The sequence below is a fragment of the Vanessa cardui genome, chromosome 23, assembly GCF_905220365.1.
Source record: "Vanessa cardui chromosome 23, ilVanCard2.1, whole genome shotgun sequence".
In the NCBI taxonomy this organism is placed as follows: Eukaryota; Metazoa; Arthropoda; class Insecta; order Lepidoptera; family Nymphalidae; genus Vanessa; species Vanessa cardui.
The window spans coordinates 3,506,580-3,794,937 of record NC_061145.1 but is presented as its reverse complement, the minus strand read 5'-3'; the positions used below and the strand labels follow the sequence as shown (position 1 = coordinate 3,794,937).

The window sequence follows — 288,358 nt, the reverse complement described above, 5'->3', positions numbered from 1 at the left end:
CTCACGTGAAAGTGAAATGGCATCTTTAGGCATTTTTCGATAACGAGGTATATCTATATTGTTTTGTTTTAGTGAGTGTGTTTGAATTGTTTTACCTTACCGATTTCGAACACGGTGTTCAATAGGGAGAACAAGCAATATTTAGATGCATTTTTTTGGGTCATATCTCATATCACGGCAAATCTTAAATGATTAAGTTTTTTTGTTTTTATATATAAAATTGATAAGATTTCAAATTAACGTGGTTATCGTTATTATTACAGTTATTTAATACGGGATAAATATCTTGAAGTATTTACTTGTTGTAATGTTTGTTCACGAGTGAACAAGACATTCGTAGATAATGTCGAAATATCGAGCTCCACCAACTGAAGATGAAAAACATGGTATATCCCGTATTAAATAACTGTTAAAAAGAGATGTTTTTTTTTGTTTTTTATGGTGGCAAACGAGCAGGAGGCTCACCTGATGGAAAGTGACTACCACCGACCATGGATATGTGCTGCGCCAGGGGGCTAGCAGCTGCGTTGCCGGCCTTTAAAGAAGGAGTACGCTCATTTTTGAAGATTCCCATGTCGTATCGGTTCGGAACAACCGACGAAAGCTGGTTCCACAAAGCGGTTATTCGAGGCAGAAAATGTCTTAGAAGATTAATGGATAAATGAGCTCTGAAGGTCAGTGGTCACCAACGCTCATAGACATTGGTGACGTAAGAAATACTAACCAATACTCACAACACCAATACGCCAACAGATCGGCTCTCACAACCTCACAATGAATGGCTTTACATACTTTCCGAGGTATGAAAAAGTACACCCTTATCACTCGACTTCTGACTGCTCCTGGTGAAAATTTCACATAAAAAGACCAAACATTTTTAATAATATGCGCGATCTGAGTTTTGAACGGACGACCTTGAGGTTTGCAGCATTATAAGCTCTATAACCTATCACCACAAAATACTTCAGGTTAGTTAGCTTAAAAATAGTACCTTAATGGACAAATTGCGATAATATTATAAAATAAAGAATTTAGTAGAATTTAAAAAAGGAATGTGCCCAAAATGTCGAGGAGCGAAATATTCACTTATCATCAAATCTATCACATTTTTATGAGTAAATCATTCTTACTAACTAAAAACATTATTGACCAATCATGTCAAGTCTGCCCAACAATTCGAAACGATCATTGGTCGCAATTTCGAACGACCATTCAAGTGATTCGTCACACATAATAAAGTTGTAATCGGTCTGTCTATTCTCGTGGAATGTTCAAAGAATCGTGCGGTCGACACCATTTACACAGTTAGAAAACATTTTAATGGACTAATTTTGATCAAGGAACATATTGCCTGAGCCCATAGCTCAGGCAATATGTTCCTTGATCAAAATTAAGATTGAATATATTATAAAATGATACTTATTTTAAAGAATTAGTAACATTAAATGACGACCTCTGTGGTCGAGGGGTGTGTACACCGGTATTCATGGATACGCCACTCCGAAGTCCCGGGTTCGATTCCTGGCCAAGTCGATGTTGAAAAGTTCATGAGTTTTCTGTGTTGTCTTGTGTCTGGGTGTTTGTGATACCGTCGTTACTTTTGATTTTCCATAACACAAGTGCTTTAGCAACTTACATTGGGATCAGAGTAATGTATGTGATGTTGTCCAATATATTAAATGCTTAAATATATACAAATATGAACTAAAACTAATTACTGTACAGATCTTGACCGCGTGGAATGGTGACAAGTATGGTAGCAGCATTTCCCTGTTGAATAGCAAATCCGAACCTCTGAGTACAAAACGAACCTGCTCCTCTGTCACCAGAAGAGGCACGATATAATATAATTTAATTTAATAATGATATAATTTAATGTTATTCATTCTTACGTTAATAAAGTAAATATTTAAAAAAAAAAAAACAAAAAAAAATTAAAGAATTAATTTGTCATAAGTGGAATATCCGGAATAATAGCTTTCTGAAGACGTGAAATCATTTTTAAGATACGATTAAGTAAACTTAGAAATATAAGCAGCTTACCATTATATTTGGATTCCAAATTAAGACATTTTGTGTTTATCTTACCCCAGAGCTTCATTCTATTTATAGGAAATTGTTCGTTTCTGATTCTACCGCAAACTGCTGACATTTATTGGATACACAAGCATGTCTTGATTCCGACACGTGGGGATTTTGTGAAAAGGTTTCGCATATTTGAACTCATTAAGCAGAACATTGTTGGATATGCATTCATAATTGTTGCACAGACAGTTCTCATGAGTTTCGAGAGTCCAAAAAATGTATAAGCTAGTGCCAGCCCAAAAAAAATATTAAAATAAGTACTGCTTCCAAACAAATATTTTTGGTTATCTCGCTAGAGTTTAAGTATAAGAATCTTGTTAAATTTCGAGAATAGCCGAGATGACTAAATGGTTAGAACGAGTGCATCTCAACCGATGATTGCAGGTTTGAATACAAACTAGCATCACTGAATTTTCATGCTTTTGATCATTATAATAAATCTCGTTCTCTCGCGTAGAATAAGTTCTGAAACCTCAGAGGAATGCCAACAATGGGACACTTATAGGCTATTACTTCACTTTTCTTTACTTTTCTTAAATAAAAAAAAATAAAAAAATTCGAATAAAATTTTTGTAATAAACAAAAGTGTTATCAATAATTTTAAACTTATTTTAATGGAGTCAAGTGAGTTGATCTCATCCGTGAATTAAAAACAAAAATAATTGACCACGTGACATAACATAAGTGCTTTTCAACTTGATAGTAGGGCTTTATTCAGGGCCATTTGGATAGAAACATCCACTCAAATGCAATGCTTAATATCGTTTTGTTACGACTCAGAGGTTGTATCAGCCAGTATAACTTTAGGAAGATTATTGGGAACGTTAGTTCCCGGGGTTGGTGGCGTGTGCCAATACGCTACTGACCAATCGCCAAATGTTGGGTCATCATTTTTAGTTTTAATGTTTACGCAATTTTTTCAATCCAACTATTCAAAATAAAATTAAAAAATGGAACCGCACCCAAATGTGCCCGAATTTTTCTTTTTTTTTTACATTATTGGTATGCTAGCAAAAGTCCACCTGATAGTAAGTAACAATAGACATATTGGTTCTGTATAAATATGCAATTAAAATATCTCTAACACGTATTAAAGTGATTAATATCTCATTACGAATAATAATCGAAAGTCTTGCCACCGGATCACGTGAAAATCATGATCATCAAGGGAATAATGTACCCGCTAACTTGTTATAAATTATGACTTTCATATAACTTTGTATTAAATCATCTATTGAGTAATCATAATTTTCAGATACTTAGAAAAAGTTTGTAAGAGTTTTTATTTAATAATAAACCAAGTCAATAATACACCCAGGTGTAGTCTGCGTGTCTTTCTTTCACATTGTTAAGGGCTGATTGTCAGGGCTATACAAAAAAGTATCTTGGAGCTCAAGCTTGAAAATACGTATCAATTTGGTGATAAAAAAGCAACAGACAGATATTACTATAAAAACTATCATGATTGATTTACATCATCGTTGTTTTGACACATATTTCAACACACACATGAATCATACAACATATCACAGTTATATGTTCCTAAACCATGGTTAACCCAACATATGACTTAGCGGAATGAACTCGATTAAAAGCGTCATCAATTTGCCTTTGGCATTTCATAAACCGGCGAGAGTTGGCAAATAGACGTCGTCGTTTGTATAGTAATGAATCATATCATTTGCTGACCACATAATCTTATATATATACGATACTAGATCCCGCAGCTCTAAGGTATCAGCAGAAGCTTCTCGAAAGGGATCTCCTACGTACGTATTTGATATCAATTTAATTTTATCCGTTAAGTCTTGGTTTTAGTTTCATTTTATCTAATACTACCTACCTAGTTTAATTTAAGCTCAAATAAATGTGTTTATTTAAACATCGCTTTAAAACTTCTAAAATAATCAGTGTTTCTCTATATTGTGCATATATTATACTAGCGGCCGCCCGCGGCTTCGCTCTCCTATTAATATATAAAAGATAAAATATAAAAGATAGAGATATGGTATCGCGGACTGTTTTGTAGAAATAATTAAGATGTAGTAGGTAGCATACATTGTTTTTAATTTTAAGCAACTGTTTAGGCAGCGCACGCAAATAATTGTTTTATGAGGTATTTTTTTCCGACTCGCTAGACAAAAGTTGTGATAGCTCAGTTAATATACATGTTATAGAAACAATTTATAGCCTATAGCACTCAGGAACAATGTAGCTTTCTGCCAGTTAAAAAAATTTTAGTATTTCATTATGAGTTCCAGAGATTACCCCAACATACAAATTTACAAACTTACAAATTTTTTCTTTATAATATTAGTATAGATATATATCCTTCTTCTTGAATCAATGTATTTATTAAAAAAACGCATCAAAATTTGTTGCGTAATTTTAAAGATCTAAGCATACATGGAGGCAGACAACGGTAAGCGACTTTGTTTTATACTATGTGATGACGGATGGATATTTTACCTTCTGATATTTCCAAATAAATATTAACCCAGTGTCAATAGCTCAACGTTTTACAAGCTAAGTCTCAGGTTTGATATCTGAGCTAAGTTTTTTCGCCGCTTCTTCTCATATCTAGGTGCTTCCTTTTCTGAACCGGTGATAGTGTTTCATTTGACTATGAATAAAATTAGTGTAATGCTTCTATATTCACATCTAGCTCAATCTTAAAGTCTAATTGAAATGACTAAATATTTCTATTTACCCTTCCAATAGAACGGGAAATGGAAGTGGTAACTTAAACTAATCACTGTAGTATGCGTATAAGAAAGGGAAACCAGACAGACTGGCGCCGTTACGTAACGCGTTAAGTAACGAAGGCTTAGCCTCCCATAACAAGTTACCACTTGAAAAATCCAGCATGATTAAATATCCATATTTCTTTTGTAAATAAAAGGATATGATAACTTATTTAAATAATGTCTCTTCAAATCACAAAAGCGCAAAAGGGTCGCGAATTATTCGACTTATTACGTCCTTCCACTCAAATAAACCGTCTGAATAAAAAGGAACTTGTCAAATTGATAAAGGGCCAGCGGGAAGTTCATTTTTGTGTGTCAGGATAATAATCTTTTCCGTGATTACCATAGCCTTTTTTGTCTCTGACGGACGCATAAGGTCATCAAAAACTTTTCGTGGATCTTGAATCTAAGATAATCTTTCTGTGAAATTTTGGATTTGTTTCTATTATTAATGGTTTCTTTTGGTGGGAGGGCTTTGTGCAAGCCCGCCTGGGTAGGTTTCACCCACTCGACAGTTATTCTACCGCCAAATAATAGTATTCAGTATTGTTGTGTTTCGGTTTGAAGGGTGAGTGAGCCAGCGTAAGTACAGGCACAAGGGACATAACATCTTAGTTCCCAAGGTTTGTGGCACATTAACGAAGAAGGGATTGTTAATATTTCTTACAGTTTCATTGTCTATGGGTGATGGTGACCATAAGTGGTCACCATCACCCATAGATGATAAGATAAAATGGTAAGCCATCAGGTGGCCCATAGGCTCGTCCGCTAACCTATAGCAAAAAAAAATGGCTTAAAATTCAGTTGATTAGAGTTTTCTGCCAAGAATTTCACAGTCATAGCTTGGAGTTTTTATGTGATAGTATTTATAATTCCGTGCAAAGAAGCGCACAAAAGCCGTTGATCTTGTAACTAAAACAGCTCCTATTCTATAGAATCTAACTGACCTTAAGTACGTAACATTTTATAAAATAAGTATAGAATTCTTGTTTAAATTTGTATTAGAAATTTTAGCAAGAATGAAATTGTTATCGTAATTTTTTACTTTAGTATCACGGAAGATTTGAAATGAAGCAAGCAATTAGTTTAAACTATATTTTGTGAGCGATTTTTTAATGTATTCAATTGATAAATGATTAAGAAAACTTGTAATAATTTACAGTAGACAAGCCCAGACAGTGAAGAGTTATGGAGTTAGTGTATTTATAAATATAAGGGTCGTCTTAGGGTCCTGATTAGTTAAGAGGTTTATGTTTCTTACAAAGATCGACACTTAATTATACGCCAAACCCTGTACATGCTTTTTTCTTTTTTGGAATGCTATTGGTTGGCGGACGAACATATGGGCCACCTGATGGTAAGTCACCACCGCCCATAGACACTGGCGCTGTAAGAAACATTGACCTTTCCTTTAATCGTCAATGCGCCACCAATCTTGGAAACTAAGATGTTATTTTCCTTGTGTCCGTAGTTACACGGGCTCACTCACCCTTCAAATCGGAACACAACAAATTAAAAGCCCTACCACCAAGTATTATTATTTTTTGACATTTGTCATCTCAAGATAATGTCAAGATTTTTTATTTTTTGCTTTTATTTCTTTTTAATTTGGAGTATTTTTCAATTTGAGTATTATTGTTTTGTTCCTTCATATTCTTTTATATTTTTGTTGTTATTTTAAAGATTTATTAATGAAGGAGTGTAATGTGTTGCTGTTTTTATGTTATTTGTATTGTAAAATGTAAACGCCTGTAGCGGTGTATCACACCGTACAAGAATTTATTTTTTACTTTTTCTTATATCTTCTATAAATCTCACGCACACATATATCTTATAAGCGTAACTAGTACAAACGTACGATAACAATAATGGTTTTGTTTTGAGGTGGCACGACTTCCTAATAAAATATATGTCAGAAAATAGTGAACTACAATTATTAACAATGGCTTTTAGTTTGGCAAGAAAAAGTTTCGATTCAATGCAACTATAGGAGTTTGCATTGAATCAAAACATAATTTTTCTGTATTTATATTAATGTTTGATAATAAACAAACACAAATATAAAGTAAGAATACAAGTAAATAGTCTGGCCATTCTCCAATAGGCTCGCTAATGCACAATTTTCTTCGCGCGTGGCAAACTACGGTCAAGTGCATTCACCTTGAACTCGACTCACCGAGAAATCGTTACCATTGAAACTCGACGACTAGTCGCTTTTGTGGTTTGAAAAGTTCATTGAACTCAAAATATATTACGTAAATAGCATTATATAAAACAAAAGAATAAACAATGGAGCCTTATTTTGTTTTCGAAAATGTTTGTTATCACAAGAAATAATAGTAACTTATGAAAACATATATAGTATTTATATCAAAGTATCTCTAAATATAAGCAGTTTAACGCATCCGTATATTCAAGACCGAATGAGCGATAAATTTATAAGCAAGAGATGTATAAATAAATGGCTAATAAGGTCAAAATAAGCATAATGGCGTGTTTAACTTAGTCGCTAGTTTAAGGTGGATGACCACTGTTAAATGTGCATACATTCTAGGCTAATTCGATTCTCATGAAGTATCTGATCTTATATATTTGGAGTGTCTGTTTGTGATAATAAAATAGTCCTTTTTTACTAAATGCATATGCATGTATACACGGTACATATACCAAAATAACATTTTTAACATTTTTTTGTCAGTCTGTCTGTCTGTTTGTTCCGGCTAATCCCTGGAACGGCTGGACCGATTTTGAAGGAACTTTCACTAGCAGATAACTGATATATTAGGTAACCTAGGCTTCAATTTTTGTTAATTCAAACTCGTACACGGTTAGTAATAAAAATACCAAGATCGAATCATCCCTTCCATTTGCTTTATAGAAAATAAAAAATCGTTAAGTGTCAAGTTTAAGTGGTCACAAGTCTGAGATCCGGTTCAAATTGGAAGTAAGTCGATATAATAACAGGTAGAAGAAACGTGCACTTTAGATCCCTAGGTTGGCGGCACATTGGCGGAGTAAAAAGTATATTTTTGCTCTAGTCTATAGTCAGAGGCATCAAAACTTTTTGCTCGTGGATTTCCATTTAAATTTATCAAACAATTTAGCAGTATAGACCTAAAAAATTCTCCTGTTTCAACAAACAATAACAACAACAGTCTGTAAATTTCCCACTGCTGGGCTAAGGTCTCCTCTCCCTTTTGAGGTGAAGGTTTAGAAAATATTTCACCACGCTGTTCTCATGTGGGTTGCTGGAACAAGCATGTGAAGGAATTTCTTTGAAATTAGACACATGCAGGTTTTCTCACGATGCTTTTCTTCGCCACCGACCACGAAATGAATTATAAACACAAATTAAGCGCATGAATATTCAATGGTGCTTGCATGGGTTTGAACCCGCAATCATTCTAACCACTGGGCCATCTCGGGTCTTCGAAAGACCTAAAAATTTCACCTGTCTACCAAAATTCAAATAGCATAATTTGTCGCCATAAATATCTATTAGAAAGTGAATTAAGCAGGTCAAATGAGTCTTCGTTCGATGTATTCGTCGCTCGATATTGCGTCAAACGTTTTGCAACCGAATAAAAAACTTTCACTCTTATTAAATTATTCAATTTCACGACAATAGTTGCGCACGCGCATGATAAAGTCATTAGATGAATTTTATTAAAATCATTATATTTGTTTCATTGATAATGTTTCATGATAGTGTAGAGTATGTGTTGTCGTCATAAAACTTCGCAGTGATGTGACCTAGGCGCGCGACTTTTACACGGTACACCTGGGTGGGAGAAACGAGGAACACCAACGGCTTTGTAACAGTGGCCAAGTAACGTCAGCGGCGTGTGATCCTCTTAACGTTCGCGGACGAAATTTTTGTCACATTTGACGTTTTAAAATTTGTTGTTTCTTGTTTTGATTTCATTGGTTGAGTGATTGTCGTTTTTATATGAAAGTAAGTGTATTAAGAAACGTGTTTGGGTGCGTTGACCTGTGTTCAAATCTAGGTTTGCAGTTTTCCCTTCGTCGGTTGGATTTTTGGTGAGAGTGACCGATATGGATTCAATGGGTGTTATGTTTGTGTAAGTATTGACTCTTGTAACAGATCTTGTAAGCTTATATATTTTAAAAATATTTTTTTTAATTATGTTATTGACATCGCTATTTTTCAAAAATGGAACAAAAATGTTTACAACGCGTATTACATTAATTCTAATTATAATGTACCTTCGTATTTATTGGTAATATAAGAAATGTTAGCTTTTGTTTTTTGGGGTCACTTGCGACTTTCACCTGGACTTTTTGAAAAATCACCGGATCGCATACATCGAATCGTAGAACCGGTAATGATTTGCAAACGTTAAATGTCAACAAAATTTCTCCTTAACATACTTTTAGTGATTTTCTCTTCCGCATAATATAAATATATTATTACTATTTTGTTAAGAACAACATCATATGTTTATTTCTAAGTTGTTCAATTGTAAAACTTTGTTTCGCTCCGATGGCCTATTCAAGTTTGCGTTAGGAAGTCTATATAAGATAACACGATTTAATTGATCTCGTTTGCATAACAACTGTATAATCAATTCAATATATTATTGTCAAAAACAAATTTTAATTCGATTCTCGAAATACAAAATAAAATTGACGCCGTTTCCCGGAGTTGGTGTAAGACCCTTTAGTAGTAGGTTATTATTGGTTAATCGAATTCATACCGACATTTATACCAATTTGTTATATCACAGCAAATACTTGGCGTTGTAAAAAATACTAACCATTTCTTACATAGCCAATGCATTACCAACCTTGGTGCCAACCACAATAACCAACACAATTTTAAGTATTGCTGTTTTTCCGGTAAAATATATAATGAGCATTTCATTCCGTTGAATGAAAATATTTTAGGAGATTATAGCTCGATAAATTCTTTTGGAACAAGGTATTCTTTTCTATAATAAAATTCCATGGATATTGTTCTCTTTGTCGATGGACAATTTCAAATCGACTGTTAAAAATAAATTTTAATTTGATTTGCAAACAGATAACGTAATTGACTTTATATATCGTATAACCATTTTAATGAAGACATATTTATAGTATATTTAACAGATTAAAAAAATTAACAGCTTATACAGAAGTTGACGATGTAAGGTTCTTCGTCTGATAAGAAAACTTGGATCTGATTCTGTCATTCTTCTCCAGCGCATATTGCTTGATACAAATATATGTATAGTACAGATACATAATTGTTCACAAAATATTTTAATTAAGAACACAAAACAACATATAAAATTAATTGCCCCTTACTTGAACCTTCTACTCATATTTGAACCCAGCATCTCTGATAAGATGAACGTGGTCTAACCACTCGACCAATTGTATATTTACATGTAGTTTTAATTTTACTTTTTTCGTTAACAATTCTTACTCGACCGACATATCCACATTAGCGTACTGAAGTTAAAATGAGCATGACTGTGAAGATTTACCGTAAATGTTAGAATAAAGACATCTACCACCTACCACTCATCACATATTGTACCACCAAACAGCAATAGTATTATTGTGTTCCGGTTGGAAGGGTGTTTGACACAGCGTATCTCCAAGCACAATGGACATCTTTAGTTTAGTGGAGTATTACCGATGTAAGGAATAGTAATATTTATTACAGTGCAAATTTCTACGTACGGTATCTGTCATCTATTTAAGTTCCATTTTATTTAAAGCACCTAACTGTGTTTCACATATTGTTAAACTCAATAATTTAATTAGGATTAAATTTGTAGTTTTTGTATCTATATTATTTATAAGTGAACGAAATCGTGTAAACTGTATAGATTGCAAAAACATATTTACTACATATAGCGATCTCTTCCAGGCAACATATATAAGATTAAGATAATATAAGGACGCAAACAAATCGGACATAGTGGCCACGTACCGTAAAAATATGATTCCGTGACAAGCAACTCACAATAATATAATACTAGATAAACATAATTTTATTCGCTTGAAATAAATAAAACAAAAAAATAATACAGATTACATATAAATTTTTCATAAACGTTGATCTATATTTCATTGTGGGTGAGATTCCATCGTGTCTGCCGTATACCTGCACGAAATGATTATGTGACACAATTTCTGAACGCATCCATAAAGGTCGAACATGGCCGCCCGTTGAGCTGTCAATGTCATTGAATTTTATGAATTTAATATATAGGATATTCCTCGTAATCCGAATTTTTTAGATATATGTCGTGGACTTAAAAACATTATATTTTAACTATTTATAATTGTCAATAGATTTCGATCGGGTTTATCATAGACTTGCATGAATTTCTTAATCACATCACATCACATCATCAGCCCATTTTTGTCCAATGCTGGGCATAGGCCTCTCCAAGTGCACGCCACTGTGGTCTTTCTCCGGCTACTCGCATCCAGCTCCTGCTTGTCGCCTTGCGTAAATCATCAATTTATTAATAGATATATATTATTACAATTACACAGAGTATTTGTTATATTATTACTGTTATACCGGATATTTATCACCGTATTTAATAACTGTAAGATTAAAAATAACCATGCTAATTTAAAATCTTATATATGTTATATTTTTGTATATCCACACCTCAATACCTATAAAGACGTGGTTCTATTGGTCGAGAGCTTTAATAATCTATAACATACGTTATGGATTAGCAAATTGGAACAGACTATAAAAACGTTTTCGTACAATTCTAATTTATACATTTTTATAATCAAAATATAAAGTGGCTTATTCTAAGAATGTTACATTCTTAATTTATTTTAAATTCATGATGCCTTTTCAACATTGTTATGATAATAAAACTTTTATTACAAGCAAAAGTCGTTAAAAAAAGTAGCTGGTGAAAATTTATGTAGAGAGTTTGACTGCGAGACTCTTGAACTACAGAATAGTTTAAACTTTCGTGATGACGTTTATACTTAACTTTTAATACCTTGCACCAGTTGGTACGATTTTGTACGGTTATAATAATGTTATCTATATATATGTTATATATATGATAAAAAAGCGTGGAGTTAATACCTGTTGACTTCCAAACAGGATATATTAATTTAAATAATTGTATTTAACTAACATGACTTTGTATTTTTTAAATGTTAAAGAGAGTAACTACTGAGTTTCTTGCTGGTTCTTCTCGGTAGAATCTACTTTTCGAACTGGTGGTAGCTTCATTTAATTGTAAAATGACGATCCAAAAGTGCTTGTAAAAGCCGACATATTACTTATATTTAGAACTTATAAACAGATCTAACTCGTCGCACACCACGCCTCGCGCAATTCATGCCTCGTTTATTAAAATATCTCGTAGTGTTATTCAAAATGTATGTATGGTATGGTGAGGTTAAAAATCAAGAATTCTAAAACAATATTCAACTCGATATATACTAAAAGAATACTAAAATACTAATGAAAACAAAACTTGCTGCTGTATAATGTTATTAAGATTTGATTAATTTTAGTTCCCAAGGTTGGTGAGGCATTGGTGATACGAGGATTGATTTTATTATTACATAACCAATATCTGGACATACCAACCAATAGTTGGCATATTTGCCAATCATTATACCAACATGAATTTAAAAAATAGTCCGTTAATACATATCTTTGATAAAATGGGCATATATTTAATAATATATTATTTTGTAGTAGCACATACAAAATGGAAATATAAATTTAATAAATATTGGTCTCGACTGTACAATATATTGAAGATGAAACGCGTGAAGGAGGCACTCGTTGAATTTTAAAAATGATATTTGAATTTAATTGTAATATTATGTGCTCTGTAAGTATTATGAAAAAGTAGCTTAATTAAAAAAAAGGAAATGAGTATTAATTTGATTTATCTCTTAATTACTACTCTTAATTATTACTACTTGGACAAAGCCCTACCAGGCTTTGTGCAAGCCCCTCTGGGTATCACCCATTCTACCGCCAAACAACAGTACTCAGTATTGTTTTGTTCCGGTTTGAAGGGTAAGTGAGCCAGGGTAACTACAGGCACAAGGGACATAACATCTTAGTTCCCAAGGTTGTTACATTACGTTGTTACTTACAGCGCCTGTAGGTGATTAGGTGATGGTGACCACTTACCATCAGGTGGCCCATATGCTCGTCCGCCAACCTATTATAAAATAAAAATTCAGTTCGACAGTTTTCGAATTGACGTATATTGTACCCTAGTAGGGATAGTTGTTGATTAATATATCTTTATATGACAACACTCTTCAACTGAACTACATATTTTTTTATTATTATTTTTTATTTATGGAATGCGATCACTATCGCCCATGGATATCTGCAACACCGGGGGGCTGGCAGGTGCCCGGCAACGCACCTTTAAGGAAAGAGTACGCTCTTTATCTTGAAATCGCCGGCGAAAGCTGGTTATTGTTGTTTGACATTAAATTCACTAAAAAGTTTTCCAAAAATTTTGGTCCATATTCAGAAATAATTTTGTCGTAAATTCAAAATTAATAACATACATTATTCGAGCTCTCGACCAATATCATATCAATTCGATGTCGAATGCTTTATTTGGCCTATGACCTCTTGTGGTTAGAATGCTCTAACGCCTTTCCGATTTTCGACACGACTTATTCAAATACCTTGTAATATTGCTTTATTCTCTGTAAATGGTAGATAAATTATACTATTGAATGGTCTATAAGCGTACGACTCCTTTGTACGTGACTTTTATGCATCTCTCACAATTCAGACAGGGCAAGCCATTATAGTGTATTGGGGGGGTTTATTCCTATTACAAAATTAAATATTAATATGAATACAAATCTTCCTTGAAAAAATGAGGCTATTGGTGATAGTTAGGGTACAGTTGTGGTAAGTAGGGAACTAGCGACACGCGCCGCCTTCCAACTGGAGCAACGCTGATACTAAATATACTACAGATTTTTTCTTGTTTCTTTACTATATTGTCCATGTATTGTATACAAAAATCTTCCTCTCGAATCACGCTATCTATTAAAAAAAACCACATTAAAATCCGTTGCGTACTTTTAAAGATCTAAGCATACATAGGGACAGACAGCAGTAAGTGACTTTATTTTTATACTATGCAATGATAATGATATCATAATATGTAATGATAATGATATTTAAAATTGTTCACACAGAAATAAAACGCTTGCTCGAATACCGATGTAATATCGTCAATCAGCTGCGGCTATTCATTTTTAGGGTTCCATAGTCTACTAGGAACCCTTATAGTTTCGTCATGTCTGTCCGTCTGTCTGTCCTGGCTCGTTCTCCGACGTTTCTGTGGAGAGATGTATACTGATAATCCAAAAATTGGTTTTTAAAATTTTCGAAAAATAATTATTTTGTAGTAATTATAGAAAGATGGGCCATCTTATGGCTACACTCTTTCATATGCGTGTCCGACACGCTCTTGCAACAACAACAACAACAACAACAGCCTGTAAATTCCCACTGCTGGGCTAAAGGCCTTCTCTCCCTTTGAGGAGAAGGTTTGGAACACATTCCACCACGCTGTTCCAATGCGGGTTGGTGGAATGCACATGTGGCAGGATTTCTATGAAATTTGTCACATGCAGGTTTCCTCACGATGTTTTCCTTCACCGCTGAGCACGAAATGAATTATAAAGACAAATTAAGCACATGAAACACCGGTGCTTGCCTGGTTTTGAACCCGCAATCATCGGTTAAGATGCACGCGTTCTAACAACTGGGCCATCTCGACTCTCTCGACACGCTCTTGGCTAGTTTTTAATTAATTTATTATTTTTTACTTGGACGTCGGATTGATTTTATCATGGTACATATATCGAATATTATAAGTATAGTTAAGTAACCCGAATCTAAGTTGTGTAAGTGCATTTGGCAGAATACCAAAACGGGTATTATGTGCACGTCGGCGATAAATGGGTGTCGCCGCCTCCGAATACAACCATTATCCATGTCTTAGGGGATATTTTACAGGAGATAGCTTCCTGGTAACGTTTCTTTTGTGTAATTTGAATAAATTTATTTTACGGTGAAAACAACATTTTTATATAAAATCAAATGAAGATTCTTTATTTAAGTAGGCTCGTAAATGTTTCGAAAAATTCTTATCTACTTCCTGTTCGTAATGTAGATTTTTGCAAGAAGATCCGACAATAACTCAGATGTTACTCTTTTCCACCGATTATCATTCTATGATAATTATTAATCCTGCTGAAAATCTATATTAATTTATAAAAATATTTTCAAAAGAATAACTGATAATTGGGTCCAACTATAATAGATCACCAATGCCAATTACATTGGTACTACAATCCTCATATCACCAATGCACCACCAATATTGGAACAAATGGGAACTACGATGTTATGTCACTCTGTGTGTCTATCTATAACGCTTCCAGGGTTGCACTGCTGTACCGGATTTGGTGAATTAATTTAAGATGGAAATCCCTCACGAAATTTTGGCGTCGAATTTATTCGTATATCTGGAAAGGTATTCCGTAAGAGGAAACTCGCCACAGAACATGATCTTAAATGTCAGAATGTGCTACACATAATTATAAAATTGAAAGGGAACACGTATATAAAAATGCGTATAACCCAAATCAAAATTCGATGAATGAGATACAAAGTGAATTCTTACAGTAGTTTTCTAAATCAGAATAATACCGGATACTACTAATTCCGAAGCTGAGATAGCCGCGGGTCACGTCCACAGTTATTGACGGTTCTAACAGGCAAGCTTAAATGCAGCACTGAATTTGAATATGCCTAATTTGAGTTTATAATTATTCATCTCGTGTTCAGCGGTAATGGAAAACTTTGAAAGGCAACCTGCCTGTGTATAATTTCGATTTTCTGCCACATGTGAATAAGCACCGATAGAACAGCGTGGTGGAATATGCTCCAAAAGTTCTCCTCAATTGAGAGGAGGTCTTAACCCAGCGGTAGAAAATTTACAGGCTGTTACTTTTTTATACCGGATGATATTAATTAGTGAATGTCCTTTTTTTAATTAATTTATAAGCATTTATAAGATATATTCTTTTAGTCAATATATACATAAAGTGACATTTTATTAATATTAAAATTACTACCTATTTCAATTAATTTGAGGATACTGAATGTATTCTAACTTTTAATATTCTCTATTCATTAATATTTTATTGTACACCACATAAAAATGGTACAAAATGCTTGGAACCAATTATTTTGTAAGTAGTTTAAAGGTCGGTATTACGGCTAATTAAGTATTAACTCCAGGCAACCCAATCAAAAAGGGAAACTTAAAAATAGAATCCGGGTAGGTTAGCACACAAATATGTACTATCTATTACTTATACACATATATACACGTATGTATGTATCACACATATACACGTTTGAAGGCCTTAGGTATCAGAAAAGTAGCCTATGACATACCTTGGATTTCGAGCTTGCTTTCATTTTAACTGTAGCATAATAAACTTACAGACAGACACAATATTTTTATGGCATATGTTGGCGGACGAGAATATGGGTCACTTGATGGTAAGAGGTCACCACTGCCAACATGGCAACTAAGACGTTATGTTTCTTGCACCTGTATTTACATTGGCTCACTCATTATTCAAACTAGAATACAAAAATACTGAGTGCTGGGTGGTATCAAACCAGGCTGACATAAAGCCCTACTACCAAGAAAAGTATAAGTGTATAAAAATCTTTTAAAATTAAGTCTCTTCTTAAATTTTGTTTTTATCTTCTTTCGTTAACTACGCTACTTTAATGTGAAGATAAGCTAATCTTTCACAGCTTAACGCTTAAGCCAGTGTGAAATTTTATACGAAACAAGCGGAACGAGGTTTTATTTTAATTACAAATTAGTATGAAGTCGAAAATATAAAATAAAATCATGAAATTATACATTTTGAATGTTTCAGCTGGAAACTTTAGGCTATAACTGTATGTTTAAGTACTATTTATACATGTATATCTATCTATGTAGTTAACTGGTTCACCTGACAGTAGGCAGTCATCACCATCACCACCATCATCACCATCATAAATATTAACCATGGCATTTGGAGGTAGAATATGTTATGAGTCATTGGTACTAGCCCGGTTGCCCTCCAAAGCATTACCACTAAAAAAACTAACTTAAAAAACAGAACCATAAAAATAAATAAAAACAAACTTCACCTCTGATCGATTTAGAATCTACATTCTGAAACGGTAAAATTAAATTTAATGTAATCTTGTATAATCACAGATTCACACATGTAGTTGATTCGATAATTTTACAAGATAAGAATCTGCTTAAATAAAAATAATTTAATAAGGTACACTTAGCTGTTCATTCATCATCATTTTCTACAAAAAAATTTTTTGTGGTATAAGTTGGCGGACGAGCATATGAGGCACCTGATGATAAGTGGTCACCATCAAAGTGGACAATGACGCTGTAAGAAATATTAACGATTTCTTACATCGTCAATGTGCCACCAACCTTGGTAACTAAGATGTTATGTCCTTTGAGCCTGTAGTTGCACTGGCTCACTCACCCTTCAAACCGGAACACAACAATACTTAGTACTGTTATTTGGCGGTAGAATAAGTAATGTGCTAAATATAAAAGTTTTATAAATGTTATAAATAATATATGTTCTAATTTCAATACTAATTTAATTATTACTATTAACGTAATTCAATCTAAATGCTATGCTTTGATTTATTAATGAAGGTAATTAATAAATGAATAGTTTGTCAAATAATAATGATACAATATGGCTGGAAATATTTTAACAAAAGAATTTTTAATTATTAAATTTATACTAATATTATAAATGTGAAAGTAACTAGAGTCGAGATGGCCCAGTGGTTAGAACGCGTGCATCTTAACTGATGATTGCGGGTTCAAACCCAGACAAGCACCACTGATTCATGTGCTTCATTTGTCTTTATAATTCATCTCGTACTCAGCGGTGAAGGAAAATCATCGTGAGGAAACCTGCATGTGACAAATTTCAAAGAAATTCTGCCACATGTGTATTCCACCAACCCGCATTGGAACAGCGTGGTGGAATATGTTCCAAAGACATGTGAAGCCTCTGGCAAGTAACTATTTAATGATATAAATATAAAATTATGATCCACACTAAGGTAAAGAACTAATAATGTATGAATCAAATCTTAGTCATTTAAAGCAAAGTTATTATTATATCTCTTCAATTTTGATTGTCAAGAATATTAAAACAAAAGAAAATCTTTAAATGTATCAAAAGGTTGACATTTTTTACTAACTTTCTCTTCTGATATTTGACTTTTGTGTCATTTGTAAAATGTAACTGTTATATCAAGATGTAGTCAATTGAAAGCATGTTACTATAGCTTTAACAGATTTAAGGTTTCAGGTTTTGAATTAAATGTTAAAAAATATATCATTTGAATAAAGCCCATCTGTGTGGGTACTACCCACTAATATATTCTACGGACATGCAGTAATAGTAAAATAATACTATGTATTGTTGTATTCCGATTTGTAAGGTGAGTGAGCCAGTGTAACTACAGGCACAAGACATATAAAGTTAAGGGTGCAGTGGAGATGTAAGAAATGATTAATTTTTTTACAGCAATATTGTCCAGGGATAATGGTGACCACTTATCATCAAGTGGCCTATTTAGGGTCCAAACCATTTCATAAACATAGTACAGCTACGGACACATTGTAAGCATGTTTAAGTATGAATATGTTATATGAAGTCACATTGTAGATCGTGACAGTTCAGTTATAAAAAGGATTATGTCTCAGTATATCGCATAATCTCAACATTAATCAAAAACAAAATAAATGAAGGAAGTTGAGCTGTTTCACCCCAATACGGGAAGATTAATGACTTCATGTTTTTCGTAAAAAAATAAAACACATTTGTCTAGAAAAGTTTTTGATAATCTTGAAACGACAAACTTAATAAACAAGTCTTTTGTACTTTTAAAACATACTTTAAAATAGTCATTATAATATATCGTTTAAAACAACAACAACAACAGCCTGTAAACAGGCTAAGGTCTCCTCTCCCTTTTGAAATGAAGGTGTGGAACATATTCCACCACGCTGTTCCAATGCGGTTTAGTGGAAAACACACGTGGCAGAATTCCTATGAAATTTGAACCATGCAGGTTCCTCGAAATGTTTTCCTTCACTGCCGAGATGAATTATAAACACAAATTAAGCACATGAATATTCAGTGGTGCTTGAAACCGTAATCATCGGTTAAGGTGCTCACGTTCTAACCACTGGGCCATCTCGCCCCTCATATAGGTACTATTTATCAGTAAAAATTGTTTCTATATGCCAAATTTCATTTAATACAATTCTGTATCTGAGGTAGTAATCGTTAAACGAACACAAACGTTCTTTACATATACAAATATTATGAAGTAGTTAAATTTATTTTTGTATAAAGGGATAATCACCGGAAGTAATGTTTCAATGTAAAAAGAAAAGTCACCGTTGACAGGTACCTTTTCCTGAGTGCTAAAAGGTATAAGTATTTCATGAGAACGACACATTAAGGATTTTACTTTAGTCAGTATATGAAATTTTAGGAAAGAAAAGAGTCTCTTACCGGCTTTCTCGGAATCTACATTCAGAAATGACGGTAGTTTTACATTAAGTATATGCAGTATGACGATTTCACTTTTTGTAAGAACTTGAATCAATTTCTTTTATTATGATATCAAATTGAAATGTAATACGTAACTCTCGTTAAAAATCTTCCCATAGTGACCTCAGGTGTAATTTTCTCACAAGACTCACATGACCTAATCGAACTAGGTAATTACTTCATACAAAGTGTACACAAATAGTACAGTTGCTTTATCGATATTAAAATTTGGGTAAATTTATTCTATCGATAATGTTTCTTAAACTACAATACTTTTATGGATATAGATAGATGAGACACTAAAATATATTCATAGAAAGTCAGTAATTTATTACAATTAGTAATCTTATGTTGTGAGAGATGATTAAAAACCTTCATGAACAAATGTAACAGGAAAACAAAATATTAATTAATATTTAGAAAGTATCTTAGTTTCTCAACGAGTTTAGCGCAAACAAAACCTTTCTAATTCTCTTATGTAAAGATATCATTGTTTTCTTAGGGTCCCATATTTTCTTCAAACATCTAAATTTAAAATAGTAATTCTGATAGATAACCATGCTGGCCGAATATAAAAACAGACTTACCGCAAAAAAAAAAAAATACCAAAACAAAATTCGAAAAGTATACCAAAGGAGGCCACACATACAGCGAATTAAGAGGAACATTCTATTTAAGAAAAAAACAGTGTTCGAATGATAAAAAAAAAAGTTATCTATTATAATGCCAAGTGCATAGTGGTAACGTTAAAATATTAATTAGATATGACATTTTACATCTGATATTTTTTTCAAATGGTATTAACAAAAAAAAACATTTCATCTCACTTAATTTGTGATCAGGCAACCCACTTTTGTCCCACTTGACACCGGTTTCCATGGAATTAACATTTTTTTCTCATTTGGAACGAATATAAGTGTGAGTTCCTCCGAACTTTCTACGAATATCGTGGTATATGAGAATTTTATCATAATTAATTCGACAGATGTTCACAGCTTTGGCCCACTTTAGGTAAGATTTATTTTCGTACCATAAAACTGTACTATGTGTTCATATATGAATCAGGATGAATTCCTAAAATTACTGAATTGAGTTGCATATTTTTTAACCTAATCAATTATTACATTTTTGTATAAGAATTAGAGTATACTCTATATCAAATGTTCTATGAATATATACCTACCTAAAATTAAATTCGCTTCGAGAATTCTAACAAAATTGGCGGTGAAAGCGCTTCTGAAGTTTTTATGACCTTTAATTATTTAAAGAAATTCTCGCATCTCGCATCTCACGTTGGATACGATTTAGCATTCATCAATCGTGTTAATTGAGAATAAAAGCTATAATTTATATCACGAGGGCTTATATTGGTACATGATAATGATGCTCGAAATTATATTATGATTCCACTTGTTGGATAGGGGAGAAAATTTTGTACTGTTAGGAAAAGTAATGATTCGTTACATTACAAATTCCATACCATACTTTAGATTGACTAAAAAAAATAATTCTACTTAATAAGTTCCAGTTTCAAGTGGTGATTGAAAAATAAAATTAAAAAAGGGAAATTCTAACGAAGACACTAAGTGCGGTTAGAACAATTAGGTATAATATCATTTTGCAATTATATACAAAAAGTCCGTGACATTTTCTCTTCTAGAAGGCCTATTTTTTCAACTGTCTCTAATATCCCTAAAAATATCTGCTTATTGAACATGAATTTCTTAGAAGTGCAATTTTGCTATTGTCTAAAATTTACGCTAGTATAATTAGTTCTCTTATATAAATATAGATACATTTATTGTATACCAACTAAAATATTTGAATTTAACTCTTATGTTGTGATAACAAAGGTTAATTTAGCTTGCAGCAATTTCAGCTTCGCCTAATGCATCTGAGCTTAGCATGTCATTATTTCTCTTCAAACTTTTTGTTTATCTTTTGGTTCAGTCACAGTTTTGACTCCGCAACTCCATTTGTTGCTAGGTCAGTAAGTAACCTATTCTGTTCCAATGTCAATGCTCTGGCAATCCAAAGACCAGGAATTTTTCATGGCGTATTAATGTATTATAAAACTAGATCATAAGGGTACAATGTGTTGGTCTTTTTTCTACCAGTGACAAACATTATCGATCTTGATAAAATATGACGTCCGTAAATTTCAAGATATGCCCTAAATACGATTAAAATCAAATGAAATTAAAATATACTTCATCTTCAACTTTTACTGTAAAGATGTCACCGGTTCGAAATATAGATTCTACCAAGAAGAACCAACAATAAATGCAGTTTTCAACTTTTCCAACATTTTAAAATACTAAGATATGTCGATTTGGGTTGTATATGTTGTAAATTTATGTATTGCCAAAACTTAAATATTTTAAAAAAACAGATGGCATTTCTAACTTTAATAGATATCTATCGCACCGTTTTATGGAAAATATAACAAATCTTAAATTTGATACTTTTGACGACAAATTAACGATGCTTGAACTCTCTTACATATTACACTTTTTTACCTCCTTGAAGCGAAGAATTTTATTATATAAACTTACTAAGACGTGTTTTATATATCTCGGTAAAATTGTAAATACCGTTAGATTATAATCTATCTTGCGAGATCGTTAGCTGTCAAAAGATTGTGAAAGGAGAATCGTTTTTAATCTTTCGGTTAGGTTAGGTTAGTGTTGCTATAATTAATCAGTTTATAATTTCGCGAGATTTTAATGAAACGGCTTTTATAAACTTACTATTTTATTTTGAATTGGCTTAAATGTAGATGTTGCATCGTATTTTTAAGACGCATCACAATCCAAGATATTACTTATTATTATTAGGAATAACAACAGCCTGTGAATTTCCCACTGATGGGCGAAGGCCTCCTCTCCCTTTGAAGAGAAGGTTTGGAATGTTCCAATGTATTCCACGCTGTTTCAATGCTGGTTGGTAGAAGACACATGTGACAGAATTTCGTTGAAATTAGACACATGCAGATTTCCTCGCGATGTTTTCCTTCACCGCCGAGCACGAGATGAATTATAAACACAAATTAAGCATATGAATATTCAGTGGTGCTTGAGTATCTCGGCTGTCCATATTATGAATACTTATGCTTAAATGTAGAACTGGTAATTTGTCCCAAATATTTTGAGTTTCAAAAAATCAGATCGTTAGTACAAATAGCATATTATAAATATTATAGGTATTAGATCAAAAGACCTACAAGTCCATCGTATCTATTGAGACTACTTGTACTTGTTTCAGGAATGTAGACTCTAATAAGAAATGCATCTGTTGCAATGAATGCAACAAAGCATGTTATATCAAACCAGTTTTCGCCCACGAGTTTGAAAACGTTTATCACTTGATTTGTAGAAAAAGGTAGTCTTTAGTCCTACCTGGAATTTTAAGCTTACTTCGTCCTTTATCAAATACGGTTTATTGGTTTTAAATTAGACAGGCAGGTTTACTTTCTTATTTACAATCAGTATACATTTATTTGACGCTTCATAATAAAGGCCCTTCAAAAAAAATCATTTTCTACGTATGCGAATGAAATCCGAAATCGTTTGATAAACTGAATGAGTGTTCATAAGATTTTGTTGGCAACTCAAGGAGCTCTAGAAAATGATATAGTACATATATAAAGTTAAACAAAATTATTCAATTTAATATTTATTAGCCATGAACAAAAACAATAATGATTTTAATTTTGTCTGATGTAATCTTCAAAATTTATTATTATTTCCAACGTAATTCAATTTTATAATTATAGTATTGTACGTACATCGTACGCCTTTATAACGTCACAATCGGTCTCCACTCAAATTTTGTTATTAGATACATTAGATACATAACTATATATATTATACATGTTACTTATAATAACTACTTACTACTTAATACGAGGAAATTTACACAATGACTGTTGTTTCTTGTATAAGGTCTTGGGAATTGACATAACTGTATTAATTGTAATAAAACGATATGATTTGTAATTTTCTCATGGCGAATTTTACATAATTAACTTAATAGGCAACGGGGGATTAATTGAGTTGATCTCAAGTAAATATTAATGAGCAATTCACTGATGGCTTTTTGAGAGTGAAAATTATACACCAAATTCGTATTCGAAATTATAATCAAGAGTAAATTCGAGATGTTTAAACCTTACAGTTAAAGATGGTCTAGTGTATAAAATTAGTGATCCAATCATGCTTAAGTATTCATCAGTAGTTCGACTTTTAAAACTCAAAGTTCATAATATTCTGCAGAAAATCCGACACATAACAAAATATCCACCAACTAGTATTAAACTTGTATCAATATGTTGTACCTCTTCGACTAATAAAGATTATATCGTCATGTAAAAGATATAACGTTATGTATATAAGAGGTGACTTTAATATATCAATAACAACATCCTATTAATTTCCCAATGCTGGGCTAAGGCCTCCTCTCCTTTTGAGGAGAATGTTTGGAACACATTTCACCACGCTGTTCCTTCAGTTGTTGGTGGAATACACATGTGGCAGGATTTCTATGAAATTAGAGACATGCAGGTTTGGAGCATGAAATGAATTATTATAAGCACAAATTAAGCACATGAACATTCAGTGCTGCTTGCCTGGATTTGAACCCCCAATCATCGGTTGAGATGCACGCGTTCCATTCCAACCACTGGGCCATCTCTCATTAATTTATCATCGTAGCATTTAAAGCTCCACAATTGAAAAGACATTCTTCATCAGTTGTAGTAAGATATTCAATGCCCTTCTTGAAATGATCGTATTATAAAAAAAATACTAATAAAATTTTGCTTACTTTGCGACACCCGCTATTTGAGACCGGTAATGGAACCTCTTTACTAAAACAAGCTTAATTAAAATTTAAATTCATTATTACATCTCACGTATTCCTGTTATCACTCGTCTGTATTAAATGCTTGTTTTACTTAAGCTACAGCAACACCTGTCGAGTTTATATTTCTACTTTATATTCTAAACTTACTTGGTTGTAGGGATTTGTGCTAGCCCGCCTGAATAAGTATTATCCACTAAGCATATTCAATTAGTACTCAGTTTTGTTGGTTTGAGTTTGAAGAATGAACCAATTTAATTGCAAACATAAGAATCATTACTTCTTTCCCAAGGTTCATGACGTAAAACTATTTTTTAGTCTCAGGAAAAGATTTTATGAAAGAAAAAACATGAGAAACAGTTGCCCAGAACATAAGAAAAATTAAGAAAATTTAACGACTATATAAACTTTTCTCATATGAGAATAATAAATAATATATTTTTGAAATAATATTTTGCTTTTATAGGTCTCGAGTCCAATAAAATATATTCTGTCATGTGTAATTTTGGCACAATCGATTAAATGGAAATTCTTACCAATTTGCAACGAATTTCATTGCTATTTTAAATATAGAACATGTTCTTTAAATAACTATTCGGAAAATAAAAATGCTTCTTAGTAATGTTTTCTAATGAATGACTCGGTATAATTAGTCCCTCTTGGGAAACATAAATATTAGTCCCAGGTGGAAGGGAATTAGCAACGCGAGGGATGTTTAATGAAATTGTCATTGGTAATTTTTGTGGGGGAGCGAGACAGAGATAGTCTCAGTACCTGATCGTAAGGAATCGTAGTTTAAGCTTTAATATTTTACAAAGCCCAGCTGGGATAGCCAGTACTTGATCTGTATTTTTTTTGGATGACTATGTTATAATACATTACTACGTTACTTGGTGGTAGGCCTTTGTGCAAGCCCGCCTTGGTAGGTACCACCCACTTATCAGATATTCTACCGCTAAACAACAGTATGCAGTATTGTTGTGATCCGGTTTGAAGGGTGGGTTAGCCAGTGTAACTACAGGCACAAGGGACATAGCATCTTAGTTCCCAAGGTTGGTGGCACATTGACGATGTAAGAAATAGTTAAAATTTCTTACAGCGTCATTGTCTATGGGTGATGGTGAACACTTACCATCAGGTGGCCTATATGCTCGTCCGCCAACCTATATATATTTTTATACCATAAAAAAATAAAACAGGTTCAGATAGTAAGTAACTGAGAAATTATATTTTCATGCTAAAAATATATTAACATTGATGATAATGTAAATTCAGTCCAAAAAAGTATGATCTCTTGACTGTTTCAAAATATGAATAATGATTGTTAACATAAATGTTTGATATGAAAATCCAGACAAGTCGAACCCAAAACTTGAACTCGAGAAAAAGTTTTTCGTTTTGTGTCTTCTTTCCGAATCGGTAATAGATATTTGATGCTCAATAAGCAAGTATGATTCCTTTATATTGAATAAAAGCTTTCGATTTGAATATACGATATGAAATGTCTCAGAAGAAATAGTATTACCTTAAACAAAGCAAAGTAGTTCACGAGAATCATTTGATTTTATAATTCATCTTAAAATCAACACTTTACGAATATATCACGAAGGTATAAATAAATATATACATATATAATATTGCAGTGCAGTAGTAAATTGTAAGAAGGTTCTATAGCTCTTAACCTCTTTTAATTTTCAATTAAATAAAGAGAGTTTTACGGTGCTCAAATAAATCCGGGTACGTGATCCTCCCGTATAATTGTTACTATTCCGATTTAGAAAAAAATATTTCTAGCTACATTTTAACCACGTCTATACTGTTAAAGCAAACTTCCCACTGTTGGGCTAATGCCTCTTTATTTAAGAAGAAAATTGTAATAAAAAAATCAAAATGAAATTAATCTTTATTCAAGGCTAATGAAAGCACTTTAGTATCACCATGTTATAGTATTGATTTAAATATAAAACTACCACCAATTTGAAAAGTATATTTGACTGAGAAAAACCGGCAATAAATCAAGTACCTATTCTTTCCAACAATCTTCATTACAGATCATGTCAATAAATTACGTTTTCCTTTATGTGTATCTACAAATACTTAGTCATCGTTTATGACTCTCAATTCTGATCACTAGACTATGTCGGATACACTTAATATGAGTTAAATGTGGCTTGTGTATTTAGTAGATGCAATTTAAACGTCAGGAAAAACACTGTAACAGTAAGAGATAAATTTCTTTTTTTTATGGAATAGGTTGGCGGACGAGCACATGGGCCACCTGATGGTAAGTGGTCACCATCACCGATAGACAATGACGCTGTAAGAAATATTAACTATTCCTTACATTGTCAATGCGCCACCAACCCTGGGAACTAAGATGCTATGTCCCGTGTGCCTGTAGTTACACTGGCTCACCCTTCAAACCGAAACACAACAATACTGCGTACTTTTGTTTAGCGGTAGAATATCTGATGAGTGGGTGGTACCTACCCAGGCCATATCACTAAGAGTAAAACTTTTCTTGTCGAACGAGTCTTTAAACAGAAATTGATTTCAAGTCTATTTCGTTGTATGCAGCGTCAGTTTTATTTAATAAAATTAAATCTGTGCGACTAGGAATGACATTATGTAGGCCAGTTAATGGAGCGGAAAAAGGCCTATGGGCATTCCTTAACAACATTGGTTATACAAATAATGGTAGATATCAAACATAATGAAGGTTGTGGTAACATTACTGTTTATAGTTACCGCCATTTTTGGGTGGTAAGCCACATTATATGAACGCTTCTAGATGATTATAGTTTTTATTTGATTTTTTTCAATTTATATTGTTATGTTATACATTACGATAGGACAATCTTGATCAGATATTACCTTAGAAAATGAACTGCTATTTAATTTGATCACACTATCTTCATTTCTATTCACGCTCATAAAGTTCCTTTAGATAATTAAGGAAACCTTACAAGGTATAGGCAAGGTATATATATTCGTCTTCGATATATTCGAGGCGAATGAAATTTACAGAAACAAAATAATTCCTTCTAAGAATTCCGATCTGAGATATGGAATCCTCATACATTTTACCAAGTTGTGAATTTCCAACAATAGCACCCACAATTTCATTGATGTGGTTTACTCGATCCTATCTGTTATTTGAGTAATATATAACTATATCTAATCGTTATTACCTTTCCGAGAGTGTCATGATTTTTTAAATATACTTATATGATTTGAATTGAAATAATAATATTTAGTACGGCTTTAATTTTTAAATACGTTTTTATTTGTTATAACATTTATTAGAATAATTATTGATTCGGTTATCGACACCGTATTGTGGGACTCCCGTCACTTCTTCTCGTGGCGTGGTGCGGCGAGCTGGTACTGCCGGCACGAGAAAAACAAAAGGCGGTGGATTTTGAACGGGCAGGGCAGAAGAAACCTAGATTCTTGGATGGGCGGTAAAAGGATAGAATTATATACAATAATATATACAATAATATATGTATCGATTGGTAAATTAATAAAGTGACATGAATTAATGTTGTGTTAGTAGTTTTATTACAAGATAATCTACCAAAAATCTTGGCAGAAGAAAAAACTCCAAGATTATTTGGTCTCATTTGGATTTGGGAATATCACCGCTGGATCTGCAGTCATTTTAAATTATTTAATAGACTAATGAATGTGATTTAATTCAGGATATTAAATTCTGAAAAATATACCAAACAGATTTTTTTTGAGTCTTCGACATCTGTTCTCATTCAGTCAATATAAAATACAGTAAAATTGAACTGCGAACTAGTTTTATGTGCGCTGCCAATCAGACGATGGCTGTAAAGCTCCAATTTTATTGCCTGCTCTCGTTGACGTGTCCCAGTCTTTATATCGAAGCATCAATTCCGCATGTTTCGAATTTATTAACTATTTCAAACAGGATTCAATTTTAATTGCTTATATCATTATTTCTTCACGTTACTTTTATCACCGCACTGATATTTGGAACGATATTTATGTTCTTACTTAACTTTATTGTTAACGATAACAAAGTAAAATATATACAAATACTTGTGTTCAGTAGAGCTGAGATGACTCAGTGGTTAGAACGTGTGCATCTTAAACGGTATTTGCGGGTGCAAATCCAGGCAAGAACCGCTATATATATGAGCTTAATTTGTGTTTATAATTCATCTCGTGCTTGGCGGTGAACATCGTGAGGAAACCTGTATGTGTCTAATTTCATCGAAATTCTGCCACATGTGCATTCACCATCCCGCATTGGAACAACGTGATGGAATACGTTCCAAACCCTCTCCTTAATGGAAAAGGAAACCTTATCACAGCAGTGGGAAATTTACAGGCCGTTACTTTACTTTACTTGTGTTCAAATTGAAACACCTTTATATGTTACGCTATGTCTTCATAGTTCCTTTGTAAATAAAATAAATATAAATAAATAAATATGAATATATGAGACAACATCACATACATTACTCTGATCCCAATGTAAGTAACCGAAGCACTTGTGTTATGGAAATCAGAAGTAACGACGGTACCGCATACACCCAGACCCAAGACAACATAGAAACCTAATGGTAATCTACATGAAAACCGGTGTACACACCACTCGACCACGGAGGTCATCAAAATAAATCCAAGATGGTAGAAAAGTGCTTTGAATGGAATGGTTATTGTGAATGAGTGAGTTCAATATGCAGCTGTCTAGTCGTCATTAATAGATGTTTATTGTTAATAGCTTTTAGATTATCGCAGTCGTAGTTGCTGTTTTTTTTTTAATTTAAATTTATATTTATTATTCCATTAAAAGAGCACTTACTTATATTGTCATCATTACTTGAACAATTTTCTCTTTACAATTGATTGCTTTATTTGTCGTATATTATCAAAAAGTTATCAATAAATTGTAGTTCCGAATAATTAAATTATTTATGTATAGTGCGACACAACTTAGATGTAGCATCGGAAAATTCAATAGAACCGATTACTGCCGACTTATACAACCAATTGAAATAGCTCCCTATCGCACCATTCGAAATATTCGCCGCTGTAGATTCTCGCGTCAGTTCAACCAGTGTCAAATTGACGAATATATAAGTTCATATGATATTACAAGTTATAACGTTCGTGTAAAGATTATATTCACGATTTGATGATTGTGATCGGTTTCACGAATTTTGTTGATGCTACATCTAAGTTGTGTCGTACGATACTTCATTATCAATTTTTATCATAACATCACATGACATTTTCATTAACTATTCAAAAGTGCTTTTCAACTCTAAATTGAACGAAACATATTTTTATATTTTGTGGCCATAATAAATTTTGTCGCTACGCAATTGAAAACAAATTTATTTATTAATAAAACAAGAACGTTAAATTCTAAAATTCACGCTTGTGGGATGAAACTACGTGAATATATTTATATTGTTTACTAACTGTGCCCACGACCTTGTACGCGTTTGAATTGAAAAAAAAAAAAAAAAAAAAAAAAAATATATATATATATATATATATATATATATATATATATATATATATTTATCCCGCAAACAATTGGCCGTCCACTGAAGGCGAAAATGCATTTAAACTGGCGTCCACCTGCTTTTGGCGTCCGTATACCGGACGCCACTTTTTTAGCCGGTGGCATTGAGGTCCTATTCATCCTAGCTAGCCGTAGTACAAAAATCGACGGAAGCTAAAAGTCGCTAAAATAGTTGAAATAAAATATTGAAAAGTTCCCGAAGAAATCACCGCGCAGGTGAGGCGCTGCCGCAGCGCGTATATCGCGCACTGTATATCTAGGGGAATTCCTGACTACGGATTCGCTTATTTGGCGTCCAAAATTGCGACGTTGCCGTTTCGCTCATTTCACTTACGACTTGCATAATACCTATTAGGTGCTTGATTATTGTTTGTTTTACATCAGTGTGTAGAAATAAACTGTTATTGGAACTTATTTAATGTTTATTAAATATATTAATAATGAATATATGAATTCCCGAGGACTTCGTGGAAGAAAAATTTTAAATATTTTACAATAATTAATATTTATATTCATTATTCATTATAATAACATAAAGTATGTCTGTCTGTCTGTTATCTTTTCGCGCTTAAACTGCTGAACCGATTTAGATAAAATTTAGTATGGAGACATTGTAGAGAAGAACATAGAATAATTTTGTCTCCAAAATCATACCCTAACGAGATAAAAAAGGAAAGTAGAAAGAAAGGATAGATTCCATCCACGAAATCATCCTCTAAGGGACTAAAAGGGGGTGAAAGTTTGTACAATATCCATATCAATCGTAATTGGTAATTGGTCTTCTGTTATCTGTGATTGATAGTTTTTATTATTCGGTGTAAACAAACCAAATTGCCATAAACGGACGCCCAATAGCTGTATACAGACGTCTAATAGCTGTATACGGACGCAAAATAGCTGTATACGGACGCAAAATAGCTGTATACGGACGCCCAATAGCTGTATGCGGACGCCAAATAGCTGTATATGGACACCCAATAGCTGTATACGGACGCCCAATAGCTGTATACGGACACCCAATAGCTGTATACGGACGCCCAATAGCTGTATACGGACGTCTAATAGCTGCATACGGACGCCCAATTAAAAAAACACAATCAAAATAAACTTTATTTAAGTACGCTTTAACAAACACTTTTGAATCGTCATTTTACAATTAAGTGAAGCTTCCACCGGTTCGGAAACCGAGAAGAACCGGCAAGAAATTCAGTAGTTACTCTTTTTCAACATTTAAAAAATACAAAGTCGTGTTAGTTAATACAATTATATAAATTAATATATCCTGCTAGGAAGTCAACAGGTATTACCTCCACGCTTTTTTATCATCTATAAAATCTTGTTTCGAATAATATGCTTTTTTACCAATGTATTTTTTACAAACGATTTGAATTTACGAAACGGCAAAGTTAAAAATGTCTGCGGAATTTTATTATAGAATCGGATACCATGCCCCAAGAATGATTTATTGACTTTGAGGAGTCGGAAACTTGGCATGTACAATGATGATCACTGATTTTATCAAAGTGGTCAATGTTGCTGTGAATATACATAATATTGTTGTAAATATACTGTGACGGAACAGTGAGTATTCCTACTTTGTTAAAAACATCCCGAAGAGAGTCCCTAGCTCCATGATTATAAATAAACCGAATTGCTCTCTTTTGTAAAATAAAGACAGATCCAATATCTGCAGCGTTACCCCAAAGTAATATGCCATATGACATAATACTGTGAAAATAACCAAAATATACTAGACGAGCGGTATCAACATCAGTTACTTGTCTAACTTTTCTAACCGCGTATGTTGCGGAGCTGAGTCTTCCTGTTAGGGATGATGAATGAGGACTTCACTGAAGTTTGGAATCCAATTCTATTCCTGAGAACACCGTAGTATCAGCTACATCAAGACGGTCACCGTTTTAAGATATCTTATAATTATGCTTACTAACATTGGGTAGGGTAAAAACTACACATTTTGTTTTTTTAGGTATTCAAAACTAAGTTATTTACTGTAAACCACTTGTGTATCTGTGATAACGCACCGTTCATGTCGTCATAGTCAGTTTTTTTTGTCAACCTTTAAAATCTGTGTAGTATCGTCAGCAAACAACACTATATCACAAATACCTTTAACATAGAAAGGAAGATCATTTATATATAACAGAAATAGAGAGGGACCCAAAATTGAACCTTGTACGATAGCCGAGCGATAGTGATCTTGAGGCCATACAGTATTATTTGAGGTGGTACTATATGTACCATAAAATGAAGCACTGTTCTGTTGAATTTTATTATTGTAAATATAAAATTTGGTAGGTAGACTTTTATGACATACAGGAAAAATAAAACAAATACAACAACAAAATAATATGATAGAGAGGACATAATTATTCCGATGAAGTTTTATGGGCAAAGCCACTTGTGCTAAGAGCGAAAATGAGAGACACGATCATATTTACGCAAACCAAATATGAATCTTATTTAGAAATTTTGAAATCGCCCAAGTTTTTCGCTGATCCTCTGTGAGATGTGTATAACAGTCGTCGGCGTAATCCAGGATAGGAAGCAAAAGATTCGTATTTACATATTATAACATATTGGGCATCCGTATATATATAAGCCTTACGAATATTGGAACAAAATAAACGTTGAACTGTTTGTACAGAACAGCGATAGGAAAAGAAAGAGACAACAAACCTAAAGCTGGCAACGTCGCACTTCCAAATACAGTCCATCCTGTGAGGACGCTAAATAATCGATGCCATAGGTAAATTATGATCAATATATCTAGGATGCCTTAAATGTATCATCATGGTTAGGGGTTCAAAAATGTTTGGGCATGACTGAAAGACGAATATCGCGGATTTTCTTTGTATCGGAAAACAACGTATCCCAAGGACCTGGAAATCAAAAAACTAAGCAGTATTCATTAAGACATGTTAAGTAAAGTAAGGGGAAGTTGGGGACGTCGTAATAATGCACCACGTACATGACGCCAAAAAGGTTGTAGGATGTATATATATATATATATATAATTACTACTACAATAATATATATATATATATATATATATATATATATATATATATATATATATATATATATATATATTATTGTAGTCTAAGTTAGTCTTTATTATATCAGTTATCTGCCAGTGAAAATTGGTCCAGCCGTTTCAGAGATAATGGCCAGAACAAAAAATTTTGGTATACATACATATGCATTGAGTAAAAAGGCCTATTTTAATATTACAAACAGGCATTGCAATTTCATTATTTAATATAATGTATAGTTTATATTGACAAACATTAACTTAAAATTTTCTTACATTAAATTAATTTAAAAATCAAAGTGACTTTAAAAATGCAATCTGTTAGAAAAAGCTGGCAACTTAAATAGGTCGGAACACTTTAACCAAACAAATTTCTATCTCTATACCAATACAGGTCATTTTTATTGTGTCCAATATACACTGATACTTTGAAAACTTACGGGAGCTATTTCTCTAGTGAACGCAGAGGTTATAATAAAAACTATAAAATTAATATTTCATTATAGATTGTATATGTTTTATTTAAAAAGAAAAAAAAAGTCAGTTAGGCCACGTCTCCTAAGAAAACGACAAGAATGAAATCCAGCGAAGATCCGCTGATGTTTAGTAAAAATATATAATACTAGCTGTGCACGCGGTCTGGTTTGTATATATCAGTTATCTGCCAGTTAAAGTCCCGTCAAAATCGGTCCAGCCGTTCCAGAGATTAGCCGGAACAAACCGACAGTCAGACTGACAAAATTTGTAAAAAAATTGTATTTTGGTATAAGTAACGTGTAAATACATATGCATTGCATGAGTAAAAAGGGCTATTTTCAGCCGACTTAAAAAAGGAAGAGTTTATCAATTCGTCGGTATTTTGTTTTTAATATTACAAACAGACACTTCAATTATATTAGGTATATGTAATAATAATAATAATAATAAAAATATGAGACAACATCGCATACATTACTCTGATCCCACTGTAAGTAGCTGAAGCACTTGTGTTATGGAATTCAGAAGTAACGACGGTACCACAAACACCCAGACCCAAGACAACATAGAAGACTAATGGTAATCTACATCGACTCGGCCGGGAATCGAACCCGGGACCTCAGAGTGGCGTACCCATGAAAACCGGTGTACACACCACTCGACCACGGAGGTCGTCAAAATCTGTTTAAAATGTTTAATGTAAAATGTAAAAAAAAGCCGTGAGCACGTGAGTATTATATTATATATTGTATTAAAAAAAAAGAGGCCGAGGTTATTGAAAGGGTTCATTAGTTATATTCTAGTAAAACGGTTCATCGTGACTAGCACGAATACTTTTGCCAGAATCCGTCAATAGCCTTCAAGATTTTTTCCAAGTCAATATTTTATACGGTTCAGCGGTTTCTGGAGTTTTTACAGAGGAAACTGTTTTGATTATAGAAACTATTGCTGAACATTGAATCCAATTTTTCTATTAAAGTAAAGTAACAGCCTGTAAATTTCCCACTGCTGGGCTAATGGCCTCCCCTCCCATTAAGGAAAGGGCTTGGAACATATTCCACCACGCTGTTCCAATGTTGGTGGAATGCACATGTGGCAGAATGTCACTGAAATTAGACACATGCAGGTTTCCTTACGATGTTTTCCTTCACCGCCAAGCACGAAATGAATTATGAACACAAATTAAGCACGTATATATATAGTGGTGCTTGCCTGGGTTTGAACCCGAAATCATCGGTTAAGATGCACATGTTCTAACCACTGAGCCATCTCGGCTCCAATTTTTCTATACTTTTCCTAAAATGCTAAATATGGGATTAATGAGAATTCCTTGTCACATGAACATTTCCGACCTGTATCCATATTTTCATCTATATCTTTATCCATAAAATGATTTTTAGATTTACACACATCGTAAAAAAATAATTGCATTTGGGGCTAAACCAAAAGCGAGTCATTGGAAAACATAGTTTTCGTAATTAAAAAAGTTACAAGCGAATTTCAAGACGTGTTTTCTTACAGAAAAATCTCTATTGTGAAAATGTCATTTTCTCGACATACTTTTAGCTCATAATATATCGGTATTGACAGTTCTTATAAACGGTTCCGGACAATATTTATAAAAATACAATTTTAAATTGGTATGCCATCTGCAATAATACTTTATATTCAGAAGTGTTTCGAATAATTTATTATTACTACATTTATAGGCAAGCAGATGTACTTACCTACTTCGTGGCTATAGTAAATATATGTCTTTGTGCAAAGGCCGTCTGGGTAGGTACCACCCACTCATCAGATATTCTACCGACAAACAGACCAATGTGTACTCAGTATGGTTGTGTTCCAATTTAAACGGTGAGATAGTCAGTGTAACTACAGGCACAAGGGACATAAAATCATCAGTTTCCAAGACGAAATGGTAAATTTTTCTCAAAGCGCTAATGTCTATGAGCTGTGATGTAAATTTACCACCGAGCAAAATTACCGGTCCACCGACTTAAAAATAATCTAAATTTTAAATAACACACCTATCCCATAAAATTGGTTCTCCAGTATAACTGGTGAAAACTGGTATATCCTCTTAACATTTAGTCACCTTGCCAACCAATCCAATATATAACCGAATCAACTTAACTTGACTGCACTGCCTAATTCGAGTGGTTGTTTTTTACACTCCCTTTATACTTCCTTGCCCTGGAAAGCACGTAGAACCATTGGTCTTGAGCCTGAACTTTTACTTATCGCACTACGATAAATGGAATTTTTCTTCGAAGTTTTTCTTAATACAAAAACGTTAAAGACTTTCTACGTTGAAAAATGAAATAATTTCAAGAGAGTAAAGTTCCTTTGAAGTAATTTCTGCTTTTTTCCAATAAAGTGCTGAAGTATTGCACGACATAATATTTACCCACTAATCGCTGCACACTAAAACGTGTAGCTTGGGCTATTGGTAATCTTTGAGCTAGATATTTTATAGGGATTTTTTAATCGACCGCAGAAGAACGATCACAATGGTGTGTAACTGAAGAGGCCTATGTCCAACAGTGGACAAACATGGGCAACTGATGATTTAAATCGATCTTGACAAATTTCTTTTCAAAAATTCTGTTGCGGGGTGGAAGTTTTGATGAAAAAGGTCACCTAAATTCTTCAATATAAGCAAAAAATAAAAAGAGATAGAAGTCAGCGCACCCGGCTTTGTGTAGCGAAGTAAGACGTAGCTGCGATAAAAAAATATGTCATGGGGGCGCCCTGAGTAGCACTCACAAGCTATAAATAACTATATATATAAAACTAATATATAACAAGGATGCTAGAAATAATTATGATCCAGTTTGGAACGAGAGTATCAGTCTCGTATAGAGTATAATTAGAAATAATTCAAAAATCTGATAATAGACTCTATTCGTAAAGCAATAGGACTTAAATTGAATTCAATTTGTGCAAACAGGCTGTTAGGAAAGAAAATATTATAAGCCGTGATCACGACGTTCTCGGAAATCAGATATTGAGTTGTACGAGTAAGGATGTCTGATTGTGGGTGCATGTGTGGGTGAATGTATGTAGGTGTTTGTATGAAAGCATGTGTACGATTAAAAGTTAATTGATAAGGCATCAGAATTGAAAAAAAAACAACATTTTTTTTTATATTTGTATTAATTGTTTTAATTTGATTACAATTATTTTTATAATATAATATATTTGGTATTTTGAAATAAAATATTGCTCTTATGAACTTGAGGATAAGGATACGCTTATAACGCTAAGTTTCCAACTTCGCAAAGTGAATAAATCATTGTTAGGCAACGTATCCGTTTCTATAATAAAATTCCACAGACATTTTTAACGTTACCGCTTCGTAAATTTATATCACTTGTAAAAAATACATTGGTAAAGAAGGCATATTATTAAATACAAGATTATACAGACGAAAAACAAGCTTAGAATTAATTCTCGTTGACTTCCTGGCAGGATATATTACATAGATATATAATTGTATTTAATTAACATTAGTGTATATTTAAATGTTGGAAAAGAGTAACTACTGGGTTTCTTGCCAGTTCTTTTCGGTAGAATCAACATTCCGAACCATTGGTAGCTTCACTATAGTTGTTAAATGACGTTTCAATTACTTGTAAAAGCCTACTTGAATAAAGTTTGATTTTGATTTAAAATTGCATGATGTACCATTTCAGATTGATGTGCTTAACATGCTTACCAATATTGTAAACTAAACTGAAATAAATTGAGCGAATTAATTAATAGAATCATTCATTAATTAATGTATTTATTGCTATCGCTTTAGTGGTGTTTATACAGCCATTCATTCACATTCAAAATAGCTACTCGTCCGTATGTCTGTTTTAACAATGAACTCCAATGAAAGCACGAAATTGAATTTCGAATCGAATAAAAAATAATCTCGTTGCTATTCGGTCAGAACTATCAACTTCCTTTTTTAAAATATTTTGACAGATTATACAATTATAGTCGCTCTACTGCACAGAATAATACAGAATAATATACATATACAGACTCTTTCTGATATTCTTTTTTTATTAGGATGACACAGTCAATTAAACACAATTGTGTTTCTCTGTAAGAAGAGAAACGACATTTAATGTTATTATTAACAATGTCTGTTCCTAAATTACATGATTCTTTACTTTTTACAGTAACGAGATTGCTTCTGGATTAATATTTTTCACGGCTAAGAAAATTTAGGTGTCATGTCAATGCGCGTTCGATGACGGTTGATGCGCGGAATTCAAATTAAAGAAAAAATGCCTTTTTTTCTTTACATACATAAATTAAAATGTACGTGTATATAAGTCGATCTTTGGTGTTTTGAATTCAATATGAATCTTAACCGAAGACTGCGAGCTCCAACCGCGGTTTAAGCTCTGAATTATTGATATAGTTACATGTGTAAGAATAATATCTATAAGAAAATTATTTTTTCTTTGTAGAGTTATATAAATTATTTATTGTTTACGATTTTATGAAAAATCGTTTCAATTACAAAAACATCTGTAAAGAGTAAATATTTAACGTAACAAAGTAACTTCTTTCGAGTAAATAAAATTTAATAATTACTTTTTTACATTTCTTGGTAAGCGGTTATTATTCTCGTAACTGAAAATGTTTTATTTATTATTTTTATACCGTTTCTTAAGAACTTGATCAATATTTTATAAGAAAAACGTCCACCGAGCAAAGTATATAAGATCGAGTTTGTTAATAAAAATGCTAGTATAAATCACTACGGAGGCATCTCTAATAAAGGTTTAATAAGGTTTTTGCCTTAATCTGTGCTTAAGCGATTTTTTTAATAAAACACAACACAGGATATATGTTTTGGAAATCATCTTCATTTATATCTTAAGATTATCTGTAATCATTAACTTATATTAGTACAGTAATGTAAGACCATCTACGAGCGGTCAGACTCCCAAGGGTGGTCTGAACCAGATCACGCGTGACGTGAAAATCTCCGAAAGCTAACTGTGATCCCTCCCGAATATTTCTCCGTTCGCGATTACGTTGATCTTTCCTCAGAGAGCATCTGATCTTGCTCTTTCTACTTATTGCCTACGTATGACAGAGAAAAGATACCCTACTATGATATTTTATTCTATGAATGTAAGTCATTCATATATGTATATAGAACATTAGAATGTAAAAAAGAGGTTTTATTGTGTTCAGCGTATCCATTAATACTAATTTATACTAATATTATAAATGTGAAAGCCTGCCTGTTTGCCTGTCGTTCTTTCTTCCTCTCCTCGCTTCTTCTTTCTGTCCAAACCAATGTCCCCAATTTGATGCAAAGAAAAGAAAAGATTTTTTATGAAGAAAATTAGAACTCTAAGACCACTACTTTTTGCCTAAGAAGTGACCTTCCAACCCTTGAAACTCGAGCGAAACCACAGACAACGACTAGTATTTATATCATTAAAAACATTCAGCAAAAATAATCCCTTGTAAAATCATCAAACGCTTAGAAAATTTTCCCACAGTTAAGCCCACGCTGACATAAAAAACAATAAACCTCTTTCGTTTTATCTCCTTAAAGTATTAAGATGTAATCGTAACACTTTAATTTAACAAAGTCTTTCATGTAAAACGATTTAACTTGATGAAGAATCGCGATAATCTTTTGTTTATCTGCCATGCCCCCGTTACGAACATCAGGCGCTGAATATCTAAATTCAAAAGTATTACAGATTACAAATTATACGTATTATAGTAATTAATTAACATAACTTTGTATTTTAAACGTTAGAAAAGAGTAACTACTGAGTTTTTGCCGGTTAAATCAAATCAATCAAGATATAGTTTGTTTAAGTAGGCTTTTACAAGCACTTTTGAATCGTCAGTTAACAACCTTTCTTTATATTAACTGAAGTTACCACCGCTTAGAGAAGTAAATTCTACTGAGAAGAACCAGCAAGAAACTCAGTAGTTTAACATTAAAAAAACCATTCATGTTATTTAATTACATTACATACCTATGCACGTAATATTATATCCTACCTGGAAATCAACGAGTTTTACACACTTTTTTATCGTATGTATAATCTCGTATTGAATAATATGCCTTCTTTACCAATGTATTTTTCACAAATGATTTAAATTTATCAAACGCAAATTTAAAAAGTTCGTCTCGGTAGAATCAAAATGCGGAAACAGTGATAACTTTGCTTTATATAGTTCTATAAAATGACAATTCAAAAGTGCTTGTCAAAATCTAGTTGAATAAAGTATATTTTGATTTGATTATGCAACTAAAGTTAAATAAAATTATTGTTGCAAAATAATGTTGTTTTGTATTAAATTATTATAAAAAATAGTGAAATATAAGTTCTGAAATCGCTTAGTAGAAAACAAAAAGGGGAATCCAACAGCTTATCACTACAACTGTTATTACAATGTCATTATGATCAATCTCGTACAAAAGTATTTATTTGGTGAATGTCTGTCAGAAGTGCTGTTCGTGCATTGAGTGTATCTTTTCTTCTTGTGATTTGTTTTTATTTTTATGTGTCTCCATGTTTTCATACCAGCCAGCATCATGATTTAAATTTAATGATTACTGGCTACTCAAATCTCTTAACATTCTATTGACTGAGATGTCTTGTTTTTTTTTACTTTTACGATTTAGTGTGCAGTCGGGTTGTTTTATGCCAATTGTCTTTTAAAAGTATTCCTTTTTTAAATTATTTATTACTTTTTATTATCATTTATTTAAAATTTTATTAACAGTTACTACAGAAATATATATTATAGGGGATTGGATATATTGTAGAACTTCTACAAATAAACATGTAGTTCCCATCTTATAACATTTCCTATTCGTTTATATCCTAAAACAATATTTAATATTCTGAAAATGGTATCCTAAAATTGAAGGATACATTTAAAATTATTATTACATGATGTACTTGTAAGTATGTATCCTTTGTTGGATATGCTTATTCAATAAATAAATATTAGTCAAATCAATATTGAATAAAGTTAATTAAATGTTATTATATTGAATTATTATAAAGATTGACGTATCTTTATAATTGTCTCCATGTCCATATTTATTCTTTTTTACGCTATTTTTTTTTGAGTCACAAACGTGCCGTACAATTTGTTTTCTTCAGAGATAATTACACCTGCGTGTAATTTCTGTACGGTGGAATAAATCAACAGTGAATTATTCAGCAGCAATGATAATAATTGTTTCACGGTTTTACTTTTATTTATTTTCACATGTAATATAGTAATTTAATGTGATTATCTTGTTAAAAGATAATTAAAAATAAATACATAAACGTTATCAATTATTTAATTCCAATTGCATAATATAACAGCTCCAATTAATTTCTCTTTTCTCATCATTAATCTAAATATATATAACTCATATATAAGATTTTAAATTAACATGATTATTTTTATTATTAAAGTTATTGATTTCGGGATATTTAACATGTTTTTATTTTTGTGGAGCTCGATATTTCGACATTATCTACGAATGTCTCGTTCACGAGACTCGAGCACATTTGCGCCCCGACACTTTTTTTTTTTAATATTGGACAACATCACATACATTACTCTGATCCCAATGTAAGTAGCTAAAGCACTTGTGTTATGGAAAATTAGAAGTAACGACGGTACCACAAACACCCAGACCCAACATAGAAAACTAATGAATTTTCTACATCGACTCGGCCGGGAATCGAACGTATCGGAGTGGAGTGTCCATGAAAAGGCGTATCCATGAAAACCGGTGTACACACTACTCGACCACGGAGGTCGTCAATGAGGAACGTCAATGCTTCCTCTAAACACTCACACTTCCGAAATCAATAACTTTTATAACTCATATGACTGACATAGTGATCTATCAACGCATAGCCCAAACCATAGACGGATCGGGCTGAAATTTGGTATGCAGTTAGATGTTATGACATAGGCATCCGCTAAGAAAGGATTTTGATAAAATTCACTCCTAAGGGGATGAATTAGTGGCTGAAATTTTGTATAAATCTTCTTCTCTTTACGACTAATTAAACTGAAATTAAAGATTGGAGCTACTATGATTCCTTCCATTATCCCCCAAAATATATATCTATATATTAAGATACTCCAAAAAAGGACATAGGCTACTTTTTTGCCTCAATCAATTAACACTCTATAACGCGTGCGAAAGCACAGACACCTACTATTAAATAATAAAAAATGAACAGATGAAGTGTTTTGTCCTTGCCTTTAATTTAGTCTAATAAAGCGTAATGGCCCATAAAGTAAATCACCATCGAACATAAAATTTATCAACACAACCCCATTTAAAACTCGAGATACTTAAAATAACTTTGTAAGCAGGTAATTCCTCAAGCGCCGATTTAATAATCCCCTTAACATCGTAATTTATGATCGATACTTATTATGATTCGTGTAATTTTATCAAAATTTCGTGTTTGAAATCGTGTAATATCGTCCATGAATTTTCGTAGAACATTTGAGAAACTTTTCGACTAATTCGTTCGTGTTTAACTTTGTCTTTGCAAAACTTTTTTTTACTACTGAAATTAAATATTTTTTATTAAAACTCTGACAAGACAAGACTTACAAAAAGTCATAAGCACCGGTTTTATTTTTTAAAAATGGACTTTAATTAAGTGTGAAATTTGCCTCATTTTAAATTGTACAATTATAAACCTCAACACAAAATGAGGTGTCTTAATTAAGAATTTTCCAGTCAATAAACATCACTTCTGAAATTTTTATGCTTTTATTGAAATCGTTATTTCAATAAGCGCCGATAATAAGGTGTTATTGAAATTAAATATTTTACTTATGACATTAATCTTGATTGCTATGCAACAACAACAACAGCCTGTAAATTTCCTACTGCTGGGCTAAGGAAGAAAATTATATATAACATATTCGATGTGTAGCCTTTTCTTTTTCTCGCTGGAAAAACGCATTACGCACTTCCCCCACGTGATGGAAAGTGGTACATACATACCCCATGTGGGACTCCCCAGAGCCCTGGACGCAGAGTGCGCCGAAGCACACCGAGTTTACCCACTAAAAAACCAGCGGTACCCCTCCGTCTTTCGGTGGACGCCACGTGATCGCTTACGCATGCCACCGTGACGTTGACGAAAAACTGAGAAGGTGCGCGTAGTGCCTTTTCCTTCTCCCCGGTCGTCTTCTGCGGAGCGAGTCAGCGGCGGCATTCTTTTCCCGCTCCCGCTCTGCGGCTTTTCGATGTGTAGCCTGCTATAACTAGGACCTCACACCGTCCAAAATTACTCAATCAGTGCTACAAATTGACGTTTGACGTTGAAATGCACTAAGCCCAAATATATACTCTAATCACCTAATAATAATGCTAAAAAAATATCTATCTATGATACTGTCCGTGGGATTTAGGTAACTAATACCAGGAACCAGCTTTGGCCAGCGGTTTTTCCGAACCGAGACGATATGGGAACCTTCAAAAAAAGAGCGTACTCCTTCCTTTAAGGCCGCTAACGCACCTGCAATCCCCCTGGTGTTGCAGATGTCCATGGGCGGTGGTAGTCACTTTCCATCAGGTGAGCCTCCAGCTCGTTTGCCACCTAAGCCATAAAAATCCGTGCGAAGTCGAGGCGGGTCGTTAGTTATTTATAAAATCGGAACGGTTTCAGTTATGACGTACACAGTGAAAGGTGATTTCGTCGAATGAACACACAATATTGGAATGTAGATGAAAGTGGAGAGAGAGAAACATCTCATTGACTATAGACGAAATATCGTGACGGAATGGACACTTATCATAGTAAATAACAAGAGCGTGTTAATTTTGATTTAATGTAACAAGATATATGTTATTCGGAAGTGAGATAGGTATTATATGCGAGTTCTCATTTTTGTTTGTGATGGTTATTTATTTTTATATAAATATTAGTAAACTTATTTAACTTACTTATTTTGATTTTTTTTTATTTGATAACTTGTGAAACAAATAATTACATCACAATAACATCTAACAGTTAAAAGGAAAATAACGAAATAAAAATTATATATTTTTTTAATTTATTTATTTGCAAAACATACAATTTTAATAATAAATAATAATAATAAAAAAACATAAATCAATCAAGTTTCTTCTTAAAATTAATAACAAAAGAGCGACTGACATTTAAAAAAAGGAACAGAAAGCAAAAAATTTAAACGTTAAATATATTACCTAAACTAATTTTAAATGTTTTCTGTTTTACGTTTGTTGGTGTTGATAGTTCAGATATGAGTAGACAGCACTGCGGTTTTCAGGAAATTTTAAACGAAATAATGGTAATTGTCGTGGGAAAAATGAATAAAAAGTTTTAATCATAATATATAAAACCGCTGTACTGCAAGCCACGTAAAATAACTCCATACGAAAAAAACCATACAAAGCCAGGATGAGGAACTAGTTACGATTAATAAATTTGATATTTTCTAGAAATTATTTATCGGTCTTAATGAAGATATATTGTTTCCAGTCATTCAATGATTTCTAAGTGATTTGCACGCACACATTCAAAATATGATACAGTTTTGTTTGTATGAACTATAAAGACCGTTGTGCTTGCATTTGTGTGAGTGTGTATGTGCGTTCATATGTGTGACAAAGGCAAATCCATACTAACTATTTTTACAAAAAATTAATATGAATATTTAGGCGAAAGTCAAATGTTTCACCCGAGATAGAACAATGGTTTGAATGCGTGGAAAAAACAGGCAAGCATCACTGAATTTTCATGTGCTTCAATGGGAAATTTGCAGGCTACTTTCCTGCACAAATGTCTCACAAATATGAAATACACATACAAAACTGCATTGCATAAAATATAACACAAATACCTTCTAACTCAAATAGCCTTTTAGGCTACTTCCACAACAGCCATAGAAAAGGTGTAACATTGAACCTTTTTAACAATTTCGACTTTATGCTAAAGTAATAAGAGTCATATTATATCGTTACTTATACGTGAACTTGGCACACGTAATGCTTGTAAACAAGTTTAAGAGCATTGCACTATAATGTACCGTGAAGTACTTTGTATATTATAACGTCGTAAGTGACAAAGAGTATATTCGAAAGTTAAATGTATTTGGAATAAAAATACACTTTTAAAATAATCTAAGAACACAGACACTCAAGTACAATAAGGTTTTATTCGATTATTTTTGAAGTGAAACTTTCGAGTCAAATTTCAAGGTCAAATGTAAGTATATGTCAGGAAAAAAGTCGATAAGCATTTAAAATATTGAAAATCGATTAAATCGATTACGAATCGGTAAAAATCGATTTTTATGGAACAACGATTATACCGTACTTTGTAATACAGTGAAAGTAAGATTTATTTCGTAACTTATGTTTATTATAAGAGAAAAAACCTCTGGAGTTTACTACGCTGATTCACAGCGAAGACATTTCCACACGATATTTTCCTTTAAATTACGTCCATATTTTGACGACCTCCATGGTCGAGTTGTGTGTACACTAGTTTACATGGGTATGCCACTCCGAGGTCCCGGGTTCGATTCCCGGTCAAGTCGCTGTAAATTATCATTAGTTTTCTATGTTGTCTTGGGTCTGGTTATTTATGGTACCGACGCTACTTCTGATTTTCCATAACACAAGTGCTATAGCTACTTACATTGGGATCAGAATGATGTATGTGATGTTGTCTCATATATACTGAGAGCGGCCCGATTTCGATCTAGACATAGGCATAGACATATATAGTATATAGTATGTAGTTATAGACATATATATGTTTATTAATTTATTGAAATAATTATCGCGTTAAGACACGTAACCAGTCAGCCCGTAATTAAAACATACTGCTCCACTTACGTTACGTTTTCATTTTAATTATAATATATGTATATATAATATGTATATAATATAATATACTTATATTATATACATATTAGGTGTTTTATATTTTGCAAACTACTTAGCAGCACTTAAAAATCTCCGAACCAGTGATATAATTTCCGAACTCATTAAAAATATATATATACATAAGGGGGTAACCAGGTTATATAGGATTCTTTCTCGCTTATACCTCTATGACGGATGTGAAAAAGATAGAGTATTATGACGTACAAATGCCATTCTAAATGAATCACTTTGCATGTAAAAACAAACTACACTTTCTTAATATTTGTATGTTTATTTATGAGGCTGGTCCAAACCAGTCTAAACCAGTGTAAACCAGTTTTGGCTGATAACGTAAAAGAAAAGTGAGATTTAAATAAAGAAGAGCGTAATTCTACTAACATATATCGGTGATGACATAATCTCGATTCAAATTTGACTGAATAGGAACTGAAACAATTTCGTTTCGATTCGATTGCATTACGAACTATATTGCCATGATTTAAATTTTCTATAACTATGTTTATGTTGCAGATACATTGCTTTATGTACATTACCAGTGTTTATCATATTCGAATATTCGATTTTCGAATTTCTACTGGGAATATCTTGACTCAATTACTTTTTAAAAGGCCGGCTTGTATTTGCACTTAAGACTCCAAGCCCTGCAAATTATCAACATAAAAAACAAGGCAATCGAAAGTAATATATAGCGTATAGTACAGTACATCTTTTAAGAAGATAGTCGGTAAAAAGTGATAAATATGTGAGCTTCGTATTGGAAAGTTGAAGTCAGGTTGTCAAGTCCTTCATGACATCTTATTGAATGTCATTGAACTCAATATCGAATTAATTTCAAGATGGCGCGTGTTCAGATGCATTCTAATATAGTTTATTTAAGGGAGCAACCTTATACTACAATCCATATGACCTTGAACGTTCTGAGCATTAAGAAATATATATTAAAATTCGAATGTGTTGCTTCTAAATAAAAATTAAGTATTACTGTTGTTTGATATTTATATTGATGTATGTTAATAAAACAACCGTGTCAATAGCCTTATACAAATCATATGTAATATTATTTAATATTTTATTACGAAAACACTTAACATATATGATTATTATTCTTGATATAATAGTAAAATATAAATGTTATACGTTTTACCGATTCAACTTATTTCTTACTTTGCATATTCACAAAAAAATAATAGTTAATTATTCAATTACTAAAACATTGCATTATTCATTGTTTTATTTACTTAAGAAAAATCTATACATATTCAAAAATATAAACGAGATGAACTTTTATGGTACTTCCTGGGACAAAAAGTATGTATAAACATAATTCATTACATAGTATAAAATGTTGTATATTTCTATGTATGCTTAGATCTGTAAAACAATGCAATTTTGGTGCGTTTTTTTAATAAACAGAGAGTTTAAAAAGGAAGTTTTATATGCATAATACATGCATAATATAGTAGAGAAACTCAGATCATTAAAGGCTTACATTTTGTTACAGAATTAATGTGCAGGAACACAATGTTTTGTATAGTCTAATCGAGTCTAGATGGCCCAGTGGTTAGAATGCGTGCATCTTAACCGATGATTGCGGGTTCAAACCCAGGCAAGCACCGCTGATTCATGTGCTTAATTTGTCTTTATAATTCATCTCGTACTCGGCGGTGAAGGAAAACATCGTGAGGAAATCTGCATGTGACAAATTCCATAGAAATTCTGCCACATGTGTATTCCACCAACCCGCATTGGAATATTTTCCAAACCTTCTCCTCTAAGGGAGAGGAGGCCTTTAGCCCAGCAATGGGAATTTACAGGCTCTTGTTGTTGTTGTTGTTGTGTAATGACGAAAAAGCTGCGAACGTTGTAAGTGAAGACATTCTGTAGTACATTTAGTATCAGCATTTCAAATGTACAGAGTCAGAGTGGATTGCTTGTTAAATTATAAAATTAGCTAGTGGCCTGTACCGGCTTCACTCGCGTGGACATATACCTCTCATTATATTTTGTTTCTTTATTCGACATGTTTAACAATTGTCGTTCTCTTTCAACTTATTTAAACAAAAACCTTAATAAGCTATACACCTAAACCTTCCCTATGAATCCTTCTTTCTATTAGTGAAAACCGCATGAAAATCCGTTCAGTTGTTTTGCAGTTTGTCGCGAACATACAGACAGAGAGACGCGGCCGGGGACTTTGTTTTGGTTTTTTTTTGTTTTTTTTTTTTGGTTTTTCTTGAAAACAAAAAAAAACAATCAATAAGCACGTCTGATTAACGTTCCAGATTATATGACAAGTCTCAAAAAGGTCTATACCTACGTACTTCAGCATTAATAAAAAATATATTGACTGACCCGGAGTTGAACCTGGGATCATGAAATCTGCACCCTTTTAAGCCACAAAACAGTAAGACAATCATCAGTATTCCTACCATACATACAACTTACTTATTCCTTAGATTCTTGTAACTAAAGTTAGCTCGTGCTAGAAAAGAATAGATTTCTAAATGCCAGCTGTCCTCGTTCCATCTCGCTCACACTTTAAACGTTTATAAATATAAATAAAAACTCTAGCATGATAAATATTTATTCGAAATAAACGTTACACTAAATTATAATTTATCTATTTTATTTACACGCGTAGTCTAATTACACAAACGCCTAATAGGCACTAATTAATCTCATTACATATTTAATACGGATGTATAAATTAAGTTTAATTATTCAACTGAATTTTAATACTGAGCCTAAAATTATCAGCGTTTCTTTACTATATTGATCTTGTATTATATACAAAAACCTTCCTCTCGAATCACTCTACCTTTTAATAAGTAATTTTAAAGATCAAAGCATACATAGGGAAAGACAGCGGTAAGCGACTTTGTTTTCAACCGACTTCCAAAAGGAGGAGGTTATCAATTCGTCTGTATTTTTTTTTTTTTTTTTTTTTTTTATGTTTGTTACCTCATAACTTTTTACTGGGTGGACCGATTTTGATAATTTTTTTTTTGTTTGAAAGGTAGTGCTTCCCGTGGGGTCCCATTTTTTTTATTTTTTTTTCCGATGATGGTATCCATGTGAAAACGACATAAGTCTTAAATTTGCATTATGTATATGCGCGACAAATAGGTGAATAACTGAAAATCACGTTAACCAATTTTGATAATTCTTTTTTTATTATAAAATATATACTTCAAGGGTAATTTGGTGAAAGTTTGGTAAGGTTCTGAGCACAGGATCCATGACAAAGTAACGGAACGGAAGGGAACGGAACAATTCTGAGGAGCACGTTAGCGATACTCGGTCGAATCTTTTATTTATAGGTTATTTGGATATTTGAGTCACCTTCCGTAATGTGGTTATGTTTATGTAATTATCATAGTCGAATATTATAATCAACTAGCTACCCACCCCGGCTTCGCACGGGTGCAATACTGATACTAAATATACTACAGAATTTGTTTATATACGACATCACATCGCAAACATCTAAAATTGTCAGTGTTTCTTTACTATATTGTTCATGTATTATATACACAAACCTTCCCCTTGAATCACACTATCTTTTAAAAAAATCGCATCAAAATCCGTTGCGTAGATTTAAAGATATAGGGACAGAGAAAGCGACTTTGTTTTATACTATGTAGTGATGGAACTCCTATACGGCTCGCAGTTAGGGTGCGATATGGGGCAGAATTTCTTACTATATTTAATCAAATTTTGTGTATGTGATGTGATGTCATATGATGTACGAAATATAGTTGGTCTTTTTCAAAGTTTTTTTGCTGAGTTCGATTACAGCTCTTTCGAGGGATCCTTGTAGTTTACGCCGCGTGACGTATTAAATCCGCATTTTCGAAAGTCTATTTTTACTTTATTCGCAAGTTTCCTTTGAAATTGTCCTCGAAGTAGTTTCTGACTCATATAAACGGAACGGCTCCAAATATACCAATAACTATAACTACATGATATAATCGTTAATCGACTTTTAAGTAGTCTAATATTTTTCATTTCATTTAACTCAGGAAGACTCTAAAAAATATGTTGAATACGCAATTATTTTTATTAATTTTTCGTGCATATTCATTTGTTTTAAAATAGTGTTTTGTTTGAAGTCGGTTTTTCTTTTTGTTAAAATTTTATATACTATGTAATGATACTTAAACATATACGCGCCACACAAGTAAGGAATAATATAACTACAAATTAATGTTAATATTTATGTTCCATTAGCAAAACCGACCACGCGTTGCTTAAGATACAACAACAGCATGTACAGCCTATAATATCCCACATGCAGGTTTCCTCACGATGTTTTCCTTCACTGCCGAGAATAAGATGAATTATAAAAACAACATTAAGCACTTAAAAATTCAGAGGTGCTTGCCTGGGTCTGAACCCGCAATCATCGATCAGAATGTACGCATTTTAAACACTGGGAAAATTCGACTTCTTAGCTATAGATACAGATCAAAACATACTTTATTCAAATAAGCCTTTTGAATTGTCATTTTTAAATTATTAAATTCAATTAAAAGCTACCTTTTGGTTCGTAATGTACTATCTACCGAGAAAAGCTAACGAGAAACTAAATAGTTTTACTCTTTTCCAGCCATCAATTAATGTTCAAAAACCTATGAAATAAGATGAATGCGGTAAAAATTTCAAGTCAAAATGTTCACCGGTTTATGTGACGTGCGTTCAAAAAACTAGCGATCTCTTTATGCATATAAATATGTAAATGGATTTTCCGAGGAAACAGAAAAGGTTCAACGAAATACTCGGCCAGGAGTAATTGACAACTTATGTCGTATTTAAGTGACAGTTATATCCCCTATAAAAGGGAATATTTGTGCCTTTTACAGTTGATGAACTTCTTTGGGAGTCGAGATGGCCCAGTGGTAAGAACGCGTGCATCTTAACCGATGATTGCGGGTTCAAATCCAGGCAAGCACCACTAGATATTCATGTACTTAATTTGTGTTTATAATTCATCTCGTGCTCGGCGGTGAAGGAAACATGCATGTGTCTAATTTCATAGACATACAACATGCGTATTCCATCAACCCGCAATGGAACAGCGTGGTGGAATATGCTCGAACCTTCACCTCAAAAGGGAGAGGAGGCCTTAGCCCAGCAGTGGGAAATGTACAAGCTGCGGCTGTTGTTGTTGTTTGTTGATCTTGGTTGGTTACAGGTTTGGTTAATTTTTCATTTAGACATGGTTGTATTTTCGTAAGAAATGCAACGGAGAAAGGTTGTAAGTATTCTTATCAACATTCCTCACAGTCGTGATTTAAACTTTAATTTTATCTTTAGTTTTAATCTAGAAACTAATTAAATCTATGTAAATCGTCATTTACTAATAAACAAATACTTATCTCTTGACAAAATTCCTCTGTTAAAAGAAGATCTCTATTCCAATCTCGTACTGGTACTAACGAGATTTTAACAATTTCGGTGATTTAAATATTTACATTCACATAAAAAAAATATACTTTAAGGCCTTAATATACAAAAAAGCTACAGTACAATTCATGGTCACATGGAATGCTAATAGTATTCCCCAGATGAATCGCAATTCAGATCCTCTGGGCAATAATAAATCAGCCCTCCTGTCACAAGGCTCTGTGTTATACTTTTAATAATGGATTTATTACTATAACCCCATGTCATAATTTGGAATGTGATACGAATATTTGTATCGTTCTCTTCAGATTTACAATTAAGCATGCTTTCAATGGATATTAAAGTAAAAAAAATAATATAATTAAATTTCCCACAGCTGGGATAAGGCCTCCTCTTCCATTAAGGAGAGAGCTTGGCACATATTTCACCACGCTGTTCCAATGCGCGTTGGGGGAGTACACATGTGGCAGAATTACGATGAAATTAGACATATGCAGGTTTCATCACGAAGTTTTCCTTCACCGCCGAGCACGAGATGAATTTTAAACACATATTAAGCACATATATATAGTGGTGCTTGCCTGGGTTTAAACCCGCAATCATCGAATAAGATGAACGCGTTCTAACCACTGGGCCATCTCAGCTCTCGATCGATATTATTTATTAAAATAAGAATTAATAACATTAGTTACTGTATTACTTAACCCCGCGGAGTGGTGGCAATAATTCTAGGATATGGAAATCATTAAAATCAAAGCGTATATTATTTTGGAAAATCTCGTATAGTAGATTTTTCATGAAAATTTCCTAACTGACAACTGAACATGAAATTGGAATAAGTACTATTATCATCTTCCCTGAATCGACACTGAAACCATTGTGCTTAAAATCCATCCGTTTCAATTCGTAGTCCATCTATACTTTTTTTATTTGCCAAAAACGTTGAGTAACGATTCGTCAATGTCTAACGGACAAAATGGCTGATTTCAATAAGAAATGAACATTCATTCCACGCTGCTCCTCTATTGATAAGTGATTACATATATCAGACTCAAATATTCTCACGATGTAAAAAAAAAAAACTTATCTGTTTGTGAAAATCATGTAACAACAGTACTTAATATTGTTTTGTTTCGGTTTGAAGGGTAAGTGAGCCAGTGTAACTACAGGCACAAGGTACATGACATATTAGTTCCCAAGGTTGGTGGTACATTGACGATGTAAGGAATTGTTATATCTCTTACAGCGTCATTGTCTATGGTTGATGGTGACCACGTGCCATTAGGTGGCCCATATGCTCGTCCACCAAACTATATCATATAAAAAAATGTGTGACGGTATTTATATTGAACTTGAACTCGATGGTAGGGCTTTATGCAAGACTTCTAGGTAGGTAACACCCACTCTGATATTTTACCGCCAAACAACAGTACGCAGTATTGTTGTGTTTCGGTTTGAAGGGTAAGTGAGTGAGTCAGTGTAACTACAAGCACAAGGGACACTACAATTTAGTTCCGAAAGCTGGAGGAGCATTGGTGATTAAAAGAATGGTTAATGTTTCTTACAGTACCATTGTTTATGACTACTTACCAACAGGTGGTTTTGGGATATCTGATGGTAAGTAGTAATCATCGCCAACCAATAGCATAAAACAAAACTATTATTTAACTGGCAATACTGATATTTTTGATTTATCTGTTAAATAATAATTGATTAGTGAGTAGAAACATTTGTCTAAAATTTAAAGTTGAACTTACATGTAATTACTATTTAATCAAGGAGCGTGAATAAAACCTGCATTATGCATGCTTCCCTAGACATCGATTCCCCCTTCCCCTGATCGGGCATTGTTCCACAGCCATTGAATTTTATTTCCACTACAGAACCGCACTGACCTCAAAACAATACCACTTATTTCTCCCTCTTTTTACCAATAAAGAGGAATGATAAACAAAATTAAATTATTAAGGCATACATACCTTCTCTTAAATTTCAAAATGATATTCAAAACATATTATTTATTACAGAAATAACTCCAAATTTCAAAACCTTTTTATTTCATTGGAGATTTTCCAAGATGCTAGGTGCTACACAAACACTAAAACCGAAAACAAAACTATCGAACTTTTTCTACATCGACTCGGCCGGGAATCGAACCCGGGACCTGGGAGTGGCTTACCCATGAAAACCGGTGTACGTCTCGACCAAGGAGGTCGTCGACTTAAATTCCAAGACATAGGCAAACATTTTTGCCTAACAAATGTTAACCCACCGAGCCAACGACTAGTCATCCATAATCTCTATCTGTAATAAAATTGGAGTGTCTGTTTGTAATATTAAAATAGTTTATACTTTACTCAATGCATATGTATTTATACACCATACGTGTACCAAAAAAGCATTTTTCACAATTTTATCTGTCTGTCTTTCTGTTTGTTCCGGGTAATCTTTGGAACGGCTCAATCAGATAACTGATTTAATAAGGACTTAGGCTACAATTTTTGTGAGATTCAAACGCGTGCAAGGTCGTGGGCACAGCTAGTCTAAACGATATATAAACGTAAACAATTTGTACGAAGTCAAGTGTGATCACCCATTTAATAAAATTCACGGTCATCGTTGCCTATCTAGGTGACTTGGCTGACCGTCTCAGCGATTAAACTCGCAACCCATACTATGTGCCAACGTGCCGTGAAGTTTGTGCTTTGAACGGCGTCGTTTGTTATAATTATATATATTTTAATGTACGCTTTGAAGTTTCTTATTTTAAAATATTATTAGTGAAATTAGAAGTATGTGGAGTATGAACTTGATACTAAAAATATTTACAAATTTGTATAAATCTACGAGTATGAAAGGATGAATACAACATCAACTAATCATGTTACTGTTTATTTAGAGTTAGAGATGGCCCAACGGTTAAAACGCGTGCCTCTCAACCGATGATTGCTGGTTCCAGCACAGGCAAGCACCACTGAATATTCAAGTACTCAATCTATGTTTATAATTCTCGAAGGGAAACATCGTGAGGAAATGTGTCTAATTTCATAGAAATTCTGAGACACGTATATTCCACCAACACGCAATGGAACAGCGTGGTGGAATATGTTACAAACCTTCTTCTCAAAAGGAGAAGCTTAGCCCAGCAGTGGGAAAATTTACAGGCTGCTGCATGCAGTATATGTATACATCTGCCTGTAGATAATTAGTCAGATATTTATTTATTTATTTCTTTCAAGTAAACAACAGCATATAATACAAAAGATAACTGAATCAGTTTCCCAATACTGTGACACATTGACTCATCATAACAAAAGTATTATGCGCAAATCTGTAAAACACAACGAGTGTCTATATAATTTTAATACGGAACCAGCTGTTGAACTACCATTAACGTTATCAAGCGATAATAAAGAGGATTACTTAAGAAAACTTTACCAGTTACTCAAACTTGTAGGAGGGACGAGCTGTTTTAAACAAGAACAGTGGTAATGACATTACAATCTCTATACATTTACTTGACTTACAAAAGATGATTGTTATTAATTTTAAGGAAGTTCGTGTATTGTTTTCATCCAACAATTACTGGTATTTTTAATTAAACTGACTTATGCTTGGAATAAGTGAAGTAATTACTGTTTTTATGAAGTGAATTATTTTTGATAGCGGAAGTAAAAGTAGAAATCCAAAAGCTGTAATTGGCTTATTACTTACGGATGAGACGTTATGAATAATAGTAGGGTAAGCATAGTATTATGTTCGTAGGAACGAAGAAAACACATGAGCTTGTAATTAACCATGTAATTCCGAATATAGCTTCCTGTGTCACACTATTTTTTAACACACCCGCTTAATTCACTTTATTATTTAACAAAGTAAAAAAGTACCCTACCTTTTATAATCATAACATTATACTCAATATTATACATAACATACCTCTCCCCTAAGATTAATATTGAATTTACAAAAAGTACTTTAAGAATCAACATAATTTGGTACACAATATTATAGGTATATAATACATGTACATAAAGAACATAAATTTAAATAAATATAAGATAATATAATAATTAGATTTCATTTTGTTCAGGGTCTTTGATATGGTAACTTAGAATGCAAGTTTAATTCATTTCTTGTTTTTCCTATACTATCAGAAAAAGTAGATGGAATCCCCAATATCTCTTCCCATTGGCTAGCGTCTGGTATCTCAATTATTCTATCAAATTCTTGACTACTTTTTACTCCTTCCTTATTTTCTTCATGTACTGAATTATCTGTGTTTTGTGTACTATTAACTACACTTCCCTCTTTCTCTGGATGTGTAGTAATTGATCTTTTTTTAATTAGTTGATCTATATGCCTGGTAATTACTGCATCATCATTTGTCTTTACTCTGTACGTCGATGGGCCTCTTTTTTCAATAATTTTTCCTGGTAGCCATCTTGGGCCACTGGGGTTGTAATTTCTAAACATTACTTGTTCTTCCACATTAGTCTCCCTATTTCTATTTTCATTATTCTTAGTGATTTGTTCTTCAGTCTTCTTGCGTTGTATATTGTCTGGATGCAAAGTATCTAATAATGTGCGCAAACGTCTTTTCATTAATAATTCGGAAGGACTTTTGTTTGTTGTGGTACAAGGAGTACATCTAAGTGTTAAAAGCAAATTGGGAATTCTTATCTCCCATTCTAAATCATCCATTTTTCTAAGTTTATCTGTTATTGTTTTGCACCATACGCTCTGCCAACCCATTAGTAGCTGGGTGATATGGTGCTGTGGTCACATGTCGAATATTGTTAGCACGTAGAATTTTTTTCATTTCACTTGATACAAATGATGTGCCATTATCGGATACTATTATTTTACATAATCCGTGTGTAGAAAATGTTGATCTCAAAAGCCGAATTACTGTAGCCGACGTTGTGTTATTAACCATAAACAATTCAGGCCATCTCGAATACGAATCGACTATTATAAGAAAATATTTATTATGAAATGGCCCAGCAAAATCCATATGTAATCGCGACCACGGTCTTGTAGGTGTTATCCATTCATGACTAGTCTTTGAAGGCATGTGTCGATTTTCTAAACATTTCGAACAACTGCTAATTAACGTTTCGATGTCTTCACTAAGAGAAGGCCGCCACACATAACTCCTAGCTATCGCTTTGGCTTGCACTATTCCAGTGTGTGCTTTATGTAACATTTTTAATACCGCCTGTCGAAGTAAGTCTGGTACTATCACACGACAACCCAGTAGTATACAATCATCTTGTAATGAAAGCTCTGTACGGTGTAACCAAAACGGACGCAAATCTGTATCATTTACTTTATCAGGCCAACCACGGTGAATATAGTTCATAACCCGGGATAATGTCTTGTCTCGTTTTGTCTCAGAAGCAATATGTTGGACATCGTACGGAAAATCTTCAGGTGCTTCAGCCAATAAAAGAATGTCGCTTAACTGCTGTTCAGGATGCTCTGGAACCGGTTGTGGCCATCTACTTAAACTGTCCGCACTACCGATTTGCGATCCCGGTTTATATACGATTTCATAATTATGAGAAGTTAAAGCGATGGCAATTCTAGTTAAACGAGGTGAAAGCATATTTGGCATTGGTTTCTTCGGGTCAAAAATTCCAAGTAACGGTTTGTGGTCTGTAACTATGCGGAAACGCCTAGCCATAAGATAATTATGAAATTTCGTAATACCAAACATAATCGAGGTGGCTTCTTTATCAAGCTGTGAATATCGTCGTTCATATGAATGCAATGTCCGAGATGCCATGGCTATGGGTCGTTTTTGACCATCTTCCATTTCATTAGATAGGACCGCTCCTACTCCGTATTCCGAACTATCACAAGTGAGTATCAATGGCTTATTTTCATCATAATGTACAAGAGTCAAATCCAAAGTAAGTAAACGTTTTGCTGTTAAGAATGATTTCTGCTCTAAATCCGACCATTTCCAAGCCCGCTCTGAATCTAACAACCGATGTAAAGGTTCTAGTATTGTAGCTTTATGTGGAATAAACCGTTCATAGAAATTGTAAAGCCCCAGAAATGCTTGTAGCTCTTTTTTATTTTTCGGTTCCGGAGTGTTTAATATAGACTCAACTTTACTCGGTGCTGGATGAATTCCTTCAGAGTCGATAACAAACCCTAAAAATTCTACTCTTTCTTTTGCAAATTTGCATTTATTTTTATTTAATCTAAGTCCAGCCTTTTCCATTCTACTTAACACCAAGTCAAGTCTTCCTTGCATTTCCAACATTGTACGACCACAAACTATAATATCATCAATCAGCACTGCTACTCCTTGTATCCCTGCTAGTAGCGAAGTCATTAACCTTTGAAAAATTCCGGGGCACGCTTTAACCCCGAAAGCTAACCGATGTACCGTATAAAGGCCTTTAGAAGTGTTTAATGTAAGCAATTTCGCTGTTTCATCATCCACCAATACCTGCGTGTAGGCTCGGTCTAAATCCAAAGTGGTAAAAAATTTACCACCAGCTATTATCGCAAAAACTTCACTGGCCGTTGGCATTGGATAAGTATCAGATTCTGTCGCTTCATTGACCGTACTACGATAATCTCCGCACAGCCTCACTTCACCAGATTTTTTCAAAATAGGAACTACCGGTGTAGCCCACTCTGAGAAAGATATAGGTTTCAAGACTCCTTCTCGTTCCAACCTGTCTATCTCTTTTTCCACTCGCGCTTTGATTGCATATGGTACAGGGCGAGCTTTAAGAAATTTTGGGTTTGTCCCTGGTTTAGTGTGTATAGTAACCGGCTGACCACGGTAGGTGCCTAGTCCGTCCTTAAATACTTCTTCATATTTTGAAATCAGTCTTTCCATTTGTAAAAAATCTTCGTTGGAAATAAAGTTGATATTCATTATTATATTAAGTGGGGCCAACCAATCGCGCCCAAGAAGATTTGGTCCGCTACCCTTAGCAACAATAACATCCAAGCTTTGCTCTATGTCCTTATACTGTACTGGTACTGTAACCTGTCCGAGTATGTGTACTGGAGTTTCATTCCATGTTCGTAAAGATAGCTGAACTTGTTGTAACTTATTACACGGCAGGCGTTGACGAAGCATATTCCAGGTGTATTCATTAATTAGGGTAAAGCTAGCTCCTGTGTCCACTTGCATGCGAACAGGCATGTCGAAGAAAAACACTTCTACTTCAATTGGCGGGATGCGGCTTGTGCTCTGTACATTATAAATGCCATTTAAATAGTCGTCACACTCTTCTGTGTAACTAACACTTCTGTTAGTAGACTTCTTCTTTTTAATGCAAATTTTTTCTATGTGCCCTCTCTTTTTGCAATACCTACAAACGGCATTAATAAACCAACACTCTCCCGGGTGCCGATTTCCACAACGAAAACACATTCTTAAATTAGGTGTTGTTTGCACTGCAATAACTTCCATCGGTTCCGGGGCGTCGCCTTCGGGTGTCGTGGCGTGTGTCGGCAGCTCTGAAGTAAAGCTGGTAGACGCTGCTTGGATTACTCGAACGTCACGTCCCGCACTTTCAGATGACAACATTGCATCTACCACATGTTGATATTGTAAATTTTCTCGTTTCAATAGTTCGTATTGTAACCTACTGTCACACATTCCACACACAAGTCTATCCCGTAGCATTCTTTTTAAGTCACTGAAGTTACAACCGGAGCTTAGTTTTCTCAGTTCAGCTATGTATGACGATGCTGGTTTCCCGCGCTTTTGGTCGCGTTTGTAAAACTTGAAAGACATTGATATTTCATTTGGTTTCGGACTATAATGTTTGCCTAATATAGTTTCTATCTCCGTAAACGTCACATCGATCGCCTTCCTGGGCGTAATTAATGCAAGTAAAGTTTCGTATACGCGTGAACCACATACTGTAAAAAAGTTAGCACGTTTCACGGTGTCCACGATGATTCCGTTTGCTTCGAAACAGAATTTTAACCTTTCGATATAATTTTCCCAATTAGCCGTGTCCGGATTATATTCATCAAAACTTATTGCTTTTTTGTCCATTTTGATCACTTTTACAGTACGTCGCCACTATTATGTTTGTAGGAACGAAGAAAACACATGAGCTTGTAATTAACCATGTAATTCCGAATATAGCTTCATTGTGTCACACTATTTTTTACACACCCGCTTAATTCACTTTATTATTTAACAAAGTAAAAAAGTACCCTACCTTTTATAATCATAACATTATACTCAATATTATACATAACAGATAGGATATCCGTACTGGCTTAGTGGTTAGAACTCATGAATCTAAACCGGTGATTGCAAGTTCAAATCCAGAAGCAAAGTATTAGTTACATGAGTTTAACGAAGACTATCCTTAAGATATATTTACTACCCATTTCGTCTGATTTATAAATTACGAACCGTAAATAATCAAAATAAACTTTATTCAAGTGGCCTTTTACAAGCACTTTTGAATCGTCATTTAACAATTAAGTAAAGCTACCATCGCTTCGGAAAGTAGGTTCTACCGAGAAGAACCGGCAAGAAACTCAGTAGTTACTCTTTTTCAACATTTAAAAAAATACAGTCATGTTAGTTAACACAATTATTTAAATTAATATATCCTGCCTGGAAGTCAACAGGTATTAATTCCACGCCTTTTTATCATCAACAAAATCTTGTATCGAATAATACGCCTTTTTTACAAATGTATTCTTTATAAACTTAAATTTATGAGACGGCAAAGTTATAAAAGTCTGCAGAATTTTATTATAGAAACGGATAACTCATAACGTTTTTTTTAAGAAAACAAGGTAACTCACCTTCCACACTCAAATCTGATGAAGACCACGATTACTAGAACTGTAGTGTAAGAAGTGCAAGTGGTAGTGCCACACTGCATACCTCTCGGTTGCAGTCGAATGGGCCGGCACGCCCGGGGAAGTACCACTCTCTCACTTAAAATCGGCGTGAAGTGGTAGCTATGCTACCGCGTTTCGTCCGGTAAGTGAGAGTTCCGGAGGCCCGATCCCTCTCCCCCCAAAACATGGTTGTGCAGAATTTGGTGACATTACCCCAGGAGGGTACCATCAGCGACTGCGATGGAGAATCCCTCTCTGGGCATCCATGCTCAGGACGTACACCGCCTGAGCAGGGATGCCCAGGCTGCCCTCCGAATTCTGGGGGGGGCAATTTTGCGCTCGCCACTGTTCGGGGCAAGCGGAGCAGGCATCATAAGGCAACCCCTACCACACTCGCTGTGGACTTCTGCAACATAAGGGGACTCAACTCCAACTTGAATGCCGTTCACTTTCACCTTGAGACGGCAAAGCCGGCCTTGCTCTTTCTTACCGAGACCCAGATATCTTCTCCTGCCGATACGTCTTTTCTCTCTTACCCCGGGTACAAATTGGAGCATACTTTTGTGCCACGAGCTGGGGTGTGCGTTTACGTCAGAGATGATATCTGCTCTCGACGCCTCGGCAGCCTTGAAGGGCAGGACCTATCAATTATCTGGCTGCGCGTAGACTGCGACGACCATCCGCGAATCTACGCGTGCCTTTATAGGTCCCATAGCGGTAATGCCGAAACCGACCGACTGGTTGAGCACGTCCAATTGGCTACAGATTCCGTGCTGCAGCAGACTCCATCCGCAGAGATCATTATTCTGGGCGATTTCAATGCTCATCATACAGAGTGGCTTGGATCACGCACCACTGATCATGCGGGTAGATCTGTTCTCGACTTCGCTTTGGCTTATGATTTGACACAACTGGTCACCTCGCCAACGCGAATACCGGACGTGGAGGATCATACACCTTCCCTGTTGGACCTTCTGCTGACTTCGCATCCGGACGGCTATAAGATTGTCGTCGATCCCCCTCTGGGCTCGTCGGACCACTGTCTCGTCCGGAGTACAGTGCCAGTTACACGATACTCACGACCTCGTTTCGCGGGCTGTCGTCGCGTGTGGCACTACAAGTCAGCAGATTGGGATGGGATGCGGTCCTTCTTTGCATCTTACCCATGGGGGCGAGTTTGTTTCTCGATGGATGATCCGAGCGTTGTTGCTGACTCTGTCGCCGATGTGGTGCTTCAGGGTATGGAACTTTTCATTCCATATTCTGCGGTGCCCATTGGTGGCAAGTCCCAGCCCTGGTTTGGTCGCCTCTGTAAGACGGCTTCACGCCGAAAATGGGATTTTCCGTCTTTGCACAGGGACGGTGAGTCATTGGCCCATACCGCGAAGGAGAAGGCCGATCTTTTAGGGTCTCTCTTCGCGTCGAACTCGACTCTGGATGACCAAGGAAAGTCACCTCCATCAATCCCGCGATGTGATACGACGATGCCGGAGGTTAAATTTCGGCAAAGTGCAGTTCGGAAAGCACTTCTTTCCTTGGACATTCACAAGTCGAGTGGACCCGATGGCATCCCTCCAATCGTGCTACGGACATGTGCTCCCGAGTTGGCACCGGTCTTAACGCGTCTTTTCCGGCAATCCTACGCATTAGGCGTCGTCCCGAACTCCTGGAAGACTGCTTTGGTGCATCCGATCCCTAAAAAAGGCAACCGCTCAGATCCGTCCAATTATAGGCCTATAGCCATCACCTCCTTGCTCTCCAAGATAATGGAGTCCCTTATTAACTGCCAGCTCCTGCGGTACCTAGAGGAGAATCAGCTGATTAGTGACCGCCAGTACGGTTTCCGTCGGGTTCGCTCAGCCGGTGATCTTCTAGTTTACCTTACTCACAGGTGGGCTGAAGCAGTTGAGAGCAAGGGGGAGGCATTAGCAGCCAGCTTGGACATAGCGAAGGCCTTCGATCGCGTATGGCACAAAGCGCTTCTTTCGAAGCTTCCTTCTTATGGGCTTCCCGGGAAATTATGCAATTGGATTACCAGCTTTTTGGCAGATCGGAGCATCAAGGTCGTTGTCGACGGTGCATGCTCTGACTTAAAATTCGTCAATGCTGGTGTTCCACAAGGCTGCGTCCTATCACCCACTCTGTTTCTTCTGCATATCAATGATTTGTTGCAAATCGGGAACATTCATTGCTATGCAGACGACAGTACCGTTGACACCTTATACACCGGCCGCGCTAATATTTCTCGGGAAAACGTCGAAGAAAACCGGAACAAACTTGTGTCTGAAATCGAGTCTTCGTTAAACGAAGTCTCGAACTGGGGCCGGCTAAATTTAGTCCATTTCAACCCCAAAAAGACGCAAGTTTGCGCGTTAACCGCTAAAAAAACACCATTTGTCGTATCTCCACGATTTGAGAACATCCCGATAGCCGCTACAGGTAGTATCGGAATACTTGGCGTTGATATTTCGAGCCTCGTTCAGTTCCGCGGTCAATTGGAAGGCAAAGCCAAATTGGCTTCAAAGAAGCTCGGTGTGCTCAGCAAGGCGAGACAGTACTTCACGTCGGCCCATCGCCTAAAACTTTACAAGGCGCAAATTCGGCCTCACATGGAGTACTGCTCTCACCTCTGGGCGGGTGCTCCCCAGTACCAGCTCCTTCCATTTGACCGCATCCAACGTAGAGCGGCTCGAATTATCGACGATCAAGCCCTTTCCGATCTCCTTGATCCTTTGGCTTTGCGTAGAGATGTTGGATCACTCTGCATCTTCTACCGAATTTTTTACGGGGAATGTTCCGAGGAATTGTTCGGATTAATCCCGGCTGCTGAATTTCACCTTCGGACGTCTCGTCAAAATTCTAAGTTTCACCCGCACCATCTTGATGTCCGAAAATCCACAACAGCGCGATTTCTTAGACATTTTCTGCCTCGCACAACCACTCTGTGGAACCAGCTGTCGCCGGCGGTTTTTCCGAACCGATACGACATGGGAACCTTCAAGAAAAGAGCCTACTTCTTTCTCAAAGGCCGGCAACGCACCTGCAAGCCCCCTGGTGTTGCAGATGTCCATGGGCGGTGGTAGTCACTTTCCATCAGGTGAGCCTCCTGCTCGTTTGCCACCTATACCATAAAAAAAAAAAAAAAAAAAAAAAAAACTGATAAAAATATCATTAGTCACAGGTGAACGAAACATAATATATATTTAAATGCATATAACTGCAAGGAAGTACATTAAGTATTTATTTTGTTTGTGTGCATTTTCGCAACTTTATACACACTTTTCACACACATCTACACTTTCTTGTTGTGTATTTGTGTGTGTGTTACAACGTTATTATGCAGAATGCTTTTAAGCAAATTATTACAATTAATAGTGCGTACAAAATTACACGATTAAGGCTTCATGGACGTAGTTATGACGATATTACGCTTAGCAGAACATTTTGGAATTTTGCCAAAATGATCATAATTTACGACAGTATGGAATTATTTTTATTAAACCACTAACTGAAAACGCGTACAATTTAGCTGTTCACTAATATCAAACGCCATTATTTTCTAATAATTAATATTTTATTTATATATATAGTGTAAACTCTATATAACGACACTGAACGGACTGTGCATTTTATGGCGTTATAGAGAGTGGTCGTTAAATGAAGAGAAGAAAAAAAAGAATTTGAAAAAAAGTTTATTTTAGTCTATTGTTAGTAGTTATGTACAAAAAATATATATCTTATTTGAACGCTATGCGTATACTCTGTTATTTTTGTGTGACGCCTTTTGCTGCACCAGTAATTTTGTTGTATATTTTTAATTATTTCATTTATATCTGATATAAACAAAGTAATTTTCCAATAATTTAGCTGCTTTAATTAATTTTATTCTATATATCTTTAATTTAATTTTCCAATAATGTCTCATCTTCTTCATCTCTTTGTTCTTGAACCTCAGTTTTTCTCACTGAATCCAAAATTTCTATGTCTGAGTGAAGCCGTTGTAAGCAGGCAGTTGTCTTCTTCAATGTAGGTTTGAAAATTTCTGCCATGATGACCTGCTGAATCCACTCGGTTAATGGAAGGTCGTCGTCGCTATCAAACTCAAGTTCTGTTTCCACCTCAACAATCGTAGAATACATATGATAACGTTGTAATCCATGACTCCTACTTATTAGGCATGGTCACAGTCTACATGTGCAAGCAATCCCAATTTGTAAACAAATGAAGAAAGTTCCTAATGCGTGGTGCCGACATTCGAGTTTATTGAGGGCTAGAATAATAAAGCGACAAAAAAACGTACACAGATGCGCAGTTTTTTCTAATTTTAGCAACTTAAAAGGTACTTTTTATTTCTCAATTGTTGTCGTTATTGAGAGTGGGTGTGATGCTGTGTAGAGTGTATCATTGTATAGAATACAAGCTAAACCAACTAAAACCAATTGATTTCGACGCTTTAGAGAGTTTGCCGTTAAATCGAGTGACGTTACATGGAGTTTACACTGTATTTTAACTGACTATGTCCGCGACCTTATATGTGTTTGAATTTAATAAAAAGAAATATTATTGTAGCCTTATGAGATTGACCGCAGCAGCCAAAATGAGACAGGACAATATTATGACAAAGTAACACTATTTCCTCATCTGTATTTGAAGTCAGGCGTTGGGTATTGTTTTCTCTACTTCAGAATTATTTGGGATACATTTTTTTTATAGAATAGTTTGGCGGACGAGCTTATGGGCCATCTGATGATAAGTGGTCACCGTCACCCATAGACAATGACGCTGTAAGAAATATTAAATATTCCTTATATCGTCAATACGCCACCAACCTTGGGAACTAAGATGCTATGTCCCTTGTGCCTGTAGATACACTGGCTCACTCACCCTTCAAACGGGAGCACAACAATACTGCGTACTGTTGATTAGCGGTAGAATATCTGATGAGTGGGTGGTACCTACCCAGGCGGGCTTGCACAAAGCCCTACCACTTTACTTTTGATTCGACTTAGAAGTTTATTAAAAAAAAAACAAATTTTCCATTTAATACATTACTTGAGATTATACTGACCCGGTCGTAGAGTTATGTGCAGGCTGTCTACGAGGGTTACATACATAAATATAGTGTATATCAAAACAGCAATGTTTTATCTATTTGGGTTAATGTAAGTAAAGTAAGTAATGATAAGGTAGATCATCTATAAATAAGAAGTGATCTATATTTTCAAATACGAAATTTAAAAGACGAATACACTTACCATAATTTATCATATTTTCACGAAAATTTAATTAAACAATATGACTATCCAATATTTATAAAATAAATAAATATTACTTACTGGAACGAAGGGCATAAGTCACTTAATCAGCCAAAGAATTTTCATCGTTATTTGAACCTTAGTCATAAAATATTAGTGCTTAGTAGTTAATACAAACGAAACTATAAGGTCATAAGTTCGTTAATCATTGACAGAAATTTGAAACAAAGTGCAATGAACTTCGATACTCCAATAATTCGAATATTCGATAAAAATAAAAAGTAATACCGTATTCCGCTTCGATGGCCATTCACCGCGTCATGTACACAGATGGCTTACGTGAAACAATACTTTCACTGGCTGAAATCGTATTCAGATAGAACTGAACGCTTGGTTTACTCCGTTAATAAAATGAAAACGATATTGTAAACTGCGTTTTTTCCAAGTAATTGAAGTTCTTTTTTAAACGTTACTATTGCATTTTAAAATTTAGTTACAAAATATGATGAGAGTCTATAATTATGTGTATTATCGGGATGTAGTTATGTTTAGTTTATTAAAATACTATACCGATTCTTATATTGTTGTCATAATCGCCTATCTCTTTTTTATCTGACTTACCTGTTTTAATTCTAATTTTCCTTCTTTCACCAAAGGTCGGTGAGAGATCGCTATAAGCGATAAGAGCGCCTAAAATTGTCAAATACTTTATTTTTCTCTTATGTAATCTTTTGGTGTGCAATAAATATCTGTTACTAAATAAATAAAGAATAATTATATTTTAAATAGAAATTGTGATCCTTAAATACTGTTGTAATTAAAATTATCTTTAATCCGATGTAACTACTGATACATGATTGGTAGACCTCTGTGGAAATCAAGATAGGAAAACACAATTCGATAAATATTCTACCTCTAAACATATATTTTAAGTCCGGTTTGAAGGGAAATTGAGCTAGTATAGCTACTATAGTATTGGTGACGAATTGGTACATACGGAATGACTAATATCTTTTAAACCGTAATTAAACGGTGCCGTAGGACTTCTTTTTCAATATATTTCAACCAATTGTCATATAATATGATATTATATAAATATTAAAAAGGCAGGAAAATATATTACCACAGCCTAGATAATAAATCACTATTTTTAACACCAATTAACTAAAGACGCAAGTATATTTGTGCCCTACGAGTTTCTAAACCATTTATCCTATTGTGATGAAACTTGACAGAATTTTTCTGTGTATGCATAAGCAACAACTGGCTCGAAAAGTATTCTTCCTGCTATAAATACGTTTAATGTAAACCCTTGTTCTACCCGCGTTATCTGGGATTATTTGTGTAGCAACGGCTACCGCAAACAGTTTTGGGTTTACATATTTGAATACATTATAAAAGATGCGCTATATTGTCAATTTCAATAGGCTATAATCTAGGCTCTAGGTAAATATAAATTTGAGAATCTATAATACCTAAAAACTGAAACGTAAATCCTACTCATCTTCATACGATTCAAGCTTAATAATGAAATAGACCCCGCAAATGCACTGTCATACTTTTCCGGAATAAATAGCATAAATACCCAAGTCATAAACTATCTATATGCAAAAATAACGACGTTGCCCCATCCCTGCGTGATAGAAAAATAAACCAACAAAGACACTTTCGCATTTACGATATTATGCCATGGAAGATGGAATTTATCTGAGCAAAAAGGAAATGGTAAAACTTCGGATTTAAGAATCTTTTCCTTGACCAGGGTACGTAGATCCAAAAATGCTAAATTGAAAATACCTTACGTTAGTCTTTTGCGAAAATTCAGGTGATGTGACTTCCAGGAAAGCAATCTTAGAATATTCACAAATTTAACTTTGTGGATTTCAAAGATATCTGAAATGCCATAGCATTATTCATTATCATGGACCAAAAAAGTCCCGTCAATTTCCTTATCGGAAATTAAAGCACGAAATTATAATTAATATAGATTTTTTTATCACGGAGTAGAGAGATTTTTTTTTCGTGGCGCGCTTTGTGGGATGCCCATGTCCAGCAGTGGACAGCAGTAGGCTGATGAATGAATGAATTATTTTTTTTGTTTTAAGTTTTTTTTTTGTCAAGGCTTAAAAGCGAGGGCGCATCTCAAGTCTAAATACTTTAATAAAATTAAATTTTATATTAGAGTTATTATTACACTTATTTTGAAAGTGAAGAAATAGTACTCACTATTTCTTCACTTTCAAAATAAGTGTAATAATACTTGTGTTTAGTCACCTACTTGTGAAATATGCCTTACACACTTACTAAGCCTTCCTTTTAACTGGGTAATCATTTTACTCATATACAAATGATTATCAATACATGTGTCATATTAAATTAAATGTAAAGGTGAAAGTACATGTCATTTGAACCTACAGTCAAACGAGGAGGAGAAAGTGGTCAGTTATAATTACAATACATGATCTTGACCGCTTAAGCCACATGGGTTTGTTTGTGTATTAAATAATTCTGATGTTATAAATTTCTACGTCAAAGGGAATACTTCAAACAACCATCCTGATATTATATTGATGAAATTTTTGGGTATTATATTTTATATCATTTATCATATACAGAGTCGAGATGGCCCAGTGGTTAGAACGCGTGCATCTTAACCAATGATTGCGGGTTCAAACCCAGGTAAGCACCGCTGATGCTTAATTTGTCTTTATAATTCATCTCGTGCTCAGCGGTTGAAGGAAAACATCGTGAGGAAACCTGCATGTGACAAATTTCATAGAAATTCTGCCACATGTGTATTCCACCAACCCGCATTGGAACAGCGTGGTGGAATATGTTCCAAACCTTCTCCTCAAAGGGAGAGGAGGCCTTTAGCCCAGCAGTGGGAATTTACAGGCTGTTGTTGTTGTTGTTGTATCATATACATTACTCTGATCCCAATGTAAGTAGCTAAGCACTTGTGTTATGTAAAACTAAAGAAGGACGGTACTACAAACACCCAAACCCAAAACAACATAGTAAACTAATGAACTTTTTCTATACCGTCTTGGCTGGAAATCGAACTTGGGATCTCGGAGTGGCATACCCATGAAAACCGGTGTATACATACTCGACCACGGATTTCGGAAACTATATAACATGCTCTAACGTATCTTCCATCAAATGCAACTACATATAGCACGACAGGTGGTGATGTTTAGTGCAAGCAGGTCGTGACATAACATTAATACTTCTTGTTTCTGTGTTTAAATTTAAACTAACCCAGTATATTTATAATATTATATATAACCGATGGAGGCTTGAATCTGGAATTCCTGTACATTCATTTTATTTATTTATTTGAACACCAACAAGCAGAACACTAACATTTACAAGGAATAAAATGTTCTAATAATATTTCTTAGTGACTACTTTTTTACAGGTGTTACATAATACCAACAAAAAATAATAGTTAACAACAATACAATTAAAAAGTTTAAAATTGAATTAATTATAAATAAAAAAGTTATAAACAAAAAATTTAAGTTGATTTAAATTATTCGAAAACATGTGACGTTTAAAATTATCAATAACCATCTCATACAAAAAACCTACATACAAAATTACTGTAAAATGTATACATATTGGTGATACTAAAAATATTTATTAAGCAATATTTTATCATTAAAACGATTAACAAGAATATTTATGATGTCTCCAAGTAATAAAAGCATCCACTCCCTCACAATGTCAATGAAATTCATAAGTAATAAAAACTTATTTTGACATCGGCCTGTTTGGTGTAAATCGATAAATGTATACAAACACCAACAGATCTTTTATATAGATATACTTTCTCACCCAACTCACTTAACTCAGGTACTTCATAAAGAAGCTGTTAATGATATAGGCAAACCGTCCGAAAGTGCGGGGTGCGGGGTGCGAGGTGAGAGCTCGCTCAACGAATTAGCTAATCTGTCACTGACTACAGTCAGTGTCTAGACTATATAGATAGACTTGCCAAAGGAATAACGTGCCAACACGACTTAAAAATTTATTAAAAAAATAATAATAAGAAATTTCAAAGGACGAGATACGTTAGCATAATTCTATATTTATATTTCAATATCCATTTTAAATAAGTACATGAGTCATGATTAAAAATAAAAATGCTAGTATTTTTTATTTTTATTTTGGCCAATTTATAATAACGGAATCTCACGAGATATAAATATGTATATGTATATCTTTAATTTTTGTGTATTATTTATGACACTGGTAATATATTAACTAATACATATATTTCTAATATCTTATAAATAAACTGAATAAATATATTTAAAACATGTATACGTAAAGCCATTTAAAAATATTATTTGTCTGTTAAATTTTATGGCTAGTTAAATCTCAAGATATCAAATTATTGCGTCGTATCGTGTATAACCAGCATCAGCCTGCTTTCATCTGACTGACAGGAGTTTGAAAAATATTCTTGATTATAGATAGAAGAACTACAAATACTATAAAAGTTGTTCAACAATATAAACTGTAATCTAATATTCCTCTATGCAGATGAGATTTGAATTCTTCCTGAAATATTGTACATGAACCATTTATCGATCAATAGTGTGAACCAAGTTTAGTTATTGCTCATCGACTTTCAAAAAAAGCTTCATGAAACAGGAGATTCTATATTACAATCTCTAAATGGCGATCCATAATAAATACCAGATTATGGATAAACTGGGCAAATACCATGCAGATTTACTGAGAAATCTAGAATCGTACAAAAACAATACAATAACACTACTTAATAAAGACAAATACTAGCCCAAAAAAGTCAAAAAGTCGAAAAGTTCAATGCAAATTATTCTACACAAATTTGCAAGCAAAGTATTCAAATTATGATGCTGCCTGGCAATAAAGTTCGGGCCCATTAAAATAACATCATAATTGTAAATAATTTGATATAACCACGGCCCGGAAAGCACGCCTGTAAAGTAACAATCTATACATATAATAAAATTGGAGTGTTTGTTTGTAACATAAAAACAGGCCTTTTTTACTAAATGTATATTTATTTATACACGGTACATGTACCAAAATGACATTTTTTACAATTTTTGTCGGTCTGTCTGTTTCTCTGGGACGGCTGGACCGATTTTGACGGGACACTGGCATGTAACTGATATAATAGGGAGTAACTTAGGATACGATATTTTTTTTTGTTATATTCAAAGGCGTACAAGGTCGCAGGCACAGCTAATAATTCATGAAAAAATAAAACGCTATTAACCCTCTCTGCGAGCACAAGATCTTACGTCCCTTGTACCAATAATTGTCCTGAATACACACACAAATAAAAACCCCAACTATGTTTGAACGAAAAGTAAAGTTAATTTTTCTTACAGAGTTATTGTCTATGGGCGATGGTGACCACTTACCATCAGGTGGCCCATCTGCTCGTCCGCCAATCTATACCATAAAAAAAAATTAAATAAGTTATTTGTTAAAAACAATATAATTGGTATCAATACTAGGAAAGAAAAATAGGAACACAAAAAAAATATTTAATTTGGAATCACTTGATAACAAAAGGAGTTACATAAGTATTATTTTAAGACCGAATCTCGTTTGTCACAACTAGTAAAGCCATTTCATATATCTTTGCTAAAATGAAATGAAATCTTGTAAAGTTCCAAGTGTTAGTGACCACGTGTTAAGTGGAATGCCCCTATGCTAATACGATATAAGTTTATTTAAAGAGCGCTAGAAAGCTACGAACATCATTTGCATTAGCGTCGTACCCTTTTCTATACAAACTATAAAGACCTAGGATGAAGCGCCAGCGATTTCAAATTTATTTTGAGATTCCTCTTTTGAGTTCCAGTTATTTTCTCAAGGTCAAATTATTATTTTTTAATAAGTAAATTCAGATCATTGTCATTAAGTAGATGTTGACATTGTTACATGTAGAATATTCTCGGGCTGGAAAAAGAACGCCTGATGGTACGAGTTAACTACCACGAATGGAAATTGCCACTGTAATAATTCCTTATATTGCCAATGCTTTACAAATATTGGGCACTTGAAGATATCTTGTGTGAGAACACAGTCGCACTTACTATCATACTATTCGAACAGGCACACAACAATCATAAGCAGTCCTTTTTAAAATATAATAAATATTATCAATTTGAACACAATGAGAATTATACAGACATATCCTCTGATATATTTATATGTTGGGGACAGCATCAGCCACAACAAAGCGAGGCCAATACTAGGGAAGCATTCTTTATAATTAATTCTAGCTATTCATGTTTAATAGGAATTTCTTTATTCATTTTACAGTCTGTTCAAAGAATTATTCAGATAAAAATATAGAAATATATAAGTGCTATTTCTTTTGGAACTAACTAGGATTCCACGTGTAAAGAAAGAAAGCAACGCTGCCGTCTCTCCCGAGAAGGTCTATGTAGTATTCCCTGATGATTACTTCAGTAGTTAAGACTTGTTAACGTTAAGGTTATTATCGAGAGACAATGCAGACATTTATCAGTAAGTAGTTTCCGCCTACAATTTCATTCTCGTTTTGGTCGCAACCAAATTTTTTCTCTAATATCTGGGATTTTACAGATAAAATGTGCTTTTTTACACGCTTTTATTAGCTTCACTTCTTGCTAATTATGTATGAAGTCTTGGAATCTTAATTTGACCCACTTCCCGGTCTTCGATTAGGATAAATTTTGCAGACGCTCTTATAATACATGACTAGCTAAGAAACGTCATTACAAATCCAATATGGCGGCTTCCAAGATGGCGGATCGGCTGTTTGAAAGCCAAAAAATGAAAGGGTTTGCTGTCAGGAATATAAAAAACAATTTTGTAATTTTTAGTACGTACCTCTTTGTAAATTTTCATTCAGTAAATTTAGCTGATTTTACGTGAATAAGAAACAAACATCAATTCATAAAACAATACTAGTAAGATTTATTTTAAAATTGTTTTTATATTTTGCAATGGTTTCTGTACAATTAAGGCTGCGTCTTTCGTTTTGCACTACACAACATTTTACCTTTGGAGAAAGTAACGTTCAAGTAGGTCGTACGGAATCCTTTCTTAAACACTTTTATAAATATACGAAACAACTTTTTTAATAACGAAAGTTTTTCGTTTTAAGCCATATAACGTTACGGATGTTTGGCTTCGGGAATTATGCCTTCGATTTGTTTTTTTTTTTTTTAATGACAGTTCTTTATATTTACTCTGTTAATGCTTTTGAAACTGATTTAAGAGTTTGGTCTCCAATTGCAGAAATATGAAAAAGTACATCAATCAGTTATTTAACTTTTAAGATTGTTAACTTATTGAATCCATATCGTAATAAAGCTTGAGACGATCTCTTTTCTGTATTTCTTATTCATCTCATGCTCGGCGGTGAAAGAAAACACCGTGAGAAAACTTTATCATAGGTACTAGTATTTGTATTGTCTTGCAGCATCGTGGAATAATCTCCAAATCTGTCAGAATAAACGTTATAAAACATATTTATGCTAGCGACCCAACCCGAATTCGAACAGGTGCAAGACTGATACTACATATGCTACAGAATTACTTACTTCACATTAGAAACTTCTAAAATTATCAGTGTATTTTTTTCTATATTGTCCATCTCTATATACAAAAAGAAATATCTATAATCACTCTATCTATTAAAAAAATCAGTTGCGAAATTTTAAAGATCTAAGCATACATATGCTGTCCCTATGTATGCTTAGATCTTTAAAACGAGATGAAAGTGGTAAGTGACTTTGTTATATACAACAACAACATCAACAACAACAGCCTGTAAATTGTCACTGCTGGGCTAAAGGCCTCCTCTCCCTTTTGAGGAGAAGGTTTGGAACATATTCCACCACGCTGTTCCACTGCGGGTTGGTGGAATACACATGTGGCAGAATTTCTATGAAATTTGTCACATGCAGGTTTCCTCACGATGTTTTCCTTCACCGCTGAGCACGAGATGAATTATAAAGACAAATTAAGCACATGAATCAGCGGTGCTTGCCTGGGTTTGAACCCGCAATCATCGGTTAAGATGCACGCGTTCTAACCACTGAGCCATCTCGACTTTGTTATATACCTACTATGTAATGATTTTTCACTGTAATGCTCGTAATTCTGTAGTGATATAGGGTATTGATTATATTTATGTCATATCATTTTCTTATTAATCCCTCTGACTTGCCTCCATGCGAAGCCAGGGCTTACTGGCTTACCAGTATGCGTTACTAGTTATATACAAATATATATAATCGTTTTAACTGGAGTAAGCACGTTGATAAGGTATGCGATCAGTTACGTGTTTTTATGGCAAAACTATACATAATAAAGCATAAGGTACCCTTCCCCATATTACTCATGATGTATAGGACCCTAGCAGAAAGTATCATATCCTACGGCCTGGGTAGTTATGGACGTACATTTAAAACTTACCTAGACCGAATATTTAAAATACAGCAAAGAATATTAAAAAATATAGTACCCCAAAAAATTCAAATTAAAATAAAAAACAAAAATTCTCTTTTCAAATATTGTAAAGTCTTACCAGTGTATGATCTAATTAAACTCGTTATACTGTCTAACAATTATTTTAATAATGAACTAAAAAATCCTTATATTCATAATATGACTACCAGAAATATAACCAATAAAAACTTAACCTTTCCAAGAACCAAAAATCTATACGGGAAAAAATCTCTTAACTATGTCCTACCTATGTTTATAAATGAGTTACCAAAAAATATTAGAGAAAAAATTACAGAAAAAAATATCAAAAATGTCCTAAAAAAATATTTTTATCAAAAATTATAATATACTATGTATGTATATATATGTGTGTATGTGTATGTATGTGTATGTGTATATGGTATGTATATAAATAAAAAAATGTATATAATTAAATGAGACATTTGGGAACAGCCTGTATTGTTTAGTTTTAATAAATAGTATATGCGAATACTTTTCTTAGCCAATACAAACCAGAAAATGGTTTAATGGCTTGTAAAATATATTAATGTGTATGTTTTATTTTAAAAAGAAATAAATAAATAAATAAAATAATAAAATATAGTTCGTATGATTAGAAACGCTACTAAAAGGTACTATAAATCCGTTAAAAATAATTATTTGAGTTTATTGAGCAAAGTTATAGGTTATATAACTTGATGATACAATTCCAAGGAACGAAACAGCAACCATAAAAGCCACCAATATGACAAGACATATATGAATGAGGATACAAGAGCACCTCTTTCATTTGCCAGGATATATGTGCACATATATATCAACCAAGATAAGATAGTGATATTGATGAAACATGTGAATTATAGGGACATACAGACAAGAACTACTAAATTTTTGAGCGTTATTTTATCTGGTGTTTGTAAATGATACAAACTTCAGAAACATGCACATGTCGGATGAAATTTTGGATATTACTAAAGCTTCAAACTATGTCTCGAGAGGTATTGACCGGCTGTTTCATTCGCTGTCAACCGGATGAGCAACAGGATTAATAATAAAAGCGTTACAGCAACTCTCTTCTACGGACTCACTGTGATAATAGCGATCTATTAATAAAAAATGCCTGTGTGATATTTTAATGACTAAATATTTTACCGCAAAATTCAATCACAGGATAAAAGTATACCGAAGAGTTTCTTTTCATGGAGTCAATTCTGAATGTCGAATGAGGTCTTACTAGAAAATAATTTGTCATCATATACCAACATGTAAAATTGCAACTCGTAGGAAAGAGGACTTGGAATGCATGTAAATAAATATGAAAATTTGAAATAAAATATTCGGTTTTTGGACGTAAATGATTTGGTACAATACATTTTAAGTACTGAACGATTTTTGACGATGATGAAGCACCTTTACAAGTGCGTACATACTGACTGTTGAAGAAATTTCCTGCATAATCATTTTGATCGACGAAAACCTTTCTATTTATCGTTTCGTTAATAATATTGATAGATTGATAAACTTATTTATTTTCGGACGTAATTTGAATTCTCATTTTGAAATATTCGCAAGTAATGATGAATTTTATTCGTAGCCAACTTGATTTTTGATTTGTGTGATTACAATATAAATAGGTCACCAGACATACAAAAAGTGTAAGTTACTCAGATAAGTAGCTTAGTAGCAGATAAGTAGTAACAATTAATGGTAGATAGAACATCATTTGTGTGTGAAACGCGTAAATGCGTTTTAGGATGATTTTTTTGAACCAATGACAATTATAAGATAATCTTACCATAATTATAAATTAATCTGATATGCTCCTTGGTATATCAGAATTGACAATTAACTATTAAGACAATAAGCTGGAATAAGTTATGAGCAAGTAATAACCTCATATAATATAGATCTTCTGGTTCATTTGTGGAGGAGAAACTTCGCTGTCCTCAAACTGATTAAACTTCGGGAAAAAAGATTAAATTTCCTCGTCACTGGTAATACTTAACAACTTAAAATTTACCACGTACCTAAGTTTTGTTCATACCATTAATTGTCTTCTTAATAATAAAATTACATAATAAACATATACGATCAAATTATAAGACTTATTAAGTTGGAGTTACTTCGTAAAAGCCTGCCCACTAAGGAGAGGGTTTGGAACATATTCCACCACGCTGTTCCAATGCGCGTTGGTGGAATGTACATGTCTCGGAATTTCGGTGAAATTAGACACATGCAGGTTTCCTCACGCTGTTTTGCTTGAGATAAATTATAAATAGAAAGCACATATACCTATATAGTGGACCTTGTCTGGGTTAGAACCCGAAATCATCGGTTAAGATGCACGCGTTCTAACCACGGGGCCATCTTAGCCGAGATGGCCCCATGAGTGAGCGGAATTACTTAGGTCATCATTAAAAACGAAATTTTATGCAGATGGAAAAAACTGAGAAAATTGTTTTAAAACTTTTATTTAAAAAGTAATACCCGTCTTTTTGCTTCTATTGGTGACAGAAGCCTTTTGCGTAACGGATTGGAATTGCGATTCAAAGGGGAAATAAAGCTAGCATTCATGACACAAATCCGCGCGATCAAGAATGTGAAAAGTAGCTATCTTTAATTTTGTTATTTATACTGAAAGCCTTAATGTTAATTTAAAAATAAACCTCATGTAAACTAATGCTTATGTATTATATAGTCATTTAAAGAAATTAAATTAACAGAATAAAAAATAACAAAGTTCAAGTAATAATCCGTAAATGTTATATTGTATTTAAAAAAAATGTTTTACTTTATATAAGCTTGAGACAAATAAAAACAATTCAGTTCATCAACAAATAAAAAATATAGTTTAAAACGTCCATAAGCAAATACTACAATTACAAGAAGAAAAGTGTTACAGTTACCTTCAAAAACTTTTTAATTATCAATTTACCCAAATAATATTTGTAATAACACATTCACTTCTGTATAAACAACAGTAGATCTGCCTTCATGGACATGATGAGTATTATTCATCTTTTGAGTGTTATCACCACCAATCTTCAAGGTCATCTTGATCAAGTCAATCCTGTAGTATTAGCTATGTCATGTCACCATACTCATCTTTATAACTTCTGAGGTGCCTTTAGTATATATCCTTCTATAATATATCTCAACCAATTAGATCCTAGCACATATTAGTCATCATCTCATCAAATCAAATATCATAGGCAATATCCGTTAGTTAAGTCATTCGGAAATTACACAAACAAATTATTACTATCATATTCTATATGCGTACATGCCTTAATAAATATATCCGCATTATAATCTGCTTATAATGTATATAGTTATATCAACAACAGCCTGTTAATTTTCCACTGGGCTAAGACCTTATCTCCTTTTGAGAAGAAGGCTTGGAACATATTGCACCACGCTGTTCTAATGCGGATTGGTGACATGTGGCAGAATTTCAATGAATTTTTGATTATCACGATATTTTCCTTCACCGCCATGCACGATATCAATTATAAAGACAAATTAAGCACATGAATATTTAGTTGTGCTTGCCTGTGTTTGAACCCGTAATCATCGGTTAAGATGCACGCGTTCTAACCATCTAATCGGTTGGTTATAATATAAGCGTCAAATGGAAATATTAGTTTGTTATAAATACAGCGCTTTAATAAATAAAGATATTTCAAAGCCATTAAAGCAAATATTTTACGGTAGCTGGATGCGCTCATTGTAAATGTAAAGCGCTTTTAATGCTACATTTAAGTCCTATTCTTCAGTCTTTGAAATTTAAATCAGTCAAGTGCTAACCAAGCTGAATGGCTCTGTAATGAAGCATGAAACTATGAAGTTGAAGAGGAACTTCTCTTAAGAAAATTGGTGTTGCAAGGTGGTGAAACTTGGATAGTATTAATCAGTTTAAAAGCTGAATCTATTAACATTTAAATAAATAGACGGACAAATGGAAACTCTGATGATATGGTCACGCCCATAAATATTGCCCGTAAGATATAAAGACCATATCTTAGATCTTGGAGTTTCACCAACCTTGTTAACTAGTACCAGAATTTGACAAACTTAAGATAACAATGTTGCATCTTCTTCTTTTGAATATCAAATGGATGATGTCAAAAAGATAGAAATTAAGTTTAAACGAAACGCCCACAACGTTAATAAGTAAAGACTGGAATGATGACGTCACGAACGAAGACCAATATCAAGTGAGACTTTACCAACTAAAACAGATGTATTACAGCGGACAAGTGTGTATCTTCATTGTCAAAATCCAATGGGATGGCAAATCCAACAACCATAAAGAGTTTAAGCGCATGACCAATGGCATGGACATACTTCCAACTCAGGGATTTTTGGCTATTGCTGAGAATTTATATATTGAAACAATGGATTATAGTACCTATGTAATATACTTAAGTATATTCAGTACTTTGGAGTCTGTAGTAAATTAAAGACATCACGTCATTGAGAACTAACTTTATTCGTTTATAACAAGCCAGGTATAAACTTAACTACAAGTCTTAATCTTCCCCTTTTAATAAGTATTAAAATTAAACTTGAACAAAACATGTTATTCACACAAAATAACAACTAATAAACAAAACACAAAATCAGTACTAAAGTAACTAAGATAAGCAAAATCTTCCCCTTTAAAAAAAATATTTTTTTGATTGGCAGCGAACTTTATTCCTCTCTAACAAGCCAGGTATAAACTTACCTACCAGAGTCTTTGGACATATATTAATCAAACCATAAATCTAATCTACAAAACTTCAACGTTTTTATCATTTATTATTCTTATAGTAGACCATTTCCAAGTTATCTATAGAAGCTCCTCTATTTGCCATATTATTTGAACAAAACAGCCAAATGCATATCGATAATAAGGAATTTAGTAACGTGCAGTTTGAACACAAGCCAATTAGAGGAACAACAGTGCAAACTGATCGTAAATTATCTGCGGAGTGCAGAGATGAAACTTCAATAATACGTGTGAGCTGTATTTTAGTTCTTCACTATTATTGATCTCCATTAATAATGTGATATGGTTCTATTATATCAATGGAAAGATTCAATAAAAAGGATTATCGGTCCTTCATTCTAACCCTTAAGGTCTCCAAACATCACGGTTTTTCAAAATAATTGGAGTTTGTCGATACCAATTTCATATATCAATATCAATTTGGATTGCATTCTTAATTTTTTTTTCTTATACAGCCGAAAACCGTTCTCTATTCGGTCAGTAACTTTTTGACACTGTAATATTAAATCTTTGCTAAATCGTATAAATTTAGTTAATTGTAATAAAGAATCCTCTTTATGTTTTTGCATCTATGGCTAGATCTTTTCAAAATGAGAACATAACCGATTTTCTATATTGTTGCTGCGCCTAAAAGCCTGCAAAAGTCGCTTTCTGTTCTTTTCTTATTTTTAGATATTTATGCCGTTTTAATTGCACGCAATTAATGTATAAAATTAAACAAAAAAAAAAACTAAAAATAGCTGACTTATGACTTTCATACGTCGAAAGCAATATAAATAATCACATAACTCTTATGAAAACAAGCATTCAGAGAAATCCAATATTCATATCAAACGAGAAGACGTATAACTGATTAATAATTGACAATCTTTTCGATATATAATAAGTTTTCCAAGAAATGGTTATCCAGGTAATCAAAATAATAAGCCATTGATATCGGATTAATCACAGTACATAACTCTTACCCACGACTTCCTTTTTATATCGTTGATTAAGGGTGAACATATTATAGGACATTGGGTACAGATTGAACGATTTAGATAAATTGGTATGGTTTGCTGATCGGTACGCATCGGTTGGTCATACATCACCGGAGAATCTATTTGGTTTATTCAACATTGCATTATGAATAATTACCTATTTGATACAGTAGGAACTATAAAATTACGTTAATTGTTAGTATCAATATTTAATGAATTTGTCTTAAAACCAAATATAAGAAATGGGTAGGTGAGCGACCTAATAGGCCTGTATAATATAGGATGTAAATGCTCACCGAAGTCCATAGATACTGACGCTGTAAGAAATAACTGTTAATCATTCCTTAAATGAATTTGTTCAGTCTCTTGTGCTTGTTGTAATAGCTACCTTACCCTGTAAACCGGAACACAGCAGCATACAGTAACAGCCTGTAAATTTCCCAATGTTGGCTTAGGCTTCTTCTGCCTTTAAAAACCAGGTTTGAACAACCACGCTGCTATATTGCAGGATGATGGATACATATATGACAGAAATCGTTGAAATTATGAGCATGCAGGTTTTCTCGCGATGTTTTTCTTCGCCACAGAGCACGAGATGAATTATAAACACAAATTAAGCACATGCAAATTCATTTGCTGGGTTTGAACCCGCTATCGGTTAAGATGCATGCGTTCAAACCACAGGACCACTAGGCTCAATAAATCGGTTTGTGGTTGAATATGATCATTGATCAATAAGTATATGGTACCTACACAGACGATTTACTAAGTATATTAACACATATTCTATCTCTCTATTCAAAACATAAACTTCGAATCACGTACAAATATAGGTTGTGAGGTGAATGACCTTTGAAGATTCAGGACTTGGAGAGAAAAGCCGGATATACGGAACCTGTGAGTTAAACATCTGAGCTGAATGGAAAAGCGGCTTAGACGTTCAGCTGTTAAGCCGTGATGGTATTTGATAAGGAAATACCTGAAGCTAACATTGCCTTATAAATTCGGGTTGAAGCTATCAATGTCTTAGAATATAATAAAAAAATATATATGTAACAAAAACCTGTGAAATTCGTATTCATCCATTTACATCAACCAGATTAGTGTAACGAGATTTTTTTTCTTGAAAGTTTAGTACAAAAATGCTTTCAACTTATTGTTGTCTAGTACAGGCACTAGCCTTACGGCTAGGTAGAACAACAACAGTCTTTAAATTACACACTGCTGGGCTAAGACCTCCTCTCCCTTTAAGGAGAAGGTTTGAAACATATCCCACCATACAATTCCGATGCGGTTTGGTGGAATACACATGTCGCAGAATTTCTGTGTCGCAGGTTTACGGCTAGGTAGACATTTCTTAACACATTTAATTTGTATCAATAAAAACTTTGTCAAAGTGGAAATTGTTTGCAATATATAATTATATCCTAGTAAGGTCACATACATTCAACAACGGAAACGCTCGGGTAAATATTGCCTAGATAGGTATTAAAATAAAATAAACTCGCTGTCGTTTTATTAATATCGCTATCGTAACTTTAAAAATGGCTTCGATGGTTCATCCCCGCTTCGCTTCACCCCGCATTCAATCCCTAATGGCTCAATTTATCACCGGACTTATCAATGCGTTAAATCACGTTTTTGAAATTAGATATTATTAAGTTATTGCCCATCATCGAAAAGACCTAGTCTTTAAAATGATTTGTAAAAAATACATTGATTTTTTTCAAACATAATAATAATGATTTAAGATACATGAAATATATATTGATTTGTTTAAGCTAGCTATCGAGATATATATTTTGGATCAAAAATTAATTAAATATACTATCAATTATTAATAATATTAATTACTATTTCGAAGAATCAAAAAGCCAAGACATTCAATAATTATTGTTTAACATTTACATTTAAGAATCACATATAAATAGAATATACAATTTATTAGTTGTCGCGGGTTGATAGTCACGTGTTAGGCTTAAAAAGTAGCCTATATCTTTATTTGGAGTTCAAGTTTGCTTCATAGCAAATATCATCAAATTCGGTTTATTGGTTTGCTAGAGAAAGAACGACAGATAGACAGAATAACTTTCGCATATATCATTTAAGTATAGATTTATAATGACAAATAACATTTATCATTAACACATCATTATAAAAATTGCGTAAGACAAATATATAGAAGGAAATGTTTTCACTTACAAATATATTATCATAAACAAAATAATCATAGCAGAAATAATACTAAAATTAATTTTCAAGTAACGAATATAGTGTTTTTGATACAGAAGAACATTTAAGTCTTAACGCTTATATTAAGTTTTTAATATATGGAAAATACCCGTAGTTCGAGGAATCCTTGCATTTTAAATTACATTTTCATTTTAAAACAGTTCAAATTCTGTTGACTAAGAATGAAGTAGGGGTGTCACCAATAAGAGAAAAGAGATGAATATTTTAATATTATTATCTTTCTTCTTCTTCTGCTTTTTTTCAATCAACCTCCGTGGTCGAGTGGTGTGTACACCGGTTTTCATGGGCACGCCACTCCGAGGTCCCGGGTTCGATTCCCGGCCGAGTCAATATAGATTATCGTTAGTTTTCTATGTTGCTTTGGGTCTGGGTGTTTGTGTTACCGTCGTTACTTCTGATTTTCCATAACACAAGTGCTTTAACTACTTACATTGGGATCAGAGTAATGTATAAAATCAATCAACCCATGTTCGTCCACTGTTGGACATAGGCCTCTCCAATTGCACGCCATTGTAAATGTTCTTGGGCTACTCGCATCCAGGTCCTGCCAGCCGTCTTGTGCAAATCGGCACTCCACCGTGCCCGCGGACGTCCTACACTAAGTTTGCTGATGTATTATTTTCAACCGACTTCAAAAAGGAGGAGGACACCGGCTCCAAATATAACAATAACTATAACTACGTTATATAATCGTAAATCGACTTTTAAGTAGTCTAATATTTTTCATTTCATTTTACCTAGGAGGACTCTCAAAAATATGTTAAATATGAAATTATTTTTATTACTTTTTAGTGCATTTTTATTTGTTTTAAAATAGTGTTTTGTTTGGAGTCGGTTTTTCTTTTTGTTAAAATTTTTACTTTGTTCATTTGTCTACAAATTGTTAAAATTTTATTTATTTATTTTTAAAAAAGGTTTTTGATGAAAAAGTATTTACTTTTTTAATTCCTGACTAATTTGATAATTACTTTATTTTAAAAGGCAAATATAAATTTGCATATTTAAAAGAGCATTCGTATTTATCTGAATAATTCACAGTATCGATATTATGTGCGCAGAAACGCGAATTCAAATTCGAACATCATAAACATTATTACCACTAATTGAAGTTTCATGTGGTTTCGCTATTTCGGCGCAATAAATATAATTTATATCGCTTTTATTAAAGAACATCTACATATGGAAGAATCACACACTCGCTTGTATAAAATAGTTTGCGTTTTGAGCGTTTGCGTATGTATAATCTCTTCGAAAGACGTTTGCTCAATCAGACTATTAAAGCTTTCCTAAATATTTGAATTTTTCTATTCAAAATAAACGAGTCGGATACTATAGCACGGATAATATGTAGGACGAGACAACCACATAATATTTAATTTAATTGTGCTATATTGAAATATATGAATTATCAATTTCACATAATTTACTGACACAGTGGGTTCTCTGCATGCTATTGATCGCTTATTTATAATTGTTTATTTAGCTTCGCGCAATATAGTTGTTAAATGACTATTCAAAAGCCTACTTAAATTAAGAATATTTTGATTTGATTTGATTTGATTGATATTTTGATACACGCAAATGTTGAATAAACATCACAATTTTAGTGGAATCAATCACTAGATAAGTAAATATATATTGATTAGTCATAGTTCCATCATCAAAGAAATCAAAAATCAAATTGTGTAAATGGACCTTTACTAAATTTGACGCTACTACATTATGCTGAAAGAGTAAATTTAACATCGACATTTATGTACCTATATATTAACTGGTGCATTATGGGAAATGATACAAATTGGTTACGACTAAACATTATAAGCGAAATGGTTTAGTAATATTATTTATGTCAAATGTTAACGTGCGCAATAAAGAATCAAAAAGTAATTTTAGGTTGTAGATAATTAATATTTATTTATCAAAAAAGTACACTTCACTTCTCTTCACTTCACATCTTTACAGAACTTAAATTATCCATATTCGATAATATAGAACGTTTACAACAACAACAACAGCCTGTAAATTCCCACTGCTTGGCTAAAGGCCTCTTCTCCCTTTAAGAGAATGTTCGGAACATATTCCACCACGCTGTTCCAATGCGGGTTGCTGGAATACACATGTGGCAGAATTTCTATGAAATTTGTCACATGCAGGTTTCCTCACGATGTTTTCCTTCACCGCTGAACAGGAAATGAATTATAAAGACAAATTAAGCACATGAATCAGCGGTGCTTGCCTGGGTTTGAACCCACAATCATCGGTTAAGATGCACGCGTTCTAACCACTGGGCCATCTCTGCTCATAGAAAGTTTAATAAAAATATATCAAGTAAGTTACTACACATATATAGTCCAGATGGCTATCTTTATGACCTCACTCAGCAGCAAAACAAATCGGACTTCTTGAGCAATTTGCTTAACGACGGTCGAAGTCTCCACCGTATACGTTGTATACAACAATAGACAAATATACAATTAGTGAGATTGTTAACTAATGCCCCATGGTTAGGAAAATATATCTCATTCTTGAAGATGTTTCAGTTTATTACGGTACGCAGCTTAGCAGCTTGTATTATTATATAAAATTGTGTCTTTTTTACATGAGTCACTTATAAGGTTGAATTTAAAAGCAAAATTTCATTACAAAATTTGGGTAAAATCGTCTTGGTAGTGTTGTTGAAGCCTGACAGCGTATGGTTCAACAACTCACTACAAAGAAACGTTATTGTGTTTTGTTTTAAACAGTGAGTTAGCCAGTGTAAACTACAAGGGAAGTTTACAAGATGGATGAAATATTTTTTTGTATAGATATCAATATCAAGAATTGCTCTTTATATCTTCTATACGAATAAAAAAATTGGAGTGCGTGTTTGTAATATTAAAATAACCCTTTTTTAATCAATGCATGTGTATGTATACACGGTACATATAGCAAAATAAAATGTTTACTATTTTGTCTGTTTTCATATAATAAGGAATAACTTAGGCAACAACAATATTTGTTTTGTTAAATTCAAACGCGTACAAGGTTGCGGGCACAGCTAGTTAAATATAAGTATACCGTTAAGACAAATCATCAAAGAAATTTCAGTTTTAAATCGTAGTGAATTACTCTAAAAATTGTGTAAACATTATTTAAAGAAGAATCCACTTTCTTAGAAATAGCATTTAGTAACATTACTTTCGTAATTAAAAATCATAGTCTTAAAGGCTATTCATATTAAATACCACGCGAAAGGAAAACTATGTAAACGAGGGCGGAAACGAAATTCTCTTATATCGTGGCATAACAATTATGATACAATAATTGCATTCATAGGAATCCCACACAATGCGTTCCGCATCAACGTCACACAACAATAGTGTGAACACTTTTCACCAACAGTGATGAACGTAACTTTTTAGAAATCATTATGAATCTTCATGTGCTTAATTTTTATTTGTAATTCATCTCATGAGTGACGTTGAAAAAAAATCGTAGGGAAACCTACATGTGTCTAATTCCATTGAAATTATGTCACATCGGTATCCATCAACAAATAAGAAGCGTAGTTGAATAAGCTTAAAACCTCTTCCTCAAGAAGAAGAGTGACGATAAATGACAGAACGACAAGAGCCTCTGCTCCGTAGCATTGATAACGTTATCAATAAACAGGTGTATATATAATTTGTCCCTGTCTGTCAATAGTGATTCTATATTTGAAAGAAGGAGACACATACACTCCCTTACGGTATTTCATTCACCGACATTAATTACAGATACAAAATTAACTGTTATGCTCAGACTCATATGCATTGTTTATGTTCTAACCACTGGATCATATCTGTACTGTTCATCACTTAACAAGCATCTTATTAATTAATGTTTTGAATACTAAAACAAATGACGTTGCATATTACGTATCACAACGGTGAATCTTTCTGTTAGCGTGCTCGATGTGATATGAGTAATACCTTGTAATATGTTAAACGATGTTTGATTTCGTATGTATTAATATTTTATTTTATTTTTTATCACAGACATTAACACCTCACAGACCGTTTTACTCTTCTTATGTTTTTTATTTATTTAGGTAGGCGACGTAATATAATAGCGCATATTAAAGATAAAATAAATTACAATAGTAAAAATATAAATATATGAAATAGTTTATTTTAGTGAACATAATATAAGAAAAACAAAAAGATAATATATAAATATACATTGTAATAAAAAAAAAAAAAAACCAAAAATTAGAAATAGGTACCTCTTATGGCAAACATAAAAATGACATTAAAACAGTGTTACGGTACCAGATATATCCTTAATTTATTTTTAAAATAATAGATTCTTACATCGCTGTATAAAGAAGCAGATATGCCCAAATTAATTTTAGTAATTTTATATTTCATTTAATTTTATATTTTTTATTGTACATGGAAACATTGAATTTTGATTCAACAGATAAATCGAAAAACCACAATAATGATAACAGTTTTATAAGCATGAAAAGTTATTTAACGATTTCATTTTTAACCGTCGTTTGACAATATTCCTCAAAAAATTCTTACTTATAAGTGTAATCAATATTCTTAAATATAAATAAGAAAAACACGCCGGACGTCTACGTTTTTGATAAACCGATTTACGTTACCAAGATTATCCACGCGTGTAGCATTTTGATAGCGGATATGATGGAAATATCATTAATGTAATCGATTCAATACCTTCTCAGATACTTGAACGATACTTTCTAAAATAACAACTTATATTAAAAAGCGATTTAGTTGATCGTTGAACAGATTTTTGGACTCAAGTTTGTGTCTGTGAATTGTGAATGTATGTAATATATATTTAATATTTCGTCTTTATTAGTGAATACGGAAAAAAATTACCGTCTTTTCTGTCATTTTGGGCTATAGAAACCTACACCTTAGGTTTCTATAGCCAGTTTATAATTCATCTCATGCTCTGCGGTGAAGGAAAACATCGTGAGGAAACCTGGATGTGTCTAATTTCGTCGCATTGGAACAGCGTGATGGAATATGTTCCAAACTTAGTTTTTCTTAGTGGGAGAGAAGGCCTGAGCCCAGCAGTGGGAAGTGTACAGGCTGTTACTGTTAGTGTTAATTTCAACGTAAGACAAGGGTATTCTTTGAAACTATTCAATCATTTATTCTTCGTCACGATTTGTACTCTAAGAATAGATGACGAGTTTAAGCTAATAAGTTGTTCTAGTTTTTATTCTTAAAACTAATATTTCAATCAATATTAATCTAAATGTTTCTTTTGTTACAGAATTTCTTTACGGTGAACGAGAAATATAAATCGTACTCGTCAAATCCACATTCGGTGATGAAGTTTAAAAACACGGTGACAATATGCATTCGATTAAACCAAGTCAAAAAATGTTTAGAAGAAAAGAATGGAGGTTCACAGGCAATATCGTCGCAGCAACATTGTATATATTCACTATTATAGCTTTAGGCAATGGCCAGGCTATTCACAAAGATGAATCGAGTGCAATCGATACTACGCAAACAGATTTAAGTAATTTAGATAGTAATGTAGAATCTAATAATTGCCATAGCTGTCAAATTAGTAATAGTAATTTAAATAACGTAATTAATGAAAATAAAGACGATCCAAAGGATAACAATATATTTGCTGATATAATAGACACATTGAGCACGTTCTCAGAGAAATATGTATTTGTAAATAATACGGAGAAACAGTTACAAAATATACTAGAGAAAGTACTAGACGATTCACTTAATAAAGATAAGTTTGAATTATTCGAAGGCGTTGAAATTAAAGCTATTAATAAAACAAATCAACCAAAAGATGACTTAGCTATACGAAGAGAAGGAAGAGCATTATTTAGTTCATACACGTATGAATATAGATTGTTTAAGAAAATAAAGAACTTCATTGATACTCATATATTATCAATTAATCTACCGAAAGCAGCGAGACTCGTAGGATTCAGGTGTAAGTGAAATCATTTTAATAATTTATTTCAAGTAAAGATTTTAATAATAGCATGACTCTTACGTTGTTTTGTTAATAGCGGATTGATCCAAAGTTTGGATTATTGCAATTTATTCAAACTTCTTGTTATTTAAAATGCGAGATGCATTGGAAACTGTAAGCGTTTGAACTTGAACGGTAATCCTGTCAAAATTATCGCGTGCATATCATGAACCTCATCTCATAAGATGAGGAAGACGATAAAATTACAATCTTTATCTTTGTTGCTCCAGCAGATAGCAAAATGGAAGGCCATTTTGCTGTTCTCCTCCCACATACGTATATTTAAGGTGCTCAACTTTTTTATATGGAATATAAAAAAGTATATACTATACTATAAATTAAATTCAAATTTATAAACTTACTAAATTTTATAGATATAACTTTAGGATGTTTAACGAGTAGTTTTTTTTTCACAGCTTTCGGACTAAAGAAGTTTTTTTTACCTTTACTTATCGGCGCTCAAGTTTTCAAAAGTATACTACTGGCCATGTTCTTACCGAGCATCTTGGGAAGTTTCGGCAAAATACTCGGCAAAGGTGAGTGAAACCTTCGAAACTTTCTTAATTAAATCACCGCAAAGTCAAAACTCGATACCGAACTTCAAATTTCAAGTTAAGGTGACAGACTCTCTAACTAAATATTGTCTGGTCTCTTAAACTTTTAATTACTGCATGTCAATTAAGTTTATAAGGATCATTTGCGACCCTTTTGCTTCTTATTTGACCTGTAAATTTATCTGGGAAAATAATATTTATTTATTATGACATAAACTGAAATATATTTTAACAATCGAAGAAGCAAGATATTCTTAGTAAAATTAGCTAAAGATACAGTGTTTTATTAGAAATATTATCAGCAGTAATAATTCGATTTATATAGTTGTCACAATTTACGTTGATTATCAACATCCAGTTTTGAAAACCGGATGTTACTACAGTCGGAGGAGGGGTGTGTAAACGTAATACAAGGGGTAAGCCTATAAATTGGCATACTTACTTTAATTGTCGGAATAGATGTATCGAGCACAGAATCAATCTTGTATCGGTTTTGATTGTGAAACGCTTCAGGAAAAATAAACTATTGATTGTGAAGAAAGTTTCTATTGCATTCTAACAATATAATTAAAATTCCATCACTATATTTTTTTCAGAAGTGAATGCTTACGTTAAGCAGGAACGTAATTTAGAATATTAATATTTCCAGGTATTTCCCACCTATCAGCAGCTTCCAGTCAAGCTAGCTATCCACCGGCCAACGGTGATGACCAAACCGCATACAATAATGACAATAAAGACTTCATGGGCTACGAAACGAACCCAGCCGCAACATTTGCTTACTCACCTGATGAAATGTATGGAAATGATAATGATGTTAACGATCTATCTAATGTCGACATGTCAAGGTAAGTTGAATATTTGAAATTTGGAATTTTAAATATTATATTTGAACTTTAGAAGGATAGATGGCGCTAGTTGTCGATTACATCGCGCTATCAGATTGATTTATTGTGGATAAGATATGGAGTTGCTGCAGGCAACTGGCCACCCCACCGATTTCGTTCTGAGCCGAGGTGCGATCTCATAGGAGACACCCTCAGGACGAACTTTAGTTTTAATTTAGTTTTAATTTAGAGCCCCGCGCTCAACCTCAGGGCAGGGGACATTAGTTCTCGCCCGAAAGTCAGATGACGCTGTGAAGGCCAGTAGGGCCAACAGCAATACACAACACATAAAAAATCGTTTAAAAAAAAAAAAAAAAAAAAAGCAACTGGCCAGCAACTTTACTTGTCCCTAGTAATCTGAAGAAAGCCTCTGTTCAATCAAGCAAAGAAGTCAAATAATAAACAATATAAGATTTAAACAAAATAGTGGGTCAGATATCATTTTCAGATAATTACATAATAATTAATTATATTAAAGAGAAAAATCAATGTCTGTTTCGATACGATCTGGTTGGGTGACAAATTTCTGACGGAAAAAATTACGTTCAGGAAGCGCGACTCGTTTTAATGATATTTATAAATAATCGATCAATTATACTGACAACAGTAGCTCAGGGTTAATAAATGTGATGTGAGATAAGATACTATAATAATAGTCACTTGATCAAATATTTAAATCACTAACTAAGAGACATAGTATATTTCTAACAAATTTTAATTGAAGTTGAATGAGTGCTGAATATTTATTAAAAACAAATACCAATTACAAACTTAGATTTGTGAAAACCTAAGTTTGTAACAATAATGTAATAAAACAAATACAAAAGCAGACACCTACTTAATAAACGAATTTTATAGGTTTGTAAAGATACACATCACAATGAATCGCTTTTAAGTGATTATTAATGAAGAAACTATTAAATTGAAGATTGTTTTGTTAGTAATAGTTGGACTGGCAAATGGACCACCTAAGGGCCACCACCCATAGACGTAGATGTAGCAAGATATGTTACCCATTCCTTAAATCGGCAATGTGTAACTCATTAGGCACTAAGAGATTATATCCCTTATGCAACAACGCTTGTTGAGCCATCGTACAAGCCGGAACTAAAAACTAAATCGTAAACACAACGGGTAACTACGATGCTAGCTTTCTTAAGGAAATGTCACATCTGTTTTCAAACATATTCCAAGCTCCCTTGCGTGTTGAACACGCACGTGACAAATTTAATTCCAGGATGTGCAGGTTTCTTCAAAGTATTTTCCTTAACCATCGAATAAATATAATTGGATTTGGATTTATAAAAACATCGCACATAGCCAAGCCAATTTGTAAACGATTTATAACAAGTGAGCTAAATCAGACGTCGCTCATATATTTTTTTTCATAAGATATTCGCTTCATACGATTCCTTTTCAGTCACGTCCCTGGGGTCACCGTATTTTTGCCCTCGTAACTTCCGTGAAATGTAGGCCAAGATCATAAAACATGATAATCTTTTCATTCCTAGTTTTACTACTTATGATTTAATATAAAAAATTATTTGGTATCTAATATTATCAAACGTCCATAAGATTTATTTTATTAATATAACACATTGTTCATATAATGTTGTCTTAAATTTTCGCGATTATTACACATTTAAATAACACATTGTTCATATCTTTTTATGCTTTGGATTGGCGAGCGATTATATGGGCCTGATGGTAAATGGTAACCACCGCCTACAGACAATGTCACTGTAAGAAACATTAACCATTCTTTACATCGTCAATGCGCCACCAAATTTGGGAACAAAGATGTTATGTCCCTTGTGCCTGTAGTTACACTGGTTCACTTACCCTTCAAACCGGTACACAACAATACTAAGTACTAATTTTTGGGCTTGCACAAAGTAAATTTCTATTGTTCTTAAGAAAACTATATCCTAATTCTAAAAGCAAAAATGTGTTTCCTTGTAGCGTATTTCACGATCATGAGTAGGCTTTACGCTTCGTTCTCATAATCTCGTAAAATTTAAATTAAGTTTTGTTTAAGACCCCGCATAAATTCATAAAGTACTAGCCTTGTACCTGACGTAATATCCCATGGAAAACATTATTCAAATACCCACAGAATTTTCTTAAGTAATTTTGATAGCTGGTTTATTTCATACTATGTTCATCCTTATTTCATCCCACAGTCTGTGTATAATATATTGCAATAGATTAAGTAAATAGTATAAAATTAAAATAGTAATAAAATTTTATTGTTACTATTATTATAAACGCCTATCCCGAAGTCTAGCGAAGATCTGCTGATGTTCAGTATAAAATATGAAACGCCAAAATGTATTAGAATGTAAAATAAGGCACGAAAAACTCTAATTCCTTGTCGTAGAATTATAACAAAAATAGCTCATATTGTCAGTAAATTTGTCCGTATGTATGTTTTTTTAACGCTTTGAAATTTATATTCACTGTCATGAAATATATCACACGCCTCAGGGCTACAGAAATACCTGCCTTACCTTTAGCTACGGTCGGAAATGAATAGGTGATAAAGATGGTAAATTTTCATGTAATTAAGTGTTATTTTAATTAATTAAAATTAAAATTAAATTGTTGTAAAAATTGATATTACTTAAACAAAAAGTATTTACCAACTTTTTTTATTAACATATTTCTATTGTTATGTATCGAATGTAGCAATAAAATAAAACTATTGAAAATTATTCAACTAATCCATTTTAATAAAAATAATATATATCTATATTAGCTAAAAGGCTTACTTAGTTGGAAAAGAAGGATATTCAAAGATGCCAATCTTTATTATCTAACAATACAAATGTTTTGAAAATAAATTGAATCAACAAAACCAGTTAACAGAAATATTTTATTCAATTTAAAAGAACAGAAATATTTTATACAATTCAAACTGATTGACAGTTTAATTTATAACTAGCTGTACCCACGACCTTGTACGTGTTTGAATTAAACAAAAAAAAAACATTGTAGCCTAAGTTACTCCTTATTGTATCAGTTATCTGCCAGTGAATGTTCCGTCAAAATCGGTCCAGCCATTCAAGAGATTAGCCGGTGCAAACAGATAGACAGACAAATTGTAAAAATGTTATTCTGGTATTTGTACCCTGTATACATACATATGCATTCAAATAGGGCTATTTTAATATAACAAACAGACACTCCAAATTAATTATATGTGTAGATATGCATAGGTTCCTTAGTCTAATTAATACTATTTGTAAATGAATATTTAGTATCTTATATTTTGATCATTCAATGACCATCACATGACAATCAAAGCTTATCCAGCTTTTTATGATGGTACCAATCATTTCACATATTTACTTCATCGCAAAAAGTTTGAGGTTAGAATTTCAAGACACACATTTATTTCTTTAGAAATATTTCTGATGATATTACCGATTTTCTTCCATCCAAGCAAATATTTTACTAGATACAATAATAGCCTCAAGGGTTATGATCAAATCTATAACTTTTACGCCGGTTAACGGTCCCTTTAACGTATAACTGTAGACGCTTTTAAATATAATTTGATAAAGAAAGTTTTTGAAGAAATTACACATAGATATAACTCAGCCTTTTTCTTAAAATATTACAGATATAATTTTGATCTTAAAATGGACCTGGGTCATAAAACCTTCGATTATGGTAAAACTAGACAATTGACTGTGCTTAATTTGTATTTATAATCGTTCTCGTGATTCAACTTGCGCCTGTTCGAAGATAATCTTCCACGTGTATCCGTTAACCCACTTTGATACAACGTTTTGTAGTAAGACCTTCTCGATAGGGAGAGTAGGCTTTTGCCACGCTGTTAATTTTACTTTATTTTTAATTTTACAAAATAAAGTGATGACTTCTCAAGTTCCTTTAATATCTTCATCTTCTTGATTTTCCTATAAAATTTCTTTTTTTATTTTCAGATTTGGCGTCGGAGGTCAAAAGGTTTCCTATTTACCAAGCAAGAATAGTTACTACAAAAATCAAATGACAACACCGACCAATAATTATAAGGTAATTTAAAAAGAGCCAAGTGCTCCAGTGATTTATATAAAATATCAAACCTGGTCAAGCATACTTGAATTTTCATGTCCTTAATTTGTATTCGTGTATCATCTCGTGCTCGACAGAAATGCAAAGAAGTGTGAGCTTGCGTTTCTCGGATGACAATTTGTCTCATGTTTTCCCACTAGTTCTCAACGAGAAATTTTTGGACTTATCCAAAAAATAGACATTTTCACACTGGTTGTTTACTTTCTCTTAGCAGTAAAAATCAAGAAATGTGCGCTAAAAATGAGTATGATAATGAAAGCATTTTATAATTATATTCCAGATATTCCAGAAGATTCCAGCTTCCTCGATGATCCTGAGCAATTATGACCCGTTCTATTCACCTTTGCTTTCACGACTGGATGGAATTTTCGCTAGACTAGGTAAATTATTTTCATTATATGATCCATTAAAATAACCAATTAAATTAACGAAATCAAATTCAAATCTGAAAAGAATAATATGGAAAAAGAAATTTAAGATTTTCTTGTCAAAATAAATCTCAAGCGAAAACAAAATCGGTACCAATCATTCCTTTAATGTAAAAAATCTTGCACAAAATCGTTATAATACAAACCGTAATCACAAAATTCTTTAATCTGACCAATTTAAAAAGTTATATTATTTCATTATCCTAAAATTTCTTGTTACGTAGAATTGCTTTGATGCCTCAAATTCTAATAAGATCCCTCGTATCCCTCGAACAATTTAATTTGCAACCATTTTTGCGTAACAATTTCTGCTGTATCCATAAATAATAATGTAACTGTATATGGTTTATAAGTCAATTATTTATTTATCCTTTATTGCACCAATATTTAAAACTAAATTTGACATTCCCAAAATAACTATAATACATCTTCAAATAACAATACACCACCACCACCAGTGATACTGTATACAACTTTATGGTATTGGGTATTGGGTTAAAGAGTTTGATTTTGCGGAAAATATTAACGGTTCAAAAAAGCGTAATTGTATATTTTACATCTTTGGTACATATCGTCGTTACTCCTACAAAAGTCACTTTGTGTTTTTTTTTTCATATTTTTCGATTGCCGTGTCACTTTAAAGGTTACTTCAATATATGGAAATTTCGATGAACGAATATGGCATAACTAAACTTGTAAACTTTTAAATAATGATAAAACTGTTTTTACAGTTCGTTCGTATTTAAATAATGATTAAAAAGGTGTAACAATCGAAAAATATAAAAAAAAACATAACGACTTTTGCAGGAGCAATGACGATATTATACTTAATTTTTGGAAATTGAAATGATGTGTTCCTTACGAATATAAACCCTATAATATAGTTATTAGTGCCATTAGTACTGTTTTCCGGATTTAAATTCTGAAATCAGTACTAATAGCTGTTAGACGACCTCAATGGTCGAATAATGTGTACACCGGTTTTTATGGGTACGCCACTCCGAGGTCCCGCATTCGATTCCCGGCCGAGGCAATGTAGAAAAAGTACATTAATTTTCTATGTTGTCTTTGGTCTGGGTATCTGTCTATATGATCGTTACCTCTGATTTTCCAGAACATAAGTGCATTAATTACTTACTTTGAGATCAGAGTAATGTATGTGATGTTGTCCAATATGTATTATTATAATTATTATTTGGCACTAGGATATGCAAGTGGGTGGTACCCAAATTAGGTTACAGTTATAAATATCTCATATAAAACGTGTATTCTACAGGACTAGCTCCAACAGAAACAACAACAGAGGACAATATGGTAATTGGGGGACAAAGTGTCAGTGATGTCAAACTTGAATCTTGTAGAGAACAGTTGATTTGTTTAATGTACGCCAGCCCGGCAAAGTACGCGCCGTACAGCAACTTGGTATCAGCGCAGTTAAGCAGGTAATATTTCCTCCCTATGATATTATATTACATTGATAATATTATAACGTTACTTTTCTATTGAGTAAATTTTATAGTATACTTGGAAAATTTTACAATTCGATTTTCAAATAGTGAATGTTATATAATTATAATAATTTTTGATAATTATTCATTTCTATGAATGTCAACAAATCTATAACTATACTTAAACTTTGTATGTACAGCCAGGGTAAGAAAACCTTAAGATTATTTTCGTGTGCTCAGTATGAGTGATAATCTGCTATACCGATCGAGAATATAATATGATACTGATAGACATATTTTGACAATTCAGTAGAAGATATATCTAATTTAAATTTGTAATGACAAATTACGCCATTAAAAAGATTTCATATTGACATAAAACCAGACGTAGTCTAAAGATGTTACACTATTTTGAACCAAGTTATCCCACTATGTAAGTTTAATTTTATATGTAGTTGTCAGTTTAGTGATTTAATTTCAAAGGGTACTAAGAGTTTAAGACTAGATAAAGGAATGAATTTGAAAACTGACGAAGGTTTTCTTACAGTGACTGTACATGGTATTATTATATGCCAAAATCAAAATTTTATACCTTATTCAGTAATGCTATAACTTAGAATTGGATTAATTCGTGAATTTATTGTTGTATTTTTAATCGTCTATTTTTATCAAATCAAACATAATTATTTAAGTCCAAATTACTCCAAATATCTCGTTTTATTCGTCAAGATAATTCGCAGTTTTAAAAAAATCATGAACCTCTCGAAATAATTCGTTAAACCCTTGTCTATGTCAAGCAAATAATATATTTACGAATCGACTAATCCCATACTAGGCTCGTATATTCGCGATATATCTGCGTTTGATTTGATAGCCAGCCGAATAGATATCGCTTCAAAGAGGCCTGTCGTAAGCAGTAGTACTGTTTTGATAGGCAGAATAGGAATTGTATAACGTAATTGTGACGATATTCCAAAACTAGACGTTAATGTCAATCCACAAATTGTTCAAAGCAAACATTTCAGTTTATGTACACGTTGAAATGTAAATTTCCCTGCGAAACGTAATAAACTCGAGGCGCAATTGTTGCATTGTGAAATCTGATGTTCAATTAACCGAATGTTATTTGAATTTGGAAGATTTTATAAAATTTAAAAATGGATCATATTCCGATTTCAAATTCTTTGGACACCGAAAGTTTGTGACTCGAATGAAATTACACAGATGCTAATCAAATTTTTTTTTACAGAGAATTAAACGAGCTACGTCGTCCCGTTTCGGATAACCCAGAAATTTTGCGTTTCTTCCGTTATATGAGAGCTGCACGACGTGGCCAAGAAGGCACAGATTGTATGGAAGCACATTCGGCTTGTGCTGTCAACACCACCCCATCACACACGATGATAGCTGCATACCACGATATCAACAAACTCGTCACAGCTAGAAAACTAAGACACTAAGGTACATACGTAAATGCGGAATTGACTCTGTCTGTCTGTCAATTATGCTTTCTCGTCTGAACCACTGAATCAATTTGGTGTAATTGCAGTGGACCAAGACGGGATTGGACTTTTTTCACCTTTAATATTGAGTATTGCTTGAAGATAATGTAATAGTTGAAAAAAATTCAATGAAAAATAACGACGAAAAATTCGACCCTACTATATATATAACTAAATTTTCTTCTTGAAATAACTCTTCCTTCGCAATTTTTTATTCAGAAACACTGATTATTTTTTAGTAATGACTGTTTTTCTCATATTCTTGAGATATTTTCTCATTGAAATACATAATCCATATTTTACAAATACACCAATATCACTACGCATTTAATTTAGTCGCTTCTCGAATATAAGTTTGCCTAACTTATACATATTAGAAGGTCGCAAGTCGCTGACATAATAAGCCGCAATTTCTCCCTTACAAACCGTCTCTTAGTTGGGAGTTTGTGTTAATTCCTCTAGCCTAGCGCGAGAAACTGTTTCAATGGTATATAAAATAAGCAATCCACATCATAATATCAACATAACGTTATATGTCTAGTTAGTCTCGAAATTAGTTTGGGATTTGATAGTGAAGCCTTTAAGATGCTACATTAGGTAATTAAATATGAACTCTATCTTGTCGTCAATAGAGTCGATTCTGTATTGTTAATGCATTCAACTTTGCGGGTCACTGTTAAGTCTTTGAATGAGTTAATTTGATTGTATGCAGACCACATTATATTACCAAAGCTTGTTATGCATAGGTATGAATAATTACTAATTGTAATTAACCTTTGGGTGGCATATAAGAAATTGGAACACTTGATTGGCCACAATAATTTCTAATTGTGTTACTATTAACTTCCTTTAAATAGATTGTTGAAGGTCATAATTTGCCAGTTGTCCATATATTTTTATAGGTGTTTTAAAGATATTTATATAATTTGTCAAGATCAATTCTATTTTAATCAAATATAAATTGTCTTGCAAAGAATTAACATCTCTCAAAGAGTGAGTGAGTCTCATACATTTCAAATCAACAGCAAATGACAAATGAGTCTAAATTGCGAACCCTGTGGAACGCCAAGGACTCCAGAAACTATTAAACCTAAGCACAAGACTCTATTAGGGTTCATATAAAAATATCTCTGTACCAATCGTATTTAATATTTTAAATAAAAGGCGCTTAGTATTAACTTAGCTTTGATCTAAAAATATATTATGATCATTATGATCATAATATATTTTTTTATGATTGACTCGATCGAAGGCCTTCCTAAAATCCGTAATATCTTATGACATTAACTGGTACATTTAATCGTGAAAAATAAAATTAGTAGATGTTCTTTAATATTTGATAAATATGGTAAAATAACTATTTTTCGTTACAGGAGTCAAAAAAATGCAGCTAAAGAGTGAAGCGTCATCATATAATGTTCCAAGTAATAACTTTTGTGAAAGTACAGCAAGCGATGTTAGTTTTTGCTCCAACACTCCGGAACAACAATCCAAAATTAATATTCAACAAAGAAGAAACTAACTACGTCCCTACAATGTTATAACTATTACACTAATAATATTATTTTAACATACTGCCAAAAACCTTGGCACTTGCATTTTAGATTTTGTTATATAGACATTTCGCTTCTAGCACAATTGAATCCTTTTTTAAATAAAAATATCGGATTTTTAATTTCTTTAATAAATATTAAATTAATAAATAAAATAATGGAACACTATATAAGTTTCATTGAATATAGTTGGAATAAATGAATACCCAATAATATGTAAATAATAAAATAAAGTTGAATTAAAAAATACTTAATAACAAGCTTTTATTTAATAAATAAACTAAAACTATCGTTTAGTAGATATACTAGATTGTATTGTTAGGAATAATAATGAGAGCAAAGAATCTTTCCTGAGATGAATCTTGTAGAAGTTCATATGGAAGATTTAATTTTAACATACAAACAGGTAAAGTTAAATAAAAGCTTGTAAAATAAGGGAATACTGGTTTTTATAATTATAATATAATTATTTAATTAACCTTGATATAAGAAAGGTTTTATAAACATTTTAGTTTTAATTAATTTATTAATGATGGATTTTATTTAATGTTATGATTGTTATTTATTGTGTGTTAGTGTGAGTGGTTGTTATTTATTTATAATTTAATTTTAAGAGTGTTTTTATTATTTATTAAGTAATGCGTTAACATTAAGATATATCTATTTATTTGATTTATAGAATATGTCTTTATTACTGAATTATATGGCATTTTCATACTCATATATGTAGGTACAATTTTATATGTTTCTTATATTTATTTTTAATTATTTGATAAAAATAAATTTAAGGAATTTTGTTATTTGTAAATTGTGTGCCCATAAAATAACTCTCGAAAAACATTTTTCTTTGACTTGTTATCAATTGTATAACTATTTATTATTAAAGTCATAGTTTTAAAATAAATAATATTATATTTATATTAAAACAGTTTAATTGTTTTTTTAATGATTTTCATTTGTATTCATTAAATTACTACTATTATTATGGCGCCCATACATTGAATAGAAAATATACATAGAGAAAAAAAAGGATCAAAATATAATACATAAATAAACACACTAATATTTTAAATTATAAAAAAACAACATAATAAAAGACTAACACATAAACGATGACACTGTTATATATAACTAATATGGGATATAAAGCTTTATTATTATTCATTAAATTGGTAAGGTGCAAGCACGTGTGGTAGTACTTAATAATCATATACTAGCAACAAAAGCAGTACTCAGTATTTTATGAGAGGAGAAAATTCAAATGATCAAAATTTGACAGCAAATCGACGAAAATCACTGTGTCGAAAACTTAATAAGTCTACTCTACAGATTTGATAAAAGATAGCATTTTGAACGTCGACGAAACCGTTATTGTTATTTTGGAAATATTAGGATTTATATCCACTTATGTGATTAAGTGACATAGTGTTATATTAATCATACGCTGTTAATTACACTGTAAACTGGCAACTAACATCTAAAATCATTAGTTAGTTCGTATTTATAACTACTCTGGGTCACTCATCCACCCAGAACCCAACAGCATAGTTTATCTGTGATAACTAATGGATATATAAAATCCATGATAAATAAAGATATATTCATGAAAAACTCTTATTGCACAATATAGCTGAGTTATTAACAAAATACTTGTATTCCTACTTCGATTGGAAAAGGTTATAAGTAAATACATACATAGCTGTATTTGAAAGCGAGAAATAAAACAAAATAAAAAAATAGATATTTTTTATATCTGTCATATAATATTTATCTGTCTACAATACCAGTTAGCAAATAATCTTCTGAAACAAGACAGTCTGTCATGAGTGAACATCGCTGATCATTTATTTGTGATATGATCTCTCGCGTGATAATCGAGAGAAGGGATAATTCAGTGCTTTACATAATACCATTAAGTCAAGAGATATAGACATCAAATCACGTATGAAATAAGATTGGAAGACAGGTCACTGAACTAATACAAGTATTTGCATCATGAATGTTGATGCATGAACCATTCGACGTAATATCAAGTAAGAACCTGTAAAGGTCCCACTGATGGCGTAATGGTCTATTGTCCGGGGGGGCGGGGTAGGGTTAGTTGGAGCTTACTTCACAATGCTCTAATGCTAGTAGGAATTAGATATGTACAGAACTGAGAAATATAGTTTGTTTTACAAAATTGGCATGTCATGCCAGAACTGGGAAATATAGTTTGTTTTACAAAAGTCATATGCGACATAAAAGTTTAGAAAACGACTAAATGTCGTATTAAGACCTCAGAAGGCTCACAAAAGCACTTCTGAAACTTCATATTACATTGTTGAGCCAAGTAAGTTCAAAGACGATATATCCGCTGTAATTTAATGAGGAGGTGGAATCTTGCTGATGATGAGTTCCATATTCAAAAAATTTCTTCAACAAATAGAAAAATGTTTTCTCTTGAACGGTGAACGGTTCATTTATTTCAGATGATACACACCACAGTTAACACACACATAAACATACATACAAATTATAACACCTCTTTTTTCGCATTAGAGCTAATATAAATATAAAGTATTTTTATATAACTGTGTATTTAAGATATGAGAGTTATATTTATTGCGCGTAGAATTTGCTCGCTGAAGTGGAAGAGGCTGATCATGTCTCCAGGCGACTTGATTGCGTGGAGTTTCTTCGAATGGAGACCACGCTTCGAAACACAACTCCTGTGGCGAGAATTGATGCATGTCGCCCAAGATTGAAATGGCATTCAATGGTAATTTTGTCTAACAGCAGACTCCTAATAAAGATAAAGGCTGGAAAAAATGATATGTCTCTCTATTTTTTATACTATCAGATGCGTATTATTATGTTTGACAGTAAAATACTCCAAAAAACAACATATATATAAACACTACTATTCAAATACCTCTGTGCAAGGTATTCCACACATCATATTCGCCAAGCAACAGTACTGAGTATTGTTGAATACAGTATCGTAGGTTAAGTGATTTAATGTAACTACACGCACAAGGGACATATTGGTTCCCAAGGTCTTACCGAAACATCCTGATTGATAACGACCAGGTAAACAAGACAGACCGCCTTACTGTGACACAATAATCCAATAAATCATTATCATTTTTTTTTATTTTACCCTACATTTACAGGCTCACAGTTGGCCCTGCCTTTTTTTAATTTAATTTAATATTTTTGTGGCAATTTTTGTCGTACAGAGATTTACAGTAGTTACTATTCTAACATTATTAGCTTATTAACTACTGTAGATCGAAAAGCAGTGAAGATCTCCTCCGCCTCCGATCAGTATCATGATCATTACATAGTAGAAAACGAAGTCGCTAACCGCTGTCTGTCCCCAGGTATGTATAGATTCTGATGCGGTTTTTCTAATAAATAGGAAGACTCGAGGGAAGAGATTTTTGTATATAATACATAGACATATATTGTCTATTTACAACACTTATAATTTAAGAAGTTTTTAATATGATGTTGTAAATAAACAAAATCTGTAGAATATTTAGTATATATCAGTATTGTATCTTGGTGGTAGGGCTTTGTGCTAGCCCATCTGTGTAGGTACCACCCACTCATCGGTTATTCTTCCGCCAAATAACAGTACTCAGTATTGTTGTGTTCCGGTTTGAAGGGTGAGTGAGCCAGTGTAACTACAGGCACAAGGGACATAACATCTTAATTCCCAAGGTTAGTGGCACATTGACGATGTAAAGAATAGTTAATATTTCTTACAGCGTCATTGTCTATGGGTGATGGTGACCACTTACCATCAGGTGGCCCATACGCTCGTCCGCCAACCTATACCATAAAAAAAAATTGTATAATTGCGAAGCCGGGGCGGGTCGCTAGGCAGGTCGTAGTTATTTAATAATAAGCTATAAATATTTAGTCACGATATTTAAGCCGTTTGTAATATCATCAGTTGCAATGGCGACATAATTTGACATTGGCTATACCGTAATGCGTCTTGCAATAAATATTACACGCAGTTTGAATTAATGGAATACTGTGGTTGTGTATCATTCACCCATTAGTAATTCTACACTAAACATCTGTTCCACTGTATGTGATAACTCCAAAGAGACTTACGATTTTAGCTTTTGGTTGCCACAGTTTACAGAGAAATTTACAGCGAATGTCTATTATAAATATCATGAAATATATTAACAGACCGTTTGCATTCCTGGGAGCCGAGCTACCCCAGTGGTTAGAACGCGTGCATCTTAACCGATGATTGCGGATTCAAACCCAGGCAAGCACCACTGAATTCATGTGCTTAATCTATGTTTATAATTTATCTCGTGCTCGACGGTGAAAGAAAACACCGTGAGGACACCTGCATGTGTCTAATTTCATAGAAATTCTACCATTCTATTATTCCACCAACCCGCATTGAAGTAGCGTGGAATATATTCCGAACTTTCTCCTCGAAGGGGACAGTCTTTACTATGGCCAAGCAGTAGGAAATTTACAGGCTGCTGTTGTTGTACTACTGAAACGAATAATAAAAAATATGTTATGCTGATCAAAGGTTATATATAAGAAGAAAAATTTTTAGGTATAAAGAATGAAGTTTGTTTTATCAATTTACCGGAATTTTACCATTTATTTTACAATAAAATTGTATACGAATACGAATTATTGTGGCTAGAATATATATAGGTAGGTAATATATAGATTGGTAATATCTACACAGGCGGACTTACATAAAATTCAACCACCAAATAATTTAAATAATGCAATGCTCATTATTTTCATACTATTTTTATATCAGAGCAATATTCATAGTCTGGGATACGGTCAGACGACCACGTGTTAATTGGATACCTCCACACATAAACTGCGGAAATGAATATATAGTATATACTATGTAACCGTGCCACTTGCTCAGTTGTAAATATTAATTGTTCCGTTTGTATGATAATTGAAGAATACATAAATAAAACTCAAAATACCTTCATTCAATCCGGGAGCACGGCAGTGCCCCAGCCAAGTCTCGAGCAAAACGGGCACGGCCGTAAAATCTTTTCTCAAAGCGATTCGTGGCTGTTTCGGCTTATTGATTAAAAACTACTACCGGTTCGGATAAAGAAACACCCTGACCTGAGAAGAGCCGGCGGAAGTACTTCAGCAGGTCTTTGTTTTTGTCAAACTGATTATATACATATATTGAATATGAATATAAATAGCCAGAAAAAATTACCAGACGCCCACAATCACACCTAGCGAGGCAGTCAAGGATCAAAAATAGCTGTCGCTCTACAATGTGCTTCTGAATTATCGAGATCGACGATGCTTTAAATTCAAATCGATTTTAAATACACGTGTATAGTACGACACAACATAGATGTAGCATCGGCCAAATTAACACCGATCACATTCGAATTAAGTATGCTATCCCAAAATATCAATATTTATTCCTTATGTGAATATGATCTTTACACAAACGGAATGACTTGTAATATATTATGACCGAATATATTCGTCAATTTGACACATCGATTGACATGCACTTGCTTTCTCGGGACGAGCTGACGCGAGTATCTATTACGACGAATAGCGTCGAATGGTGCGATAGGGCATTTCTATTGGTTTTATTGAATTTGCCGATGCTACAACTGAGTTGTGTCGTACATACGCTATTAAATATTACTGAAAACTTAAAAGTACAGTGTATTGAGAAAATTTATATTAATATTATAAATGTGATAGTAACTCTGTATGTCTGTCTGTCTGTCGCTGTTTTACGACCAAACCGCTGAACTGAAATTGATGAAATTTGGTATGAAGCAAACTTGAACTCCATGAAAGGACATGAGCTACTTTTTTGCCTGACACATGACAACCAACACCCGAAGCCGAGGGCTAGTCGAGATAGGGCGAGCCGACTACTATTTGTTTTCTATGTGAAAATTTAAATAATCGTTTCACAAACTGTAATCGTACTAATACTATAAAAGCAAGTGTATGAGGATGTATGGAATTTTTTACTCTTCCACGCAAAAACTACTCAACGTATTTGCATGGTATACAGATAACTTATACCATAACATACGACAAAGGCTATCTAACAATCCCCACGCTTCACACTCCGCACACTTCGCTTACAATAATTGAAAGCCCCGCATTGGAGCACCGTGGTGGATTATGCCCCTCACCTTCTTCTCAAAAGGAGGCCTTTGCCTAGTAATGGAAAATTTAAAGGCTCTTATTATTTATATTTTATTATTATACAAAAAATAATTACACATGAATTACTCTTTACCAGCACACGTGTTCCCCTTCTCTTATACTCTGGGTGCCTCCAAACGAGGCGTGAAGAGGCATCTTACGGGCCGGCATGGCGAGGGTGACTAGTGCAGCTCATTCTTGCTGTCCCTACTAGTCGTCTTCGCGTTTGGACTCCACTTCCACTTACCATCACGTGGAGTAGAGTCATAGGCCTACACGGATAATATGTCTGATATAAGAAAAAAATCAACGTCCGTCTCGAGTGGGCAACGCCAAGTGCAAAAGCTAGTGTATCATAATTAAAACAATCGTTCTAGAAAACAAATCGTAAACCTTAATTGTTTTGTTCTAATTATACCGTTAAATAACAATTGTTTAAATATTAACTCATAACTGAAAGTAAACGGCGTAAGATAGGGTTCGAAGCGCTGAAAGACGTAATAAAGCCTATCGTTATTTTAACAATTTTTTTTTTAATCTGTCCAATATTAAATAACGCAGACGTAAAAACCAATCTTGATACTTTAAAACGAAATGAGTTAATTGAAAATATCACTAGCGACCCGCCTAGCTTCGCACGGCTGGATTATATGACAACACAGTAGTAACTTCTAAAATAATAAGTGTTTCTTTACATATTTTTCCATGTATTATATGTGAAAACCTTCTTCTTACATCACTCTATCTATTAAAAAAAACCGCATCAAAATCCGTTGCGTAGTTTTAAAGATTTAAGAATACAAAGGGACATAGGGACAGAGAAAGCGACTTTGTTTTTTTATATACTATGTAATGATTATTATTATCATCTACATATACTCGTTTGATGACTTATTTCAGCAGTGTAAAAATTTGTCATTTCCGTTAAATTCTTTGTCAAGATCAATATAAGAGTGAACGCAGCTTAGCCATCAATAAGACTAATCATTAAGAAGGATAGAAGCCTGCCAATTTTGATTTCTTTTTTCACAAATATTGAGTATGAAATAAAAGTATCAAAATCTTTTGGTCGGAGTATAGTGAAGGTAGACGAAGATCCGGTTTGCCCCTACTCTTTCCACAGTAGAAAGTTGACCTTCCTTACAAATGTATTTATTCAATTTTAAATTTTATATCGTTCAATATAACGTTCATTTTACTTTGAGATCAGTCACTGATATGTAAACAAACAAACAGCATCTACATAGGTGAAATGAACTATATTTATATGATTATAAGGTGCAATTTTAAAAAGCATTAATTTTGTCTTAATTTTAATCCACTGTGCATAATCTTGGGTAACACTTAGTATGTTTTTCGGTTAGTGGCTCAATCGTTATGGGGTTTTTGATATGTTGAGTCATAAGATGATCAAGGTCACATTGCGTGATACTAGTGTGATACTATGACTTTTGAATATTTACTTCATTTAAATACTTATTTTGGTGGTTAGACCGCGTGCAAATTAACCGATGATTTCGGGTTCAAACCCAGGCAAGCACCATATATATGTGCTTAACATGTGTTTATAATTCATCTCGTGCTCAGCGGTGAAGGAAAACATCATGAAATTAGACACATGCAGGTTGCATGTGTCTAATTTCATCGAAATTCTGCCACATGTGCATTCTACCAACCCGCATTGGAACAGCGTGGTAGAATATGTTCCAAACCCTCTCCTTAATGGAAGAGGAGGCCTTAGCCCAGCTATGGGGAATTTACAGGCTGTTACTTTAAAAACTTACTTTAAAATTACTTTTTAATTAAAATACATAAACATATGCAACCTCTTTATGTGATGATTATAGTAATGTATACTTCAATTCGTATTTACAAAATCAGGACGGATTCTGGGCCAATGAACTTTGACAAAAAAAAAGAGAAAGACATGATAATGGCGCTGACGTCATCGTCGCCATTTTCCCCCCTACATCGCCTTTGAGCTGATATGACTCACAATATAATAGAGATGACATCTTATATAACTCTCTTCCGATGTTTTTCTTTGGCCCCAAAATAATATTGAAACATATACATTGTAGGAAGATTACGCTGACATTGAGCTTTTCTTGTAGCTGAAAATGATTTTCCGCCTAATTTCCTGTCGTCTTGATGTCAAAAACAAAATGAAAATATATTATTATTCAATTAGGCTTTTACAAGCACTTTTGAATCGTCATTTTACAACTATTTTAAGTGAAGCTACCACCGGTTCGGAAAGTAGGTTCTACCGAAAAGAACCGCCAAGAATTTCAGTAGTTACTCTTTTTTACCATTTAAAAATACAGTCATGTATATATGTATGTTATTTATCCTGCCTGGAAGTCAACGAGTATTAATTCCACGCTTTTTTATCGTCTGCATAATCTTGTACTGAATAATATGATGGAGAGGGTAACGTCAGTAATGAACTCTTTTAAAAAAAATACGAATTCGTGTAATGTCTGTCAACAAATATCAATGTATTGTAAAATAAGCTTTTCGTGGTTAAATAAGACTCAGACCAGACCATACCATATACATACCCTTCCAAGGAATCTTATCCCCTTCAGAACACGGGCTTCTTACTAAAATCCATTTTATTTCAATCACAAATTAAGCAGGTAACAATTTAACGATCCTCGAATAAATTATTTCTTCTGTCAAACTGTATGGTGTCATAGTGACGTCATAAGGTGAGTCATTTTTTATTCGATGTGGGTCAATCGACAAAGTATGTAAACACGGGCAAGCACTTAGCTTAGATTATACTCGACTTTCTTTCAGGAATTTTTTAACACTAGTTATATATCGAGACTTCGTCTGATAAGTTTCTAGTTCCTGAACTATTCTTATATAAGAAGAAGTTGACCTGACTGATTTCGGTCAACAACGGCCTGTAAATTACCCACTGCTGAGCTCAGGCCTCCTCTTCCATTAAGGAGAGGTTTTGGAACATATTGCAAAGTTCCAAAGTTGACAAAGGGCGAGTCTTTATATATGAATATATCTATAATTACTTAAATAAAGCTGTCTCTTCTTCTATCCAATGACGAATCGATAATGAGAGAAAGAGATACATGATTATATGATTCTTTGACACGATCAAGACATATTCGTTAAACATAGTTTCATTAAATAAGGTCATAAAATTAACAAATAAATTAACAACATACGACTTTTTAGTTTTATACATTAACGCTATGCGGATATAACATTATAACATTTTATAGCCCTCTTCGCTATCTAAAAGCCAATTTCAGTAAGAGTAACAATTCGACACGATATAATGAAAAGTAACTCTTAATGTTTTCTCATTTTATTACAAAGAGTATAAGGCCAGCTACGTAACAAACTTATAACTTGGGTTATTTGTACCAATTTTTTAATAACGTTACCGTTTTCGATATGAATTCATGTGAAGATAAAATTTTTACGAAATAGTTTGGCGGACGAGCTTATAGGCCACCTGATGGTAAGTCACCATCACCCATAGACAATGATGCTGTAAGAAATATTAACTATTCCTTACATCGTCAATGTACCAACCTTGGGAACTAAGATGCTATGTCCCTTGTGCCTGTAGTTACACTGGCTCACTGATCCTTCCAAACGGAACACAACAATACCGAGTACTGTTATTTGGCGGTAGAATAACTGATAAGTGGGTGGTACCTACCCAGGCGGGTTTGCACAAAGCCCTACCACCAAAAATTAAGAAACATTATTAAAATCAATATTTCCTATTTTAACAATTAATATGTATAGTTATTAAAGAGTACAATATAATTGTTAAATAAGATTCATTTGTTTTCTTCTAACTCTAGAAAGAGTAATAACAATCTAATATAACATTATAATGTTAGATAAATAAATAAATATGAGAAAACATCACATACATTACTCTGATCCCAATGTAAGTAGCTGAAGCACTTGTGTTATGGAAATCAGAAGTAACGACGGTACCACAAACACCCAGACCCAAGACAACATTGAAAACTAATGGTAATCTACATCGACTCGACCGGGAATCGAACCCGGGACCGCAGAGTGGCGTACCCGTTAAAACCGGTGTACACACCACTCGACCATGTAGATCGTCTGAAAAGATGGAAACTTAATCGTTATAAAAAAACGTTCTCATAAAACCACAAACGGATTTGACAGTCGTTTCGAGCTTAATAACTCACGAACGACTTTAACATAGAATTTCTCACTTCCCACTCATTTCCGAACTCAATAAAGGAATTCGCGAACATTTTTAAAAATGTTCAAAAACTTTAACATTGTGCTCCACAAAAGCGTATTTTCAAACAATTTGTATACAAAAAAGGCACGAAATTTACATGTTTCTGACGGCTCATGGGACAGATTTTGTAACATCAATCCGAAAAGTTGAAGGAACGCACGGATTCCATGAACCGAATTATGAAAACCAGGATACAATACAAGGTTAAATCACATTACAGCGGCTTCTTATTAAATTGTTGTTTAATTAATTTTGTGTTATTTTTTGATTGTATTAGTTATTAAAACTTCGAATTATTTATATGTATTAATTATAGTTACAAACTATTTCCATTTTTTTTTCAATTTAATAAAAATAATTATAGTTCACTGAATATATTAGAGATATTCTATACCCTTCTCATTTTTACATTTTTTGTTCTTCTCTATATTTTTTGATCTACCAGTTCTTTTATAAACTCCTGTTACAAATGAAGCGCGTCACATCCTGATGGAACTAGTACACGCATTGGACTATCAGCGAAAAGCATTTGCCGAGCATGGCATTAATCAAGCTCTATGAATTACTTTTTTGTTTAATTTGCTGTCGAAACGCTTGGCCTTAGACTTCGCCTCTTTGCCTCCACTGGTGACAGGAGGGCTGGTTCGTTTTTTGCCCAGAGGACCGGAACTGCGATTCAACGGGGAAATACTGCTAAAATTCTTGCCACCATTCCAGGCGATCAAGATTTATACAGTAACTAGTTTTTGTTCATATTTGTATATATTTAAGCATTTAATGTTATTAATTCTTATGTTAATAAATATGTATATAAATAAGCTGTGATGATGCTGGATGAAGATGGATTAATTCTGCGAAAGTGCCGTGTCTCAGAAGAAGACGTAGAAGCTTGAGTTTGAAGGCAGTGCGATGTGTGCAAAATATTATAGGTAGTTATAATATAATGTCTATATATTTAATAAATTTTTTTTAACAAATAGTATTTAAAAATGGAACGCCATGAAATATTTCAATGAAAATAATTAATAAAGTGATTATTTTCATGTATTTTAACATCAAACAATTTAAATAACCTATTGTTACTAATTAAAAAATATATATAACTTAAATAATTATATATTTTTAAAATCCATTTCCATATTTACGTATCGTTCAAACAACAACTGGGATATCCCAAAGTTGCGCTAACTTCATTCAAACGTTCACAACACTGAAAATATCCATTCAAAATTCGCCCACTATGCTAACACAATAGAGAAGAATTTTCTTTAACCGAAGAATATTTCCACGGGCAATGTAGATGCAAGAAAGGGAAGCTGTATATGAAAATGAATTTAATAGCGATGAAATAAGGTTGAATTTCGATTGTTTTAAAATAATTTGGGTTCTGTCTAAAATGATTAATTAATAGAAACCGTACGTCGTTGTGTTAGGGTTGCAATTGCGTTGTCGTAATGGGTTTATACAATACGGATCCAAGAAGTTTATGCAATTCTTATATTGTTATTATATAAGGTAGTTTGCCGGTCCGTGGGTCATTCTCGTTTCCAACTCCCAGTACATTGAACGTGATCTAGATATTAGGTAACAATCCGTTAAGGTAAGATTTTAATTTATTTTTATTTATAAATAATCAAATCAAATCAAAATAAACTTTATTCAAGTAGGCATTTACAAGCACTTTTGAATCGTCATTTTACAATTAAGTGAAGCTACCACCGGTTTGAAAAGTAGATTCTACCGTGAAGAACCGGCAAGAAACCTAGTAGTTACTCTTTTTTAACATTAAAAAAATACAAAGTCATGTTAGTTATATACAATTATTTAAATAAATATATCTTGTTTAGAAGTCAACAGGTATTAAATCCACGCTTTTTTACAAATTAAATAATAAACAATTATTACTAACATAAAAGCAGAGGTAGCCCAGTGGTTAGATGATAATCTTAATTGAACATTACGGGTTCAAACTCGGGCGAACGCCAGTGAACTTTCATGTGTTAAACTCATTTGTACTTAGTTATATTAGTGTGTGTGTTATGACTAAGGGTAGAGATAGCAAAAAAAATAATTAGATTATATTTTTTATTTTTATTATTATTTTATAAAAAAATGTTTAACTATTAAAGTTTCATAACAACTGTCTACAGATTTGTTTATGTTTTTGACAAACTTTATAATTATCAATAAAATCGATAAAATAAAATTAAAAAAATATATATCATTAAGCAAATTGTATTGTTTACCAAAATTTTCTTAACGATGAACGATTTATGATCAATTTCGACGTCTGGGAGAACACTAGTTAAATAAGCGGATTTGAACTGTTATGTAAACGGAAGTATTGTGTTTAAGAATAGGTCTCGTCTCGTAACAATAGTCATAACACATACTATCTCTTTGACGACCTCCATGGTCGAGTGGCGTGTACACCGGTCCCAGGTTCGATCCCGGCCGAGTCGATGTAGATTATCATTAGTTTTCTAAGTTGTCTTGGGTCTGGGTGTTTGTGGTACCGTCGTTACTTCTGACATTCCATAACACGAGTGCTTTGGCTATTTACATTGGGATCAGAGTAATGTATGTGATGTTGTCTCATATTTATATTTATTTATTTATATTTATATTCAATCAAACTATTATAAATACGAGCAAAGTTAACATTGAAAGCTAGCGTATATAAAACAGAAAATCAATGAATTTCCTTAGGAAAGTAGGAACTTAAACTGGTTCTACCTACTTAGAGAAAGCGCAGTCCTGTTTTGTTATATGTTTCATAGCACGTAATAGTTACGTAATTATTTGTCCTCCAATGACCTAGAATCATTTATAGAATACGTTACGTAACGAATCGTAACAGTTACCAACTAACTTGCATTGTCATATTGACGACCCCCGTGGTCGAGTTGTGTGTAAAACGCCTTTATGGGTACGCCACTCCGAAGTCCCGCGTTCGATTCCCGAAAAAGTTCATGAAAAGATTCTAGAAAAAATTAATTAGCTTGTCATTTTCATTATGTTGTCTTTGGTATGAGTGTTTGTGATGTCGTTACTTCTGATTTTCCATAACACAAATGCTTTAGCTACTTACATTGGGATTAGAGAAATGTCTGATCCCAATGTAAATGGTCTATCTGATGGTTAGTGATCACCAGTTACACACACATTGAAATATCTATACATATAATAAAATTGGGGTGTCTGTTTGTAACATTAAAATAACCGCTTTTCACTAAACGCATATGTACCTATGTATATATGGTACATATACCTAATTAGCATTTTTCCATTTTTATCTGTCTGTCTGTTTGTTTGTTCCGGCTAATCTCTGGAAAAGCTGAACCGATTTCACTTAACTTTCACTGTAACTGATATAATAACTTAGGCTACAACGTTAAATTTAAGCGCATACGAAGTCACGGGCTCAGCTAGTATCAACTAAGATGTCATATTTTGCCTGTAGTTACACTGACTCACTGCCAATTGTCACCGAAGTTTGAAAACAAAGAAAAAGAAATGACAAATATTAATTAGTAAAAGTGCTAAATGAAAGAAAATAACCCGAACTTCATTTCGTATTCTAGTCACAAATTTCAAAAAACAATAGCCTTTGAAATGTCGGTCGGGCTATCCAAAAAAAACTGCTGAAAATATTTATTTATGAATGAGTCATTGGGCATTATCATCATCATCCTTCCGCCCTTATCCCAATTTGAGGTCGGCGCAGCATGTCTTTTCCTTCCATACTTCTCTGCCTGCCAGACGTCATCTCACAACAACAACAACAGCCTGTAAATTCCCACTGCTGGGCTAAAGGCCTCCTCTCCCTTTGAGGAGAAGGTTTAGAACATATTCCACCACGCTGTTCCAATGCGGGTTGGTGGAATACACATGTGGCAGAATTTCTATGAAATTTGTCACATGCAGGTTTCCTCACGATGTTTTCCTTCACCGCTGAGCACGAGATGAATTATAAAGACAAATTAAGCACATGAATCAGTGGTGCTTGCCTGGGTTTGAACCCGCAATCATCGGTTAAGACGCGCTCGTTCTTACTACTGGGCCATCTCGACTCATTTCGTCATCTCACAAGTAACATTCTTTCTAACCATATCGTCTTTCACACAATCCATCCACCGTTTCCTTGGTCCCCCTACCTCTATATACATCCACATCCATGCTCAAGGCCTTCCTCACATGTTAAAGATGTTAAACATTACTAACGGTAACGAGTAGCCCAAATCCATGTAAACAGAATAACTAGGAAAGAACCTAAAACATTATTTTTTCAAAAAAAAATTAAAAAATCATTCGATTTTCATCATATAAATAGGGTTATAAGAGTTACTAAACAAATATAATTTACGGATCAAATAAACGCGCATAGACAAATAAAAGTACCATTTATAGCTCACAGAATCAATGATATGAAATAGATTGAATTCACGCGAAAATAGCTCTCGGTTTAACACAATAAGACATATTATCGTTTGTTAAAATAGTCCTCTTATATACATTTACGTTGTTGTAAAAATTGTTTATTTAGGACTGCCAGTTTTTCTTAAAGTTACAATCTAGTGCTTATCTGGGATTGGCAGATAATATTACCAAAGATTTATATTTGAAATTACAAGTAGAGCAATTTACTTGACAGGTTCTTTAAATAACCAGTAACAACATTAGACTCCGATAAAGTGCGATTCAGTAGGAATTCACTTTGTTTCTCATTTCGTATCCCACATTGGCCGACTTACCGAATTATGATACTTGAATTCTATAAATATTGACATTATTATTGTCTGTTTGCTGAATGCTGCCGAACCGGTGGTAGCTTCACTTAATTGTAAAATGACGATTCAAAAGTGCTTGTAAAAGCCTAGGTAAACTGAGCGGGATTTTTTTTGTTTGTTTCATATATTATATAAACAATTTAATATGAGACGAAATAGCCAGAAGGCGATCGTTTCATTCCAATACAGTTTGCTTCATACCATATTTCATCAAAATCGGTTCAGCGTTTTGGTCGTGAAAGAACGACAGACAGACAGACAAAATTACTTTCTCATTTAAAATATTAATATAGATGACCCTGTTTCCTTCGTCATTTACAGTGCAATAGTAGTTATTACATATTTTTTAAAATAATTACGTAATTTCGACGACTGGCCACGAGCTATTAATGACAAAGCGGTAAAACCCCAAAACAAGAAATGCAATACATGAATATTATAACACATTACGAAAACATACAGTGCATCACTACCAGTTCTCACTCACAGATTTGAACGCGTTATAACGATTGGTCACAGGTGTTAATAAAAGATCAAACTTGCTTAATACCAAATCTCATTAATTTTACTTAAGGGGTTTGGTGGTGAAAGAACACTTTTTTCTCGCTGGAAAAACGCTTTAAGCGCTTCCCCCACGTGATGGAAAGTGGGGGGGCACTCCCCGGTTCAGTGGACGCCGAGTGCGCCCAGGTCCACCAGATTTACCCACCAAAAAAAACCAGCGGTAACCTCTCCGTCTTTCGGCGGGCGCCACGGGATCGCTTAGGCATGCTACCGTGACTGGTGAAATTGGTGTTTTACCAATAATCATTCAAACTTAAACAAGGATAGATATGGACTTTGTATGCATTGTATTGTATTTAATTGTACTGCATTGAATTTAACCTGTGTTACACGCACAGCAATGTCCTGACGGACGATAACAATTTTGGTAGTTTTCTTTCTGTAGTGTACTCCTAGAAAGCATTAACTTCAATTAGCTAGCGTTGAAGTTTTAAAGTTCTTTTAGTTTTTCAACAGACGTGCTCTCCGTGCCGTTGTTGTATCTTATCTATAGTTTAAATTATGTTATTTTACTTGCACTGTTTATTTGCTAACACAATCAAAATTTTAGAACTGTGATTTCATGCCCTGACTTCTTAAAATGTCTTACTTTAACTGCTGTACCCTTCCAATTTACTATAATTATTTTAATGTTCTTGGACTTAGTTTAAACTAACATATCGTACCAATAACGTTCCATTTTTAAATTCCCAGCAACTTTCATAATTTATTATTATTATATCTTGTTTTCAATTACTATGAAGTACGTGGGTCATCAAATCAATTCAATACATCTTTAATCATTTAAAATAACAATAATATGCTTTCTTTATAGCTCATAATTGAAAGAAAAATGCCTTGAATGTTCCTTTTTAAAGAAATTTAGGTGAAAAATCGAGGACTACGCATTTCATTAAGAGCGATACTCAAAAATTGTGCCAAACTTTGTATTCAACGCATAAGCTGACTCAATTCCAGTTCCGCTACGTTTGACAAAGATTAATCAACAGACACGACAAATCCACCTATTGTTTTAACTTTAAACGTAAATATACCTTTAAAAATAGTGGATGGTTTAACGAAATTTTTGAAGAAAGAATACAAGTTACATCATCCTTAATCTTAATCGTTGACTATACATTTGATTTAATCCTGGAATATCAATAGAAAGCCTATTTTGAAGGCTATTTGGAAGGAAGATACAACTCGAACGAGTGAAGCTGTGTGTGAGCATGTTAAACATCATTTAATCTATTGGCGAAGAAATTTCTACAAATATATTGTATAAATATGCCAGTGCAATTAGTAGAATGGAGTCCTGTGCAAATTGACGCACCATATGGTGACCAATTTCATCTGTAATACCTGCGTTTATTTGCTAAACCTTAAAATAATTACACAGATTATAATATTATTTTATTTTGGTTATTTTCACAGTATTATGTCATATGGCATATTACTTTGGGGTAACGCTGCAGATATTGAATCTGTCTTTATTTTACAAAAGAGAGCAATTCGGTTTATTTATAATCTTGGAGCTAGAGACTCTCTTCGGGATGTTTTTAACAGAGTAGGAATACTTACTGTTGCGTCGCAATATATTTACAACAATATCATGTATATTCACAGTAACATTGATCACTTTGATAAAATCAGTGATAATCATTGTATATGCACTAGAAGTAAGGATAAACTTATAACGCCAAGTTTCCGACTCCGCAAAGTCAATGGATCCTTCTTGGGGCAAGGTATCCGTTTCTATAATAAAATTCCGCAGAATTTTTTAACTTTGCCGTTTAGTAAATTCAAATCGTTTATTAAAAATACATTGGTAGAAAAAGCATACTATTCGATACAAGATTTTGTAGATGACAAAAAAGCGTGGAGTTAATACCTGTTGACTTCCAAGCAGGATACATTAATTGAAATAATTGTATTTAATTAACATGACGTTGTATTTTTTAAATGTTAAAAAAGAGTAACTACTGAGTTTCTTGCCGGTTCTTCTCGGTAGAATCTACTTTCCGAACCGGTGGTAGCTTCACTTAATTGTAAAATGACGATTCAAAAGTGCTTATAAAAGCCTACTTGAATAAAGTTTATTTTAATTTTGATTTTGATTTTATCATGTATATATCAAGAACATTCTACGCATATTGAAAATTGTCCATCGTAGTCAAATTCTGACTAAAAATTTGATCCATTATATTTTCAGTTTAACTTATATGCTATGCGTTTGAGAAACAAATACTAAATCAATTTTTCTTTGCTTACGATTTATATGTAATTTTATTTCACATATCTACTCTTATAACTCTACGTTATTTTATTGTCAACTCACGCGCAGTCTGCGACCGCATTTCGTGCCTCTCACTCGCACGTAGACCGCTGTTCAGTGATGCGTTCTCCGACAATTCCCGTGCTAAACTATACACCGTTGATGTGGTTTTAATAAATTGTTTTGTGTTGATATCAGTTTGAATAATGTGAAGTGACATTGAAAATTGCTCTTCGTGTACAAATTTAAATGGTATGTTCCTATACACGAGGTTTTATTGACAGTAAAACTAGAGTCTTAACTCTTTGGATTTTAACTCTTAGTAGACGATTCGTAACGAATTACTTCTCAACGCATCGAATAACATAAACAGAAAAATTAAAAATGTAACGTTTTATAATATTTGAAACTTAAATGCAATAGACAAAGGGTTGAAAGTCAATTGCGTAACGCATTCGAACCAAAACAAGTAACTTGGACGGTACCAATAGTCAAACGCGCGAAAGTGCACAAGTAAAAGTAGGAAACTCCAGTATTGAATATCTATTTGTGTGATACGTCGATTGCGTGAAATAGTTCATTAAAATGTCTTATAAATCTCCAATATAATTGAAGTACTTTAATTGAAACATTTGACTATTTTCCTTTATCAATAATATAATTATTAAACCGATCAGAAGTTATATATATTTTTCTTTGTTACCAGGATATCATAAGAAACGAGGATGTTTAACCGGGCTCGATGGTTGATGGTTGCCATAGCAGCGTTATTAGCGCTGCAATCACGAGGAGACGGTGGATTCCGACTCCCTGATCAACCACCGAAAGAAGAAACTGATGGAAGGTCATTGAACTTTGGTGGTGATGACAATGGAAGATCGGTATGTTTTGATAATAAATTGTCAATATTTGAATTAAGAAATGATCAATTTAATTTTCTTTTTTGTAAACCTCCATGGTCGAGTGGTGTATACACCGGTTGTCATAGATACGCCACTCTGAGGTCCCGGGTTCGATTCCCGGCCGAGTCGATGCAGATTACCATTAATATTCTCTGTTGTCTTGGGTCTGGTTGTTTGCGGTACCGTCGTTACTTTTGATTTCCATAACACAAGTGCTTCAGCTACTTACATTGGGATCAGAGTAATGTAGGTGATGTTGTCTAATATATAAATACTTAAACTTTATTAACTCTTTCTTCAGCCACAAGCACAAGGTCGGGGTCTGCTAGACTGGATAGGTCTAGGTGAAGACCAAGATCCTTACATCCAACAATCGACTCAACAATGTATTAACGGGGATCTCGCCGATTGCTTTAAGGCTCAAGCCTTAAGATCCTTTGATGACTTTTTTGACAAACAGGCTTACCAGTGAGTTTAATAATTTATTACATAATATAATATCTTGTTCAATCAAATCAAATCCATTGTGTCCAATAAATTGTTCAAGAATTGTAAAGTCTCTTAAAATGTTAGCTATATTACTCGTATTATACGTGCTGCTTTTCTAATAAAAGTAGGCGTTTAATCAGCTATCGCCCCTTTAATATTGCTATTAACAAAATAAATTACCCGTTCACCTTTTGCTTGAAAATTGAACTGCATATATATTTTTTAATGGTATCCTATATCTTCGACATAATCAACTCATTACCAATTTTTTTAAAAATAGAACCAATTCTATAAGAGACATTTTTTTTTAGTTTCACACAATGCCTTTACTAATATCCTTTTCATCATTTTCTAGGTTATCAGACAATGCTGTTTTAGTTAAAGTAGAATCTCAAGCTAGAGCTCTAGCCAGGGAACCCCCGCAGTTAAACTCACAACCAAGAAGCGAAGACTCTGACTGGGATGGCCTCGTCAAATATGGAATGAGAAAAATTGAAAGGTGAGACAAAATTTAAGTTATGCGTATTGATGGAATACATTGGTTAATTAAAGCAGATTAAGCACTTAATGAATTATTAAGGAAGCTACATATTTTCAAAGTTAATTAAATCGAATGATTCCTGATTTTTGCCATGTATCAAATACCAAATCCAGTCTGATCTCTATATATTCATAGTGACAAATCAAGTGTGATGGGGATGTTTGGGTGGTTTCTAAGTTTTTGGGGTGGTACCCCCAAACACTGCATCCTGGAGCTTTTACTCCTCAAGACAAAGCTGCATTAATTCTATAAAACTTATAAATGTGATGCAATGGGATAGGCGAAATATGTTAGTACAAACCTAATATGATTATATTGCTGTCTGTACATTGCAATTTCACCGGTTTTTACTATACTCTTTTTTTCTATAAAACACTTAAAATACTTAAAATTTTTCGGTCAATATTAACAATTATTTTTTTATAAATAAATAGATACGATCAGATTACATTTTTCAGTGTAGTATGTAGTGTAGATGTTTCGATATAATTGAATAAATACATAATAATTTTATCAATACTTTGTTATATTTATCGAATAAGATAATCGTTAAGCTACCTTTATCAGATTATTTACTAGACGTGCGTGTAAAAGGATCTTTACCCTTAACCTGTTATTCATTAGTTTAGTTCATATTCACCTATTAATAATGTATAGGATCGCTCGCTAGGAAACTCTTATAACCCTATTTAATTATTTGCAATTTGCTGCAGTATCGGATACGGCTACAATATCATGAATATTACTTCATATTTCTTCATAGAATATTCAATGGGCGATAAAATAAATATGCTGCAGCGTATGATTGGTTGATATACACAGAATATCGAAATTTTTGCTGCAACAATTGGTCAAAATTCACGTATTTTGTCCTCATGGTTCGTCGTTTATTGTTACTTGCGACCAGCCCCGGCTTCTCACGGGTGCAATACTGGTACTAAATATAGTAGAGAATTTGTTTATTCACGACATCACATTAGAGACTTCTAAAATTGTCAGTGTTTCTTTACTATATTGTCCATCCTCTCGAAAAAAAAACTGCATCAAAATCCGTTGCGTAATTTTAAAGATCTAAGCAGACATAGGAACAAACAGCAGTAAGCTACTTTGTCTTATACTATGTAATGATGATGATGATGATGCATGGTTTAAATCAAACTTCTTTGTCACTAAAGGTTTCTAAGATCGACCGCCCTGGAGTTTCAATTGGATGATGACGTCACATCTAACGGTGTTATAGCTCCAAGGTTCCTCGACGAAATCGCTGATGAAGTTGACATTATTGAAGACAAGAAAGCACCCCCATTCCGTAAGTATAAATAGAAATGCTGATAAAAGATAGATGAAAAAAATAAAATTCTATTAAAGAAAAAACTATTTATGTATATATGGATATAAGATAGAACTATCTTTTAATCAATAGCAGCTTTTTATAAAAAAACTAACATAGATTATATTTGAATTTTCAGGCCGCCATAAGCTGAAGAAACTCATCATTCCAATGCTGTTAATCCTTAAGCTGTTCAAGCTTAAGTTGCTCTTGTTCCTGCCACTCATCCTTGGCCTCGCAAGCTTCAAGAAATTCCTTGGATTCATGGCTCTTATAATTCCAGGTAATCATTGTTTATTATTTAGTTTTTAAATTTCTTTAAACATTTTATAAAGCTATTATGGAATTTATGAAATAATCTCCAATTTTATACAATAATCTTTTTTAATATTTTACCTCGTGAAATATATTTTATATAAGACCTACTTAACACAGAGCCTGAACTAAATACTCAGCTAGAGAAATTAAAGCCTTAAATCATATATAATCTGTTCTACCAATGAAGAAGTCTTAAATAAACTGAATATTCTCTTTTTTTTTTAAAATGGAATAATGATATTTATTTATCGAATCAACTATAAAGAAAAAAAAGAACTTCGGAAAAGCTATAATTTCAATGCAACAATATAAGGATGTTCATAAAAATGTAATGTTTTTCTAGGTGTCATTGGTTACTTCAAATTCTGCAAGCCCAACATTTCATCACCATTCTCATCAAATCATTACAATGGTCCACAATACTCTCCGGCCGGTATTGGCTTGAGCCCTTACAGAGAAGGTCATGGTCAAGCAAATTATGGTCACTATGAAAACTATGCTGTAAGTTCGAAGATTTTCACCTAATGTCAAAATCACAATATTATTTTGACTATTTTTAACTAAAAACTATATTTTCTTGAGAATATTTAATATAAATAAATCGATGATACATACCCGCGCATTGAGAAACTAATTCCAATACTATATTTTTTGATAATCTTATTTCACTTTGAGCAGGAAAAGGAGTAAATATATTTTCCGAGAAAAATAATCACTCTTTACCCCAACGTCTCTGAGATAGAAAATGTATTTAACATTCAAATAAGTGCACGTACGAAAACTGGTTTCGATACACTGTCAAATGATTTTTCAAGCGATTCCTAGGATTTATCCAGCAGTGTTTGTTAAAATAGATTCAATTATAAATATTAATCGTGTAAACATTTCAGGGTAACCATTACAACAAATACGGTTCAAACGGTGTAGCGTTTAGAGAGCATGATCATAGTCCTCAAGACCTCGCTTATCAAGGTTGGGATTATAGAAACAAGAAGGGTGCTGAAGACATTAAGGCTGAGGAAGCTTAAGGCTGGATTAACGTCGGCAGTAATTATAAGGAACGATGATTAATGGTTGGCTAAATAGGAAAACACGAACATTACAAAATTATTACTAAAACAGTGGCCATGTTACAATAAATACGGGAATTTTAATTAGTTTTGATACGCGAATGAGAACTACAACAACAACAACAACAGCCTGTAAATTTCCCACTGCTGGCATAAGGGCCTCCTTTTTCTTTGAGGAGAAAGTTTGGAACACATTCCTCCATTATTGGTGGTTGATAAAAAACAAATGTGACAGAATTTCATTGAAATTAGACACATGTAACCTGCATATACATCCTAATGATATTTTCTTCACCGCTGAGCACGAGAGGAATTATAAATACAAATTCAGTGATGCTTGTCTTGGTTTGAACACTGGGCCATCTCGGCTCTTGAAGAATGAATTGTATTTATACAATAAATCATTCAATTTTCATACTTGAATTGATCTAAATTTCAAATGGAATAGCAGGTGAAGTTACATTTCGTTGAATTTAAAAATCTAGAACTGTTTGAAAGTCATTGATTTTAAGTGTTGTTTGTTAAAATTCGTCTCGTATTCTTGGGACGAATAGAAGTAAACTTTATAAGTGTCATGTAAATAGATTGTCTATTGTATTTAAATTTTATGTATTATTCTAATTTGCTTTTAATTAGTTCGTAATTAGCTTGTTAAGATAATTTCGTTGCTTTAATTATTGATTCTATTATATCGTTGTAAATAAATTAATAAAACATTTATACATTTTTAATAATACTTTTATTATAATTTTATATAAGTACATCTTCCTTTTTTGCAATTATATACTCTAAGATTATTCTACCAATATTTCTTAACATGCGCCTCGACTACATTGTAATCTTGACCTCTCTTTACAATCTCAACTTCATCTAGATCTTTTATTATAAAAACGTCATCTCTATCAACTTCTCTTCTATTTCGATAATGTGGTATCATATCCTTCCTTTGTTGAAGTTTGTGAAACGGCATTGGATATCTGGCTATCCTTGGATTCTTCCTGGGTTTTCTTTTAGTACTACCTGTTGTAACTTCTTCGTAATGGGTGTAGCCGCTGTCCATTAAGTCTACATTCTCAGCTGTTACTGTTGGCTGTCTCGTTATCGGGTTTGCGTATATCTTCCTGCTTCGATTCTTACCTTTCTTGATTATCCTTTGTATCGTCCGCTTCGGTGATTTCTTTATTTTCTTTTTCTTTTTGTGTTCCTCGTAGATTTTTGTCGGTATCCTTACTTGGTTTTCGTCTATTTCGAAATAGCTCAAATTTGAATGACGCTGTAAAAATATCAATAATATTTATTAATTAAATCTTATATTATACTGTCATGTCACTAAACATTAACACGTTCGCTGTGCACCATTTTTTTATGAGACGTATAAGCCTCGTATGAAAACTGTCATCAACGGTACGGGGCTTATAGTAGACCCCGTAAAGTTTAAAAAACTAAAACTTGATGCGATGTGATGATGTCATGTGACCGAATTTTATTTCTTGAGTGCTGTACATGGTAAAAAAAAACCGTATTAGATTACGTGCCATAGCATTCTGTTTTCAATTAGCATCATATAAATATATTTATCACTTTCCTACAACATATCAAGTTGGTATAGCCTCCGGACGATATAGAAATCTAGCCGCACCGCAAAGAAGACACATACGAGACGTGTTAGACCTCGCTCCTTATTTTTCTACGGAGCGAGGTCTAACACGCTTACGTATTAAACGTAAAATAACAGCCTGTAAATTTCCCACTGCTGGACTAAGGCCTCCTCTCCTTTTGAGGAGAAGGTTTGGAACATATTCCACCACACTGTTCCAAAACGGGTTGGTGAAATACACGTGTGGCAGAATTTCAATGAAATTTATTACATGCAGGTTCCTCGCGATATTTTCCTTGACCGCTGAGCACGAGATGAATTATAAACACAATTAAGGCACATATATATAGTGGTGCTTGTCTGGGTTTGAACCCGAAGTCATCGGTTAAGATGCACGCGTTCTTGCCACTGGGCCATCTCTACGTGTTAAACTATTGAGCAATATCCCGAATAGTTCTAATTCTAAGAGCCCTTCCGAAACAATTTGCTCGCGTTCAAATGTTTGCTCATTACCCCGCACAAAAGGTTCCTATTCATGAGTTATTACGTCTTGCCTTTTGAGTCCTGAATATACATCAGCGAATGTGAATTAAATTAGGCGCACCTATGGATTCGTTTACAACTCCATATTTGATGCTAAGGGTATGCTATTACGGTATTATTATTATGGTTTCCAATCTGATTTGTGTAAGTATTTGATGTACCATTATGCTTAAAGGAGTTTGATTACTATATTCTGTTTATTGTTTATTGAGAAGAAACATCAACACTCGATGAAGTTTCTGTTGAAATGTTAAATGGAAATTTTATAATATTATCCATCATTAATATATATTTGATTATCTATGTTCATATGTTTATAGGAAAAAAAATTCTACTGTATAGTTGTCTAGTACATGGACATAATTCCGTAGATCCTGAGGTAGTGCGTTCAAACCCCAGGTAATTAATATCTTGGTGTTTTTCATCGGAAAAGTCTATGAGTTATCTTGCTATCTGCCTCGCCTCAGCTATTTCCTGTTGGTCTCATCGAATTATGAGGGTGAGAAAATAGAGAACCCACGTGTGCTTACGTAACCACTTTCGCGCTATAGTTTATTCTGTTACTTGGTGCCAACGACGACATCAACAAATTATAATCGTGATTTTTTTTTTCATTTTGACACTTATACAAAATAAAAAAGGTTCTATATTTTAGAAATATTAACGACATCAATTGGATTAATGTAATCCGTATAAGGTAAATCCCTTATATTAGTAACTTACTTTATTTATTAAGGATGCGTAAAAAGCTAGAGCCCCTTGTGATTTAATGTTCTTTTGAACGCTGTACGGTGAAGTATCCTGAAAGATTAATGAATTTATTACCCACAGATATTGAGCAAATGAAATATGTATATTTTTAAGGTAAAGGTTGGCGGATGGGCCTATGGGCCTGATGGTAAGTGCTCACCATCACCCATATACAAGACGACGCTGTAAGAAATATTAACTATTCCTTACATCGTCGATGTGCCACCAACCTTGGGAACTAAGATTTTATGTCCCTTGTGCCTGTTGTTACACTGGCTCACTCACCCTTCAAACCGGAACACAATAATACTGAGTACTGTTATTTGGCGGTAGAATAACTGATGAGTGGGTGGTACCTACCCAGACGGGCTTGCACAAAGCCCTACCACCAAGTAAGCGAGATGTTGTTAAAAAATGGTGCTAAGTTATTCTTAATTAAATATATTTCTGAATCGCGCTAATGTTTGATTTTGCGAAAAGTATACCCGATATTTTATATGGATTCGTCCTTTTTGGAACGCCTCATTTCGTTGGTAATATAATTAAAGTCATACTAAGTATAAATCAAAGTGATTTAATTGTACTTAATATGACTTGTTAAGTTAACTTAAGTGTTACGAGAGTACCTTAGCCTTCTATACGATGTTATGACATTTATATCACATTACTATTACATATTATGAATATAGCAGGGGTTATTGAATTTACTTTATTATATACAGTTATTATTGTAATTAATTGATCAATAATTTATAAAACTGTAATTAATATTATTTTATATGGCATAGCATTTAATACTGGCACGTAACACTATTTCTTATTTTAATTATGACTGAGCTGTCATAAGAAAACAATTGCATGATAGCGGTGGATTCTAACAAAATATAGAGAAATTGGAGCTTTACTGTAAAACGATAATATTATTTTGGGCATCCCAAACTACTGAAATAATAGATAACCAATTATTGCAATGCATACAATTATCTACTTATCCATTATACAGTTTATAACTTAATTTTTAAAGCAAAAGTGTATATACGTACTTGATTAGATTCAGACGCCACAGACAAATCCGTAAAGACATAAATAACAAATATTATATGAAACATAGCGAACGTTAGTGTTGATAAACTACGTTTTAATGAACTACATCTCAGTTAAACCAACATAGTTTAGAAACATCTAACTCTAAACACCATTATTCAAAGCAAAACCCCTGATACATTTAGTTCTTTCAAACTTTTTGTTATTTAGCGTGCTATTGTTTTGAAGCTTGGGTAAGCTGTTTATAAACTCAATGGAAAATGAGTTTTTTAATTTGATTTGATGGGATCATCAAAATTCATCATTTTCTTAACTTTATGGAGCGCACATGTTTCAGACATACTGTCTCAAAACATGCCAGTAAATAGTATTTGGCAAATCTCATTTTGTCAGTCTTTATTTTACAAAATCTAAATCAAAATAAACTTTATTCAAGTAGGCTTTTACACGCACTTTTGAATCCTCATTTTACAATTAAGTGCGCTGTCACCGGTTCGGAAAGTAGATTCTACCGAGAAGAACCGGCAAGAAATTCAGTAGTTAACCTTTTTCAACATTTAAAAAATACAAAGTCAAGTTAGTTAATTAGGTAGTATTTGGTTACCTACTTACATAATGTGTTGATGAGCTGTTCTAGATATATTTCTGAACATTTCTTACAATTTATACACATACTTCTTTCTCTAAATTAAGCTATAAGTACCCTATATAAGATTTTAAATGTCTCGTGAACAAGACATTCGTAGACAATGTCGAAATATCGAGCTCCACCGAACAAAAATAAAAAACATGGTAAATATCCCGAAATTAATAACTTTATAAGTACCCTACCCAATGGTAGGAATTTGGATTTGGAATTTTCCGTCTCCATAACAATAATTGGAATTATTGAGCCTAATCGAATTAACCTTTAATATAATAATTTCCCTTAGAGGAACTAAGATCTCATTGGTTACAATACAAAAACTTGTAATATTTTATAATACCAAAAGTCACTCATATGTATTTCATTTTATCAATTGCTGAAAAAAAATCGATGTGAATAAACTTAGGTTAATCAATATGATTGAAGATGTAATCAACTATATGTTTAAATTCAATATTATATAGTTATAAATTATATCATGTGAATATTTTATACGTACTAAAACATGATATGATAGGGTAAAAAAAATATTAGAAGATGTATCATTAACGTAATTAATCCTAACTTTTACACACCTAATTTTTTCATACAATATTCATATGTCATAAAATAAATTGATCCTTATATAATTAGCAATTCGAATATGTTTGGAGGTGCGCGATATCAAAGATTGCGGTTCCCGCTAACCTCCCCGGAGACGAATACTGGACATTATATTTAGGACTAACCTTTATTTTTGACTGCCTCTTGGGTCTGATCGTGGATATGATTCCGAGTGTCTTGGTATTCGAGCACTTAGATTCCACTACTTTTTATTATAAGTATTGACAAATATCTGTAATGAATGTATTTGAATTTTGGTAAAGATACTTACAAAGGATTAACGGAAGTTAATCAGCCTTAATCAAAATTTCTCTTAGACATTTCCCGTGAGATAAACGTGTAAAACGACATTTTATTGTTTGAATACCAAGCCAATAATAATTTCTAGATCAAGTCTCCTAAACGATTCTGCTTTGCGTAAGCTAAATCGCCCGATTTTTGAATAGCAACTGGACATAAAAGGATTTTAAATATCAAATAACTAGTTGTTAGATAAAAATTGAATATAAGCCATTATTAGGATGAAACTTAAAAAATAAATAAGAAAAATTGACGCAGATTGTAAAATTTTTGAACGAAAAAATAAAGTATCTTTTTATCACATCTAAACTGTAAACACTATTGTCTTGAACAGCTATTGTTCTTAAGATGCTAAAAAATAATATTTTAAATTAATCATGATCATTTAAAAATGGAACAATGTTTTGTACGTTGAAGACAAGAATATATATTTCTTAAAATGTAAAAAAAGTATCCGTCATTTCTCTTCATGGAATCATTTAAATTAATGCGATGAAAATGTTTGACAGTGCTGTGAAAATAAAATGCTAGCTAACACTATAAAGGTAACATTAAAATAATCCTTAAATTAAATTAATTTGACAGAAATATATTGCTATCTTCACTTACCAATTTACTCCAAACGCGAGGAAGAGAGACAGGTAGGCGATTCAGGAGACGAATTAATTTCGAATCTCACGCGTGAAATACTGACAACGAATTTTTACATATGTCACTTTGATACGTGCATGTCGCTCATCACAATCTGAGATTTCGATGTTCTGCAATGAACATGTTTCGTGTTTCTTGTTGCAGAATATCGTAAAAGTAACAAAAATCCATTTAGGGATTAATTCTTTCAATCTACATAGTCCCAAAGTAGAAGTAAAAAAACGCTTTCAACTTAAAATAATTAACATAGCATTAAGCAATGATGAAAATCGTTGATAGCTTCATAATAATTAAATAAAATCGTCGTATACTTCTAGACATTTACTTTATCGAACTTTTTTTACTTCGTCATGTTTTAGGCAAAAGGTAGCCCAAGTCCTTTCTTGAAGTTAAAGTTAGCTTCATACCAAATTTCATCGAATTCGGTTCAGTGGTTTGGTCTTGAAGGAGTGATAGAAAGACAGACAAACAAAGTTTTCAAATTTATAATATCAGTATAGATAAAGTGTATTTCTTTTGATAATAAAGTTTTGGAAAGATAAATAAGATTCTTTATAAAATCAGTAAACATAAATTTTCATACTCAACATATTTTCTGTAAGTAATGTACTTGACTGACTACTGAGATATTTACATTCAAATGTTTGTGTGAAATTATTAAAATAACCGTCATATTAAAGTTATTAATTTCAGAATATTTACCATATATATCATTTTCGTTCGGTAGAGCTCGATATTTCGACATCTACGAATGTCTTGTTCACGAGACTGAAGTTTGCGGGTAGATGTTGATAATGTTAGAAATGCCCATATCGGACTACCTCCTTTCTCGTACGTTTGCTGCGCAAACACCGATCACCACTGCTATTGTCACTCTCACTCCTACCATTGTCACTAGTTATATTTATTTTATGTACACTCGACACTCGATCCCGTGTTTTTGCAGACGAAAATCACCGTAAAAAAATAAAAAATCATGGTATATATCCCGAAATTAATAACTTCAGTAATAAAAATAACCATGTTTATTTGAAATATCATATAACAGTAATAGGTTTTTTTTAAATCCAATTGGTTTATACCCTTTGATCTTAATTTAGAAGAAAGTCCTGATACTAACGCTGGTGATACTATACGCAACGTGCTCACAAGTGATCGACAAACATCAGAATGGACTCCACATATCTGACTATTGCCCTAAAATTGGAAAATGCATCGAGGGATCTCATGTCATGTGCACGCACTACAATCCAGTAAGTTGTTTATCTTTTAAAAACTCGATATATTTGCCGCCATGAAGGTAGTACTTGGTCATAAGAGATGTGACCAATTTTTTTATATAATCGGGGTATGCATATGACTCTACTCCACGTGATGTTAAGTGGAAGTGGAGTCCAAACGCCAAGACTAGTACTGACAGCAAGAACGAGCTGCACTAGTCACTCACGCCATGCCGGCTCGCAAGATGCCTCTTCACGCCTCGTTTGAAGGCACCCAGATTATAAGAGCAGGGGAACACGTGTATCACCTTGGCATTATTGTTTTATAGTTAGATTCCTTCTTTGTTTAATTAATAGTTTAGCTCTCGATATCTTGGGCTTCAAATCCAATGGATTCTGTGACAAGAATTTCTCCATAGTCCATTGAATGACTTCTATGACTGTAATCAGTCAGTAACAAAATAGTTAGTTTTTATCTATCTTCCTTAATAAGCATTGGCAGAATGTTTGACGTATTTTTCACAAATACCGCTTAAAAACTGTTGATACAGCAGCTTTACTAATGACAACTGAAAAGTTCTTACCTTAAGGTACTTACAGTCTCATCACTCATTCAGTGAGTCGAGTTGATAGCATTTTTTTATGGTATAGATTGGCGGACGAGCATATGGGCCACCTGATGGTAAGTGGTCACCATCACTCATAGACAATGACGCTGTAAAAAATAAAAACTATTCCTTACATCGTCAATGTGCTACCAACCTTGGGAACTAAGATGTTATGTCCCTTGTGCTTGTAGTTACACTGGCTCACTCAGCCTTCAAACCGGAACACAACAATACAAAGTACTGTTATTTGGCGGCAGAATATCTGATAAGTGGGTGGTATCTACCCAGACGAGCTTGCACAAAGCCCTGCCACCAATAAAGCAAACACTATCATCGAATAGACTTAATATTAATGAATAATATATTTCTTTACTATCATATAGTTAGATGGAAAAATAGTCTATCTAAATATTCGGCTCACATACCCTTCAAACCCAAATACGACAATACTAAGTATTACTGTTTGTCGGTAAAATATATAATGAATTGGTTGTCCTACCCAGACGAATTAACACAAAGACATCGAGTGTTTATAACGCCGTATTACATTATCTATTAAAGCAAACTAAACACATATCGGATTATGTATTTCGTCCGCTTGTAGTTTTCCTTGAACGGTTTCATAGCAAATTTTGATGTATTTTAAGCTTTACTTGGAATTGTAAATGTACTAAATTAAATGCACGTGTCAAATACGAGTACATGTATCATATCATGTAATATTAGTTCGGATAGGATTACATTTTTTTTTCTTCAGAATAGCGAAATGGGTCCGCTATGTGCTGGTACAAGAAAAGTGTCTATAACTGACGAATACGCAGATATATTGCTCAGCTTAATTAATGGGTAAGAAGTTACATTAGTATTCGTTTGGCTGATACAGTTTGTTTGTCTTAGAGTAATTCTCATCTGATTGGTTTGTCAAATTAGACCAACTTGACAACTGGCTTCCCACAAGGAGGATGACCCCCGAGCCGAGATGGCCCAGTGGTTAGAATGCGTGCATCTTAACCAATGGTTTTGGGTTCAAACCCAGGCAAGCACCACAATATATATTTGCTTAATTTGTGTTTATAATTCATCTCGTGCTCGGCGGTGAAGGAAAACATCGTGAGGAAACCTGCAAGTGTCTATTTTCATCGAAATTCTGCCACATGTGCATTCCACCAACCCGCATTGGAACAGTGTGGTTGAATATGTTCCAATTCTTCACCTTAATGGGAAAGGAGGCCTTAGCCCAGCAGTAGCAAATTTTCAGGCTGTTGCATTAGTTATGTTAGCTTAAATGGGATTATATACAGGTTAAGGACTTGAACAACGGTCAAGTTTCCTGATAAGAAATTCTCAATAACAGCGTGGAGTTAATAATATGCCTGAGCACTGTCAATTGTTTTGGAAATGCCATGTCATCAAATAATTGTAATAAGGAAATAGATAGTCCACGCAAATTTGAGCACTAGATGCACGTTTGGCTGGTCTGGTGAAAAACACATAATTGAGACCAATGATAAATATATATTAAATTTAAATAACAACAACAACAAGCCTGTAAATTCCCACTGCTGGACTAAAGGCCTCCTCTCCCTTTGAGGAGAATGTTCGGAACATATTTTGAATATCGAACACTAAAATTAAGAAAAAATATACTCCAGCCTTATCTGTTTCTATCCTGTATAAAATTCCATAAAGACTTATTTTTTATAACCTCATTCATAAAAACAAATTGTTATCAGTATATTTTATCTTTAGAGTTAGAAGCAAAGCAGCTAGAGGACTTGATGTTGGAAACGAAAGAATCAAACTTCCAAGGGGATACGGAATCATAAGACTGGTTCGTATCGTTTTTCACCAATAGCTTTTTAAATATTTTATTGAAACTTAAACACAAGAAATGTTCATCATTGTTATCATCATCATCAGCCCGTTTTTGTCCACTGCTGTAGATAGGCCTCTCCAAGTGCACGCTGCTGTGGTCTTTTTCCGGCAAGAAATGTGAACCATTCCTTACATCATCAATGCACCACCAACCTTGAGAACTAAGATGTTATGTCCCTTGTGCCTGTAGTTACAATGGCTTACTTAGCCTACAAATCAGAACACAACAATACAGATTACTATTGTTTAGCGGTAAAATATCTGGTGTGTTAGGTTACCTACCGATAGTCGAGTTTGCTTTTTTTCATTCATTTTCACAATTAAATAAAGAACAAAATAATTTAAACAATAATATATTTCCCTTGAATATATTTAATTTAATCCGTTTCATTTCGCAGCAATGGGATCCAGAATTGGCAACATTTGCGCAGATTTGGGCAAATCAATGTATTATAGATTATGATGGCTGTCGTGCTACAAGTTAGTGAAATAATTTATTTAATGAAGTAATATTATTCAATATATATTCTCTGAATATCTTTGTGCTTGAAAACGAAATAATAAATAAAGCTGGTATTTACAATAGTTAAAATTTACTCAAAAAAAAAAATTGCACAATCGATCGACGGGTCTTCCAGCCTGGCCTAGGCTAGGCTTGGGTAGGAGTCTCGAGGCTACCCTCCCCACCCGGGCTTTTCCTCCTCGTTAGCCTCGGCTATCGCATCATTTGGTTTTGACCCGATGGGTCAGGGTCCGTGGACCCAGTGGTGTCTTCAAATTGCACAATCGGTAAATAGATATTAGTTCATACAAGCAACATCAAAAGGAAGCTGCAATATTTAGTTAAACTCATTTGTGATATATTCATTTTATTATTTTAATGAAGTAAGCTCAAAAAGGCCCTAATAGGCAATATATCTGTCAATCTGTTTAAGAGAATAAGATGGTTGAAATAAAATGAGGAAACATGACAGGTGTACTAAGTATACCCTCGGTATATATTTATCCTCAACATTGGGACATTTTCTTCAATAGCTACAAAAACTATTTTACAACATAATCAGTAATCATCTCAAAAGGCTGGACCATTTTGCTGTAAATTTTGTAGATTTGAATGGTTTAGTTTGAATTTGGTAGGTTTCACGGAGACCCAAGTTCCAAGTTTCTAGTAACTAGCAAAATATTAATCTAAGATTTAATATTTCATTTTATGGATACATACAACAAACAACAACAACAGCCTGTAAATTCCCAATGCTGGGCCTCCTCTCCCTTTAAGGAGAAGGTTTTGAAACATATTCCACCACGCTGTGGCTGAATTTCTCTGAAATTTGTCACATGCAGGTTTCCTCCCGATGTTTTCCTTCACCGCTGAGCACGAGATGAATTATAAAGAAAAATTGAGCACATGAATCAGCGATGCTTGCCTGGGTGTGAACCCGCAATCATTGGTTAAGATGCACGCGTTCTAACCACTGGACCGTCTCGACTCTCTATATGGATACATACGAACAAAAATAAAGCTATATAATCTGCTGTCTATATATTTGTTTAATGAAATCATAGTACACTAATCGATGAATTTTATTTTTAGAAAAATTTCCGGATCCCAGTCAATTATTGGTTGTTACACGGTTCACTGAACCGGATTGGTTAGTGGTAAGCAGAAGAGACTACTTTAACGTGACCGGCTTCAGCATGGCGAAAGTCAAATATGCTCTTTTCAGTTCAGTGAGGTCTTGGTATTCTACCAAGAGGGGGCTCGATCCTGATATTATATTAGGACGTAAATGGTACACAATTTTATTTTATCCCTACATATAATTAAAATGGAGTGTCTCTTTGTAATGTTAAAATAGCTCTTTTTTACTTAATGCATATTGTGTGGTATATGTACACAGTACATACACCAAAATAACATTTTTAAATTTTTTCTGTCTGTCTGTCTGTTCCGGCTAATCTATGGATATAATAAGGAGTAACATAGGCTACATTTTTTTTCGCAGCTAGTTTCAAATATGATTTAATTTATGCATAGATGATGAACTATTTCTTATATTGTGCCCATTTTTGTTTCCAATCATTAGAAATCAAAAGACAATATTTTTGCTGATCGAGCTTTTTAAAATCTGCAGACATTATGAATACATACATATGGTCAGTTAAAGCAGCCTTGTTTCTTGGTACACCTCAACGTCTATCAAACAGCCTTGAACCTTGTTTTTGTTAATAAAAAAGTAAAATATGGAAGTAAAGTGAACACACAAGTCCATTGAGCGTAACGAGACTCTGTAGATAACCATTTTTTTTTAATTTGAAAGCTTTTTTTATGGTATAAGTTGGCGGACGAGCATATGGGCCACCCGATAATAATTGGTCACCATCACCCATAGACAATGACGCTGTAAGAAATATTAACTATTCCTTACATCTTCAATGTGCCACCAACCTTGGGAACTAAGATGTTATGTCCTTTGTGCCTGTAGTTACACTGGCTCACTCACTCTTTAAACTAGAACACAACAATACTGAGTACTGTTATGTGGCGGTAGAATCATCATGAGTGGGTGGTACCTACCCAGGCAGGCTTGCAAAAAGCCCTACCACCAAGTAAATTACTAACTTACTTTCTTTCATTTTACCAATATTTTATTTTAAATTTATATCTAGTGTACATTTTTGCCGATAATTAATAACTTCAATATGAGTTTATTAAAATGTAAATGTAAAGATAACTCAAATCAATTATAATTTGAAACATCGCTGTAAATAAAACCATATTGTCGAAGCCCCAGAATAAGTCTTACCTCGTAACTCGCACATAACCTCATCATGGATTCTCTTTAACTGTCTCACTTCAACTAATTATATTTATTTTACAGGAGTGACAATTTAATTAATAATCCATATCTTCAACTGGTACAGGGATCTGCAACACACGTTGGATGTGGAATTTCCATATTCAAAAATTATGTTTACTTCACTGATATCGATGACTTGATCTTGAATGTAATTATAATACTATTTAAATAAAAAGTAGCAGTAAAGTAACAGCCTGTAAATTTCCCACTGCTGGGATAAAGCCTCCTCTTACATTAAGGAGAGACTTTGGAACATATTCCACCACGCTGTTCCAATGCGGGTTAGAATGCACATGTGGCAGAATTTCGATGAAATTAGTCACATGCAGATTTCCTCACGATGTTTTCCTTCACCGCCGAGCACGAGATGAAATATAATCACAAATTAAGCACATGATTTATCAGTGGTGCTTGCCTGGTACTTATTACGGTATTGCGTATGTAATGACTAAATATGTAAAAAAAATTGGAGTGTTTGTTTGTAATATTAAACTAGCCCTTTTTTCTATATATACACGGTACATATAACAAAATAACATTTTTTTTTAAATTTTCTCTGTCTGTCTGTCTAATCCGGCTAATCTCTGGAACGGCGGGTTTGATTATGACGGGACGTTCACTGGCAGATAACTGATATAATATGGAGTAGCTTAGGCTACATTTTTTTTTGTTCAATTTCGTACGAGGTCGCGACTACAGCCTGTTAATCACATAATTTTATTTCAGAAAGTTCGCCTCGTTTGCAACTTTTCGACTCGCCTTCGAGAAGGTCAAATTTACACGACAGATCCTCCCACAGCGGTCGGATACACAGTCAAGTGCGGCTGTCCCCTTGGTTATGATGAAGATCCTGACTGCTTGTGTTATGAGAGCGGAAGAGGGTTACGTATGTACTATATTTGCTTAGTCATACAAGATTAGTAGAGATGGCCCAGTGGTTAGAACGCGTGCATCATAACCGATGATTGTGAGTTCAAACCCAGGCAAGCACCGCTGATTCATGTGCTTAATTTGTCTTTATAATTCATCTCGTGCTCAGCGGTGAAGGAAAACATCGTGAGGAAACCTGTATGTGACAAATTTCATAGAAACTCTGCAACATTTGTATTCCACCAACCCGCATTGGAACAGCGTGGTGGAATAGTTTCCAAACCTTCTTCTCAAAGAGAGAGAAGGCCTTTAGCCCAGCAGTGGGAATTTACAGGCTGTTGTTGTTGTTGTATATAAGATTACATTAAAATTAACAACCTGAAAATTTCCCACTGCTGGGCTAAGGCCTCTTCTTCCTTTAAGGATAAGGTGAAAGCATATTCCACTATGTTACTCCAATAAAAGTTTTTGGATACATATGTGGCCGAATTTCGTTGACATTTAACACAGCATGTGTTTACTCACGATGTTTCCCTTCAAAGTACATGAAAATTAACTATTCCTTACATGGTCAATGTGTCACCAACCTTGGGAACTAAGATGTTATGTCCCTTGTGCCTGTTACACTGGCTCACTCTCCCTTCAAACTCGAACACAACAATACTGAGTACTGTTATTTGGCGGTAGAATAACTGATGAGTGGGTGGTACCTACCCAGAAGGGCTTGTTCTAAAAGTAAGTTTTTAACAGTCTGCAGTGATTTACCAAGAATTCAAAACTTAGGAATACTGATAACGTTCTGCTGATAGATTTTAATTACGTAATTGAAACTTCACGTACCGTAACCGCTTTGAAAACTCGGTGGAACTCCTAACATTTGAGTGTTCCTTAATACCTAATGACACGCTTTAATTAAAACTTTTGTATTAGCGTTTGAACGTACAATATTGAAGTTATGAAGATAAACACGCACCTCATAATTATATCTATATATTTAACAAAATTGGAGTGTCTGTTTGTAATATTAAAATAACACTTTTTTACTCAATGCACATATATGTACACGCTACACATACCAAAATAACATTTTCTACATTTAAATTTATAAAGTCAACAAAAAACCTTAACAATATATAAACAAATAGAATACAAGCTCAATACGACCCCAAAACGCAGAGTAAACACTGAAGGTAACGATACAATTTCTTCCCTTGGGATTTTTTTAATTACACGACCGATTGTCGAGTTCGTTGCGTTCGTAATTAGTTGTAACCTGTTGTTTTCTGGGTCTATCAGAATAAATAAACAAAGCTCTCTATGTTAATCGTTAATGGATATTAAATTACATGAAGCTAGTTTTCTATCACATCAAAGCAACCTATAATCATAGACAAATGATCATTTTAAAATTGGAATATTTTGTGACAATTTTCTTTTCAAAACATAATAACACTTATTGTCTGCGCAGGTTCATTGTTATAATATTTTTATACATATGTAATCAGTAGGTGAAATAGTTGTACTGATCCTCTTTATTATTTTCAGCCTATTCGTGCAAGTATGGTCAATGTAAGCCACAGGTAGTTCTCCTCCCAATTTTCACCACAGAAGACGCATCCCCGCATAAATTTATTAATCGGCTAAGGTGATTATTCTCTATCCCAGATCCTTATTCTGATATCTGTATATTTAAATTTTCAGCCTCACCCTGTTATCGTAAGGGTTACATTATGCTTGAAGAAAAGTATGCTTTTCATATGTAACAACAATTTTACATACAAACTTTATTTATCAATCTTCTCTAATGGCACTTATAAATTGAGATTTACGAGAAAAAACCAAATGTCTTTGTGTAATTGTTTAAAATAAATACAACAAAAATTATAATTTATTATTTTTGTTTCAAGCCGGCGAGGATCGAATATGGAATTATTGCAGGGAAACCATTTATATCATTACAAGTATAATGGAACAAATTTGAAAGTATGTCGTTTCTATATAAATTTATAATTAATTAACCGTTTTTAGTATATTCAAATTTTCATTTAACAATCAACTTCTTACAGAAACCGTTGAAGCCCAGTTTGTTTTCAAAACCAAAGATATTTAAATTACCAATGAGAAAATCGATTAAAAGTGAAAAAATGATAGCTTTTAAAAATTCAACCAATGGAATTCAAGATATAAATAAAGAAAAGTACAAAATCGGTAATAAGAGACCTAATTTATACAGAAACATGTTTAAAGAATCTATAGAGAATTATAATGATCTAAACATAAATAGACAAGATTATTTGTACGCTCGAAGAAATAAAACTCATCTTGCTATGAATTTTCCTAAAAATGTGAAATCAATTAAAAAACAAGAGGATAAAGTAATGGATCTTTTAAACGAGTTAGAACAAGAAGCTACATATATACAAATAGACGAAAAGAAAAAATATATTTTCAATCAAAAACTAAAGAAAATATACAACACATTTCTAGAAAGAACAAAGTTTTCAGATAATAAAATAATAATACGTAATAATATTAATTTACTTGATTATGAACCAAATAATCTAAATGCATATGAAGACAAAGTAAGAAGCATCAAAGAGAGTGATGATATTGCTGCACCGATAATAAATGACAATGATAAATATAATCCTAGAAGTAATGATGAAATATTCACTAAACCAAATGTAATTAACTCTGTGGGAATAAGAAAAGCTTTTGATATAAAAGACAAAAGAAGAAACGATGATTTTGATAATATTATGGATTATTCAATGGAAGATGGTTTCTTATCTTTGGATAGAAAAAAATATTATCAAGACAAGTTAATTAATTTAGAAAAGAAAATTAATGAATTACGCCATCACAACAATCATAGAATTAATCCGCATAATAAATATAATACCAAACAAGATGTGATGAATACTTTGAAACAAATTTAATAACAATCCAATTATTCTTATTAATTGCAATTATCTTGTATAATAAATTGTTTCGTAAATAACTATGGTAATAAATTAAGACGCGTTTCTTTGTAATATTTAATTAAATAAACTACTAAACTTAATGTACAGTCAGAGTAATAAAAACTTCGTCAGTTTTCAAATCAATTCCTTTATCAAGTCTTAAACTCTTAGTGCCTTTTGAATCTAAACATTAAAGTGACGAACCTGTCCTTACCTTGACTGTACAATAAACTAATATACCAGAAGATACAGAGCGTATCATATAAGACATTACTTGATTAAAATCAACTTGCTAACGACTTGTGCTGTTGATAAAAATGAAGTGACACTAGGAATTGAACGCCTTTGTCAATTATAAATCCAAAAAAAAGATAAATTATATTTGTTTAAAGTTGCCGGCATTGACGATTTAAAAGATTTCATTACAGTGCCAATGTATATCGTAGTCGTGACCACTTTTTTCACCAGGTATTGGGTGTGTGTGTTTACCTGTATTATAAATATGAAGAGTAACTGTACTTCGTAATTAAACTCACTTTAAAATAATAACACAAGTTGGCACTACATATTTTTAAAATTATTTATTTTATTGTTTTTTTTTTATAGACGATGATGATAAGTATAACAGTTACTATTTTAACTTTCAGAATTTATATGCCCTTCCTTTTAATTGTAATCTTTCTTTTAAAACAAAAACTTTATCATTATTTTTCATTTACTATTTTAATTATTTTATTATTACCTATGGCATTTAAAATGTCCTTTAGAAGTCAAAGTAAAATTCAGACATAAAACTAAATTATTAGTTAATGTATTTAATAAAAAAAGTACATTATTTGTTTCATTTTAAACGTATATAGTATATTAAACAATTGATAACTAAATGGGACTAGACTAGTTCGAAATCAAAATAATGTTCGAATAATAAAATTGTGGGTGCTTTGAGACAAGATCAAACAAAAACAAATTTTATTTATTTGAGCGATTTAATAAAAATATATATAATAAATTGTGTGTATAGGACTATCTTAGATTTTTTATCATCGGTGAGTTAGTGACAAGATCACAAAATTTAATAAAATTGTGTAGTTTGGAAATGAGAAACACAAGGTTATCGTATTGGTCGCAAAAACATAAAGTTTCTTGCTTTGACCGCAACGAGTGCACAGGGTTTCGAAATTGCCTTGAAAAGCTTTGAGTAAAGGATGCTTTGGCTTCGGTAGAAGCCTTTACAAGACTTAGCGAACACTGCCACATCAATGATATTAATTGAATATCTTTAAATTGTGTATAATTATTATAACTTACTATTATATATTTATTTACTTTACCCCTTCCTCAATTGTATATTATTAAAGTAAAAAGTTATAAATCATATTTAACAAATTAGAGTCGAGATGGCCCCGTGGTTAGAACGTGTGCATCTTAACCGATATTTGCGGGTTCAAACCCAATAATTTGTCTTTATAATTTAGCTCGTGCTCAGCAGCGAAGGAAAACATCGTGTGATAAATTTTATAGAAATTCTGCCACATGTGTATTTCACCAACCCGCATTGGAACAGCGTGGTGGAATATGTTCTAAACCATCTCCTCAAAGGAAGAGGAGGCCTTTAGCCCAGCAGTGGGAATTTACAAACTGTTGTTGTTGTTTAACAAATATTCAAAAAAAGAAAATTTATTGAAGTCAGCTGTAAAGGAAATTGAAATTACCTCAACTTAGATCAAGTTTATTTAAAACAAATACATGTTGTTAAAAGGGTCATAAAATTCTTCCGATGTTATTGCAACATTTTCGATATCGAACCACTGATTTCTCTCAATTTTACGATCTCGAAGTCAAACTTTAAGAATGTTTTGTAAACAAAGTCGAAATCAATTGTATCGGCAAACTTGACATTACACCAGAACTGATATGAAGAACGTTTACATCAGTTTGAGCAACCTATTTTTCTTCATACTCCATTTCCTTAATTATAATGCTGTGAGTATTTATTTTCTATATTAATAACGGTAAGACATTGAAGTAACCGTCTATTAATGTCACACGAGCCTAAGGCCCAACGTAAATGCTTATTCTACCATGATACTCTACAAATGTGACAAGTTTCCCTGATTGACCTTTCAAACCGTTTATTCTTTGGTTGTAGAATAAGTATTCATACTACCTAATAGCAGTAAGATACTAAGATAATATTAATAATATTTAATCTTTACCTTGGAAAGGACGTAATACCTTGATCTTGCGTGTGAGTTCTTTATAGTTGAATTATTCATCAAATGATGAGAGAGGGAATAGATAATGTATCTGTGATTGATCCCATACAGTTGACAATTCTATCTTAAAAAAGCTCGCCATGGGTGAAGTCTTCCAAAAGGATATCATCAACAATATCATTACAATTATTTGACACCAATCATATTATATATTCGTAACCAAATCTACCGTAATTGTATAGCAAACATATTATATTAAGTCAATTTTATTTACTTCCAGGTAGAAGCTAGAAGAGGTGACGTGATACCATTAGGGTCTTTTATTGAAAGCTCAGAAATGAGACATCTCAAGGTATTACAATATGAACAAATTAATAGTAAAACCACTTTTTGGTAACCATGTCAAAGAAAAGATCTTAAAGCAATTTATTCTTCTTATTATTTAAATCCATGAAGATAATAAATGAAGAGTCGAGATAGCCCAGTGGTAAGAACGCATGCATCTTAACCGATGATTGCGGGTTCAAACCCAGGCAAGCACCGCTGATTCATGTGCTTAATTTGTCTTTATAATTCATCTCGTGCTCAGCGGTGAAGGAAAACATCGCGAGGAAATCAGCATGTGACAAATTTCATCGAAATTCTGCCACATGTGTATTCCACCAACTCGCATTCGAACAGCGTGGTGGAATATGTTCCACACCTTCTCCTTAAAGGGAGATAAGGCCTTTAGCCCAGCAATGGGAATTTACAGGCTGTTGTTGTTGTTGTATTATTTAAATACATTTAAAACGAAAAAGAAACAGGTACACATGGACCATGTGATGGTAATTGGACATCATTGCCCATTGAGATTAGCACTGAATAAGATCAATTCCATACAACGCCAATTCATCACCAAATTTGGGAGCAGAAATCTCAAGTATCTTGTGTGCCTATGGTAGATTCACACGACTCAGACTTGACACAGACTTCTATTACTTCTATTGAATTATGTCTGTGCAACTTAGCAGCGCAGACAAAAGTCGGATCTATTCATGAAAGTCGAAAGCCTGTATTTATGTCTGCGTATTATTTGAAGTGAATAATTATAAAGAGAATACATTTGTCGATAGACTTTTCTACTCAGACTTGTATGTGTGTTAATATGGCTGTACCAAGTAAGTGTCGTGTGGACCTACCTTAACGCTGGCTCGATCTCTCTTCAACTGGAAAGCAAGAATATTTAGTACTGCTACTCAGTGGTAGTTATGTAGTGAGGTAAATAATCTACACAAGCTTGAACAAAACACTACCACCAAGTTAATCGTTGTAAAATAAATACAAAAGTAAAGTAAAGTAACAGCCCGTAATATTTCCACTGCTGGGATAAGGCCACCTCTTCCATTCCGCACCATCCAGGAGAGGGCTCGGAACATATTCCACCAAGCTGTTCGAATGCGGGTTGGTGGAATGCACATGTGGCAGAATTTCGATGAAATTAGACACATGTAGTTTTCCTCGCGATGTTTTCCTTCACCGCCGAACACGAGATGAATTATAAACACAAATTAAGCATATATATAGTGGTGCTTGCCTAGATTTGAACCCGAAATCATCGGTTAAGATGCACGCGTTCTAACCACTGGGCCATCTCGGCTCTTACATAATATATAATAATATTAATAGTAAATAGAAACCAGTCTTCAATTAATAATAATAAACTTTTCATAGGGTTCTCATATCGATCGAAACAATTATGACTACGACAAAGCAGAATTTCCTCAATTTCGAAAGCGAAAAACAAAAAAGAAAAAACACAAAGTAATTAAGAACTCGCACTCGCAGAAGAATTCGCTACAACATTCAGAAGATGATGAGAAGCAAAGATTCAAACACAAAGGGAAGAAGCGAGGCAGCAAGAGATTTATCAAGACAACTTTAAAAAATGTTGACAAAGATTCGAATCTATCCGATTCAGATAATAATGATAAGAATAAAAATCCTGTAGATATTATAGTTCATATCAAAATGAAGGAATAAGTGCTCATTTACACAGAAGGTTCTTGCTATCACGACCGTAACGGACCCATCGCTACTGAAATTGTTGTTTACTGGATCCGGAAAACCATCATACGAGTGAATTCGCTTCTACACACACATACGCTGAAAAAACATATTCAATAAAGTGGCCTGTCTTCTATTTTGTCGGAACGATATTTTTTACCGGATCTGAAATAATGTCATGCATTGAAATAAAAATTTGAACTATAAAACGAACCTGCAAAACTAATGTGAATGTAGCCTAAGATACATTTAATAAATAATAAATAATTTTATTATTCAAAACATTTGTCTTCTAATTATAAGTTTGAAGTAGTTCTTAATAAATTTTCAGTATCGTTACGGCAAGTTGAAATGTTTTAATTCAGTTCAATTGTTTGTAAATATTCACAGCGTTTTAATTATCATTCATTTATCTCAAGTATATTTGGTATCTCCAACTTTTTATTTAATACTTTAAACTCGCTGAGTTTTTAGGCGAGAATCTTAACGGATGATTCTGAGTTTAAACCTGAATTTAAATGTAAAACTACAGACTTCAAAAGGGGAACGAGATCTAGCATATTAACAGGCTAACATTAACATCCATAATAACATTAACTATTTATATATCATAACTAGGGTAAGCAAAGTAAAAAAAAGTTACTAAAAACAGTTTTTATTTTTTACTTTATTGTTAGCTATTTAGGAACTTTAGTTGTTAACAACAATCGAAATGAGAGTGAGACAAATATACCAGATACGCATTATACATCTATTAAATAATTAATAAAATGAGCGAACTTTGACCAATTTTTTAACACTCGATAAAATACGTTTATGTTAACCATTTAACCAGAACACCATGGAATACGCCATGATTGTATTAAACGCAGATGGGACCTGTTGAGTTTTCTGAGTTCGTCGTTGTTCATCATTCGTCATGTTCATCGTGAAATTCATTTTCATGGAAACCGCATGTAAGAGACCTTTTATATGTCTTAAATATGTCTTTAAGAGGCCTTTTATTTAAACTGTAGGACATGTAAATACTATATTTTTTTATTATTGTATAATATTTGCATCTGAACTATTTCTAATCGTGCTGTGTGCTCTCTAATCTGCAAGTGCCACATCTTGTTTGCTTCACATTTTAGCTTTAAAATAAATTTATCTTGCGAAGGTAGCTGATCCCCCGTGAAATAAAGATTATTAAAAATTAAGTTGTGAAATAATTCAATATTTTTAAAAACTAATTTTTCATAGTTCTTCTCTGTAACCGTGCTCTAGTCTTCAAATACTGTTGCAGATTCGCCTTTAACTTACTCATTAATTTGTTAAAACCTCTCGTCTTATTTTGCTTCTTTAAATTCGGATAATTGTGTTCTATAACTTTGAGAATATGCATCAAAGAATTCTCAGTCATCGCCTCAACGTGGCGTACTCTCTGGAAACAATTTTTTTATCATAAATACGTAAGTTATTACAGTTAATGGATTTTTTGGTAAGAAATCTAATATTTCCTAAAATTTTGAATGTTATAAAAATGCAGCAATGCTACATTTTAAGTTGTCTTGACAATCTCTAGCAGCCAATTTTATCTTTATGTAATGGTAATGATCTTCGGACTCGGATCTTTCACCTTCGGACATCTCGCCAAAATTCTAAGTTTCACCCGCACCACCTTGATGTCCGAAAATCCACAACAGCGCGATTTCTCAGACATTTTCTGCCTCGCACAACCACTTTGTGGAACCAGGTTTCGCCGGCGGTTTTTCCGAACCGATACGACATGGGAACCTTCAAGAAAAGAGCGTACTCCTTTTTGAAAGGCCGGCAACGCACCTGCAAGTCCCCTGGTGTTGCAGGTGTCCATGGGCGGTGGTAGTCACTTTCCATCAGGTGAGCCTCCTGCTCGTTTGCCACCTATGCCATAAAAAAAAAATCTCTTTTCAGACATGTTTAATTGTGATCGGATTATGAGAGTTGAACTATTAAGAGTTTGAGGAAATTAAATAGAATCATAGACTTGGTGGTACAAGTCGATTACATTATTAACGCTAAACAATAATATTTCACTATGGTTTCAGTAAAAGTATGAGGTTCCAGTTTGAATAATGACTCAGCCAGTGTAACTAAAGGCACAAGACATATAACATCTTAGTTCCCAAATTTTGATAAAGAATGGTTAATAAGCCTTACTTTTGCAATATCAGTGGGCGATGTTGACCATTTACTATCACCATCTATAGCTAGATGGATAATAGAGCTAATGGTGGCACTTGGCATTCAACAACCCTGTTTTATATTAAATAAATCTTTTGACTTTGACTTAGATGCTCAATGGCTTATTAACGAGTGACTAAAAAAAATGACAATATTTGATGCTTTCTACACGTTATAGTGATACCAATTCTGTCATTGACTGGAGATTGTTACTAGAAAATGTAAGTAAGACGTAAATTATGTTTCCGTTTTAGAGAAAAACCCAAAATATCAAATAAATACTCCCATGGGCTTACATAACTAGATGCGGATTGAAAAAAACTTGATCGCGTAGAATTCCCAACAGTTACAAAGACAAAAAATTCCATTTATTTTAATGGAAGGGTATTTTTCTAATACGGAAGAAAATTTATTTTGAGTGCACTGCAGGATTTTTACTTTGTCTCATAAATTTTCCCTTGTTCAAATCTTTAAACACGGAAGCGATTGCAAACACACTTTACAGAGGAAGACCTTGGTCAATATATTGGAATTTCTAATATAAAAACACTTCTTGTGATAATACTTACTCTTACTCTGTTTATTCTTTTAAATCTATTATGCCTTCATTTCCGAACATGTCATATTTCTGTAACATAAGATGATTTATATATATATACATACATTTATTTTATATTATTGAAATTGATTAAAATCTTCCAAAAATCTTCCGAAAATTGTGGTCTCGAACACAGGAAAATATCTCTGATTTTTTAGGTGGTTGTCTTATTTTTATCATTCATCTCGTGCTGCGAGTATAGCATATGTTGTATGAAAATCTGCCAAATGTATTTCCTGAACATCTTCAGGTTACTATAATTTATTTGGAAATAAAAAACGTGCATTATAAGATAGTTCCTACACCTGTCAATGAACATTGGTATAATTCGAATGGCTAGTAAATAAATTTCAAATATTTAAGTAAGTGCCACCCTTTACTCACAGATATAATTATATTATCAAATTATGACACCCTGGCTAGAACACACTACTAAATTAGTGTTTGCTGGCAAAGAGGTCTACAAAAAGTCCCACACCTACTTATTAAAACAGTCGACTCAATTTTCCAATTCAATCAGTTACTCGATGGCCTTATGTTCCAATATGGCACAAAGACTCAGTGTTGAAGATCGTTTTACCATTGGCATACCTTTATTTATATTAATGCAAATGATGTAAATGAAGACGAATCAACCCTACCACTGTTACAACGAATCAGTCGACGATGACCCTTCAGCAACTTGTATACCGTATGATACCGTCGTTACTTCTGTTCCATAACACAAGTGCTTTAGCTACTTACATTGGGATCAGAGTAATTCATGTGACGTTGTTGTCCATTACAGTCCTTTATTCTAATTACCCCCTCGAAGGGTAAAAAAGCTCATGTCTTCCATTGGGATTCAAGCTTGCTTCTTACAAAATTTAATCAAAATTGATTGAATAGTTTTGCTATGAAAGCATAGTGGACAGACGGACATATTAATTAATGTCAATTAAATTTCAATTTACTTACTATTTCTTTATTAACGCCGTATACACATAAAACCTTTGTGAAAAGTACTAGCAGTATACAGTCCCAGTAATACAAACTTTTTGATACCATAATTAATTTAAAAAAAAGAACAAAACGTTAAATCTTTTTTTTTTTTTAAGTGCTTTTAAATGAAATTGCCAATAATATTGTAACAAATGACTTCCAACTGTTTCAAATGAGGCATTGAAGCCCGCGACCGTTAGTCGTTCGCATTGATTTACGATTTAAAAAAAAAAACATCTCTTTGGTTATACAGTCCTTTGTGACAATAATGGTTTGTTTAAAAAGGAGTTATTATAGCAGTGAACCTTTTTAAAGACATTAAAAACATTCATACTTTAGAATATTTAAGGTGTTTTTTAAACTATATGCAGTTTTAATTACGTTAAAAGAATTAGTATAGTTATTCAGTTAAAACCATTAACAAAAAATGTTTTTTTTTATATAAAATACTAGTTGTCGCCAGTGGTTTCGCTCGCGTTTCTGGTGTTGACTGCTATGTGTCAGGCAAAAGGGGAGGTTCATTTGTTTGGTCGTGATAGAGTGACACAGACAGATTTCACATTTATAATATTAGTATAGATTAAAAAGGAAATATTTCAAAATCAAATCAAATCAAAATAAGTTTTATTCAAGTAGGCTTTTACAAGCACTTTTGAATTGTTATTTTATAATTAATTGAAGCTACCACCGGTTCGGAAAGTAGATTCTACCGAGAAGAACCGGCAAGAAACTCAGTAGTTACTCTTTTTCAACATTTAAAAAATACTAAGTCATGTTAGTTGATACAATTTTTTAAATTAATATATCCTGCTTGGAAGTCAACATGTATTAACTCCACGCTTTTTTATCATCCATAAAATCTTGTATCGAATAATATGCTTTTTTTAACCAACTTCAAAAAAAGGAGGAGGTTCTCAATTCGTCGGGGCCTTTTTTTATGTATGTTACCGAATAACTCGAACAATTATTTTTTTGCTTGAAAGGGCATGTTTTACAGGTGGTCCCAATTGTCAGGAGATCAGTATCTGATGATGGGATCCTCAAATTTTATAGGCACACCTATAGTAATTTCGGTTTTATTCAAAGTGCCTTGGTCGTATGCTTACGAAAAGTGACATTTGATGAAGTGGACCTGATGATGAAGACCACAACTGGTAATCAGAACCTATTAATAAGTAACTATTTTACGGGTTTAGTTCTATTTCTTTTAGATAGTCGTCAAGCAATTGATTTTAGTAAACATGCCTATAATGAAGTCTAGCTGATGGTGGACTACCAGGAAAACTCCTCAATGATTAACGGCATTGCATCGGGAATGAGCAGTTAACATTAGACTATTGTAACTTAGGTAACTTGAGTTGCAGTCCACATCGTATTGAAACGGCGTTGATATGTTTATAGTCGAAAGCCAAATAATGGGATTCTTTATGAACAACTATTATATATAAGAATAAGAATGTTTAATTTGTTTTTTATTATGAATTAAATATAACGAAAAATATATTATTGTCAGGAGAACAGGATATGATGATGGGATATTGAAGAAGTCGAATGAACTCCCCAAATATTAATATAGGCACATCTGTGCGATTTATGTTTTTACGGTTCCGTAGTCAAGACAGAACCCTTATTGTTTTATCCTGTTTGTCTGTCTGTTCGCAGTTTTGCTCCGAGGTACTTAATACTAAAAAGCTGTATTTGACATCAGTATACATATGAATTACGCTGAGAAAGTCATACAATAAAATCTTTAAAAAACATTTTTTGGGATGTTTTTACCAATGAATTTTTTACAATCGATTTGAATTCACGTAATGGCAAAGGTAAAAATCTCTGCGGAATTTTATTATAGAAACAGATACCTTGCCCCAAGAAGGATTTATCTACTATGCGGAAACGTGGCGCTATAAGCTTATCCTTACTCTTAGTGTATATGCTGTGACGCAACAGTGAATATTCCTACTTTGTTAAAAACATCCCGAAGAGAGTCTCTAGCTCCAAGATTATAAATAGATCGGATTGCCAAATTAATATGCCATATGAAAATCTCATCCATGTTAAATCTCCACTCCAGTAAAATTAATATAATAATTAAAATAAAAACGAAAATAATAAAGAAACAAAATCGTTTATATTAAAATATTTATTTTGTCACAAAACATTGTATAATTATATAATTTTCAAAATAATAACCAATGAACAAATTATTTCCCCGGATATATGCTACTGGCTTGGCCCACCACTGCAACAGCTGGGCCGGCCTTTATGATACCATTTCTGATGTTACGGCCCATTTTCTCCTGTAAATAATAACCATAATTTAAAGATAGAGATAGATAGATAGATAAAAACTTTATTGCACTCAATATCATATAAAGTAACTGTAAATATATGATTGAGATTAATATGATGAGATGGATAGAGCTTTGTTAATATATACTTATATTACAAATGTGAAAGTAATTCTGTCTGTATGTTTGCCTGTCGATCTATCACGAACAAACCATTGAACCGAATTTGATGAAATTTGGTGTGAAGCGAAATTGAACTCCAAGGAATATAGACTTTTTTCACACATAACAATCAACCATAAAACTTCACATTTCACGTTATAGATTGGCGGACGAGCATATGGGCCACCTGATGGAGTGGTCACTATCACCCATAGACAATGACGCTGTAAGAAATATTAACTATTCCTTACATCGTCGATGTGCCACTAACCTTGGGAGCTAAGATGTTATGTCTCTTGTGCCTGTAGTTACACTGACTCACTCACCCTTCAAACGGGAACACAAAAATACTGAGTACTGTTATTTGGCGGTAGAATAACTGATGAATGGGTGGTACATACCCAGGCGGGCTTGCACAAAGCCCTACCGCCAAGTGAATTTAAATGTAATCTATAAAACGTCTTAGTGAACAAATTTACTGTATCGGATTAAAATCTAATATGTGTATCAACCAATCAACTTATGAATAGCGTGGTGGGAGAGCTCGTGTGCCCGTTTATTACAAATAATATAAATATTGTATAGTACGACACAACTTAGATCTATCACCGGCAAAATTCGTAAAACCGATCACATCCGAATTAAGTACGCTGTCCCAAATTATCAATATTTATTTTTGTTATGTGAATTACACAAACGTAATAACTTATAATATCATATGATCTAATGTATTCGTCAATTTACATGCACTTGATTTCTCGGGTTGAATTGACGCGAGAATCTATAGCGACGAATAGCGTCGAACGGCGCGATAGGGAGCTGTTTCTATTGGTCGTGTAAATCGGCATTATCGGTTTTTTTGAATTTACCGATGCTACATGAAGTTATGTCTACATTATTTCATGAAACAATAATATTTAATTTACTGCTAGTTCAAAGCGGACTAATATTATTATGTAGTATACAACAAATTCGCTTTTCACCGTCTGTTTGGCTTTAAAATAATTTTTAATATTGTTTTCATCTTGAAAAAAAGTGATTCAAGAGTTAACACCGGGCCGGGTAGCTAGTATTACATAATAAAAAATAATACAAACAATTACATCTAAATGAGATATCAAGTAAATCTCTTTAATAAAAGTATTTATTAACTTACAATTTTCTTGAAACCCTTCCATCTCGGACTTGGTGATGCTGATACAAAGCACAACACCATCACAATTACAACGAAAACAAAGAAAAAAATCCTTGAAAAATTCATCTTCAAAAGACAGTAAAAATTTCCTTCAAAAATCTCTATGATAACTTGGTCAGAACTCATTCAAATGTGATAAAAGTAAACGCTGTGTCGTGTATACGCTGAAAAAGATTTAAAGGCTTAACATAACCGTGTTCATTTTCACCTCTATTGCTATGGAAATATGACCTATTTTTGATTATTTAGCTAAGAACTAAATAGGGACATCCCTGGTTACAATGAAATGAAACTCATCAATAGATTATTATTCATTAGAATTTATTTATAGTGCGATAATACGGTCTTGAGGGTTGTGCGCGAGACAGATAAGGACCCGGTATAATGTACGCCGTCTAATACACAGAAATAATGTCATTGTAGATCTCTTATAAATTAATCTTAAGTCTCAAGATTAAGTAACCGTTTTTACTGATTTTGGGTAAGATTTGTACAAAACCATCTATAGTGGAAATGAGTTACTTGTCAGTTATAGCTCTCAACATTTTTGTTAACAAAGGTAGGTGGTCTGTTAAATAGGACATCTAATGGCCTTCGCTGCCCGAAGCCATTAGTAAGAAAAATTGACCACACCTTACATCGTAAGATGTTATGTCAAATGTGCCTGTAGTTACATTGGCACACTCGTCATTCAATCCTGAACAAATCAATATTAAGTATAGATGCGTGGCAGTGGAATATATTTTAATTGGGCACGCCGCCGAGCACGAGATGAATTATAAAACACAAATTAAGCATATGAACAATCAATGGTGCACTCCTGGGTTTGAACCCGCATTTACATCAGTTATCTGCCAGTGAACGTTCCGTCAAAATCGGTCCAGCCGTTCAAGAGATTAGCCGAAACAAACAGACATACAAACATCTACCTACACCAGATTGCACAAAACCCAAGAAGCGAACTAACATTCATAATATATATTTATGTAACAAGCACAAGGGATCCAATATCAAAGATTCCAAAATTCGTGACGCTCTTGCAGTTTACGTATAGTTGTAGTATATATACAACAACAATGGCAATTGTATTTAATAATAAAAATCTAATGAAGTAATTATGATGGAATTTTAGATGTTAAATTTGCATATTCAAACAAATTGTGAGGGATTGCATGACAAGAGTGTTATTAAAGATAATAAAGATAAGGGTTAACAGTGTCAGATTTAATTTTAATTTTTATTTAATATGAGACAACATCACATACATTGCTCTGATCCCAATGTAAGGACGGTACCACAAACACCCAGGCCCAAGACAACATAGAAAACTAATGGTAATCTAAATCGACTCGGCCGGGAATCGAACCCGGGACCTCAGAGTGGCGTACCCATGAAAACCGGTGTACACACCAATCGACCATGGAGGTCGTCTATTTTCCAAGACTTGTCATTATCCATCATGTCTATAAACATCTCACTGGGCTTACACCTCCCTTTTGGGAGGTTCAAAACTGTGTAACTTTGGCTGCATTTTTTGCCATGCTCTTATTCTACTAATTTATAATGATCATGATAATCCAAGATTAAATTCCAATTGTTGTATTAGTAGAATAGGGATAGGGATAAACGACAAAGATCACGATTGTATTTCGATAGTGTGATAATTTAGAATTAATGTGATGATAATTACATTTAGCTCTATCTGTCACTTTCCATCAGGTGAGCCTAATGCTCGTTTGCCACCTATATAATAAAAAAATAGTAAATAATTGTTATTGTTCATAAGAGCGCGCAAACACGGGTGCTATTGGTAGTTACGGAGTATGTCAAGCTGTTGTTTCTGCTGATCTTTTTCCTATTTTGGACAATGTCACTTCACTTACGTGAGGATATAATAAGAACGATAATTGCTCTCAAAAATTTTACAGTTGTACAAAACTACAATACCTTATACTGATTAATTAATTTAATTAGCAAAGCATTTTTATGAATAACTGTATTATTTGTAAAGAAATGTTTCCTTTGATAAATTATATTATACGTCATAACTATTTTCAGTAACGATTCTTGTATAATCAAGATAAAAATGCTGTTTTCTCTATTAGTAAATTAACCTAAATTATATCACGCGGTTGTTTTACTGCATGTGTCATGTTTTACAGAGTACGAACCCAAAATAATCGATTTAGATTCAAGTGCTTTTTTACGCTGAAAAGACGGACTCAAGTTTCCTGTACCCAGGGTATGTGGGCTACTAAAAAAACCAAAGGTTTGGGGGGGGGGGGGTGCTTAGTTTCACTTAGTTATTTTTCACGCACGGTGACGGTCGACGGTTGGCCCACCTATGTATACTCCAGCCAAATTCGATGTGGAATGTTTAATTACAAAGCGTTGCTTGGCAACCACCGTCAGGCAGATGCTCAAAACATTTTTAGAAATATGTACAACAATTATTTTTGATGTAAATAAAAATTAAAATTGATGATTAATAATAAAATATTTAAGACAAAGGACTAAGCGCATTCTTGGTTATAATTATAATACTTATGATCATCTGGAATAATGTAGATCTCAAAAATACTACCTCCAATTTTAAAATGATATCACTCGCGAACTGTAAGCAAAGCTAACAACAAATCAAACATTATGGAGAAGCCTATAATGCAACAAAATTACGTAGTTACGTTTCGTTTAACTTTATTTGCGTTAAAAATATATTTTTTTAAATTAATTAAAATGTAACCGCAATAAAATTTCTTAAATTTTATGTGATATATATATTAGAAGAAATTCTAAATATATGTGGTTGAACAGTGATTATAGTGCTATATTTATGCTAACCAAAACAAATGTCTTTTTTTAATCAGTGTGTAATGAAACGTTGTGTGCAATGTTAACATTCTTAACCTGTTGTGGTTATACTACCATTATAATATGACCAAAAATATACACCACCAATTACGAAGAGCCTGTATCGCTATTATATACCTTCCTAAATCTGCCAATTGCTTAAAAAACACTCCAAATGTTACAAACCTGCGATTTCTTTACGTCAGTATTAAAATATAGGGTTGTTAGTTTTGTAGTAATATTATAATGGTAATTAAAGATTTTTAAACTTTTATTTTAAGCTAATTTTCATATCAATTATGTATTGACCGGCTAAATAAAATTTTTGGATACTGTAATAAATTAAAATTTTTGTGTTTAAACAGGAAATTGTGTTATAATGAATATAGTTGTAATTCTAATAATAATTATTTTTTATTAAGAGTGTATCAACCCTAATTATGACGACTCAAGGTTTGTTTACTAAAATTCCAGATCGAATGTGGCTGGAGTATAGGTCTCCAAGCTAGAGGATTTCCCCGCGATTTAAATGATTATAACAAAGTCATCTCGACTGAAAATAATAAACAGGTTTTGCATAATTTCAATTATGTTTAATAATTGTCAGCGACTCATTTATTTCTTAAAACGAAATTATAAAACGTAATAGATTTGAAGTGTTATTGTTTACTGAGTGTCTTAATCTAGAAACTATCTGAGTAATCAATGACTCGTTCATTGTTGCAGAATATTGTAGAAACTTAAATGACGTCATGAAGTCTGAAGGGTTACTATGATAACATCACATCACAATGTAAATGTGAATGTAAGTAAAATTAAGAATAGAGTTCTAGAAGAATAAAAAAATTCTGACTGAAATGATGCTCAGCTGATTCCACCACGCTATTCTACTGTGGCCAAATCATTAAATGTTTTTAGTTACCACTGAGCTCGGAAATTATATCAGTATGAACTCAATCATCAGATTTTATTTTCTAATCTTATACAATAAATGCATCATACAATCTTACTATAATTCAATTCACATCTAAGCCTATTTTTTAGATATTCAATGAAGTAGCCACCTGACGACCTCCGTGGTCGAGTGGTATGTACACCAATTTTCATTGGTACGCCACTCCTGGGTTTGATTACCGGCTGAGTCAATGTAGATTATCATTAGTTTTCTATGTTGTCTTGGGTCTGGGTGTTTGTGGTACCGTCGTTATTTCTGATATTCCATAACACAAGTACTTTAGCTACTTACATTGGTATCAGAGTGATGTATGTGATGTTGTCTCATATTTATTTAATCAATGAAGCTGTGATAGCAATCAAGGGCTTAGTCAACATTCAGGACAAAATTTTACCGCCAATGATATTTGATTCTTTAAATGATACTCGTATACCTAAGTAATTGGGCAAAAGGTCCACCTGAAGGTATGCGGTCGTCACGCATATCTAAATATCATTAGCTCTCTAAGTAATGTATTTTCCATACATCACATCAATGTCCCCCCGACCTTAGCTCACTCACCTTTCAAACCGTAACACAGATATATGAGCTGTTTGACAGGAGAATACCTGATGAGTGGTACCCCAAACAGACGAACTTGCCTACCACTAACATACATAAAAATATGAATGATTGCTGCTAATATTATTAGATTAAGAAATGCAATACACAGACGCCTGCACAAACCCTACTTCCAATTTCCTGTACAGTCTTTTTTTATGGTATAAGTTGGTGGACGAGCATATGGGCCACTTATGGTAAGTGGTCACCATTACCCATAGACAATAATGCTGTAAGAAATATTAACTATTCCTTACATCTTCAATGTGCCACCAACCTTGGGAACTAAGATATTATATCCTTTGTGCCTGTAGTTACACTGGCTCACTCACCCTTCAAACCGGAACACAACAATACTGTTATTGGGCGGTAGAATAACTGATGAGTGGGTGGTACCTACCGAGACGGGCTTGCACAAAGCCCTACCACCAAGTAAAGTCATCTTCTAAACACATCATGAACTGCTTACGATGAACCTATTCATGATAAAAACTATGTCACATATAACACAAGTGCTTCAGCTACTTAAATTGGGATCAGAGTAATGTATGTGACATTGTCTCATATTTATTTATTTATATGTATTATAAGTAGTAGCTTAATTTGGTCAAAATGTCTATTTTCGTTCTTTGCACGTCAATATGAACTTAATCTAATTCCTTATCTCATATTTTTCATTTGTTATTTTCTACTAGTTAACCTACTTTTGTATGTTATATGAATGTATAATATAATGATAATGTTGGATATGTGTGTTTTTTATGAAAAATGAATAAAGTCGGAAATAAAATGAAAATAGTTTAAAAGACTGTTTAAAACAGCTTTTTCTGTAAACTCGAGATTCTTATTCTTCTATCCATGTTTAAGAATCCGGCTCGAAGGACCAATTTTAGAGCCTCAAATATTTGGGGATACCAGATAAGTAAATAGACATAAGCAGTATATTCCCCTCTCCGCTAAATTGTATTGTTAATTCTGGTTATTTTACAGACTTATAAGCGTAAATATGTATATATTTTTTAAACTAGCCTGCGCGATTTAGATTTCTCAAAGAAAATTGTCACCGCCATCTATGGCTCTCAACTCTAAATTGCAGTGTTGAAAAATCCTACTAATATTACAAATGCAAAGTTTATGAAGATGGATGGTTTGTGTGTGTATGACTGTTACGATTTCACGAAAAAAATACTAGAAGAATTTGGATGAAATTTTACATTAATATAGGATATACATCAGAGTAACACACAGACTACAATTTTAATGATTTTATGTAATTTGGTCATAATACACCGCTGCATATAAATTACCTGTGCGAAGCCGGCGCGGCTCGCTATATTTATAAAAAGAAAGAAACGGCAACATTATTCAAAAATAACTTTTACAACAACAACAACAGCCTGTAAATTTCCACTGCTGGGCTAAAGGCCTCCTCTCCCTTTGAGGAGAAGGTTTGGAACATATTCCACCACGCTGTTCCAATGCGGGTTGGTTGAATACAGATGTGGCAGAATTTCTATGAAATTTGTCACATGCAGGTTTAGTCAAGATGTTTTCCTTCACCGCTGAGCACGAGATGAATTATAAAGACAAATTAAGCACATCAATCAGCGGTGCTTGCCTGGGTTTGAACCCGCAATCATCGATTAAGATACACACGTTCTAACCACTGGGCCATCTCGACTCTTCAAATATATAAATAACTATTAATAATCAATTAATTATAAATAATTGTAAGATAAAACTGGAAACCATTAACAGTTAATGCTATCTCTACTGTTTGTCATCTTAATCAGCTTATCAGTAAAATGGGTTAATTGTTTGTTTCCGGTGAATGACTACTAAATAAGGAATGAGTTTTTATGCTATATTTAGTATTTCGTACGTCTGATAAAGAATATAATAAACGTTTATAGAATCACTTTATTATCCATTTAAATAAAACTAGTTATACCGGATTTGAATCGCGTATATTAATTATTTTTGGCATCCCGACGTTTCGAGCACTTTACAGCGTTCGTGGTCACGGGCAGACTAAGGTGGCATTTGTCTATTTGAGGAACAAAGAATATTATTTACAACTACCGCCAACGATTTCTCAATTGGTATCTTGAGTAACGTTCTGCGTGCAACCGGAATATACGCGATTCAAATCCGGTATAACTAGTTTTATTTAAATGTGTAATAATCGCGAAAATTTAAGACAACACTACACTTTATTATCCGTCTGTCCATTTCGCAGTCAATTTTCTCTGACGGAACTAAACGAACAGTTGAAACAGGGTACACAGTGGCTCGATCACAGTGTATAATAATAAAAATAAATGATTTATGTTTAATGCAAATTATAAACATATATGTAAGCGTTACAAATGTTAGGGAATATTCTGAAATATTCAATTTATCTATTCAAGTGCTTAGCAAGAACTTAACTTAACTTTCATTCTGTGTAAGATAAGTTATTGATTTTTTGACAGCTTTTTTTGATGTCCAATATGATGACATCGCAATTTTCTGAATTTCTATAAAAAAAAATGAGCCGAAATGTGCCCAGTATGTGCCCTGATTTTTTTTATTTATTTACATCTGCATATGACAGCACATGTCGAGCACATAACGGCACAATTTTAATAAATTTGATAAAGTAAAGTAGCGGTGCTAACCGGACTTGAAAAGACCTCAAAAAATGATATTGTTTGAGTATTTTTTTTTTTCAAACGCCATTTCATGGGACATTTTGGGCACATTTTTTTAAGAGTAATTCAAAACATACTTCAATACATTCTTTTTGATGTAACTTTTTCTATTGACTTCAATTAACAAACTATTTCAAATATTCAAAAATTTGTGTAGTACATGGTATTAATATATTTAATTAACTAAGTACTTACGACTACTAACTTAACATTTTATAAGCCTGACGTTTCTTCTATCCTAGTAAAGATTCTAATTGAACGCTGCATACCTTTTCTCTTCTTATTTTCTTATGCAATAGTATGAATCCCTATAAATACGAGTACAAAGTACTCTAGACGTTACTCACTCTTGCTCGATTTTTTCTCAATATACTACATATACACTTCATCGAATTAAACAAGTTTTCTATTGAATATTAACTCATAAAATTTAATGTGCTCAGTACCAAATACCACAACGTTAACAACAAATCTTTTTTCTCTTAAAATAAAGCACCAATAAATGAAACGCTAATTTATGCAAGTTAACTTATAATTTATGAAAGTTGGAGTTTTAGTTAAATTAATATATTAAGATATCGAATTGTTTATACATTAATTTCAAGAAACTCACAGTTTTAGACAAAATACCTATAAGTTTATTTGTAAATACCAATTATGTTAATAGCTTAAAAAGGCTATTGAGACCATTTTACACAACTCTGTCTAATTACAACAACAATTTTATAAATTTACGTTTTATAAGTTATGACTTATTGTACCGAAATTTTAAACAATATGAGAGAATAGAATGGAGTAGATACAAATAATTCCCAGATCTTAATCTAACGTAACTTCGAATTAAATTACTTTAATTTTATTCAATAAATCTAAGTAAAAGCTTCATTTCTATTGCAGACTTTCCTGTTCAGCGCTATTCTTGGCTGAAGGACAATTTAATTATATTTACAAGGTGAAGAGCTGAGATAGCCCAGTGGTTAGAACGCGTACATCTTAACCTGTATATTTCCCATTGCTGGACTGAGGCCTCATCTCCCTTTGAGGAGAAGGTTTGGAACATATTCCACCACGCTGTTCCAATGCGGATTGGTGGAGTACACATGTGGCAGAAATTCTATGAAATTAGACACATACAGGTTTCTTCTCTCGACGTTTTCCTTCATGGCCGCTTATTAATAAATATTCATAATTTTTATTACCTACTAACCTCCCGTACCTTGGACCGGGTATGAGTGGCATTTTCGGGAATTCTATATGTGTTCTATATATGTATATATGTACTCAGTGTTAAATTTCATTCAGTCCTGTCCAGTCGTTTTGTTGTGATTGAATAACAAACATACATTCATCTAAATTTTCATATTTATAGTACTCCTAACAATGTAGATGCATAGGGTCATAATGAATTGGATAGACAAATAAACTCAAAATATATTTAAAAATAGGATTATTTAAACATCTATATTTCTTTTATATGGTATACAATAAAATTATATTTAAATATTCAATCAAAGGATATACATTGCTTATATTAAAATCCGTGTAAATATCTCGCCCTATCCGGCATGTACAAAGTATTCATTAGTTCTTTGGATTTTATGTATGGTTTTTGCTCTTCGGCAGGTTTCGTTGGACGGACTGGTCTGAGTTTACGTTCTTGGCGAATCTAAAATTAAAAATAATACAGAATGTCCAGTACGAATGACCTCTAGATCGATTTTGACCTAGGACTTTCTCAAGACACAGAAAATGGTCACAAGAGCCCATAAATAATGGTACTTTAGCAATATTAACCAATCCGTACATCACGAATGCGCCACCAATCATAAAAACTAATATATTATATCACCGTGCCAATGGTTACACTGGCTCACTCACCCTTCAAACCGGGACACAACAATACTTAGTACTACTGTTTGACGTTACAATTTCTAAAGGTTGTGTAGTACTTAACTAGAAGTGCTTGCACCAAGGATTTTAAATCGAGTCCTACCACCAAGTAAATAATATAATAATATTTTATAAGCTGGTTATGATCTGGTCTAGCATGTAGGTCCAAACATTAAAACTCGATTAAACTGTAAGATAAAACTAACGATCTCCAAACTACATCAGTAGTTCGGGGTCTAATTCTTATTGACAATCAACTCTATCATTTGTATGAATAAAAATGTTACATACTCTATGTTGATAAACGTTCCTTTTCATCAAATCAATTTTTCTACGCAAAGCTGCGATTTTGTTATCGTAGTATCTTCGTCTATCTGATTCGATTATCTTTTCTTCTTTATTTTTTGAGTAATAGTCAATTCCTAAATTTCGTTGGGATTTCTTTCTATTGTTATAAACCTTATGCAATCCTCTGTCTTCGATATCATCAAGGTTTGCATTCAAGACTGGATATTTAGTTCCATCTTTACTCCAATTGTCTCTGATCAAGGTTTTATTTGTACTACCGTCAAAACTTAGATTATCCTTTAAACCTCGATAATTATAATCTTCAGGTGTTATTGTATCGAAATAATCATCTCTTAGCATAACATCTTCTTTTATATCATCGTTACTTATTCCTTTGATTTTTGATTGATTGTTCCACGGTGCATTAAATTTATATTTATTTTTAAAGTCCGATTTACCAATCAGGGTATCGTATATTCTACGAATTTTTTCATCAAACATTTCTCTTTCATTTGAATTTAATTCAATCATTTTGATTTCGTGTTCCAATGAATCTAAGAGTGTCATTAATTTACGATCAGTATCCATATTTACTGATTTTGTAACATCATACGAATTTAAATTGCTGGTTAAATTAAAATCACTTTTAATATATCTTTGCTCAGCATTGATATTTCGAATTACATTTTGATTTTTAAATGCGTAAGCATTGTTATATGAATTGAAAGTTACAGGGTCATGAGATACGTATCTACCAGATTCTGTTTCAACAAATTTATTGCTATCTCTTTTCATGTCTAAATATTTAGATACTAAATTCTGCACTTTAGTGAAATCTTTTCTTGGTGTTACATCTTTTTTATTTATAAGTTTTTGATGTGTTATCGGATTAGTTTTTCGTATAGTTAATTCGAAAGTTGGTGATTTTGAAAATACGCTCTGTTTTGACTTCTAAAATAAAACCAAAAATCATTTTGTGTAATATAAGCGAACAAATATTTTAATAAAGCTTGACGCCCTCCGTGCTCGAGTAATGTGTACACTGGTTCATGGGTACGCCACTCTGAGGTCCCGGGGTCGATTCCCGGCCGAGTCAATATACAAATAGTTCATTAGTTTTCTATGTTGCCTTGGAGGTGAGTGTTTGTGGTACCATCGTTATTTCTGATTTTCCATAACACAAATGCTTTAGCCGATTACATTGAGATCAGAGTAATATATGGAATGTTGTGCGATATTTATTTAAAAAAAAAACTAGCCTGTCAAATAATGACAAATGTGTAGAACTATTGTATTTTCCGAAATTCAAGATTACATACATGCAATTAATACTAGTTCAACTACCAGTGGAGCAGCTTTGAGAATTATACTCTTACCCTTTTTTAAATGAGGATTTAAGCCCAGCGTTGGGATATTATACAGTTAAACAAGAGTAATTCGTTTACTAATTGCACTTACGCGATGTGACCCAACTCTTGGCAATTGATGTGAGTGAATTTCAGTACGATGGTAATTTTTTCTCCATTCACTGTCTCCATCAAAATATCGACTTTGAACATCACCGGCATGTCTTTGTATAGGCGAGCCACTGTAATTATATATATATATATATATATATATATATATATATATATATATATATATATATATAATATTATATTATTTTAATACATTTATCTAAAATATAAATAACTAAATGGTCGATTTTAATCAATATACCTTTTTCTTTGATCAAACGTAATTCTATTTTTGTTGTTTGTTCTTTTCTGTAATCAAATAAGAAAATGTTAAATATTTATCCAAGTCTACTCATTCTAGACAAATGGGCCACTTGCATCACCTACCACCATACCATTTACAATCCTTACACCAAAACAATACGCTAGCAACCTTGGGAGCTAAGATGTTATGTCCCTTGTAACTACAGTTTCCCTGGCTCGCTCACACTTCAAACCTGGACACAGCAGACTGGAGACAGTATGACTAAGTGTGACGGTAGAATACCTGATGAGCGTGGGAGTACCCCAAGCAGAAGAGCCCTATCACTAAGTAATTGTGATGTTTGGCATAATAATTCTATAATTTGCTAAGGCAATAAGAAATAATCATATCTAATTTCATTAAAAATTCGTCTGTCATAAGATCAGAGAAAGGCAGTAAAAAAAATTACTCAAATTTGTATGTTAGACTGCTCGTCTTCCTCTCTTAGGATAAAAAAAAAACATTTAATATAAACGACACAGTTACAGTTTTATTACATAATAAGACTAAACTTACCCTCTTCAAGGCGTCGTAACGATCGAACACCTCATTCGTATTCATCTGGAGTGTAACGTTGTTATGTCTACGATGAAAATAAGAGGCTATATAAATATACCCCATAAAGAACCGTTAATATAAAAGAAAAGGTTTATTTATATAATGCCTCGACTATATCAACAATCATACAATATTGGAAAAGGAAACAGACATTAAATCAGAAAGTGCCTTTTTGGGGGTTGTGCAAAAAAACCCTTCATTCAAAATAAACAAACAAGCAAAACAACTGCTGGAGAATATAGACCTCCTAAAGGCGGTTCAATAGATAGACATTTTCTTTTTCATGTAAAGGAAAATTTCTAAATATTGGAAACAGCGTCTTACAATAACTCCAAGCTTAATCCAACACGTTGCTTCAAGTATGATTGGTACATGTGGTATTTTATCTTATACTCTATCACCACATTGACTAAAATTAATTATAAACACATACATCAATCGTACTATAGCCCAAGAAACAAGATTTACTTGTAATAATAGGCACATCTTGTAAATTTCCCACGGCTAAGGCATCCTCACCCTTTGAAGAGAAGGTTATACATATGTATTTAGTACCAACGCGAATTGGTGTATTCATATGTGGCAGAATATCGTTGAAATTAAACATATAAGGTTTCCTCGCGATATTTTCCTTCACCGCCCCAATAATCGGTTAAGATATACATGCTCTAACCACTGGGCCATCTCGGCTCTTACTTGCAATCATTTATGGAAACGAAATGAGACATATGTTGACTATCATTTATCAAGTCCATTTATCAAGTCCGCTGAAAACATACCCAAGATCTTGATACGCTTTTGGGGCGTCATCTACCGTGAATATTGGTAAAACCACTACAGATGGCTTGCATCGACTGCTGTCCTTGCATTTGTAGGCTGTTCAATAGAAATAAATAATGAGACTTCCTTCGGTAGTAGAAAAGCTGCTTAAGGAATCATCAAAAATCAGTTGAAAAGACAGTTGAAATGAGTTTCTAATACTTTGTCCTTTAATATCTTAAATATAGGAATCGGTTGGCGGACGAGCATATGGGCCACGTGGTGGTAAGTGGTCACCATCACCCATAGACAATGACGCTGTAAGAAATATTAACTATTCCTTACATCGTCAATGCGCCACCAACATTAGGAACTAAGATGCTATGTCCCTTGTGCCTGTAGTTACACTGACTCACTGACCCTTTAAACTGAAACACAACAATACTGCGTACTATTGTTTAGCGGTAGAATATCTGATGATTGGGTGATACCTACCCAGGCGGGCTTGCACAACGCCCTACCAACAAGAAATTTACATGACACAACTTAGATGTAACGGCAAATTCAATAAAACCGATTACTGCTGATTAATTATTTTTACAGAAATTGACTATTGAGAACAGATTCCCTATCACACTATTAGACGCCATTCGTCGCTATAGGTTCTCACGTCAGTTCAACCCAAATCGACGTGTAAAATTGACGAAAATATTAGGTCATATGATATTACAAGTTAATACGTTTGTGTAGAGATCATATTAACATAAGAAATAAATATTGACAATTTGGGATAGCGTACTTAATTCGGATGTGATCGGTTTTACGAATTTTACCGATGCTACATCTAAGTTGTGTCGTACTATGTAAAATTATTCTAAATTCATATCTAACAACTTAAAACTTTTTTCATTTTTAAATATTCAATTGCATATAATATTTACTTTTCTTAATTATTCCAGAAGTGAAGAAAATACTTCACATAGCAAAACAGTGTTAAGGAACACTTGATAGACTTTCTTTTTGGCGTGGCGTTTTACTTATACTCACGCAGAGTTCTTCCACTTTCATAGCAAAGACAGTCGTCATCTTCATCAAAGCCTAGAGGACAGCCACATTTCTTGGTATACCCTGGTTTCGTCGGTGGATCGGTGATATAAACTTGGTATCCGGACTGGAGACGCGCTGAATAGTTGCAAACTATTTGAATCGACTGTAAGTTTGGTAAAGTACGTCAAAACTTATTTCATATACTCTTAGTTTAGTCAAACTTTTAAACAAATTCTATTTATTCTTATGTTAACTACTTATTGGAACATAATTGATTTTGTATTAAGATACTGTAAGAATTACTAATTTTATACTTTATTGTGTTTAAATGTGAGGTACATTTTTGCTTAACAAAATATTCCCAAAAAAAAAACTTAAAAGTGATATTACTATTTTATTCACAAGAGCAAAAACAAGGGTATTTTTATTTTAAGGTTTATATCTGTTGCTTTATAGTTCCTTAGTTTTATTCGACGACTTCCGTGGTCGAGTTGTGTGTAAACCGGTTTTCATGGGTCACGCCACTCCGACGTCCCGGGTTCGATTCCCGGCCGAGTCATTGTAGATTATCATTAGTTTTCTACGTTGTCTTGGGTCTGGGTGTTTGTGATAACATCGTTGCTTCTGATTTTCCATAACACAAGTGCTTTAGCTACTTACATTGGGATCAGAGTAATGTATGTGATGTTATCTCATATTTATATATATATTATCTCATATATTCTATACGAAAACTAACTTGACTTTAGTGTTATAACTGAAATCTTTTCATCAATGTTCAGATCATCAACACTATTAACTAAAACTCTATAAGCTGTCTCACATACACACATACGCACACAGACAAACAAACACATATATAAAAAAATATACGTATAATTAAATTGCGACCAATAGAATTAAAGGCAATGAACGAGCCTCACTGAATATGCCTCAATATATCACCTCACCTTGAGTGACCTTTAATATTATTCTCTCAGATAATGAGTTGGTATAATCTGACGGCTAATTATAGCATCACTCATTAGTGAAACTAAATAGCTCATCACTGCTTCCTGTTACATGATCCACTAAGTCACTCGGAAAGCGTGAGGAAATTTCTTAAATACAACAATAAAATATATCATACAAAATATACTATCTTCAGAATGCCTCACTGACTTTTTTGAAAATATTTATAATGTGTACTATACTGTTATTTTGATCATTGTAGTAACCTCAAAAATAATCAGTGTTTCTCTCCTATATTATGCATGTATTATACCTACAAAACATTCTCTTGAATCTATCTATCTATAAAAAAACGCCGCATCAAAATCCGTTGTGTAATTTGAAAGATCTAAGCATACATAAGGGATAGACAGCGGTAAGCGACTTTGTCTTATAGTATGTAATTGACGATGATGATGTCGCGTATTTAAGAATAATACATAAATTGAAACGTTGACGTATGAGGCCACGTGTTTATCTCGTGTGGGCTACGGCAAAGTGTGCATCGTGCGCGGTGTATAAAAGCTAATGTAACGAAGTATTATCCTTGTACCCTGTAAATAACATCACCTTCACTTGGTGGCAGGGCTTTGTGCAAGCCCGTCTGGGTAGGTACCACCCATTCATCAGTCATTCTACCGCCAAATAACAGTACTCAGTATTGTTGTGTTCCGGTTTGAAGGGTGAGTGAGCCAGTGTAACTACAGGCACAAGGGACGTAACATCTTAGTTCCCAAGGTTGGTGGCACATTGACGATGTAAGGAATAGTTAATATTTCTTACAGAGTTATTGTGTATGGGTGATGGTGACCACTTACCATCAGGTGGTCCATATGCTCGTCCGCCAACCTATACCATAAAAAAAAACCTATCCCTTGGCTTGTCTTCTTCAATTGAAAACCAAGAGAGCAATTCAAAAAAGAAAGTGAAAGTAAGAAAGCCTGAATATTGAGGTAACTCTCCTCTTTACTCAACATAATAATAATGTGAATAATATTTACGTTATAGTTCAATGCTGCATTATTATCATGATAGGCGTACTCCCTATAAGCGGATAAGCCACAGCCTATATGAGTGATGTTTCCATATATCAAGTAAATGAACTGATTGGCCAGCTTCTTCGGTGATCTGTAATACAACATTTTATCAAATATACAATGAAACACACAAATTATAATTTAAAATATTTTCACATAGATAAACGTTAATAATAATTTAGCTAAGATTAGTGTATTTGTTTTAACAAAGATTGCGTCGTTACTACCTTTTCGAAACACATATACTATCACTTAATCAATGTCTCATCTGATTTAAAACGTAAGTAATAAGTTCTGACTGTAAAGTCAGTAAATCTCTCTGGACCAATTTCAATAAAAAATGATTAAAACGGCTAACTGAGCCGAGAATGCCCAGAGGTTAGAGCGCCTACATCTTAAACGATGATTGCGGATTCAAACCCAGACTAGCACCATTGAAATTGCATGCGCTTAATTTATCTCGAGCTTGGCGGTGATGAAAAATATCGTGAAGAAACCTGTATATGTCAATTTCATCGAAATTCTGCCATTCGCTTCCACCAACCCGCATTAGAACAGCGTGGTGGAACATGATCCAAACCCTCTCCTTAATGGAAGAGGAGGCCTTATCCCAGCAGTGGGAAATTTACAGGCTGTTACTTTACTTTACTTTGTTGCTTTAATTTATTTTCTGTGTGGTGTACAATGTATACTAATATTATAAATGTGACAGTAACTCTGACTGTCGCTCTTTCACTGCCAAATGAACCGAATTTGATGAAAATTGTTATGAAGCAAATTTAAACTCCAAGGAAGGACATATGACATAGACATAGACAAACAACCCCTAAAACGCGAGAGAAGTCGCGAAGAACAACTAGTCAAAAGACAAAGCAAGTACATAAGTAAAATGCCTTAATTCCTAGAAGTATTCACGCCTTGAACTATAACTCTAGATAAAATTATCAAGCATGTCTTTAAAGAAAGGAATATGTGAATACTTACCGATCACTATTCTGTATTATGTCTTGAGGTGTAATGTCCGCCCGCATACTATACCAGGCCTTCAAAACTGCCGTTATAGCATATTTAACTTTGTCGTGAGTGAGAGACGACGAATTCAAATAATTCGACGAATGTAACGGCTGCCAACTGTCAATTGTGAATCGGCTCATTCCTAAAGTTTGGCCGACTTTGGAATATTTTTCTAATTGAAAAAAAAAGAAAAGTAAAATACAAATAATTCAAAAATATTTGTGTCCACGGCCTCGTTATAATAGATTATGTATCCAACCCGTATTAGATTTCAAAGGATAGGTTCCAAGCTAAGGTAGGACCATCAAAAAGTTATTTGGTATATCTGTCAAGAGTGTGTTGACAGAAAAATTATTGAACCTCCCATTAGAAACTCTGTTAAGCCATTGGTACTGCAACTGTTTTCTTTCCATTCATATCTAATCACTGTCCTTTCTTTTTTTTAGCACAGGGAAAATCTTCATAGATACCCGACTTCTGGGGGAGATGTCGGGTTATGTGAGAACTCACAGAAGGAGACTACGGCCTCCCACGCCGATTCCCTGCGTAGCATCGCCGGCACGACTGCCCGCAGGGAGAATCTAATCACTGCCCTATCGGATTGGATGCCCTATGGATAAGGAACTTCTCTTACGCGGTAGAATATGTCCCAAACAGGACTAATATATATTAAGAATTAACACCGTAACTCTCTAAATCTCTTTAAGTCATGGTAACATACATTCCTTGCATAGCCGATGTGTATACATTCATAGAAATAAAGATTTTATGTCCGTTTTGCTAATAAGTACACTGGCTTAATCACTGTTAGAAACAAAACAATCCTGAGTATTGCTACTTGGTGCTAATTATTAATCATCATTAGGATCTATGATTCAATATTAAAGCTTCTGAAAAATACTGTCCGTTTTACTGTTAACGTATTTTGAATTTCTTACATACTTGTATCTCGGCATAAATCACCCTTCATAGTACATTGGTTCGCCCAAATTTGAGCAAAAGTCGCTAATTCTTCGTCCCAATTCTAAAAAAAAAATAGTTTTAAAATTTTTATGTTCCTCTAGCAATGATGTCGTCATAATATTGAAGAAGACGATTTTTTGTTGTTTGCCATACTAAAGTAGCAAATACATTAAAAAAATGAAATTGAAAAACTACCTTAGAAACCAAGCATTACTAAGCACACACGTTCGGTTTCCTTTCAAATATACCAAACCATATTATCCTACAAAATTAAGTATATCATGAACATTTGCGAGGTGGCTATCATAATGGCATAATATGAAGATAATATCTTTATTAGGGTTATAATATTACAAATTCAAAGTTATAAAGTCTCAAGTAACTTACGATACTAACATGCAATATTAGGATTTAACAACGTACTATTTAAAAACTAAGTTAAACTAACTAAGATTGCATATTTTTAAGCAATGAAGCTGGTCAGTGTATTGTTATTACATAGCAAGCAAAGAGTCCATCGTTTAATATCCTTTAAATAATGCCCTTCAAACTCTACGGTGAAATAGACACTAGAACTTTGTCAATCTATCAGCCAATCTTAAGAGTCTCAATGTGACTCCTATACAAAATTGGAATATACCCAATAAGTAAGATTCTAAAAGTCATTTTTTCTTACTACCAAAATGTTTAATAAACGAAATTCCTCATCGAATGTTTACATTTGATTGACCCTAAATTTCCCCACAGAACTAATTTCAAAGAAACTGAAGAATTTATTTTCTTAACGAATTCGAAATGCTGAACTAAGAGAGATTAAGATTCTGGCCAAAGAATTTGAGGTATTCTTTAATCAAACGATTTTTACAACCAATCCTAAAATTTTCTTACTGATCGAGTGCTATTACAGAGTAATATCATTTGTCATGATACCAATCCTACTAATAATATTAGAAACGTGAAATTTTGTCATAACGGACAGGAGAACCTTTGTTAATTTTCATGTAAAACTACATTACGGATTTCGATAAAATTTGGAATAGCAATAGAATAGCTTACCTATTCCAGAGTATTTACACCTGATCCCCCTCGGAAGATATTATTACAATAAACGCTCTTGTGAATTATTATTATTGTATAGTACCATAACCTTTTGGAACGCATCAAATATATGAAAGCCGGATCTAACCAGATTGATCCGGTTTTTAATAACCTTCATGGAAATAACGCAGTAGGAATTTAGATTCGCTCGCAACGATGCAACGAATATCACACATAACGAAACGGTATTAACTATATGTCTCATCGTGAAACGCAAAGCGATAAGAGGAAGAATTATTTAAGAGAACTGGAATAACTCTAGACTCTTATATAAATAATTGACAACTTTAAATAATTCTCGTGGACTTCCAGACTAGATATATTATATACTATACATGTATAATTATATGAGATTCTAGCTACTACTGAGTTTCATGTCGCTTCTTCTCGGTAGAATTGGAAATCAGCGGTAGCTTCATTTAATATATTTTGTAAAATGGCGGTTGAAAACTGCTTATCAAAGCCTACTCGAATAGTATATTTTCATTTTGATTTTTCATTTTATACGAGACCACTAATAAATAACTTTTACTTAAATTGTAATCATTAATATGTAATTCAAATAAAAATAATCTGCTGAATAACGTCTGTTGGAATAACTTACAATGGAAATTTAATTAATGGAATTTAATTTCCATTTCCATTTCAATTGTCTTTTAATTACAATTAAGACATTTCAAATGCATTAAGTTTGTAGTTACCAATCTTTCAAAAGAGCTTGTCAAGGGATATTCCCTTGATAGCCTCTTTTAACTTGAATTACGAGCATATAATTTCTCAGCCCCGAGGATCTGAACTCAAACCACATTTATTAATTTACATTTTTTTGAGCTGAGATGGCCCAGTGGTTAGAACGCGTGTATCTTAACCGATGATTGCGGGTTCAAGCCCAGACAAGCATCACTATATATATGTGCTTAATTTGAGTTTTAATTCATCTCATGCTCGGCGGTGAAGGAAAACATCGTGAGGAAACCTGCATGAGTCTAATTTTATCGAAATTCTGCCACATGTGTATTCCACCAACCCGCATTGGAACAGAGTGATGTAATATGTTACCCTTTCCTTAATAGAAGAGGAGGCCTTATCTCAGCAGTGGTAAATGTACAGGCTGTTACTTTACCTTTTATTTACTTTATGCAAGATTTTAAAACGACTATTGCTTGTTTTATCGGTAATACACCGAATCTATATCTATTTTAATCTTTACTTATATTAGAAATTCGAAAGGAACTCTGTCGGTCTGTTACACGGATCCCATTGTACTGAAATTAATAAAAAAAAATTGTATGCCTAATACCTAAAAGTCACCTCTTTAATTCAGTTGACAACTAGTCCATAATACTTTTTAAGAACATTTAAATTCCATACCTGAATAAAGTGTAATTATTTTGATGTAAATAAGAAATAACTTACCAATCTAATTATACCGTAGCCTTTAGGTAAAGTGATACCGTCTCTACCTTTAGCAGTACCTGCGGCTACCTTACTACGTATTCTGTGAAAAATATAAACATGCAATAAAGTTAAATCTCTGTAGCGTCTGAATCATATTAAAAAAAAATAAGGTGTTATTATATGCGTAATACAAGAAGCTAGAATTGGTAAAGGTATTAATTACTACTAGTTTTTTTATTTCTTAAGGAGACAATCCCTACAATAACAATGAATTGTGAAGCTGTGTCTCTCTGATTTAGGCATCTTTCAATAGATAGTTAAGATTTAGGTTTACATTGTGATTTATCAAAGCACTGCCAAGTGCCTTTAGATCATATCTTTGGAATATCATTAATTTCACAGAAATTGGAATACAATTGTTAATTCATTGGATGGTAGATATTATCTCACAGGAAGTATCAATAATTCTACGACAACAACTTGTAAATTTCTCACTGCTGGGCTAAGGCCTCCTCTCCCTTTGAGGAGAAGGTTTGGAACATGTTCCACCACGGTGTTCCAGTGCGAGTTGGTAGAATACACATGTGGCACAATTTTTATGCTATTAGACACATGCAGGTTTCATCATGATGTTTCACTTCACCGCTGAGCACGAGATTAATTATAAAAACTTGGTGTTAGGGCTTTATGCTAACCCGTCTGGGTACGTACCACCCACTCATCAGTTATTCTTCCGCCAAATAATAGTACTCAGTATTGTTGTGTTCCGGTTTTAAGGATGAGTGAGCCAGTGTAACTACAGGCACAAGGGACATAACATCTTAGTTCCCAAGGTTGGTGGCACATTGACGATGTAAAGCATAGTTAATATTTCTTACAGCGTCATTGTCTATGGGTGATGGTGACCACTTACCATCAGGTGGCCCATATGCCCGTCCGCTAACCTATACCATAAAAAAAAAATCTCGCGTATATCCAAACGTATGTTAATAGACAATCTCCTACAAATAAAATTGAAATAGTAAAGAGATAAATTTAAATCACCTGTTAATGATATCGAGTATCATTTGAGCGAAATCTGGAGTCACCGAGACATCCGTTACACCGCTACATGTGGGTCCCATCTTTTTTAGCTGTGTATACATATTGCGAATTGATTACATCACTCTTAAAACTATTCCTATTGTATTAATTCTATAACAAGAATGATACAATAGAAACTTCTGAGGTCTGGTAACTTTTGCACGAAGTTCTGATTCATATTTCAATACAGACCTAATCTAACTTGGCGTTATCGCTTCCGTGCAAACACATCTTGGACTACCAATCAGTACACGGAATAATTTTGTTCCTGTTTAAAGGGTGAGCGAGCTTATGTAAATACAGGCATAGGGGAAAAACCAACATAGTTCCAAGGTTTGTGACCACTTAATATCATGTGGGCTTTTTGCCAGTCCTCCTACCTCATATATCATCATATCATATCATAATCTCATATAAAAATTGTTAGATGTACCTTTTCTATTTATTTTCCGTTTACTCTGTTATCATGGCATAGTGATTTTACAGGCTTTCAGAGTAAAGATACTATAATAAAATTGCGCAGACATTTTTACTTTTTTCGTAAATTCAAATCGTTTATAAAAAATACATTAGTAAAAAAGGCGTATTACTCGATACAAAATTTTGTAGATGATAAAAAAGCGTGGAATTAATACCTGTTGACTTTTACGCAGGATATATTAATTCAAATAATTTAAATAATTAATAAATCACTCGACGATGATTAACTGTGCAAAAATTAGCCTGACCAAATGACCAAATATTTTGTCATTATCATCTCCCGGTCTATGAACCGAATTTGATGAAATTTGATCTCCAAGGAGAGAACATAGGCCTCCTTTTGCCTAACACATGACAACCAAACCCTTATCTTATAAAGACTATGATAATATGATATAATTGTTACATATTAAAAATATTAATATAACTTACTGGGTTATAATGAAGGCACATAACGTGAGTTCCTTCCTGACAAGATCCTATTCTGGGACAGTAGTCTGATATGTGCAAGCCCTTATGACTGTGCTTGTCAATAACTTCTGAACACTCCGAAGTTAGTATGTGTGTGAATATAAATATATTAATCTGGAAATTATTTAAGCGATCAATACGAGAATTTAAAATTTGGTGTACCTTTTATTTAATTTATACATTTTTTTTATAATTTGTTTGTTTTTATATAACGTTGTAATGTAAATTTCCCACAAGGCTAAGGCCTCCTCTACCTTTGGGGAGAAGGTATGGAGCATAGAACACCACTCTGTTCCAATGCGGTGGTGGATTCACATGTAGAATTTCGTTGAAATTAGACACATACAGGTTTCCTCATGATGTTTTCCTTCACCGCCGAGCACAAACTGAATTATAAACCTAAATTAAGCACATGAAAATTCGATGGTGCTTGCCTGGGTTTGAACCCACAATCATCGGTTAACATGTACGTGTTTTAACCACTGTCGATTTCGGCTCCGTTTGTTTGTATGTAGGCAGTAATCTCCGTACCTTCAATTATAATAATATTATCAACGGTAAAAAAACTACATTTTTCTGAGTGTTATAGGGTGCAAATTATGGGTACATCATATCATTTTCTTTATTAATAATTTGTACCCGAGCAAATTCGGGGTCGTTCGCTAGTATTATAATAAAACGACTTACCCAATTGAACGTCATCATTCATCAATCATTCTCCTTCGTTCGTTCATTTGTAATTTTTTTAGGAAGCATAGTAAGTAAAACTTTTTTGATTACAAAGTTATCTTAAATATTAATTATCAATCTGTAAAAGAATGTATAATGTAAGTTGGATTGATTTAAATTAGTGAATTGTTTATCGAATGACTGTTTTATTACAATACATATAAAGCCTAATTAATTATAATATAATAATTAATTATATAATTCAATGGAAGTAGAAAAAATTAAAAACAAATCTTAAATTTACGTACTTCATGCAATTTTGTAATAACTCATCTATTGTGCACTAATAAGAGCTTATAATTATTATATCTACATTTATAATACTATTAGATGTGATTTTAAATTAACATGGTTATTTATATTATTAAAGTTATTAATTTCGGGATATTTACCATGTTTTTTATTTTTGTTCGGCGGAGCTCGATATTTCGACATTGTCTACGAATGTCTTGTTCACAATCTCGTGAAAAAAATAAAAAATAAAAAACATGATAAATATCCCGAAACTAATAGCTTTAATAACACTATTAGACTTCAGTACTTATTTTCATTTCAATTTTACTTCCAAATCTTCCAATATCAAAATGGTCGACGTTCATAATGGCATTTTTCACAAGTTTCCGTCGAATATTGTTTATTTAGCTTTTTTTATTAATTTTAAAAAAAATTATTTTAAACTTATATTTAGTGGAGTACCCAGAGCGTCATTATCAAACAAACCGCGGACTTTTGTTACAGTGACGAAAAAAGAATTAAAAAATTGGAATGTATAGCTAATAACATATATAAAATAGTTTACCAATTGAAAATGTGTGCTTTTGATTTTTTTTTATAATGGATAATTCAAGTACTATGATGCGGATTAATTTGTCTTTATAATTCATCTCGTGCTCAGCCGTGAAGGAAAACATCGTGATGAAACCTGCATGTGACAAGTTTCAAAGACACATGTGTATTCCACCACAACCCGCATTGGAACAGCGTAGTGGAATATGTTCCAAACCTTCTCCTCAAAGGGAGAGGAGGCCTTTTAGCCCAGCAGTGGGAATTTACAGGCTGTTGTTGTTGATGCATATTAGGCTTATCAATATTAACTTAATGCATATTTCTCTATAAATATAATCAGTGGGAAAATTGAGAAATTCAAAGATAATCGAAAAAAGGTAACATATGAAATAAAATTTTAGTTTATTTAATCACTTTAAATCATTGATCTGCATCTAATATTCTCTTCCTTTTTATTGTTGTGTATTTGAATTTTAAACTGGGCGCTCCACTAATTAGGTATATCAAATCTCGGCTAATATTTCTACAAATAAAAACAATCTATAATTGATTTGCCTTAAATCTTACGAATCTGAAACATTATTTTCACTCTGTGGTAGATGTATTGATTGCCTTCTTGGTCTAGATCAGCCTCAGATTGAGGTCCCGGGTTTAAGCCCTAAGTCGGGCTAGTAAGAGTCGGTTTATCTATCAAAAAAATCTCAGTGACAGTTGGGAAGTTGGCAGTTAGAAGTGTGTACGTTTTGTGTATGGAACTAGAACAAACCATAACCTTTGGCATAATCATTAAACTTGGCCTTTCCTGATCTACCTCGTTAAAGGAAGATCTCATAACACATACTACGTAACTCCATGAAACAAACAAAAAAACAATTACCTCTTTATGTATTACAATCGTAACAATTATCTATAAATAATAAATAAACGCGAGTTTATATTTAAATTAAAAAATTAAATGTGACTCACTAAATATATAAATAATCACAAATGAAAAATTTTAATTATACGCGTTCACTCATGCATATAACACTGTAAAAATGTCTTTAAAGAACTGTTTCAGCGATAACATTCACTTAACGTGAAATATGTTTACAAAAAAACAAAGCTTTGTAGTAGCAAAGTCAACATGATTAAACCCACGTCTTCGATTATTATTTTTTTATTTATAACAAATGAAAGGGTTTATTGTTAAGTATAACTGAATGATAATGTATGCAGACATTTCATATCACTATCACTTCATAAAACAAAGTCGCTTTCTCTGCCCCTATATCCCTATGTATTCTTAAATGTTTAAAACTACACAACGGATTTTGATGCGGTTTTTTTTAATAGATTGACGACTTCCGTGGTGTGTGTAACACCGGTTTTCATGAGTACCCCACTTCGAGGTCCCGGGTTCGATTCCCGGCCAAGTCGATGTTGAAAAAGATCATAATTTTTCTATGTGGTCATGAGTTTGGGTGTTTTGGTACCGTCGTTACTTCTGATTTTCCGTAACACAAGTGCTTTAGCTACTTATATTGGGATCAGAGTAAAGTATGTGCTGTTGTACAATATTAATTATTTAATATTATTAATTGGATACGTTGATTCAAGAGAAAGGTTTCTGTGTATAATACATGTACAATATAGTAGAGAAACACTGATAACTTTGGAGGTTTCTGAAATGATGTCGTAAATAAAAAAATTGCGCATACATTGCATTATATCTTGTGTCAGCATTGCACCCGTGCGAAGCCGGGGCGGGTATGTATGTACATAATACTTATACAAGAAGCAAAGAGTTTCGAATAAGGTTTTATTTAAATCCGCCTTAAGTTTAGACTCTTGACGTGATAAATGTTCCAAGTTCTTGTAACAATATAAATAACAATTTTTCATAATATTTTTCTGTTAGAAATGTAGAGCACTAACGACCAGCCCGGCTTCGCTTGGGTTCGATAATGTTACTAAATATCCTACAGAATTTGTTTATTCACATCACATTTTAAACATCTAAAATGATCAGTGTTTATTTACTATATTGTCCATGTATTATACATATAAGCTTCCTCTCGAGTCACGCTATCTACTAAAAAAAAACATTTCCAAATCCATTGTGTAATTTTAAAGACCTAAGCATAAATAGGGACAGACAGTGGTAAGCGACTTTGTTTTATACTATGCAGTGATAATGATTATTTAACCTAAATATGTAGTCAAAGATTGGCTAAGGTGGACTTCTTATATTTATTAAATTTAATAATAATAATATTCTTTATTCATAACAAATAATTTACAGATTAAAATGAGTTCCCTGGTTCTTGTGATAAGCAAAAGCCTGTGCCACAACGAACCAGTGTGCTCTTCCATTATTAACTTCTTAAAGGTAAATTATACATGTGAGAACGTGACCAAATTATACATAAAGAAATAAAAACAATAAAAGATAAGGAGAATGAATGCGTGTCTGCTTGTGTGTGCGCGCGCGCGCGCGTGAATGTCCGTGTGCGTGTGTGTGTGTGTGTGTGTGTGTGTGTGTGTTTGTGTGTGTGTGTGTGTGTTTGTGTGTGTGTGTGTTAGTTGTATGTTTGATGTTTGTGCGGTCGTAGGTATGTATATATATGTATATATGTTTGCGTATAGATTGTACGAGACGCGCAAACTACCCCCTTATGGCTGTAGGAGCTTTTCAGTTTTTTGGTAGTCTAGCGAGGACAGCCACTTCAGAACAAATCACTTTTAATTCTTTAAGGGATAGAGAGTAGAAGTTTAATATTTTATTAGCCTGATTATATATGTAGATGGACAAATAATTACTCTGTCTCCTAGCCAGAGCAGTGCGAATCCTTGGAAGCACAATTACATTCCTAACTACTCGCCTACCGCTATTTATAATAGGGTCGTACGGGGTGTGCTGATGTTGCCAAACAATAGACTGTAGTATGAACAATTGTGTAACCGTTAATACTGAGCATTTTTTATACAATTCTACAGTCGGAAATCTATAAGGGCTGAATGTCATTGTTTTAAGCAGGGATCTTTGGGCTCTCTCAACTAGTATCATATGAGATTTTGCGGCACCTCCCCAAACAACAACGCAGTAGCTTAAAATCGACTGCACTAGGGCATAATAAACGCTACGCAAAATATCGAGATCAACTACGTCTCTGAGTTTTTTAAAAATCCAGATGAGTTTGCGAGTACGAGTTGCTAACAATTCAATATGCTGCTGCCAGCCAAGTTTATCATCTAATACAACACCCAAGTATTTGACCGTAGAGGATCTAGAGATAGACACGCATGCACAAGAATCACTCGTCGATGAATGGCATGTGTGAACCCTAATTTCGACGTTAGGGATACTCATTTTAGCAGTAGTGAATTGTAAAAATGTTGTCTTATTAATATTTAAAGTTAAACCATTTGTCTGTAGCCAATCAGTTATCCTACATAACCCTTCCTGAGCCCTGTCCCGTACTTCGTCCCAAGTTGCTCCATAAAATACAACAGCCGTGTCATCAGCATAAGCAAAAATTTTACCAGCAGTTAAGATTGTTTGACACAAATCGTTAATATAAATCAAGAACATAGTGGGACCCAGAACGCTACCTTGTGGGACTCCGTATGTGACGGGAACCATATCACTAACTAGATCATCAATTTTAACTTGCTGAGAACGACCAGTAAGAAAACCAGAGTACATGGACAGAGAAGTACCTCGTATACCAATCCTTTCCAGGTTCTCCACAAGGGCTGTTATCGAGAGCGTGTCAAAAGCCTTTGTTAAGTCGAGGAAGATACCGATACATTTATCCCCGGAGTCGATATGACTGGTAACATAATCAGTTAGATTACGTACCGCGTGTGAAGTGTTTTTGTTAGATCTAAAGCCAAATTGATTATTAGACAAGATTTCAAATTCTTCCAAAAAGTTCATAAGTCTTTTATTTAGAATGATTTCTATAATTTTTGATAGAGATGTAAGAACTGAGATCGGTCTATAGTTTGTGACATCCTCTCGACTCCCACCCTTGTGGACTGGGGTAACAAGAGCCCTCTTGAAAACTTTGGGAAAGATTCCTTGTTCAAAACAAAGCTTCAATAAGGCTGTAAGAGGAGGAACAATGATATTTTTAGCCAGTTTTAAAAATTTACTTGAAATCATATCATATCCAACGGCGCAATTTGTTTTAAGGTTATTAATTATTGATTCAACTTCAGCTTCATCTGGCGGTAAGAGGACCATAGAGTTAGGTAGGTACGGAATTTTAGGAGTTGTTATGGTATGAGGGCTTTCAATGTTGCTCGCTAACTTACTGCCAATGTTTGCAAAATAATTATTTACAGCTGTAACAGCCTTAGAAGGTTCATCATACTTATGTAAAAGTTCTTTAGATGAAACTTTTTTATTCGAATTGCCTACTATGGCTTTGAGAGCAGACCAAGTTTGCTTATTATCTCTAGCGTTCTGAATTAAGGACTTGTCGTATTGGATTTTGAGTTTTCTAATTAGTAAATTACAAAAATTTCTATACCTTTTATAGCTAATTTCTGTCACAGTATTATTTGGATCAGCTCTGAATCTTTTGTGCAACCTATCACGATGGCGAATGCATCTAAGTATGCCAGGAGTGATCCAGGGTTTGATAATTTTTTTCCTACTGGGAATTTTGATCTTCTTTGAGGTACTATTAATAACGCAGGAAAGTTTTTCAACAAAAGAAGACGCTGCTACATCGGCATTAGGAGATAAATAAATAAATGAGAAATCGATGTTTTTAACACCATCTACGGCTGCAACAAGATCTGTTTTTATAAAGTAACTATCATCAGGTGGTTTTGGGCACGTTAGACATAAACTAAGCAAAACCGAGGCATGATCGGTAACAGTAGAATTCATTACAACGACAATAGCGCGAAATTTTGTTTTAATAAATATATGATCTAAACAATTTTTAATTCGTGTTGGAAAGTAGTGACCTGGAAGAAGTCCGAGTTCCGCCATTAAATTGAGATACAACGAGCTGTTTTTATCACTATTCCCCCGCTTAATGTCAATATTCATGTCACCTATCAAAAATATGTTAGCACACCGAATGGGCCTAATTATATTGTCCAATGAATTCAGAAATATGTCGGCATTATAAACAGAAGGGGATCGATATGTACAGACAAGAATTAAATCTGGTATAATTTTTAAAACCGCAAAGTTTGCACCATGCCCCTCCGGCTCCGAAAAAGTACAGCGCAAACCATCCCTAACGTAAATAACGATACCATCATTTTGATTATGAAGTATTTTAGAAAAGTAACAGGTATAATTATCCATGGCAGGTGGCGGTTTATGTTCACAAAGCCAACATTCTGTCAGAATAATAACGTCAACCTCTGCACCTAGTCTTTCCAAATGGACCATAAAATTGTCAATGTTTTTATATATACTACGTATGTTCTGAGTGATAATGTTTATAGAACTTTTACCAGATGACTTAACAAGATGGCTACATGACTCAGTATCACAGAAATAAGCTTCGGCTACCGTTATATTATCAATATCCTTAGATATATTTTCTAAAGCTAAGTTAGGGAATGTACTGACCAAATAGAATCTATTTCACAAACCATGGTATCCAAATAAATACTTAATTTACAGATTTTAGCTAGACGTACGAATGTAAATGATATTATTAAGATAAAGCAAGCCCTTAGTGGAAAGATTAAGCTCCAGATTTTTATGAATTTTAAGAGTACCAAAATTGAGGTGTATGTGTGTGTGTGAGTGTGAATGTTTCTTAACATTAGTGCAATTAAAATAAAACTAAAACTAAAACTAATTTTGCGCAAAACTTTCATAAAAACAAGTATAAATAAAAAACAATTAGTAATCGTTATGCACAAGAGTCTTGAGTCGAATGATCCTATCGACACACAAGATAATACTAGTCACTTATCTTGCCGCAATTTTGACAATACTTCTTCAGAATCAACGCAAATGTACCGTTCGTTTGTTTCTCTGCGGAGGTATACTTTTCCAAAAGAAGTCCAACAAAATTTGTATCCATTATCACTCGCAAAATTGCGAGCGAGACGATACAGATGATGTCCTCGTGGCGTTAAACACTCGGATAAATAAATTGTTTTCTCAGGACCTTTTATTGAGAGGTGTTTTGTATTTATTTTATTTGAGCTATTATTTCGGTTGTACTCGCGGGTTTTTCTAATTATTTTGTCCTTTTTAACAGCACTCACAAGATCTACAATGACTGTACCCGGTCTGTCTGACTTACTCCTCGCTCGAAAAATATCTTTTATATCGTGTTGCTGAACGGGGACGCCAACAACACTGCAAGTTTTTACAACGATATTGCAGAGATCGTCTTTACCTTCTTTTTCTTTTTTCGGTATATTTTTAATCTCCAGTCTTGTTGAGTACATCGAACGCTCCAAAGTTTCAATCTTCAACTCCAGTTGTTGGATATATTGTCGATCAGCCTTTCGTTCGCTCGATGCCTCGTCCAGTTTTATTTTTAGGTCGTCGTATTTTTTTGACACAAACTCAATCGTAGACATAATACTTTTGTTTTGGATAATCAATTCCTCCAGCTTTGACTCGAGTGTAGAAAACTTACTACTATTTTCCCGATTTGATTCGGCAAGTAGACCACGAATTTCTTCCATAAATACACTCACACTCGAAACACCATCTCTCTTACGTTTTCTTATATTTATATTGTCCTGATCTATTGTACTTAAGTTCGGCGCGGATCCAGCAAGTCCTGGAGCCGAATCCAAACTCTGACTCAAGCTGGTTATGTTCAGGCCTGTAGGGGTTGCGGGCGGGGTTCGTTTAAGTGGCATGGTGAAGAATAAATAGCTCTAAAGTAGTTCTACTTTTTGCCTTATTAGAAATAACAGGCGTTGCGAATGAGTGAAGTTCAGTAAAGATTGTTGATAGTGGTAGAAAATTTCATTCGAATCGAACTAGCGTCAATGGTGTAGCGGCAACAACGCCCGCCCCAAGCTCAGCGATCCTTGGTTCAAAATATAAATCTAAATTATACTTCATATTAATATTCTTCATCAAGGAACTTTGAAAGTGGCACCGGTAACCGAAAAGTTATATAAAAACTCTTTGTCAGGGTATGGGAATGTTATGCAGAGGAATGAGGACCATGTTATAAGGAAAGTCTTGAGCATTGGCTTGGATAGATATAGAGGAAGAGGATAACCAAAGAAACTATTCATGGATTGTGTGAAAGACGATATGGCTGAAAATAACGTTACTTATGAAATGACGTCAGACAGAGACGTATTGAAAAACAACGCCGCTGACCCCAAATCAAAATGGTATAAGGACAGAATGACGAGATTAGGCTTCATATTATAAATGCGAAAGTAACACTGTCTCATACCTTTTCAAGGCTAAACCAATAAACCCAATTTGTTTTAATTTGGTATACAGACAACTTGAGCCCTAGGGAAGGATAATCTCTTTTATATCTAGAACCTACGAACCTACTAAGAAACTACGCAAACTAGGTAAGCAAAAACTAATTTCTCATAAAGGATTATGATTAGGGCAAGACAAACGTAATCTATAATAAACTGTATCTATGGATTGATCACAGATAGCGTGAGAAAAAACTGCATTATCATCACTAAACATTCTTCAAAATATCTCGTCGAGAAAAACATTTCCCTTGGATAAAACCAAAAGAAAAATAAGTGTAGTTATTCCATCGTATATTTTCATATATGTAAGAATAAGGCTATATACTACTGTGGCTTCTCGTAAGAGTTATTGATTACGAGCGATATACATTACAACATATCGTACCCGATCTCTGAAACCTATAAACACCTGGCGTACCGTCTTATTGAATATCTACTATCTTCTCTTGTATTACTGAACTATTCATATTTAGTATTTTATCCATTGGCTATAAGACAAATCTTTACTTTTTTTATGGTATAGGTTGGCGGACATGCATATGGGCCACCTGATGGTAAGTGGTCACCATCGCCCATAGACAATGACGCTGTAAGAAATATTAACTATTCCTTACATCGTCAATGTGCCACCAACCTTGGGGACTAAGATGTAATGTCCCTTGTGCCTGTAGTTACACTGGCTCACTCACCCTTCAGACCGGAACACAACAATACTGAGTACTGTTTTTGGCGGTAGAATAACTGATGAGTGGGTGGTACCTACCCAGACGGGCTTGCACAAAGCCCTACCACCAAGTAAAATCTCTATTAATATTCTAAATCTAAGTACCTCTGTCTGTCTGTCTATCTGTTCCTCTTTCACGGCTCAACTACTGAACCGAATTTAATGGAATATGATATGAAGCAAACTTGAACTCCAAGAAAGGCTACATTTGCCTGACACGTGACAACCAACTCCCTAAAAGGCTAGAAAAACCAACTAATGTTATGTTCATAATACTCCAAATATCAGCGTGGTTGCTACTAAACCTCATAAAAGGAACTTCAAAAGCGTTCAATTACCATGAAAGTATAAATGTTGTAAGTTATATGTATTTTTATGGCATCATCAGCTCATCAGCTTCTATAGCAGTTCGACAAAATGCAAAAACAATTGGTACACCTTAAGATCTATTTTCGTGTGCTCAGTATGAGCGATAAACAAATTTACCGATCGAGAATGACATATTGCGTCGCAATGATTTGATGTTTAGATTCAAAAGGTACTAAGAGATTAAGGCTTGATAAAGGAATGAATTTGAAAACTAACGAAGGTTTTCTTACTCTGTACACATGTAATTAGGAAATCGAAATTTACTACTAATATTTAAAAGCATATTCCAAGTTCATAAAAAGAATTATCTTGTGTAAAGACAAGATGAATATTTAGTATCTATGATAATATTAACATACATACATGATATCCACAAGCATTGCAAGATATATGACGTTCCTTTATCTTGCTTGCAAGATGCATTTTTATTCGTTATTTCGTATTCAAAACATGTTCAAAGCGAACAAGGAGTTATACTCAAAACTTTGCTGATTCTTAGCAATACACATTTTCCAAAGAAGAATATCATATATGATAATATAGTACTGGATATTTTAACTTTGCCTTTCAATAAATTTAATAACAAACGTCAATAAATAAAACTTATATAATACAATAAAAAAATTACAATGATTCAAATATTCGTGTCGTATGTCAAATTACTTTTTTGTCAAATTTGCCTTTGAAACACTTGGCCCTCGGAGTAGTGATGCAAAAAGGTTTATTAAGGGTTTAACACTCGCCTCACCACTAGTGACAGGAGGGCTGGTTTGCTTTTTGCCCAGATGACAATTGCGATTCAACGGGGAAATGCTGCTAGTATTCCTGCCACTATTTCACGTGGTCTAAATTTTTACAGTAACTATTTTTAATTAACATTAGTATTTATATAAAAGAATAAATTAATTATAGAAATGACATTAATTATTAGACAACGTAATATGAGTGTACATGGGATGGGTATTGCGCAGAAAGTGATGACGTCTCGAGAAAAACAAGTTTTCTCATAAAGACAAAAAAAAAAACAAGATTTTGCATCGACCTTTAAAATACTAAGCAGTTGCTAGACCGGTAGAGTGACAGCCAGTGATAAAATATAAAGGACGGTTTACAGTGTCTATATTAAGGGCAACTAATGCAATATAGATAAGTAACAGGCCTGGAGTTCGTATACTACCAATGTATAATAACCAACCACATAATATTATGATCTTGACCGATATCGGCCACAGCTGCTGATTTAAAGGGAAATCCAATATTTGACGACCTCCGTAGTCGAGTAGTGTGTACACCGGTTTTCATGGGTACGCCACTCCGAAGTCCTGGGTTCGATTCCCAGCCGAGTCGATGTAGAAAATTCATTAGTTTTCTATGTTGTCTTGGGTCTGGGTGTTTGTGGTACCGTCGTTGCTTCTGATTTTCCATAACACAAGTGCTTTAGCTACTTACATTGGGATCACAGTAATGTATGTGATGTTGTCCAATATTTAAGAAGAATATATTAGAAAGTAATATATTCCTCCCTCTTATAGTCCGGTGGTAAATCCGAAAATCCGAAAAAGTTGAGGCCGAGAACCAAGAGATTTATTCGATTTTCGGGATACACGACACTTGTAAATGCTAGACTCCGGGATGCTACTAAGAATTTTTCGACGGTAAAACTTGTCAAATTTAAATTTTCTCGATTTTTATTTTAAAACTTGGATGTCGAAATGTGCAGTGTGACCTTGTATATTATAAAGGATATACCTTTTTTCATCATGGAACATAACGAATCAAACATGCTTATGAAAATGAAAACGCAAAATTTCCTCGCGTTCGGATCTCTGACTAGTGTTGCAATTTTATCAATTTTCTGTAGCTTAGATAATTGTATTGTTAATGAGAGTGCAAACATTTATGGGCTGAACTGAGCTGAACTTACAGCTTTACCTGCGTAAATTTGTAAAACGCCAGCTTCCAACGCCCGCTTTACCCCCTTAGGGATTGAGTATTATTAAATTAGTTCTTAGCGAATATCTTCACCCTGTAAGAAGCCTACTTCCCAAATCTCAAGTTTGTTGTTGATGTTCTGCTTAATCAGTAATCAGGGCCGTATTTAGGGGAACCGGGGCAACTGCCCTGGGGCCTCCACATTAGTGGGGGCCACATTTTTCAGCAAGTTAACGAATACCGAGATATAGTCAAATTATAATAATGTTATTATTTAATAATTTAAATGTTAACGATACAAGTAAATAAATCATAGCTTAGTGATTGAAATGAAAAAAGTAATTAATTCATGATAATATAATTATTAGGTTGTTCACGCTTCTGTTCGTCTAGGGCCCCCACTGCTTTGTGGCCCGGGGGCCTCCAGACCTTTAAATCCGACTCTGTCAGTAATACAAATACTACTATTATTTCGCTTCTATATACATAGATTTATTTGTATAAATCACAAAAGTGTATCGAAAGGCGAAAATGGTAATGATGACACGTGTATACTATTTATAAATATAACTAAGTATACCGTTACGTCAAAGGATATGTTATTTATTCTCTTGCGATTATCCGCTCGAAGCCCTTTCATTTGTATTGAATAAAAGTATTACGTAAGAAGAGAGCTTAGCTTGTACATATTCATAATCTCTTACTCTGCATACTCAGATATAAGATCAAAATCCAAATATTGTTAACTTGTGACCCACTCCGGCTGCACACGGGTGCAATGCTGATACTGGGTAAATAATCTGAATATAAGTACAGAAACATCGCATTAGAGACTTCTAAAATGATCAGCGTTTCTTTACTACATTGTATATTTATTACATACAAAAACCTTCCTCTCGAATCATCCTATCTATTAAAAAAAACCGCATCAAAATCCGTTGCATAATTTTAAAGATTCAAGCATACATAGGGACAGACAGCGGTAAGCGTTGTTTTATAGTATGTAATGATGATGATTCAAGTAGGTTTATAAAACATTTTTAAAATGTCATATTACAGAATTGTATTTACTGTACTGTCACCGGTTCGAAATGTAAATTCTGCCATTAAGAACCGGCAAGAAACTCAGTAGTTACTGGGATTCGCCTTTCCAATTACGGTGCTTATGGTAATAAAGAACAATTAATATCCTGCCTCGACAACAAATACTAAATCCACGCTTTTTTGTAATTAATATCCTTGTATTGGAAAATATAATTTATTTACGAACATTTTTTACATGACTTTTAAATTGAACAATTAGCTAAGTGGAAACAATCTGCAACTTTTCTCCTTATGGATTTATTGGCTTTGCGAAGTCGAAAATTTGGCATCGTTGATGACCTATGTATGTGTAGGATGAAAATGTGCCAAACATTTTTATCTACTGAACCGCATTGGAACAGCGTGGGGAAATGTTCTTAAAGCCTCATTAAAAAGGAGTCGACGCCTTAAACCAACAGCTCCAGCTTTAAGCCATTAAATCACTTAATTTCACTTTTGTTAATGGAAAAACTAGTAAAAAACAAATGAATGTGAAATCTTTACAACGTTAAGAGATCTTGTTTATTCAATTTAATCAATTAGACGGCTTCAAGGCTCCTATAAAAACCGTACGACCTTTCGTCCTTTAGAATTTAACGACATTTTTGTAAGATGCGATGAGATGCTAAGATTAAAAATTTAAATTCAAGAAACTGGTTTGAATAATGAAATAATTAATCGCGTTTAAAATAAAAAAAATAAAAGTTTAACAGATTTACATTCTGGTTAATATATAACTTACGTTAAGAATTACACTTACATAATAAATGCCACAGTAATCCTATCTGTCTGTTTGTTATTTTCATGGTCAAACCGCTGAACAAAACTTTTAAAATTCCAAACCCCAAGATAGGACGTAGACTTTTACCAACCCCTATTCTATCTTTCCAATGACATACTCTTGCATCATAATGTATGAACCACGTCATCGAAACCGAAAGGCCAGAAACGCATCCAAAATTTTATGGAATGAATTAAGAATTAAGATAATGAAACCTTAGTATTACGTACTTATATCCACTGTTTTATTTCCAAAGTACCATTACAGCTTCACAATTATTTCGTGAATATCATAGATTATTCAGTAATTCAGTTAGTCCTATAAAAAATAAAAATTACCTGACGGAGAAAAGCGCCTTATACATTTTAAAAGCAAAAACATGAATCTTTATCAATTCATATTATTGCTATAAACATGAACTCTTAAGTACGACTGGAACAATACCATTAATAAATTTTCACTTTTTCGCAATCGAATCGAAATGTTGTCTTTGTTCTTTAGCTGTTTTGCGATTCTACTAAAACAAAGTGTAATCGAAATAGTTTCATAACCGTTGTATGTAGCAAACCACCCATTTGGAAATGCTTTCTCCGACATGGCTATTATAGACCTAAAAAGATATGGCTCATATGCTAATTACTTATTAATACTCTCCTCAAGAGTAGAGAATGCTTATACCCATTTACTTTTATTACACCGAAATCACAAATTATAAATCTCAATGTAACTATGTCTGCCCGCCCGTCTGTTGCTCTTCCACAACCAAACCATTAAAACAAATTTGGTGAAATTTGCTGTGAAGCTATTTAATCTCCAAGGAAGGACCGAAGTATACGTTTTATTCCTATCAGCTGTTAACAAACGCAGGCGACAATTAACTACATAAATACATATACTGAATAAATTGCGCAATACATCTAATGTCAAAAAACTCTACCAAATTTCGTGGAACAGCTCAACTTGTGCCTAATATAATTGTTATACAAAAAAATCCAGTTACATTATATTACTTGTGCTAATAAGACTCGTCCGATATTCCATTTGACGCTTATATTAAACTGTCGGCCATCGGAAGCAACGGTATTATATTTATGTTTACACCGCACGTTTTAAACTAACTTACTTCGTAATAGCAAACGTGTGCAAATCTATATAACTGTTTCAATATCGAAGAAGTTTGATTACAAGTATGAAATAAACATAGTTACTGTATAAATGGTACTGTTCAAAGGTACAAGAGCAAGACCGGCCATATTCAAGATGGGCAGATGAGCTAACGACAGCGGCTGGCCAGGAATGGATGGTTACTGCCAGGGATAGAGAAAGATGGAATTCCTTGGAGGAGGCTTTTACCCGTAGAGAGTACACACAACAATACGATAGCACGCAAAATGCTAAATAATTAAATCCGATTGTTATTTTTTTATATTTAGTTAATTTGCGTGTTATGTATTATGTTGATTTTTTTATTATAATTTTGTGTGGTAATAAATAAAGCTGTAATAATAATAACTGTATAAATCGTGACTGCGTGCAATGGTAGCAAGCATGCTGGCAACATTTCCCCGTTGAATCGCAATTCAAATCCTCTGGCCAAAAATCGAACCAGTCTTCCTGTCACCAGTGGAGACAACAAGGCGAGGTGTTATGTTTTTGTTTATTTTTGTTATTATGATATTCGTAAAGCACATAATTTGATTAAAATATCATCCATGTTTAAGGAATGTTTATATTGTCATAGTGTGGGAGTATGTTATAGTATAGAAGATGAAGAGGTCGTCTTGGCTCTTTCAAAGCCGCTCGGGGCTCAAAGGATAGGAAGAGGGCCTAGAGCATGAGTGTGTAGGAAAGCCTCTCGTATTCTGTTTCAGACATAGTTCCACACTACTATAAAGTGTGAGGGTTAGATCTCAATTCATATAGAGCATGGAGCCACAGTAGGGAAAGCGAATGCTTAGTGTAATTATCTCATATCCTTTCCGGTTCTCCTCAAGAGCACACGCGCCCATCTTGCCACTACGAAAAAAAATATTATCGCCCACAAATCTTGACTTTTAAATGTGTCGTTTTAAAAAAAATTAAAAGTAAACAACAACAGCAGCGTGTAAATTTCCCACTACTGGGCTAAGACTACTTGGTGGTAGCCCACCTGGGTAGGTACCACCCACTCATCAGATATTCTACCCCTAAACAACAGCACGCGGTATTGTTCTGTTCCGGTTTGACGGGTGAGTAAGACAGTGTAACTACAGGCACAAGAAATATAGCATCTTAGTTCCCAAGGTTGGCGGCGCATTGACGATGTAAAGAGAGTTAATATTTCTTACAGCTACATTGTCTATGGATGATGGTGACCACTTACCATCAGGTGGCCCATATGCTCGTCCGCCAATCTATTTCATAAAACCTCCTCCTCTCCTTTTGAGATAAAGGTTTAGAACATATTCCTGGTGGAATATGTTCTAAACCTAGAGTGGTCTCTATTCAAATGCTGATTAGTGGAATACATATGTGGCAGAATTTTCATGAAATTTGACACATGCAGATGTCCTCACAAAGTTTTCTTTCACCGCCGAGCACGAGATGATTTATAAACGCAAATTAAGCACATGAACAATCAGTGGGGATTGCCTGTTCGTTCTAACCACTGGGCCATCTCGGCTCTCGGCAAAAAATAAACAAATAAAATTAAATTGCCTATATATTGGATGTATTGTCATCAATGTCTTTCAGAAATCAATACGTTGACGCTAAATTTATGCGTGTATAGATACTATAAAAAGTATACTTTTTTACTGCTCTGTAAAAAAGTCGATACTCACAATTCATCGTAGAACACGATCGTGAAATCTCATAAATTATGGTTTCAAATCGCCGGTTCTTCTCAGGTCAGGGTCTTCTTTTCCGAACTGGTGGTACTTTTTTATTTGACCATCAATAAGAAAGTGTAGTCTATATTGAATACAGTAATTTTAGTTAATACTACAATAATTATAACATTATTTTAAATATACAAGCATCAACATATTATACACGAGTGAGATACGGACTTAGTTCTTAAGCACAGCTGCACTTAATGTGTGCAAAACTACATCACAACCCCTTGAGAGAAACAAGTTTGAAATTCAGCAACGAGGTTTTATCGTGAAGTTAAACAAAAACTTGTTATTTCTTAGTTTAATGGATACCAAAAAACAAACTAATAGTCACAGGAGATTTCGATTTCCGGAGCATTTTGGTCTCCGGGGTTGTTATCAGAATGGAGGACGGTTACTCGTTCTAGCCTACGTCTATGGAAGCTGCCTTGCCATCGGATGAAACTTACAAAAGTAACAGCCTGTAATTGTATTTCCCATTGCCGGGCTAATGGCCTCCTCTCCCATTGAGGGGAAGGGCTTGGAACATAATCTACCACGCTGTTCCAATGCCAGTTGGTGGAATGCACATGTGGCAGAATTCCTATGAAGTTAGACACATGCAAGTTTCCTCACGATGTTTTCCTTCACCGCAGAGCACGAGATGAATTATAAACACAAATTAAGCACATATATAGTGGTGCTGCCTGGGTTTTAACCCGAAATCATCGGTTAAGATGCACGTGTTCTAACCACTGGGCCATCTCGTCTTTTAACTTACAAAATTTGCCGTATATACAAAGGTATATATGGCAAACCAAACCAACTGTTAATCTTTTAGCATTTCTTGACAGAAAAAAATATAATTTTCTAATACCTGACTCAATTATTTCAACTGCAAATCTTCAAGTTAGCGTTTAGACCAACGGAAACGTCAATTTTTTTCCAAATTAATATTTTCTTGATAATCGAAAGCTTTTTACCATTTGCAAGAAAATAAATTAATTCACACGCAACTTCAATAAAGGTTATACCCACCTCAACAAAATCGTTTACATCTTTTATAATAATTATTTTGAAAATAATATATCTTTACAAATAAAAAAGTAGGTCAAAGGACTTAAGATAACATTAACAAAAAAACCCATCATAAAATATTCCTCATTTTCATCCTTCGAGCCTCCGGTCATTGACAGTCAGATGACGCCTAACTGATAATTACATATCATACTCTTTTACTCATTCGTATCACCTGTAGCGCGTGAAAGAGATGCATGATTACAACGGGACTTTTAATTTCTTGTCGAAGTAGTGAACACGTCAAGGACACAAAATTGTTTTCGAATTTCCATGGCACGAATGAACAAACGCTATACGAGCGACAAAGACGACGATACTAACTCAGTTCAGATGTAAAAAGAATACCGACGCGTGCCGACGTTGCGCTAACGCCGCGAAAGAATATTCGATTTTTAAACGTATTTACTTTTCGAAACGTTTGTACTTTAAAAGTTGTCCTTCAAGCCAGTGCTCTTTTAATATTATTGATTAATTGTATTTTTTTATATATACAAAATACAAAAAAGTTTTTATACCAGTAGAAAATGATTACGTGGTAAACATTTACCGGTGCATGAATCATGAACATTGCTTAGAAATTGTCAATACGTGACAATAAATCTTCGAAGTTTGCATTTATTTATAAAAGTTAAGACATTAGTGTTTGGAAAATATTATACAGAACTGTAACGGGTAAGTCTATAAATATTTTATTTTAGATATTATTTTGAGAGGGCTTCTGTATTGTTATATATTTTTAGCAACAATTATTTCATTATGTTTTTTTGTTGAGATTATAAACTTTTTAGAGAGACTTAAGTATTTTTTTTTAATGTTGAGTAGGCTGTAACCTAGTTAGACGTTGCCTTAATGAAATTCTGAAATAAATTAAAAAAAATACATCTTACCGTAGCTCCACTTTTGACAAACCATAACGGCACTATCTAGTATCTAATAAACGGCCAGCAATATAACCAAATAGAAAGCGAGAAAATAATAAAACAATTTCGCGAAACTCGACTACTTTGTCTTTATGCGACTTGTTACCTTTAAATTCCATTGTAACTCAAAAGGGTTTTTACTGACTTATTATAGTGAAATAATATGTACATTCCAAATCCATATACATCTATAAGCGTTAAATCACACAATAATTACCTACAAAAAATTTGGCAAGTACATTCATTATAGGGTATAGTGTATACCTGTTGACTTCCACGCAGGATATATTAATTTAAATAATTGTATTAACTAACATGACTTTGTATTTTAAATGTTGAAAAAGTGTAACTACTGAGTTTCTTGCCGGTTCTTCTCGGTAGAATCTACTTTCCGAAACGGTGAAGTGCTTGTAAAAGCCCACTTGAATAAAGTTTATTCTGATTTTGATTTTTAATCATCCGCAAAGAACTTACGAAACTTCATCTCTTGTGGGGTAAAGTCGCAAATTCGGCTAGTATTCATAATAATAATGAACCAAAATCACTTGAAAACTTCATAGATTCCATTCAATACTCGTTCTTATTCCATTCGTATAACACTAATCTATCTATTAATCAGGCTATATAACCGAAGGGGCAGAGCATCTGCTACAGAATCAGTCTCATCACGTCCAAAATACGTGCCTTTACAAATTAATCCAAGTTCTTGAACAATACGAGATATTATATAAAAACTTTTTTGTATGTATGAATCAATTTTGTGGTCACGATTGTTTATACTAGTAGTCTCCCGAGGCTTCGTTTGCGTTTTAGGGTATTAGTTGTCATGTATGTAGCAAAAAAAATAGCCTAGCCTTTATTGGAGTTCAAGTTTGCTTCATACCAAATTTCATCAGATTCTATATAGCGGTTTGGTGAAAGAGCTACATACATACAGACAGTTACATTCACATCTATAATATTATTATAGATTATGATAACTTCTGTGGCTAATATAATTATTTTATCTTAAAAAAAGATAGAAAGGTATTATCAAAAATTTCAATTTCATAATCAAACTTTCGACGATGTAGGTCGCGAATATTGCTTGTCGACTTGTATTAATATTGAAAACAGTACCTACATTCCAGACATGCCTGAACGTCGATGGTGACTTCCATTCCCTTCCACCATATTTTATTAGTGACGTCAATTATCCTTTGACATGTTTTTAGACCCTTCCATGGAATAAACGAATTCATTTTACTGTTCCAATTGAGAATTTTGATATTTAAAAAAAATAATTTTTATATTTTTGAATATAGATTATCAAACATCGTCAAATAATCTCAGTTTTGTTATTTTTATAGGCAACGATGTTTCCGCAAAAAGCCAATTATAAAAAATATAACTTGTCAATGTCGTGTAGGAATTCGATAATTTGATTGGATTTATGTGTAATTATTTACTAATCGAGATATTTCTTTTTTATAGTGTACAAGCAAATAATTAATTGACAAAGTTTCTCCATTATACTCTCTCGAAATAATAAAGAATGATCAAATGTTTTACTCGATTTACTTAACGATATAACATTTATTTTTTATATCCTCGTATTTCTAATCAAATTCATAAAACGGCAAATTAGAAAACATTAAGGAACATTGAATAATAAACTCGATTACATTACATAAACATTAGTGCGTTGAGAAACAAAAAGGTCCTAACGGGTCTTACAGTAAATGAACTGGAGGCTTTTTGTTTTTTTTTTGCTGGCGTACATGTAGGTCAACTGATGAAGGCTAGTGTTCATTACTCGTAGAAATTGAAGCGTTAAGAAATAATAATCATTACTTTTCGACACCAATTTTGGGAACTAAAATATTATGTCCCTTGTCAGGCACAAGATACAAACTGTGACACAATAATACAGCGTATTGTTGTTTGGTGGTTTATGTGTGCAAACCTACCAAATTAAAAAGCCTGTAACGCAATATTGAGCTCCATATTAATATGTATATATATTGAGTTAAACATGGGCCTTCTGTAGTGAAGGTAAGTAAGAATACATGATATGATATAACATGACCATACATTTCTAGCTTTTAAGTTGTAAAACAGTTACCGAATTGTATGATGGCAATATAATAGATTATAACGTTATAAAATAACGTTGCGATGTAACAAACAGACAAATGATCATAGGATGTAAAAAAATATGTTATAAATAAAATGGCAAATAATTTCTTTATTGTATTAAGTGTCTGGTTTTTTATTGTAGTCTTGACATTCTTTTTACTTCCCTTAATATAATCTCCCTCGGGATTATTCGCTTTCATTTTATCCAAACGTCCTTCCTAAGGTTTTATGGGTGTAAAGAAATGTCGACGTTAAATTATAGAATATTAAATGACAAATGTATTATTTAAGGAACTCTAAAATATCGATATAAATATATCATAGTAAATAGTAAAGTAAAGTAACAGCCCGTAAATTTCCCACTGCCGGGCTAAAGCCTCCTCTCCCATCGAGGTGAGGGTTTGGTACATATTCCACCACGTTGTTCCAATGCGGGTTAGTGGAATGCACATGTGGCAGAATTTCGATGAAATTAGACACATGCAGGTTTCCTCACGATGTTTTTCTTCACCTCCGAACACGAGATGAATTTTAAAGTCAAATTAAGCACATATATATATAGTGGTGCTTGCCCGGGTTTCTACCCGAAATCATCGGTTCAGAACGCGTTCTAACCATTGGGCCATCTCAGCTCATAAATATATCATATCGATATACATATAGGACTTTTATTTATATTAAAATATAAATCTGATCATTTCATTCATTTGTGAATAAATATTATATACTTAGTAGTCACTAAAGCGACTGGTATATGTTAAGTATACTGTAATATATGCGTGTTAATCTTAACAGATCATTTAAGTATTTTAACTGCATTAGACGAGACAATTTTGACATTCTTTCTTTTCATATATTGAACACAAGTTAATGCATTACTTCTTGCTTACATCAAAAGTAACGTGTATAACGTAATTGGTAACGATTGCGTATTTTATAGTAACGATTCAAATACTCGTTACTTTAATAACTCTATAAATTAAAGTAAATATTAATTCTAAATTGAACCATTAGATTATTATTATAAATATTCAATATTCGGATTAAATTGTAATATATTTACATAAAATCAGTCTGTATTTAGATAGAGTTGTTACAACCTCTATTTGACAATTTTTATTTTTTATTTTTAATTCCGGAAACTGGATTATATGTAATTATTACTTCTTGTCAAACATTGTGACGACATAAATAAATATTTTAAACTGGCAACACTGAAGTGGTTTACATTTAAATAAATAAAAAAGCATCTTTATAGAATGCAAGCTATTTTCAAAATACAATTGTTTTTATTTCGATTTCCGTATATTACGTCGTACAAAGAAAATTAATATTAAAAATCCTTTGACAATCGAAGCTATTAAAATATCAATGTTTATCATTTCATTTTATACCAATTCACTTTGTTGACAAAAACAGAAATTGTTTTTGTTTTTAAATAAATAACAGAAAAAATAAACAATACATATATATATTGTTGTTTGAAATCAATAACATTGATTATATTGACTGGCAATATAATAATACACTAATTATTTAATATGATAAGGCATATGATTTTTTTGTTTGAACGCCATAATCTTTTTAATCTATCAATTGCATTTGAAATAATATTTAATTTCATTAATCACATTCAATTAGTTAATTGTAATAAAAAATAGACATAGAAAAAGTTTAATAAGAATAATTACAATATATTTTATTAAAATGTATCAAAAATAATAAACGATACATAATCTCGGAATACCGGTCAGGTGGAGAGGCTAACGACCTCTATAAAATGACATCATGCCCGTACCGCTAGAAAGTTAGGATGCGTTCATAATCGAGCAGCCACATTTTATAACGTATTAAAGTAAGCTATGATCTGATTTCGAACGCATAGTAATAATTTGCAATGAAATATTTTATTTATTTTTAGCTATATGATATGTTATTTAAACAGATAAAATATGGAAAAGATTAAAAAATATATGTTATCATAGTTCAATGTTTGAAAAGACATTCGTTTAAAAGATTAAAAAATAATCACCACAAATTCTTGGTCTCTTAGTCACTACCTTCGTTTTGTATGTTATCTGTGTCAATAGATGCTAAAAAATTCTTCGAAACGCAAAACGAACAAAATTTGAACGTCGAACTTGTATTTTGTTTTTTGTTCTAAATCGTATTTCAAATGACTTAAAATTAAAATACTTTATCGTATGTCACACTAGGGACCCGCCCCGGCTTCGCACACGTGCAGTACTGAATAAATATACTACAGAATTTGTTTATTTACGACATCACATTACAAACTTCGAAAATTATCTGTGTTGCCCTAGTATATTGTCCATGTATTATATACAAAAATCTTCGCCTCGAATCACTCTATCAATTGAAAAAACCGCATCAAAATCGGTTGTGTAGGTTTAAAGATTTAAGGGACATGGACACAATTATACATAGGGATATAAGGGCAGAGAAAGCGACTTTGTTTTATACTATGTAATGATAATGATGAATATAAAAAATTGAATTTTCATCGTCTTAACACAAAAACACAGTGTAATTACACAAGGTTGGTGGTACATTGACGATGTAAGGAATATACTATAATAACTAATATTTCTTACAGCGTCATTGTCTAATGGTGACTACTTACATTCAGGTGGCCTATATGCTCGTCCGCCAATCTATACCATAAAAAACACAACAATCTAGTTCTGAAGTTATCTCAACAAAATCTAGTTGTGATCGTCATGTCTCTATGAATATCCGTGGCAGCATAAGTAGCACAGTAACTTATTTACTACTTAAATAAAATCTTATTATCTTATAAAATCTGAATCAAAAAAATCAAAATAATCTCTAACTTATAAAATAAAATAATTCCTTTTAGTTTATAAATATGCTGATATTTATTTGATTTATATGACTTTAGTTAATGGTTTAATGTCGCCTACCAGAATACAGTAAGTCTGATTTTACATTATAACGTTGTAGCCTGTCATGTCATGTTAGCGTATGAGCATGAATACTTATGTTTGTTAGGCTAGAACATAATATATTTTATTATACTGATACCAAGACTACTGATTAATTAATAAGTAAATATTTCTATAACTAATAATTTCGCAACAAAAATATATCTAGGAATGCATCAATATGAGTTAAGTTAGATTTCACTCTTTATTATGATATAAAAAACATACATATTGTATTTTAATAATGATAACATATTAAGAAATAGCTATTTTGAAAAGTACCCTTTTAGTAAATTTTCTGCCTCGCACAACCACTTTGTGGAACCAGCTTTCGCCGACGGTTTTTTCGAACCGATACGACATGGGAACCTTCGAGAAAAGAGCGTACTCCTTCCTTAAGGGTCGGCAACGCACCTGCAAGCCCCCTGGTATTGCAAATGTCCATGGGCGGTGGTAGTCACTTTCCATCAGGTGAGCCTCCTACTCGTTTGCCACCTTTGTCATAAATAAAAACCTATTAAATAAATAACAATAATAAATCCAATAGTTCGCTAATTGATACATAAAACATACTAAGAATCTATAACTTTTCTCTTCCTTCACTCGTAGAATATGCACAACCGAACCGACAGTGTTACGCCATTTTGATACGTGTATTCTATGAGCTTCATAATAATTACAGTCAATTTCGCTTAACACATTCTGTCACTTCACGCATTCTGCGGTGAGTTTCAAGTTTCTTCTCACAAAGTATCTTTACTGGTCTCGGTTTTACAAATTCCTTAAAGAAGGCTTGCATTTTTGCTACATATATTTTACTCATTTTTTAAACTATGTATTGTATATGTATATAAGATTTCAATAATTAAATAACGTTATGTCGTTATGTGAACGCGACCTAAGTCTAGTCACGTGGTACATCCAGAAGTCCTCAAGTAAACGTTTATAAGAAACATATCAAAATTAACGCACAAATACATTTCGAGCCGAGATAGCCCAGTGGTTAGAACGCGTGCATCTTAACCGATGATTGCGTGTTCAAACCCAGGCAAGCACCACTAAATATCATGTGCTTAATTTTTTAATTAATCTCACGCTCGGCGATGGAGGAAAACATCGTGAGGAAAACTAATGTCTAATTTCATGGAAATTCAGCCACATGTCTATTCCACTAACCCGCATTGGAACAGCGTGATGGCATATGTTCCAAACCTTCTCCTCGAAGGCAGACAACGCCTTAGCCCAGCAGTGGGAAATTTACATTGGTTAATGTAATATAATGTAATGTAATGTAACATTTTTAAATCATGATTTACATATCAAGGTTAAGGCCATTATATTCTAATTATACGTTATCACCATTAAAATAATTACAATCTATATAACAATGTAAAAGAAAAAAGTAATGGTAGTTACCGAGTAACGGTACACCATCGTAGCCCCATAAGAGCGGTAGATTCATGGACAATCAACGTTGATTTCCCTTCGTCTCAGTAAGAAGGCTTTCTATGCTATATCAATGTCAGCTATAGTACGACACAACTTAGATGTAGCATCGGCAAATTTCGTAAAACGGATCACATCCGAATTAAGTGCGCTATCACAAATTATCAATATTTATTTCTAATGTGAATATGATATTAAAACCCATTACATAATGAAAATATAAGGTATAAGAGATAAGGAATAAGGAATAGCACCAAGGATTCAACCAATCACAGCCCTTGAATAACTGCAGCTGGTGTGCGCAAGAAGCACGAGTGTCAAAAACAAACCTAATTTTTATTAGTATGCCCAGCGATTGGCTGACTATAAGAAATAAGAAACAAATTCCCACCGTGACGGAAATTTTATTCTTATTTCTTATTCTGTATTTTTGAATTGTGATTAACAGTGCTACCATCGCTGGATTCCGCTACTTCTTATTCCTTGTTCTTTATCTCTTATTTTTTTCATTCTGTGTGGCTTTACACAAACGTAATAACTTGCAATATCATGTGACGTAATATATACGTCAATTTGACACATCGATTTACATGCACTTGCTTTCTCGGATTGAACTGTCGAGAATCTATAACGACGGTTATTCTATTGGCTGTGTAAATCGGCAGTAATCGGTTTTATTAAATTTGCCGATGCTACATCTAAGTTGTGTCGTACTATACTCATCTTTTTATTTGTAATGAATAGAATGATAATTCAAAGATTATTAAATGTGAATGACAAATATCATAGGAAGTTAAAAATAATAATGAGTCATTGAAAAATTAAATCGACTATAAAAATTAGAAACAGCTAGTGACTAAAATAAAGAAATATATCTATGAAGCTACTGGACCGATTTTAATGAAACTTAGTAAAAAAGATGATTGTCATATGTCATGATGATGATCATATATATAGATTTAAATAGTTTCGATTACTGAGCTCCATAACATTTTTAAAATATAGTAAGTGACTTAACAGTTGGTCTGAACTCATGCTCCCCGTTTATGAGAAGGCACTACATATACATCATACACCTGCCTAACACACACATGTATATTTTGTTTTTCCTCCAACAAGGACTTCGAGACAAAAACACAAATTGGCACATGAAAATTCAAACGTTAAAAAAATATTTTTGTATCAAATTCTTTGTCGATATACGAGGTCACACCGAACTGATTATCATTCCTAATTATCTGAATGATAACAACTTATCATTCAGATAATTAGGATTTAATTCGGGTTAATTTTCGAGCCGAGATGGCCTGGTGGTTAGAACGCGTGTACCTTAACCGATGATTGCGAGTTCAAACTGCCGAATATTCATGTGCTTAATTTGTGTTTAAAATTCATCTCGTGCTTGGCGGTGAAGGAAACCAGCATGTGTCTAACTTCATAGAAATTCTACCACTATCCCGCATAGGAACATGTTCCAAACCTGTTCCTCAAAGGGAAAGGAGGCCTTGGCCCAGCAGTGGGAAAATTAAAGGCTGTTTTTGCTGTATTTGTTTGTTTTATTTTACGTTTGAAAACATTTTATTGGATGTAGTTATAATTTCGGCTCTCCTCAAATACTCATAACAGATACTCAATAATTAACCTCACTAAACAATTTTTATGAAAATCGTGCTTCGAATAAAACACCATTATCTTATAATGAAGAAACGAAAATATGCAATAAGTTGTGAATTTAACGACCCCGTTAGCGGGAAAAAGAACTTTTATTAAATTATTTTCAATTTATTGCTGTTTCATTACATCGAGTATGTAAAACGATAAGTTTACAATAAAACAGACTGAACAAAAATATTTGTATCTCTTTCTAATGTTGCATTAAAAAAGATAATAATATTTGTCAAAATAGTGTAGTCAATTTGCCTTACAGAATTAAAACGCGTTAATCAAAAATTCTCCAAAAAATTGGTGAGGATGTTGATGCCTTCATTTTTAATAACTAGCTGCGCATCCCGGCTTGGCACGGCTAGAATTAAGGTGGACATAAAATGTTTATAATTAAAAAATATCATTACATAGTATAAAACAAAGTCTCTTACTCTCTTGTCCCTATGTATGCTTAGATCTTTAAATTACACAACGGATTTCCAAACGGTATTTTTTAATAGATAGAATGATTCAAGAGGAAGGTTTATATGTATGGTACATGCATAATATACTAGAGAATGACTGAAAAACTGTGAACATTGTCAGACATTCTGCAATATATTAAGTATCAGCTTTACAACCGTCCGAAGCCTGGGCAGTGGGCGGGTTGGTAGTAATAAGTCTCCAAAGTTACATACAATCGGTTGTGTGGTTTAGGAACGCAGAAGGAATTTACTTGGTGGTAGCGCTTTGTGCAATCCCGTCTGGATAGGTAACACCCACTCACCAGTTATTCTACCGCCAAATAACAGTAATCAGTATTGTTGTGTTCCGGTTTGAAGGGTGAGTGAGCCAGTGTAACAGGCACAAGGGACATGACATCTTAGTTCCCAAGGTTGGTGGCATATTGACGATGTAAGGAATAGTTAATATTTCTTACAGAATCCTTGTCTATGGGTGATGGTGACCACTTACCATCAGGTGGCCCACATGCTCGTCCGCCAACCTATACCACAAAAAAAGGATAAACATTCGAAACCTTCATTTCTTAAGGTATTAAAAATTAATAACGCAATTTACCGAATACCTAATCTATTAAATTTTACTTACTACAATCGTTCTTACCCTAGGTTACCCATTGCATATATTTTTAGAATTGAACCCTTAGGTACATTTTTTTCTCAAAATGTAACCGATGTTCTATTCCAAACTATAATCTAACTCAACGCCAAATTTCATTCATATCTTTGTCTTCAATTGTTAATTATTAGTGGGATATACCGTCGTTGTATTTTTCAATACAGTAAATATATAAATGTAAATTTTGTGTTCGTAAAAGTCTAAATAGTATCCAAAACGGAATAAACTCAGGAGAAACTCCTATTGGCTGTTGTTACAGTGGTAATCAGACCTTATACATCTTTGCTTGAAAGTTATCATTTCTTTTTTCTTTTTAACAAGATTTTGTTAGAAAGTATGGCGTACTCAATTTTGGAGACGCTTTTTATATTTGTTTTTATTTTCGCGATAGATAAAAACAATTGCTTCTATTGTTCTGATTAATCCATGATTTTATATTATGTGATTGTGTTATATATGACACAGATAATATATAGCCAGTGATAGAACGCGGGAATTGTAATCGAAGATAGAGGATTTAAAGAGAAGCACCACTAAGTTATCTGAATATTTTTTACGCTATTTTGGCTACGGCAGTCAGTCATAAGGGAGACCAGCTCTATATTTTTGTATACAAGTGCATGGGTATCGCCGATCACAAATCCAAAACGTCAATAAAGAGTACAGGCGCTAGACCTACGTCTTCACATGTTTGCACACCCAAAGCATGGACGTTCACAATTATTCAACGTTCAGAAAGAGAGAGAATCTTATGGATGCTATTGAGATTTTTTGCCAGAAAAAACCGATTCCATTTTTAAAGGGAATATATTTTGCTCCAGACCAACGAGACAGATTTTTTTATTCGTACTTTATCTAGTGCTCAATAAATAAGAACATCGTAAATAAACCTGCATGTAACTGATCGGTCTGCTACGTGTTTTCTCAATCATACGTTGGCAGAATATTTTACAACCTAACGCAGATATACGATAACAAAAAAAAAATATGCTTCGCAATTTAAATAAAAAATCACGCAATTCCAACGTAAACACTGTGAACTAACATTGAACTATCACTGTTTGTTATTTTATCGTAAATAAACACGTCAATGGTATAACCTATTTAGACAATTTTTGTTTTTTTCAAAAAAAAAACTGACTTCAATAGCATATAGCAGTAATATAACCATCGCGTTGAAGTGCTGGCATTTATGGAGTTCATTATCCGTCTTCGAAATTCAAAATCAGACCTTTACGATATTTAAATAGAAACTTTTTGGAATAAACCTCTTTCGAACAAAGAGTTTACAAGGGCCTTCTATTTTTGGCTGAGTTATGCTGAAACACAAAACAAGTATAATTTATAGATTAAATAGAGGTCTTCTTTTGAGGTCGGTTAAAGTGCGATGGAAAATCTGATACGTTGAAGATAAATGAAGCTCATGATCGTATACAAGCAGGGTCGTATTACGTACAGGAAATTTCTTTATCAGAATTTCGGTGCTGCATATTTATGTAGGTTCTATTGGTAGCAGTTTTTCCTTTTTTATGAGGATAACTTAGAGGAGAAACGATCGCCATCAGTCTGTTTTAAATTTGCTTTAGTCGATTTTCAACCGAGGGCGACAAAATTTTGGTCTTATTTAATATTCACTTATTATCACTTGATTTGTTATCTTCAAGATTATACCATCATCAATAAAGATAAATACGGAACAAAGTGCCATCTTATAGGCATTTTACTTTATGATATACTATCATAAAGTAAAATGAGACATCTCTCGGTATATACCACCCACACATCAGGCGTTCCGCCAAACGGTCCATACCATTGTTGGGACTACGGTTTGGTTTGGATTGAGCTAGTGGTAACTACAAACACACCATTAAGACACGTAGTGTCCTATGATTGGTGGTACAATGGCAGTATAGTTCGTGGTGAATATTTCTTACAGTGACAATTTCTATGGGTTGTGACCATTTACCATCAGGTCAATTCAACTGCCCGCCGACATCTGTTATAAAAAATATTATTTATAAACAACTTTTTCGCTCTCCACGCCCTTATGATGTAAAGGATAGGAAGTTGATCAAGTTCGGTTCATTGTTTAGCTTTGAGATAGCAAAGGACAGACAAACTGTAATGCGGAATTACTTATATATAAAATTAGTATCGATTAATATGTGTATAAAAATCTGGCTCACGGAAAAAGTTGGTGCGACTAGATTTAAGTAGAAGCTGGTACAATATAATCTGTCTAAAAAAATTAATGGAATTGATCTTGAGATTAGTTTTCTTATTTCGAAATATGCGTTTAAATGCGATTTCCCTCTTAATGTAGTAGCGAAATCTGACGCCAGAAGTGAAGCGTGAAGCGATCTTTCCTATCTTTTATTCATCGCTGTAAGAAATTTATAGACAGGATATTAAATTTTTAGAATAGTCTAGAAGCAACTCTTATATATCTTTTCTTTTAAATATTTAACAATCCTCGTGAAATGAAGCGTCGACGTCGCACGGGTGTTTGCACAAAAAAAAAGTAATCTTTAAAATTTATTATAATTATTTCACAGAGCTGAGATGGCCCAGTAGTTAGAACGCGTACATCTTAACCGATGATTGCGGGTTCAAACCCAGGCAAGCACCACTATATGTATGTGCTAAATTTGTGTTAATAATTCATCTCTTGCTCGATGGTGAAGGAAAACATCGTAAGGAAATCTGCATTTGTCTAATTTCATCGAAATTCTGCCACATTTGCATTCCACCAACCTGCATTGGAACAGCGTGGTGGAATATATTCCAAACCCTCTCCTTAATGGAAGAGGAGGCCTTATCTTAGCAGTGGGAAATGTACAGGCTGTTATTTTACTTTACTATTTCAATGTTTAAATAAAATAGGTTTATTACACTGGCAGTCTCAAATACACATAAAAAATATGTATAGTATATAGTTTCCCTAAAGTGAAAGTAATAAAAAGTGATGCAATTTACGCCTTTACCAGATTCAGAGTTTTCCTCCGCGGCTCCCCATAACGCTTCTCCCCTGACAGATGACGGGTCCATATGTCAACGAATGTGACGTTTCATTTAAGGGGCCACTTCATCATGTCACATTTTGTTTCTTAATTAAATTCTCGCCTTGGAATAGATATACGCGTGTTATATATTTTTATCAAGTTTATATTTGAAATAGTTCAAATTGATTAAGTCTTAAAACTTGAGAAGACCACGTTGTTTTAACGCAGGATATTCAGTACTAAATATTATGTAACAAACAAAAAATCGAAATCAAAATATTATTTTTTCAAGTTGACTAATAAACGCACTTTTAAGTGTTGAATTAAATGAAAAGCTACCATCGGCTCAGAAAGTAGATTCTCACGAGAAAAACCGTCAAGAAACTCAGTAGTTTCTTCTCCATCATTCTTATTACAGAGTATGTCAATAAAGATCAAATAAATTTCTATATACATAGAAATAATAAAATACTTAATCCACGCTTTTTTTTCAGTAATATAATTTTGTATCCAATAACATGCCTTATTAATAAATGTTTTATTGACATGACCTTTAATAGGCAAAGTTAAAAATAACTGTGGATTCTTATTATAGAAATCACTGAGTTCCAAAAAGGATGTATTGTCTTATCGCAGTCAGATAAGTTCCTCGTCTATCTATACATTGATTATAAACATTTTTTCCAAAAAGTTTCGTATTATTTTGCCTTCCATATCGATGTGAAACTCGCAGCATAAAGTGTAAACACAAATTAAGCACATTATAAGCAGTGGCGTAAATAGGGCGGTGCCACCGATGCCCAGGCACACATAGAGCATAGACTCTCAGGGCGACTCTCAGGGGCGCAAGAATGGACCGACTGGGCAGGACTATTGTTTCATCGTTTTGCTCTTGTTAAGATTCCGCTGAGCCCCTAGTACTCGATTCCAATACAAACGTACTTACATGCTAGTATCATTAAAAACATACATCGCGCTCATTTTTAGTGCAGCGCACAAGCGTTTTTGTGTTTAGTGTTTATCGTTAATGGGCAAAGGGTCTGCTTAAATAGGGCGCAGTTATAGAAGCTCGCACAGGGCGCAAAATGGGCAATTTACGCCACTGATTATAAGACAATACATGTCTGGATTCGAATTCACGATTGTTAATATCTACTGTGCCATCTGGGCTAACATAAAATCATCCCGGTAAAATATAGGACATTTTACGAGAATTATTATTTTCCCGAATCTATCTAAACGATGGTATTTTCTGGTGTTCCTGAACAAATCGATTCGAATGAGCGTCGCTCAGTCATGTCGGGATTGTAGAAATATTGTTTGTGGAACAAAATGTACGGACATTTATTTCTGCTAAATCGGGTATACCAAGTCGTTTTATAGATCTGTTCGCTCACGGAGTCACGCTCCTCCACTTTGAACTACTGGCTTGGGTTTTAGTGACGCTCGTGCTTACAAGATAAATCCTTTAAAAGACATATTATATGTCATATAAATAAACATGATATTCTCCGTTCCAATCATAAGAGAAAAACCAAATAAACATTTGACAGCAAATTGCAAAGCGATGTCATTGGACGAAAGCTTGATTAATCCATTATATTCAGTATGAATTTTCAAAAAACGAAATGACTTTATAAACGCTGACGAAACTGTTATTGGAATTTTGAAAGTGAAATTAATTTGGATATAACTTTCAAGCTTAATAATGTAACCAAAAAAGGCCATAGGCCATTTTATACAACTATCACCTGGCGACAAATAAAAAAAAACTCGTCTGTCTGTAATATATAAACCGCGTTTTACTAAATCCATATCCAGTGTACATGTTAGTCCTGGCTTATCACTGGAACGGCTGCAATTTTGACGGGACTTTCACTGGCAGATAGCTAATGTAATAAGGCGTAACTTAGGCTACATGATACAGACAAATAACATTTTTGTTAAATTCAAACACATAATTTTAATTACAAAATTAATTGTTCATTATATATTTGTAATTAATGGTCTTGTAAAAAGGTATTCGCCTTTCCACAGCTTGCTTCGTAACGATTTACTTGACAGTCATTGATAGATTGAAAGTGATCATCCTTATAAAATAATGTGAAGAAAAATGTTCATCGCTTCTAAAATAATTAAATAAATAATTTAATTACGTATATATTTATGTTAGGAAGACGAGTAAGAATTATTAGTGTACTTTAACTATACCATAATAATTATTACATTGATAATAATATTTGTATGCTATTAGCAATGTCTTTAATTTTCTCTTCAAAGACAAAACAATCACCTGATTTGGTAAAAGGTCAGATTTTTCAAAGAACACTTTTTGACATACGCCCTTTTTAAGAGTTATGTATTTTTATTATAAATTTTCTGGGTGTGTTCATATTTTCAACGCTAATTAAAATATATATTTTTTATCTATTAAATAATAAATAACAATAATTTTAACTATTGTTTTATTTTCCTTAATCTCATTATAAAACAAACAACAATAAATTCGTTTTCATTCTAAAACTGTTTAAGCATACAAATAATTTGTTGTAACCGAATAAATGTTCGAAACATTCACGGCTTTTAATCATAAAACTATTTCCACAAACCAATAAAAACTGTTATCGAACTTATACCATTTATTTTGTTTCAGAACAAGATGGCGCGCGTCGTGATAGTTTTAATGATATGCCAGATTTTAAGTTTCCCTATCCTCACGCAGAGTAATGATGACAATCCGTTCTTGGATCTTGCTTCATCATTCCTGCAAAATATGGGAGATGGTGGAAATAACTTGAATGGGATGGCTGCTATTGGCAATATTGTTGGTACCTTATTACAAGGTGATAATGCTAAGAATTTGGGATCACTGCTAGGACAGGACAATGGAAGCGCTGGTGATGTTTTATCTGGTAAGCATGTATTGCTATCACTAATATTGATCTAGTTTATAATACAGATGAGGTAGACTAACTAGTATGTAAAATAATAAGTTTCTTGAGGGTGGCGATTACAATTTAAACACTATATATTCTATTAAACAGTTTATTTTTTTAAATCACAGCGTAACATAAATCACTTCGTATTCATTATACAATTTGATTACTAATTTAATAGACTTATACACACTTACACAAATACGAATAACAATCGCGATCGAATTAATAAATAATAAGTGATGTTATCTTAATTTTATTTTGTATTAATTTGTATACTTTTAGTGATTTTTTGTAACGTAAACTTTGCATGAATTTAATGAATTATTTAATTTTAATTTGTACCTATATCAATTCAAACTATTTGTGATTTTAATTTTATTAATTGCATGTTTATTTTTATGGTCTTTAATCTTTATCAATTTTAACTTATATTTTTTTAATCTTTCTACTCATGTTACTATAATTATGTGTTATTATTATTATTAATACTCTTTATTGCACTGAGAAATTTTACATAGAAGTTTTAAACATGAAATTTTTGTTTACAATGGCGGGCTTATTTCTAAAAGAAATTTCTTCCAACCAACCCACAGCTGTAAGAGATAGTGTTATATAGCAGGTATAAATAGTGCAACATTAGATACTCTTAGTAATATTAATGTATTTTTAAAACAAATATTGTAATTGTTGTGGCTACTTTAAAAAGCTTCACATGTTAGCTATTTTCACTTAATTGTTTTACATTTGTCATAAAAAACCTGTAGTAGCTACTAGTGGTCTTTAAATAAAAAAAAAAAAATTATCCCACAATCGATAAGATAGAAAATGCCTCTTACTGACGAGACCGAATTTAGACTCAGAACACACTTTAACAGATTCCGCCTTCCACAGACAATTGAACGCCAAGCGTTTACTATAACTATCTCGATGGAATAGCCTAATTATTCATTTTTCGATTCTGAATATAAACCCAATCCCATAGGATCTGAAGTCTTATACAACAGCCACAATACTAACATAGCTTTTAAATATATGACATTAATATAACCAGCGTTCCATTAACATACAATATTGTTATCTATTTCACTTACGCCATTACTCAACACGTTGAGAAGACATCTCCTTCCCATCTACATGATGCTGACATGGTACGTCATTATCAAAACGTCATAATACGCGTGAGAGGAAGTCTAACTAATCGTAATATATCAATGGGAACATATGAACGATGCGATTGATTTAGTAATCTGTTAAACTACAAGTATTAATATTTGATGTATATTATAAGTCTTGTGGGTTTATATTAAACATAATGATGATGTGTATGTTACAGTCATAGTGATTAAATAGCTATTGTACATAATGACTGGTCATTATATATAATGGCCAAATTCACTTGACAAAGTAATAAATTAATCAATTTGTCTGGACATTATTCATAATAACGTGTCAAAATTAGTCAAAGTTATAAATACGGTCTAGCCGACTTGTTAACCCTTCCTCTCTTCATCTTCAACTTTACGCAAGGAATCAGTTCACTGTCTGCAAAGAAACGTTTTTTAAAATAGATACCGTTCCTCAACATGAAGTTGCCATCAGGGAATGTGCAAAAAAAGAGTCACATCTTGGCGGTCAAGGATTTCAGCATTGCAACTGTACTAGATTATGCGTTTCAAATAGGTGTAAATATAAAAAGTCAAACCTCATGTGCAACTCAAAATGTCACAAGAGCCTTACTTGTAAGAATAAATAATAATTATGACCTGGTAAATTAATGTCAGTTCGTTTTAAAAACTTTATTATTTTTGTATTTATTGGGTGTTGATCCCTGTGTTTCTATTTATTTTTTGTTTTATAGCCAGTGAGCTTTAAATTTAATTCATAAATTAAAGTTAAATAACTTTATAACAATGTTAATTGACGTGAAATTACTATCTTATGTTATTTTAATTTTTTTAATAATCTTTATGATTAGTTAAAGCAAGTTGAACTATAATTTTATAATTTTAAACGCATACCTACATGTTTTATTACATTATCCAAGTCATCGAAGATATTATATATAATAGCTAGTTAATGTGATTAATTTTGTGTCCATTATCACTTTAACCAGACTGAGTAGATATTATGAATAATGGCTAGCCATTATACATAATATCCAGATTTATTACTTTGGCTGTAACATATACATTGAATTAAGTAAAGTATGTACAAATTATAAGAAAAAAATAAACGGAAAATTGGAGCTGCAAGTGTGCTGGTAAATTGGTTTAGAAAATATATCTTTATATGGCTACTAAAAAATATTTATTTGTAATCTTCATATATTTAATATAAGTGTGCATTCATGTATGTGTGTGAGAGAGAGAGAGCGATAGAAAGAGAGAGATAAAAAATAAATATGAATATGCGTAATGATTTATTTGAGCAACTAAAATTTCAATGTTGAATGCCTATAACACGTTTACTAGCAACGTAGCACATACTTTAGAGTACTTTTAATTAGATCTTGTAAGTAATTCACTCAAAATATCAATATTTAACCCATTATTCCTATTCTCCAGGTTTGGGAAGTCTGTTGGGTGGACAAGACGGCAAAATAGATCCAACACTGGTAGGTTCCATGGTATCGATGCTCGCACAGCAAGTATCTTCGAGCAATCAGCCGACCCAACGCCAAAAACGCGAGGCAGAATCGAATGACATCAATATGGAGAGCATTCTGAACATGGCGTCAGGATTTCTAGGCAATAAGAACCTCGCGGGAATGTTACCCTTAATTATGAACAGTTTAAGCGCATTTTCGGATGAACAGGCAAATCAACGGGCTGACAGTCACAAAGATCATTCGTCCTTCCTTCCACCCTTCTTGGAGAAAGCGCATTTGTACTGGGACGTCTTCATAAATTCTGAATTGGGGAAGACAGTTTGGGAAAAGTCTGGATTCAAACGTGCGATGAAGTCCTTCATCGGTCCTGATGGTAATGTCAGCTTCGATTTGATGTTCAAGAGTTTTGAAAACCATTCGTTCAGGAGACACTGGATTAAGGCTGTTGCGAAGTATCTAACTGATATGGTCGTTCACATCGCTAAGCCAGAGGTCTATCAGAGGTAAGAGAATATTTATACCTAATTACCTATGCATACTTAAAATGTTATTTTTTTTTTTTAATTTTTGACGAAAGAGTTTTTATATTTCGCAATTTTTAAAACAATTCTAAATATGCATTTTAATGTTTGTAAATTTAATACAATTTTGAGATAAGCTACACAAAGTCGTATACGTCAAAATTAAATGGTTACGTACTTTAAAAAAAAAAAAACAATTATTTACTATCAAGTTGAAAAAAACGGTAAAAATAAATCTCAATATCAGCTTAAGACACTAAGAAAATAACGTCTTAGTTGGTGGCGCATTGGCAGGAAGATATTTGCCGATCTACCTATCTATATCACAAACAAAAAATAAAAATCAATCTCATTTCTTATTTCAGTAGCTATCTTTAACAATACCAATCAAGTAATCTAAGTGTTATAGTACATACTTGAAAGTAGCTTTAGTAGTTCCCTCCTAATATTTACATCAATGTTATTTTTATCATTATAAGATTTGCACGAATAATTTCGTTCACACATTAATTATTTCGAAATAATTATTACATCTTTATTAATGAAATCGGCTTATCTCATTGGTTATTCGCGCAAACGTAAAAACAATATACATCTGGGAGATTATTATTAATAAATCCTTGATGTTCAAAAAAAAGGTCCATGTCTAGTAAATTTGTTATCAAATGGAATTAAATAGTAATTATGATGATGTTAACATTCATAAACATATTAGTCTTCTACAAAAACAGTGCACAATCATATTTTTTTTCTATCTGTACTTATAAATAAATATGCGGTATTTTTGCTTTACTGTGTAAACTGCTACCCTAATACACAATAAATTATACCAGAATACACAACGCGTTTGTAAGAAGGCTTTTATATATCTTATTATGATCAACGTGATAAGCAGGAATTTAATGTTCTTGAAAAATATACATATATGTATATGAAATGTGCTTTCCGACAGAAGCAAATATAAATGTAAAGTAAGAAAAAAATATATAATAACTACAGGTAAAAATATAGTTAGATCTTTGAGCTCCGAAATAATTAAAAAATATTTATATAATAAAAAAAATGATACATAATTAAATAATAATATTAAAACTAAAAAAAATAAAGCATTATTATAATATTAAATAATAAAATGTTGAAGTATTCATTAATTTTAAATACGCAGAATGTATAAAATTTAATTTAAGCGATAAAATAATGTTTATGCTCACATTAGTCCGTATTAAGAGGTTCGGTCGGTTTTTCTCAGAAGAATCTACATTATTCATTCAAAATTGGAACTAAAACGTTTAATTAAAACTATATATTTAACTTCTATAGTAGTAAGGCATTAAGGCATTATTTAAAAGGAAAACTATATATTAGGTAACTTCTATGTAAGGCACTAATGAAGAAGCTTGTAGTCCAGTTGATTAAAATATATTTTTATTGATAACCAAAGCGAATTCTAAAATATTAAAATTCCATACAACAACAACAACAGCCTGTATATTTCCCACTGCTGGGCTAAGGTCTCCTCTCGCTTTGAGGAGATTTGGAACATATTCCACCACGGTGTTCTAATGCGGGTTGTGAAACACATTTGGCAGAATATCTAAGAAATTAGACACACGCAGGCTTCCTCACATTGTTTCTTCACCGCCGAGCACGAGGTGAATAATAAACGCAAATTAAAGACATGAATATTCAGTGGTGCTTGGGTCTGAACCCGCAATCATCGCTTTAACTACTGGGCCATCTCGGCCAATTCCACACTATAATCAAAACAAAAGACAGTTGCCTTTAAAAATATATAACCAACTCAATTTTTCAGATACTTATCGTCGGGACAGTACATCGTAAACAGTTTCCTTGACACTCAGGGCTTACCCAAGACCACACACTTCAATATGCACAAGCCGGAAAAATCCATAACAGCTTTGACAAATTACGTTTTAAGGAAATACCTGGACATGGACACAGATGTTTCTGGATATGTCAAGTCTGCGATTGAATATATGAAGGTAAGTACAGACAGAAAAAAATATAAAATTTAATTTCCAATTTAGCTATGGGCGCGGGATATACCATCTTAGTTCCCAAGGTTGTGGGACATGGCGATGAAAGAAATCATTAATGTTTCGTTCGTGGTCACGGGTAGACTAAGGTGGCATTTGTCTATTTGAAGAACAAGGGAAATATTATTTGCAACTACCGCCAACGATTTTCGGTAGTTGTAATATACGCGATTAAAATCCGTTATAACTAGTTTTATTTAAATGTGTAATAATCGCGAAAATTTAAGACAACTTCATTAATTAATCATTACGACTTCATTCTAACAAATTATACCAGAAGTTTTGGTGAAGTTTTTGTGTTTACCATTATTATATAAGTATCAGTGCTTCGCGTTTTAACCCTCTTTACTATTAATTTAAAACGCAAGAAATTCGTCTTCGGTTTTTACACGTAATTTGCACTGTATATAAACATTTTTCACTACAAAATTTCCCACAAAGAAATGCAGAAGGACCGATATGAATACATTAGTGTCATAATAATAAATAAGGTTAAAGCGTCGCCATTTTGAAACAGACTAAATTTATGCTTCTCATGCAAGTTTCGTTACATTTTATAAAGTGTTTCTAAATGTACTTACTGTTAGGATAGTGTGTGTTATTTATGTTCTATGAAAATGCATCCATAGTCAGTTATTTATAGTACATTAATGTTGTGTGTACTTACACCTGATCCTGAATTGGTCCCGAGTGTGGTAGAGGGCATTATGTCTGCACCATTAATGTCTTCTTTGCTGTAGGATATATCAGTCGCCATTTTCGTTATTTCGCCAAAACGATATTTAAATAGACCTTACATATTTAATTCAATTAATATTATAAATATATACGTCTGTCTTTTAACAACTGGTATCATGACTAAGTCATTTTAACTCGACTGATTTGAAACCGAAATTTTGCAAGAGTTAGTGTGAACTTTAGTGGACATTTTCATACTAGAAGCCTTCTACAATTTTTTAACGCCAGGAACAATAATCTATATTTAATATTATAAATGCGAAAGTAACTCTGTTTGCCCGTTTTTCTTTCCCGACCAAAGCAATGAACCGAATTTGATGAAATTTGGTGTGAAGCAAACTTGTACTTGGAGGAATGACATAGGCTACGTTTTTTGCCGAACTCATGACAAGCAACTCCATAAATGCGAGCGAAGCCGCCGGTGACGACTATTTAGGGTATATATTGCAAAGAACTTCAGCAAGTTTTCTATTTTTTCAGCAAATCTTAAAATTGGCTCAGACAGCTTCACAAAACCTCGCCAACCGATCGGATTACCACGCAATCGCGGACAGATTGACGGATACGTTGAACTTGGAAGTTATAGAACCGGTCCTGAGGGTATACAGGGCTTACAAGCACTCCAGAGAAGCACCACACTGCCAGGAACATCTCATGTGTGTCGTGAACAGTCACCACGATCAGGACAAACAAGGTTAGTTTATCTGTTGTTTTTTCTTCCTGGTGGTAGATTATATAACGAGTGGGTGGTACCTTCCTGTATGGGTAATATTGTGAAATATTTACCAGAATGAAATATAAGATGTTCTCGCTTGATGATTATGAACTTATAAGTTCAATTTGAAGATCAATCTTCAATTAATTTCAAAATGAATCAAGCATCTCTGAATTTTCATTTGCGTAATTAGTATATATATTCTAACTCGTGTTCGGCGTCAAAGGAATAAATCGTGAGGAAACCTACATGTTTCGGATGAAATGCCACATTGGCATTCACCATAGTGAAATAACTTTCAGAACGTCTCTTCATAAGTAGCGACGTCCTATGCCTGAAAGTGGGACATTTATGGACTGTTACATGGTACACTAAATGACAAATTTTACTTAAAAGTTTAGAGAGCTGATATTTAGGATACTATCCATCCTGACATTGTACAATACAATACAAATAATATTTGGTCTCATAATACAATAAGGTTATAAAAACCAAACTAAATGTTCGACTACAGAATCGCAAAATAGCTGTTCCATATTTAAATTGTAATATTTGTCGCTTCCAGGTCTTCCCGGGTTCAAGGCTGGCCTAACCAAGCTGAGCAGTCTGGCCGCATCAGCAGCACTCAGCTTCCAAAACGGCAAAGGATTCTGGGATCTTTACAACGCAATACAGAGCGATGTCAATTGTGAGGTAAGGCAACTTTTCACGTTTATTTTTGTATATGAGAGCCGAGGTGGTCCAGTGGTTAGAACGCGTGCGTCTTAACCGATGATTTCGTATTTAAACCCAGGCAAGCACCAATATACATATGTGCTTAATTTGTGTTTATAATTCATCTCGTGCCCGGTGGTGAAGGAAAATATCGTGAGGAAACCTGCATGTGCCTAATTTCATCGAAATTCTGTCCTATGTGCATTCTACCAACCCGCATTGGAACAGTGTGATGGAATATGTTCCAAGCCTTCTCCTTAATAAGAGATGAGGTCTTAGCCCAGCAGTGGGAAATTTCCATGCTGTTACTTTACTACGTTACTTTTCTATTGTATATGGAATACGTATTACACGTTTATTTCACCATTTTTCTAAATATATATTTGTGTATTTGTACATGAAAATCTTTTATAAACGTGATACTTCAGCAGCATAGATATAAGATAGTGATATTAAACGTTCGCTGATATATTACATGTAGTATTTTCCAAACGCTTTTCTCACCAGAATCATCACGTAGAATAAACGCAAATTTCTTATGACGTATTGCCTTGTTATATCTAGTAGTAAAAGGGTTTATGAGGCAGCAGATCTTATGACGTCACTAAATAATGAGTGAGTGATTTAACAAAAGTCAGTGTGACCATATTAACAAAATCTCATTAATTCAAAAATTTAATGATCATTGATTAATGATGGTTAGTGCAACACTAGATTTATTAAGTAGTGTCCGCGTTAACAAACACATAACTATTCTATAGGCTATTACTTCGAGGTCACCATATCATAATTTGGACTGATACATTACGGTAGAAAAATCTATAAACCATTACAGAAGAAAAAAAAATCTTTTAAACGTCCATGTCTACATGTTATGTGTAATTACTGCTTTACCAAAATCATATTAAACATATAATATGTCAATAATTATGTAATCTTACTAGTATTACCCATATATTGCCTCTTATATTAATTTTGCATATAACTTTTTCTTTCAGGCCAAGTATCCAGCGGATTGCGCTGCATTCCACGAACACGAGCTAAAAGTTACTACTGAAGTTTACCATAGTGAATTATAAATTAATAATTAATTATAATACACAATTATAATTAACTTAGTTTTGCATCGACTAAATTCATTAGAAAATAAATTAGGCTGAATTTAATATTATTTATGTTTACACTTTATTTTTCTCTGAAATTATTTGTTTTATTAAATTAGGATTTAGGTTGCGTTGTAACAAGCTTTTATTGGATTTAACCTGTTAGTATGTCTGAATGAAATCAGCGTGATTTCATTCGCCTTAGACCAGTTCGTAATACTATTATTTGTTTAATTTAGCTAAAATTATAGGATCACTTGGTACTGCTGAAAATAATATATTTTATACTGTCATTCAAAATTTTATATGTTTAAGTACACAGGTTAATAATTAATAAAAGCTTGAATCATTAAAGATAATATTTAATTATTAAATATATTTAAAAATATATTTATTAAGTAGGACGAATATGAAATCTTAATGATTAAACTTAAGTTAAAAATCATAATAAATAAAAAGTACTTAATTTAATAATTTATAAAAAAAAAGTTCTTAATTTAAAATTGCATTTATTAGATTAATATTATATAATATTAAATAATAATAAAAGATGTTCATATTCCTAATTGAACTTAGATTAAAATAATTATCTATTTATACATCATTTTGGTGATAGTTTAATTTCGAATTTATATTTAAAAATTAATTTAAGCAAAGTCGACTGATAATTTGACTTAATTTTATTATAATTTTGCTGGACATGGTGCTAAAATTGAAATATTTACGTTTTCCTTTTCATTTTTATGGGCATATGTTAATATGTGCATTTAATATCTTTTTGCTTACTTTAACTTGCTATTTTTCTCAGTATCCTAACGACGAAAGCGTATCGCATATTTTGACGCCAAAATATTAAATAAACGTTTCTTCATAGTAACTAAACTCATACGATCTTTTAACAGGCGTTTATCGTATCTGAGACAATGTTTGTTAAAATTGAATTTAGCTGGCAATACAGCATTTTTAATAAGTGTCATTATTGGCGCGAAAATTTGAATAAATCAGTGGATTTTTTTGACATCGTACGGTTGGTAGCATTGTATCACCGCTGCCATTTACATTTTCCTCGAGCTATACCAAAAAAGCGTTCGTAACAAAACCGTCACAAATATGTATACGCTTTCTAAATAATGTAATTATTTATAATAAAAATGTGAATTATCCATTAAATATTAGTAGTAAATAATTTTATAAATGTAATTTATATTTACGATTATAATGTAAATAAATATTTTATAGATGGAGAGATTAGTTAAATAAAAGACGAATTATCTATTTGTAAATGTTTTTTATTTATTTTTTTAATTGGAAGAAAAATCTAATTCAATATTAAATCTAAAATATCGTGCTAAGGACTTACAAATAAAATTGTATAGGTACATTTTATTTTAAATTTTAAATTGTGCTTGACGTTGCTGAAATAACATATTGGATTACATTACATAATGAACGCGAACTAAATACCTTACACAATTTATAATTCCAAGTTCGAATACAACGAGTGAACGAAACAGAACATATTGCGATCTCACTCGGACGAGGCGAGTGATATGACAAACTTTACTTTTATAATTTATTGTGTTCATTTAATTAAATTATTCTAAAACTGAACTTTGCTGATACTCTTTGTTGATATTAAGTGAAAGATTTAATAATTTGCTAAGGAATACTGCATTAAATTATTACTGCATTTATTAAAAATTGTTAACAACTTAGAAGATCGCAATTTATAAGTACAGTACGAAACAACTTAGACTCAATAAAATGATTACTGCCGATTTACACAACCAATAGAAATAGCTTCCTATCGCGCCATTCGACGCTATAGATTCACGCGTCAGTTCAACCTGAGAAAGCGAGTGTATGTAAATCAACGTGTCAAGTAGACTAATATATTAGGTCATACGATATTACAAGTTATTACGTTTGTGTAAAGATCATATCCCTATAACAAATAAATATTGATAATTTGGGATAGCGTACTTAATTCGGATGTGATCGGTTTTATTAATTTCACCGATGCTACATCTAAGTTGTGTCGTACTATGCATCAATATTACATAAAATAAACTATTAACTATAATACTGAGCGCGTGGAAGCCTTTAAACAAGGAATTATTATCGACATCACTTCTTTGACTTGCAAGTCAACTCAGAAACACAATTTAGTAAACAATATTGCATATATATATATTTTTTGTAGCACTTATCTCTTCATAATTTGTAATATGGGGTACAGTATAAAAAAAATTAAAATGATAATTTTCACTGAAATATTCGAAGGTATTATATTTTTCTCTATTATTAATAATGTCTGACATTTTTAAAATATTAATTCAATATAATTATATAATACTAATAAATGGACGGACTATTTTAATAACTATAAAGTGTTTTGTGCTCTTTGCTTCGTAATTATTTAATTGACTAGTTTAAATAATTTTATAATATTATTAATAAACGTGTTATAACTTCCGTCGGTAGCAATTTTACCCTAGTAGGGTATATAAAAGCAATTAAAATAAAAAAACAACAATAAAGAATGGCGTTCGATATTCAAAAACATAATTAGTTGTGAACATATTTTTTTAACATATAAATATATATAAATTTTCTTGACTTAATTGTACCATGAAAAGGGTCGAATTTTCCCGTAAGCAAAGTAGGTCCGGACCTAAGGTAACATTTGGTAAGTTATTTTAGTAACCCCGCGTTGCTTACTTTTATTATTTTTTCATATAAAACAGTTAGGTACACTCGTGTTCATTTTCACATTAAACACAAAATTTACCCATAAAGAGATTTCGATAATAAAATTTTAGTGAAGAGGGCGGGGCTTAAATCATTAATAGAATTGAATCATGCACAGTAATAAATCCCCTCATAAAGCAAAATAAAACATTTAACTCATAGTTGAAAATGGTACGATTATTTCCGCGTTATTATTACAACATCAATGTTCGTTTATTACACGTTTATAAATAACAATATACATCTTAATTATTATATTAATAAATTATATGAGTTCAATTCAGATATAAAACAAAGTTATTTTTTATTCGGCATATTCTTACACACCCACTCCATTCCTTCCTGAAAAAGAAGAAAACATATGTTTTATTATATAAATATTTGTAAAGCATATGTACCTATGTATTAATCAAGCGTCGACGAGTCGCCTATATATCTATCTATTATATCTATATATATTCTAATCAAGAAGGAATAAAGGTAAACAACACTTTGATTTCCTAATTCTTGATAATATAATCTACTTACAACCACATTAATTAATTAATACCTGTTGACTTCCAAGCAGAATTTAAATAATTGTATTTAACTAACATGACTGCATTTTTTAAATGTTGAAAAAGAGTAACTACTGAGTTTCTTGTCGATTCTCCACGGTACAATCTACTTTCCGAATCGGTGGTAGCTTCACTTAATTGTAAAATGACGATTCAAAAGTAAAATCCTACTTGAATAAAGTTTATTTTGATTTGATTAATTTCACATCTGAATAAATCTTTGTCAACATTCAAACGCCATTTTTTCACGAATCCATAATGAATATTCAAGTCCTCGGTCAATGGTAGGGCTTTATGCAAGCCCGTCTGGGTAGGTACCACCCACTCATCAGTTATTCTACCGCCAAACAACAGTACTCAGTATTTTTGTGTTCCGGTTTGAAGGGTGAGTGAGCCAGTGTAACTACAGGCACAAGGGACATAATTAACATCTTAGTTCCTAAATTTGGTGGCACATTGATGATGTAAGGAATAGCTAATATCTTTTACAGCGTCATTGTCTATGGGTGATGGTGACCAATTACCATCAGGTGGCCCATATGCTCGTTCGCCAACCTATACCATAAAAAAAATGTTATCGAGTCATTTCGTTGTCAAACGATGTTTATTTTGCTTCCGTCCCCTTGTGGTCCGAATGGATATCGTCTTTACCGACTATCGGCTGTGAGTGACAGCTCATTTATTTACCCACACGTGTTGTATATACCTAAATTATTAGGCAAAAGAAATATTTATTATCAAATACCTTTGTGATAATGGATAGTACATATAAGACTTCAGCCTTTCTAGCATATACATAATGATTACCAAAATATCAAGCATAGTAGTTAAGTTCTTTTTAATACAATATAAACTAGTGACATCTCCCCCCCCCCCCACTTCGCACGAGTGTAATGCTGATACTAAATATACTATAGATTTTTACTTGTTTCTTTTCTATATTGTCCATGTATTGTATGCAAAAACCTTTCTCTCCGAAAACCCGCATGAAAATCTGTTCCATAATATTAAAGATCTAAGCATACATAGGGACAGACAGCGTAAACGACTTTATTTTATACTATGTAATGATAATGATGATTAATTATTGAATGCAAACAAAAACTTTTAAAATGAGATATGGGAACACCTGTTAATTAAGAAACAATTAAAATGGAGTTGAAATTGCAACACAAATTTCGAAACTAATTAATTAAATTGTGGCAATAAGTTTTAAGCTGACTAAATTGCTTGCTTTTGTCAGGGAGATTCGTGGCGTCTCGTTTGAACGCAAACTCTAAGCAGAGAAATGACAGGAATAAAACATAATACTCTTTCTCTTTAATTAGTTGAAATGAATTATTTATTACATTTTATTTTTCAAACGATATACATGTTTTACGAATAGAGTATTCGTAAGTGATTCTATCATAACCATAACAGAAAAGAATTAAAATAAACAAAATTTGACAGCTATAAAACGCAATATCATTAGATCAGAGCTTGAATAATCTATGATACTCACTATGGATTTAGGATATGGCGAACGTCGAATAAATAAAATTTTAACAAAAAGAAAAACCGACTTCAAACACAAAATACAAAATTTTATTTATTTTTTGATTTTAAGTGAAGCTGATGTAGACTAACTAATTTTTCTTAATATGGATAGATTAAGCGTGCCGTTTATATGAATCAGTAACTACTTCGGGGACAATTTCAAAAGGTACTTTCGAATAAAGCAAAAATAGACTTTCGAAAATGCGGCTTTAATACGTCATGCGGCATAAACTACAAGGTACCACCCTCGAAAGAGCTGTAATATGTCGTACATCATATACACAAAATTTGATTAAAGACAGTAAATGATACTGCCCCATATCGCACCCTAACTGTAAGTCGTTTAGGAGTTTTATCACTACATAGTATAAAACAAAGTCGCTTTCTTTGTCCCTATATCTTTAAATCTTCGCAACGGATTTTGATGCGGTTTTTAATAGATAATGTGATTCAAGGGGAAGGTTTGTGTATATAATACATGAACAATATAGTAAAGAAACACTGATAATTTTAGAAGTTTGCAATGTGATGTCGTAAATAAACAAATTCTGTAGTATATTTAGTATCAGTATTGCACCCGTGCGAAGCCGGGGTGGGTAGCTAGTTGATTATAATATTCGACTATGATAATTACATAAACATAACGACATTACGGAAGGTGACTCAAATAACCTATAAATAAAAGATTCGACTGAGTATCGCTAACGTGCTCCTCAGAGTTGTTCCGTTCCCGTCCGTTCTGTTACTTTGTCATAGATCCTATGCTCAGAACCTTACCAAACTTTCACCAAACTACCCTTGAAGTATATATTTTATAATAAAAGAAGAATCATCAAAATTGGTTAACGTGATTTTCAGTTATTCACCTATTTGTCGCGCATATACATAATGCAAATTTAAGACTTATGTCGTTTTCATACGGATACCATCATCGGAAAAAAATAAAATTAAAATGGGACCCCACGGGAAGCACTACCTTTCAAATAAAAAAAAATTATGGAAATCGGTCCACCCAGTGAAAAGTTATGAGGTAACAAACATAAAAAAAAATGCAGAGGAATTGATAACCTCCTCCTTTTTGAAGTCGGTTGAAAAACAGTTATCGAAATTATGGAATTAAAATTTATAAGGAGCTAGAAAATAATTATATACATAATGAGTGTAGTATGTTGTATTATAAATAAAGACATATGAATGATAAACTCTTAGTAATGAACAATATAGCTGAGTTATTAACATTGTATAAGTTATTAATTTCGGGATATTTACAATGTTTTTTATTTCACGGGACTCGTGAACAAGACATTCGTAGACAATGTCGAAATATCGAGCTCCACTGAACAAAAATAAAAAACATGGTAAATATCCCGTAATTAATAACGTTAATAATAAAAATAACCATCTTAATTTAAAATCTTATATTGTATACTGTATATTGTAAATTAATATTATAAAAAAAAAATTCTTGGTGGTAGGGCTTTGTGCGAGCCCGTCTGGGTAGGTACCACCCACTCATCAGTTATTCTACCGCCAAATAACAGTCAGTATTGATGTGAATATTAGTCAGTATTGTTGTGTTCCGGTTTGAAGGGTGAGTGAGCCAGTGTAACTACAGGCACAAGGGACATAACATCTTAGTTCCCAAGGTTAGTGGCGCAGTGACGATGTAAGGAATAGTTAATATTTCTCACAGCGTCATTGTCTATGGGTGATGGTGACCACTTACCATCAGGTGGCCCATAAGCTCGTCCGCCAACCTATACCATAAAAAAAAAAAAAAAAAAAAAAAATTGATCCCGCTGAGTTTCTTTCGCCGGTTCTTCTTAGGTCTGAGCCTCTGACGTATTATATTCCGAACCGGTGGTAGATTTTTGTCAATCAATAAGAAAGTGTAAACACTTCCATTTTGAATAAAGGTTTTTGACTTGGACTTTGACTGACAAATCGCATGTAAGTACGTAATTCTAAGTTTTGTTAACATTCTTTCATACTTCAATAGGCTACATTTTTTCTTCCTACACAGACTCGAGTTTCCCTTTTAGTATTATCTCAATTCCATAATAATATTTATCAAATTAATTGTATATATACATCACACAGAAGCTATATATTTAAAGTCTACCTAGTATATGTTTTTACTTATTCGGTAGCACTGAAGCGCTTTTGTATGGAATCAAAAAAGCGCTTCTTGCGACAGAAATCACAGTTTGTGTTTTTGACTATTTTGCTATACCGTTAACGAACATCGAACAACGACTAAAATTCGAATTTCGAATGTGACAACGTGAGCGCTTGTGATTGGTTGTTTCTTGAAAATCTGAAAAACGAAGTTGATTTTTTGAAAATCTAAATTTACGGTAAAGTTATACTAGAAATATTGCACTAGGCATACGAGGCTGTAATACTATTTAATGTTTATTTTAATACAAGTAACTAATACACATGTAATGTTATGCAAAACCTTGGATTTCGCTAACGATGGATTAAGAGCACGCATAAAGCGAACTGCTTATCTCTGACTTGATTTTACAAGTAAATCAGGCTAAAGTCAGGAATTAAATAGGTATTCTACATTTACATAACACATAAGAGTTATCCTATTACACTCAAAACGTAGTTTTACAGATTTAAAAAAAAATATGATCCATCTAAGGCATTAAATGATACACATTAGGAACACTAATATTGTAATTTTTTTGTAAATCGAGATATATAAAAACGAGAAAGTTAAAAAAAAAACAATGTCTAACTTCACATTTCATCGTGCATAAACTACAAAAAAAAACACAAGAAAAAAATATACGATTACCGGTCGTTTTAGATAGAATTTAGCATAGAAATTAGATCACGTAGTCGCGATCTATGTCGGGGCGAGGGATGAGGGGCGGGTGAAGTATGAATACGCTGGCTTTATAGTTTATACGCGTTTATATGTCTAATCGTTAAAAAACGACAACACCAGTCTGTAAATTTCCCACTGCTGGGTTAAGGCTACATATTTCACCACGCTGTTCAAATGCGGGTTTCTGGGTTGGTGGAATACACATGTGGCAGAATTTCTATGAAATTAGACACATGCAGGTTTCCTCACGATGTTTTCCTTCACCGCAGAGCACGACATGAATTATAAACACAAATTATTATGAATATTCAGTGGTGCTTGCCTGGGTTTGAACCCGCAATCATCGGTTAAGATACACGCGTTCTAACCACTGGGCCATCTCGACAAAACGTAACGTAAATCTGTTCATCTCCTTGACCAACGCTAACTCTGTTCATTACGGTACTATTCTATATTTCACAGCATCACTTGAAGTTGAAGCCTAACAGGCGATATCAAATTAATTCAGATATTCTGTTATACTTGGTGGTAGGGCTTTGTGCAAGCCCGTCTGGGTAGGTACCACCCACATGTCACTTATTCTACCGCCAAATAACAGTACTCAGTATTGTTGTGTTCCGATTTGAAGGGTGAGTGAGCCAGTGTAACTACAGGCACAAGGGACATAACATCTTAGTTCAAAAGGTTCAGTCATTGTCTATGGGTGACGGTGACCACTTACCATTAGGTGGCCCATATGCACGTCCGCCAACCTATTCCATTAAAAAAAAACATCGAAATCCACACAGGACGTGGCATATGAACATAATTCATATATTATAAAATACGTACCTTGATGCCAGTTCCATCGGTAGCGACGCATGCTTGAATCTGCCAAGTGCGGTCCCTGATTAGGTGCAATCCGAGGAGCTGGGCTACTTCGCTTGCTGGTAATGCTTTACAGGAATAACATGAATATTTAAAAATTAACATTTATGGAAAATGTATACAGCAAGGGACTTTAATAGTATTATGTGGACCAAGAAAAAAGACAATCCGGAGAAAGACCACAGTGGCGTGCACTTGGAGAGGCCTATGTCCAGCAGTGGACAAAAACGGGCTGATGATGATGATGAGGATATATGTAAAGTACTCATTGCCCGTTGATTTTCAACCCGACCAAACTCACGGGAAAATTATGACGTCATAATGTGTTTAATCAACCGATCTTTCCATTGGTATTTGGTACTGTGATAATGCTTATCGTTACTGTGATAAGCACGCCGGAGTATTTTTGTTGCGGTTTGGTAAACGGGCACAGGAGGCGGGAATAGAGGGGCTGTGGTTTGCTATGGGTTCTCCCTATCCCCTGGAACCGTTCCCATTATGCGAATTTGCTTTTCAAAATTCGAATTCGCATAATGGGAATGCTACCAATTTCGATACTCAGTGGTTTCTTAAATAACCCTCAAGGGGTCAGACCGACAAGACAGAGTTAGCAGAGTTGGTTCTGTGTCAATTTTATACAAATTAATGCGTCATCAAAATAAATAACAACAAACGAAATAAGCACTTGACCGAGTTACGCTAGACAAAAAGAACAACGAATAACTTATTTAAATATGAATGTCAGAATACATTCGTAAAATTTTTCAATCATTTTATTTTGACATATGACAGGCACTTTATGTATATTGCATCCTTGTCGATTTTACACAAAATAGTTCTTACGATCTATTTGACATATTTCCGCGTCTATACGTATAGCACGACACAACTTAGATGTAGCATCGGAAAATGCAATGAAATGAAAATAAAACCGATTACTGCCGATTTACACGTCCAATAGAAATAGCTCCCTAGCGTCAATCGACGTTATTCGTCGTCAATTCAAGCCAAGAAAACAAGTGTATGTAAATCGACGTGTCAAATTGTCGAATATATTAAGTCATACTATATTACAAGTTATTACGTTTGTGTAAAGATCTCCAGATCTCAGATCTCTAGCGTACTTAATTCGGATGTGATCAGTTTTACGAATTTTGCCGATGCTACATCTTAGTTGTGTCGTACTATAATTATATTTTGTTTTTCTTAATTCTCTTAAAAACTCGCACGACGCGAGTGGTATTGTTGTGAAAAGGGGACCAAACGTCTAAGTACATATATACAACACTTTGTTTCCCAAAATCAAAAAGACTTTTACTAAACCCAAACCGATTTTTTCAGTATGAATAGTTTCTGTGTCTATGGTTATGATTAGTGACCACTTTCCACTGGGTGACTCATTAAGTCATTAGCTGAAAACCTATATAGGTTTTGACCTAACCTTGAAATAAAAAACTTCCCCATGTAAATTTTTCCATCTGCTTTTTTTATGGCAATTTGGATTAAGTTTAACACGTTCAGTGCCAGCGACAAGCCTAGCGAGTTCATGCGAATTTCTATAGCCACGCCGCGAACACGCTAGGCTTGTTCTAAGAATTTCAGTGATATCTTAAAAACTAGGCTAAATTATTCATTCAAACTAATTGTGTGCAATCTTCAAGCGATAAGCTACTGAGTTTTTAAGTGGTCCGTTAAAAATAATATTTTTTTTTATTTTAGAAAAAAATGTCTTTTGTAATGCCGGCGACACGCTAGGCTTGTTCACTTATTAAGGTTAATCATAGATTGTCAAACTGTTTTTTCAACAAACCACATTTTATTAATGGCTTATTACCAATTTGTTGACAATTGAACTAATTTTGTTATTGTTTTCTCAAATTTGAGGAACTTTGGTACATTTTTTTTGTACAAATATCTATTATTATAAAAATTTATACACCTTTGTAGTAAAACTATATAAGCCGTAATTCTGCCATTCCTATTTAATGACAAAGTTTATACTAAATTGTCTTACTTTGTGTTATGTTGATACTGATACTGATTATGTATTACAATTACCTATATGTTAGTTCGATTAATCATTAACTACCACATACATACACCAAATATATAAAATCAAACACTAAATAAGGCTGATTTACCTTAAAAATGTAAACACATGTCAACTTCAAATTCGTGTTACAAGAATTGAAGTAATGAAACAATAAAACGAGTTTAGCTTACAAGAAGCTTCATTATTTTTTAATTATTTGTTTATTAATTATTACTTATTTAATTTTTCTTTATTATTATATCAAGACATGTGCACCGAATCGATATCCTATGACCTTTGAACATTTCTAGCAACTAAAAAGAAAGTGAACGAAACAAGTGAGATAAAAATTGATTTTAGAAATTAATAAGTATGTATTTGAGAAAAAAAAAGAAGGTGGATTTTTATGGACACTTTATGAAGCCAAATTTAAACTCTGTTTTAATTTGTACATATTGAAAGTTCTATTTTATTTTATTTGATTATACCTTACTAATTTCAAACTGACCCGCGTCCTTTGCAGGGATACAACAGTAGATAACAGATAACAGTATATATCATGAACAATTTTTTTATTGAAATACGAACTAAATCATAACGCGATAAAAAGTATATATCAAATTCGACACCAATGTAAATATGATATGTGGGAATTTATTAAAAAGTTTTACAACCACTGATTCGTTATGATGTTTAGTTACCATAAAAGCGGTTTTTTGTCATAATTCCGGGATAAAACACTGACAACATCATTCTAAACACCTTAATTATTGCATAACACAAGAAATATTAACTAAAAAAGACCGTTTTAACAAAAAAATAATAATTTTTTTGTTCCTGTGCCAGTGGACACGCTACGCTTGTCCATACAATTTATCTTGCGATGCCGGGGACACGCTTAGCGTGTTCGCGGCATTATGTATGCCGGCATCGCTATAAGCATAGGAAAAATTTAGGTGGCAGTGAACGTGTTAACTTACCTGAAGCTAAATCTTGCTTGTTTGCATACACAAGCAATGGTACACCTCTCAATTTATCGTCCTGCAAAAGTTCAGCCAGCTCGAGACTAGTTTCCTCAAGACGTTGATGATCAGAACAGTCCACAACATAGATCTACAAGAAAAACAAATACAATATTCTTAAAACAAATGTATTTAATAAAGTTTATATTTTGTAATTCTTAAGTAAAATTTTAGATCAAAGTAATATGTTTTTGTTAACATTTAGTCTCTTCTAACAGACAATGAATAAATATCAACAGAATACAAACATTTGATAGCCTATAACTATCCATGGATGAGTGTAGATAATATGTGTATTATGTATTTGAATATATTTCTTACAATCTTTATTAACACAAGAATTAACAACATTAAATGCTTAAATATATATATACAAATATGAACTAAAACTAGTTACTGTATAAATCTTGACCGCGTGGAATGGTGGCAAGAATGCTAGCAGCATTTCCCCGTTGAATCGCAATTCCGATCCTCTGGGCAAAAAACGAACCAACCCTCCTGTCACCAGAGGAGGCAATGAGGCGAGGTGTTATACTTTTGATGAAGCTTTTTGCACCACTACTCCAAGGGCCAAGCGTTTCGACAGCAAATAGTGTAGATTGATAGATCATATCACATATATTGATATGTGACACAAAGAAATAACAATTTTATTTAGTTTATTTAAATACTCACCAATATATCTGTATTTTCGAAATAATTCCTCCAATAAGGTCTTATCTTTCTTTGTCCGCCTATATCCCAGACATTTAATTTAAAACCATTGGATAAAACCGATTTTATATTAAATCCAGCGGTCGGTGTTACATGCGAGACGTCCTCAGACGCTAGTTGTCTCAAAATCGTAGTTTTACCAGCATTATCCAAGCCAAGTAACAACAAACGCAGCTCCTTCTCAGGATTCGAACGTAACTTTTTTAATATACTCAAAAGTCCCTTAAAAAATTGATTAATTTACAAAAATTGGTTTACGCTAATCGATATATTATAATGTATCTATACAACTTACCATCATCGAAAATCTTAAAATTAATTGAATTATAATCGGTTCAATAAACCCAATCCAACATTGTAATTAAAGTTATAAGACTGTTAACTCTTTTATTTGCGTAATATAAGTTTGTTGTCCTATCAACGTTACCATGGCAACGGAAATCAGAATGTGACATATTGGTTTTGTCAAAACGACATTGCCAAGTAATAAAATAAATTCAAGAAATAAACTGAAACACGACGACTTTATAACAACCAATTTAATTTTGGACATTATTATACATCAAAAGAAATATTTTTATGTATAATCTAATTTTTTTTCGAGTCCTAATTGCATTATTATTCATTTTATATATTTTTTTTTATTTAATGCATACTTTAAAAGTAATAATAATAAAGACACGATTAATTTTAATGTTTTTATTTTATAGTTTTAATGGATTTTAGTTGTGAGGCAGTTTTTTCAAGATCATTTCAATTTTAAAACGATTATGTCAATTGTCAATTAATTATCTGTCTATCATTTGTCATCAATGACAATTGTCAAATAGCATACCGCAACTGCACGTGGTTATAGTAAACTTGTAAAGTATACTTAATATAGCCTATTAAACAAAACGTAATTAAATAAGTTTAAAATGGGTAAAGTTAAACAAGAACCAGTAGACCAAGAAGAGCAAGGTGATGTTAGTATCAAAAGTGAGCCCCAAAGCTATGACGATAAGGTAGAACACTGCAGTATTATTGCTAAACCGATGGCGTCCAAAAAGCTCAGTAAGAAAATTTACAAACTAATCAAAAAATCTAGTGGACATAAAAATTATATCAGAAACGGTTTGAAAATTGTACAAAAACAGCTTCGCTTAGGAGAAAAGGGGTAAGTTTTTAGGTTATAATGTTTATGTTTACGGTTAAATTTATGCTCCATGTGTCACAGACTATTTATTTGTACACATATCAGAAAAAGGAAAAACAACAACCCCAATATATACATGACCATTTTAAGACTGATACTCCTCCATGTAATATAATAAAATACCTTGAATTAAATATATGAATTCTCTTGCAGGATAGTAGTGTTCGCGGGCGACATATCTCCAATTGAAATTATGTGTCACTTACCAGCAGTTTGTGAAGAGAAAGACGTTCCATACTGCTACACACCAAGCCGTAAAGACATCGGTTCCGCCATGGGAACGATGAGAGGATGTATCATGGTACTCGTAAAAGAACATGATGAATACAAAGAATTGTTTGATGAAGTTCGAGGTGAAATAAAACTACTCGGACATCCATTATAAATATAAGTTAGATGTAAGACAGATTTTACTATTGTAAGAAATGCATGATCATAATAACAATATGACCAACTTACTTGTCAGTGATATGATTTCTGGAGCTGCAACTCCAGTCTTCCAGAAATGTCATTAAATATTATACATGCAACCAGATGGGTTAATAATAATTATAAGACTAGAATTACAGTCCTTATTAGACTTCAGAAATGATTTTTCCATAAGGTAAATCATAATATTAATGACACTCATTTAAAGTTATAAAAACAAACTTTGTCGATGATGCATATGAAAGGATGAAAGTAAACAGCCCAGTTTTATACAGATGATGTGAAAGCATTTAGTTATTGAGTATTTTTGTAAGTTTAAATATAATTTGGTATAATGATATACTTACAAGTTGTTTTTTTTTTTATTAATATTCCTTTGACCAGAATTAGTTTTCTTTAACACTTTATTTTTTTTATTTTTATGGTATAGGTTACACTCAACAAGACAAGCATATGGGCCATATGGGCCAAGAAATATTAACTATTCCTTACATTGTCAATGTACCACTAACCTTGGAAACTAAGATGTTATGTCCCTCGTGCCTGTAGTTACACTGGCTCACTTGCCCTTCAAACTGGTACACAACATTACTGACTACTGTTATTTGGTGAAAGAATAACTAATGAGTGGGTGGTACCTACCCAGATGGGCTTGCACAAAGCCCCACCACCAAGTGATCTCATATATATATATATATATATATATATATATATATATATATATATATATGTATATTTCAAAGATTTTAATTTCACTTTTTTATTGTTTCTCATTGAATATATCACTGCATAGTATAAAACAAAGTCACTTCCTCTGTCCCTATATACATAGGGATGTATGCTTAAATCTTCAAAAGTACACAACAGATTTTGATGCAGCTTTTTTTCTTTAATAGATAGTAATTTGAGAGTAAGGGTTTTTGTATATAAGACAATATCGTAAAGAAACACTGATCATTTTAGAAGTTTCTAATGTGATGTCATAATTAAATAAATTCTGTAGTACATTAAGCATCAGCTTTGCACCCAAGCGAAGTTGAGGCGGGTTGCTAGATTAATATGACAGGGAAAAAGGATACGAGGATAAAAATAAAAAAGTTTCCATTACACATACATTTATTACACTTATTAAAATCTAAGGGTACGTAAAAAATGGCAGATTGTCTTACCGACAGTGAAGATTGGCAAAATACTTTAGGTACTTTAATTATGCACTAGAATACTAGGGCGTCTAAGCTAGAATACTAAATTAGCTTCAGAATAGATTTCAGTAGACAATATGTGTATGACTAGACTTAATTCTAGTGCTCTTTATATATTATCAATGTACTCTCAGATCAGTTCTGATTTAATTAGATTATAACAATCTACTGAAATCTACCTGTTAATATATCTATGCTAGTAATTGAAGCAATATTTTGATATCTCCTAAATGAAACCATATATGGCTATTACAAAGTACCTAATCAATTAGGACGTTATAGAATTTCAAAAATCAAATACGGTTAAGCAGTTTCGTTATGAAAGAACAACAAAAATAGTATAATAATTAATAGTCATTACTACCATACTAAAAAATTTAAAAAAATACTTAAATTTACGCCAAACTTTTTCTAATGCCAAAAAAAATTAAAATTGATCTTTTATTGAATTAAGTAAAATAAATAATAGGTTTAATCCCATTTATTTTACTTTTTAATGATCAATTGTAATTTTTACCTGATTATAAATTAATATATTTTAAGGCATCATAGTGATGGCAATAATTTCTACGACATAGATATACATGGTTTCCTCTAGGAGTACCTAAAGAATAACCCTGATTTTAGTGCACTGTCAATGAGATCATACTTTTTTTTTCAATAAAGTGTAGGAAAATAGAACTGACTTTTATTTATACGCAGCTATCATATTATTCGCAATTTTTTAATGAAATGTACGTTAAGAAGCAATTGCACATTTAAATAGTTTATTATCCATAATAGACTTATCTCAAAAGTCAAAATAGGTTAACAGATAAAAAAAAGGTTAACCTCTTTTGAGATTTTAAGGTTTTTTTAATCCAAAATTTGTATTTAATTATCAGCTCTTCATTTTTAGTAATAATGTGCAACGCTATAAAAACTATAACGAAAATATTAATTGTGACTTTTTGTACTCCGAATTCTTACCGAGTGATAAATATTATCTATAAAATAGTATCTAAGTTATTGAAATGTAGCGGAATTGGATTTTTTACAACGCTTTATGTATGTGCTCGGTCTAAAAAAAATACAAAAATAATCTTAAAATTATACATCTTTCAAGCACATAATAATATAAATAGTTTGCTATGTCTGTGTGTAATTCTAATGGTAATTCTATAATGTCGTAATTTCCAAAATTATACGTTTTTTTTTAATATGACATTGGAGTGAATAATTTATTCTTTATCGTTTATAGTTATTATGCAGACTTTTAGGTCTGCATAATAACTTTTATAGAATGAAGAAATTTAAATTTAGTTTGATTACGAAATTAAGGATGTCTTGTTGTGCGTCAACAAAAAGATAAAGTAGTGTTAAGAATCAGTACCTACAATTATTTTTTTGAAACATAATACACACATTTAATTTGATATACCATTTAAAGTTAAAATACACTAAATATTTTAATAGGGAAAATAATAAATGTCGTACAAAGGATTATTTTATAATAATAATTAATTTAATATTATTAAAACTATTCGATACACTAAGCAATATTATATAAACAATCAAATCTCAAGCAACTTTATATCTATCTGTAATCATTTGTAACTAAACTTTTAAAATATAGGCGAAAAGTTAAACACAAATATATAACAAAAATAATATTTTAATAACTAATTGAAGTTAAAAAAGAAAACCTTGCCCTATTAAGCTTAATACATGTAAAAAAAAAATCAAATGTCAAAAAAATTCAGATACAATAGACTACAGATAGAACTCTTTGGTAACAATGGTTTGACCATTCTAATCACAGTTCTGATACCTATCACAGACTACCTACACCACCCTATGGCCTATAGCAACTTAATCGAAATAATAAATTTATTTACAAAATATACGCCTAATCAACCGTACAAGCCGATACAAAAGTAGACAATTTTATCATAAAAAATTGAATAATCGAAAAGTCTTATTAAAAACGCGTACTTTAAGGTGTTTTAAAAATTAAACTAACATTATCTAGTATGATTTGCGGGCTTAGACAAAATGCATTCGAAGATCATTTTCGAAGCGAAACCTTATTAAGTTCGTTTTCTAAAGTTACCACTACATTATGATAACAATGGAAATACATTGCATAATAGCGAATGAAAGTCGCATTTTTTTGTATGGGAATCTATCGAAAGACAGCGCACATATATATTTAACGGATTTCTCTTAAACCAGACGTTAGATGCGATAAAAATTTAGTCCTAAACCGAGAAAAAATGTAACGGTTTATATTTTCACCGAATCTTGGAATAAATTTGCCGCCATCTTGGTAACGAGACACCCAATTTTCAACTGATTAGGTGTTGTTGTTGTGTAGCTGTTATACAAATTGTATTCACTCATACATATTGTGATCTTAACTATATTTTAACCAATCAACTTGTAGATTTGTCTATGCCCGCCGCATCTTTATATATAAAGCGAATTCATGCTTTACCTTTGATGCATTTAACTTATACGATTAAAATCCTACACTACATGATGAATAAATGATGTACAAAAATATGAGCCGTGTAAATATTGCTAAGATTAATACTATTTAATTATAAATAAAACAAATCTTGTCTATGAATACTATTATTAAAGATAAATTAAATATATGTATTTAAAATGTAGGCTTAAAGTTGCTTTTAAGAATATTTTTTATTTATTAAAGAGACAATATGGTAACACTATTTAGCCTTTTCAGTAATATTTATAATTGTGTTACTTACTAGAGACAAAGGGGGTAAAAAAGTGACAGTTACGTTTTTTTTTTCTTAAAAATACTTTTTATATATGCAAAGTCTTAATTATTGCGGAAAAGTGCGTTTCTATTGTATTTTAAAATTCGGTCACATTACTTGTACGAAATTTTTCAAGATTTTAATTTATATAATAAGAATTATCAAGCGTTACATTTACCTATATTATTTAATCTTATATTATCAACTAAAGGTTTGTAAAATAGATTATTAATTGTAGTAACAAACTTACATTTAAAAAAGTCAGTGTCGTTATGACAAAATATTCTTTACCTGTCTTGAATGCTTTCTTGATCATAGTTATCACATTTTTAAATGAGTTTTCAGTATAACCATAGTTGTTTGGAAGAAATATTTTACAGTTCTTTAACAGTATCTCTTCTTAGACATAGCTAATGGCTCGAATTCAAACGGTTTCAGGAATGTATTCGAAATTTAAAATTTTATTTTTAAACTTTGATAAGAGAGAATTTTGGATATTTGGAATAATATAGACCTATTCACTCACGTACATTTTTAATTATTGTTGTTAATTGAGTGACGTAATTGAATTACAAGATGCATTCGAGTGTCTGATACGGTTATCTTACGAGTAATGATAGCAAAATAATACTACATCATTATGATTAGTTCTGTTTTTTAGTTTTACGTGTAGTTTAATGTGTTGTGATGCGTTTTTGAGAGTGAATAGGTCTATAAGAATGTGTTGCATAACACAAATAATAGTCGCAAATGTGCCGTCGATACAATAATTCTAAGATTGACATATTTTTAAGCTTAACTTACTCTACTTATGAAATAATAAATACGTTTATGTATTTATTTTTTAAACGTTATATTAAATATGAAAAAATAATTCCGAAGTAAATAATAATAAATAATATGAACAATTAATTTAAAAATATTTATGAAAAACGAATGTTTGTCAAAATACGTCCGAAAATAAAACAAGATCAGATCCACTAATTAAAAAAAAAACACTAAATAAGTAAAAATATTTTCCGAATCGTAACCAGTTTAAAGTTTTTGTAATAAAGATACAATTAATTAGAAATATTATAGCTTATACGTAATTTAAATTATGGATCGTTTTCCGAAACTTTGAAAACGTTTGACACATCACAAATTTCACGCAATTCTCAAATCGATTTCAAACGTAACACGTTGATATAACAAGTTGTAGCGTATTGTGAATGTCTTGAATTGAAGTATTGTAGTATTATATAATAATATCGTAGGTGTTATAGTCATAGAAGCATAATAAGGGGGATTTCAGAATATGTAATATTATGACAAAAGGCGATCGTTTATCTGATTACAATGTGTGATTTACCCTTTCGCACTAGTTATTCCAAGTTCGTGTTAGTATATGTAAAGTTTAAGTGTAGACGTGGAAAAGTATTAGAATTGTCAATATCGTGCTCATGAAGCAGACGGACACTGGCAGGAGTACCGCGACACGTAGCGATCTGCGAAATTGTATACATTAATAATACTTATATCAATCTCTCAGGTCTCAATCAAATGGTTTTGGTCAATGATATTCTAATAAACAGATATGTTATACCCATACTAAACAACAGAAAAAAGTGTGCCGCGCCGGGGACCGTTTATTTTACATTTCGTTACAAGTAAAACGGATAGCTTGATAAAAAAGAATAAGTAAAAGGGATAACTAGATGTTTTAATTACGCAAAACGTATTACTACATAATTATGATGTATTGTAACGTGTTACTGGCATAATTTGATGAAAACGACTAAAGGCGAATGTCCCAATTAGGACGTTTTCTAGTCTTCACTTTTTGCGCGTTAATGACATATCTGTTTACTAGAACATCATTGGTTTTGGTAGAATAGGCTATTTGACAATGCGAAGAATAAATTGCGAATTATTGTAATCAGTGTATATTATGAGTTTAAAAATGGTTATTTAATAACGAAAGTTGAAAATAATACTTAATTTATTCAAAAATCCATAAATAAAAATGAAAATTTTCAAACGATTGTCACGTGACATAAAACGCTCCTGATTGGCCGGGCTTATGATGAAGTCACTTTCTTGTAAACTTTGCTTTTGTACCATATGTACCGCAGATTAAAATACAGGAAAGTGACGTCACCGACCCCATTGCAGCGCCATATTGTCCTAGTAGCGTTTTTGCGCGCTATTTAAATATGGAATTTTTAATATGATATTTTTCGGCAAATATGTACTGGAAATAAAAACGCAACTTTTAGTGAGTAACTTCTACTAAATAATATTAAAGGGATTTTAAAAACCAATCAAATAGCCTGTTATACAAATAATAAGACTATTCTTTTTTTAAATTCAGTTGGGGTAAATTCGTTAAATTATGATGATATTGGTCTATTCCCTATCACAGACTTACACCTTTACATAATAAAATAATAATAAATATTGGACAACATGACATGATGATGACTTTGACTTTGACACATACATTATATACACTGATACCAATGCAAGTAGCTAAAGCACTTGCGTTATGGAAAATCAGAAGTAACGACGGTACCACAACCACCCAGATAACATAGGAAACTAATAAACTCTTTCTACATCGACTCGCCGGCAATCGAACCCGGAACCTCGGAATGGTATACCCATGAAAGTCTGTGTACACAATAAACGATCACGGAGGTCGTCAATAATACTATGACTAATGACTTATAACTTCCAAACTCCAGACTGTCGATTGTCTTGACAGTTAAACTATCTGTCCGAATGAGTATTTGAACGCAGAACGCCATACATGTGTGTGTGTTTGTGTGTGTGTGTGTGTGTGTGTGTGTGTGTGTGTGTGGGCTCACCTCCAGTAAGGCAGATGTCAGAGGGGCGGCTGCTGCGGGTCGGTGCGGCACAGCGCGGTCGTGGCGTCAGCCGGGCCGCTCTCGCGACGCACTTTACCTAAAAACAAATATGTCTATCTTTTTTTCAATTTCTTTATATCACTGTATACGTACAAAATAACACTTGCGTCTAATTAAAAAAAAAACTTGCAGCCTTCACGGAGACGGATCTTAAACACCGAAATTGTTATTGAAATATGGTAAACATGAATAAAATCAGAATATCGGTAATGTACGCGCCACAACCATGAAAGAAAACCATAAGCCCAAAAGATGGTCGTTTGCCGTCTAGCATACTAGTTAGTCTAATTCCTAAAGAGCTTCGATAGATATTTCTCATCAAAAACAGAAGGCATTATGACACAAGAGAGGAATACTAAATGTTATATACATGTATATAAAGGTGAAAATTGCTTATATATAAAAATACTTACTGGAAAAACATAAACAGCCAGTCTGCTGATTGGCCTGTAATGATGTCGTCGGTCGGATTTCTTTTTGTTCCTTTGACTGTTCCGTGACGCATTTCTGGTAGTAGTCGAACTCTTTAACGTACCTATAAGTAATGGATTATACATTTCAATAATGTTTATTAAATTCAGAAAGGTAAAATGTAAAAGGACGATTTTTTTTAATTAATGTATAAGCAAAGATGCAAGACATGACTGATACTACATTCCATGCCATTTGATATACTTACTACTGCACTGTAATTCATAACAATCATCATAACGATGAGCCTGACAGACGTAGGACTCCTCCAACCTACTTAGATCACCTTAATCTTACTTCCAAAGATCAGATAACATTTACGAATCCATAAAGACTACCACACACTATTTTTAATCTCGACCAATGACATCGTGCCGATTCAAGGTCAGAGTTGTCAATAATTTTATAGAACTATAAAGTTACGAATAGTGCCTCACCACACGGGCGGCCAGCGGTTGTCGGCCAAGTACTCCCTGCACGACTTATGTAACTGTAGTTATGAATAGTGGCTCACCACACGGGCGGCCAACGGTTGTCGGTCAAGTACTCCCTGCACGACTTATGTAACTGTAGTTATGAATAGTGCCTCACCACACGGGCGGCCAGCGGTTGTCGACCAAGTACTCCCTGCACGACTTATGTAACTGTAGTTATGAATAGTGGCTCACCACACGGGCGGCCAGCGGTTGCCGGCCAAGTACTCCCTGCACGACTTATGTAACTAGTTATGAATAGTGCCTCACCACACGGGCGGCCAGCGGTTGTCGGCCAAGTACTCCCGGGACGCCACGCTGAGGTGTCGCGCGCGGCACACGCGGTCGTACGCGCCGCACAGACGCCATGTGCACCACTCCGATAGGTTGTGCGCGTTGTGCAGCTGATAGAGACCGTGGAAGATAACTCTTTACCATACATATTACACACAACAACAACAACAACAACAGCCTGTAAATTCCCACTGCTGGGCTAAAGGCCTCCTCTCCCTTTGAGGAGAAGGTTTGGAACATATTCCACCACGCTGTTCCAATGCGGGTTGGTGGAATACACATGTGGCAGAATTTCTATGAAATTTGTCACATCCAGGTTTCCTCACGATGTTTTCCTTCACCGCTGAGCACGAGACGAATTATAAAGACAAATTAAGCACATGAATCAGCGGTGTTCGCCTGGGTTTGAACCGGCTGAAATATCATCGGTTAAGATGCACGCGTTCTAACCACTGGGCCATCTCGACTCGACATTACACACACATACAAGGAATATGGATCTTTTTCAGACAACCTTTGCGCAAAAGATTCGACAGAGAATTCTTTGAAAAATCTATGAGACCAACCTTTACAGACTCGAGCAATGAAAGTGCGATTTCCACAACCTGATCATCTTCTCCGAGTCTGAAAACAAAACAATCAAATATATTAAAAACAAAATGAAAAATGTAGATTGAGAATAGTAGACAATTTTCAACAGTACCAATTACTATATCGCCAAAGGCATATCAGCCAATAAATCTACTACTGCTGAGAAGTCACCTCAAAAGGGGAGAATGATTAGATCTCATAAAACCACACTCTTTCGATAGATAATAATATAATACACATGTGCCATAATTTCGGCCTAAATAGGTTTCCTTAACCACCAAGAACGAGATTAATTATGAAGACAAATACGGAAAAACTGATGTTTGGCCATATTAATATCTTATAGTGATTTACTAAAACATAATGATTGGAAAAGGCTAGACACAAAAAAATAAAACCATTCAATACAAAATTCCACTATGATTAAATAATCAAATGATTTTTACCTATCCTGGTGCTGTAGTTGATCTATGACCCTAGCCTCAACGAGGTTGACTAATCTATTCATACATAGTCTGTTCGCCAGCTCCAACAATTCGAGACATCTCGTCGGTTCCACGGTTGGTATCTTGTCGGAATAAATGTAGCAAAGGAGTATGTGAAACGCATACATTTTAACGCCTGGGAAAGATATCTGAAACGAACATTTTCAAAGTCATAAGACGTATAGTATTCCTCAAAAAATTACGAGAGTATTCATCACATCCTTTTTTGTATACTATTTTTTGTGAAATAACTTCGCGTCTGATTCGTTAAATATTGGAAACCGACTCAAGATATACAGAGGAAATGAGTGAACCTTTAGCAGCTGTTTCTTAAAGCAACCGGGATGACTACTTTGAGAAAGATCCGTTTTGCCAAAAAAGAGATACTCAGAAGAAAGATAGAAAGATAAAAAACTAAATGAAATCAGTATAGAAATACTATAAAATATTCTCATCCAGAAGTATAAGAATAAAAATCACTAAGATTACGAATGAATAAGTAAATGCTTCAGCATTGAAAAGACCCACTAAGTAAATCAAACTTACCACTCTTGAAGTGCTCTCCCTGAAATGTCCTTGGAACATCGCTTTCATAGGATCACATCTCGCCATGAGCATCGCCCTGTGAGCTAAGTGTATCCCATCATCCAGATCAAAGGTTACATCCGCAAATAAGTTTTGTTCCACGCACATATCGCGGAGTCTCGTAGGTAATGGCTGAAAATATATGTTGCATTAATTGGTACCTCTTAATGACGAAGTTAATTATATCGTCATGGAAATATGTACATTCGTGGACATGATTATTAATTTACAAATTGTTTTATTACGGACTATCATACGGCATCATCAGGCATATATTCATAATTCACAGGCATTTTAGTGGATGCATATCACTTTTAGAATAAGCTACATTTTCTTTATTTGCACAATTATATACAGAAACAGTTCAGTATATTTTACTTTTAACAGGATTTCTATAACAATAAAATTTTTTTTAAGAAGTTCTTTTTTCTGAATCAAGGAAGATTAATGATCAATTTTGTTTCTTGAAAGAATTGAGAAATAAAAATAATCTATTGATTTTCAAATTAGAAACAGGGTGAAAGTTATTCTAAAAACTTGGGACTCTATTCATTTTTGTAAGGTTCTTTTTTCAAGGGACTATTCCTATACTATTTTAACGGTATTGATATACTCATTTTCTATAACAGTAAATTGCCTTTGCTTTTTTAAGGAGCGAATGCCAAAACTCCCTAGAATGATTAAATATTCCAATATTAATAATTATCAATTAAAATGAGATCAAGACTTACTGTATGAAACTGGTGCATAAAAGCCTTATCGAAGAGCAAATGCTGGTCGAGTATAAATTGGCTGAGTTTCGTCAGCTCGTGAAATCCGAGGAGCTCTGCCGCTTGACGAATTTCCTGTTACAATGTTATTAGTGACAGATTGCATACTAATAAATTCAAGACATTGCTATCATCACAGCCCGTTCAAATTTACTATTTGTAAATATACCAAGAGAGTTCGTTATTTTTTTGATTTGGAACATTATGTAAACTGGCTGAAAACTCAGTTTGGTAGACTTTTATGACTAGCCTATATATATCGCATTCTGATGGTTCAATTATTGGGTAAATTCCGATCTATCATAAGGATAGTTGAAAGTCTATGGCTAAGTAAACTGTAATCGGCTTTTTCAGAAATTACGAAATACTATATTTTTTATTTAATAACTAAATATACAGAATAGCTTTCTGTTTAAAAAGGGTGATGAAAATGAACGGATAAGAAATAATGCGCGTGCAACGATAGAATAAAAGTAAAATAACGTCTACATGCTTTACAATCATAGTGCTATGAAGTTTAATAGAAAAGCTATATGTGAAAGTATAGCGTTAAAATATAAATGTTAATATTACACATACAATATTAAACATTTTAATAATAAATAAAAATAATAATGAGAAATTATTAATCATGATTTATGATATATTTATTATATTTAATGAAATTACCAGTAATAATCCAATAGCAGCGGACTGCAGAAGACATTATTAATTTATTATTATATTTTTATTTAGTATTATAATTAATCGAATACATAGAAATAGTCATATAGTTATTAAATAATAGATAGCAATAGGAAATAGACTATGATTAGAGACAGTCGATATAAAAGCAGCGAACTATAATAACAAAGTTAATTATAAAATATAAGATTTAAACAAAGCAAAGTTTTAGAATCCACTGCGATTAAAAATAAAAATATATGTATCCTAGTAGCAATGAAGCCTAGTATTCCTAAAAATAAATATATTTCGCTTAAGATTAGTAATAAATTATTCCTCCAACGATAGATAACTTATACATATAAGGCTCTAGAATTGGACCCTAGAGGTACCAAATAAATGTTCGTATAGCTTTCATTTTATAACGTTACAAATATCAACAGAGTACGTATGAAATATAAACACTTAATACATTTTAATATTGATCAATAATACCTAGAACGTTTTTGTCATCATCATAAATCGCAGTGCACTCAAAACCTAAAGGCGATACGAAAAAGCCAAACCAAAATGCGTTTTATTACAACGTAATAAGATCCACTGACCTGCTGTTTAAACGCTCCGCTTTCAATCACGCCCGTGTAAACAAAGTTTATTATCTCCTGCATTACGATCTGCGATATTAGTTTACTCATCGTCACTATTGTCTGTGTCTGTGACGTCGCATGTTGGATCTTGTCGCACTGGAAGTAATTTATCATCTCTAGTATAAATCTGTCAATTACTTTAAATAGATAATTAAATAGCCAGATCTGTGTACAACACATTTATACGAGTATAAAGATAAACGTCGCTTATGTTACTTTTATTTGCTCGATATTTAAAACAATGTCAATATTTATGTTAACCCTATCTCTGCCCCGATTATCTCACACGATTCATCATCATCGTCCTGCCCTTATCCCAAATTTATTTGGGGTCGGCGCAGCATGTCTTCTCCTTCCATACTTCACTGTCAGACGTCATCTCACAAGTAACATTCTTTCTAACCATATCTTCTTTCACACAATCCATGCATCGTTTGGTGATATCACAAACTTTTCATGGTTACTATAACTGGTGCTAGGACAGGAAATCCGTTAAATTTACATCTCATATCAAATATATACCATAGACAAAATTCTAAGCAAAATATTCTGTGTCTAAATGCAAGCATGCATCTTGTCTATTCATCATCTACTCGTAGTTCATCTATATATTTACCGATTAGGAAAAATCGTAAAAGAATATCAGGATATTAAAAACTACAATGGATTAGTGTATCCTTAATCTTTTTCACAGACCCAACAACAATATTGCTTGTGGAAGCTGAAGCTGAATTTCTTCTACTTACTTTTACTTGTAAGTCTTCCAATTTCTACTTAGTAAAATATATGATTTCATATCGATATTTTCCACCAAATTGGTATTTACTAAACTAAAACTAAATTACGTTAACAAACTACGTATTTCTAAATAACTCTCAATTGTTTTCTTTCTCTCATTAACTATGTATTGTATTATGTCATTTTCAACTTACCTTAACAACTCTTATAGATATAATGGCTGGATGATTCACTTCTCTATATAAGTCCGGCGGTTTCTTGCAATTATCACTGAGAGGTAGAATCTGACAAGACGATCGACGTTTGATTTGATCCCATACTCTATGACAAAGTATAGGAATATATTTTGAGGTATCATAGTCCAAACTATTAATAGTAACCAATTTGGTCTATATGGATTTATAAAAATTAAAAAGTCTGGTATTGAAATGTTCAAATTCTAATGTTAAAATCGTATGTCATACAAAACTATTTTGCTGTGATTTCTTGCAACGCAAAGTACAGCGTCATTAGCTTGCCTTAGTGCTTATAAATGCCTACAAGAATCATTCCATTTTTAAATATTAATTTATCACACACGAAAATAAGTGTCAGCTTGGAAATGTGCAAGAAGCATAGATTTGTTTTTGTGCGGTTGGTTTTTTCATACATTTCATCTCCTTCAAAAGCAATAAATGTGAATAAAAATAGGTATGTATTTTGCGCAGTTATGGGTGATTATATTTTCCTTGGAATGAATGAGTGTTGTCATTATGGCACTTTATATAACATTATACCCTTTCGATAATGTATATAAGTTTGTTTAATGATAAAATTTGTTATTCTGTGTAAAAACTATAACTGTAACAGTTTTCAATAATTAATATTTCTTATAATAGGATACATGCAAAATCATTGTTATAAATGTAGGAACAATTTAGATGTAACTCTTAAGGTGTTTGTTAAGGTATCTGATGTAATTTGTAGGTGATTCGAATAAATGTAAATGCCTCGAATATCTCACCTCATCTGTTTCGCTTGGTCTTGTCGTATTAAGTATTCCGTATCTTCGTTAAATTCGCCAGTGGTTGCTTCTCCCATGCTGCTTACCTGAAATTAAGTCTATTTCAGTCCAAGGAAAATCTTTCCTGACAAGAATTTCGAAGTATTTACAAGTTTGAGTGAAGACAAATTTTAATTAAAGCTTTCTAACTAGATACCTGTAATTTTGAAGGGTATAATTTATCAAAATGTTTACGAAAATAAAGTCCCTTATATTGATGAGACTCTACATGATAATTGAATACAATCAGGCATGTTAAAGCCGAGTATTTAAGACATGTTAAATTATGTTCATATTACCATACTGCTCTCACTGGAGCTTCTTGCAAGTTCTGCGGATAAGCTGACACAGTCGGTTGTGAGGAGACGATGGAAGGCTTCACAAGCAGCGGCCATTACGAATCGATGCACCGGAAATCCTTTGGCGCCGCAAATTATCACCATGTCCGAGAAATACTGACAAAAAAATACCGATTAAATTTTTTCAAGTTTAAATGAATTTGCCACACACGAAATGCATTATGTACTTTTCGATTAAATATATAGTTGATGTCTATTTATAAATTATTACCGAAATTATTAAAAGCCAGGAAAACGTATGCGAACCGATTATCAATTAAGTAGCTTAGCAGATTTTTTTAGAGAAGTATTATACTCTTTTACTATCCCAAAAGTATTGCATCAATAATATTTACCTGTTGCCTCAAGAGCGTCGCTATGTTTTCCAAACGAACACTATTAGCAATACTCTTTTACTATCCCAAAAGTATTGCATCAATAATATTTACCTGTTGCCTCAAAAGCGTCGCCATATTTTCCAAAAGAACACTATTAGCAATGACCACTTCTGGCTCTAGAGGTCTGGGTGGTCTGAATGGAGCCTAAAACAGAGGAGAGACACTCAAAACTTTTGCGGTACTAACAGTTTTGGCACTTTTGGGTGCCTAAATTTTAATTTGATGAAGTCTCCATATTTAATTGTCATGATGAATTCATGGAGCGACGATTGTGTCTGATTAAATGTGAATGATTTATTTACACTTCGTTTAATTGGTTAAGCTTAGCTAACTTTTGATGTCGTTTTAAGTGGCAACAGCGCAACGGCTTGCGGGCCAACTAGCGATGTAAATAGTCTGAATACCAATCTTGGCCCTTTGGGCTACTGTCGTCCCCAATCTTACAAACATAAGTGATAAGCTCCAAATGGGGCATTTTTGTTTTCATATATATTATATCGTATCCAGTATTCGTAAAAAATGTATATAAATGTTTTTCAATCACTCAATATAAACCGGTCCTTTTTCACATAACAAGGTCGCTTTTTCTTTAACTGTTTTTAAGACATTTAAGTTAAGTTATCTCGACCTTTAATATCATCGTCACATTTGCCACCAACTTTGGGAAATAAGATGTTATGTCCCTCGTGGCTAAAATTACATTAGGACGTTCAATCTTCAAATTGGACCATAACAATATTAAGTAATGCTATTTGGATGATAGAATGAGTGACAGCTGAAAACCAAAGCCCTAATCAAGATAATAGAGTATTAAGTTTTACCTGAAGCAATGGTCTTTGTACTCTTTTCAAATTCGTCATCCAAAACCTCTGCTGTCGTCTTGCAATCAAAGCCGCTCGTATTGCGTTTTCGAACACTTCATTAACACCGTAATATGTGAACACTGATGTTTCGTAATAGTAGATACCGAATTCGTGAGCCAAAGCGCGACCTTGATCTGGCATCACCAGATCGCTTTTTCTTGGAGCCCTATTCAGTAGAAAACATTATGATGGAAAGGTCTTTACAAAAATAATAATAATGCGTACTCAAAAAAACACTGAATACTTTCGTTTGGGCAGCATTAAGAATGTCTTCTCAGAGATACACGTGTTACTGAATAATAAGAAAATATTGCTCAAGTCTACACTTAGCTGGTTGATCATGTAACAGTGGATTACTGCTAAATATAAAACACGTAATGGCAATGAGTGGGTGGAACATTACTGACCTGATAAATGGGCTTCGATCCTTGCAATAATTCAAATACGTTTCATCTCTGTACATATATCTTAGATCGTTCTTACAACCCACGAGTAATATTGGTGTGTTTGGGCAGAATCTCCTAAAATGTATATATGAAGTAATTCACAAACGTCTAAGTCAAAAAGGGCCTATTCCCAAATAAATCTTTGTACTTAATTGTATTGTCACTGGTACTAAGGGTTAGAGGCTTTAAAATTTAGTTGCAAGATTTGTACCATAAAAGCTAAGCTAATACAAATAAAAGAAAAGAATGCCGACATCTCATAAATGTTCTACTAATGTCAAGAAACCTCGAGATTTAAAGATAATAATTTGAATTTTATACGACCAAGCTGCTCTAGGTGGGCAAATATATTTGCTGCCTAGAAAACTATCATAGTTTTGCCACGATACTTTCTCTCACCACCGAATCAAGAGATGAATATATAAATATCAATAAAGTACAGAAACGTGATTCGGATTTGCAAACGTGATTATCTGTTAAGAACCTCGTATGATCTAGAGCAAGGTTTACTTTGAAGGATATCATTTAAAAAGAACATAAATACCTTATTTCCGGATACCACATCGCACCGCAATTTCTCAATGATATTGGATTCGTAATTGAAAAACATAATAAAACAACATCAGATCTAGAACAAGAACAAAGTTATATTACTAACAAATGGGTTACCAAATAGAATGTGACCAGTTATTAACTACGGGATATTTACCATGTTTTTTATTTTTATCCGTTGGAGCTCTAAGACTACATAGTCTCGTGAACAAGACAATTGTAGCTAATGTCGAAATATCGAGCTCCAACGGATATAAATTAACAACTGTAACTGTTAATTTAAAATCTTAGTATGTTTTGTTATGTATTTGTTATGTATGTTTTGTATTTATCTATCGACGGAAGTGATTACACTTCCGTCGATAGATAAATAGTAATCCTGTAAGAATTATATGCCGTAAATTTGCCGCAAACAATGACCTTTAAGATGTTATTTCCCTTATGTACATAAATTATTATTTATTGGCTTCAGAATAATTGAAGACACTTTAGAAACAAACGTTAATTTTTTGTTTTTTTTTTAATTACCTTCCGTAAGCGAATCTTCTGTCCTTCTCATGATCGCCAAAGGTATCCCATAATCTGAGTGAAACGTTGACGCCATCGACTACTTCCCATGATCGTTCTAAAACCTTTATAGAAAGAATTACAAATATTATCGAATACTACTTTCAATGAAATGGAATACTTATATGTATAATTAAAATAATACACTGATAAATCCATATTTTTTAAAAAACTCGCCACAGGCAGTTTTAACTATAAATTAACTACTAAACTTATATTTTCTTTTCAGAAAATAGATGAGTATCCCCGAAAATTTATGAAAAAATCTTCTTATTTAGATTTACCGTTAAAGTCTACTATATTTCTAACTATATCAAAAATAATCAAGGTACGTTACAGTTACCATATTTTTGATATATCTACCACCTACCGTAGATATTTTATAATATTAAGATATCAAATACTACTGTGATTTCGTATATACAGTTTTTCTTACAGCAACACCGAATTATTGTCAAAGCCCTGAATATATAGCCATGTATACTTCTAAATCAATTAAAATAAAAAAATAAGTGTAAAATAATTTTGTTGTCAGTTTTAATAATGGAACCTCAAATATAACGATATTATATTTAACGTCCTTCTAACGTATAATCCGTTCGCGATCAGAATGGGATCCGACCTTTTGGTATTGAGACACGCGCGGTCCAATCGGTCGCAGCAAACTCACATTAACGACACGCGCGACTTTGTTTCTTGTTTCTTAGTGTACATTTTTTGCTCGTGATTTGCCATTGCGATATTTTATTGTTAATTTATTTTAATAATAACATTGTTGTTCGACTAGAATAATAAGTGCTACAAGTAAGACAAGTAATATTTTTAAAGCCAATCGAAATAAATATATCCTGAAGTTAAATATACATACAAATACTTTCATTCATAACTGCATAGGTATAGTCTTTTTTTTTAATTTCGAAAATTTGGCACAAATAAAAAGTAAATTATTTGTGCCAAGAGGGCACAGATTATTTCGCAAATGTCACGTGCGAATAGATATAGTCAATTCAATTCAATTCAATTCTTAGTTTAATGGCTTTTAGTTGTGCCGGCAGGGCACAGATTATTTCGCCAATGTCACGTAGGATGGAGAAGACACGAATGAGATTGATCGGTACGGTTGAGACACTAAACTCAATTGAATTTTAAAGTCAAGAATAGTAGTATTAATTTCCTTGTTAATCCTTAACCTAGAACAACACAAACATTAAGAGTTAATAATAGGATAATTAAAAAAAAAATAGTTGTTAGTATTCTAAACTATATATGTAATAAAATATGAAAAATTGGACTATTCACAACTTAATTTTATTTAATTTGATATATTTACATAAGATTGAACAAAATGGACTAAACACAAACGTCAACAAACATTCAACATTTATAGGGCGAGGGACTTTAGGAGGGAGGATGTCATAAATGGGACGAAGAAGTTTAGGGCAAAGGAACAGGATATGGGTTGCAGAGCCTTCGTCTAGGCCACATTCACACAGCGAGTGATCACGAACTCTGATTTTTGCTAGATGAGTAGGTGTGCATGAATGGCCGAGGCGTAACCGACAGATGGTGGAGGTGACCCAACGGTCAGCGTGCCTGTGAGATGAAAACCAAGGTCGCCTCGGAATTTCAGGTTGTAACGCCGAATAATATTTACCCTTGACCAATTTTGATGAAACCCAAAAAGAATTCCAGGATTTAATCAATTCAGCTTTGGCAAGAGAAAGCAAATCCTGAGATGTGTTGGCAAAATGCTCAGATGTACCAGATTGGATAGCAATCTTAGCATATGAGTCTGCCATCTCATTACCAGATATAGCTGAACGGCTAGGAATCCAGACCAGCAGGACTTGTAGCCCTTGTTGATGACAGGACAACAGGGCCTCTCTGATCTTAAAAACGATTGAAAGTCTTGATCTGCTACGAAAAGGATTCTCTTTAATGGCTAACAGACAGCTTAGTGAGTCACATAAAATAATTGTTTGCTGAATATTGTGTGACAGGGCATACTTTACGGCTTCCAGTAAAGCGATGGCCTCACCGGAGAATACAGAGGTTTCGGGGGGACATTTAAATAATAGGGCTATTTTAAATTTAGGAATCCAACAAGCTGCACCAACGCAGCCGGTCGGCGAGAGCTTAGAGGCATCAGTATATATAGGGAGATGATTAGGCCAATTTTGATGAAAAATTGTTTGAAATTGGATATTAGCATCAGGGGAACCTTTTACGATTCCAAGATTTGTTATTACCGGAGGATTATAAATAAGTGCTTTAAAGGAGGTGGAAAAAAGAGGATTAGTGGGAAAAGTGGTAAGTGGATGGGGGAGTTTGGTATACTTGAGGAAACTGTTTAATAGGAATGGGGATGCCGGATTATCTGGGTTACAAAGGTGGGATAGTTTGTTTAATCTAATCAGTAGAGGATGGGAGGGTAGCTGTAACAATCTGATGATAAAGCGGTCACAAAGATATTGCCTCCTTATCTGTAGAGGAGGGTCAACACACTCAACCTGCAGAGCATTAGTAGGGGTGGATTTCATCGCACCCAATATAATACGGAGACATTTATATTGTATTTTATTTAATTTTTCTGAAGCTGATTTATTAAAAGGATCCAGAACGAACAGTCCATAGTCCAAATGACTACGAACTATTGCGTTATAGATCAATTTTAATGTATAAGGGTGAGCTCCCCACCAGACTCCAGACACTGCTCTAAGGGCATTAATAGATTTTTCACATTTCTTGGCTATGTAATCGGAGTGAGAAATTCCGTTCAGTTTGTAATCGAGAATTATACCAAGAAATTTTGTTTTGTCTACAAAGTTAATGCATTGACCCTCATAAAACAGATCAAAGGCAGGAATACGTCTTTTTTTCGTAAAAATCACTGCTTGACTTTTGGCTATCGACAGCGACAAGCCATGGTCACAGAGCCATTGGGATAGGTAATGCAAAGCAGAGTTTAATCGAAATGATAAATTTTCAACGGAACTTGATCTATGATATAAAACTATGTCATCAGCATACTGGAGGATGTTACAAAAGTTGTTAACAGACAAATCGAGGTCATGAGTGTATATGCTATAAAGCAGAGGACTGAGTACAGAGCCTTGAGGAAGACCTTTCCAGACGAATCTGGGGGGAAGTGAGAGATGTTGGTGTCTTACCGTTATTGATCTGCAAGTTAACAGATTACATATGAAATGAACTATCCTCGGTGGAATACTCAGCTGTTGCATTTTCTGCCTGAGCAACGGAAGAAGGACATTATCATATGCAGAAGATATGTCTAGAAATATTCCCACAAGGTACTCTCCTTTCGCAAAGGCAATCCGAATGTCTGTTGTAAGTATGCTTAGACTATCAATAGTGCTCGACCCCTTCCGAAAGCCAAATTGAGAGGGAGCAAGTATGTTTCTGCTTTCCATTAACCATTCCAGGCGATTCTTCAAGAGATGTTCAGTGATCTTTGCCAAAGTAGATGATAAAGCTATAGGTCTATAAGAATTGCAATCGGAAGGGTTCTTACCCGGTTTAAGAATGGGAATAACAATTTGTGACTTCCAAGGTTGCGGGATGATTCCTTTGATAAAAACCGAGTTAATAATATTTAAAAAACAATGTTTAGCTTTATCATTCAATTTGGAAATAAAAGAGTAAGGAACGCCATCTTCCCCAGGTGTCGAATCGGATAGACCATTTAGTGTACATTGAAGTTCGGAAAAAGAGAAGGGGGCATCCATTTCATCCAAAGTAGATGCTGGCGTAGAAATTAGAAAACTGTCCTCATATGGGACAAAAGGGGGGGCAAGCTTATCAGCAAAATTGTTAAGCCACTCAGAAGGAGTATTTGAGGTAGGGTTGTCAGAGTTAAGGCAACGGCGGAATTTTTTAAGTTGGGACCAGACTGCAGAGGAAGAGGAACGAGGGCTCAGGGATTCACAAAATTGAATCCAACTGACTTTTTTCTTTTTAGAAATCAAACGTTTTAATTTGGCATCGATTCTCTGATACTTGTAAAAATTATCCATAGACATACACATAGTGTATGTTTCTTCAGCCTCTAGTCTCTGTTCAGTTAATCGTTTGCATTCCTCATCCCACCAGGGGGTGGAAAGCAAATGATTTTTTGAGATGTGTTTTTTGGGAAAATGGAGATCAGCTGCAGTTAAAATACCATTAACGAAAAGGTCGTAGCAAAGGATTACATTTCGATAGTCTTGCGACACAAAGAGGGAGTCAATCATGTCGTCAACAGATTCAGCATATGCAGACCAATTAACATGCTTTAATTTATATTTTAATAAAGGATTTGGGTTGGAGTATGGGATGGATCTGTTATTTAAAGAAAGGAGGATAGGGAAGTGGTCACTACCAAAAGAGGATGATAGGATATTCCAGGATAATTGAGAAGCAAGGGCAGGAGAGGTTAGGGATAGGTCAACAACGGATTTTGGGTTTTGGTTGGGGTATACTCTACGAGTTGGTGAGCCATTATTGAGGATGCAGAGGTTTGCATCATCAAACATGTCCATCAACAAGAGAGCAAACGAATCACAAAAATGTGAACCCCAGGAGGTATGGTGGGCATTAAAATCCCCCATGACAAGGATAGGATGAGGGAGATTAGAGAAGATGGCGGATAATTCGGGAATTAAAGCGGGATTAGGATGAGGGATATACAGGGAGAGAAAAGAGATGTTGAGGGCTCTAACAGCAACAGCATTAATATGCTGGCTGGACAGGGATAGAGGGATTTGGGAAAAGGGAAGGGAGTGCCGAATAAAAATAGCACTCCCGGCATAACCATCACTCCTGTCATCTCTCAAACAGGAGAAGCCCGGTACCCGGAATCGGGATCCAGGGATCAACCAAGTTTCAGAGATGGCAATAATGACAGGTTTATGGAGATTAATAAGAGAGAGGAGTTCGTGTTTTTTAGGCCGGACGCTCTTGCAGTTCCATTGAAGGAAGCTGATTGGGGCCATTTTTAAGGATTGAGAATAGTTGACCTAAGTCTTGAGCAACGTTGGACGGTAAAGGGATATCATTACAGGTTGAAATAATGCTTAGAAGTATCTTCGTTAACATTTCCAAGAAGTTGGGATTGTTATTTACGGGGAGAGGAGTATTTTGGTTGAGAGCACAACCGTTGGGAGTAGTAGAGGGACAATTGCTAACAATGGATTGGTGAGCCTGTTTATCGTATCCTTTTCCAAGCGGTGATCTTGGGCGAGGAGTACTTATAACAGTCTTACGATAGGATCTGACAGGTGAAGGGATAGATTTGTTTGGGATAGTTGGAGAATATATAGGAGGGGTAAACATCTCTTTTGCAATCTCTGCATAGGATCTACGAACAGGAGGGAACCTTGAGGATGCTTCTATATATGACACATTGTCTTGGGACATAACAATTTTTATGGATTGTTGGCGTGAAAATTCAGGACAGTCCTTATCCGTAGTAAAATGAACACCTGAGCAATGTAAGCAAGTGGCGTTATCCTTACTTACATCACAAGACTCACCTGTGTGGGATTTGGAGCACTTAAAACATCTAGGTTGTGATCGGCACTGAGTTTTTATGTGACCATAACGGCAGCAGTTCAGGCATTGGATCGTCGGAAGTTTATACATTTCTACAGGTAGGGAAGTATGATAGGAAAACACTTTATTGGGAAGCATTTGCCCCCTAAATGTGATAACCACAGATTGGGTTGGGACCCATGTGATAACACCATCGGTAAAAGTTTTCCTGTTAAGGCGTCTGATTTTTAAAACTTCACCACATCCAGAGGGAAGTTCGAGTGATGATGCTAATTCATCCATTGTCCAGTCCACGGGAATACCCTTAATCAAACCCATTCTAGTAATATTGAAAGTCGGTACAATAGCTTTATATTTACACATTTCAATAACAGGGTTTGCTAGAAAGGAGTTTGCTGCCTTGCTTGTTGAAAACTCAACAGATATTTTATTGCGTCCTACATTTTTAAGACCATCATTAATAATACCACTAATTTTGTGAGTATGTAGAAATTGCCCAAATTTGATAGCCCGTATAGTAGTTCCTGAAGCAGGATCAGAGACTTCCCGGGACACATGAACAATGAAAGGGCCTTTGTCACTGTCTAAGTAACTCTTAGGGCCTTCAGAGTAGGAAGGATGGGTGTAGATCGTTTGGATGGAAGGAGTTGCGGTTGTGGGATGAATTACCGTTTTTTTTATGTTGGAGTCGGAATTAATTGATTCCTTATCACTTTGTCGTTTACGAGAAACAGGTAAAGAAGGAGAAGAACAATTGTCAGGAACTAAATCTACTGAGCCACCTGGATCAGGGGGTTCGGGAGGAGTATCAACCTCCATTATAAAACTTAAAAACTACAGAATATTAAAATACAGCAAATACTCACAATATGAATAAATGTTAGTAACACCACTAACCCAAATATCAACTAATAGTACTATTAACAGTAAAATACACTACAGAACTAAACGTAAACACTCAAAATCTCTTAACACGTGTGTTAACCAACACTAACGCAAGCGAAAAAAACTAGATATAGTCACTTATAACGTTACAACCTTTTTGACACCTGTCATTTTTGATATTTTGACAAAGTTCCATTCCATTCTCATAGTGCACAGACTATACTAATGAACAGTGATAGCTGACACGTGTGACACAGAGACAGAGACGGTATTAAAAAAAAAAATATTTCAAACTTATTTAACTATACTAAACGTGTCTGAATTAACAGAAGCCGTTCAATGTTTTAGTTCAATAAGCAATTTATCAGTTAATCCTTATGTAAGGTAATCGTTAAATATTTGTACATAAGTACTGATTTAAAAACATATACATACAATTAAATTTTTTCAAAAAAAAAATTGACTCAACGATTGTGTATATACAATTTAGTACATACTATATTAATATTATAAATGTGAAAGTAACTCTATATGTCTGTCTATCTCTCTTTCATGACCAAACCGCTGAACCGAATTTGATGAAATTCGGTATGAAGCAAACTTGAACTCCACGAAAGGAAATAGGTTAATTATTGCCTAACACAACAACCAACACACATAAACGCAAGCGAAGCCGCGGGTGACTACTAGTATATTATATGTGTACTAAATTGGCATGAAACATGAATAAACTGTTATATTAAAAAGTCAATATCAGTCAGCTATTTCTCGGCCAAAACTATCGTGGAGGGTGAACTTTCCCACCCCTACTGGATAGCAAAGTTTACTTTCCCCTTTGCTAATCTGACCAATAAGTCAAAACTACATTCATTTGCTACCGTTCGTAAGTGGTTTTGACCGTAAGGAAGATAATATTAGCTACTTATATTAAAACCATTAATATAATAATATTAATAATAACTAGCGGCCCGTCCCGGCTTCGCATACCTTTCATTTATATATTTACACAAAAAACCTTAAAAATTATAAACCTAAACCGTCCTTGTGAATCTATTAGTGAGAACCGCATGAAAATCCGTTCAGTAGTTTTGGATATCATCGCGAACATACAGACAGACTGACGCGGTCGGAAGACTTCGCATTTATAATGTGTAGTAATAATAAAGTCACGGTGTATTTAAAGACCAATATTGTGATAACGAATGTAAATTAAACTTACGTCTTTGTAAATCCGATACTGATCAATCGCCCATACAGTCGGCACATGGGTGGTCATAAGCTGCGACAGTGACACGTGCTTGTTGCATGCGCGTGCGCATATCAGTCTCGTCTTGCCAACTGCCGTATCTCCCACAACCACGCATTTCACCAGCTCTTGATGCGGTTGCTCGTTGTCCATGATCTATGAAGGAAGGGTTATCTCAAATCAAAATATACTTTATTCCAGTAGGCTTTTAAAAGCACTTATGAATCGATATTTACAACTATATGAAGTGAAGCTACCTCAGGTTCAGAAAGTAGATTCTACCACGAAGAACCAGCAAGAAACTCGGTAGTTATCTATTCATTTTCAACATTTAAAATGCAGTCATGTTATACCAAATCCAAGCTTTTTATCGTCTGTATAATCTTTTATTGATTAATATGCCATCTTTACCAATGTATTTTTTAGAAACTATTTCAATTTATAAAACGGCAAAGTTATAAATATCTGTGGGATTTTATTATGGAAACGGACACCTTTCACCAAGAAGGATTTATTGAATTTACGAAGTAGAAAACTTGGTGTTATAAGCTTATCCTTACGTCTTGTATACATACAATAACTATTACAGATTTTATCAAAATGATCAATGTTATTTACTAGCATGTATTGCTTACAACGATATAGTAATATGATCCGAACCTTTCAGCATAAATGACCATTGTTACGATAAAGTTTTTTTAAAGTGTTTCCTAGAAAGGGTGGAGGACAGCTTAGTGCTAATGTATGAAATATAAACAATTGATCATGATAATTGATTAATAATCTTAGTGGAAATTAAACAATACGTCTATGGTATATGGAATGAATGTAGATCTTGGAACATTGGACAATATTTACTATCACACAATTTACACACAAACATATTCTGCATATAACTTTTTAATTCTATAGATGGCTAAGTCAATTGACTCGAAAAGGTACCGATCGTCTTCTTAGAAACAAGTAAATCGTAACTGGGGGCCAATTCTACTATATTATTATACATATCCATTTCGACCCAACTTCGACAAAACCGTAACTGGATCTTTTTGTTAGTAGAATAGCAAAGAGGCTTAACGTAAGAAGGCAATGATTACGTTTGGATTCGATTGCGATAAAATGACTATTTGTTACTAGCATTAATTCCCATGATCAGAGCTTGCGTTTTATAGATAGTTTGAAGGCATGAATAACGTCCAAAAAAGTCCAAGGAAACTATAACATTCAGTACTATTTGAAATTACCGCAGGATTCTTTGCCAAATAGGCACTACGATCGAATAACAGCAGTGTTAAAATAATTAACACGATACATGATGCTCAAAATAAAATAATAATTAACCCAAAGAAACTTTCATAAGACCTTGGTATTCGAATTAAAACAAATTAAATATAAAGCTACCATGTAAGGGAATGATAACGTTAACGAAAAATCCTACATTAATGTTATCTATTAAAATATTTGAAAGGTGGGTAGGTACCAGTGTTGGGCATTAATCAAGCAATTGTTAATTATTTTATTAATTGACTAAAAAAGTAATTGCAATTAAATTAATTACAATTGAATTAATCGCAATTACACTTTTAATTGCACCTTGCAATTAAATTAATTTGATTAACGTATGTCAATTGCAACTTACAATTAAAATAATTGCAATTAACTTTTTTAGTTGTTTTATAAAACAATTAAAACTAACAATTAACTTTATACATCAAAATGTAATTAGTAAATTTTTAGGAAAATTAAGCTATAAGTATTAGACTTCAGACGAATAAAAATGTGGTCAAAGACTCTAAGTTTTAAGCTTATTTTTTCTAAATGTCTCTTTCCACAGAAAAAAAGTGTTTATTTTTATATTATATAATATAAAGTTGCATTGATAAATATTTCTTCAGCGTAGGTATAAAACAAAAACATTTCAAGTCGTCGTTTTCGCTCAAGTCTTTATATTTTACAGCAGTATTTTTAATTGTTATTTTTAATTAAAATTAACAAAACAATTAAAAATTAATTAATTGTTAATTGTTACTAATACAGTTAACAATTAAATAATTGTTAGTTGTGATTTTCCACAATTACAATTGATTAATTGTTAACTGTAGTAGTAACAATTAACAATTAATTAATTGTTAATCTTTAATTTTAATTGCAATTAAAATTTGCCCAACACTGGTAGGTACAAACTTTTCTACATTAGCTACTAGCAAATGAGTTGTCGGGCGCTCCCAAATGAGTAAAGGCTATAATTAATAGGAGGTAGCGGTTTAACGTTCAAAATTTAACTTCTCTATAAATATAATGTATGATGAAAAACAAACATACCACTTTGTGTATAAATACTACCTTAGTTGGGGTTAAAACTTATGAACGAATTTGGCGAAATTAAAATTTTGCGGAATTTAGTATGAGTGTGACAAATCTGTTAGAGTTAGAGGGACTAGATTGCCTATATAATCAAATGCCAAGTGCGTTTGCCACAGTTGCCTACAGGCTTTGCTCTTCTGACGGTTACGCCCCTGGAAGCCAGCCTCTAGTCGAGAATGTGTTTGTATTTTACGAAAGATTGTTTGAAATGGTCATCCGGAGGCATTTGATGAATAATTTTTAAATTAAATTAAATCATTATATTAATATTTGTGTATTTCATATAGTAAGAATTGAACTTAAACCAAGTAAGAAATAAGATTACAATGACGATGCAAATAATTTTAACTATAGAAATTTTAGGTTGATTTTTTTTTTGAAAACAATAAAGTTTGCCTAAAAATACTTAAACAGCATTACAGAATAGTAAGTTGTTGATATTCATATAATAATAAAGAAATGTTTTTAATAGTTTAAGAAATGTTAGTTAATTAAAATGTTTGTAATATAAAATGTATGTCTTCAATTTGATTTATGTTAAATTAGACAGAAATTGTATATGTCACTTAAATAGTTGGATAGTTTTTAATTATTAATTACAGATAATAAACTTAAAATCATAATAAAAAATAATAATTAGAATAATTTATTTAAATATAAAAATAAATACAATTAATTTATAGTCTTTATATTCTATATAAATTGAAAAAAATTATAAATCTACCATCACAAGCTTATAAAACAGCTGATAAAAGATGTTCATTAAAATTAGATAATCAATAAATTATATTTAAAAAATCCAAATGAAAAGTCAAAATACATACATCCATATATACCTCCCTACTCATAAACATAAACACAATGAAAAATCTAGCAGGAATATATCAAACCGTTAAAAAGTAATAATATTGTCTATGCCTGTCTTTGATTAGTTTAGACGCAGAAAGCTGTGTAAAAAGGATCCATAGATCCCTTTAAATTTGACATATCAAATAAATCCAGTATAATAATAACACAGTGATATATAATTTTCAGCCAAATATAACAAATCAATGAATATTTATATATACTTCAATAGCTCAATAGCCTAGCGATATCAATTGTAGGTTTAATTCTAGCCCTAAGTCTATTATTATACCCACTACTAAAATAAGCTTCATCATTTTACTTTATTCATATTATATTGCTTGTGTTTAGAACATAAAATAATTTATATTTAAATGTTCACTTTTTTTTATAAATTCTCAGGTGTTTAAATTATACAGCTGAGAATTAATAAAAAAAGTAATAGTAAGTAAGTAAGTAAGCAAGTAAATAAAAGTATTTAAATATTTTAATATTTAAATAGTAGGTGAATAGATTAAGTTTTGCACTAGTGTTTCTAATAATTTAATATATAAATTATTTGTTTTTCATTCAAAATATTCACCTAGGCTAAGAAGCCTGTAGCACCCTTAATTTTTTAATTTGAATGTAAATGTTTTTTAATCGTTGTTAATTAACTTCAATATTTTATTCAATTTTTCCAAACAAAATACTATCTTTATCAAAAAATTCCAAGTAAAAAAAAAACAAATATCTATTTATTTATTTTACATTAATTACATTGATTTGATTTTATTGTTAAGTGAAAATATAATAGTGCAAAATCCACGTTAAACAAATAAATATGTAAAGTAAGAAATATTTAATTAGTAATCAATACATATATAAATAAAGATAATGATCTGTAATTTTTTTTACTAATTATATATACATACTCAAACATTTCCATTTTTTTAAATTTTTAAACAAAGACATATTAAAAATTAAATAATTTAAGTAACTTTTTTTGAAAATATAATCCGTTTTGTTTACAATAATAAATGTCATTAATTTCACACTTGCTTAACAGCTGGTAATTTTGACAATTAAAATAAAGCCTCATACACATAAAAATGCGTTCAGGACAGACGAATACAATACAAAACATCACATATTATATTTAATAATAATTAAAATTCATAGGAAACTTTATAATAAGCAAATATGGATTTTTTAATTTATGCAATTCATCGAAGATCTAACAAAGGACGTTTTAATTTAAATTGAAGTATACGTAGTCATTTTATTATACCAGGTTTAAGTATAACATTATACAAAATCTTCACTTCAAAAACACTTTATCTTTCGTTAAATACAAATTAATTTTATAATAATAAAAAAGCTAATTCACTTACGGATTCTTCAATATATTCTGAATTGGTCCACTCACTAAGACTCACTCGCTATTACAACGACGATCATCTAAACATTTTCACATATATTGATCACTAAAAATAACGCGTATGACACGAATTAGCGCAACGGCATTACTATTAATTTAAATATTAATGAAAATATCACCGATACCTATCCTGAGCGGTTACAGAGTGAAGTTGATTTTGTAGCATTGCAGTGTTCTGCGCATGTTTTATGAATGAACACCCTGCGCAGATCCGCAAGCAAGCTAGGCGAGCACATTTTAATTTTGTTATTGACAATTTTCATCCAGTCATTGAACTTTCAAAAGACAGTTTCGTTTCATAGTCTAAACTCAATTTGATGTCTTCATTTTCTACTTTTGTTCCGTGGTCAATACCCCTTAATTAAGGTTCTCGGTTTATTTCATTGTGTAGCCGATGTCATCCTCATTAGTTTTAAAGACGCGTTCAAATTTTAGTATCAAACATTGAAAAAACAAATATATCAGAAAAATATTAAATATTAATAATTGTTCGAAGGAGTTTTAACCACATAATCAAGTCTCAATTCTTTCAGGTTATACCCATGAATTTTCATTGAACGGTACAGAAAGTTTTTTTTTTCGCCTGACTAAAACATAAAGCAAACATTGTTTATGTACTATTTCAGATATTTGCAATTATAATTTAGGAATACTTAAGTTTTTGCTGAATAAATAAAATGCCAAAGAATTTACTCGCAGTATTTTATAGGTATATAGTTTAATATACTGTAATTATATTGAAATTATAAAATCAACTGTTATGTATTAAATATTTGCGATTTTTTTCTACTGTTAATGGAATATTAAGTTTTAATTAAATCAACATTATTTTATAAATGTTAAAACTGAAAACAACCTTTTTGATGAAGTTTGTACGTTGGGAAACATTTTCTTTTTTAATATATCTATCAGAAGTTTACATTTATTTTCTGATTACTCGATTATGCTGTTAATTAATTACTTCTAGAATATTTTAAAAAATGGCTTATTTTAGTTCGATTTGGAAGGCAAGAATAATAGAGAAATGTAGGCAGGAATACGAAAACGAAAAAATAAATTCACTTCTCACATCTAAAACAGAAATACCACAAAAGACAATAATGCAAAGATGGCGTTTTTACGGACAGAATACGAAAAGAAGAATGACAGGGCATTTGAAAAAATGGTTTCCTGATGGTTCATCAGTATCAAATTTATATTTTTATTTAAAATCAGACCATGCGTTACCCCGTTTCGTTCTGAAAAGTTTGATTGGATTCGTCTGCGGCATTGTGCTAACGTATCTTTGCTTTATATTCTTTGTATTCCAATTGTCGATATCGCTCATACACGCGACGATTATGAGTTCTATTATTGGTGTGTTACTCACGCTGGGACTGGCGTTCAGTTGCAGAATAAGGTAACTAATATAATCATATTTCATCAAATCCTCAGTTGTACTAATAGTTGTAATTCCATAATCATTACACCGTATAAAACAAACTCGCTCACCACTGACTTTCCCTATATATGCTTAGATCTTTAAAATAATACAACGGATTTTGGTGCGGTATTTTTTAAAAGATAGATTCAAGAGGAAGCTTTATATGTATATTACATGCACAATACAGTAGAGAAATGACAGTTTTAGACGTGCGAAGCCGGGTCGCTAATACCTTTAAATATAAAATTAAGTAAGGACGACAAATTTATAAAAGGGATATGTTTCAAATAAAATATGATTATTATAACGGTATATTTTAAACAGGCAATTATCCCGAGTCGTAATAAGCTGCGATAGTTCTTATATACTGGACAAGTGGACACTTTTGGTACCGTCAATGCGCTAACACCAAGTGTATCCAGTAAATACACTGGCTCACCCACTGCCATCCATTTTGGGGGGTGAATGAAATCTATGTTAGATATAAGCTTATCGTGCGTTATTATAAATTTCCAACAAATCTGTTTGAATCAAAGTATAATATTATGTTCTACGATTAATGTAGCCGATAAGAAATAAAATTAAAAGCGCAGTAATTTTTAAAAATAAATGCACATGTGGCTATTGGTTTAGATTATTCAAAACATTTTTTTAATACATTTATATAGATGTATAAGAGCAGTTATCTTTGAAGTAGACATGTGTATGTCTCTTCGAGAATAATTTTGGTTTATGAACCGAATTTGATGGTTCGTTAAATTTCAGTTTCATTGCATGCTGGTGTCTATTGCGAATTTTTCATTTGACGCGTATGTTCAATGTCTGAAAATTCCTTTTTTATATATTATCATACAATTATTACCATACCTACAGAACCTAGAAAAATATGTTTATAATACTATTTTTTCTTATGAAAAAAATAATACCTTCACCTTAATTAATTACAGGAAAACGTAATATTTTAAAAAAATATATATGAATTTTTAGGGTACCTACCTTATACGAGTAAAAACTAAAATATCTAACGCCCTTCAGATACCCTGCCGCGCGTGTCTATGCGCGATTACTTCTCGGGTTAAAAGTTAAATACCTATATAGGTATGGCGACCTGCCACGGCTCCTTACGGGTGCAATTCTGATACTAAATATGCTACAGCCTTTGTATATTTACGACATCACATTAGGAACTTCTAAAATTATCAGTGTTTCTTTACTAAATTGTCCATGTATTGTATACAAAAAACGTTTCTCTTGAATCACTCTATCTAATAAAAGAACCGCATCAAAATACGTTGCGTATTTTTTAAGATCGAAGCATACATAGGGATAGACAATGATATGGATACTACCTACCCGTCCTTACTTCGTCCGATTTAAAGCAGAATTGCATTTACAAATCTAAAACTTTGAACACCAATCCTCTGAAGGGCCAAAAACACATAAAAATATTGCACCGAAATCGCTCCAACCATTTAGGAAAAGTTCAGTTATGTACTTAAATTTTTTCATGTGACCTCTTCATATAACGTTTATGATTGTGTATATTTTACGTTCGATAATAAGTGGCCTTACATATGATTTTACATTTATAGAAGTACAAAAGTATGCCTACAATGTTATCGAACAAACCATAGCTATTGATCGCCATTATTACAATGTCTATAGAAATAGTACCTGCCATTCAGCTTGTATCAGATTACCGCGAATGTTCGAGAAAGTTTTGCGAACAAAACTGCCGTGCAGTTTTATTGTTGTGAAATGCCAGTGGGCTATTAAATGGTAATAGCTTTACTACAATAAAATATTGTAGACAGTGTTCAATGAATAAGTAAATCGTTTTAATAGTCCAAGGGCATAATGGTTAAAATTTCGGTCAGTATTCACTCTAAAGAGTCATTATTATCGAATTAAAACCTATATTGCAATATCATTTAAAAAAATCGAAGCTATATAAATATGAACAAGACTACAATTTTCATGTTACCAAATAAAAGAATAACAACAACAACAACAGCCTGTAAATTCCCACTGCTGGGCTAAAGGCCTCCTCTCCCTTTGAGGAGAAGGTTTGGAACATATTTCACCACGCTGTTCCAATGCCGGTTGGTGGAATGCATATGTCGCAGAATTTCTATGAAATTTGTCACATGCAGGTTTCCTCACGATGTTTTCTTTCACCGCTGAGCACGAGATAAATTATAAAGACAAATTAAGCACATGAATCAGCGGTGCTTGCCTGGGTTTTGAACCCGCAATCATCGGTAAATTATCTATATTAATATTATAAATGTGAAAGTAACTCTATCTGTCTGTCCGTCGTTCTTTCACGACCAAACCGCTGAACCGAATTTCATAAAAATTGGTATGAAGCAATTATTAACTTTAAGAAAGGACAGGCTACTTTTACCTATACATGACAAACGAGCGAAAACAAAAAAACATCTATTGACTTCCAAACTAGGATATACCCATATCTTGGAAGTCAAATTTCAGTTTACATGATTACATAGCCCGTATAATGACTGTCATACAATATGTTAGCATTATAAGTTATTTCTATGAAAGTGTATAATATCTATTACGGCGCTCTCGCAACTCGGTCAAAAGTTTTAATGGTTTTTAATAAAATTTGGCACTCTGCTCGATTGGCGTCGTAAAACATTTCCATCTTGCAAAATGAGGGGTGTTAAAATTCATACCGTGAAACTTATTCATTTATCCAAGAGCCAATTTTTCTATGGAAAAAATCTTTCAACAACAAGCAAAAAACAACAATATACAGCAGCCTGTAAGGTTGTTGGGCTAAGGCCTCCTCTCCCTTTTGAAGAGAAGGTACGGAATACACATGCAGGTTTCCATACGATGCTTTCCTTCACCGTCGAGCACGAGATGAATTATAAACACAAATTAAGCACATGAATATTCAGTGGTGCTTGCCTGGGTTTGAACCCGCAATCATGGGTTAAGATGCACGCGTTCATCAAATCAAATCTTTCACCTGAAAAAATAAATAATACATTTCCTAATTTTCTTAAGAAAGATATCAGAACAGTCAAATTGACTCTTCAGATAAAAGTTAATTCACCGTTTCAACCGTAATCATTCTTGGTATTGCTCTGATTTTTAAACGCACTGAATGAGCCAGTATATTTACAATTACATACATATAAACTCCATGTCTAGCGGTACATTGACTATGATAGAAAAGATTTCTATTCAAATTGTTATGCAAGAAAATGAGTCCTTAAAATAGAATTAATTTATGACACCAAGCGGTCCTGACGATCCCTCCAACAAAAACTTTTTAAGATACCTTCTGAGACTATCAGTTTCAGACATGACCATATCGGTGAGGTATCACAAACCCGTGGTGCCCGGGACTTGAGCTTCCCCTACTCCTTGAGTCCGATAAAGATGAAATGAGACATTGCCCATTTATTTTATGCAGCATTAATAAAACTTCTTTTTATCTTTCTTAGGTGTCTGATATTTCTGCTAATTCCTCAACTGTTCTCTCGCGTTGGTCGATATACCCTGACGTGTTACGCTCTGGTCCTCATCCTTACCGGTCCGGCTACAAATACATTGAGGAATTCAGAAGTTTTGACCGGCTCTATGGCCTGTAGTCAGGTAATATTTTGCCTTTTATTACTTTACGTTAGTTTGCCTTAGGTCGTTTATACGATAACATTTCCTGAAAGGAATGATAGATAGATATATAGATATACATATATACGGCAAACAGGCATGAGGTTAGCCTGATGGAATGTGACTACCACCGCCCATGGACATACAAAAATCGACGACTGACATTAGCGCTGCCACCCTTTGAGAGAAACATAGGCTATTTTCTTGAAGGTTCCCATGTCATATCGGTTGAAACCGCCGGCAAAAATCTTACGATTAGATACTAAATAAGCATTAATTCTTATTACACTGACTCAATATTGAATAAAAACAAATATTGGGTCTATATCATAATGACCAATTTTTGAAATACCGATAGTATTATGTGAAAATAAATAGGACCCTATAGCTTCAGTTTAATAGGTTTTATTCGAGAGGATAATTATACCTAGAAGTTTTCTAAATGTTAAAGTGTCTGTTCCATCCCATTTCTTTTTAAATAGTTTTTATGACTGCTTTAGACTTGGAATTATGCACTTTTAATCTGCAAAGGAAATGAAATGAGATACTTTCAAGAAAATCTGTAACTTGCAAACTAATAGATTGTAATGATTTTGCTTTTTTATTAATTTAAAAAATATGTCACGATGTTACCAATTTACCATGGTTTACTGACTGGTTCGATATGGGTTACACCCACAGAAACATCAAAATATTACACTGAGGCTTGCTGATAAAGTATATGCCTGACAGTCAAATCCCTAATAATTTGTGAAGCTAAATTAAAAAAGGCTTAAAAGAAATGAAGTTAGAATAATCTGTATATAATAAGAGAAAGAATAGCTCGTATTGCTTATCAATTTTGTCGCATCAAATCAAGGACATAAAGAGTGCACTCTCTTGCTCTTTAAATAATTACGTTTTTATGTAAATATTTATTTGAGTTAATGGATAACATTGATTATGGATTCCATTATTCGTTTAGGTTAATATTTATATGTTTAAAACACGAAAGAACTTAATGACACTGCATTATTATTTCCTACTTTCATTCGTGTTTATGCACACCGCAGACCATTAGTGACAAAAAAGCTTAAACAACATGAATTTTATATTATTTTAAACTTTACTCAATGGATATAAAGTTTCAATTAGACCCTATATTTATAATTTTTTTTAAATCACCTCTAGGAACAAATAAAAACAAATGTTCGACACATTACCGAGACCGTGAAAAAACCTTTCAACGCAATGAAGGAGTCCATAAAGTTAATGGTGGATGGAATGAAACGGGTTACTTGTAAAATGAAAAAAATTATATCTAAAATAAGTCTAATGGTTACTAGTATTGGTGAGTTAGAGGTTTTTTTTTACTTTGATTCACAAAATTAATTTGGGACAAAAATCATCAAACCATCGATAATGTTCTTTCGCCTTTAATGACCTATTTATTTGCTTAAAAATATTATATGGATCAAAAATAAGACAGATACCAAAAACATCAAAAAGTATTCAATTTAAAATGCACGAGTATTGTTTGGAGAATTTGCTTTCAGCACATATACGAGATAATAAAACTGAAAATTAGTCATTTCAATAAGAGACACGCAATTAGTAAATTTTCAATAATATAATAATGCATAGATTGTATATGTATGTGAACACTGTTAGATTAAAATCTGCCTCGTGACTTTGTAAATACCTGAAAGATTGTGAACGTTGATTCCAACTACAATGAAACGTATAATTTTTATGTACTTTAATACGGTACGATCTTATCTAGGTTACAGTGTTTTTATAATTCAACTGAAATTCGACAGATTATAATCTACTAAGTGGTAAGCAGTATTTTGTAGCTCGTTTTTTTTTTCAGCTGACCTTATTCAATCGTCTTATTCTTGGTTGAATTATGTCGCCAATATTTGCCACCAAACGTTTGGAACTCCATATGAGCACTGTCTGAAATCAATTGATAGAGGAAGGAAGAACTACATAAAGGCGTTAGGGAATGATTATTTTTGGCTGTGCAATAACTCTGCGGTCAATTCAGCATGTTTACGTGTGAAGTCGTATAAGAGTATTTGTATTGTCTCTGATTATGCTACTACTTCGTTTGCTGCTACACTCAAGAGAAGTATGTATTTTCCTTACATTAACGTCCTATAAATTTCCCACTGCTGGGCTAAGGCCTCCTCTCCCTTTGAGGAGAAGGAGCATATTTCCTTGAGCATATTCCACCACGCTGCTCCAATACGGATTGGTGTATATATGTATGGCAGAATTTCTTTGAAATTAGTCACAAGCTGGTTTCCTCATGATGTTTTCCATTACCGCCGAGAACGAGTTGAATTATATACACAAATTAAGCACATAAAAATTGAGTGGTGCTTGCCTGGGTTTGAATCCGCAATTATCGGTTAAGATGATAAGTATGCATGTTTCTTTCGCCGGTTCTTCTCAGGTCAGGGTATTTTCTCTTCCGATGGTACTGTTTCAATTGACTATCAATAAGAAAGTGTAACACTTCTATATAATAAAGAATTAGAATAATAAAGCAATTTGAGTTTGAGTTTGAGTTTTGTTATTATTTATTTGCCTATTTTTCAAACTCTGTGTGGGGTCAATAAAAGCAATTGGGTTACTGTTTTGTTACGAGAGGAGATTAATAAAAAATGGATTGCCGTGATTCGATCCCACTGGTTTGCATGCGGATGTCTATGTGTGTGTAATATTTCCTGCGCAGGTGGCTAATGACTGTTCTAGAATAGTGAACGCAGTCGAAAACAAAAAATACCATCGTCATAATATATTGTTGATTATTATTCTAGAAAACAAAACATTAGTTAAACTAAAATGCTTATACCTAATCTTAACCTTCTCCTCAAAGGGAGAGGAGGCCTTAGCCCAGCAGTGGGAAATTTACTGGCTGTTGATGTTGTTGTTGTTCCAATCTTAATTATTTATATTAATTAATTTTATTCAAAGTTAACTTGAGTCTGTTTTACAGGGCTGCGGGAATATATAACTCGCGTTAATACCACATTCTACGTCAACGCTCAAATTCATCACATATATTCGTACAGCAGTAATGAAAGTAGTACATCCAGCCAAATGGCTGCTGGTATCGTGACTGAGATCAGAAAAAGGGCAGATCCTCTGCTAACTTGGTTATCTTGGAGTTCCTGTATTACTAGTTTATTCTTATTGCTCATCATTTTCAGGTTATTATCATTTGGTGCCTTTTTCACATTTACATTTTTTATTTTTTGGTAGTTTTATAAAATATACATTATCTTCATTAATTTCGTTTAATTGTGTATTAAATAATAATTAATAATGTGATTGATGTGTGATGTAAGTAGCTAAAGCACTCTTGCTATGGAAATCCAGAAGTAATAACGGTATCACAAACACCCAGACCCAAGACAACATAGAAAATTAGTGAACTATTGCTATCCGTCTCGGACTCGGCCGGGAATCAAACCCTGGACCTCGGAGTGGCGTACCCATGAAAATCGGTACTCGACTACTATCGTATTGATTTCTCTAAGACCTGCCTTTTCTCTGAAAAGAGTTTATTCCATTACGTCGTTTGGTTCAAACCAGTCCAAACCAGTGAACTTTTCATGGTGTTTCTCCTTCATGAGTTAAAATGAACCTGTACTATTAGATAAACTTTTTCTTAATATTTCAGAGCTAAATATTATCAGCACATGTTCGAAACGCGATCTCGTTATGACAATCGCTACGTTACCAAGGAACTGCGTGATTTGGATTTCAAAAGGTATCAAGAAAGACGAGAAACTGTTCTCCCATTGAATAGACGAGAACAGGCCAAATATATTTGTGTTGGTTTTATTTTTAACTCTTACATAGAAAGTACTTTAGTTACTTTGTTAGAATGCCTTTTAAAATTGTATAGGCATAATGTAGTAGTTGTATACTGTACTAGCCTAATTGGTTTCGATGACACGATTTTTTCATTTTCATGTTCTTGTAGGTACAATGTAAATAGTGTAATGAAAAAAAAATAAGATAATGCATTTAAAAAGAAGGTTCCTTTGATAGTGTTTAAACCGTTATTTTTACGGTTTGAATATAGGCTCTATACCAAAATTTCCAAAAAATCAATGTAACGTTTAATGATTCTTTTTAAGGAATAGGTTGGCGGACGAGCATATAGGCCACCTGATAGTAAGTGGTCACCATCACCCATACATAATGACGCTGTAAGAAATAGTAACTATTCCTTACATCTTCAATGCGCCACTAACCTTGGGAACTAAGATGCTATGTCCCTTGTGCCTGTAGTTACACTGGCTCACTTACTCTTCAAACCGGAACACAACAATACTGCGTACTGTTGTTTAGCGGTAGAATATCTGATGAGTGGATGGTACCTACCCAGGCGGGCTTGCAAAAGCCCTACCACCAAGTCCTCCTGTTCATATATAATATGTGCGAGATTCTTTATTCTACAGTAGGTGATATATCATTAAAAGATTTCGATGTATGGTGTATCAAATCAAATCAAAATATACTTTATTCAAGTGGGCCTTTACAAGCACTTTTGAATCTTCATTTAACAATTAAGTGAAGCTACCACCGGTTCGGAAAGTAGATTCTACCGAGAAGAACCGGCAAGAAACTCAGTAGTTACTCTTTTTCAACATTTAATAAATACAAAGTCATGTTAATTGCTTGGAAGTCAACACGCTCCACGCTTTTTTATTATCTATAAAATCTTGTGTCGAATAATATGCTTTTTCTACCAATGTATTTTTTTACAAACGATTTGAATTTACAAAACGGCAAAGTTAAAAATTAATAAATTAAAAATCTGCGGAATTTTATTATAGAAACGGATAGATAAGATATCGCTTTATTAATTTCCTCGTAATTGTATTATTTGTTAATTTTACGTTTTTTAAGACGTTTTTTGATTTTCAGATATCATCATTCCGTCTTGTTTCATCAGAGAGGGTGTACTTAACTCGTTCGATAATTTTCATGGCGATTACTACTTTCAAACTCTTGATACATATGGTAGCGGATTACAGCCTGTATTGGGTTTTGATAACAATGCGCCATCATGGAAGGTCGCAGACACCTTTATCGCGTAAACATCTGATTTAAATTTTTTAATTACATTTTTTTTCGACAACGACAACAGAATTTTCGACAACTAGTTTAAAGCTGAATCCTATTTGTTTATTATAACTAAGTATATTTAAATTTATCTTCTATATTTTTCTTTATTATCTATACATATAACAAAATTGGATTGTCTGTTTGTAATATTAAAAACCCCTTTTTTACTTAATGCATATGTATGTATACACGGTACATATACCAAAATAATATTTTTAACAATTTTTGTCTGTCTGTCTTTCTGTTTGTTCCGGGTAATTTCTGGAACGGCAACTTAGGCTAAAATAATATTTTTGTTAAATTCAAACGCCTACAAGGTCGCAGGCAATCTTGTAATATATTTTGGTTCAAACTTCTTTAAATTTTCTCTATCCATAATATCTGGTTTAGCTGGTCCATCCGATGCTGGCGTTCATGTATCAGGATCTGGAATTGTTCGAGATTTTATCAGATCATTATTGGATTCCATAACATCGCCCCTACTGCCACAAAGGCCGATTACAGTCAATTGTCTTCCGAATCCCTATCCGCCTGATCTAAAGCGTTATTTACAAATCGGTAACTAATATTTAATTTAATTTTATATTGCCATTGTTTTAAGATGTATGAACAGACTTGAGTGTATGAAAGTTATGAATATAGTAAGCTATAATATTCACATGCATACCCGATTATCCCATTTGATCATCCAATTTCGGTCCAAATAGTGGAATTATTTGGGACTTTTGAATATTAGGCTATATACGTCAGTTTCTTCACATATCTTTCATTACCATCAAGCATGACCAAGTATCGTAACATTTTCTTAATATTACAGCTATATTAATAATTCTCCTGTGGTTTTTTGCCCTCTTCGAGCCGTATGGACTGCGTTTCCGTCACGTCATTGTGGGACACTACCAACCTGATCGAGCGAAGACGAGAGCCGTATGGCTTTACCATCACATACTCAGAACTAGAGGTAAATATTGGTAATATTCACTTTGTCATACGTGTCATGACATAATCCAAACGAGTATATTACGACGCAACTTAGATGTAGCATCGGCAAAATTCGTGAAACCGATAGCATCAATACTTATTTCTCATGTGATTATGATCTTTACACAAACGTAATAACTTGTAATATCATACGACCTAATATGTTCGTCAATTTGACACGTCGATTTACATCCACTTGCTTTCTCGGGTTGAACTGACGCGAGAATCTAAAGCGACGAATAGTGTCGAATGGTGCGATAGGGAGCTATTTCTATAGGTCGTGTAAAGCGGCAGTAATCGGTTTTATTGAATTTGCCGATGCTACATCTAAGTTGTCTCGTACTATAATAGTAATTAATGAGATTCTAAATGAAATATCAGAACCTTTATTCTACTGATTTATTATATTTAAAATGTATCAGTTTGAAATTATTAACGTGTATTGGTTTATCGTTATTGTGATTACAGGCAGTTTTATGAAATTAGCTAGGAGGAAGCTGCATCGTGAATATAAATATTCGAAGCATGAAAATCAGACATTTCGATATTGGTTGAACTCTGTTTTGCCGTAGGTTGAACGTCGTTTTATAAAGGTCTTTTTTTATTAGCAATAAAATATTTTCTCCAGTCTATTTATGATTTAAGGTGCTGGCATTTGAGATATATATTTGGCACGCTACCAAAGGAGCCTCACTGCTTATTGTGTAAAACGTTTGAGGAACTGAATGATTCTGATACGAAATTAACAAAGTAAACATAAACGGCAATGTTTTTGGTCTCGTATTTTTAACACTTCCTTTGAATAGTTCTTTCTGGTATAGTTCTATAGATTTTGTACATTATTAGATTAGATGGAAAATATATTGAGTCAATTAAATGGGGTTCATAATATTGTCTCCTTTGAGCGACCCAATTTGATGATATCTACCTTTTATTGGCAAAAGGCAATTCCCTCCGGCTTTACAAATATATGGATTAATTATATCACAGATCGATTTGTCTCTGTATTGTCTTATATGCGTGCTTTCAGTTGTGAAACATTAAATTGCCCAGGCGTGTATTGTATAAGATGTTTCTCTGATATCGGCCGTATGTGCACGATTTGCTTATCACCTAAAGACTATGGTGACATGAGCGACATTAGCTTAGAAAAGTGAGTAGAACCTCCTTACTTATTTTTCTTTTATTCTTACAAAATTGACTTTATTTTAAAATTAACCTTCATTGATACTTGGTTTAATTTTAGAGGTTCATCAGATGAAAGTGATACTGATGAGGATCCAGATGTTAGTATAAGTTAAAAGTACTAAATGTTTTTTATAATTACATAGAATAAATTTTGGATGTTTTTGTAGTCAAAACGAAAAGGGACAGAAAGGGAAAGACTGATTAAAAAACCAAAGTCAGAAAAGGTGAATAGGGGGGAATCGCCTTCAGAAAAAACTAAAAATGAAACTAATGAACCAGCAACATTACCAGACAGCAGAGGATATGAGGATGTAAATGAAAGAAATGAAAGTCATGATACTGCTTTTACAACTACAAACGATATAAAAATATATGATGCCATTGAACAGCACAAAGTTACTGTAAATGAGCACTCAACACAAAATAATATTATAAGACAATATGATAACGAAAGTAAATTTGATAAAGAAGATGATTGTAAAGCTTCCATCAATTCTTCAGAATATAAAGAACATTCGAGAAATAAAACAACTCGTAAGCAACAAATTAAAAAGTTGAAAGCTAAAAGACACAACCGGCCTTTTTTACGCAGAAAATCAAAAGTCCGTGTTCACAAAAAACGTCCCGTTTTAAGGAATATGATATCGCAATATTTACGACGATCGCAAGAACTAGGGCGCATACTTTTTTCTAATAATATAAAAACACGAACAAAATCAATTGATGTGTGCAAACTTACATATCGAACCAGAATCGCTAAGTATTTAAAACTACGTCGCAAAATTAGGAATAACAAGTCTAAAGGAAAAAAGTCAAAATTAACACCCATGTCTAATGAGAATAATAAATACAAAAAATATGCAAGAAGGTTCACTCAAAGTGGTTATTATATAGCGATTAAGAAAAACAATGCTACCAATCCGAAAAGAACTCGTAACAATAAAAACACTAAAAAGACCCGTGAAGAAGCTGAAATTTGTAAAGAACGCAATATCAGAAGCAGTCGTCAAAACATAAACGTACTTCTAAGCATATGTTCTAATTATTATAGGACGCTTAAATCTATATCTTCTTCCAGAAAACTATGTAACATTCGTAATAATGACATAGTTTTTAACAATAAAATTAACTTAAAACGCAAGAAAACGACAGTTAAGACAGATGTTAATGACAAAACTAAAGTTAATAATAATCCAATTAATAGAATATGCTCATACATATTGGATAATAATTGGTTTAAAACTAAGGATCATAATGAAAAGCCACATAAAAGTAACAATGTGTCAAAATTAGAAGATGGTAGTAATGAAGATGAATGTAAAAAAACTGTAATAAATGAAGTAAACGTATGTTTTCAATAATAAATAAATTACGTAGTCCCCAAATATTTAAGTAATGCGATGAAATCTTTAATAAAAAGTGTAAAAGTGCACTTGAACTACTGTTCAAAGAATTTTATTTACTTCTGAATGTGGTGCTACTAGGTTCAATATAAACTAACGAGAGATTTTTTTAGAGACACACAAAGTAATCAAAATCGGTAGTTTAGTTAAGGTCCAGTGACAAAAAAGAATAATACTATAAAGATGAAAATCCACGTTAAATTTTTTTGTTTTGGTTAATTATTTTTAGGCGGATAAAACAGTCACTACTTCAAAACCAAAATCAAATTGTACCCTCGAATTAAATACTTGCGAAAAAACTCCCGCAAAACCAGCTATGGTTTACAAAGATAACAATGAACTTGATGTTACAAAAGGTACGTTTGATAATGCTAATACTTTTATTTATTCGAAATTTGTCTGGATGCGATAAGAATAAAATTTCGAATCTGAATTGAAATTTGATATGTGTAACCTTTAAATGAAATGTATATATTAGTATAGTATGTGTAATGTATTTACAGGGTTATTGGTAACTCGACGTATATCCGTTAGGAGGTGATAGGGGTGACTACCTATTTGCAATAATTTTAACCCCCAAATGTATAGTGCAAAAGTGAACCGTTTTTGAGTTATCACGTTTTTTTAGATTTTTTTTCAAAATTTGTCAAAAATTCAACTTCAAATATTTATTTAAAAAAAAGTTTCATAATGATTTTTTTTAATTTTAGAGGCATTTGTGAGGAAAAAAAGTCTTAAATATATTGAAATAATTTTGTTTTCCGATTCGCATTTTAAAAATTGTACCGATAATTAATGTTTAAATGTAGACAAATATCCAGTTTTTAATCGTTTTTCTAAAACAAAAGAAAAAAATTATATTTTAATTGATGCTTTTTTTTTAAATTAAATTTTGAAGTTGCATTTTTGACAAATTTTGAAAAAAAGTAAAAAACGTGATAACTCAAAAATGGTTCACTTTTGCAGTATAGATAGGGGGGTTAAAATTATTGAAAATAGTCACTCCTATCACCTCCTAAGGGGTATACGTCGAGTAACCAATAACCCTGTATATTAGACGCAAAAATATTTTATTATGTCGATGAAATTCAAACGCTTCATTGAAAAAAAAAATAGTATTTGCCCAAACAAAATTACACAACGTGTAGTTTGTATATAAAACAGAACTATAAGATTAATAACACTAACCAAATTACTGTTTTCATTTACAGAATCTGGTGATCCGTTTAGTGATAATAATAATTACATAAATGCATTTTGTGTAACTCTAAGCTCATTTACACTTAGCCAAGATACAAAATCAGATACAAATACATATTCAGCGGAAGATTTTCAAGTATCATCAAAACCTCGTCAGGCTATGAGAAGGAAAAGAAAAGTCAAAGTCGATTATAGGGCTAGTTCGGAAACTTCCACTCACTCTAATGTTTCCGATATTAATACAATTAAAAATGATTGGTGGAGTCCGATTCTTGAACGAAATATAAAACGACATACAAGAAAAATGCGTGTTGATTGAATTGCAGGAGATATCTGAATACAATTGCCGGGAGAGAAGTAGCAATTCAATCATAGAACATGAATATTTTAACAAATACTTGCAAACAATGATGTTCTAGTAAACAGATATGTCATTAACGCGCAAAAAGTGAACACTAGAAAACGTCCTAATTGGGACGTTTGCCTTTAGTCGTTTTCATCATAATTATGCTAGTAATACGTTATAATAGATCATAATTATGTAGTAATACGTTTTGCGTAATTAAAACATCTAGTTATCCCTTTTACTTATTGTTCTTATCAAGCTATCCTTTTAAAAATAAATGTAAAATAAAAGCTCCCCGGCGCGGCACACCTTTTTCTGTTGTTTAGTATGGGTATAACATATCTGTTTACTAGAATATCATTGCTTGCAAACAAATTACGTATTTTATTATTGGCTACTTGGTTTTGTGGAGGTATATAAATAATCTTACGATATTTCCACAAGACTTCTAATCCGACATATGTAATTGTCAATGTTTATTATTAATCATAATTTGTTTATATTGTTCTTTTTAATTAATAAATGCTGATATAATGTTTTATTTGTATTCCTATCAATTTCAATTAGATTATAAATTAAGAAATTATTGTTTTCTCGATTAGAATGTTTATCCATAAATATTAATACTGTAATTTTTTTTTTTTTGTATATAGCATAGGTTTGCGAACTAGCAAATCGGTCACCTGATGGTAGTAGTCATCATTGGTCATAGACGATATTACCAGAAATATTAACTATTCCACACTTGTACCTCACGTTACACTGGCTGGGTCATACTTCACAGTGCAACATCGATCTAAGCAGATCGTAGAACGATCTTTTCGATAGAATATATAATGAGTGGATAAGGCGTGAGAATGAGGCGTGACTGAAAGAAATATATATATTTCTCTCGTTCACGCTTAAGAATGCCATGCCCGAACGAGAGTGTGACTTATTTAACTTTGCGATCTTCTATACAATCTGCCAAACAGTATGGATGTGCACTATGGTTCTGTAGTCTGAAGTCAGGTTTCTTAGATAATTGGAACTCAGTTTTTCAGGGGTTTTTTTACTGTTCTTGTAAAACAGCATCTCAATCCTGTTTCACGTTTCCAGAGGCTGGCCTTATTTAATAACGGAATTAAAGTTAGCTATCCCTTGATTCTACCTAATTCCTCTGATATTAAAATACAACTGGCCAAGAAACCTTACCCCACGATAGCTGGCTTTAATGTAAACCCTATTTTTTTTTTGGCTATTGTCAGACGTAACTCGCTAACGACCGTTTTCCAAAAGATTAACGTGAATTACCTACGTGCTTTAAGATACGCCTGAATAATAAGAAATCAGATAGTTAAAGTACAAATAATTATTTCATTTATTATCTTTGTTGTTACCTTTACACACTTATATTTTTATTTTATTTATTAGACTGATTATTTACATAGACATATAATTAAATAAAATTACGTGTGAAGTAAATTTTTAAAGTCTGCCTTATCTATAAAAAGATTATAAGATTCTTTTACTTAAATAACTGATCATTTTATAAAAATGAAAAAAAGCATCAAATATAAAAGATAAATTATGCTTAGTAACAATTATTTCAGTGTATAAAAAATAAAGGACAATTTATTCGATGGTTTAGATAGATAATTGCTTAAAATGGATTTTTTTATTTTATTCCTTAATTATTACTTATTGAATTAGTTGTTATGGTTATAAAATTAGTTAAATGTATAATTCCATTATAAATAACATAAATCGGTGCAATAATGTTAAATACAGTTTCATTTCATTTACATAAACATAACTAACTATAATATCGATTACCAAAACCTAGAACACTAAAAGAACCGTAACGTCAAAATTAGTTTGTTTATGTGTCATATGCCAGTGTCAATAGATTCACATTTTCTTTCATAATATTAATGGAAAATGTGTGATTTAAACGATACTCCAATTAAATTAAGTGTTAAGTGGAATGGAAAAGAATACGAGTTACCGGAATTATCTCCGTCAGATTCGGTAGCGATGTTAAAAATCGCTATCGAAAATGCCACTGGTGTTCGACCCGAAAGACAAAAACTTCTCAATGTTAAGTTTCAGGGTAAATATTAGTTCTTCTATTATTGCAAACATTATCAAGCATTTATAAAACACGAGAACTCCTAACTGTGATTATGATTTTGGATCTTACTGATCTTCGCTTCTTTTTTTTTAATGATATGACTAGCTATGTTAAAAAGAATGTCATTTTATGTATTGCCATTTACATGACGACTTCACATGTTAAGGGTTTCTCAGAGCTAATCTACTACCGTTATTATCTTTAGGTAAAGTGGCAACAGACAATTTTACATTGTCCGTCCTGAATCTTAAACCAAACCTCAAGATCATGATGATGGGCTCTCTAGAAGAAGCAATAGAAGGTGCGAGAACAAAACCAGATGTTGGTGATGAGGTGATCAATGACTTAGACATTGAGGAAGAAGAAGTTGATATTGAGAATCAGGAGGTAGTATTATATTATTAGGCAAAAGTATATAATTCACACTTGTCATTTCTGCAAACTGCAAACTCTTATAATATAATATCCTATGTGACATTGGCGAAATAATCTGTACCCTGCCGACACAACTAAAAGCCATTAAACTAAGATAACAAAATAGTCTGTTTTCTGGTGTAGTTTTATGTAAATTATTTAAGTAGTTCAGCTTTAGTTGGACATCACAAACAAAAACATGCAGTGTAGACTATTGTGATAATAATTTCATATGTTTTGTACATTATTTTGCAGATTTACTTGACAAAAATAAACAAGAGAGTGCGGGATTACAAAATTAATGTGTTAAATGAACCTCGTCCAGGGAAAAGGTTACTCGTTTTAGATATAGACTACACTCTCTTCGATCACAGATCTGTTGCAGAAACTGGTAAGGGTTATTTACTGTAAAATTAGATTTTACTTATGAGAGTAATTATTATGTTATTATAGTGCAAATGCTGTGACATTAATGAGCTAATTATATACTGTAAATGCAATGCCTGTATGACAGCTGCAACTATTTAATTTTTATTTAATACTAAGAATGTTATCTGTGCTTTTGACACCATGTGTTTTTTTTTTAATTTATGCCTACTACAAGATAACTGTTTAGTTTATAAAGCATTGCTACCATACAATGAGGCACTAAATTTTATTAGTATTTTAATGCAGTTTTTCTATAAAAGCATTGCCAAAGTTTTCAAGAAAAATGCATAATATTTTATAATTAAGTGTTATTTTATTTACTTTACAATTTCTTAAAAAGCAAGGTATTTGAATAATTGTTTTTTTTTTTATTTCAGGTTATGAGTTAATGCGTCCTTATCTTCATGAGTTCCTCACATCTGCATATGAGGATTATGATATAGTTATATGGTCGGCAACAGGAATGAAATGGATCGAAGAAAAGATGAAATTGCTCGGTGTTACGACCCATCCAGACTATAAAATTATGTTCTATTTAGATTACCTTGCTATGATAACCGTTCACACTGCCAAGTATGGAACTATTGATGTGAGTTATAAATATTTTACCAACGAAATTTCTTCCAATGACCAAAAAGGTCTTTATGCAGTGGTGTCTCTGTATATAAAACCCTCTTATCAATTATCTACCATATTAAAGATTGGTTTTTGAGTGTTCTAGTGTCTTTACTGGTAACATATTAGATTTAATATTATTATTATATTTCTGAATTGACGATTTATATTTCACTTAGCAATGCTTAGTGGTGACATGTGTTCATAAATTGGCAACGAAGTGAATTGAAATTACTTTTAATATATTTGATTATTGTATATAAGTATATATAATCTCAAAATACTTTCCTGATCTGGCTTTCTGTTGATGCATACAGTCATAATTCAAATCATGTACCATTAGTTCTACCGGCCCCCATAATCACTCCTATTTTATTCAAAAAATATTGGCTCGATGGTAAGAGGTAGTAGAAGATATGATGAGAGGGTGGTCTATGCAGAGTCAGAAATTAAAATGCTGAGGGCTTAAAAATGTTTAATTTTCCAGGTAAAACCTTTAGGCGTAATTTGGGGTAAGTATCCACAATATACTTCAAAAAATACGATAATGTTTGACGATATCCGTCGTAATTTTATCATGAATCCGAAAAATGGTCTTAAAATCCGACCATACAGACAAGCGCATTTGAATAGAGAGAGAGATAGAGAACTGCTGCTGTTATCCAATTATCTAAGAGAAATTGCTTATTATAGTGAAGATTTCGACAGTCTAAACCATAAAAAGTGGGAAAAATACAGACCCGAAAAATACAGGACTCAAGCGGGTAATAAAAGAAAGGCTGAGGACAGTCCGTCTTAAACGCAGGATTGACGATACAAATAATTCTGAGCCTTATTTGAAGGGCAATAAAGCTTATAACTTATCGCTTAAAAGACTGCGGAATAAGACTTGTGTTCACGCATCATGGATATAATAAAACGATTTTTAAATGTTGTAAAAGAATAAAAGAATGATTTTAGTTACGGATATAATTTCAAATGCATTGCCTTTGGATCATTCCAAATCTTTCTTTTTTTAATAAGGCACACATTCGGTTGAACTTAATTTATTGAGCCAAAAAATATTATTCAATGATTTACTTAATTTCTAGTCGCGATTTTTCTGCATTAGCTTATTTTGTCTGGAGAAAATATGTGTAATCATTTTGAATAAAATTTGAAAAAATATTAATGTGTTGCCAGGAATAAAACATCGAATGTGTGCTCTTTATCTTAATTATTTAAAATAATACTTTAGCGATTCAATATAAGAGGTATTAAATAAATTACATTATTTTAAAGTGTTATATCGTATTTTCTTGGTTTTTTTACTAATAAACAGTTTTAAGTTATCAATAATCCATTTTTAGAATAAATCTGTGTGTTATAGTTTCATTTAATAGAACAACGTAGATAATAATTTAAACTATAAATACTTAAAAAAATAATCTTAAGGATATAATATGTAACGTTTACTAAATACATATGACATGAAAAGTAAATTATTTATTTATTAAAATCTTAGCGGTTATTTACGTATGTGGTTTTGAAAAGCGAACATGTCGTCTGATGTAAATTTTATAATCTGTAACGATTTTCTTTTTTAATCGAATTATTATTTTGTAGCGAACAAATAGATAAATATAGCATATTTTTGTGTATCGTAGCAATATAGCATGTGCGTAAATTTGTGTGTGTTTATTTAATACATCGCCAATAAATATACGACATAGATCTTATATTTTCTCATATAACTTTTTATAAATAATTACGATCCCAAAATGTCCTTTTTTATTTTTTTCTTGATGTAAATTGCAGTAAAATAAAGAGAATAAAGTTAAACGACTTAAAATTTGTTTTGAAGCAAATTTCAAGTACAAGTACTTGAATAAAATTGAGTGATATATGTATTTTCAAGCTTTTCTATATTAAATAAACATCTTTTATTCCTATATGATATTTATACTTTCTTATAAAAAAATTACTATTTTCCATCGCACAAGAAAGGAAATCTTAAAAGATAATTTCAAGTTAAGTTTCATAATACCTATCCAAAAATCAAAAACTCAACTATTTTGTCATGGATTACAAATTTAGAAACACGTACATATTAAAAAATAGGTCATTATTTGATAATGTCACTTCAAAATTAAATTTGAATGGATTATGTCGTTCTTGTGATGGCATTAATACGTATAAATTATACATATATGACACAGAACAATAGTACGATAACACAGTATAAATCTCTGTATTAAAATATAGTGAACAATAATTATTTATAAAAATAAAACGAGTTTGTTTATTAAAATATCAAACGAATAAAAATAAAGGTGATGTAAATTTATAATACTTTGTAAGAACCTAATAAAAAGTATGTTAATTATTTTATTTAAAACAATTAAATCGCGTTTGTTTATTAAACATACATGTTAAATATCTAGCGTCTTGCGTCCATGACGCATTTGATTGAATCATATTTATAATTATTTTTATTAGTATGGTATGGTTCGTTAGTATTTCCCCGTTTCTTCCTGTTGCTATCAACACAATTGTTCCATATATGCCTCGGTTTCCTCGTAGTAAACACACATTTGTGACTATTTTAAATACATTACAAAGTGTCCTGAAAAAAATTTAGTAATAATGGATCCCGATTCGGATATAACATCCCAGTCGAAAAGATTATCTATTGGTTCAAGTGCTACGGTATCAACCGTTGATGATAAACGTTTATCAACAATAACAAATGAAAAGAAGGCAGACTTCAAATCTTCAGAAAGTGAACCGTCTGAAACAAACGGGATAAAAAAATTAGAACGCAAAAGTAAAAATCTATCTGATGAAATTTCCGACGAAAATAATCAACAAACGAAAGATTTATTGGAACAAGAAGTAGCGCCAACTGAAGAAAAATTTGATCACAATGATAGTCAGCCATCAACGGAACTGATTAATTCTAATGAAATACAAGTAGAAGCTGAAAATCATAATACTGTCATTGAAGGGAGACAAAAGAGCGAAGGATGCTGTGGATGTTTTGTAGAGGTTTGCTATTGCGTAACTTGGTACTGGCGGATCATGACAGATTCCATAGTATCTTGTTTTAGAAGATGCGGCAGTTCTTTAAGTAATCTCTGTCGCAAGTGCGGTAAAAGCCCTGACAGATCTAACGAGGATTCTGATGGGCATTATTTTTATAACGGTCTAAATTTCAATAATGAAGTTGACAGAGATGCTTGTGGAAATATCATTGAGGTTAATGAAACTCCAAATATATCAACTAATGATCCATCGGTACACGATGGGAACGATGGTGGATATGACAACTGTGGCGTCGATGCAAGTGTTTATGACAACTGTGGCGTCGATAAAGGTAGTAACGACAATAGTGGTGTCGATGGAGGTGGCAATGACAATTCTGGTGTCGAAGGAGGTGGTGACACAAGTGCTGGGTGCGACAGTTAATTAAAAAAAAATCAGCAGTAAGCTTTAGAAAAAGCATTACTTTATAAGTACTTATATTGAAATTAATTTAGTTCTTATAGTGTACACAGATCTACAATAAAATATTAATTAATAGTAGATTAACATATTATATGAATATATATTATCCTACGTATCTATTCATCTGTCAAATGGAGTGACACACATCGAGGGGCGGGGTAAGGTAAAATATAAAAATTAATATGGCGCGGTATGAAGACGATGTTCACATCACGTTCACATGATAATAATAACCTATATTTAAATATATGAATATTGGACATCACATACATTACTGTGATCCCAATGTAAATAGCTAACGTACTTGTGTTATGGAAAATCAGAAGTAAGGACGGTACGACAAATACTCAGACCCCAAGAAAATATAGAAAAGTATTGAACTTTTTCAACATCAACTCGGCAGGAAATCGAACCCTGGTCCTCGAAGTGGTTTCCATGAAAACAGGTGTACACATTACTCGACCATGGAGGTCGTCACCTATATTATATAAGATGTAAAATAATTCATATATTTTGAAATTATTATTACAATTATATTTTTTATTGTTTTAATGTTGAAATGAAAAAGTAAATTCATTTTCTGATTTCTTTATACATATAAGTCAACTAGTTCTTGATCCTTATGCATATATTATAATTATTATTTTTTAAATATTGAATTGTAAAGTATTTTTTCTACAAATAATATAACTAAAATAAAATAGCTCTTACATTTTATGTTTAAACATAATTCAGAGTAATTATTCGTCAAATAACTCAAAATATAATAATTATTGGACCCGAAATTATCTATAGCATATTTTATGTAAAAATATGTTTATATTAATACTTAATTCACAATGTTGTATATTAAGTTTTTTTAAAATTCTGGTTGATCGGTTTGTTTTAATAGTTTTTTTAAAACTGTACTTTTTATCTGTGGTGCAAAAGATACAGTATAAATTATAAATATGAAACCTTTTTGAACCAGAGCTGTTTAAGATTTTATGTGCATTTTACAACTTTTAGATGACGTTACTTATCAGTAAAATATTATCGACTGCAAAATAAAAAAAAAGTTATATTAACACCGGTAGGACGTGCTAAGGCCCCGTGATTAGCTACATGAGATCATCATAATCATCATCATCTACTCTTCAACAATGTGAATTATTATCCAATAACGAGAAACGCAACTGAATAAAAATTATTGAATACGATATAAATTAAAATTGTGAAGATATCATTCTTTGCGATTAATATAATGAATATAGTTTCACAATAATTTTAAATATATCATTAAGTGCAGGGTACGTAGTTATATTGTTTAGGTAAAAACAGGCAACACAAAGTATGCCGTAGTAAAAGCGTAGCCAATAATAAATGATATTATGTTTCATAAAACTTGTGATATTTACAGGTAGTTTCAGAATTCAGAATTTACCTGTGCTCAGTACAAATGACAATTAAAAAAGGATTCACTGTATTGCTGTATGTGAGGTGTTGATTGAAATTGCAATAATATTTTAAATTATTTTACATACAACTAAAACTATCCCTCGTATTATTATATTTTGATACTTTTAACTTTTAAACGTTGCTGTCAACTGTGACAAGTTTTTAAATAAAGTGACAGTAGTCAGTAACAGTAAAGTCAGAAGTGTATAGAACAACAAACAAGGTTATATATGTAATATGTATTGACAATCGTAAAATAAAAATATGTTACTATACACAAGCTTAGAGTTGGCACCAATAGAGTATAATTATAAACTTCATAAGGAAAATTCACCAATAATTTACAAACCCGTAATACGAGGATTTGAATGAGTCATAAAATAATTTAAAACTTCGAGTGTATAGTTTTTAAAATTATATGACTATACGATACTCTGATAGTTCCTCAAATACAATGTACTGTGCTTCATAAGTGTAAATGTATCTTTATGTCTTGTTACATTATTAGTAAAGCTGATTATACTTGTCGGTACGAATAAAAAAATATTTTAGATAATTTTTTTAAGTGTTAAAATGTCAACCGTTGTTACATCACAACCCCGAGCCCAGGAGCCTGCAGAGAACCAAGATGATGATGCAAACACAAGTATGATAAATAATGAAGACAATGAAGCAAAAAAGAAAAAAACTGAAAACATAGACGAAATAGAGGATGCATGCTGTTTTGTTTTGGATTCTACTGAGGATATTTGGTGTTTGTGTCATTGTATAGCTTGGTGCTTTCGTAGTTTGGGTCACTGTACTGAACATTGTTGTGAGGGTTGCGCTGAATGTATCAGCAATTGCTGTGAAAATAGCGGAGAAACAAGTATCCAGGCTGATGATGGCTGTTTTTGCTGTGACTGTGATTGCAGTGATTAGGGAATCCCTAAGTTTAACTTTTGTATTCATTTATAAGGTTTATATTACATATTTAAGGTTTATAAAAGAAGTTTTTACATATATTTTACGTTAATTACAATCTCTGGAATGCTGCTCAAATTTTACAATTAAATTATATTTTGCAATATTTGCGGTAAAGCCGCTGACTACATATTTCAGCCTTAATAGTGGATTATTTCATGAATACTCAATTTAAATATATTTGTTATATATTACATATTAATTTTATGTTCTAAACGTAAGAGTAATCTAATCATTTATGTGTCAAATTATGTTATAAGTAATTAAGAGATATATATTTATAGGCTCGGTTATTTGTCTTAAGAAGAAAAATAATATTCATAATATTTCCAAATGTTATGAACTTAATTAGTTTTTTATCAAATATGACTATTGTCATTCTCTTGATAACACATGGAGGAGTTTACTAACGAGTAAGTTAATAATATATTTGGTGACAATAATGTTACTATTTTTAACTACATGTTTTTTATAATATAATGAATATATATATTTTTTATATCATATTTTTGTTTAAAGTATATATAGTACTTTACATGATTATTATTATGTTATATTATATTCATTAATTTTAATTTACTATGTTCTACAAATATACTTTTTTATATAAGATCCTCTCCATTTTAGCCAGCCTGTGTTATGGAAAAAAATATTGTATCAAAATATATATTGATTACTTAAACTATTTATTTTCCTGTAAATAAATAAATAACAAAAACATCAGACATTCAAACATCACATATTAAATACTTAGAACTATGATACAATCATAACATGATATGAGTAACAGTCAATACACATAATTTGTTTAAAAACTTACTGTCTATCGTTTAATTACAAAAAAAAATATTCGAATAAAGAAACTAAGAATACATATGTATAAAATTGAGGTATTAATTATTCACAAATTTATTTCATTGTTCGTAATTATATGGATAAATGTTAATTATGTTCGTTGACATTTATAGAGTACATTTTATATAAATGTTTATATACTTAACCAACATTATATAGAAATAAGTTATTAATGTAAGTACTTAAAAAATATATTTTTATATTGTGAGTGTTGTTTATGCAATTATTATTATGCAATCAGAAAAAAATGAATAAACTTTTTATTTTGTTTTGTTTTCGTTTTTACAGTTCTTCAAATAATTTGGTTTGTAATATCCTATTAGCCTTGGAGTATTAAAAACTAGTATAAATTTCATAAGTATCATTTTGCAGTTATGATATGGCTGGGTTGTGTATATAGCTGCAGCTTGTATAATACTAGTAACGGCGGCTACGCGGCTGTGCTTCCTTTTTGGTAACCAAAGCGGAGGCGCGAGTCGGGTAGTTCCCCGCGTCTCGTCAGTTTGTGGACCACAGAGTAACCTTCTCCTGAGATGCTACCCGTAAGCCACACCGCAGATCTTACTGACGATGTAGTTTATCACAATTTTGGCGATATCTTTGGTTCTCGAAACGCTCCTTAGATGCCCGCACTAACGAGTCGTCTGTTTAATAACTCCTCCAGACAAGGAGATGCCTAACTATACATAGTACGCTATATTCCATAACAGGAACAGAGGCCCATAAAACGATTCCTTTTGGACCTTGCAGAATAGTGCTGTGTAGTTCGCGAACGAAATAATTAAAGCTCCTACGCGAATAATAACTAACTAACTACGCGAACTAGATTTTTCGCTTCATAGTTCGTTAGTTCGATACTGAATGAGAAAAATCGACGCCAACCAAACTAATGTCGTCGAATGTTCATTAATTCATTTATATTTTATTTTAATTATTCTTGTTACAGTAACTGCAGTATCAAAATAATAATGATTTGTTCTTCAGCTAACAGATAGACGGTAGTCGGTAAGCAGCTGGGAGCTGACGAACAAATAGAGCGATCTAATTCGTTTAGGTTCGATAGGTTTAGGAACCGAGCGAACTCAGTTGTGAACTAGTGCGCCCAACACTACTGCAGAGACGACGAAGACCCTACTTAGCCTTCTGGCATACATACAGAGATATTTAGACATAGACATTTTTAATACTTTTTAATAATTGGTGAATTACTAAAACTAATGTTCACGATCGTAAAATAATAAAAAAAGTAAACGTCATAAGTAGCGTACGTTGATTTTAATTTCTAATATATAAGCAGTAATAAAACAATAATACTTGTACTATATGCGACATACATTTATTAATAATAACATAGATTTATACACTGATCAAGCGCACCATGTCGGTCAGTCATACATGAGCCAGTGGGACAAGAAGACGTGTAAAAGATATTCCTCTTGTGTGTGCCTGGGTGTGTGAAATCAATACAAACGCATACAATGAGTGAAAATAAAACATATACAGTAAATAAAAGGTGATATGAATTTATTTATTTATTCGGAACACATAACCATATATAGCCAATAAATCTATAATATTTTTTTCTATATTATAAATGTGAAAGCAACTCTTGTCTGTCTGCTCTTTCAATCGCTGAACCGAATTTTATGAAATTTGTTATGAAGCAAACTTGAACTCCAAGAAAGAACATAGATTACTGTTTTTGCCTAACACATGACAACTAACACCCTTAAATGCGGGCGAAGCCGCGGACGTAAACTAGCATAACATACAATTTTACAAAACTAAAGCTAGATTATAATAGTCACAAAAAATGTAACTCAGAGATATGTGGGTGCAACTTTTTAAAGACTCTATTAGGCCAAGGAATTGTGAACTTTTGGTAGAAGTAATAGTAATGCTACGCTGAAAGCGTTTCGCTTAAGTATTTACAGGTCCCTTATAAGACATTTGAGTTGTATAGTTCGACTGTATACGCACTAAACATAACAAATTTTATCAAATGAAACATCACTTGTATATAATTGATTTTCGAAAATTGTCGTTGTTGCGTTCCGGTTTGAAGGGTGAGTGAGCCAGTGTAACTACAGGCTCAAGGGACATAACATCTTAGTCCCACGGTTGGTGGGTTCACCCATATGCTCGTCCGCCAACATATAGCATTAAAAAAAGGCAGAAAACCCTACCACCAACTTAATCAAATTAGTAAATCTTGACGTAATGTATAAAACAATATTTAATTTTTTTTAAGGATTACTTCGAGTTTCACCTTGCTACCCGGAGCGACGGACTCTACAGATAACAAAAATGAAGATTCAAAAGCAACGATAGTCACAGAAGAAAATGGAGAAGATAAAGAAGGAAAGTGTTGTTGCTGTGTGTTAGACCGACCGCCTACCGATAACAAGTGGTATTTCTGCCAACTTATAGCCCAGTGCTTCAGAAGAACGTGTCGTTCTCTTAAAGATTGTTGCCATTGCCGATGTGAATATGAGTACACTACTAGTTAAGTCGTGATTCATACAGAGAAATAAAAAATGTAGGATGACAAACTAATATGCTTTACATTTATTTCTATTCCCTATGAATTTACAAATTATTCCTTTATAAAAAAACATCTCGGAATTATATTTGGGTGACAAATATTCTGAAACAATATAAAGATCACTTGTCAAATTTTTTTTTTTTTACCAATAAAAGTCAAATAGAAATGTGTAACTCAAGTAAGTATTAAGTCATTTTCGTTTGTAATTTTTATACAGGTTTGGAAAAGTATTCATTATATTTTTATTCAAGCAAAATAATTGTTTTCTTGTAATAAAATTAATTTATTTACCAAGTTTTCGTGTATATTATTCATTTTGTGCTCGGTGGTGAAGGATAAAATCGTGAGGATACCTCCACGTGTCTAATTTAAATGAAACATTCTCATAATCATCCATTTGGACTTCAACCATCCGTTTTGGGTATTTTACACCGATCAGCATTGAAGCAGTTTTGTCTGATACCTACCAAACCTTCTCCAAAGGAGAGGAGGCCTTAGCTCAAGAAATTTACATGCATTTATTTTACTTTTTGTAAGAATATATTTTTTAAATCGTCGAAATTAGTATTTCAATTTCGGAAGTGAAATTCTTAATTGCAATAGTGTTGTATTAATAATATAGTTGAAATAAGTAAATCTAACTTGTTTACCTTTACCTCTTCGATTGGAACAGGATATTTATAGTAGGTATATATTATTAACTAGAAGTCGCCCGCGGCTTTTAGGATGTTTGTTGTCACGTGTCAGGCAAAATAAGTAGCCTATGTCCTTTCTTGGAGTTCGAGTTTACTTCATACAAAATTTCAACAAATTTGGTTTAGCCGTTCAAGAGATTAGCCGGAACAAACAGACAGAGAAAAATCGTAAAAAATGTCATTTTATCACGTACATGTACCGTGTACACATGCATATGTATTGAGTAAAAAAGGGCTGTTTTAATATTACAAACAGACATTCCATTTTTTTTATATCGAGTAGATATATAAATACTTACTAAGTCTAAATTTGTTAAAGTTCTTTCTGTATACTAATTTATGTGTAAGGACTATTTAAGTGCCATTAAACCTGCAACATTGTATAGAATTAATTTATTCATCTAGGTAGGTACTCAACGAAGATCATGTTTGTATTATAACTGCTGTTATAACCACAACTGTCCTAATTGAAAAGTAAATTATTATTTTTATTTGATTTTCATTATTTAATATGTTGTTTTCATTACGTTATATGTGCAATATAATACGTAAAGCGAATAAAAAATAGTTTAATTTTCATTTAATATAGGAAATTTAATAATTTGTTCCTTAGAGCCGGATTAAAATACTACAAAACAAATGACCAAAAATACTTTGCCATAATGTCGCATCTGTAATAGAGAAAACGTTATGAAATTGTCACAATCTATTTTCATGTTCTGTCATATATATGATTTCAATTATCCAAGAAACCGTCGTAGTCGTTTATCGAAATAGTATAAACCACTTACATAAGCATACGCTAAAACTGGCCGTCGGTACTTCTCATGCTATAATCCTCCACAATCTCCTCTTAGTTTCTGCTGCTTAGGAAACGGGAAATGCGCAGAGATGTAGAATTGAGGTTGTGAAGACATGTTCTCGCTTACTGTAAGCGCAATGAATAGAAGCGGTTTATTGTTTATATGCTTTTAAAAGTAAAGCCCGAAGTGTATGTGTTATTTCCCCAAGCTAAACGACGCTATCAATCCCAAAAACAACATTGTAGGAGGTCAATTAATATTTCCCGTCTCGTTCAGCACCTCGAGTGTCCAGGGAACCGGGGAGTCACTCCCCCTCCCTTTCCATCACGTGGGAGAAGCGCTTAACGCGTTTTTCCAGCGAGAAAAATGGTCAAAGAATAGATTTCTATTTCATAGTATCTGTAGCAGTTCCTGATCTTACTACTTAGCTCTTAAGGGTATACTGAGGTACTTTGACCGTGCTTTATATATTCGTAGCTTAAGACATTTAGCACCTTGCTAGTAGTAAAATACGTAAAATAATAAACTTTGCCAACATTTAATCCAATTACGAGAATGAAATGACCACGATGATGCAATCAGGACATTCCCAGCTTCTTTAATGAATTTTAATTTTATAGGCGATTAGTAACACGGATCTACGATAACATTGCATGCGATTGCACCGTCGCACACGGTTATAATTATAATAAAGGTAGCGGTTATAATTATTATAACTAAAGTTTAGCCATTTAAGTCATATACTCATAACACTTAGTTATAAGTATTAGTAGTACTGATGGAGAAGCATAAAGTAAAATCGACCTGTTGCATAGCACATAATTTTTGTCCAGGCGTTTCAAATTTCGAATTTAACCCTTTTGGTTTTTTAAGTTGCTTTACTTTGAAGCAAAAAAAATATTTCACCTGTACTGTTTCATATTGAGTTAGTCAATGGAACCAGTTTTGTGCGACATTGCCATTTCAGAAAACAATTGAATACCTCTTTAAGTTATGAGTAATAATGAAATTTATACAGAGATTCACATTTTAATGCCTCGCAAACGTCAATAAAACGCAAATAATTATACTCAGTGTCGCACCTTTAGAACACGATACAGTAAAGCAAATAATGTTATGTACTGTGTGATAAAGTTCGAATTGCGTTTCACTGTAATTTGAATCATGTAATGTGTTGGGCAACTCCATGACCATGATCAGTAATAGGTTAGCTGCGCATGACGACATGATTATTTAAAACCTTTTTTCAAAATACTACAATAGAAATTCACGATTTGAACCCAAACTTCGTTACATCTCAGAAGCTGTAAAGAAATTCTTTGCAGCTTCTGAGATGTAGGCTAACTTCGTTTCGAGTTGGGTTGTAAGTTCAAAACTCTCAACGGAATTTTTCAAGAAACAGTCCAAAAGGAAAAATATTTTTTTTGATTCTGAAAAGTGTACCCTCTCGTATCTGTAACAGCGGGTAAATTAAAAAAAATCATCTCGTGCTCAGCGTTGAAGGAAAACATCGTGAGGAAACAGGATGTGACAAATTTCATAGAAATTCTGCCACATGTGTATATCACCAACCCGCATTGGAACAGCGTGGTGGAATATGTTCGAAACCTTCTCCTCAAAGGGAGAGGAGGCCTTTAGCTCAGCAGTGGGAATTTACAGGCTGTTGTTGTTGTTGTTGATGTTACACGAATACCATACATCACTATTGAGGTTAAAATGAAACAACATTTTTGTCAACACATTTGAAATTTAATCACATCACAATACACAATAAAATGACTAGACATCGATTTTCATAACAATTTATAATTTAATAAAAATTAAACAATTTTGATACCTAGTCCTAGAGAGTATTATAATTTATAAATAGTGGAGATATTCTCGAGGAACAAATCCGTGAACATGACACTTGTATTCGTACAATCTAATTCTTTTTAAAGACTAGAGTTTTAACCAATTGATTACATTGCTTCGCAAAATAAATCTCTAGAGTCAAGCATAATTTTTTCTGACAAAGGATGCATTTAGATTAAATTTTACAGTCTAGTATTTCATTTGTTTCTAATAAAATTTAAATATATGATACTGATACTGTAAATATTTTGTATTTTATTTTGCATGTATGTTTTACCTATAGGCGAAAATTTGCAAGATTTTAGTTTGCAAAAAAATTGGCTGCTAATCCTGATCGGAGCCCGATCGGAATTAAAATTTATCCACTTATTCATTCAACTAAATTTAACTTTCAATACTATTTCTATATTTCTCAAAAGCGATTTAGGTTTTAAGATGCTAACTGAAGTACAGTTAGAAAAACAAAACATTTAAGATCATTATTAATTAAATATTTTAAACCCAAATTAGCGGGATTATTATAAATTATTCTTGATATCTTGATGATTTTGCAATTACCTGATAATAAACGCTTAACCAGTGT

At 32.9% G+C, this 288,358-nt stretch overlaps 12 protein-coding genes and 2 long non-coding RNA genes across 18 annotated transcripts; 8 read left to right on the top strand and 6 right to left on the bottom strand.

The window, feature by feature from the left end:
• The first annotated feature begins 8,650 nt into the window (after positions 1 to 8,650).
• Positions 8,651 to 98,399, top strand: LOC124539851. 2 transcript variants are annotated; one of them, XM_047117208.1, is made up of 9 exons: positions 8,651 to 8,914; positions 86,719 to 87,411; positions 87,870 to 87,989; positions 88,657 to 88,855; positions 92,845 to 92,935; positions 93,255 to 93,354; positions 94,679 to 94,844; positions 96,100 to 96,311; positions 97,726 to 98,399. In XM_047117208.1, exons 2-8 carry the CDS (start codon positions 86,802 to 86,804, stop codon positions 96,308 to 96,310), a joined length of 1,497 nt encoding a protein of 498 aa, XP_046973164.1. In that variant the 5' UTR covers positions 8,651 to 8,914; positions 86,719 to 86,801; the 3' UTR covers position 96,311; positions 97,726 to 98,399. The 2 variants fall into 2 exon arrangements, with proteins under 2 accessions (XP_046973164.1, XP_046973165.1); XM_047117209.1 differs by lacking the exon at positions 97,726 to 98,399 and having other exon boundaries at positions 96,100 to 96,312.
• LOC124539615 lies at positions 54,908 to 58,859 on the bottom strand. Its single transcript, XM_047116910.1, has 3 exons — positions 56,534 to 58,859; positions 56,151 to 56,302; positions 54,908 to 55,594 (listed from the first exon to the last, which is right to left on the bottom strand). The coding sequence occupies exons 1-3, from the start codon at positions 58,857 to 58,859 to the stop codon at positions 54,908 to 54,910; spliced, it is 3,165 nt and encodes a 1,054-aa protein (XP_046972866.1).
• An 11,488-nt stretch (positions 98,400 to 109,887) lies between the features above and the next one.
• On the top strand, positions 109,888 to 120,803 carry LOC124539915. Of its 4 annotated transcripts, none has more exons than XM_047117289.1 (8): positions 109,888 to 109,964; positions 116,682 to 116,856; positions 117,179 to 117,345; positions 117,722 to 117,865; positions 119,083 to 119,216; positions 119,377 to 119,520; positions 119,899 to 120,056; positions 120,446 to 120,803. In XM_047117289.1, exons 2-8 carry the CDS (start codon positions 116,701 to 116,703, stop codon positions 120,581 to 120,583), a joined length of 1,041 nt encoding a protein of 346 aa, XP_046973245.1. In that variant the 5' UTR covers positions 109,888 to 109,964; positions 116,682 to 116,700; the 3' UTR covers positions 120,584 to 120,803. The 4 variants fall into 4 exon arrangements, with proteins under 4 accessions (XP_046973245.1, XP_046973246.1, XP_046973244.1 ...); XM_047117290.1 differs by having other exon boundaries at positions 109,893 to 109,948; XM_047117288.1 differs by lacking the exon at positions 109,888 to 109,964 and adding an exon at positions 116,034 to 116,227.
• Positions 120,804 to 121,347: 544 nt separating this feature from the next.
• LOC124539916 lies at positions 121,348 to 124,719 on the bottom strand. Its single transcript, XM_047117292.1, has 3 exons — positions 124,559 to 124,719; positions 123,489 to 123,566; positions 121,348 to 121,898 (listed from the first exon to the last, which is right to left on the bottom strand). Exons 1-3 carry the CDS (start codon positions 124,622 to 124,624, stop codon positions 121,425 to 121,427), a joined length of 618 nt encoding a protein of 205 aa, XP_046973248.1. The 5' UTR covers positions 124,625 to 124,719; the 3' UTR covers positions 121,348 to 121,424.
• A 14,316-nt stretch (positions 124,720 to 139,035) lies between these two features.
• Positions 139,036 to 141,773, top strand: LOC124539901. Its single transcript, XM_047117263.1, has 3 exons — positions 139,036 to 139,139; positions 139,653 to 139,724; positions 141,086 to 141,773. Exons 1-3 carry the CDS (start codon positions 139,071 to 139,073, stop codon positions 141,392 to 141,394), a joined length of 450 nt encoding a protein of 149 aa, XP_046973219.1. The 5' UTR covers positions 139,036 to 139,070; the 3' UTR covers positions 141,395 to 141,773.
• Positions 141,774 to 147,324: 5,551 nt separating this feature from the next.
• Positions 147,325 to 149,118, bottom strand: LOC124539806. The gene is made up of 2 exons (XR_006967099.1): positions 148,809 to 149,118; positions 147,325 to 147,499 (listed from the first exon to the last, which is right to left on the bottom strand). It is a non-coding gene; the product is annotated as an uncharacterized LOC124539806 (long non-coding RNA).
• Positions 149,119 to 157,425: 8,307 nt separating this feature from the next.
• On the bottom strand, positions 157,426 to 171,592 carry LOC124539812. The gene is made up of 14 exons (XM_047117170.1): positions 171,470 to 171,592; positions 170,744 to 170,896; positions 169,793 to 169,881; positions 168,767 to 168,848; positions 166,232 to 166,313; positions 165,260 to 165,461; positions 164,240 to 164,366; positions 162,249 to 162,411; positions 161,222 to 161,318; positions 160,401 to 160,467; positions 159,843 to 159,889; positions 159,582 to 159,711; positions 158,127 to 159,074; positions 157,426 to 157,611 (listed from the first exon to the last, which is right to left on the bottom strand). Exons 1-14 carry the CDS (start codon positions 171,485 to 171,487, stop codon positions 157,477 to 157,479), a joined length of 2,340 nt encoding a protein of 779 aa, XP_046973126.1. The 5' UTR covers positions 171,488 to 171,592; the 3' UTR covers positions 157,426 to 157,476.
• A 17,290-nt stretch (positions 171,593 to 188,882) lies between these two features.
• On the top strand, positions 188,883 to 213,235 carry LOC124539841. The gene is made up of 7 exons (XM_047117198.1): positions 188,883 to 189,230; positions 204,448 to 204,706; positions 207,298 to 207,844; positions 209,676 to 209,865; positions 211,138 to 211,351; positions 211,938 to 212,065; positions 213,085 to 213,235. The coding sequence occupies exons 2-7, from the start codon at positions 204,454 to 204,456 to the stop codon at positions 213,163 to 213,165; spliced, it is 1,413 nt and encodes a 470-aa protein (XP_046973154.1). The 5' UTR covers positions 188,883 to 189,230; positions 204,448 to 204,453; the 3' UTR covers positions 213,166 to 213,235.
• Positions 213,236 to 214,539: 1,304 nt separating this feature from the next.
• On the bottom strand, positions 214,540 to 225,950 carry LOC124539919 (ADP-ribosylation factor-like protein 3). The gene is made up of 5 exons (XM_047117297.1): positions 225,809 to 225,950; positions 225,475 to 225,735; positions 224,758 to 224,890; positions 221,710 to 221,813; positions 214,540 to 216,282 (listed from the first exon to the last, which is right to left on the bottom strand). The coding sequence occupies exons 1-5, from the start codon at positions 225,812 to 225,814 to the stop codon at positions 216,238 to 216,240; spliced, it is 549 nt and encodes a 182-aa protein (XP_046973253.1). The 5' UTR covers positions 225,815 to 225,950; the 3' UTR covers positions 214,540 to 216,237.
• A 374-nt stretch (positions 225,951 to 226,324) lies between these two features.
• LOC124539866 (H/ACA ribonucleoprotein complex subunit 2-like protein) lies at positions 226,325 to 227,479 on the top strand. Its single transcript, XM_047117226.1, has 2 exons — positions 226,325 to 226,669; positions 226,862 to 227,479. The coding sequence occupies exons 1-2, from the start codon at positions 226,431 to 226,433 to the stop codon at positions 227,091 to 227,093; spliced, it is 471 nt and encodes a 156-aa protein (XP_046973182.1). The 5' UTR covers positions 226,325 to 226,430; the 3' UTR covers positions 227,094 to 227,479.
• A 519-nt stretch (positions 227,480 to 227,998) lies between these two features.
• LOC124539785 (rho-related BTB domain-containing protein 1) lies at positions 227,999 to 256,597 on the bottom strand. The gene is made up of 20 exons (XM_047117138.1): positions 256,201 to 256,597; positions 251,591 to 251,773; positions 243,898 to 244,001; positions 243,362 to 243,445; positions 242,779 to 242,892; positions 242,330 to 242,537; positions 241,560 to 241,652; positions 241,072 to 241,227; positions 240,734 to 240,819; positions 239,925 to 240,051; positions 238,951 to 239,088; positions 238,352 to 238,375; positions 237,644 to 237,757; positions 236,874 to 237,044; positions 236,289 to 236,476; positions 235,818 to 235,875; positions 235,228 to 235,361; positions 234,427 to 234,548; positions 233,954 to 234,050; positions 227,999 to 232,591 (listed from the first exon to the last, which is right to left on the bottom strand). The coding sequence occupies exons 2-19, from the start codon at positions 251,768 to 251,770 to the stop codon at positions 233,971 to 233,973; spliced, it is 2,181 nt and encodes a 726-aa protein (XP_046973094.1). The 5' UTR covers positions 251,771 to 251,773; positions 256,201 to 256,597; the 3' UTR covers positions 227,999 to 232,591; positions 233,954 to 233,970.
• Positions 256,598 to 261,153: 4,556 nt separating this feature from the next.
• Positions 261,154 to 267,455, top strand: LOC124539827 (DC-STAMP domain-containing protein 2-like). Its single transcript, XM_047117186.1, has 8 exons — positions 261,154 to 261,300; positions 262,489 to 262,648; positions 263,171 to 263,431; positions 264,305 to 264,518; positions 264,992 to 265,145; positions 266,248 to 266,416; positions 266,839 to 267,006; positions 267,266 to 267,455. Exons 1-8 carry the CDS (start codon positions 261,286 to 261,288, stop codon positions 267,421 to 267,423), a joined length of 1,299 nt encoding a protein of 432 aa, XP_046973142.1. The 5' UTR covers positions 261,154 to 261,285; the 3' UTR covers positions 267,424 to 267,455.
• Positions 267,456 to 273,405: 5,950 nt separating this feature from the next.
• On the top strand, positions 273,406 to 276,850 carry LOC124539834 (ubiquitin-like domain-containing CTD phosphatase 1). The gene is made up of 5 exons (XM_047117193.1): positions 273,406 to 273,658; positions 273,885 to 274,066; positions 274,349 to 274,484; positions 274,900 to 275,111; positions 275,625 to 276,850. The coding sequence occupies exons 1-5, from the start codon at positions 273,487 to 273,489 to the stop codon at positions 275,934 to 275,936; spliced, it is 1,014 nt and encodes a 337-aa protein (XP_046973149.1). The 5' UTR covers positions 273,406 to 273,486; the 3' UTR covers positions 275,937 to 276,850.
• Positions 276,851 to 283,178: 6,328 nt separating this feature from the next.
• LOC124539838 lies at positions 283,179 to 284,434 on the top strand. Its single transcript, XR_006967102.1, has 2 exons — positions 283,179 to 283,391; positions 284,130 to 284,434. It is a non-coding gene; the product is annotated as an uncharacterized LOC124539838 (long non-coding RNA).
• Positions 284,435 to 288,358: the final 3,924 nt, after the last annotated feature.

Coding starts and splice junctions, on each gene's coding strand:
- LOC124539851 (XM_047117208.1), top strand. CDS start 86,802: ATGCATTCGATTAAACCAAGTCAAAAAATGTTTAGAAGAAAAGAATGG. Junction 92,936..93,254: donor CACCGACCAATAATTATAAG/GTAATTTAAAAA, acceptor ATTATATTCCAG/ATATTCCAGAAGATTCCAGC. Junction 93,355..94,678: donor TGGAATTTTCGCTAGACTAG/GTAAATTATTTT, acceptor TGTATTCTACAG/GACTAGCTCCAACAGAAACA.
- LOC124539901 (XM_047117263.1), top strand. CDS start 139,071: ATGAAGAACGTTTACATCAGTTTGAGCAACCTATTTTTCTTCATACTC. Junction 139,140..139,652: donor ATTTCCTTAATTATAATGCT/GTGAGTATTTAT, acceptor ATTTACTTCCAG/GTAGAAGCTAGAAGAGGTGA. Junction 139,725..141,085: donor CAGAAATGAGACATCTCAAG/GTATTACAATAT, acceptor AACTTTTCATAG/GGTTCTCATATCGATCGAAA.
- LOC124539812 (XM_047117170.1), bottom strand. Junction 161,319..162,248: donor TGAAAGTGGAAGAACTCTGC/GTGAGTATAAGT, acceptor TCTATTGAACAG/CCTACAAATGCAAGGACAGC. Junction 157,612..158,126: donor GGAACGTTTATCAACATAGA/GTATGTAACATT, acceptor TTTTAATTTTAG/ATTCGCCAAGAACGTAAACT.
- LOC124539916 (XM_047117292.1), bottom strand. CDS start 124,624: ATGTTTCATATAATATTTGTTATTTATGTCTTTACGGATTTGTCTGTG. Junction 123,567..124,558: donor TGGCGTCTGAATCTAATCAA/GTACGTATATAC, acceptor TTAATCTTTCAG/GATACTTCACCGTACAGCGT. Junction 121,899..123,488: donor ACGCATCCTTAATAAATAAA/GTAAGTTACTAA, acceptor ATATTTTTACAG/CGTCATTCAAATTTGAGCTA.
- LOC124539915 (XM_047117289.1), top strand. CDS start 116,701: ATGTTTAACCGGGCTCGATGGTTGATGGTTGCCATAGCAGCGTTATTA. Junction 117,866..119,082: donor GGAATGAGAAAAATTGAAAG/GTGAGACAAAAT, acceptor TTGTCACTAAAG/GTTTCTAAGATCGACCGCCC. Junction 120,057..120,445: donor GTCACTATGAAAACTATGCT/GTAAGTTCGAAG, acceptor TAAACATTTCAG/GGTAACCATTACAACAAATA.
- LOC124539841 (XM_047117198.1), top strand. CDS start 204,454: ATGGCGCGCGTCGTGATAGTTTTAATGATATGCCAGATTTTAAGTTTC. Junction 207,845..209,675: donor AAGCCAGAGGTCTATCAGAG/GTAAGAGAATAT, acceptor TCAATTTTTCAG/ATACTTATCGTCGGGACAGT. Junction 212,066..213,084: donor AGAGCGATGTCAATTGTGAG/GTAAGGCAACTT, acceptor TTTTTCTTTCAG/GCCAAGTATCCAGCGGATTG.
- LOC124539866 (XM_047117226.1), top strand. CDS start 226,431: ATGGGTAAAGTTAAACAAGAACCAGTAGACCAAGAAGAGCAAGGTGAT. Junction 226,670..226,861: donor CTTCGCTTAGGAGAAAAGGG/GTAAGTTTTTAG, acceptor ATTCTCTTGCAG/GATAGTAGTGTTCGCGGGCG.
- LOC124539919 (XM_047117297.1), bottom strand. Junction 224,891..225,474: donor TCGAAAATACAGATATATTG/GTGAGTATTTAA, acceptor TTTTTCTTGTAG/ATCTATGTTGTGGACTGTTC. Junction 221,814..224,757: donor CAAGCAAGATTTAGCTTCAG/GTAAGTTAACAC, acceptor ATTCCTGTAAAG/CATTACCAGCAAGCGAAGTA.
- LOC124539785 (XM_047117138.1), bottom strand. CDS start 251,770: ATGGACAACGAGCAACCGCATCAAGAGCTGGTGAAATGCGTGGTTGTG. Junction 244,002..251,590: donor AGTATCGGATTTACAAAGAC/GTAAGTTTAATT, acceptor CTTTCTATAAAG/GTTTTAGAACGATCATGGGA. Junction 240,820..241,071: donor GCTCCAGTGAGAGCAGTATG/GTAATATGAACA, acceptor ACTTAATTTCAG/GTAAGCAGCATGGGAGAAGC.
- LOC124539615 (XM_047116910.1), bottom strand. CDS start 58,859: ATGGACAAAAAAGCAATAAGTTTTGATGAATATAATCCGGACACGGCT. Junction 56,303..56,533: donor AGCCACCTCGATTATGTTTG/GTATTACGAAAT, acceptor AACCGGTTCCAG/AGCATCCTGAACAGCAGTTA. Junction 55,595..56,150: donor ACCGTGGTTGGCCTGATAAA/GTAAATGATACA, acceptor ATGTGACCACAG/CACCATATCACCCAGCTACT.
- LOC124539827 (XM_047117186.1), top strand. Junction 263,432..264,304: donor TGCTGCTACACTCAAGAGAA/GTATGTATTTTC, acceptor TCTGTTTTACAG/GGCTGCGGGAATATATAACT. Junction 266,417..266,838: donor GTCGCAGACACCTTTATCGC/GTAAACATCTGA, acceptor TATCTGGTTTAG/CTGGTCCATCCGATGCTGGC.
- LOC124539834 (XM_047117193.1), top strand. CDS start 273,487: ATGTGTGATTTAAACGATACTCCAATTAAATTAAGTGTTAAGTGGAAT. Junction 273,659..273,884: donor TCTCAATGTTAAGTTTCAGG/GTAAATATTAGT, acceptor TATTATCTTTAG/GTAAAGTGGCAACAGACAAT. Junction 274,067..274,348: donor TTGATATTGAGAATCAGGAG/GTAGTATTATAT, acceptor ATTATTTTGCAG/ATTTACTTGACAAAAATAAA.